The 288358-nt window shown below is 38.6% G+C and overlaps 10 protein-coding genes and 2 long non-coding RNA genes across 15 annotated transcripts in view; 4 read left to right on the forward strand and 8 right to left on the reverse strand.

Moving 5' to 3' along the window:
- Positions 1–43017: 43017 nt before the first annotated feature.
- dysf (dysferlin, limb girdle muscular dystrophy 2B (autosomal recessive)) lies at positions 43018–147729 on the reverse strand. The gene is made up of 59 exons (XM_062445408.1): positions 147691–147729; positions 141490–141541; positions 133757–133812; positions 133216–133307; positions 131048–131153; positions 128436–128559; positions 128068–128324; positions 127569–127697; positions 127338–127400; positions 127128–127178; positions 126982–127012; positions 126751–126866; positions 126422–126548; positions 126232–126335; positions 125741–125809; positions 125547–125590; positions 125340–125422; positions 122265–122297; positions 121861–121976; positions 120851–120964; positions 120580–120757; positions 119491–119615; positions 119227–119333; positions 118939–119134; positions 118171–118317; positions 117895–118026; positions 117408–117574; positions 116213–116327; positions 116015–116120; positions 115746–115888; positions 114312–114485; positions 113990–114074; positions 113813–113890; positions 109397–109578; positions 109136–109276; positions 108336–108365; positions 108152–108187; positions 107703–107744; positions 107164–107265; positions 106367–106528; positions 100583–100751; positions 100401–100471; positions 88734–88793; positions 79383–79394; positions 77037–77135; positions 65331–65459; positions 64313–64468; positions 64086–64177; positions 61826–61996; positions 61502–61644; positions 57483–57622; positions 57237–57325; positions 56727–56822; positions 56482–56623; positions 47709–47808; positions 44822–44994; positions 44617–44726; positions 43853–44000; positions 43018–43434 (listed from the first exon to the last, which is right to left on the reverse strand). The coding sequence occupies exons 1-59, from the start codon at positions 147727–147729 to the stop codon at positions 43378–43380; spliced, it is 6411 nt and encodes a 2136-aa protein (XP_062301392.1). The 3' UTR covers positions 43018–43377.
- A 1528-nt stretch (positions 147730–149257) lies between these two features.
- On the reverse strand, positions 149258–151334 carry LOC134006324 (galactose-specific lectin nattectin-like). The gene is made up of 4 exons (XM_062445410.1): positions 151236–151334; positions 150934–151068; positions 150747–150855; positions 149258–149379 (listed from the first exon to the last, which is right to left on the reverse strand). The coding sequence occupies exons 1-4, from the start codon at positions 151332–151334 to the stop codon at positions 149258–149260; spliced, it is 465 nt and encodes a 154-aa protein (XP_062301394.1).
- Positions 151335–151523: 189 nt separating this feature from the next.
- LOC134006325 (ladderlectin-like) lies at positions 151524–156989 on the reverse strand. Its single transcript, XM_062445411.1, has 7 exons — positions 156887–156989; positions 156682–156775; positions 156276–156323; positions 155737–155846; positions 155418–155552; positions 155228–155336; positions 151524–151600 (listed from the first exon to the last, which is right to left on the reverse strand). The coding sequence occupies exons 2-7, from the start codon at positions 156737–156739 to the stop codon at positions 151524–151526; spliced, it is 537 nt and encodes a 178-aa protein (XP_062301395.1). The 5' UTR covers positions 156740–156775; positions 156887–156989.
- A 2989-nt stretch (positions 156990–159978) lies between these two features.
- On the reverse strand, positions 159979–162200 carry LOC134005976 (type-2 ice-structuring protein-like). The gene is made up of 6 exons (XM_062445022.1): positions 162140–162200; positions 161988–162020; positions 161425–161534; positions 161211–161345; positions 161018–161126; positions 159979–160046 (listed from the first exon to the last, which is right to left on the reverse strand). Exons 1-6 carry the CDS (start codon positions 162198–162200, stop codon positions 159979–159981), a joined length of 516 nt encoding a protein of 171 aa, XP_062301006.1.
- A 2975-nt stretch (positions 162201–165175) lies between these two features.
- LOC134005403 (uncharacterized) lies at positions 165176–200110 on the reverse strand. 3 transcript variants are annotated; one of them, XM_062444285.1, is made up of 35 exons: positions 200049–200110; positions 193009–195324; positions 191260–191321; positions 190882–190920; positions 190573–190761; positions 189930–190381; positions 189529–189794; positions 189310–189444; positions 188981–189079; positions 188857–188879; positions 187055–188250; positions 185290–185472; positions 185149–185183; positions 184481–184633; positions 184100–184228; positions 183470–183508; positions 183192–183317; positions 182706–182832; positions 182058–182228; positions 181922–181956; positions 181576–181740; positions 181338–181472; positions 181219–181257; positions 180987–181127; positions 180445–180536; positions 180280–180303; positions 179395–179971; positions 172746–172802; positions 168942–172544; positions 168741–168849; positions 167569–167688; positions 167205–167450; positions 166947–167063; positions 166276–166397; positions 165176–166182 (listed from the first exon to the last, which is right to left on the reverse strand). In XM_062444285.1, exons 2-35 carry the CDS (start codon positions 195031–195033, stop codon positions 166108–166110), a joined length of 11106 nt encoding a protein of 3701 aa, XP_062300269.1. In that variant the 5' UTR covers positions 195034–195324; positions 200049–200110; the 3' UTR covers positions 165176–166107. The 3 variants fall into 3 exon arrangements, with proteins under 3 accessions (XP_062300269.1, XP_062300268.1, XP_062300267.1); XM_062444284.1 differs by having other exon boundaries at positions 172746–172799; positions 185290–185487; XM_062444283.1 differs by having other exon boundaries at positions 185290–185487.
- Positions 200111–203175: 3065 nt separating this feature from the next.
- Positions 203176–230839, reverse strand: LOC134006326 (uncharacterized). The gene is made up of 35 exons (XM_062445412.1): positions 230767–230839; positions 224256–226548; positions 222671–222732; positions 222313–222351; positions 221998–222192; positions 221417–221808; positions 221020–221279; positions 220801–220935; positions 220467–220565; positions 220326–220363; positions 218967–220162; positions 218036–218233; positions 217897–217931; positions 217231–217383; positions 216339–216467; positions 215222–215260; positions 214808–214933; positions 214211–214337; positions 213174–213344; positions 213047–213081; positions 212763–212927; positions 212525–212659; positions 212406–212444; positions 212174–212314; positions 211337–211431; positions 211180–211203; positions 210267–210843; positions 209611–209667; positions 205747–209382; positions 205549–205654; positions 205163–205282; positions 204799–205044; positions 204512–204628; positions 204303–204424; positions 203176–203684 (listed from the first exon to the last, which is right to left on the reverse strand). Exons 2-35 carry the CDS (start codon positions 226245–226247, stop codon positions 203610–203612), a joined length of 11076 nt encoding a protein of 3691 aa, XP_062301396.1. The 5' UTR covers positions 226248–226548; positions 230767–230839; the 3' UTR covers positions 203176–203609.
- A 19714-nt stretch (positions 230840–250553) lies between these two features.
- On the reverse strand, positions 250554–259243 carry LOC134005723 (type I phosphatidylinositol 4,5-bisphosphate 4-phosphatase-B-like). The gene is made up of 7 exons (XM_062444711.1): positions 258998–259243; positions 256366–256547; positions 254088–254194; positions 253266–253377; positions 252663–252715; positions 252464–252554; positions 250554–251321 (listed from the first exon to the last, which is right to left on the reverse strand). Exons 1-7 carry the CDS (start codon positions 259098–259100, stop codon positions 251178–251180), a joined length of 792 nt encoding a protein of 263 aa, XP_062300695.1. The 5' UTR covers positions 259101–259243; the 3' UTR covers positions 250554–251177.
- Positions 259244–262014: 2771 nt separating this feature from the next.
- Positions 262015–264439, forward strand: LOC134006327 (uncharacterized). The gene is made up of 5 exons (XM_062445413.1): positions 262015–262128; positions 262471–262652; positions 262807–262947; positions 263685–263829; positions 264212–264439. Exons 1-5 carry the CDS (start codon positions 262015–262017, stop codon positions 264437–264439), a joined length of 810 nt encoding a protein of 269 aa, XP_062301397.1.
- A 972-nt stretch (positions 264440–265411) lies between these two features.
- Positions 265412–268225, forward strand: LOC134006072 (uncharacterized). The gene is made up of 3 exons (XR_009927907.1): positions 265412–265512; positions 266452–266595; positions 268173–268225. It is a non-coding gene; the product is annotated as an uncharacterized LOC134006072 (long non-coding RNA).
- Positions 268226–268807: 582 nt separating this feature from the next.
- On the forward strand, positions 268808–270987 carry LOC134005433 (uncharacterized). The gene is made up of 3 exons (XR_009927864.1): positions 268808–268937; positions 269061–269140; positions 270889–270987. It is a non-coding gene; the product is annotated as an uncharacterized LOC134005433 (long non-coding RNA).
- Positions 270988–277530: 6543 nt separating this feature from the next.
- zgc:77880 (zf-DHHC domain-containing protein) lies at positions 277531–283942 on the reverse strand. The gene is made up of 9 exons (XM_062445136.1): positions 283818–283942; positions 282180–282268; positions 282022–282095; positions 279879–279991; positions 279680–279741; positions 279112–279232; positions 278959–279031; positions 278220–278394; positions 277531–278126 (listed from the first exon to the last, which is right to left on the reverse strand). Exons 1-9 carry the CDS (start codon positions 283940–283942, stop codon positions 278035–278037), a joined length of 924 nt encoding a protein of 307 aa, XP_062301120.1. The 3' UTR covers positions 277531–278034.
- Positions 283943–284584: 642 nt separating this feature from the next.
- stk26 (serine/threonine protein kinase 26) overlaps positions 284585–288358 on the forward strand; it is a 35726-nt gene continuing 31952 nt past the window's right edge. For both annotated transcript variants that reach the window (XM_062444766.1, XM_062444767.1), the window contains exon 1: positions 284585–284925. In XM_062444766.1, coding sequence (XP_062300750.1) covers positions 284905–284925 — 21 coding nt within the window. In that variant the 5' untranslated portion in view covers positions 284585–284904. The remainder of the gene's footprint in view (positions 284926–288358) is intronic.

Below are 288358 nucleotides of genomic sequence, written 5' to 3' on the forward strand. Positions count from 1 at the left end.
GGATAAAAATCTATCAAAAAACCTCATCAAGAGGAACCAGAAAGTTTGCTACAAGTGCCAAATCTTCACCAAATATACATATTTGACAAGTTAATAGCCACTCAAAGGATTTGAGGTACAAATTGGATTTCTTTGCAGAAGTTCAGCTTTAATTCGACCTGTTTGAACCTTTCAAAGCTACCTCCTTTGCCTTACACAAGCAGAGAAACTGGTTACTTGTGGTTTGACTCAGTTCTGTCGTCCTGAGTGGACAACAAGGGGTAAAACTAGATGGAGATAAAGTACAGGGATAAACGAAGGAGAGAAAGGCTTTCGCTGAGCCCTTCATTGTACTGAGAAAACCAGAAATAACAGTTTGACATGTGCGCCAAACAGCAAGAAAAAGTTCAAGTCGCTGAAAGAAACTCTGGTAAAAGTTCAACTGCTCTGACAAGGACGGCAATTACTGCTTCTGCCATGTCTGTGTGCCCCTGCTGTGCGCTGGATAATAAAAGCGGAGAGATCATAAGAACAAATTACTTTTCTGACAGGACAATCAGTGAGAAAATGTTAAAATGAAGGTGCTGAAAGATGGATGACACAACGATGAAAGACTGAACAGAGAGAAAAAACAGGAGAGTAAATTAAGAGATTTAGTGTCTACTCAAAAGATGAAGTTTTCATAGAAGTTTATCTCATACTCAAACAATAGTTGACATCATGTTTCTGTCAATTGAATGTCATAACTCACTGTTCATGTTCCTTTTCAATCTCACCTGCTCATTCCTACTCATTTTTGTCAGTGCTTCATCATCAAAGTATTCTTTTTCAGCAAGTTTTACAGTAACTGATATAAATCCCTAAACAAAAAGTCACGTTGTGCAGATTTCATCCAGCAGAATAATTCGTCCCCTTCCCAAACGAGGTGCAGAGAGAAAAATGAAACAGGGATGAGAGAACGAAAAGGATGCGTGCCAGGGATGAGTGACGACGTGATTATAGAGAGAGGAAAGGTGGAGGATTGGGATGATAATGAAGCATCTGTACCGCCGCACCTGACCCCCTAATACCTGCAAACAGCCTCCTGGACATCTATCGGTGATTGCATCTGTCTTTGAATATCTATAACGGCCTTCATCCCTTGAGGAATCTGTCACGTCTTTCAGCGTCTTCCCATTTAGACACCTGGGGAAGACAATAACAGACGGACCACCTGCACGAAGATATTTAAGGATGGGCTGACGAGGGGTAAACAGACTGCAGAAAGAATGATAGACAACGAAGTATCTCTGGTGGAGAAAATTGTAATGATGTTGGAAAGGTTCAGAGTTTGGAGATTAACTCGAAATTGCTCAGATTACATAGTCCTCGAATGCTCCGATATTCATTGTCTCTGATTTTAATCATTTCAGTCCCCTGTGTGCATATTTGACCTCTTTTCAACCACAAGAACTGTTGCAGGAATCATTTTAGGAACTTAGAAGCAAAGAGTTTTTGGAGAGCAGGACCCCTAAGTAAGGACTTTCTGGTTACAGTTACAGTAAATGTTATCTGGTCCAACACAAGTCTCAAGAGTGAGAAAAACTTAACAATCCTTGATTGCAAGTAAGCAGCGGTTTTCAGTGGTCAATATCAAGGACGACGATGGGACTTTTGTTTTATTTGAAGTGACAGTTGAAGCTAAAACACTGAAAACAATCAAATTAAAAAGAGTAATAGCAAGTGAAAGTAAAATTAACCAGAAAGCACAAGTCATCTTTTATTTCTCCTTAAATAAATTATTAAAGTTGCACAATAGAAAGTCATTTTTGGGGTGTTTTTTTTTTTTTGCAGTTCTTTAAATGCAGTGGAAATACAAACATGAATATACTAAAGTCATGACCCCTTACATAGTTTACAATGCTGACCACAGAAACATAAGGTTGTCTGATGTCCAAACCATTAATTATCGGAGGGCCAAGTCATGCTGTGTAGGAGCAGTTTGTCAAGTGGAAAGCTCACTTTTATTAATTTATGACAGATTATAGTGTATAAAATAACTGTTTACTGCCACATTTCTCTTATTCTCAAGAGCTGTGAGTTCTACTTACATCACAATTTAGGAAATTTTGGATCAAAAGTAACTTGCTGACATTAATTCATATAGCTTGTAGGGTTACATCAAGTTTGTACCTGACATAACATGACCACAGTATATTGAAAATGATCCCTGTATCCAGACTTGTCTCCATGTGTGCCAATTTATTAAAAGAAAGGCAATAAACGATGGTCCTTCCATTAATTTTCCATAAAAGCCGCATTTGAAAATCATGCCTGCACATCATGATTTCCATTAATAAGTATGACGCCGTCTCTTCTCGAGAACTCGGTAATGGCGGCCGAGGTAATCCCGGGTAATTCCCCATTTAACAGCCCTCCAGGCAAAGTTCACCGCCAGTAATTGCACATGTGGCATCAGGTCTCATCTTTAGGGGTGAAAAATTGAGACAACGAAAAGAAAATGGGGGAGATTTACCGTAAAGCTGAGGTCAGTTGGGTTTTATAACTTTCAAACAAGCACACACACACACACACACACATACACACTATCAAGCCAGACAGATATGACATCATCGTGGTCTGTGATTCAATCGTCACCGGCGGCAACCGCGAGTCAAGCACATGACCGCAGCCTCATATATCAAGACCCCTGCAGTGTGTGCATGTGTGTGGAGACGCTGTGTGCTGTCTGATGATGAAGTGGAGGAGGGGGATCTGTCTGTTTGGAAAAGCTGACAGCTCTATCCATTTTTCTGTCCACACGCTCCTCTGATGCAGCTCGTCCTCACGAGAAAAAACGACAAGCATAGGGCTAAAAATTCAGGACGGCAAAAACGACCTGTAGTTACGTTTAACGCCATCTAGTGGCCGTATTAATTATTACAATTATAATTACCCTGAGAGATGACGCAGTTCAAGTGACGTCAATATGATACGACTTGATAAGATGATTTTGCCTTGTTAGGATGAGGCGGGTTAGGTGGATGGCTTGGCGGTGTACTGTTGCCATGACGACGAAGGTTGCATAACTCTAAGGAAACATGAATCCACATTTCAAGTGATAATTTTAACCCAAACTGTGATTTTTTCCCAAACCAAGAGGTTTTTTTGTGCTTATATCTAACCAGACCTGAACCACAGCGTTGTCACATCATATTTATTATATAACAGTGATTTGTAACAGTTTTTGAAAGCTGCATATATCAGTCCTGTGGGTCATTTTGTAGTGCATTATTACAGTTGTTAGATGGCGTAAATGTAGCTATGGGTTGATTTGTTTTGCCAGGTATATTTCAGACTTATACCGTTGTTTAATTATGAGGACGTGTTGTCTAATTAATGTTTCTCTCTCTCAGCTTTTTCTAGTTTGATTGTCATTGAGTTTGTCCCTCCCCTTTAGTTAAATACAGTATTAACCTTTCTTCTATAAATCAGTGTTTGAGTTTATGAACTTATTTACTTCCTTGCTTACATACCTTACATAGGCGTTTACAATATACTAAACTGTGCTAACAGGACAGGTGTCATATTCAAGTAAACTTAGTGAGATATTGCGACAATGTTTCTACTCAGTGTGAGTCTTGGAGATGAGGGAGAGGAGCAGGTGAGCCGACTGTAATTGTCAACCAACTTGCACACTGCAACATCAAAGCCTTCAAATCTTATCGACGGAGCAATAATTTCTAAAAATACCACTGGCTCACTTATTAGAGGACCTGAATTTGGTGATTGAGACAATAGGAGATGATTGACCTGATTGATTTCGAGAGAGAAGTTGATATATTTTGAATGGGAGTCAATTGGAGCCAGTATGTAGCGGCTGTCTTTATTAATCTAGTAGCAAGCATACAATATGGTTTCCAAGTCGTTTCTATGCAACTTTGCATTAAAACTTAAAAAAATGTGTCCATTCATCGATCCTTTATATCATTGTTTAGTCTTTCTTCATTGACGAACAAATATTTTTGTCATAGTTTTTATCATTTCGGTTTTTTATCTTGTATCTTTTGTTGGCGGAAAAAAAAGGTCTTAATTATTTCCCAACCGGTTTTCTCTGCATTATGGAAATGTGAGACATTACACACCCATCAATACCTGACCATCACACTTGACCTCTTCGCTACATTAAGGAGACACCACTTCTTGTGTGTACATTACATGTAATTTCATGGTCTCACGCCACTCTCTCCAACATAAAAACAAGGTTTATATGAATTGTAGAAGTAAGCACAAGCCACTACTAGACATTTTTTGTATGATGTCATCACTTCCTCGTGGCTCCAGCGACCTCTGATGAGCTGTAAATCACTCCAGCGAGCTCCCCTGCTCTCTCTGCCTCGAGTACAATGCGATCAATCCGTCTCATAAATATCAAATACTGAATAATAAAAGCAGATTGTCAGACTTTCAATCTGACCTCGACCCTCCACTTAGTCCTCATACTGTGGCCGGTTGATAAATTCAGTCTCTTTAGGCGATTACTGCCCCGCGGCGCCTCGGGTGACAGATGTTCTCCCGGACTCTTAGCGCATGGCGTCATCAGATATTAACTCACAGGGACCTTAAAACACGTTTTAGGAGACAGGCTGTTTATGAGGTGCAATTTCTAATAATGCAATAAAAATATTTAATTGTCTTGGATGAATGCACATATTGGCAAAATGATGAATGTCAGTCATTTTTATGGATTATTAGGCTTAATAACTGTGATGTTATGTTTTGCTCTTAAGATTTTAGTGGTTCATATTGTCACCTGTCCAATGTCCACTTAAAGGATATGGCTGGAGATTTTTTTTTCTATTTTATGTTGTCAACAACTCTCCCGCAGAGCCAAACCAACAATGAACTTTTTATGAGTATTGTGTGTGTATCCAAAGCTCGATATATCTTATTCCTCTGTGAAATAAGTAGACCTCCGTTTTTGTCCAAAAACTGCAAAAACACATTAATAATAACGTTGATCACATTTTCAGTCTCCAGAGAGTAGTTCTGTGTAAGGCAGTTGTGCTACTTACGTATTATTACATTCATTGTACTGAAGTTCTTTGAGAGATTTACAGTGTGGTACAAAAGTCAAGAGATTGTGATATGTTGCACAACGAACTAGTGAAGCTCTTAAAAAAGAAAAAGAAAAAAGAAACTTCACGAGTCAAAAAGAAAGTGTCAGGCAGAGTTCAATGCAATATTTGATTCAAATCAAGCCTCTCTTATTACGGTCCCTGGTCCTGGAATGATCTTCAATCCAGACTGAAACTAGAAACCCTCGACCTTTTATATGATTTTAAACGTAGGATACAAGACGTCGTCACTTCTAGCTGCAGTTGTTTCAATTGAACAATTAAGATACATCTATTTATTGCTGCCTTTGTTCTGATTTGTATGTATGTTGTATGTGTGATGCTGCCAACCGAGCCTGTCTTGGCAAGGTCTCGCTTATAAAGAGATTAAGAGGTTAGTTAAATAAAGGTTTAAAATATAAAATAAAAAAATGACTGTGCATAACACAAGTAAACCAGGGCTGGACTGCGGACCAGGCACCGAATAACAATCTGCAATTTGCATATTTTTATACCCATCCGAGGTTGAGCTTTTTCTGCCATGACTCTGACCGTTCTTTCACACATTACTCAACTACGGCTTTGAGTCTTGGAAGTTTTACTAGAGCTCTAATACCTCCATGTCTTGAGTGTGCTATCAAAACTTAAGTCTTACTTGTCAAGTCATGATGACCTGGAGCATGCGGCAAAAAACCTAACAGCAATACCAATACCAGCAATGTGACGCCATCCTTTTGTTTCCTCTGGAATTTTTAGTATAGTAGTGAAATAATGATTATGCAGATATCTGGTTCATTTCCATAATGAATGATTATATAACTTGATCAATACTATATTGATAATGTCTGAACAAATGGAGAAATAACACAACGTGCTCAGTGGAGTCTGCCTTACAATGAACTATTCTCCGGAGACTGACAATGTGATCACTGTTATTAATCTTTGAGGCCATTTCTTAACAAATAACTAATAATTTAAAAAAACATGTGACCCAGTGCAGTAAGTGTGGCTCGCAGGCATGTTTTATGAGTTTTTGGATGAGAGAGGAATAAGATATATCAGCTTTGGATACACACACTATGCTTGTAAGTAGGATCAATGTATTGTTGGTTTACGAAGTACATCAATAATGATCCAATAATTGATTTTAGGCCATTTAGAGGCAGAAAAACTCCAGAAAATAAGCCAACACCCTGAAATGCTACCACCTATATTATCTTAGTATAAGTTTGCCTACATGCACCAACATTAACATTCATTTGGAGTCGAGTGCACACCTGATGAATTTAAAGTAAAAAAAAAACATCTTTGTAGCTGCTTGATGCCCCACTTTCTTCACCTGGTTGCTATCTTTGTTTGTCTGCCCCTTTTGTTGTCTGAGAGGTTGCACACAGTCGGTTTATGAGAGCTTTACTTTGCAGAAAAATGCTGTCAGCTGCTGCTAAACAAGGCTGAGGAAAGCACCGAGACTGACCGAGCAGTAAATGTGTCATAAAACCAAACCAATGAGCGAAAGAGGCTAAAAAGCTCAGGAGAGTCCAGCTATATTACACTTAAGTCATTTGATTTAGTGCCAATATAAAAAAAAAAAATATTGATTAGTGAAGCATTAGTGAGCAAGTCACTAAATCCCTTCCAGCTCGCTCCGGAGTTGCGGCTCCGTAGCTCACCTCTGACCTTTGACCTCTTGCTGGATCAGTAAAGTATCACCTTATTATCAAAAAGTTGGACGGTCCGTCTGCCGGGCCGTTTGCTTTAGTCTCTTCAGCTTTTATCAGGTTTCACACCCCGACAGCTGTTGAGTTTGAAAGCAGCAGGGCGTCCTACTCAAAGACCAGGGCGTGTGTGTGTGCGTGTGTGTGTGTGTGTGTGTGTGTGTGTGTGTGTGTGTGTGTGTGTGTGTACAGCACCAGAATGTGTTTTACAGCCTGGGAAGGTACCGTCCTCAGGGCTCGTGTTGTTAGTGAAACACATTCTTCTCTCTTCTCATAATCACGCACAGACCTACAGTTCAACACCGGGGCAAGGCTCAACACAGAAACACGCTGCTTTCATCACAGTTACAAAAAAAAAAAAAAATCTCTTATTGATATCTTTTTCTCATTACTTTAAAAATCTTTTTCTTATTAGCATCTTATACTATCCGATATTTTGCTGGAGCATTTGTACACACGATAGCGGTATAATTTTCAAAGCGTGTCATGGTTTATATGCTTTGAAAACTATATTGTTATCTCCTGTGCCAATATTTAATAACATAATCTTGTTCCTTACTTGAAGGAGGTTCACCTTTTGTTCCCATGATCCTTCTGAGCTGTGTTTATAGATTCATTTCTTATTCAATCAGGATGAAAGCCGCATTCACGATGAAGCTGCTGTCATAAAAATGTGCAGTTTGGCATCTTTCAGGACTGATAAAACTGAGATTGGGTCCGAGAGATCAAAAGTGCAACTTTCTTTCAGTTCATTTCATTTAAATGTTAAAGTATTGATAATTCTGCAGGAATATGAGAGTGTACACATATCTTTTCACTCTCGTTAGCTCTGTTTTCTACTATGACAAGGACTCTAGGGGTCTGCTAGGAACAAGAATTGTAGATTTTGAGGAAATTGTTGTATTTTTACAAGAAAAAAAAGGACAATATTTCGAACAAAAGAGTTGAATATTTGGAAAAAAGACATAATATTTCACAAGCAGTCACAGTTTTTACAAGCAAAAGGTTCTCATGTGAACAAAATGTCATGTTATTTTTGGATTATGTTGATTGGATTACATGTTTTGCAACCCAACAGGTCATAATGCCTCCCAATGAAACGTTTGTATGAGCTGCACATTATCGAAGGTGGGTAAGTTAATGTTTGTGTGAAGGTGAGATTTATGATTTGACGTAAGGAGCGTGAAACAGTTGTTGGTTTTACAAGAGAAGAGGCTTCGAGGATGAGGATTTAAAAGGCTCGTTTGGCGATTATACACCTTTTTCCACCTCCGGTAAGGTGCACAGCGGTTTTTCTTCCACTCATCCAGACTCCCAAACGAGTTCAATCAGTGTGTCGGCCTGAATGGGGAAACTATGATACCAGCAGAGCAATAACATTCATTTAATGTTTCCCAGTGGTTGCAGGAGTTCCCGCTGTGCTCCAGCCACTGCTTCACAACATGTCCGGTTATTGACTCATATGTCGTGTAACCGGTAACGTTTCAATATCCTAAAAATGTCCGATAATAAAAACAGCTGAGAACATCTGTCTGCTGTGTCTAGAAGCAGGTTTTTGATGGCAGCGGTGAGAGTAGCAGTAAAATAGGGCGCCGTAAAAACCAAAACAATGAGCTAGAAGATGCTAAAAAGCTCCGGAGAAGTGACAAGAACTGCAGAGTTGCTTTGTGGGAACACTTCCTGTATTATATGTAGCTATTTAATCCATTATTGATGTAAAAATATTCATCAGTGTATTAGTTTACATGCATTATGGAAGAATAGGCTTATCCATTCATTTATTCCATCACTGTTATTCTGCAAACTTATCTACACACAGAATTTAAGAGATTTTTAATTTATAAATAAAGATTTTAAAGCATTTTTTGAAATGTTTCTACCTCAACGCACTCAAACGTCTTTGCAGAATCGACCGCATGTGTTCTTTAAACAAAAGCAGAGAAGAAGAAAAAGAGTTGTTCAGACTTCTCACCTCTCCCTCATCTCCCTCGCCTGTCGTCTTCTCCGAGGCCGTGAACTTGACAGGTGTGAAATTATACCTCCATATCCCACATTTCTCTACTTCGCCTCTTCCCTCCATCATGCTCCCCTGACCTCAACACACACACACACACACACACACACACATCTGGCAGATGGTTAGTAAGAGTGCTGTGAGACTAGTGAGAGTCTCACTGCATTTAAATCTGACAGTTTGTGCCGTGTTTCGCTTGTAAAGTTTTATTTCCTCAAAAAGACACCAAACACTGCACTGTGACCCTGAGATGATGATTATAAAATATATTCGTGAATGGATTCAATATTAAAATGTAGCATCACACACACACACACACACACACACACACACACACACACACACACACACACACACACACACTCAGCTCAGGCTAACTGAAACTTCTCATAAATGTAAAACTTTAAAACTCATAAACTAGTTTATTAAACCATTAGAGCCTCTGATTGTTTAAATCTGTCTGAATGGACTTTAAATTATTCATTTCATTTCTGCCAACTCATCTTTTGCTAGCATATGAAGCTAATGAGGTTAGCTTAATCGATGCTAGTCACCGTTTGACAGCAACCTCATACTGTAGCTTTACTCAGCAATTGTGTATATTAATGATATATATATATATAAATAATAATATAAATTCTGATTAAGTATAGTAGATGTTACTTATTTGCAACAAAGAGGATCAGTTTAAACTATAAACTCATTATGTACGATTCAGCTGTGAAGCTAGCTAAATTAGAGAAAAATGTTGAAAGGAATGGCAGATTGTTTTCTTAAAGTTTATAAAAAGGAAATTCATAGATTAGTTGCCATCAATTAATGCATTAATATTGGAAAATGCAAATTTAAATCATAACAAGTTATAAATCTGAAGGATTTGGAAAGAGTTTGGTTGCTTACAGCTGAAGAATATCACTGTAAATTTAGGAGATAAATAGGATTCCTGGTGCTCTTCATTCATTTTTTTAATATATATTATATAAAAACATGAATTTCAATGAAAGACAAAAGATGCTTTAATTAATTAATTAAATCTGCAATAATTGGACGGGAGGTGAATACAAACATTAGCCATTTTCTGACAAAAAAAAAAAAAAAAAACTATACCTTGGTTACGTTTATTCATCTTTGTCACCTTTCAACTGTTCCTGTATGACTGTTTAAGGGTTAAATATGATGGGAATACATTCTGGTCAACATTTTAACATCTAAAAACCACAGACTGTCCAGTACGTCACACAGACTGCGGTACATTTAAATGTCTGTGTGTTTCCCTCCACATATCACTACCTTACTGTACACATTCAGATTATCCACCGTGGACTCACTTCATCCATCTGTTGTGGTGAAGCAGCATTTTCCATCTGAAGAAGTGACGTCAACATAAAGCATAGCCTCCATAAGCCTTCTATCAACATAAATAAATCAGACAGTTTACACTTTGGGGGTGAAGGATTTCATTTTTTATAGAGAGTGAAACAGAAATCCTTTGCTTTGCTCAACAGCCGTCACTCTTTTTCTCAACTTTCCGCCTGTGATTGACAGATAAAGAGCGTCGAGTGGAGGCCGCGAGTCTGCGAACATTACCGGATCACGAGCGTAAACGCATGAGCTTACAAAGCGCTTGTGTTTATCCAGGCAATCAAGTGTGTATGCGTGTGTGTGTGATTTGCATTAGGAAATATTTATGCATGCAAGCGTCACTGCATGGTAATTATGTGTATATGCGCTCTGTGTGTGTCACTGTGTGCGTCAATGCGTACGCTGTTCACGTGTGTGTTCCCATCATTGTCTTCCTGTTTTGGTGGAAGCGACGTGGGAGCTTTACGGGGGTGTTATACAAAAAGTTAATGTGTGTGTGTCCCTCCCGTGCAATCGTGCGTCAGCCTCCGTTAACTAATCTCCCTAATCGATGCAGAGTCAGAGTTCTTAAATAAATGCCGCCACAAGACTTCAACCCCAGCACTCTTTCGCCCTCCTTTCTTTTCCTATATTTTCCATTTCTTACAGTTTTCTCTCCTGCTCTCATTTCTCCGTGATGTGTGAGTGTGTGTGTGTGTGTGTTTTAATTTATTCATGGTCTGGACTCCATGTGTCACACAGCTGCGCCACAACTTCACCAAATCCTTGGCCCTCGCCTTGAATCTGCAGGCGTGGAGGTGGACTGGCCGCCGCCGCCGCAGCCGCTGTCCTCCCCTGTGTGCTGAAGCTTTGATCCTGCGGTCATTAAGACGTGGAATCACATGCTTCGACGGTGAGAGAGAGAGAGAGAGAGAGGGAGAGAGAGAGAGAGAGGCATGTCCCCCATCTGCCAAGAGGAGACGTGACAGGTAACAGGCAGCAGTGCGGGTCGAGCAGGTGGACGTTTTCCTCTGACCTCGACAGCGTAAGGTTCAATTCCCAACTCGTGATGTCGTTTTTTCCTATTTTCCTTTTTTCATTAAAGTTATGAGCATAATATTAATCCAGTGTTTAACAGCTGGGCTTATTGTTGCTGGTGGTTTTATGTCCCTTACTCTTTCTCTAGTTTTAATCCCATCAGTTATTTGCAGCTTTGTGAATTTGAATATTTGCCCAAATGTCTAATTTTTTTGCCTTTTCTTCTATGGTCCCATATTTCAGGACACCCAAGCAGAAGAAAGAGAGCTGCTCTCATTGGATCATCCTGTATAAATAAAGGTTTTATTAATGAATTTAATCACTGGCGAAGGGTTTACATGATGATCTGTCTGTGACTCTTTGACTGAGCCGCCGACCAGGGTGAGTCCTGCTGAGTGCTATAAAAACAAGTCTGAATTTATTCACTCATCGGGTTTTAAGCACTTCCAATTTAACTGTTATGTTCATGAATAAATAAGCAGTGAATCACATCTTTCCATGTCTTTAAGAGGATCTATCAGCAGCATCAGTATCAATATTGGTGTCGTTAAAATCCTGATGAGACCCATCCCAGATAAATACTGACTAGGCATCATCTTGGAGGCTTAACAGTGTCGGAAAATATGTTTTTAAAAAAAAAATCAATATATTGTCTAACTTATGCATTCATTGTGTTCATTTCATAATTGTAACCATATAGACATATTTTCTACTTTCCTGTCTTCCTTTCTCATCGCTCCTTTCATTCCCTTCCATGTTATTGCTTCTTTAACACTCAGTGGTTTGGTCTACTCATCTTTTCCCCTTTTTCTGAACCTTATTATTTTCTTTTTTCCCCCTCCCCTGTTCGTTTATTTTAATCTTAATCATCATGTTCCCTCAGTCTGAACTTACTCATCATTACCTCTTTTTGTATCTCAGCCAAACCTCAATGTTTTAACCTTTTCCCTGAGTGGATTTTCTTCTTTCTTTCCATCTCACACCCCTCGTATCATCCCTCTCTCTTTCTCTTTGTTTCTCCTCTACTCTTTATTCTTTACCCTCTTTCCTCTCCTGTTTGACCTACCTTTCCCCTCCTCCATCTCCCTACATTCACCCTCTTCTACTTCCACTTCCACTTTCATCCTTTTCTTTTCACCTCCTCTTTCTTTCTTTCTTTTTTCTGTCTCTCCATCCATACAGTACAATACCCGGTCTGTGTGACTGAAATAGCCGCTCAGGTACAGTACTGCGTTTTCCATATGGCTCCCATTCACTCACTGTGGAGAAAGACTATATTGTAGCAAACTGGGTTGTAAAAACATAACAGGGGCGACTCTTAAAATATAATGAAAACCCCGCTCCTACGTTTACATCGCCTGAAGGAGTAGTTTCCCCCGTGCGGTTGCAGAGACATCGTCTTGTAACTGAGAGCTCATTCAGAAGGTTTGATTGTGCTGAACATGAACTTCTTATAGGGGGGAAATAAAGAAGAAAACTAAAATGTTGAGCATCTCTCAGAGCGTCTTTTACCCAGACAGACATCAAGTGTACAGGTCAAAACTATAAGGCTGTAGTCTCCTGGTTGAGTCCAAATCCTCATCGGTTGGAGAGTCGCTGTAATTACACCCGGACACAGATTCAGGGCCTCCAACTAGAGCCAAACTGATATATAAAGTCATCCCTATGTTCCCCCATTTCCATCAAAATTAGGCCCTATGTTCCCTCAGCACAGGTATGGCCCTTTCCCTAAAGCACATAACATGTTGTTGTTTTTCCATCTATGAAAATGCTTGAAATACAGGTGAAATTCTTTATTTTATTATTAAACTGAGGGAATATAGACAAGCTCCCACCTGATATTATCGGACGATATTGATGTATCAAGGATATATTGGTATTGGTGCATGTTGTCCGATGTGTGCCGATATCTCTTTTTTTTTTTTTTTAAGTTATATAAACATCATTTAATGTATACTTTTCTTAATTCAAGTTATATATCCGTACATGTTTTTTTTTTGCTGTTTTTTGTTAATTAATTATTGTGTTATTATTAGTAATAGTAAGTTCAGTAAGTTAGTTATTTATTTATTAGTAAATGATAAAATATGATGCATTCATTACATATCTTTGTCGCAAAGGTTTTTAAGGGATCATTGAAAAACTTTACCTTCTTATTATCGACACCGGACCCAAAAGTCCAGTATCAGTCGGGCTCTACTTCCAACCCCCGAAAAAAGTTTAGCAAACAGTGTTTGGTTATCGGGTTAAATAAATAGTTGGCACAAAATGTGAGGTGGAAAAAAGAAGATGATGATGGAGGGCTTAGACATGGTACATTTACAGCTCGCATTAACTTAATACAGTATAGTCTGACTTTGTTTACTGTATCATGTTACTTTTTCCCCCCATTACCAATCTGCTGGTTGTACAGTAGGAACGATTTCAGTCGACCAAGATTTTCTATGTTTTGACTAAAGCCCTAAAACACCGTCCATTTCTGGTTATGGAATTTTTATAGCCTATCAAAGTAGTGTTTTCCACACAAAATAGGAAGGTGTGCTTTTCATTTTGTATAAAAAGATCGCCTACATAAAGTGATTCATATGAGTTAGATACATTTCAACAGCAAGAAGTTTTGATGAGGAGGGAGAATGCATGAAAAGCAGCAGATTGCAACGCAAATCTAGCTAGCACCTCCACATGAGCTTGAGGTTCTCTAAGGATTGTAAGCACCAAGGAACAGCGCTGAGCTTTGAAGACAACTTGACATAGATATGATGTATGATTCTCCCAATGGCTGTCCACTCTGAAGCCTTTGTTGTGAAAGTTGTTCATGTTGTCCATTTGCATGCTTAAGATCAGATTCAGGCTTTAAGAAGTTTATAATATGAGTAAAAATCAAGAAAAACAAGTGCAAACCTGAAGCCGGTGGAAGTGTACCAACTTGTGGAAGCTAACGAATCAGAGATCGGACCTAAAACGGCCTGTTTCAGACAGAGGCTGAACTGAGGCGGCGGCGGCATAAAGAGCCAGTATAAAGTTAAATAAAGAGTGTTTTGGACTGCAAATCATGCAGAGATATTCCAGTAGAGGCCCAGAATATAAATATACACCTGGAAATGTGCATGATACTTCCTCTTTAAATAAACCTGAAAGCTGTTAGCATTGGAATAAATGTATATACAGGCACTACCTTTTTTCCTTCTGTATATGTTTCATTTTAATTTCTGACAAACATAATTTATCAGATTCTGATTTAAGTTGGCATGGACGGTTCTTTTTTTTTTACCAATAACAAACATAGCAGTTAAATAGGGGGGAGAAGAAATGAAAGAAGACATGAAGCCAACAAGAAGCCGCAAGATTAAACGCATGTAGACCTACTGCAGCGTAGAACAATCCTGCTCTGACTAATAGATTAGATTCAGAGGGATTCACACACAGAGATGATGATTCATTTAAAACTTATAAATGTACTTTGAATATCAACTCAATTTCCAGAAACAAGTGCCAGCTACACACACACACACACACACACACACACACACTCAGCTCAGGCTCGTAACTTCAGACGTAAGCGATATCCTATTAAATACACATTTACTAGTGCATAGAGACAGTGTTCAGTTTGTGCAATCACAAAACAAAACGAAGTCGGAAAAATACAAACACGAGCATTCACAAAAATAATGAACTGCATTTTTCATACAAATTATATTAGTAAAAACACATGGCTCTGACACACACACACACACACACACACTGAGAGAGAGAGAGAGGAGTGTAATATTCTCGGCTCATAGACATTAATATCAGGGGTGATATAATGACTCCCGAGGGCTCCGACCTTTATAAGTGGGATGGAAAACAAAGGCAGCGCTTACACAGCCGCCCACGAACACACACACACACACACGCACACACACCCTGTTCCAACTATTCGGGTGGATTTATTGTGATAAAAAGGGAGGACCGTGGCCTTGGCAGTCTGCTTCTACATTTCTGATGATTTTCTTTTCTTTTTTTTTTACACTGTTATTTGTGTTGGTACTGCAAGGCCGATGTGTGTGTGCAGCCCTCCAATAAGGACTTGATATTATTCCAGCTACTGCAAAAATGTATTTATACTTTCCTCCCTTTTTATACAAATGGTCTTTAGCAGTCAATGGGAGTCCGTGTGTGTGTGTGTGTGTGTGTGTGTGTGTGTGTGTGTGTGTGTGTGTGTGTGTGTGTGTGTGTGTGTGTGCGTGTGTGTGTGTAGAAGGTTTTCATGCCATTGTAAAAACAAATAAAATTGAAATGTTGTATATTATTCTTTGACTTTTTATTATATTTTATTTGTGTGTTCTCTTAAAAATTCCTCTCCACTCAAAAAATATGTTTTTTCTTCTCACTCCTCACAGTTGGATGTTTGAGCTTCGCTGTGCGGAGTTTTGACACTAGAAGGATGTTTTCAGGTTCATCTGCTGAAAAGTGGAAAGTTTCTCTGAGCTCATTGAAAAATAACAATTTTAAAAGGGCGGGTTTATGAGCAGGATTTGTGACATCATAAATAGTTTGGAGCCAATCGTGGTCCAAAAATCAATTTATACAAGTGTGATTTGGAAAACTTGAAGCCTTGACTGCACAAACACAGAGAACAGAAGCAATCTTTTGTCCAAGCAAATGAAATATATTTGGAGATATAAAGATGGAGATGCCAATTTTAAAGATTACAACTAAATAAATAAATAAAAGTTTGTGGTAGATGTGAAACTGTAGACCAAATAAAAAAAATATGTAAAAGCAAGAAAAAAGTCTGCACACTGCAGTTCCCAATGCAGGTAGATTTACTTCTAGTATCCTATTAAATCTACCTGCATTGGGAGATGTAGTGTGCAGACGTTTTGCTTTTAATGATTATAACGTGGCAATTTTGTTTGTGGTTAAACAACATCAGACTCACATAATTGTTCCAAACAGAGTATTTTTCATGCATCTTACAACACAAAAAAAGGGGTCATTTATCATTAATTTCAAGGGGATGAAAACCAGAAAGATAAGGAGCTTTATCTTCATTAAGCAGCCATTTGAAGCAGTAACACTACCAACAACAACATGCATTATATTCAGAAGTTGCTACTCTAATGTTATCACATAGCCAAACAGAGCGGTGTATATATTAAAATAAAGGAAATGGTGACACAAGGAAGACACAATTTATATATATTGGGGAACTCAGGTGATTCTGGTTTCTGTGGTTGCCATGACGTCACACATCGAGCTGCGGTGACAAGTTGAAAAAAGGTTGAATCTCCATCAAAAAGGATCAGTGGCTGCAACTCCTTCTATGTGAGCAATATTACAGGAAACATAACGGGGAAATGTTAATTAACAAACCTGCCAAGACAGAAAATGTCGATATAGAACATAAATTATTAGTTTGTCTGTTTTCCTGCATCTGATTTTAGCAACTTTTGAGGGTTATGTTTTGGCAATTGCTGTTGGATAAATAACGAGAAAGTCGGCTGTGACTTGAAGCTCAACACACAACATGTTTACTCTATTAAACATTAACCAGAAGCACGATCTTTCTCTAACCTTAACCAAAGCGCTTTTGTAGTGAAAAACCACATGTGGGAGTCGGGATGTGAACCCTGATCTCCTCCGTCTGAAAAGCACCTGAAGGCTCAAAGTAGACTCCGAACCAAATCAATTTATGTTAAAAGGCTGCTGGTTTCGATCACCATGACGTGTGCGGACTAGAGCCAGACTGATACTGTATATCGGCCAATATCAGTCTAACACAGATATCAGTATTAGCATATGTTGCCCAATATAAACATATATATAGATATTTTTTTAGTTATATATACAGCATTTTATGTATATTTGATCCTTTTTCTTAATTCAAGTTAAATATATACGTACATATTTTGTTTTTTTGTTGTGTTTAATCATTTTTAAGAATTTAAAATTATTAAATTCAGAGTGAAGTTTTCTGTTTCAGTGCACTAATGTCATTTTATACAATAAAGTTTGTTGTTAAACTTCAAAATATCCTGCCTCCTTTGGTATAATGTTTGATAACCACATTGCAAAAATGTGCATTTTATGTTAATACGAGATTATCAGCCGATATATTGATATCAGAATTTTTTACTCCCTAATATCAGCATCGACCCCAAAAATCCAGTATCGTTCAGGCCCTTGTATATACCTAAATTTAACATTTTGTTGTGGGTCCAAAATGTGACAAACATGCCCCTTGACTGCTGCCCAAAATGTGTGTGCAGCAAACAAGGATGTGATCCCTCACCGGCTTCCCACAGGCGAACATGGATTATTGTCTTTATTGGAGCAGCAAGATAGAAGTACTGCAACTATAATATAATAAAATGTAAATGTACTGCCAGTTTCACCTTATTTGTGAGTGAAGCCTTCAAAAGAAAGACAAAATAAACAACAAATAAGAAACATGATTTCATAACAAATGGGAGCTGTAGACAGGAATTTAAGGTTTGGCTGATTACTCCTAATAATAGTAATGCTGAGGTGGAGGGTTTGAAGTCTAGACTGTGCCCACACACACAAACCAGAATCCCCCTTATTAGTCAGCTAATCTCTGCACTCCTACAGTAGAGCTGCTTTAAAACACACACACACACACACACACACACACACACACACACACACACACACACACACACACACACACACACACACACACACACACACACACACACACACACACACATACACACACACTAACCGGGGGGTAGCACTAAATCAGACGGTGAAACTGTGATAAAGGCCATGAGTACAACACACACACACACACACACACACACACACACACACACACACACACACACACACACACACACACACACACACACACACACACACACACATAAAGAACCACTATACTGACTAATAGTCTTAAAGTCATACTTGGCAGGGCTACAGTGCCGCTATCTTAATGGGTAAACGTGCAGTTACACACACACACACACACACACACACACACACACACACACACACACACATACACACATACACACACATAAATGTACGTACATGCGCAGGCAAGCATAAAAATTTTAGTAACATGACGACAAACAACCTCTGCGTACACACACACTTAATAACATGTATGATGGTAAAAACATACAGTGTACCCGCAGACCCGCCTGTAAAAGTCACGTTAAAAAGGTTTCTGCTCCCTTTACCTTCGGCTCTGGCTCTCTAATTGGCGGAGGCCTGTGATTGGCTGCTGGACACCTGCCAACAACCAGTGAGAGGCCTCGGTCTGCTCGATCAAAACTATGGCTCCTAAAACAGCGGGAGAGCAGCGTGTGTGTGTGTGAGAGAGAGAGGGAGAGAGAAGGTGTGTGTGGGTGGGTGGGTGTGGGTGTGTGTCTGTGTGTGTGTGTGTGTGTGTTTGTGTGTGTGGTCACTTTAGTTAAGAGTACAAACAGTAACAACATTGACTGACACAATTACACTGTAGTACCACAGGCTGCATGATTACAGTCTACATTTACCATAAAACCTTAAATTAATAAAGTATGTGAAACATCCTGTGTGTGTGTGTGTGCGTGTGTGTGTGTGTGTGTGTGTGTGTGTGTGTGTGTGTGTGTGTGTGTGTGTGTGTGTGTGTGTGTGTGTGTGTGTGTCGGCCACATGTGTCAGAGTCATAACACTCACAGTCGGAGGTTTCAGAGCCACAATGGTCCTTGTAATCTTACTGCTGCGCTGCGTGAAACATTTGAAACACCTTCATACGGATTAAACCTCTACACACACACACACAGACACAGACACAGACACACACACACACACACACACACAGACACACACACACACACACATACACACATACACACAGACACACACACACACACACAGACACACACACATACACACATACACACAGACACACACACACACACACACACACACACACACACACACACACACACACACACACACACACACATACACCTATAGAGTTACACTAACAAGTCCTTTAAATTAAACATTATAATAACATATGAATAATGATCTAGAGACCTTATTGGTAGACCAAAAACAAATAACACCGTTCTATGATGCACTTCAACCACAATACGGTAAAGAGCTGGTTAGGTTTACAAAAAGATGGTTTGGGTTTCAACTACTAAGGTTTTTCTTTCTTTCATCTTAGATCAAGGTGGATTTTAACATGGAAGATTTGTTTCCTTTGTCCAGTAGCAGGTCAGCATTATTTCCCCCCCAACCTTATAGCCATACTGTTGTTACTGTAACCATGACAACCATGTTCCCTTTAGCCATCAACTGATTACTAAGGTAAAGCGAGGTACAGTATCTTTCTTAATTGATCCCCCTTTTCCTTCTTTTGGAGGTTTATATGTTAAATGTCAATTAGTACTTCATTAAAGGATAAAGGTGGCAACTTTCTATATTTCTCCCATCGAGTCAAACCACTTACAAGTATAGTGTGTGTGTGTAACCAAAGCCTCATATATCATATTCCTCTGTGACATATTACAGGCTAATTTATCCCTACATCTTTCATGTTGTAATATACTTTGGGTGAGTACTTTTCCTTCTATGCATCCAGAAATGTCCCTACTGACACGTTTTGTTAGGATTGCAACCCGATCAGAGTCACACATCTCACATCTGCTCCTCTATTTAAAAAAACATCAGATCATGACCATTCATAACACATCAATATCTTTCTAATATGTGTTTTTTTCAGATTTACTTTAAAGCAAATTCTGTAACAACTCCGTCAATCATCAGATCTTCATCCCACCAAAGTTCTTACTTGCATAATCTTCATTAAGATTTAAGAAGTATCAAGTTATGAAATAGCTTTTCCCAACCTGAGAAAAAAAAAAGTTTGTCTTTAAAAAGTTATAAAAGATGTTTAAACTGCTGTTTTGTAGCTGTTTTTTTCTTAGTGTCTTTCTTCATGTATACTGTCTGTTTTAATCGTTCACTCATTTTCATGCATCGATGTGCAGATGCTGAGGCCGATATTGTTATTGTTGTTATATATTGTAATTATTTGGTTTCTCACTTTTATATATAGTCATATTATTTTCTGTAATATTGTAAAAATGGAGCATTTTTTTAGGTGGAGGCTTTAAATAAGCCCCTTCTGGTTTCCTGCCTTTCCCTGCGCTCTATATTAGCTGACATTTTTATGTAAATTATAACTTATGCTAAATAAACTAAACTAAAAAACATAAACATTCATTGTTTGGTACAAAGTCAAAAGGTTATGACATCACAACAAGCTAGAAAAAGCTCTGTAAACAAACCCGTTCTTGCACATGCTCAGTAGCGTCTACAGTACACAGAACCACTCTCCGGAGACTAAAAACACGATCGCTGTTATTAGTCTTTTGAGACGTTTCCAAATAAACTAACACGGCCGTAATCTTCGGTGGTGAGGGATCATGTGACCCAAGTGCAGCGGTGGGGCTCGCTGATGTGTTTTTAATAGTTTTTTGGAAAACAGCAGCGGTCTACAGCACGGAGGAAAAAGGTATGTAGGTTTGGACACACACACACACACACACGCACGCACAATACTTATAAGTAGATCAATTCATTATTGGTTTGGCTCTGCACACGAGATTTGTTGACGCAAAAAAAAGACGAAAAATCGGCAGTTTTATCCTCTAAGAGGTCATCATGGTTACAATAATAACCGTGTGGTTAAGGTTAGACAGTGATCCTGTTTTCAATCTCGTTTTTTTATTTAATTGCTTAGTCGCCCTTTTCTCATCTGTCTTTTCTCTTCCAGTAACAAACAGTACAAAACACACGTACACATGGGAACATTGCACCACTGGTCTTAGCAGCGATAACTGCCTTGAATTATCATTATTTTCTCATTTTTATCTTAATTTTACGTCTCTACCTCTCTCTGTGATTATATACAGTACTGTCACTTTGCCATTCATTTAAATAAAAGGTTATATAAGGAGATAAAAAGGAAGGAATAGGAAATGAACAGCAGCCTCACGTGTTGAAGTCTGACATGTTGTTGACCCATCCATCCAACTCGCCCTCCTCCCTCTTGCAGACAATGTAAAAAACAATAACCACCCATAATTACTGAATATAAAAACACTGAGTGTCTAATGCTGAAAAAATGCTTGACCATAAATGGTATTAAAAAAAAAAATGGGGGTTTGATTTCATTGAAATCTTGAGGATTAAAAACTTTGAAGTCGCTCTGTTAAAAAGCATGAAAGCAATAAGAGCAGAAACGTTGGTGGGATGCTTTATTAACAATGAAAGCATGACGGAAACGCACTTGCATGTGGAAAATACATGCTAATACCTTCCTGTCACACACACACACACACACACACACACACACACACGTACAGAATAGGTCAGCAGATTAGAGTAGACTAGGCTCCTGCTGAAGTAAGGGAAATAGTTTTAATGTTAAACGGTCGCCGGTGGAAACAGAGCCGAGCTCAATTAGCACCAATGTGTAGTTCTATTATAGCGGACGCAAACACGTCTCGATGCCATTAAAACGGCATTAAAGAAACACACACACACATACACACACACACAGATGCGAAAAAGATTTGACGATTAAGGGTTAAAGTTTTGAGAGCGCTCACACGGCTAAACATAAAACAGCCCCTTCAATTCTTCAACAGGCAGAGAAAACAAGCGGTAAACTCACTTAAAATGGATTTATTTTATGAAATCTAATAATCGCGGCAATAAAAACATATTGGAATAATGTTTTGGCCGTTTCCTCCTCTTCTGACGTTAAAAAAAAAAAAAAAAAAAAGAAAGGACCCCCCCTTTTTTTTTTTCTCCCTGCTCGCGTTTACAGAGGTGAGTTTCACGACGCGTGTGTGTTTAGTATTAACTCGAGGAATGCAAAAAAAGAAAAAGAAAAAGAAAAGAGTCCCAAATCACATTCAAATAAAAGGATTTAACGCAACAGGATGTTACATCATGACGCTGGCCGGCATCCCGGTCGTTTTTGATTGGTCGTTTATCATCCTGAGCCGCTATGAATCTAAACATTGAGCCTATACTGATTTAACTTTTACTGCGCCGCTATAAGCCCCGGCTTTAGGAATTACATATAAAGTGAGCTTTTAATTAAAATAAAATACAGCACTGAGAGGACGGAAGGAAAGGAAAGATAGACCAATAAAATTAGCGAGGAGGTATAGCGAGAGAGGGGCCTAGAAAAAAGAAACGAGAGAATAAAAGGAAAGCATGAGTTATTCCCCTTTAATAAGAAATAAAAAGGAGGAATAAAGAAATGAAGTAAATGGATTTGGAATAGTTGGCTGGCTGGGAAGAAGTGTTTTCCACAAAGCTGAAGTTCACGGTTTTTTTTGTGTAGACTTCTAATGTTTCAGGATAAGGTAGGAGATCACACACATGTACACACATGTACACACACACACACACACACACACACACACACACACACACACACACACACACACACACACACACACACACACACACACACACACACACACACACACACACACACACACACACAGGGAAGCTAACCACATCGTGAGTGGATGAAAATATTAAGCCGAGCCTCGTCTCTCCTTGTTGGCACCGACTCTCTTCAGACAGAAACCACTTAGAGAGTTATAGACGCCCCTCTTGCCCCACCACCACCCCCCCCCCAAACTGGGACGCACAAAAGCACAATCTACACACACACACACACACACACATACATAACTGCGAGCATGCTTTATTGTGTATTAACTCACTATGAAAAATACATGCAGACAGGTTCAATACGACAGCAGAAGAAGAAGAAGAAGAAGAAAAAAAAAACCTTCTTCTCTAACAGACATGGTGGTCCGGGGGCTGCTGGCATGGAGCGCTATCAATAAAGGTTGTGACATTGAAGAGTCTGGAAAGGTTTAATATTGTGTGAGGTATTTAAAAAAAAGGGGGTAAAACGAGGGGAATATTGGAGGCAGGGTGGCCCGAACGTCTGCAGAGACCCAGAACGCTCTCACTAAATGTAGCGAGATGAGGAAACAATGTGCACGAGATGGGAGAGAAAAGGAGGTTAGTTTGGTTTAAGGGTTACATGTAGAAGATAAAGAAAATGTGGATATCTAAAAAAATTTTTTTAAATACACATCAAAGTTCCTCCTTCACTCAAATATGTGTTTTTCTCCTCGTTCCTCCACTTGGATGTTTTTCTCTTCACCGTGCAGAATGATGTATGTTCACTTAGTTTTTTTTTGTTACATCAATCTGCTCAAAGTGGAAAAGTTTCTCTGAGCTCAGCCTTTAAATCTGAGTTTAAGGGCGTGTACGTACGAGCTGGATCTGTGACATCACAACTCGTTTACAACCAATCGTGGTTCAGTACACAACTTAGACTCATGTGATGTGGAAACTTAAAGCCTCCAGTGCACAAACATTGAGAATGACAAAGTTTTAGGATATTTCAAAGAGGGAGAAGATTTCATTTTCATGTGTATAAACCTTAAAAGACACAAATGATACATCTTAAAGCATGCCACAGTCATCTCATTCATTCAGACTGATGTATTATATATGCACAAATTTCACTTTAACTAATTTTAAGCTGCGTTTATGCTGCTATGTGCTTGTATCGACGCTCCGTCACTACCTCATTGCACTGATTTGTGTCTATTGAATTGCTGCTTTTTATTTATTCTTTCCTCTTTTTTTTAACCGAATGTACCGCAGCGATGAACATTTTATTATACATCGTATAATGACAATAAATACTATTCTATGTCTGAAGGGAATTTTTTTTAACCAATTTCAATGAAATCCTTAATCCTCACGTACTGTTCATATTCTGACTCATAAATAGTCTCTTCACCAATTCATTAAAATGTTTGATTAATCTTATAGAAAAAGACTTTCACAATCACTATATTAAGGTGACATTTTATAGAATAAGACACATGTTTTAATGCTGATTTTTGAGCTTTTTAATAAACCCAGGTCGAATTTGCATATATAAAAATGTGTATCTGATGCACAAAAATTAACTTAATTAACTTTTTTGTATACTGTGGGTCACATTAGTAGAAGTCTGACTAAAATAAATGTGTATAGGGTTTTATACATAGCTCTCAAATGTAAAAAAAAAAATTTAACGTTGAACAGCATGTAAGGAGTAGCAGTTAAGTCGTGGTTGATTTGGCAACACCTGTGGTTACAGGTTTTAAAGGCAGGTGCACTTTAATAGTGTACGCTCCAGAGTTACTGCACACTATGACACATTTATAAACCACTGGGGGCGGCAAACACGTCTTGAGGAGCTACACTGAAACACAACAGAAGAGCAACCACGATTGGCTCCAAACTAGCTGTGATGTCACAAATCCTCGTCGTCCTCCTTTTCAGCAGATGAACATGAAACTTACATCGCTCTGCACAGCGAGGCTCAAACATCCAGAAACAAGAAGAAAAACACATTTTTATTACAACAAAGTAAAAGAGGAAACTGCACATAAATATAAATCTGATGCACTTATATTATTTTACATTATATTTAATTTGCACATTTTAGACTCCCTGTAAAAGGTAAGATGTGCTAAAAACTTGAAAAATCAGTTTTCTTTCACTATGGCTTTGAGGAATGTAGTCCAGTGCCTTTTATGGTCTTGAATATAACTAGATTATGGAAATGTTGGTCTTTACTTGGCCTCTTGGACCCAGATTTGACCTGAACTTGACTTGAACTGGTCTTTGGAAGTGAGCTGAACTGGACTAAAGGCGGTCTGGACCGCAGCCACGAGCTCAGCGTTGCCCTCAGAAGTGTCACCAACACAAAGTCGGATTTTGCCAGAACAGCACAAGTGGGCTCGTTAAGGTATTTTTAAAAGGACGTAACGATGATAAAGAGTTCAGCGACCGAGCAGCGCCGCTCACATACGAGACAATGAACAATGAGCTGCTCTAAAAAAACTCTGTGTGCACTTTAGATTTATAGAGCAATCATCACAGTACGAAACTAACTTTACTATCTATTGTTGCTCCTAACAACACAGAGGGATATTGTGTAACTGTGACCACCAGAAAGCACTGGAAGCACACACACTTTAAAACTACACACAGACACAGCAGAGAGCACACAAACATATTAGATTATACAGAAAGTCATGTGGGTTAAAGGAGTGTAAACTCTGCACACACATAAACAAATACAGACATTTTTAAAAATACACAAAAAGCAATTTGGGCACCATTGCATGAAGGAATGTGCACTATTTAAACATAACCTAATTATGGACAGTGATGGAACAAGTATTTAGATCCTTTACTTAAGTAGAAGTACCAATACAGCAATGTAAAAATACTCCATTACAAGTAAAAGTACTGCATAAAAATCCTACTAAAGTACTTAAGTTATTGTATTACAGTAAAAGTACTGCAGTATTATGAGCGATGTAGTATGCAGTATTACAGTAAAAGTATTGCAGTATTACAGGTGATGTAGTATGCTGTATTACAGTAAAAGTACTGCAGTATTATGAGCGATGTAGTATGCAGTATTACAGTAAAAGTACTGCAGTATTATGAGTGATGTAGTATGCAGTATTACAGTAAAAGTAGTGTAGTATTATGAGTGATGTAGTATGCAGTATTACAGTAAAAGTACTGTAGTATTATGAGTGATGTAGTATGCAGTATTACAGTAAAAGTACTGCAGTATTATGAGTGATGTAGTATGCAGTATTACAGTAAAAGTACTGCAGTATTATGAGTGATGTAGTATGCAGTATTACAGTAAAAGTACTGCAGTATTATGAGCGATGTAGTATGCAGTATTACAGTAAAAGTACTGCAGTATTATGAGTGATGTAGTATGCAGTATTACAGTAAAAGTACTGCAGTATTATGGGCGATGTAGTATGCAGTATTACAGTAAAAGTACTGCAGTATTATGAGTGATGTAGTATGCAGTATTACAGTAAAAGTACTGCAGTATTATGAGCGATGTAGTATGCAGTATTACAGTAAAAGTACTGCAGTATTATGAGTGATGTAGTATGCAGTATCACAGTAAAAGTACTGCAGTATTATGAGTGATGTAGTATGCAGTATTACAGTAAAAGTACTGCGGTATTACAGGTGATGTAGTATGCAGTATTACAGTAAAAGTACTGCGGTATTACAGGTGATGTAGTATGCAGTATTACAGTAAAAGTACTGCAGTATTATGAGTGATGTAGTATGCAGTATTACAGTAAAAGTATTGCAGTATTACAGGTGATGTAGTATGCAGTATTACAGTAAAAGTATTGCAGTATTACAGGTGATGTAGTATGCAGTATCACAGTAAAAGTACTGCAGTATTATGAGTGATGTAGTATGCAGTATTACAGTAAAAGTATTGCAGTATTACAGGTGATGTAGTATGCAGTATTACAGTAAAAGTACTGCAGTATTATGAGTGATGTAGTATGCAGTATTACAGTAAAAGTATTGCAGTATTACAGGTGATGTAGTATGCAGTATTACAGTAAAAGTACTGCAGTATTATGAGCGATGTAGTATGCAGTATTACAGTAAAAGTACTGCAGTATTATGAGTGATGTAGTATGCAGTATTACAGTAAAAGTACTGCAGTATTATGAGTGATGTAGTATGCAGTATTACAGTAAAAGTACTGCAGTATTATGAGTGATGTAGTATGCAGTATTACAGTAAAAGTACTGCAGTATTATGAGCGATGTAGTATGCAGTATTACAGTAAAAGTACTGCAGTATTATGAGTGATGTAGTATGCAGTATTACAGTTAAAGTACTGCAGTATTATGAGCGATGTAGTATGCAGTATTACAGTAAAAGTACTGCAGTATTATGAGCGATGTAGTATGCAGTATTACAGTTAAAGTACTGCAGTATTATGAGCGATGTAGTATGCAGTATTACAGTAAAAGTACTGCAGTATTATGAGCGATGTAGTATGCAGTATTACAGTAAAAGTACTGCAGTATTATGAGTGATGTAGTATGCAGTATTACAGTAAAAGTACTGCAGTATTATGAGTGATGTAGTATGCAGTATTACAGTAAAAGTACTGCAGTATTATGAGTGATGTAGTATGCAGTATTACAGTAAAAGTACTGCAGTATTATGAGCGATGTAGTATGCAGTATTACAGTAAAAGTACTGCAGTATTATGAGTGATGTAGTATGCAGTATCACAGTAAAAGTACTGCAGTATTATGAGTGATGTAGTATGCAGTATTACAGTAAAAGTACTGCGGTATTACAGGTGATGTAGTATGCAGTATTACAGTAAAAGTACTGCGGTATTACAGGTGATGTAGTATGCAGTATTACAGTAAAAGTACTGCAGTATTATGAGTGATGTAGTATGCAGTATTACAGTAAAAGTATTGCAGTATTACAGGTGATGTAGTATGCAGTATTACAGTAAAAGTATTGCAGTATTACAGGTGATGTAGTATGCAGTATCACAGTAAAAGTACTGCAGTATTATGAGTGATGTAGTATGCAGTATTACAGTAAAAGTATTGCAGTATTACAGGTGATGTAGTATGCAGTATTACAGTAAAAGTACTGCAGTATTATGAGTGATGTAGTATGCAGTATTACAGTAAAAGTATTGCAGTATTACAGGTGATGTAGTATGCAGTATTACAGTAAAAGTACTGCAGTATTATGAGCGATGTAGTATGCAGTATTACAGTAAAAGTAATGCAGTATTATGAGTGATGTAGTATGCAGTATTACAGTAAAAGTACTGCAGTATTATGAGTGATGTAGTATGCAGTATTACAGTAAAAGTACTGCAGTATTATGAGTGATGTAGTATGCAGTATTACAGTAAAAGTACTGCAGTATTATGAGCGATGTAGTATGCAGTATTACAGTAAAAGTACTGCAGTATTATGAGTGATGTAGTATGCAGTATTACAGTTAAAGTACTGCAGTATTATGAGCGATGTAGTATGCAGTATTACAGTAAAAGTACTGCAGTATTATGAGCGATGTAGTATGCAGTATTACAGTTAAAGTACTGCAGTATTATGAGCGATGTAGTATGCAGTATTACAGTAAAAGTACTGCAGTATTATGAGCGATGTAGTATGCAGTATTACAGTAAAAGTACTGCAGTATTATGAGCGATGTAGTATGCAGTATTACAGTAAAAGTACTGCAGTATTATGAGTGATGTAGTATGCAGTATTACAGTAAAAGTACTGCAGTATTATGAGTGATGTAGTATGCAGTATTACAGTAAAAGTACTGCAGTATTATGAGTGATGTAGTATGCAGTATTACAGTAAAAGTACTGCAGTATTATGTGTGATGTAGTATGCAGTATGACAGTAAAAGTACTGCAGTATTATGAGTGATGTAGTATGCAGTATTACAGTAAAAGTACTGCAGTATTATGAGTGATGTAGTATGCAGTATTACAGTAAAAGTACTGCAGTATTATGAGTGATGTAGTATGCAGTATTACAGTAAAAGTACTGCAGTATTATGAGTGATGTAGTATGCAGTATTACAGTAAAAGTACTGCAGTATTATGAGTGATGTAGTATGCAGTATTACAGTAAAAGTACTGCAGTATTATGAGTGATGTAGTATGCAGTATTACAGTAAAAGTACTGCAGTATTATGAGTGATGTAGTATGCAGTATTACAGTAACAGTACTGCAGTATTATGAGTGATGTAGTATGCAGTATTACAGTAAAAGTAGTGGTTTGGTCCTCTGACTGATATATTATTATTATGACATCATTAGATTATTAATAGTGAAGCATCAGTGTTAGAGCAGCATGTTACTGTTGTAGCTGCTGGAGGTGGAGCTAGTTTACACTACTTTATATACAGTTAGCTAGTTTAGTCCAGTGGTTCCCAACCTAGGGGGTGGGGCCCCTCCAAAGGGTCAGCAGATGAATGTGAGGGGTCGTGAGATGATTCATGGGAGAGGAAAGACGTTTTTGGACTTTTTCTCTAATCTTTGATTTTTGCTGAAATATTGGATCATTTGAACATTTATTGAAATGAAACCATGTGAGAAGTTTAGAGGGAAAAATCACTATTTGGTGGAGCTGTTAACAACTCATAGACGTCTGAAATGTGACCCAGACTACACACTGCTTTTTGTAAGACGTCAAAAAATTTAGCGGAGTAGAAGTATAAAGTCTTATCAAATGGAAATATTCAAGTCAAGAACAAGTACCTCAAAATTGTACTTAACTACTTTCCATCCCTGATTGTAGACGCAGAAAACAAACGTGAAAAAATCTCAACAACATCTCCAGCAAGTTGCCACATTAAAGCAATAACACACACACACACACACACACACACACTTCATTTCACTTCATCACTGTTTTTACTGTCAGCCTCAAAGGTCGTTAAGGGTTGCCTTTAACGAGCCAGCAAACTAAAAGCTCCCCCATCCTCCTTAACGAGACAAAATAAAAGTTCCTCTTTTAACAGCCTGAAATCTTATTAGCACCGATGCTAATTTGTAATCATAACGTTCCCACTGTTTCAGTAAAATCTCGCCCTGTGTGTGTGTTAAAGTGTGATGAAGGCCACACACTGCAACACACACACACACACACACACACACACACACAAGCAGCAAAACACAACAACAGAAGTCAAGCAATACCAGGCTGAACAAAGACAGGCATTGTTTTTTGGGACTTTGAGGTGGGTGGGGGGGGGGGGGAACTGTGAGACAGGACAAAGTTACAGCTCCCACACTGCACGCACACACACACACACACACACACACGCACGCACGCACACACACACACACACACACACACACACACACACACGCACACACACACAGACACACACACACACATACAGTAATGGTGTTACTCACTCCTCATATATTCAGAAAAACATGAAAAGCAGGGCGTTTTTCTGGTTACCTTTTGTCTCCTTGACCTGTTTAACTTCCTGTCCCCCACAGGAAATGGACAGGCAGTTTTTGAGTGTGTTTGTTAGATGTCAGGAGCCCCTCCTTGACATTTAGGGACCCTGTTTTTAACCGTGTGTGTGTGTGTGTGTGTGTGATATCCTTCGAAGATGACCTCGAAGATGTGTGAGGGTGCCTGTGACTTCACACTTACTGTTCTTAACAATGTCCGAGCCGTTTCCTTTAACAGTCCCTCCAGGATAAGTCTGGACGTCCCGTTCTTTACTCTCACGCTCCTCTTCCTCCTTCCAGCTCACTCGTAACTTTACTTCTTTTCTTCTTTTTTGTTGTTGTTGTTGGTGTTCGTTGTTTGAACTCCCGGACATCTAAGACAAAGTGTGTGGAGATTAGTTAGAGAAAGGTATCTGGGGAAAGTTCAGGAATATGTTGTCCCTCTCCTTTTTTGTGGAAAGAAATCCTTTGAGGGATTCAAAAATGCAATTCAGCTAGGAGAAACAGTCAAAACAGGAAAACTCTTGAGATGTATCATGTCCTCTTTTTTCTTTTAAACCATACAACAGGAAATACACCTACGAAGGTCAGATATTTGCTCAACTCTCAAGTCAGTCCAGGTTTGTGACTTTAAATGTTTCTAACATAACCAAAACCAATCTTTTTAACCTGAATGCTTTAACCCTCACATACTGTTCATATTCTAACTCATGAATTATCTCTACACCTATTCACATTCATAAATTCCCCCATCAGTCATTCATAAATCTTTGATTAATCTTATTGAAAAAGACATTCACCATCACTAGTTTATGGTCCAGGTTTTTATGATTTTTGTATATTCTGGGTCACATCAGGAAAAAGTCCAACTAAAAGAAATGTGTATATGGTGTTTTTACAAATGTAAAATTCGGTCAAATTTGACACTGAGCAGTATGTAAGGGTTAAATATGAAACCCCTTAAGGAAAATTAAGTTAACATATGGCTTTTCAAACATTTACATGATCAATAGAAACTGCCGCAACATCAGCAGGCGTGTGGCTCAGCCTCCATTTGTCTGAAATTGGCCTAAATTGAGGCAGTTACTTACATACTGTTAAGGGTCAAATTTGACCCATTTTTACATTTCATAGCTGGAAAAAAAAACTATACAGATTTATTTTAGCTGGAATTTTCCTAATGTGACCCACAATTTACACAAATGGGAATAAAATGCATCTTTTTTTCTATTTTTGTGCAGCTGATACACATATATAGATAAAAATCTGCATTAAACATGTTGTATTCATCATATTCTTCTTTTCCATAAGATTAATCGAACATGTATTTAATGACTGATGGGGAATTTATGAATGTGAATTGACGTAGAGACGAGTTATGAGTCAGAATATGAACAGTATGTAAGAGTTCAAATCAAACCAACCCTGCAGATCGGAGAGTAACTCTAAAAAAAAAAAAAAAAAAGCTTAAATCTTTATGTTATAATACAGAACTGCATTCAGAAATCAGCTGGTTTTAAACAAGCTTGGGTTTTAACAGAAGCAGACTGTAACCGCTTGTTCCAGTCAGGTAAAATGAGTGCAACATGTTAGTGAGGCAAACATTGTCACAAAAACCACAAAGTTTACACATTTCTCCAAAAAACCAAGAAAAGAGAAAAGAGAGAGAGAATAAAAACTTACATCTGACACACAGATGTTTGCAGATGTTTGCAGATTTTCAGCAAGCGAACACACGCAAACACACAGAGGAGCTCTCAGGAGGGAGAGGGAGAGGAACAACTTCCTGGTTTGAAGACACATGACTGAACATGTGACACTTGACCAGGAAGTGATGAAGAAGATAAGTTTAGTTGTGTTTTTTGGTTTTGTTTTAAATAAATATCTTTACAAACAAAACCAGTGTACCTGTTTTTTCTGTGTGGTGACAATAAAGAAGTAGAAGACATGCATCAGTATAAGCAAGGGTTAGTTAATGTTTTTATTAACATATCATCATTAATAGGCATTAATAGGATATTTCATTTACAATTAAACTAATGCTTTATTTGTATGCAGACTGTTGCACGCATGTCTACACAGTGTTATATTTTAACAGCTCAATGTGAGTAAATATTGTACAGTTAGTATTGGACTACAAGACAGTTTACAAGCCTTCAATGGTTGGCGTGAGCTGTATGTGTTGGTGGTGGCGCCTAATCCCTGGTGATGCCCCTGAGTATGTGTAAACTCAGTTGAGGTGGATGAAGGTGAATGTGGGAATGACACTCAAAACCCTACAGAAACACTTTTAACACATCCTAACTTTAGAAACACACTTTTTAATATTTTGATAACAGATTATTGCTCCATTTTACAGATTAAGGGGCTATAAACAGCTGACTGACAGGCTTAGGGATCAAACCTAATGATTGGGTGGTTTTGTGGCAGGTTTTTCAGAGCATTTACCCAAAAATCAGCTGCTGAAGACAAAAAACAACGCTATGAGAGCCCTGAGAGTGAACCAACACAGCTAAACAATGATTATTGCTCAACTTTACAGATTTAAACTAAAGCTGACTGATAAGGGATCAATACGCTAATGATTGGTTGGGTGATTGGGTGGTTTTTCTGCAGTTTTTCCACTGAAAACAGCTTCTGTAGCTAAAAAAACGACGCTATGAGAGCCCTGAGAGTGAACATTGTAAAGTTGTAGCCAGACAGCTAAACAATGAGCTAAAACTCACTATAAAGCCGAGAGGAGCTGCAGAGTTGCTGATAATTCTCTGATAATATTGTTATAAAAAATATTGATTATACGCTTTAAAGTAGTCGCTGCTGTTTTTACACATTTAAGTCACATGTAACCATTGTTTCATCATAATTTTAACAACTATACCTCTATGTGGTGCAGCACCTAACTACATATGTTGACATATAGCCATTGAAATATTAATAACAACACTTTTCAGCCATTTTTCAGCTTAGTTTTAACATAGACGTCTACTGTAGATTTCTTTTGAACTACAAAACCACCGATCAATTGGTGTTTCCTGGGTTACGATCATGACTGATTTTTTATCTTCAGTGACTTTTCTTTTTTTTGGCTCAGAGTCTCGTCAACACCTTAAATGTCTACGATGTCGTCCAACCTCTAATCTTAACTTTGTGGACATTCTCTAACCATCGCATCATCCTGCCAGCTGTTCCGATCACGAGTGTTTGAGATGAACCAAAGGATGAGGTAAAGAGCAGACCACCCTTCTCCTACCTGAGCTCTGGAAGACGTCACAGCATGCAGCTACACGGTGACTAAACACCTCAACAATTTGATGATTAGCATCTTGTTAAATTATATTGCTTTTTCCACTGAGCTGTTCAACTGCATTCCTCGCTGCTAGTTAACGCAAAGACTAATGAGAGGAGCATGGCGTGTAAAATGAGTTTACAACCGCGTGTTGGTGGTGGTGTATGGACAAAACAAAACAAAACAACAGTAAAGACACACTTGATGCTGACGGTCACACACTCACACAAAGAGAAATGGTCCGTTTATTGAAAGGTAGGCTGGACTTCCCACCAGCAAAGGCCACAATCGTGCTAAAAGGCTCAATGGACTCCGATGCTACTCAACAGATTTACACAAAGTTTTATGAAACTTTCTTTAACAAATGGATGAATTAAAAGATCTTGATGTTATGACCCTGTTTACACTTGGTTTTAAAATGGATATTGGATGATCGGACCACAAGTGGACAACGATAAATACGAGCACCAATGACGCACTTTAATCCGATCACTCAAATAACTTGTCGAATGGTCTAGGACGCACTTGGCCACATATCTTTTGTAATTCTAATGCATAATGATGAATCCCAAAACCTCGCCTAGTCCAACCAACCCTCCTTACCCCGATCTACTCGAATGTAGCTAGTAATCTAGCTACGTGTAAATGACAAAAATATCTAGAAACACTGAGAACTACGTGTGGAAGAGGGTTCAGTTTTGGATTGCAAAAGGTAAAGGTAAACCTTAACCCTTACATAATGTTCAGCGTCAAATGTGACCAATTTTTACATTTGAGAACTGTAAAACCACCATATACACATTTCTTTTAGCCTGACTTTTCTTAATGTGACCTAGAATACATTTTTCAATTTCTGTGCAGCTAATATATATTTTTATATATGCAAATGTACAAATTTGACCTGTGTTTATTTTTAAAATATTCAAAAATCAGCATTCAAACATGCTGTTGTATTCATCATATTCTATATAATATTCTCCTGTACCATTAAATAGTGATTGTGAATGTCTTTTGTTCAACGTTAATGATTAATCAAACATGTATTAATGACTGATGGGGAAATGTATGAATGTGAATTGGTGTAGAGGCTAATTATGAGGTCCTCTTGAATACAGTCAATAAAAACAGCTTGTGAGTCCGAAACCACTCTGCATATTAACCAATAACGCCCGAGTATATAAAAGGTTTTAACTCCTCTGCTTGCCCGAATAATGTTTACTTTTCTGTCGCTCGTATTTTTTCCCCCTCAATAATTGAAGCTCTCATAAATGATTTTTGCATATTTTACTGTGTTTCTTTGTGGTAATTTAAACCATTGTTCATTTAAATTTAACAAGCCTTAACGAGGGGAATAAATGGCGGTGTGTTGGTTTGCACTGATAACTGTCTGAGCATTTCAAATTCAGACGTGACGGTCGGCCAACCTCAACCTCGGCTAATATTCCCTAATTTGAAAGATCTTGCTTCAATAACTAACAACGCATTCATATTTTTCTCCTGCTTCTACCGAGCAACCTGGAAGACATTTACCTTTTATATGTCATTTTATATCTCCCTCACCGAAGATCAACTCGCTAAACGTCCAAGACCTGTTGCATCTTCATTTAATATCTGACGTAAACCACTTGTCTGCAGCTGGATCTAACAATGGAATAAATTATTTTCCCTAAATTTCTTCCAACAATCTTGTAAACCGGAGTTAGGAGCCAAACGGTGAACCTCAGCGTTCCACTGACAGACAGCTTCATCGAGTCAAACCTGAGGCAGGGATTTGCACTCTGGATGGCCTCGGAGGTGTCAGTGCAAGCTGTTAACGCACATCTGTACACATGTGTGCGTGTGTGTGTGTGTGTGTGTGTGTGTGTGAGAGTGTTTGCAAGCTGATCTCATATGTCTGCGTATGTGTGTGTGTGTGTGTGTGAGAGTTTGTAAGCTGATATCACCGGTCTGAACTTTGGCAGTGTGAAGGATAGACTCACAGGTACAGATGGGGGGCTACTGCGGTTTTACTAGCTGCAAGTGTTTGATGTTATAGGCCTCTTCGCTGCTACATGTGTGTGTGTTTGAGGTGATAATGAAACAACTCGAATCCTGTTTGCCAACCTCCCCTCACAGTCATTTTCCATCATGTCTGGTGAATATGGTGCACTTTGACCCCTCCATGTTCAAAGCTGCTCTAAAAACACACACACACACATGCTCAGTTAAGGAAAGCACCTATGTATTTGGGCTGTAAACAAAAGATTTCTTCAATACAACATCTTTATTTCATCAGTCGGTCTGATTAACATAGCAGTGAGATGAGGCAACAGGATGAGAAGAAAGAAAGGGGAAGGAGGGGAAAAAAAGAAGTTAGGAGGAGGGAGGTTGATGATTGAGAGGTGGATGTGATTGAGGATACAGAAGGGACTGGGTGGAAGATGAAGAGAAGGAAGAAAAAGGGTTGGACGTTGGCGAGTTGCTGGTGTTCTGTGGTGGTGGTGATTTTGGAAATAGAGCAGATTCTACTGATCATTCTACGTCAATGATAGCATAAAGAGAAGGGAGGAGAAAATATTGACGAATCGTGTCTTCAATACCATGACCCATTCTTAAACTGATAATATGGAGTCATCAGCATATCGTAAATGCTCACAGATTTTAGGTAATTTAAGTGTCCTAAAATTGATCCCTGCGGAACACCACAACTAATTGCTATTTAATCTAATGGGATATAGTAATTATCTATATATGTAATTTAAACTATTTATTTTTTTAGGTTTTCACACCTAAACACTCAGATTTGGAAGTTACCCAAGTATGGTCCTATTCAAACCTGGTATTAAAAGCTGCTGCTGCACCTGTAACTTCACATATTTTGGCTGTTTAACTACATAATATATGTAATAGCTTCCTGCTTATTAAATGGTTAGACTGACTTCCAACTTTACAAGGAGCTACAGTTTTTAGTTCATGTCAGGGTCTACTTGGGAAGGCTTAAAGATTTCTTCCAAATCATTTTCAAGTTATGTTATCCCCAAATGGTTATTGCATTTGTTAGTTGGTTATTCCTCTTTTATCTTTTTAAGAATTGGCTACAAATAATCTCACTTCAAACCCACCTGCATACTCGATTTTGGCTTCCAGATGACACGTCTGACTGAGATCGTCCACGAATATAGATGAATACGATTTTGCAGTGTTTTTGTGTTGAAGATGTGATGAAAAATGAACATAAAAGAAAGGTAGGTAGCTCACACTTACTTTTTCTTTCTCAAATTACATAATTGTGCACATGGAATACTAGTTTAATGGTTTATTACTCACTGTCTTCTTATTTGTTTCATTCCATCCATCCATCCATCCTTTTTCTGCTGCTTATCCGGGGTTTGGTCGCAGTGGCATCAGGCTGAGCGATGAAACCAAGACATCCTTCTCCATAGCGATGCTCATCAGCTCCTCCTGGGGAATCCAGAAGTGTTCCCAAGTCAGGAGAGATATATTATCCCTCCAAGTGTGTTCTGGGTCTCCTCCTAGTTGGACGTACGTGAGGCGTCCAGGAGGCATCGTCACCAGATGTGTCCAAACCACCTCAGCTGGCTTTGTTCTGTCTGAACTCCTGACTCTATCTCTAAAGCTGATACTTTTTGTGTTATTAAATGACTTAATTTTTGGTTTTTAATGAATGTCCAAAACATAATGTGCAAGAAGCAAGATTGAGCTTTTCCTTTAGAAGCCTATTATTCATGTTTTAATGATGTATGACCGTATCATCAGTGGGTATCAGGCTGTGTCCTTATATATATATATATATATTCTACATCTTAAACCCAACATACCATTAAGTTGCTTTTGAAAGAGCGGATACTCAGCGGCTTGACCCAACCACAAAGTCTGATGCAATGCAGCTTTTCAGATTAGACAACATCCAATCATAGAGAGAAAAAAAAACAACCTGTGAGTGCAGCCAATAAATCCAAAACAAGAACATGTAATTTGTATGACAGAGGAAGTGATAAGGAGTGAAAATACTGGAAGAGTTGAAGTGGAGGGAGGAGGACAGCGAGGTCAGGGCAGGGTGAGGAGGAGAAGAAGGCGGAGGAGGAGGAGGAGGAAGACAGCGACGGTCAAAGAAAATGAAAGAGAGATGGAAGAGTGAAGACGGAGACCACCACCACAGCCCACCCACACTTACATACACACACTGTGGTCAGAGGTTCACCTGCAGTTCACGTTGACCATAACAACACCCCTGAGAAAGAGAGAGAGAGAGAGAGAGAGAGAGAGAGAGAGAGAGAGAGATGTGGTATCAGGAGGGACGGACAAGTGGAAGGAGGGATGAGTGCAAAAAAAGAAGAAGAAGAGGAGAGGAAGAGAGGTGGGAAGGCAAAGTAATAATTTAGGCTTGTGGGATCTCAGGAGAGGAATTGGTCAAAGACAGTTTTCAGTCCAACTTCTGCCGATGCTGCAGGTTCGCATGAAGGTCAGCGAACTACACACACACACACACACACACACACACACACACACACACACACACACACAATAAATGTGTAAAATGTTATATTTTTACAGTCATTCTCTCTTACATACATACAAACCAACACACACACAAAAAGCCTGATTTTGCCTCGTTGCTGTTCTCGTACCGATTTGTTAGAACATCATTTTCTGTTTCATTACTGTAAGTATATTAAATTGTACTCTAGGTGGACTTTATACTGCTGTTTTTTTACTACTTGACGTGGAACTTCACCAAACCAGTGCAATGTAATGGAACATTAACCAAAATTACAAATCACAAACGCCAACTAAAATGATTTGTTGCAACCTTGAAGAAAATAATTTACCTCCAGACAAAATAATTCAACTTCATCTTAGCCCGGTTGTTATTGAGAATACCTGATTCTTATTGGCTTTGGCCTATGTGTTATTCTCAGATAACTGCACAGCTCTGACACTGTGTAAATTGGTGGTTATGATATCCAAAAACTATTAAAAACACATAAAAATATATTCCCTGTGATAAACACAGCAGGAGAAATATAGTAAAGATAGAAAATAAGTAAATAGCTTTAGTGTTATCCTTTAGAGTCCAACTGAAATCTACTTTAGTCATCCATTTTGGCAGCCAAAAGTAATGTCAATGAGTTTATATCTTTAAATAAACAAAGGTGTGTGGAGAAATGCTTCTTCTCATCTCAACCGGCTCATCTTGGTTGTGTTGTGTAACAGGATGCAATCAGGCTCAGTGTGACCGTTACTTTACTGCTTTATAGTCAAACTTTTATTAGTATAAAAACCCCTTTAGATGCATCTTTACTGGTCCTCCTAGAAGAAGGACTATAGCCAAGATTTACCCAACAGTCCATGTCCTTGGTTTTCTCTCTCTCATCTCATTTTCAAATAGGCAAATATGGTTAAATTAACCCTGTAACACCAAGTGAATCATAACTCTACGTCTTCAGTGTGATCATTTTTCTCTGAAACCTGATGTATAAGATCAGATACATGTAATGCACAGATAAACCAATGCAGTGTTGAATGACTAAAATATTTGTTAGTTTATGTTATTGTATTAATTCCTGTTGAAAAGGTGTAGAAATCCACTTATCTGTAAATCTGTTGTCATTTTTTGGATTTAATGCATTATGTATCATCATCATACATAAAAAGTTTAGTAGGTGGCGATATGGGCTTTACGCAGGACCAACATGAAACCAAAAAATATAAACTTTTCCCTTTTGTTTTGGATTTGGAGAACACTGTGTAGACTGAATCTAGGATTATTATTTTTTATCCACAATTATTAACATGATCAAGAAAATGAAGCATTTTCTGAAACCTCACGATGAGCAAAAGTGGATATAACAACAAAAAACACACAAAAAAGAGGAATAATAACACTAAAGCTTAAATTGAAAGTCTAAACAGTATAATCTTCAATATATTCTAAACGTAATCTTACTAATACACAATCATTTTAAATAAAACACTACACACACTGACCTGAAATGAAGTTTTATTGATAATACTGATAGTGATAATGCAGTGCACACAGTATTGCTCTCTGTGGATATGAACTCATATTGAGAATACATTCAGTTTGTGTCACAGAAGACCCAAAATATCATCAATACTGTCAGTTATGATCAATCACCATTTACAATAGCAATAAAAGGGGATTTGTTCACGGTGCTGTGGATGCAAAAAAACAAACAAAAAAAAAAAAAAAATACAAACTGGATTTAAAACCAGATTTTGTTTCCAGTTTCACCAACAAAGATTATGTGCATGTTGCTGTGAAGTGCAGTTTTTTTTTTAGCATAAAGCAGCTTGTGTTTAAAGCTAAGGCGTACAGTAGTGCAGCATATTTCCAGAGCGTAAATCAGTCCGCTATAGCAAAAAAACGAATAATAGAGAAAATATTACTTTGTTTATATTTGATCAGTTGAAAGTCAAAAATATCAACTTTAAGCAGTTTAAAAAAAAACAAAAGTAAATATTTTCAGATTAGCAAACCATGCTGTATACCACATATAAAACATCTTAATGTATCTGAAAAGATAAAAGGCTAATTTATTGGACCCTAAAGGACCATGTAATTTAAAAACAAACAAAACAAAAAAAAAACATGAAAATCTGTCAAAAAATAAAAGTTACACATGAAAACTTTAACTTTCAAGCATGTTTCAGTTCTTTCACAACCTCTACCAATGATGTCACAGCATATTTTTTTGGCATTGATGACAACTGATGAACATCATTGATCAGAGTGTGGGTCAGCAGAGAGTGTTTCAAGTTGTGCACCTATTACTGTATTTTTTTTTCCTCTTTCATTTAATTCATAGCTGAATTACAACTTTTAAAAAACTATTACAACAGCAAAATGTAAATGTTCGCTTTCTTTGAGGGGCGGCACATGTTTTAAGCTTCATAAAGACCACAGCAAGGCAAATAAATAAGGTCTTAGAGGAGAATGTTGGTGTTTTTTTTTGGCTTCTGTTTTAATTAACGCTATAGAGCAGCAAGTATTCGTATATACGTCGAGGCTTCAAAGCTAATAGCTAAAGGCATGTGGCGTTTACTGACAGGAATAACACAAGGCAACTTCGCAGTACAAAGGCATCTCGAGGCTTCTTGTTAACAAAATGAATTAGAGGTTACAGCAGGATTGTCTAAATGAACAGTGTTTCCATTTTAAGGCTTGAGGATTGAAGCTCTCTGAAATATATAAAGCTACAGTATATAAAGACACTCACTCAGTGTATTTAAAAGTAAATTTATCTCATTAACCTGTCACAGCTATCTCCATCTTTCGGCTCCTCTCTCTAAACATTAGAGTCATTGGAAAAGTGGAATCACACATTTATGAACAAGAGTTTACAGCCATGCTATTGGCACTGTTAGGTAGGCTAGCACATTGAGCTAAATGCTAATGTCGGCAGGCTAACAAGCTCAAAATAACAATGCTAACATGCTGACGTCAAAGCAAGTCTAATTTTTTTACCAGGTTCACCATCTTAATTAGCATGTTAGCATGCTAGCATTTGTCCCACCATTGGAAAGACGGCGTATTTTTGTACATTTTTTGGATCAAGCCGACACATTTTCAGGTCAAACTAACAGTTCAAGTGAATGTTAAATACATTTTGGCTCAGCCTTGTATCAGAACACATCCACAAACTGTGTGTATTTAGATGCGGCGTGACTACATACAAAGTCAAAGCAAAGATGTGAATGATAAAGACACAAATTTGAAAAAAATGCTACCAAAAACACGCTTTTTTTTGTCACATAACCAACCATATTTGGTGTATTTAAGTTCCAAGTGCACACCTGAAGCTATTTTTCAATCCCTGCTGCTATAAACACTCAGATACAGATGCCAAATGATGCCTAAACAACGTAGTGACGGCGTATAGATTATAAATCCCTGAAGAAAAAAAAAATGTAATACAAATCAGAGCACTAACTTCTCTTTCTTTTGGTTTTTAGTTTTTTTTCTCAAGTCTTCTTTTGATTTTTTGCAGGTATTTGAACTTTTTTTGCAGGTATGTCAAATGCTGACATCTGACAACCAGCAAGTTCTTCAAAAAAGTAAACTTGAGAAGGTAAAGTAGTGCGACATTTAGCAGTAGTTACAGAAATCTTTCTCTTCTTGCTAAACCTTCACTCTGACCTGGCAGGACAACCGGTTACCTAAAAACTCTGTCCCACGAACGAGCTGCTTGAGAGTTAAAGTGACGTTTTATTTACGAGACCCCGCTGGCTCGTAATTGGCCGCCCCTGAACCTAAAAACGAACCAAACGGGACAAAGTCAACTTTTCCACTCTGGTCAGGTTCAAAGCAAACTAAAAGGTGGAGGAAAAGACTCTCCAGACTTCTGAGGTAACTAACAGCGAAGAAAGAGACGTGAAAAATTAAAAAGAAGGACGTTGTTCATCTACCTTCTTCCTTCTCTTAGCTTAATTCTTCACTTGTTTCCATTTTGACCCGTGTTCGCTGACTCAGAGACTATTTAAAGAAGAAAAGACTTTGATAGACACACACATATGCACAATAACAAACATGTACTTCAGGAAATCCTGCTGAATCTGGGTGGATTAGTCCGTCTCATCTAACCCTTCCTGTTCGGACTCTGTGTGTGTGTGTGTATGTGTGTGTGTGTGTGTGTGTGTGTATGTGTGTGTGTCACATACAAGCTGTAATTGACCCAAAGCACACGATGAAAAAGCTTGTCTTGACCTAACACACACACACACACTCATAAAGTAATGTATCAAATCACACTGCTTTTTTTCACCACAGTGTTTAGGTGTTTAGGTGTGTGTGTGTGTGTGTGTGTGTGTGTGTGTGTGTGTGTGTGTGTGTGTGTGTGTCCTTATCTGCCCACATCCATCTATTTAAAAACATGCTCAAACCCCCCGGAGCAGCAAGAAAACAAATCCCTGACTTAACCTGCTGAACCCTCAGAGTGCTGAAAGACTGGAGGAGGAGAGGAGGAAGAGGAGGAGGAAAATAATCTGAAGTAGGAGGACAAGCAAGTTGAGGAGAAGAGAAGCAGTGAAGGAGAAATGAGGAGATGGAGTAAATGAAGACGGGGAGGAAAACCAAGATTAAGAAGGAGGAGGAAGAGGATGTGATTGAGAGAGAAAAGGAGGAAAAGCAGGAGATGAAGAACAAAATTAGATGCAGGAGGGAGCAAAGGAGGAGAAGAGGGAAGAAGAATAGGAGAGAAAGGAGGATGAAGAGGTGGAAAAGGAAGAGGAAGAAAGCTGAAGAGGTAGGGGAGGAAGGGCAGGAAAAGCAGAAGGAGAGGAAAGTAGAGGGGAAGCAAGGGAGGAGGAGGAAATGAAGATGAGGATGAAGAGGAAGAGGAAGGAGGGACAACAGGAAAAAGGGAGAAATGGAGGAAGAAGACAAGATGGACAAGAACGATAAGGGAGGCAGAAAAATTTGATGAGAGAGAACATCCTTAGGAAAGGATGAAGGGGAGGAAAAGGAGGGACAAAGAAGAGGAGGAAGCAAAGGAGGAGAAAAACTAAATATATAAGGTGGAAGTTAAAATTCCCAACTTTTTCAACACTGTTTTTAACTGAAGGCAGCATATGTGACCTATTGTAACTATGCATATTATCAATAAATCTGAGCTGCAAGTTTTGCCATTTTTTACTTTTTTGGACATTAAAATGTATTTTTTCTGATTGTACTTGAAGGCAGCACATGAAGCAATGACATACAAAAAAAAGTTCCCAGTTTGAATTTTTTAGGATGATAAAGTTTGACAGTTTGAAGTCGCTCAGTCACCCCTTGCTAACATGGCGATGGAAAGAAAGGACTCGGACAACACATGCTGATGATAAGACGGTGAAGCGCAGATCTAAAAAGGAAAGGCACAAATGGACACACACGTAAAATCAGTTCAGCCTCAGAAACTCGACATCGTTCTTCGTTGTGTCTGCTTGTTCGTGTTCGCCTCTCCTCCTCGCGCTCCCGTCATCACTCTGTTCCTTTGGCTGGTCCGAAAGGTCCCACCATCTTCATGGCAGCGTAGTTCTGCAGAATTTAAGAAAGAAAACACAGTAAAGTGAGAAAAAAAAGAGAAGATTAAAGAGGTTATTTTCTAAAATCCTTTATCATCTCTCCTAAAGGTTTTTTACGTTATCTGTTCTAATGTAAAAGACGGATAAAGACGGATTTCTACTGTCTTAAAGGGGACATATCATACTTTTTGTGACTTTTTTTTAAATTTTAGGATATGTGCTTTTAACATTTTAGTTTTAGTTTAGTTTATTTACAAGAACATGAGGCAAAGAATGTCAGAATTAACCAGGTGTTTAATGAATTGGAGGAAAAAAGCCTAAATAAACCTTTTAAAACAAGAAATGATGACAGAAAACAATCAAAATAAGACTTGAATAAACTTTTTAATAAACCACTAGTTCTCATTTATAATAAATAGACTCAAACTTGCCGGGAAGGAGTAGAGGAAGACGCCGAAGAAGAGGAAGATGAAGAAGAGGATGATGAAGAGGATGATAAACCACTTGAAGCGCCTCCACAGGATGAACCTGAGAGTCTTGTAAGGGGAGGAGAACCACAGGAAGGAAGTCTCTGGACGCCTGGGAGGACGGAGAAGAAGAGAGAATCAGAGACCATGTGTACAGTCAGTGTCTGTTAAGGGTCAATGACGTTTTTTTTTGTCTATGTGGTTTAGTCAAATTTAAAAGGGTTAAAATGTGAAAATAAACGTATGAATAACTTGCACACATTCTTTTTTTGTGGACCCAGCATCAAATTTCTGCTTTTAATCCATTTTGAGAGAATATATTAGAGGATTATGGCAAAAATGTCTAAGTGGTGTAACCATAAAAACTTTGTACCAAATAATTCAACTTGCTTAAAAACACTAAATTCTCAATAAAACACCATATCAACTAGTTTGGCATGATCTTACATTATACCTTTTTATATTAAATACACTGTAGGTGGATATGTCACATGTAATATTTATCATTCTTTTGTGGTTACACCATTTGACATTTTCAGGAGCATTCAGTCTAACTTTTAGGGAAAAAAATGGCACAAATGTACCAAAAACCAACAAAAATACAAAATGTACATTTTAACAAACCTGATGCTACTTTTAAAACTATTTTTTAACATGTTTTATTTGCTCATCTTGCCAAACCGACCCATTTTCAGTTGTCTGTGTGTGTTTGTGTGTGTTACACTCACTGAGGTTCCTCCAGGTGAGGGTTCATGTTGGGTTCGTCTCTACCGAGGCCGGCCGGTCGCTCCTCTTGATCCTGTTCTGTCACGATCTCCAGAGACATCTCCACCTTCCCCTGAAACACAGACAACAAAGACAAAGAGTTATTAAAGAAAGAGGAGGAAAAAAGCAGACCAACAATTTATGAATTCTGAGTGCTTCTGCGCTCACAGCGATGATCTTCTCTCCGTTCTGGTTGCAGGTGCAGGGCCACCATCCTTTGACGGTCTTCTGTTCAAACAGAGACACCAGTTTTTCCGCCGGCTGCTCCAGCAGCTGCAGGGTGCACTTCTCCGGAGACTTGGCCGGACGCAGCATGTGGTTCAGGTCCATCGCCAGGTGACCTAAAGAAACATGAACATTTCTTACAAGGGCTGGACCATAAGGAGCTCATTAATCATGATGACGAGGGCTCCGTTTGACATCGATAAACATTAAAATGTAGTTTTATGCATTTAGGAACTGTCTAATTGAGTCCAGCTAATTGTCAAAAGCAATGTAGTTTTTCCACAGACATACACACATATATTGACAACAATTTAAAGCTCAGGGTTAATGCTAAAGAACACTTTGCACAAGAGGAGACAGTTATTAAACCTCAGCCAAACATTTTATATATGAGAGGTTGTAGAGACACGATAGGAAACCTCACACAAAACGTTCTGTCTGGATATCTAAAGAATGTATTATTCTCTGCAAATTATTACTTATTTCTTTTATAGTGCAACCAGTGAAGAGAGCTCACAAGCACAGTAGACTTCCTTTTAAGGCTTTACACGTCAACAAGTTTGGGAACAACCTGCATAGTTCAACCCCATCGTGAAAGAGAGGAACCTCAATTGTGCAAAATCCTAAAAACGCTAAGTCACATGTAAAAGGTTCTTCTCTGCTGTGCTGTATATATTGCACAGTCGACTATATCCTGGTGGTGAACTTTGAAATTTTAAGTAAATTGTGATGCGTAAAATCATCCTGCAGTCTTGTTGACGTCAATCATTTTGGTCTGAAACTGTTAAACTGTTAACGTGAAATTTAAGAGTCATGGTATAAACTCTATAAACTGCTTTGTAGTGTCAATTCATACAGCCAATAAAACCATAGTGAATCCACATTTACATAAATACTGTGTGTCTCTCATTAATGAGTGATAGTAGTTACATGTGCCCATTTGTGTTGCTCCCAGGGATGAAATTAGTCTTTTTTTGGGGTTTATTTCTATATTTCAAACCTTTTTTTCTCATTTAAGCACAACCCAAATAACCCACTTCCTCTTCTTCAATGCATCCGATCTTGAAGGAGAACGAGCCACCGCACACAAAATGTTCACAGCAGCAAATGTAAAGATTTATATGAATTTCTATTGCTTGAAACTATAAAAACATCAGAAACTGCTGCTTTAAGATGAAAGAAAGATTATTTTGTAGCTCATGAAGATGAAAAGATGCAAAATCAGATCTGTAAAAGCCATCAGTATCAACTATCCATCGAACCTGTTTTTCCGTGCTAATAACTGACTTGTGATTGAGGCGGTGATGAAGGGTAGTTAGTGTAGTTTTGGTCAGTTTTGGCCTTTACTGTGGAGGGTTTGTGGGTTGATAAATGGCTGAAGAGAGACTAGACATCCACTGGAAGTGTTTTTCCAGAGCGCGCTTTCAGTTTGACAGTGCGACCATCGGAAAATGGCTCGTGTCTGACCCTCGCACCACGCAGGAAGATTAACAGTCGGCGGTCGGAGCTGACGAGCTGAAGACAAGTAGGAATGGAAAAAATGCTTTGAGGTGGCCACACACCCGCGTGCCGTACGAGGCGAATAAGCCCGAGCGGGAGAAAGCGCTGCGGCAGAGCGAGATGGTGACAGACAGAAACAGATCAGAATCTGGATTCCTCATCTTGCCCTCCTCTCGCACCACGGGCGAGCGCTCACTCTACCGAGCGTCGTCCTCCCTTCTGCGGCAGAAGAGATGAAAAGATGTAATGAGGCAGGAGGGGTGAAAGAGGAGAGGCAGGGCGGTGAGTTATTTCGAGGGGACGGGGCCGGGGCAGCGTCAGGGGTGAAGGAAAGGCAGAATTTTGACAGCTTGAGTCTCGAGAAGAAAAAATAAGATCAGCCCTTCCTCTCTCTGCGAAATGTGCCAACACAGTGGAAATAGAAGAGCGTTAATTCAAAAGATAAATGTTATCACAGTAGTTTGTACATCGCACATATGGTTCCCCGGGCGGATTTACCACATAAGCCTTCGCCAGAAATTAGGGAAAAACTGTCTAAATGTCAAACCCAAAATGAATTAAGTGTATTGCTACAACCTTAAGGCATGTACGTGTGTTTAAATAAGGTAGGAACATGAGGGAATAAGGGTCCATTTCCAGTAAAACTTTAAGAGGCGGCTGCGGCTCGGGAGGTGGAGCGAGTCGTCCACTAATTGCAGGGTTGTCGGTTCAATCCCCGGCTCCTCCTGTCCACACGTCCGAGCGTCCTTGGGCAAGAAACTGACCCTCAAAAATGCCTCGTGTGAACAAGAGGTAAATTGTAAATAGTGATTTAAAGTGGAAGAAAAGGGGGAAAAAGTACAATTTCACAAAGGTTTTGGTAAAAGATTTAACTGGATACTTCCTTAAAAATAAATCATCAATGTCCGAGCTAAAGAGAAGATGTTATAGCATTGATGTGCCTGTGTTCTACATGTATATGAAGCCGCCCAATGTTTAAGAAGCTATGTTTGTGTAATATATAATATTTGTGTGTCTATAATGTGTTTAAATGTAGCCGAAATTACACTTTAGTTGTTCTCATTTACAGAATTGTCTGTTTCTGATATGATGTTCACCGAAACATCATATCAGCACTTTAAGATACACACTGTAGTGTTTTAGGGCTTTACAAATTTAAGCAGTTATGTGTGGACGTAATCTGAATATGAAGGAACAGATGCACGGAAAGGTAAGATGAAAAATTAAAGACCATCATGAATAATGGTGGAAACACACACACACACACACACACACACACACACACACACACACAGACACACAAAAACACAATCAGAGCAGTGTGTTTTACCGAGGTAGTCGTCAAAGGAGAACTTGTCGTTGTCCCAGATCTGGATGGTCAGTTTAGGAGGCAGCTTAGTCTCGGCTTTATCCAAACTCCAGAAATGTGCCTGCAGACACACAGAAAGACCAGAGAGAGAGAGAGAGAGAGAGAGAGAGAGAGAGAGAGATGGATTTAACAAGTGTATCTAGTATAACACCTTTGTTCTGCGTACCTGAAGACCCTAAGGAGATAGAAAATATTCTTCTAAAATTACAGGTGTTCAGAGTTCAGAGATGCCACAGAAGAAGCAGAAACAACGATGATGTGAAGAGACACATTTACTGTATGAATTATGGCAAGTTCACAACCCTGAGTGGCATTTAATCTCTCAACATCTAATCTTAACCAAAGCTTTAACCCTCAACCTTCATAAAATAAATAAACGTAACCAGTCTGCACATTAATCACCATCATTTAAAACAATTTGGACTAAAGTTGGACTAAATTTCATCTGCAGTTTCTGGACTGAACATTAACTTTTACATATTAGTTACACAGAAAACTGATGTAGTAAAAAAGGGGGTAAAAATTAAATTAATTACACATCTTTGCAGTTTTAAACATCAATAAAATCCATCTCGGTCACTCAGATCAGCTTCCAAACATAATTGAGCTGCTGTGGGTGAAATTAGAGATTTTTATTGGTATTATTATTATTATTAAATTTTACAAGTATTCCATTGTATTTAACTTAATGATTCTCTTATTTGTCATCAAATCGCCCGCTAACATTAACCACATTTAAACCTCACCTGTTAAAAAACTGTTTTCGCTTCTTAAACTGAACTGTCAGCTTGTCTCTTTATGTAATGTTAAACTCTGAACGCACCATGAAATGACGCTCTTAGGGCCTGATTTACTAAAGGTTTGCGTGTGTAGAAACGTGTGCAAACTTGACATCACCCGCAAAAAATGTGCAAGCTGATCTACTAACGCGGCGCACCGAGGTTTGCGTCCTTCAACTGTGTATGGTCATGAAAACAATTTCAATTGGAATTTAAGCATATATTTGAAACAACCAAATTTGACTGGAGAATGATGAACAAACGTGTGTGTGTGTGTGTGTGTGTGTGTGTGTGTGTGTGTGTGTGTGTGTGTGTGTGTGTGTGTGTGTGTGAAGCAATTTTTTTGGGGACAAATTACAAACTTGACAAGTTAATTCAAGACAGCTTTTCCAATTGGGGACAAAAGCTGTGTCCTTTATGATGTCATGCGTTCCGATGATGTCATGCGTTCCGATGATGTCACAGAGGCACTCCAGAATCTTGATAAGCCACCAGATTCTGACTGACTGAATATCTGAAGGTAAAAACCGGAAGACATTTATTTTGTATCATCCAGCACAATGGAAGCACGAAAAACAACTTTTAGACATAACAAGGTAACTCCCATGACCGTCAAAGAACAGGGAGACCATGTTGACCACAAGCAGGCATCCACCACTATGGAAGAGCCTCAAACAACCTCTATAAAAATGGAGGTAAAGCCAGTGGCAGGTAAAGCCGTAGCGTCTGGAGACTACGTGGACCAGAAAGACTTTCTGGAGTCTGTACACAGTGTAACACCGGTGACAGATCTGGAGTCTGCCGATGAATCTGAAGCCAGGACAGAAAGCAAGAATTCGCTCCACAACTACATCACAGTGCTCATGGTGAGAGTGCTGACTGAATGTCATACTCTGAAGGGGCGCCACCAAAAAGAGTGGATCAAACACACCAAGAGACTGGTGCAGCAGACGTTGGAGGGACTGACTGAATCTGAAGGCTTCTGCCCAAATATTAAGACCACCAAGAGACTCTCCAAGGCCATCATCGAAGAGCTGACGGGGAAGTTTGGTGGGAGGCGCACACTGGAGCTCCTGATATTAGCCGAGGATTCAGCTGTGGACGCAGCCATCGTAAAGTCGGTGCAGGACGGTATGAAAGACCTCCATAATGGGCTCTCAAAGAAAGCCCAACCTTTATGGAGAGAGGTTCTGCAGGTGGTCGGCGTTGTCGTAGGATGTCTGGCGTCCATCGTCCTGATGCTACTCGTCCCTTAAAACATAATGTACATGTGTGGGTTTCCCCCGAGAACTTCGGTTTCTTCCCACAATAAAAATGTGTAAATATATTCTTAATGTTTGAAGCAGGTCTTCTTAAATTAGAGCTATAAGAAGTGTTTGGTTTGACCTCACACACCCACACACACACAATAAATACATTTATGAGAAAAAAGTAGAAATATCAGTATCAGTTTGCCATAATGAATATGTAATATGGGGCGTTTCAACCCCAGTGTGCAAAATACAGGGAGGAGAAAATGCAAATATGTTATTTAGCACACGCACAATGACAGAATACGCACATGACAGATTTTTTCCACCTGTGTTAATATTTTTGGAGTTTTACTAACAGCATCGACTTTGTCACTAATACTCTCCCATATGTTGGTTTTTCTGGTAATATTAGTTTTTGTTATAACTCAATATATTTGTTAACCTCTTCCACTAGAACCTGATCACATTTCATTTTGCGCTTGAGGGCCTTCTGCTCGTCCAAACTCTTCATTAAGACACAAAACCCTCATTTAAATACTGCTGTTAAACACCCTGTTGCACCTGTTTTCATTTACAGTTATTCTTAGTAGATCACCTGCAAAATGCACACAAACGAAACGCGCAATTTAGTAACCACTATTTGGGATCTTAGTAAATCAGGCCCTTACTGCCTTGATTGTTTTTGCATTTCCTGTTTAAAACAACTATTGCAGAGTTGATGATGTCACCATTTAAGATCCAGTTTTACAGGAAGTAGAAAAATCATGTGAGGTCATTTCATGAGGGACTTTAAAACGCACGCACCAATTGTGAAATATATCGTGCTGTAAATATATCGTACATTGACGCGGTTGCTGTTTATTTATTTTTTTAAAAAGCAACCTTAGTAACGGTGTTGAATGATGAGACAGCAGAGAGGAGCGACGCTCTGGGAAACATGCTGGGAGGCTCCTCTCAGTTCGGAGCGCCACTCCATCGATACATCTCTCACTACATCACCACTTCCACACAGGTGCAACCATGAGTGTGTGTTTTTTAGGTGTGTGTGTGTGTGTATGTGTGTTACACCTATTATCACCTCTGGTAGATTCACACTAAACTGCCAGACAGTATCTGATCCCGTCTCACCTCCCTGCTAATGGGCTTCACCCTGCAGCTGGTGCGCACTCAGTTTCCTCAGCTTTCTCTTTTCCATTCCCTCATTCGTCGTCCTTTTTATCTGCGTGTGAGACTCTCTTTTTGCTTCTTGTTATGCTGATAAAATATATGGCTTTTAACACCTGAAATAAAATAGGTCCCCCGTGATTTGCAGCAAATGTCAATATGTCACTGTAATGTTCCTAAAAATACTCAAGAGTGAGGAGATTTTCCACAAACTAAAAGCTGCACTTAGCAACTTGACTTAATGGCAGCCTGAATTCCCTTCGCCCTGAATTTGTGGATTTTACTATAAACCAGGGCTTGTGATGATCGATTTATAGCAAAGTGAGGAAAGATAAACTTTTGGCAAAACTTTACAACATATTTTTTTCCTTTCTTTTCACAGCCACAGCTTAAGAAATTGTTCTGCATGTCGACTAGTCTACTCCCACATGAGGGAATCCACTATGTCTCAATTAGTAGAAATAAGAATCTCTGTCATGTCCGTCCGTCCATACATTTCCTGACTCTCGGTGGTCGTGTTGGCAGCCAAAAGCGGACCCCCAAAATCACTTTAACGGGCTCTGTTTAATGCTAAAGAGCGGTGATTTAACTCTGAGCCCCTTCCAGATGTCTGAAGTTGTGAAAGATCTACGGTTAAGCCCGAAAACCGGACCGCACGTCCCATCAAGGTTACTCAGGTCTGCTTGAGCAGTTGTTTCTGGTTGTTTTTAAGATCAAGGTTGAAGCACAGGGGAGATGTTGCCTTTATGGTGGTAGAAACGCTGGATCGAGTTTCATGTTTTGCTGGCCTCCACACCGCCTGTTTTTAAAGCCTGTCTTAAAACACATTTTTTATTCCTTGGCTTTTAACTCGGTATGAAAATTACATTGTTTTGTTTTGTTTTGCTTTTTTTTTTAGTCTGTTAAACTGGTTTTTGTGTTTTTATTGTGTTGTTTATGGCTTTTGTTATTTTGAGTGTACAGCACTTTGCTCAATCCTAAAAATGTGGTCAACTTGAACAAAGCCAATGAAAGAGAGAACAGCAAACACTGGCAGCAGCAGCAGCAGCAGCAGCATCATCATGCTCCACCTGCAGCCACAATGCGATACAATACAATACAGTACGATTTCCAACATGTTACCAAGATGTTGAAATATATTCAACATAGCATTAAACACCACAATCCCCATGGTAACCGGCAGCCACGATGCGATACGATACAATACGGTATGATGATTTATTTATGGATTAAAGACACTAAACTAAAAGGTATAACTAAATACAAGTAGTTGGAATAAAAACACTTATTTACATCATGGTCTTAAGATGTTGAAAGATATTCAGCATAAAACTAAACTCCAAAATCCACCTGTTAACAAGCAGTTACAATAAAATATGATACTATATGATACCATACAGTACGGTATGGTATGATATGATGATGACTTATGGATAACAGACACAAAAACTAAATCCAAGCAACACCAACTTATTTCCAACGTGGCAAAAACGCATCATCACCATAATTTACCAAAAAGAAATAGTAAATAATTAGATAGCTTAAGTAAAAATTTAACTGATGATTTCATTATAAATCTGTGAACCTGTTCCCCATTAATCAGTTCTTATCTGACTTCTGTAAGCTCCTTTAGTTTTGAGCAGCAGGATGTGTATCAACAGTCTGCTCCACAACATGACAGCAGTGTGAAACAAGGAACTTCTACTTTCTTTATTTACGAGGGATGTTACATGAATGCACGCTCACCCTGGTATTATGCTTAGTATGGACCATATTTATCTGTAAACTCGCGTATTGAAGAGCTTACTCACTGATAATATTATACATATGAGGCTTCTCCTGCTGCTCTACTCTGAGCTGTTCTGGCAGCAGTCCAACCCGTCTGAATTCATCAGTAACAACTTCACTAAGATGCATTTAATGAATACAGAATAGTATTATATTGCAGCACATGTAGTTTGTTCCTAAATCTAGCTCTGAAATCACTGCACCAAGCAGAACATGCATAATCACAATGACACTGTATCATTGAGGATTTCTCTCATTTATTTACTGTTATAATGTTGGTTGTCTACTGTTTCAAATACTGTAACTATCACATGGAAACTTCTTGTCGAGGTATTAAAAAAAGAGACTTCTTGAGCCACAGTTGAGGTATTATACTTGGAAATAAAGCTGTTGGACGACAACTGATAAAACTGGCTCCTCGAGTGAGAAATCAAGTGAAACAACACCAAAATAAACCTCTTTTTATATGCTTTCTATTACTTCATTTACAGGAGTGTCCTTTTGATTTAGCCTTTTTTTTTTTGGTTGTTTTTTTAAAAGTTTAACCTCTCAATTCTGACATTTTCCTCAGAGGTTTGGGACTCATTTTTTCCTGATATTTATTTGAATATCCTGCTCGAAATGGCTTAGATTTGAGTAATGTTCTGTAATGTCACTCTCAATCATCGGAATCGTATTTTTTTTTTAAAAAGGGGGACAAATAAAACTTTAAGCAGTGCAAATAGAGCGTCGTTTTTTTCCCCCCTCAACAATACATCTGATTTTTTTTTTGTTGCAAATATGCACAAATGATGAATGGACTCCTCGCTGCAGCCTGCGTAATGACTTCACACCGACTCTCTAAATCAGAGTCTAAATCCACATCATGCTCTCACGCTTCATAACAACACACACAAAACACTGAGAGTAAACACACTACACCCTGTCTGCCTCCTGTGTGCGTGTGCGCGAGGCCGCTAAAGGATGTACGTGTGTCAGTGTCAATGCATGTGTGTGTGTGTGTGTGTGTGTGTGTGTGTGTGTGTGTGTGTGTTAAGAGTTTGGCTCACTTTATCCACAAACTCTTTCCAAGTACATTAAGTTATCACTCCACAGCTGTCACAAGCTGGGGTGGGACGCTCTGTTCCTGTGTGTGTGTGTGTGTGTGTGTGTGTGTGTGTGTGTGTGACTGCTCTCCGCAATATCTAACAATATCAATCATCTTCCATTTTGTAGCCAGAGTCTTGTTCAGTCTTCTCCCTCGTTTCCTCCATCCATCTTTCTCTCTCTGGTTATTTTTTTTTCTGAAATCAAATAAGCTCTTTTGGCGTCAGTGTTAAAGTCGCATTATTGCCAAAGCTCGGTTACATATTGTTAAATTTAATAGGCATGTACATGTGAATGAGAAATAAATACTTCAATCAAAGAGGGGGAAACAATTATCTCAGATTATCTCTGTCATCTTTGTGTCTGATGTTATTTGGTACTGTTGTGATGATGGTTGAGCAGTAAAGTTACTCAGTGTGTGGATGCTGTAATCTGCATGTGTCCGCCACTCAATAACAAGCAGCTGCCCGACATATTTAAACAAAAAAAATAAGAAATGTGACTGAAAACAAGTTTTAAATGTGGATTCAAGTTTAGTCTAGTTTCATTTATCATTTACTTGTTTGTATAGTGATGTACAGCTTGTTTAAATAACTGCTTTTACGTGTTTCTTTTGGATAAATAAGGATTTGTATTCTTCATATGGACTTTAAAGCAGCTATAATCAACATTTTAATATAAAAAAACAGATCAATTGTTATCTGTTTAGTTCTACTTAATGGATTTTTTTTTTGGTTTTTACAACACACTGTTTGTTTTGTTTCACTCTCACTGATCTCATAAGTGTAGTTTTCAGTTGCTGTTTCAATGAAAAAGCTCTGATAAAACACTTTACGGCAAACAGTTAGCAACTAGCTGGTGTGTTCAGTGAAGCGTTAGCAGCAAAAAAACAACATTTTTTTCTTGGTAGAGACCAAAACAGAGTGAATATTGGCATTAAATTCATCATATGGACAGAAACAGTGTTTCTAATGCTGCTGAATGTGTAAATAGCAAGTTTGTTATATCAGTTTTATTAGGTGATAAAAATGATGTTGTAGTTGTGTTTTTAGCATGTTGTGCTGCCCTCAAGTGGCCAAAAATATGTTAACGTAATGCATGTTGAAAAACTGACATAAATAAGGCTTTTTTTTGTAATAATTGTGTATTCGCTGTCATTTCAGTGTAGATAATTAGAGAATAATTTTTAAGGGGTCTAAGATGTTAAATTAGGGGTGAGACACGTTTAATTTTGCATGTATGAAAATATATATGTATATCAAGATTATGAAATTAAAGTTAAATCTTAAGTAATGGCAGAATTCAGAGGAAAAAGTCTGAATTTTAAGGTTAAAGTCAGACTTACTCAGATGGTGACTGAACTGAACTTAACAGAGTTGAAAACACAAGTGCAGCTTTTCCTGCCATATCACAGTCTGCTCGTCATATATCAGCACAGTGTTGATCAGTCCATGTGACTCAGGGATTATATCACCGAGTGCTGAGGTTTCTGGCTTCATAAACTCCGTCTCTGGCTCCGTCTCTGTTTTGGAGTAAAAGCTCTCCACCCAGCAGCGTTTTTTATTTAAAACTCCCTCTCGTCTTTTCAGCTGCTCTCTGATTGAGGATGCTGCTACGAGCGAGCGAACGCCGTCGTAAAACATGTAGGCTGCAAACGGCTAAAGAGGCTCACGCTCGGGCCAAAAACAGCAAATGACAGCGGTGTTGTTATGTCAGATTTCAGTGTGATGTTATTTTAGCTCTTCACTACATTTTTTTTTCTGTTGAGTCTCAGAGATTCAACAACATTTAACTCACTACTTTTTTTTTTTTTAATGCTAATTGCAGCCCAGTGTAGATTATTACCCCGCCGGGAGAAGCTCTCAGGTCCAAACTTTGGGGTCTGACTCGTGTTGGGTCTTTTATTATTATTGCCACATTATATATATATAACACTAATTTGCAAGTTTTTGCTTTGGTGCTAGATTCTTATGAGACACCGGAGCAACTAAAGCTGTGTGGAAATGCACCAAAATATGGTTTTCAAGTATGAGAATTATAAGAGAAGGAAGAAATATGACAACTGAATTCATGGCCAAGTACAGTATGGAGGAGATTTGCATTATCGTTTCACCAATTGTCAATTTTCTCAACATGGTCAGAACCAGTAACATCTGGTGAATCGGGTCCCATTTCATGCTTGATTTCGGTACAAATAACACTAGTTGCAGGTATGTAGCTTGAGTTATATCACAAAAAAAGTCTTAGTTTTGTTTTAAATTAATAGATTTGGGTCAGAAAGTTGGGAGTACTTTCCAATTCCTGTAAAACTTGTTGGATCCATGAAGTTCTTTAAAAGATAAGACTGGTGATATCTTTCTCATCAATAAATTCAATGAAAAGACCAAATGATGATGTTTTAATCTGTGCCTCAATATGCTTTGACTTCTGTACAATGTCTGTAGCCGGTCAGTGGTCACAAATATAACGTTTGTTTAAAAAAAATATTTAAATAAATATTTTAAAAAATGTACTAACAGCAGATTAACATACATGTGTTGTTGGTTTTAATCGTTTTTGGCCGATATTAATACATATCAGACACTTTTTCGTGCTTGTTGTATTTAGTCTTTTTATGGGATTTGTTGCCCTTTTTCCCTCCCTCCTTCCCTCCCTCCCTCTTACCTTCCTGTCGACGACACACAGTTGCTCAGCAGGTAGATAGTGAAATGGAAACAGGAATCTGTAGTTGAAGTTTCCCTCTCCGCCCATAGAGCGGTAGTGGACGTCGGTCTTCTGCTTGTTGTGTTCGTGTCCGTCGATCCAGCTGAGAAACACGAGTCATCGTATGTTAATAAAAATCAGTGTGTGAGTGAGATTTATTTTAACGTATGAGGATGAAATAAAGAAGAGAGGGACTCGGTTGTTACCCTTTCACATAAATGTCGCTCATCTTCTCCCCGCTGATGCTGACGTCATCCAGGATGACATCACTGGTGTTCCAGATGATGCAACGCAGGAAAAACCTGAACGAGGACCAAAACCGATGATGATCAGAAAATGATCAAATATCTGGCTGACAAATTGATCGATTGATTGATTATAAGACTGAGTAAGAGATTGATTAACTGACTGATTCACTGTCTAATTGATTGACATCTTAATTGTCTGAACATATTTATTTTATATGCAATGTCTGCTCCTATTTACACTGAATTATTATGCACTTTAATTACCTTTGCGTCCATGTGTGCATGCATACATTGTGTTGCTCCATAAATTAATTTAACTTAATTGAATGAGTGACTGATTGATTGATTGACTGAATGTTTGGTGAGTGTGTGTGTGTGTGTGTGTGTGTGTGTGTGTGTGTGTGTGTGTGTGTGTGTGTGTGTGTGTGTGTGTGTGTGTGTGTGTGTGTGGTGTGTGTGTGTTCCTACCTCTTAGCCTTGCGTGGTGTGACGTTGAACGGGGGTCCCGGCGGTCCCAGAGACTTGGGGAACACGTCCACCCACATCATCAGACGGCCCTGACGGACAGTAATAATAACAAATCAAAAGGTAGAAAGGGACATGGGAGGAAAGAAAACGAGCCAAAACAAACTAAAACAGACACACATGTTCATTTTGTGTGTGTGTGTGTGTGCGTGTGTGTCAGATGTGTGTGTGCGTGCATGTGTGTGTTACCTGCTCTATGTCAGGTTGCATCGGGCTGTACAGGGGTCTTGTCTCCACATGTTCGGGTACCAGTTCCAGTTTCCTCAAGATGTGGAGGGCCAGTCGCTCCTCGATTGAGCCAAGATGACGTTTGGACATGTGTTTGTCTTCTGGAAACACACACACACACACACACACACACACGCGCACACACACACACACACACACAGGCATATGAAGCAGCAAATGGAGGTTTTAGTGAAGGTCATGGTGCTCCTTTAATGACTATTAAGCTCTCAGGAGTGGAGAGTGGAAATACAGAATACTGGGTGGACTGGGAGGAGAGTGGTTCACAGAGGAATTATTCATTACTTACTCACACACACACACACACACACACACACACACACACACACACACACACACACACACACACACACACACTGAATAATACACTACTGGTCTCTGCATCACAACTGATTGAGGAAAATCTGTGTTGCCTCCAAGTAAAATGAAAATATCAAGCTAATGTCAAAAGTTTATGACTGTAAACTTAGAGTCACCTCGACTGTAAAGAGGAGAGAAGAAGAGACAAAGAAGAGGAGAAGAGATGGGAGGAGACATTGGGAGAGGAGGAAAGAAATGAGAACATAGAGGAGGAAGGAAAAAGAGGAGAGGAGAGGAAAAGACATGAGAGGAGGAATAAGGGAAGTATTAAGGAAGGAAGAGGAAGAAGGGAAAAGGGAGATGTAGATGGAAAGTTGAGGCAAAGAACAAAAAGAGGAGTGGGAGAGAGCAAAAGAAAGAGAACATGAATTATTAGAGAATAAGAAAAAAGGAGAGATGAAGGAATGAAAGATAAGGGAAGAGGAGATAAGAAAGGGTGAGATGAGGAAGATAGAGATAAGGATGGGAAGTGAGAGAAGGAAGAAAAGAAGAAAACGAGAGGAAAGGAGAGAGGAGAGAAACGAGAAAAAAAGAAAGTAAAGGGATAGAGAGATAGAGGAAAACGAGAGGAGCGCGGCCTCTCAGCCAGTTAACGTCCGCCTTTGACGGACAGCACGGCTGACGCACGGTAACCGCGGCAACTGTGGAAAGAGAACGCAGCGGCGCTCCTCGCTAACCGGGAGACGACCACGATGTTGACGTTGGCTTGTCCCCACATACGCACACACATGCACACACATATACACACACACACACACACACACACACACACACACATATACACACATATACACACACACACAGTTGTACCATAAATCACCATAACGACAACCATGACCTTGCATCGCACCAGCCATGGAACATACGTGTGGGTTCGATGTGTGTGTGTGTGTGTGTGTGTGTGTGTAGACGTTCAAATGAATCTTGAATATTTATCTCATCGCTCCGCTCTTCAGGTGGTCCTGTGGTTTAACTCCCCTCCCTCTCTCCCTCCCTCCATCCTCCCTCCATTCTCCCTCCCAAATTCTGCAGTTTTAGTGGACGTGAGGCTGCAGCAGGAGGAGGAGATGTAAGTGATGGAGTGAAGAAATGGAGTGAAACAGGAAGAGAAGAGCGAGGGAATATGGGCAAGAAGGAAGGACGAAAACAAAGGAAAGAGAGGAAAGAACAGGATAAGAAATATGGAAACCACGAAGGAAATGATAGAGAGAAGAAAGGAGAGAAGGGGTTCAGAAAGTAAAAGGAGGGATGGAGGTTGAATGGGAGAAGGAAGGGTGAAAGTAAGAGTGGAAAGAGGAGAGTAAAGGTGATGGTAGAAAGAATGAAGGGAAAAGAAAGGAGGCAGAGAAAAAGTGAAGGATAAAAGGAGGGGATTTAGATAGGGAAAGAGGGATGAAGGGTTAGGAAGACAAGAAGAGGAGGACAGAGAAATGAACTGAGGAATGAAAGAGAAGAAAGTTAAGAGACAAGAAACTGAAGTGGGGAGTAACGAAGGAGAGAAAACTAAACGTAGGTAAAAGGAAGGAGGGATGTAGGAAGGGATGATGAGGAAGAGTCAAAAGGAAGAGAGACAGAAAGGAAGAAAGAGAGGAGGAAAGAGAAGAGGAAAGAAGAGGAAAAGAAAGAAAGAAAGAAAGAAAGAAAGAAAGAAAGAAAGAAAGAAAGAAAGAAAGAACTGAGGGAGGCTGCAGGGTTAGATAGTGCACGAGGAAAGAAAAGAGGAGAAAAAGAAGCAGAATTAATAGAAGATGAAGAAAAAAGAAGACGAGGAGAAAGAAAAAAAGTATTTAAGACAAATGCAAAACATTTCTTAAAAAGTGTCAGATGATGAGAGAGAGCTTAGCGGTTGAAAGAAAAGAGAGAGAAGGGTTTAAAAATTGAGTGTAAGGAGAAGAGGAAGATCGGAGGAAGCAAAAAGGAAAAAGAAGGAGAGAAAGAAAGAGAGAAAGAGAGAGGGTGGGATGGGTGGAGCGGGACTTCGGTGCAGAGTGATTTATTTGCTGTGAATTTACTTAACGTGTAAGAACCACTTACACACACACACACACACACGCACACACACACGCACACACAGACACACACACACACACACACCGTGCAGTTTGTGTTTTCATTAAACTGACTCTTTTTTAATGGTGGAAGGTCTGATGGAGTCTGAGTCAATCAGCGATGTACTGAAGGGCGTGTGTGTGTGTGTGTGTGTGTGTGTGTGTGTGTGTGTGTGTTCAGTGGCGCCAATGACACCCTTATCGAACCGCTCTGCACTTGACGCTTCCCAGCCTGTCCGACTCTCTCTCGCTGGTTTTGTATAGAATTCACAGCGGCATCACACACACACACACACACACACACACACACACACACACACACACACACACACACACACACACACACACACACACACACACACACACACACACACACACACACACACACACCGTTCTTTCTGACTGTAACTTATCTAGTTTTCAGGGATTCTTCAGGTTCACCAAGTTTAATTTCAGACTTTTAAGACCTACAAATCAAGTCATATAACTTTTATTTCTACTGATATAATTATATTAATTAACACGACTTGGATCCAGATAAATGGCATGAAAATGGATCAATGGATTAAACAATTAAATATGATAAATTCATATCAGCATTTGCCCATTATGATTATTACTATAGCCTCGCTAGTAGTAGTCACATTTTGTTGCAGGTCTGATGGTAAAAGACTGAAAAGCTTCCAACAATCCAACTTTATGATTACAGGTGTTTAACATCTCCGGACCGCCATGACTCACATTAAAAAAACACATTTTCTAATAACCTGCAGGGCATTTTCTTGAGGAAACCGAATTCAATGCTTTTTAAGACTTTTCAAGACAATTAAAAACTTCAGACATCAATTTTATAGACATATAGACATAGTGTATACACTCACTGGCCTCTTTATTAGGTACACCTGTGCAATCTAAACATGTATAAAGAGTAGAATTTAAAGCTGAGTTGTATTGGATTGCACAGGTGTAATAGTGACTGTATATACATATATGTTATTCTGTGGATATCATGGATAATGGAAGAAAATCAGCTAAATGATCCAATACTTGGTTTATGATGAAGTTTATAATGGCCTTTGGAGTCCTGGGTAGAAGGGGATTCGGGGTTTGAAGGAATAGGTAGATGTGTGTGTGTGGTGATTTTTCCACTTTGCTATATTATGAATAAAAAAATGGATCACAAAAAATAAAAGTGAAGAAATAAATCATATAAAATAGCTCATTTTAAACAGGTGTGCATGCGTCTGCATACAAATATAACACAATTAACCACAGAAGAGATACATGGCAACTAGTTTCAAACCCTGAATTCATGTTTACTTAAGAATGAGATGAGAACGACGATATATTTGCTTTTAACTGTTGACGTGAGCATCATGTCTAAACCATATATCATACTCAACAATGCTACATGTCTGCACGATGCAACTAAACAACAACACTTACAGACAGTTTCAGGTCACATCTATAAAAGTTTGAGTTCAGGTGAAGGTGGAGGAGCTTTCTGTCCTCACATACATTTCTTTAGTGCCTGTTCATTTATTTATGACTCACCGAGGTCTGCAGCGGTGTATTCGTCTCCTCTGAAGTAGACGACTTCGTTTCTGTAGACGGGCTTTCGCAGGTTTCGTCGCTCGCACACTTTAGACAGCAGCTGCCTGGGTGTCCACTGGTCTCGCCACTGGTTTAGCCCCGATCTAATGGGCGAGAGACGGATACAGTGAGTGTTTCAGGTAGAGAGAAGGAGGCAAGGAAAGAGACTCGAGGACTCTGCAAACTGAGTTTAACCCTAAAAGTAGTAATTTATTTATATTTCTATCTAATTTTATCTTGGACATGAACACCACACAATCGCTCCTCAGGCGGTTGTCTACTCACACACAGTAGGACTGCGGCAGGCCACACATGGCTCCATATTTGGACAGGAAGCGGTTCTCCAGGTCGATGACCGTCTCTCCGATCTTATCGTCTTTGGTCATCATGTCGTGGTCGTACACCATCACCCGAAGGTCCTTCTCCACAGGGAGCGAACAGTTCAACTCGAACAACCTGGGAGAAAAAGACGGAGAAGAGTCAGAACTTTGATGACGAAGACTTTGCAGTAGAGTCCCAAACCAGAACATACTGGATCTGGATCTGGCATTGAGACATACCCGAAAACAGATTAACTTATCGTGACGTGCTTGACATTTCGTAACGTGGATTTCACATGTGACATTTTGATGATAAGATGTAATGTGACGATGATGTAATAACAGTACGTAACATGACTGTACATGACGTGAAATGACATCGAGGGACATTTCTTGTGATGTGATATAACATTTTATGAGAAAACTTTACCGATGCCTGGCGTGGCACATGAAAGAACTTTCTCAGAGTATAGAAAAAGAATAGAATAGAAAAGAAAGCCTTTACTGTCATGACATTAGGAGTGCTCTTCTTTCTTAGTGTATTAAAAACACAGAAAAAGAGTCTTGCACAACCACGCAATACAAGTCCTAAAATAAATAAATATATTGTGATGCCTCTTTGCCCCTATATAACTCAATCATATATAGCAGTGGTCTCCAACCCTGCTCCTGGAGAGCTACTGCCCTGCATGTTTTAGACATCTCTCCCACTCTAACACACCTGATTCTAATAATGAATTCGTTATCAAGCAGCTGAAGCTTGTCAAAGGGCTTGATAACAAGTTAATTATTAGAATCAGGTGTGTTAGCGTGCGGAGATGTCTAAAACATGCAGGGCAGTAGTTCTCCAGGAGCAGGGTTGGAAACCACTGATGTAGAAGCTGTGCTGAGAGCTCAGACCTCCCTGCTGACTGTCTCCCCTCTGCTTCTCCCACACAGGCACCATCTTTGGTTTCGGTTTAATTGTGGTTATCTTGCTTTCTGCTAATTACAACACCCTCACACACACACATGCATGCATCCATCATCCAGCCCTTACACTACCGATGCCACTGATATCCACACCTCATACTTAAATTACTCTAATTTGGCACAACTTTTAATTTGGTCTTTTTTTTTTGGGCTTAAATAAACTTATGTTGTTAAATGTTTATATGGTGTGTCTTAATGAAAATCGGTGCAGTATAAACTGGAGTAATATGAAATATTGCACATAAATAGATGTGATTTTTGCACGATTGTGTGAAACAATATGGTATTATTGCACTTCTTGAGAGTAAATATTGAGTTGTAGCACAAGGACAGTTTACATATTACATGCTGAGTTGATTGCTTTTTAATGGAGTTTACAGTTCAGACAGCCTTGAGAAGAAACACAAGTCTGGTGGTCCGACTTTTGAATGACCTGCCGGAGAGGAATGGGTCAGAAACAGGTGGTGACCAGTGTGTGAACAGTCTTGTACAATGTTTGCGGTTAGTATCTGGTCTAAATGTCGTGTCATGTTCAGAGTTTTCAGCAGGACTGAGAGCTGTTTAATATATGCAGTCTGAGCCTCTGCTTTCCTCTCTGTCCTGATGCTGTGATTGGTGTGTGTGTAGCGACCCCTACTGGTGTGAAAATGAAAAACACTCAGAGGGAATGAGGAGAATGAAGTGATCAGATCATTTAACATATCAAAGATTGGAACATATATCCATATAAGTGTTGAATTCGAGCATGTAGTCCGTCGACCATGCTCTTGGTCTGACTGTACACTCTCTGCAATGTCTTCATGGAAAACATTAGTGCCTTAGTTTCAATCTGAGTAATGTGTTTGTGCTGGAAATGAACAAATCCACCCATCATTTAACATGTTAAATGAGGAGAAGGTGCAGTGTGGCTACCTCATTGATATTTTATGACATGTTTTAAAAAGTCTCAGTCGTATGTGACATTTAAAACTAAAAAAACTAAAAAAAAAAAAGGAAAGAAAACGACTTCACATAAATGAGAAAACCCAAAAAACGCTGCATGGCAACAGGTGGTGACTGATATTAACTAATGTTACATTTAGACAATTATCTGGTGTTTATAATGTGACTTTTGGTTGCAAAGTTAATGTAAAAATGACATAAAAGTTTATTTATCATCTTGAACGAAATACCACAGATGACTGGCAGAGTTATTTTTTATTAAGGAAAAGAAGAAAAGAGGGACAGAGCTTACAGTAAAGGACATTACGTACTTTCCAAAGACGGGCTCCAGAGTAGAGGGGATGTAGTTTTCATGGTCATTGATCGTCTTTTTCCCCAACGTGATTTTCACATATGGATCACACTATAAACAAGGCACAAATAGATACATACACATTATTGTTTTATTGTTATTCATCAGTGTGTTTGTGAATCTGTTCATTAATCAGACACTCCTCCATCTCTCTCTCTCTCTCTCCCTCTCTCTCTTCCTTCCTACCTTCCCATGTGTATCTTTGGGCTGCAGCCCTTCAGCCTGGATGATGTAGACTCGGACCAAACAGTCCTCGATGCCGTTGGGAGGAAGCTTTCTGAACTGTCTGGGCGGGGTGGCGACGGAGGGGTCGTCTGGCAGGGGGTAGATCTTAAACATACCCTGGTTGATGAGGGCGGGGGCGGACAAGGGGAAATAAAACATTTAAATTAAGTAAAAATGAGAAAAATGAATGGAGCAGAACTGCGCCAAACATTACGTAGTAAACCGTAGCATGATGTTATGAAGCATGTGACGTGTTATTTATTATTCAGTATTTGTTTAACCTGAATTATGATCAATTGTTTTAATAGTGCATGTAAATGTGACACTGATTTCAATGTTTTCTATGTCATATTCGGTCCTACCTGTGCGACAAGTAAGATATTACTTTACGTATTACCAGAGAAAGAGAATAAGAAGAATTACGCTCTATTTCTCTCGATACTGCAGCTATGATTAATTGGTTTTAATATGAAGAAACAGAGTCAAAGTCCACATTTTAATATCCAGGTAAAAGATATTTGAATTGGTTTCGGAAATGGCGTTTTTTGTCATGTGACATTTAGTGATGTGACATCATGTAGCATACTGTCACATGCCGTGAATGTGACTTTGTTAACTCAAAAATGAGGTATACTTTTATTTAAATGAGGCTTATTGGCCATCATTTCTAAAAACAAAAAGTGTAAAACCTGTGGGAATAAGTTGAAATGAAGTTGGTTAAAAGGTCTAACACAGAATTGGGTGATGATTTATACTTGATGCTTTGTAAACAGTCAAATCAGACCGGGGCAATATAGCAATGCAATGTAGTGCAAGACAGCAAAGAAATGCATTGCACCTAACATAAGAGCACAGCAAAGTGAGCCCAAACTGGACTCAAACAGAATTGACTACGGTGCACCAAACAAAAATGGTACAATGGAGCAGACAAAAAAAGCACAAATTCAATGTTATATAACAGAAAAGCGTAAATTTGTACCTTGAACTCTCCCACTACTGACGGATCTTCTCCTTCATCCTGAGTCCTTCCTCTGTACAGTTTGAACGTTTGACAGAAATCGGAGAGACCCTCAAAGCCCTTGACCTTCTCTAACTCCTGGTCATACACCTGAGGAACATGAGAAGGAGTTTATTACAGCTTATTCAGCTGAATTCAGATGTTTTAGTAGTCTTGTTCATGCATGAGAAGAAACTTGTTTCTGTGTTTTGAGAACTACCAATTTAATCTTTAAACTCACACGCATGCACGCACACACGCACACACACACACACACACACTTTATTTTTAACAATCCTCATCAAGTTGCCAACAGAACACACACAAATTACTCTAAATGGCATCATAGCTGAGTATTGGCCAGTGTAATTCCACTGGTATTGGATTAAAACTGCAGCCAAAAGCTACTCAACATTACATTACACTCACACTGCAGGGGCGCTGGCACGAGACGAGTGTGTGTGTGTGTGAGTGTGTGTGTGTGTGTAGTGTGTGTAAATGCATACATATCTGGGCAGGGACGCATATGTGTCAAAAGCACAAAAAGATTCATTTGTTTTCATTAGTAGTGTTTGTTTACACCAGTCACACGCACACGCACACACTCACTCTCACACGTATGCATATGTACACGACACATGCATAAGTACACGACACGCACTGAACACACACATTCCCTCATTGTTATCCTCCCGTGGAAAAATGACAGCTCTCTGCGGTGAGACGCTTAGAGAGGGAGCTGGAAACAGTGCTTCACTTCAGCATCAGACCAGCAAGACTACAGTACTCTCCACTGGGAGCGGGGAGGAGAGTAAAGATGGAAAGAAAGGAGGAGGAGGAAAACTACAAAAACCACAAATAAAAGTACAATAGGAGCTCAACAAGCAGTTGTTAGAGACAAATCTACTTAAGATGGTTAAGGTTGAAATGAAAAGAGGAAAATTAAGCAGAAAGAATAAAAAAATGTAAGACTATGGATGTTCATTCTTGACTTTTTGAAGAAAATCTAATCACAAATGTCCGTTTTATAGCTTCAAAGCTTTCGACTGTATCTCATAGACTTCTTTCGGCAAATGAAGCTGACTCAGGCAAGTGATATTTGACGTGACCTGTCTTGTGAACTCACCTAGGTCAAATGACAATAAGTGGTCGTAAGTCAGAGGTAAGATCATGAAACAAGATCGAAAGCTACGATGCTAGTTGGAGGGCTTTTGTGCTTCCATTAAATAAAAAACGCTCGTTTACTACGTTAAGATAAATGCTGGTCTGGATTTATTCAAACAAGGTATAATCCTGTGGTAAAACTCTGACCAAAAATGTTAAAGCTGGCAATATCTAATGTCTTTTATAAAAGACCAGCAATAAATTGATTCAACCAACATGTATTGTGTGTGCAACCAAAGCCTGATATATCTTATTGCTCTCTGTGCCGAAGAGCTTCATTGTTGTCCAAAAACTATTAAAAACACATCAGTGGGCCACAACGCTGCAGTGGGTGTCATGTTCCTTCATTACCTCGAACACACACGCTGTAGTTTATTTTGACTCAATCACACATGCCATCCCGCTGCCAGAAAAAGGCACAAGAGAACCAAATGTGTGTTAATCCGCAGCTGAAAATAGTCCCCAAAAAACGCTGTTTACTTCTGTTTGAGTCCAGCTGTTCTAGGAAATGACTGAGACTTTTTTTTAAACTGTATTCGTGTTGCCTGTTGCTTTTAGAGTCACCAGTTTTATACTTTAATTGTGATAAAAGTGAATATTGATGGAACATGAAGGCACTTTTTATATTTTAATCACATTTTTTTCCATTTATATCCAAATTAGAATCATTTTTATTGGTCAAATGTTTACACATACAAGGAAGTTGACTTGTCTTTAGTGGCTTTCAGTGGACTTACACAGAATAACATAACAATAATCTTCAGAAATATACACATGTATTGATTGTATAGAGGTGAAACATCTTCTGTGCTATGTGGTAAATGGGTCAATGACGTTTATTTTGTGTCCATGTGGTTTAGTCAAATTTAAAAAGGGGTTAAAATGTGGAAATAAACGTATGAATAACTTGCACACATTCTTCTTTTTTTGTGGACCCAGCATCAAATTTCTGCTTTTAATCCATTTTGAGAGAATATATTAGAGGATTATGGCAAAAAATGTCTAAGTGGTGTAACCATAGAAACGCTAAATTCTCAATAAAACACCATATCAACTAGTTTGGCATGATCTTACATTATAACTTTTTATATTAAATAAAGGTAATGGAATACAATTGTTCTAAATATTACATTTAATCTGGTAACCATGGAGATCAGGAAACATTTACTAAACATTCAGTCTTACTTTTAGTAATGATGCTCATTTCAAATTACATAAAACCAACAAATTTACAAAATGTACATTTTAACAAACCTGATGCTGCTTTTAAGGCAATTTTAAAATATATTTTTGTCACTGACCGAAATAAAAAATATATAACATGTATAACTGTATATAACTGTATGCAAGAATAATATGAAAGTTTCAGAGTTCAGGGTTAAAGATGTCAAAGACCAAAGTCTGTACTGAGCTCCACAGAGAACAGATTATTATGAATCTTCTCATCTGACTCACAGCAAGAAACATAAACAAACATATTTCCAAAATGTTCCTAAATTAGTCTTTATTTAATCCCTCCAAAATTAGCCAGTGGGTGTATGAACAGTAAACCCACTGGGGTCCCTTCTTGCATGTCATCTCCCTCTTTAGTCTTTCCCCCTTGTTTCCTGTCTACTTCTCCACTATCAGCTGTTGACTAAAGGCAAAAATGCCCCCCCCCCCCCTCCCATTTTTGTAAAATATGTACAAATACGATATACTGGTCTTAAAAGTAAGCTCATTAAAATGAGTCAAAGGGGGGCAGGAGAAAGCTTATGAAAGCAATGAGATACTTTCCATCTCTTGTAACTTCTCTGTCATTAAAAAAAAAAAAAAAAAAAAAAAAAGAGGGAACAAAGAGGTTAGTTCAGAAAGAGCGATGCGGGAGATGAGGAGAAAGAGGGAGGAGGAAGACGACGAGGAATGAAGGGTACGTGGTCTTAACATTTTGGGCGGAGAGGGGGTGAAAGAGTTGGAAAAGTAGGGTGAGGATGAGTGGGGGGGGGAGGGGACAGGAGAAAGAGAGAGAGAGAGAGAGAGTGATGAAGGGGGATGATGTAAACTAAAGAGAGGTCTGGAAACAGCCGTTCATTTGACTCCATGAACACCAAACCCAGTACCAAGGGAGAGAGGGGACAAAGAGAGAGAGAGAAGGGGGGGGGGATTAGAGCATCAGGGTTTTAGAGTTGATATGTGATACATCCAAGTCTGATACTAATGCCTTTATAGAAGAAGAAGAAGATCTTGATTTAATATGTATCTGGCATATTGAAATAACAGGTGTAACCTTGTGACCCCGGTTCAAAAGGATTTAAGATTATAATAAGAAATAAGAAATATTGATCTGATAGGAAATTAAGTTTAACTGGAGAATGCAGCTCCTGAAACTGACCTGACGCATTACGTTAGAGAAGCGACGTCTCGCTCGGATTGGAAATTTTGGAACTAGAGAAAGATTCATAACTCACTAAACTATCTTCGGTCAGCTGATATGACCTGAGTATCATTTTAATGGGTGAAAATGACGGTTAACACCAGCTAAAGATAAGAAGCTGCTAGCTGGATGTCTTCTATACTGCTAAGAGAGTTAAGAGCTGGAGTTTGATGTTGCTTGCCCCAGTGTAATTTTTTATGGAGCCCTTGAGTAACCGTGGAGATAAATATAATTCAACAATTTACATTCTCAAACAACCGCATTCAATCAGCTGGAAGTTTGAAGAAAAGCATTTAACCTTCGTGTCGTCCTCCCGGGTCAAATTGACCCCGTCTGTTTTGACTGTTCCTTCTTTCCTCCCTTCCGTCTGTCCTTCCTCCATCCCCCTTTCTTCCATCATTCTTTCTTTCCTTCCCTCCTTCCTTCTTTCCTCCCTCCCTCCGTCTCTCTTTCTTTCCTTCCTCTCTTTCCTTCCTCCATCCCCCTTTCTTCCATCCTTCTTTCCTTCCCTCCTTCCTTCTTTCCTCCCTCCCTCCTTCTCTTTCTTTCCTTCCCCCTACTGTACCTTCCTCCCTTCCTTCTTTCCTCTGTCCTTCTTTCTTTCCTTCCTCCCTTCCTCTTTTCCTCCCTCCTCCCTTCCTTCTTTCCTCTGTCCTTCCCTACTTCCTTTCCTTCTTTCATTTCCTCCCTTCCTTCCTCCCTCTTTCCTTCCTCCCTTCCTTTCCTTCTTTCCTCCCTCCTTTCCTTCCTTCTTCCTCCCTTCCTCCCTCCCTCCCTTCCTCCCTTCCAACCTTGACTCAAGGACAACAGGAGGGTTAAAGAAGAAGATGATAAAACATGTTTGATTTACTTCAGGTTTAGTACTGTAGCACCCCTGTAACCCTTCAGCTGAGGTTTTATGAACTGGATGATATCTGCACGAGCAAGAAAGTTTTTTTTGGCAAAAAAAAGTACATTTATTGGATCTCAGAGATGCCAAAACTCATAGTGTATCCATATATCTTAGAGCAAAATAAACCTTAAAATAAAATTAAAGCAATCTATAGTCAGGCTGCACACAGGACAAGAGCAGAGCATGAGGGTGAAATTGTTAAATTAAGAGCATAAACCATCCACCAGAAGGTTGAGGTGGACAAAATATATATAACTCATTTCTACAGACTAGCTTTTATGTGATGTCATCTGCTTGTTTTGATCGTTTTGCTTATTGCTACTGTCATTTATTTAATCTTATTTATTTTATATATTTTTATATTCTCATTATCTCCCACTGTATTCCATTGTCCTCTACTCTCATCTTGTCAATGCCAGTCTTTATTACCTCTCTCTGTGTTATGTCTTGTTTTTTTATTGTAATGCTTTTGCTTGCCTTGTCTGTCAAAGCACTTTGTGAACTTTGTTTTTTAAAAAGGTGCTCTATAAATAAAGTTATTATTATTATTATTATTATTATTGTTATATAGTAAAGAACGAGAGAGATAGATTGGCATGTGATCGGCTTTATTTAAGCCAATATCCTATAAATCACACACTCATCCCAGGCTTTATCCTGACTAGTTAACCTGCATGTTATGGGCTTATACAAAACATAACAGGTGTGAGTGTCTTTAATAGTTTCGATAATCTTTGAGTCAGTTTAACGCAGCTTTGTACGAGGAAAAGAAAAAGAGATATTTGTAGTTTTGCATCAGTTTTATGAGTTGAAATGTATACTTTCATTCCAACTACATTTGAGTTAAAAAAGGAAGGATCACAGAATAATCTACCTTAATCTTATTAAAAAACTAACTGAAAAAACTGAAGGTGTTTTAATACCTTTTTTACCTTCGGAGCTCCTCTGAGGGTTTTTCTTTTAACCTTCGTGTCGTCTTCCCAGGTCAAACTGACCCGTCTGTTTTGATTATTCCTTCTTTCGTCCCTTCCTTCCTCCCTCCCTCCTTCTCTCTTTCTTTCCTTCCTCTCTCTTTCCTCCCTTCCTTCCTCCATCCCCCTTCCTCCTTCTTTCCTTCCTTCATTCTTTCCTTCCTTTTTTCCTCCCTCCTTCTGTCTTTCTTTCCTCCCATTACCTTCCTCCCTTCCTTCTTTCCTGTCCTTCTTTCCTTCCTTAATCCCTTCCTTTCTCCCTCCCTCCCTCATTCCTTTTTTCCTCCCTCCCTTTCTTCTTTCCTTTCCTCCCTCCCTTCTTCCTCCCTTCCTCCGTCCTTCTTTCCTCCTTCCCTTTCTTCTTACCTTTCCTCCCTCCCTCCTTTACTTCCTTCTTCCTCCCTTCCTTTCCTTCCTTCTTTCCTCCCTCCTTTCCTTCCTTCCTTCCTTCCTCCCTCATCTCCTTCCTTCCTTCCTTCCTCCCTCCCTCCCTTCCTTCCTTCCTCCCTTCCTGCCTCGAGGACAACAGGCGGGTTAATTTGAGATCAACAAAATCAACCAATCAAATGCTCTCTGTGTAAAGGTGCTGCAGAGTTCCAGGAAGTTAAAGAGGTGTAAAAGCTTTTAGGAAGGTTGAGATGAAAGACAAGTCTGGAAACACTGGCTCACTGGAGTACGAGCAAATCCAAATCCTCCCGCGCCAAACCCAGAACCAGCGGATAAAGGTGAAGAGGAGGTGAAAAAAGGAAGGAGAGAGGTGAAGGTGAAGTCATAAGAAGGATGGAAACAGCAGCGTATTTGTGACCGAAGCAAAACAAACCAATTTTACTGTCAAGGAAGAGAGAAAGGAGAGGGGTGAAGAGGTAAGATGTGATCCAAGGATTTTCTACCCAAGAGGAGATTGAAAGGGACAGTCCAAAGAAAGTGAAGAGGAGGAAGAAAGAGATGAGGTGAAAATTAAGCAGGTTGATTCAAGAAAAACAGGAAAGAAAACTGGGAAAATTGGGATTCCAGTGATGAGATGCAACCTCCTGACGTACTAGAAGACTGTAGCTCAATTCAATAAAGTTGTTTCCTCACCTAGTTTTTAAGTCATTACTTAAATGATACATGTAATTAATTTAAGGAAGCTTCACTATAGTGGTTAGCTAAGAGTCAAAAAGGGTCTTTTATACAGAGATCCTGCATTATAGCTATAAAGAAGATCTGGCATTAAGCTTCCTGTTGTCCTCGAGTCAAGGAAGGAAGGTGGGAAGAAGGAAGGAAGGGAGGGAGGAAGGAAGGATGGAAGAAAGGAAGAAGGAATGAAAAGAGGGAGGAAGGAAGGAAGGAAGGAAGGAATGAAGGAAGGGAGTAAGAAGGAAGGAAAACAGGGAGGAAGGAAGGAATGAAGGAAAGAAGGGAGTAAGAAGGAAGGAAAACAGGGAGGAAGGAAGGGAGGAAGAAGGAAAGAAAAGAGGGAGGAAGGAAGGAAGGGAGGAAGGAGGACGGAAAGGAGGGAGGGAGGAAGAAGGAAAGGAGGAAGGAAAGGAGGAAGGAAAAGAGGGAGGAAGGAAGGGAGGAAGAAGGAAGGAAAAGAGGGAGGAAGGAAGGAAGGGAGGAAGAAGGAAGGAAAAGAGGGAGGAAGGAAGGAAGAAGGAAGGAAAGGAGGGAGGGAGGAAGAAGGAAAGGAGGAAGGAAAAGAGGGAGGAATGAAGGAAAGGAGGAAGAAGGAAGGAAAGGATGGAAGGAGGAAGAAGGAAAGAAGGAAGGAAGAAAGGAAGGAAGGAGGAAAGAAAGAGAGAAGGAGGGAGGGAGGGAGGGAGAAAGGAAAATAGGAAGGAAAGGAAGGAAGGAAGGAAAGAAGGAAAGAAGGAGGGAGGGAGGAGGGAAGGACAGAAGGAAGGGAGAAAAGAGAGAGGAAGGAAAGAAAGACAGAAGGAGGGAGGGAAGAAGGATAGACGGAAGGAAAGAAGGAAAGAAGGGGGGAAAGAAGGAAAAGTCTTCTTTTGCTTTTTTACACTGAAAAACCAATAAAGCCGTCGTTAACAGCGTCAATGCAGCTCAATGCCTCTGTCTTTATCTCTTTGCTCCTCATTGTCTCATTTTTATCTGCCATGTTTGGTTTTATTTCTTTCTGTAAAGCAGCTTGTAACATTGTTAAGAAACGTGCTATATAAATAAAGTGTATTATTATATTATATTATCTCTATAGAATGTGATTTATCCTTTTATTTTAAATATTTGTCCCTTGTTTTAACACTTTACTTGTAAACCACTTTGCATTTTATGTTATGAAAGTTTCTCTATAAATTAAGCTTATTATATTATCATTTATACAGAACAGTAAGTCGGAATAAAGGTGCAGCTTTCCCTTCTTGTACAGGCTGTGCTAATCCCAGTTATGTAGCAGTAACTAGTGTAAGGTGACTTTATTATCTAAAAAACTACATTTATATTCATCTAATATGTAGAAGCAAGTTTATAATGCCTCCTTATGCGATCAACATGACACAGCTGTCAACACAACCTGCATAAAGACTCGTGTTTCATTTGCAGCTGTGACATGAAGCTTTTTTTTTTTTACCTGACATGAACATGAACTTCTGCTTTTAGTCTCGGTTGCATGATCTCAATCTCTGAAAAAAAGTACAGCTTCAAACAAAAAAAAACGCTGATTTCACTGGTTGTTCAACGTCTTGATGGCTGGGGTTCGCCCAGATCGGAGTGAGAATGACGTTTCCTTGTACTTCAGACTAAGTGCTACGGGGACAGGGGCCTTCTCTATTGCTGCCCGAAAACTGTGTGTTCTTCCTCTGTGTGAAGCACTTTGGATCAACTATGTTGTGTTTAAAGTCCTATATAAATAAAGTTGAAGTTGAAGTTCAGGGTACAAAAACTGCAGAAAAAGCTGCAATTATAGTCTACAGGCAAGGCAAGATTATTAGTATAGTATAAATTAAAGTGCAGGGTAGAAAATATGAAAGCACGACCATTGAAATTTACCCTACTGTATTCAATTGGGTCAGAAATGGTTGTGTATGTATGTTTATTTGTGTATTTAGGTATGTACTTACTCAAAAAAATGGATTTAATGGATTAAGATACTTAAAATTCCAGGTTTAAAGCAATAACTGTGTCACAGTAACTTGCAGACAAATCTGCCTTTCAGCATAATTTACTTTGACTTAGATTATTAGTTTGGCCTTTTCAGCTGGTTTTTATGAATTTAGCTATTTCCTTAGTTCGTTTTCTAGTTGACCTCCATGATGGCGCCAAACAAGAATGCAAAAAAAACTGGTGATGCAACTGCAAAGCTTGTGCGGCGGCGGGGGAGGAGATGGAAACAGAACACAGAAAGGTGACAGAAAATGAGGTGAGAGAGGAAAGGTGAGGGTTTTAAGAAAGTGAGTTTCCTTTTGGGTCAAAGCGAGGCTGGAAAACTGCCTCGTAGCTGACTGTCAGAGGGCAGATGGAAGAGAGGAGGAAGGAGGATGAAAAGAGAGAGAGAGAGCGGAGGTGGTGGGCAAGGAGGTGAAAGGAAGGTAAAGCAGGTTGGAAAGGTTGGAAACAGTGGCTCATCTTCCTGTGACAGTAGCAGATCTGACTCGACGGTTTGTCAAAAGGAGAAGAAAGGAGCAGCAGAGGAGAGAAGAGAAGGAGGAAGGAAGGTGGGAGGGGGGGGTAAATAAAAAAAGGAGGCACGGTGTACGTGGAAGAGAGGGTGGAAGCGAAGGCAAAGCGACGATGGAATCAGCGGCTCATTGGTCGTTTCACTAGTTTCCATCCAACTGTCAAGTGAATTTTGAGCAACATTTTGAAATGTCGCAAAAACTAAAAAGACGACTTGGATGAGTTTCCATTGGCCGGGTGAAACCATTTAATAGGCTTCCTGAAAGAGGGAAATACACCCACCAGAAAAATGGAAAGAGCCTTTTAAGGGTCAATGGCTATTGGGCAAGCTCTTATTGTTCGCCTTTTAGTTTTAGCCAGATCTTAATGTTTTCATCTGAAGAAAAAGAAGGGAATGGACTTGTACATTTCTGGTAGTTTGATGGTCATTTTTAAACACTTTTCCATGAGATAGACTTTGGAAATTGGCCATTTATTGTACTGATGCTTCCAACATTGATCACACCACCACAAAACTTTTCTTTGCACCAAATAAGTCAGTTTTTCAGCCTCTGTATTACATGTATGTAGAAAGGACAGAGTTAAGGCTGCTGCACTGATGTGAAATGGCTTTCAAGGGAGATGTTAGAGCTCTAATTTAAGAGTAATAAAAAAAAGGCCAAATTCTGACATGATTAGTCATTTGTTTGGGCATCAGTCAAGAAAACTGACGTGTGTTTCTCCCGATGGAAGAAAAGGTCGGCGTTTAGGCCGAGAGAATCGGGATAAGGGTTGAGGGGAGCGTGGGCGACGGCGGAGGGGCTCCTGGGACGGCGACTGAACCGTGGCGAGACTTCTAAAAAAGAACGAGACTACACAGACAGACGTTGACGAGGGCTGACGTGATCGCTCGTTTCAGACTCGCCAACGTCGGAGCGCAGACTTTTCCCCCCACGAATCCGTCCCCCTGCGGCGTTCCTGAAGCGAATTCACCACGGATGAGTCATCGCAGTCGTTTGTATAGCGGTCGGAATGTCACGGCACCGGACGGCGAGCATGGGGCATGAGAAGAGAGGGGAAAACGAGGGAAGGACGGAGGGACGGATGGATGACGATAACTGGCACGAGGGCAAAAATGTGATTTAAATGGTGAAGTTTGGGGCAACAAGTAAAACATCTTAGGAAAATGGAACAAAGGGCTGCACTGTTTCCATCTCCTTTGGGTTTTTCTGTTCGATTTCCATCTTTCTGTCCTGGTTTTTTAATCTTCTTCACCTCTGACCAATGTTTCTTCTCCTTTTTCTTCTCATTTCTTACCAACAGACACATAAACTTTAATTTGGCCTGGATTTGCATCTGGCAACCTTAACTCGTAAACACCTGTATCCACAGAGACCAGTTAAAGAGTGTCAGTGATTCATAATTTAGTCATTAAATGTCAAAAATAATGGCAGCTAAGTTACAGAAGATGAGTTTTCCAAGTAGCATCATGCAGGGATGTAAGGGTAGAAAAAACACATTACTTTAATTCAATAAACCAATAAATAAATAGGTAAATATTTATTTTACAGCTCCAATTGTATTCCAATAATTTCTGATATGTAACTAGAATTTCTCAGGAAGCTTTCTAGTAATTTCGTCAAAGTGGTCAATTGGCATGCGTCCAAATGTAATATCTTATATAACCTCAACAGTCTTTTTACTAGGAACACAAAAAGAAGAAATTCCTCCAGAAATCAGCTAATGAACTTTACCCAACTCTAACTGCTTTCTTGATGATATCAGTTCCTGGTTGTTAAAAAACTACTTTCCCTATAAGTACAGCAGGGCCAAACACAGTTCCTCCCAACAAACTTACTATGAAATTACACAAAGATGATGCTACTGGTAAAATAAAGCATCTAATGAACATAGACTGAGATGATTTAAGAGATTATGGGGGCTGATGTGAAGATCAACGTGAAGTGAAACTGCTGGAATCCCAATGAGGAGAAAATAGTCAATATCCAAAGATTGTGCTATTAACCAGCATTGTGCTAACCTGTGAACCGTCCGTCTTACCTTGTGAGACAGCTGGATTTGAAAGATCATGAGATCACGCAAGAATCCTCATTGGACGCTGATTGGTTTGAACCACTGATGCTTTGGACATGAGTGTATAATTTGAAGCCTGGCGAGGTAGATTCTCGCCAGCTAGTATTGTACATTTCACACTGCCTGCTAGTGCTAGCTAGAGCTGAGAGATGTCTATGTGGTGATGGGGTAAAGCATTTTGGGAGATATTAAGTGCCACATATAATTGGTATGGTTTCCATCCGGTTGCTTTATGTCAAAATACTGAAAACATCCATATATAAGCTATCATGCCATGTTTTCTACCTTCCTGCAGTGACCTCATCATTGATTATTACTTGTAAATATAAAACCTGTTTAGTACACAAGCAAAAATCTTTTAAAGCTGTGTTTTACTTGATAATTGATTGAAGATAGATTATTTTAAAAAGTACTTGATTATTTTCTGTCCATTAATCAATCATCTAATATAATGACAATAAATCAAATTCACTCCTTCGCTCACATTTTACAGTCATTTCTACACAGACATAGAAGATTTAATAGAGCTTTTACTTCAGTCTTTCTTTCTTTCACACTCTTACCTTCAGCGTGTCGAAGCCTCTCTCCAGGTACGTCCCGCACTTGTTTTTCTCTCCAATCGAGGCGTAAAACTTACTCCACCAGTCCATGAACTCTTCTGCCTGTTGGTGACAAATTCAGGAGGTTGACAAGAGCACTGAAACGTGATTTTTGAAAGCTGAAATGGGGCGACGTAATGCAGTAAAAGCATTTAAACCTTAAGAAGAAGACCCAGGACACCATGTGTGATTTAAGCTAAAATTTGGTGTTTTTCTCCTATATTCATGGGTCCAAACTGTATGTTTTTATCATTTTATGTTCTTCTTTAAATATTTGCATTGAATATCTTTGCACAGACTGACCTGTAATGGCCAATAAACTACTTTAAAGACCATCTCCTCTCTCACTACTACTAAAACTACTGTGGCTACTGAAACCGCGGCTGCATTTCACAGATTAACATGTTTTGTTTTTTTTATATCTGAACTCCTGTCATGACCTTTGACCCTTAAAGCACATTAAAGCCCTGTAGTGAGTGCCAATATAAAGCAGTGCAGACTCAGAAAAAAAAACAACAGAAAAAAAACAAAAGACGCTTTTCATTTTCATTTTTCCAATGATCGCATAGTAACATGGAGTTAGCCAACTCACGTCAACACAAGTAAAAATTGCCTCTGGTGGCTCCATGGCATTAAGGTCATGGTATATGGACGTTCTGAGGCAATGGAAACAGGCAACGTTGAGATGAGAACAGGCACAAAGTAGAAAGCAAAATCAACATCAGAAGAAGCACGTTATGGTTAAAAAATGTTTTTAAAAATGTGCTAATGTATGTTTATACATGAATGAAAAGAATTCCTGTTTTTCATCACTTCTCTGTTAAATATCCTGCAGCCACAGAAAAACTGTATTTGCTACATGCATTATATTTTCCCCTCTTATAGCAACGATAGACCGGGACATATGGGGTAAAAACTTCAGCAGGCTGCTTCTTGTCTGCAGATAATGAACATATTTATTTGTGTACAGTGTTCAAATTAAGCTTAATTTTGTTATTTATTACCTGGATGCATGTTGCAACATCAACATCATTTTATTTATTGCATATCTGTCTGTCATGGAAAATAGGTCGACATTCTGTTGCTCTTCCTTCCTGAGCTTTTCCCTTTATTTTCCCCATTAAATGGTTTTATTGCTGTGTTTTTAAATCATTAGAATTGAGGGTCTAAGGATAGAGTGTGTTGTATGATGTGCAAATTGGACTACTGTATGTAGATAGAGGCACCAGCTACAGTTATGGAACCAGTCCTCAGCAGGTTTCTGGTCCAGACTGGTTTTCGTTGTAGTATTGTATCGTATCAAATTGTATCGCATCAAATATGGCAGTAAAGTATCATATAGTATAGTATTGTACAGTATTATATTGTATAGTATTATATTGTACAGTACAGTTACGTTTTAACAGAAAAGGGACATTATTTTGGGGGAGGTGGGGCAGAATTAATCACAACACCGAACCTCTTATCGACCACTAACCGGACATTCTTTACCGTCAGATTGGGCATTTTAGTGCCATTAAATGGGGCATTTTAACCCCATGTTTTGAGGCATTTTAGTGCTTTTAAAAAAGGGCATTTTTACTTTACATTTTCAACCATCACTTCTGGAATTAACTGGTCATTTTTGCTTCTTTTTTTACCATATTAACCCAAAACATGACCTTTTTCATAACCTTAACCAAGTGTTTTTTTGTGCCTAAACCAGTTTCATGGGAAGGATTGATATATCACCTGAGAAGCAAAATAAAAGTTCCTCCATTTTGAAACATATTTGAAATTAATCACATCATTTTGCACAAGTAATACCAATGCACTCATTTATCTATTCCATGCTAACAATAAATAGACTATTGACACGGAGGAGATCATACCAATGGCCACTTCCATTGAGAACAGGACTCTACACTTCCTGCTCGATATCTCATTCAAAACTTCCTGCATAAAATATGTAAAATAAATTTGGTGCTTAACTTTTGATGGACGTAATTACATGAAACCTTTTATTATGACGTGATTATGATACTTTTATAGCACAGTTCTTTATAAATTATTAATTTCATGAACTATTTTAGACACAGACATTGCAAACTAGGTCAGGATATAAATGCTGTGGTACTGTATGTGTCATTATTTCATCCCTATAGAAATAGATAATGAATGAATAAATGAACATATTGATGGTAACTCATCCAATCATCCACATGCATAGAAACCTAAAAAAGTTACCAGCCTGTAATATTACACACACTCTCCACTTCGACATCATTTATAGAAACAGTCATCATCATGTTCCTGTAAACTCGGACTTACCCACTGTAACATCTAGCGTCCGCATCGACAGTAAAAGAAAGGTCAGACAATAATTAGGTTTCATCACATTACTAAGCAGTCACTCAATGCAGACGCACACAACGCTGACAAAATGCAAACCACACGCTACAATAACAAGATTAAATACATTATAAGTAGCTTTTCAACACATTTCTTAATACTTTTCCCTCATAACACATCAAGAGTTTCATTCCAAAATGAAGCATACATCATTTGAGAAAAAAAAAAAAAGAAATCCCAGTATTACAAAATGACTGCTGGCATGAAAGTAAAGGCCGTAAAGTCTTACTATTACAGCGATGAGTCATCCTGAGGTCGGGCGCTTACAATGTCGTTCTGTTTTGCAGCATAAAATATCTTTGTTTTTGAAATTTTTTGACTGATGGCTTTTTGAGGTTTTGGACACGAGTCACTTTGATTTATACAATATGATTTTTTGGGGAGGGATACATATAACATCTTTGAATGAAACCCCTGTTATGTGTTTTTATCAAGGCTTATTTTCTCAAGTATGAAACGGCGTCATCCATCAAATCTAGTAAAAGTCTTTTCACATTGGCAACGTCAAGCAGCCTATTTAAGCATTTTTGAGTATTTTCTCACAGAAACAAAAACTGTGTGTGTGTCTAAGAGTGTGTCCAAGTGTGTGTGTGTGTGTGTGTGTGTGTTTCTAAGAGTGTGTGTGTGTGGGTATTGACAGCAGCCCGCTGGCCCTGACGCAACGAGGAAACAACGACTACAAAGATGGGGAATACCGAGGGGACAGATCAAACTACCAGACTGCCCCCTCACACACATACACACATAAAAACACACATTTCAGCCCGACCCGTCCCCGCCCTGCAACCTTCAACCCTCCGAGGAACACTCGGAGCTTAAAACACACTTGTGACGCATGCACCACTTTTTCCTTTGTGTGTGTGTGTGCGCGAGTGTGTATGTGTGTAGACATAAATGTAGAACAAAAGTGCTCTTATGGCACCGGGTTGGTGTAGAATCCCCTTTCTCCTACTTCCCACAGACTGAGAGACACACTTATAAACACAAACGCACACACACACACAACGAGGGGAGAAAACTATGGAATTCCTCATTTTTCCAAAGTGGCAGCATGGCATGGAAAAGGGCAGCACGTGGCGTTTAACTAGGACATAACGCACACACACACACACACACACACACACACAAACACACACACAGGCATGGCGCTCTGTGTCTGAGGCTTGAAGTGTCTGGTGTGTGTTAATGTGCCCTCTGTGTGCAGCCGCTGCCAAGCACTGATGACAGGGGCGCCAGAAATTGTGCGTGTGTGTATTAGTGTGTGTGTTAGTGTGTGTGTGTGTGCCCACCAGTGTGCGTCAGGGTGTGTTCGCTCAAGTCCACGACTCCTGGTTCAGACAGATTAAGGCCGTCGGTGGAGTGTTCCAGACTGTATTAAAAGGACACGCTTAAGGGATCACACACATAAACACACACACACACATACACACACAGTGGTCTGTTCAGGGTGTCAGTGTGGTTTGCAGCCTATCATTACGCCCTGCAGGGAAAGCCAGGCTAACCAAAGCAGACTGGCACTGCCAAGAGCTCTGCAAGCACAGCGGCTGGATTTACATAAGAGCTCTGAGCTGCTTCGTAAATGTGGGGAAACCCCTTCCACAGCGGGGTCAGAGGTCAAGGCAGCGCCACTGGAGCTGGGAGAGGCTGTGCAGCCGCCCATGAAGACATGTCTTTCAATTCCTCCTTCAAAAGTTAGACAGTTAGACTGTTAAGGAGCTTTTTCTTTGACTCATAAACTCAACGATTTATCCACATTTATCACCACAAAGTTGCTCTGAAGCAGCCGACAAAGCGTAAATGCCGGCGATAATCTGTGACCAGAGTTTAAAGTTTAAGCCCTGACATTTCACTTCAATTTTTCACTTTTATATTTCTTCATTTGGCTGACATACTTTTGTCCAAAGTGGCGTACAAATGAGGTAAAATCCAAGTTACTCTCCAGACTAAATGTCACAAGATTCAATTTGAACAACTGAAGGAAAACCAACATAAAGTATTTCAGACATGTGTTTTTCCAACCATGAAGCTCCAGAACAGCTTCAGTCCTTTTTTAGAGATTGTCCAAGTTTCTGGATCTCTACTGGAGGCATGAACAGCAATATTCCCTCATTTGGAGTTTGATTTATGGTGCAGAGCCCTTTCTAACATGGCCATAATTGTTGAAACAGGTTGAGATCTGGTCCCTGTGAATTGGTCTTCATTCCTCTGGAAGACGCTGTGATTAACAACATGCTCCAAGTGTGGAGCTTATGCTTCCTGCAGCGGCCTTTTCATTGGTCCACTTCACGTGAGGGATTTACAAGTAACTGATGACCGCATGAATGTAAATACCTGGTGAAAACGGTGTGGTTACGATATATTTCCCGGCTTTTTACAACTCAACGAGGATCGCTCGAACGCTCCAAACTAAACAACTAACTGGTGCACGAGGAATTAAGCAGCGATGGCCAATAATGTGCAAACAGTCTGCAGTTTTAATTACAACCAAAGACTCCACCTGTGGAGGTCATCAGCTGGAAGAAAATCCTGCAGCCTGGAAAAGACACAAAGCCATGTTAGGGCAAAAAAAGCTTCTTCTCAATCACAGCTGGAGACTTAGAAGCCAAATGTCCTCCCTGTTATGACATATTTGGTCTAGACATGTGGACTTTGGAGGGTCCAGCACCTGAATTGAGCCACAGCTTCAGTAGCTTGCTCAGCAGGAAGGTTCGGGTGATTTGAAAAGATTTTTGCTGAACCACCGAGCCCCAAATTTGCACAGATTTTCTTTGGCCCCCAAATCTGTATCTGTGAAATAAACTGGTTAATGTGAAGAATGTGGAAAGACTGGGATAGATGTTTCAGCAGAGCTGTTTGTGTGTTTTGTCATTCGCTCCACTGTGGTTTCAAGGCAGAGGACCAAAACCTCAAGTAAAAATCTGTGGCATTTTCACATAAATAAATGTCTTCTTTGCTATCACTGATTGACATTACACAGTAGTGACTCAATCTATATCCCGTTCCTGAAAGCTTTTCCATTTGCTGTTCTAAGCTCCTGCTGTCTGGCAGCTCCTTTTCTTTAAAAATCATTCTGACGTGCAGGAAATGATGCATAGCAGCTTTCTGGCAGTTTTGAATAACCTAAAGAAGAACTGGGTAGTTAGCGTAAGCAGTGATAGCCACCTCTGTATTATAGAGGGACTACCACTTTAAAAGATCCACTGAGTAGCAGTTTACATTTAAAGAAAATCATATGTTCATGACGACCACTTCGACTGGAAGTTCTGTTTGAAATTGGGGTAAATGTGGCTGAAAAGGGATTTTAGGTGTCTAGGTTATATCGAGCCAAAAGAATTAAGGCTGCGGTCAACAATTTTTGTATCTTTCTCAAACTGAATATCCAACAATCATGCCCACTTTATGCAGTATGATGCCAGGGATGTAGAGGCAAGAAAGTATGGAGGGTTTTAACTTCTCTCTGAAACTATCTTTTCTTTAATTTCTTAATGCAGTTTCTTCTGTCACTTTATCTGTACCTGTAGTTTTAGGAGGGGATGCAGTATGCGCTTTGTCGATCTGTATAACTGTAAAACTTTATTGGTCTGTAAAACATCATTAATGCCTTCATGTCTCGTCCACCACAATGACAGACAGACGATATCATTTTAAATAATCTATTTTTTTGGCTACTTGGAGACAGTAGAAACGAGGTGAAAACACAACGCTGACATTCGCAAACAGTTGGATATTTACACATCTACTCTAACATCAGTATTAATTTAAAACAGCAGAAGTCCAATATGTAAGTCCAATATCCACTCCTTTTTTGGCTCTCTAGTCTGGTGTCCACCAACTCCTGAAGGAAATATCTGGCTCTTTAGCTGCTACGTGCTCCATTAATGTTTACCAGAGAGTTGGTAACTTAATCAGCCGTATCATGATGAGCAGGTTTTTCTAAACCTTTATTTATTTAGGGGAGCTCCTCTGGGAGCAATGCTCTTTTTTTCAGAAATTCCCATGAATGTATTATAAGAGCTGGATATGGTGCTGCTGTTTAGTCTTGTTGCCAAATTTCTCCTGGTGGTCACTGAAAAATCCCCCAGAGACCCAAAAAGCATTTTCCCCATTGACCACCACTGTAAAAGAGACATCTGTAAAACTGTAACAGGACACCTCCAACTGCAAACAAGTTAAATTATGACTCTTTCTATTATGATTTTTTGATCCTTTGGAGGATTTATATTTTTAAAACTTTGGTTGAGCCGTGTAAAGCAATTTAAAAATCAGTGACGTCATCACAATGTACTGCCTGTGGGCCGAAGGGGGGAAAAAACACAATGGTCCAGTATCCAGCTCTTATAATACATCCATGATCACAGTCACACAGTTACACATTCATACCTGGAGGCTGCCCACTACAACTCCATACTGATATGTCTGATATGTCTGATATGTCGGCCACTGAGCAGCTCAACTGGAGCGTCTGGGGTTCGGGGCCTTACTGAAAGGCACCTCAGTGGTGGTATTAGCGCCGTTTCCACTGCAGGAACTTCGGGGTAATTTACGTGGCTGTGACCGTTGGCACATGTCTCCATAGCAGGAATCGCCCCTGAAGGACAATCTCCCAGACTTTTACGGGGGCAAAACGAGTCTCTGCCTCGGGGTATCTACTTGGTACTGATTGGGTATTATTATGCTTTTTGTGTGTCGCCTCGGTGACGTCACGGTCAAAACTGTTGCAGAATGATTACATCACCGCCAGAGCCTGGTTGGTCCGATCAAGGTCCTACTTTGCAACGGAGACACAGCGGCTGAAAGGACCGAGCGAGAGGATGTTCCTGTAAAGTTCCTGCTTCCTAAATTTTAGCCGGAACTTCCTTAATGGTAACAAGACTATTGAAGGAAGGGCAAGTGCTGCTTCATTATATTCCCCACCTTGATTTATCCTGCTGGTACGGAAGATTAAACCAGTCACAAGCTCCCTTTTCTTAAATTTAGGCCACATCTTTCATCCACACTGATGAGAAAAACAGATTTTTTTAAATGTATCTGTGGGTTAATCAGTACAAGTGACACCTGTCACATAACATTCAGTCATATGATCCATTGTTAACATAAAAATAATGATAATAACAGCTTTAACTTTTCAACCCAGATTCATAACTTGACATGTAGACGTACTTTGACCTGCAAATGACTAAATGATTATTAGACACTCTGACATAAGACATAACCAACCCAAGATGAGGGATTGTTAATTCTCAAGTATCTAAATATGCTAAAGTCTGACTCGCGTTGCTAATGGTGGACTTATAAAAACAATACACCCATGTCATCCAGAAGGGCACGTACACATTTTGGAGGTGCACATCAGTTTACATCAGTCTGAGGCCCAAATTAGCAAAACAATAATGATTCAGTAAGCTATTTTGACATCTTGTTTCTGGTCATGGTGTCATTATAGGGCCCATAAATGTGTGTTTCATAAATCACCCCCCCTTGTTCTAAAAAAATGCCACGAAGTCAGCTGGTGTGAAGCCATCTCAGTGAGTTATTCTAGTTATAAAGAAAGAATTTATGAAACTAAAAGGCAAACTATGACATTATGTAATGGGATTTTAACCTAACTTGACAGTTTTTGGCGACAAACTTGGTAGATTTGATGAGAATTAATGGTAGATGAGAGGAGCGGTACAACCACGTTTTTTTGAAAGGGCACAAATTTAAATAAAATATGTCAACAATAGAAAACATAGATGTAAAGAAAGCCACATTGTAAGGAAGCGACTTGACAGGTTTTTTTTAAATGCAACTATCTTATGGAAGGAGTGAAGAAACAAGAAGAGAGGGAGGTTGGTTTGATCCATGACAAATAATATCATTGAGACTGGATGCTGCAGATGAAACCTGACACATAATGTTCATTTTCCATCTGAGCGACGTTAGATCTCGAATATCTCGAAGGGGGGTCTGTGCCTTTCGAGGTTTGAGGAGCCATGACGCTACTGACAGCGGATCTTCTTAAACTTTTCCAACTCTGAAACCAAATCTGACTGATCCGCCTTTGGAAATCGTTTCGACTCGAGCACACGCTCTCGCTGCGGTAATCTGGTAATCATCAGACGTACGCCCATGACCCATTTTTTTGGTCGTGACCCAGAGATTAAGAAGTCAGGATTTACGGCACATGAGGGGTTTTCTTTTTCTGGTGCCATGAGATAATAGTCCTCCTTTGTTCCCCCCCCCCCCCCCTTCCATTTCATTCCTGATTCTTTTCTTTCCCTTTGCTTCTGTTTTAGTCACTTTCTCCCTCCTTAACTCCTCTCTCATTTATCTATCCCTCCCTCAGCCTTTAGTAACTGTCTGCTTACACAGAGTTGTGGTGTAGAGGATCTATACTGTAGCAGCTCTGTTGATTTTGGCTCGAGCCAGACAGAAAGCTGAGCCTTTAATTTGACTGGATTCAATATCTGACCCTTAATAAAACAAATATCTTTGTTTGGAGAGAAAGAAATCACCCCCAATTACTGTCGAGCGTGGAATGGGGGGGGGGGGGAGCACTACTGGATGTGTGCGGTACATGCGATGTGAGTATGTGTGTGTGTGCAGTCTGGTCCGGGTCAAGCTAAGTCTTCAAATTGACCTGGCTTAGATAAATAAAATGGAAGAATGTAACAAGGAGCATGGTCTCCTGTTCAAACTCCAGATCAGGTTTCTGCTGTAACCACACGGCCGACGGTGCGCGTCGCTCTGTAAAACCCTGATTTCTTTTTTTTTTTTAAGACGATTTTCCTGAGCCTGCGACCAAAAAAGGGGGGAAAATGTGAAAAAAGTTTCTTGTTTCATCCTGGAGCGAAAGCACGATATTCTTCTTCTTTATCTCATTTCCTCCAGATCAAGCCCCCATGTCTCTGCAGCCAGTGTTATCCATCAGTGTCTCACTTAAAATAAACTTCATCAATTAAAAAAGGGCCTTCACTCCAAAAATAGGTCCCTGCCGACTGCCTTGCGAGTCGAGCACATTGTGGGTATGAACCTGAGGAGTAAAACATTGAATCAAAACCATTTTGGCCCCTTGAAATGAAGAATTGTCTACTTGTGGCTGAGCTGCACCCACAATCACCCCTTTATTCGCTCTTTCACTACTCAATATATAACAGACTCTCAGTAATTTACTCTATTCTGAACAGCAAAATGAAATTTTGGACACGTATTAATCATTTTATGTCATCGGTGACAGGTGTAAAGGCCTCCTCCACTCAAAAACTGTTTCATATGGATGTTGTTTTCTTCTCTGTGCAGATTGATTATGTGTTTTTTTTACATTTATCTGCTGAGGATGCAAAGGTTTTCTTCGCTCACCTTAAAGCCCCCATGAAATGACCTCACATGACCTGTACTTGCTGTAAAACAATATATCTTTAATAGTGATATAATCCTGCATTAGTGGGTGTAAAATTTAAATTTAAAATCAATAAAACCGTCATAAATCTTTGAACGTCCACTCTTGTCCACCTATCCCTAAAAATAAAACCGATATCTTATTGGTTTTGCTAACGATCCCTCCCTGCACTAAGTCCCGCCCCCAAACATCCCGTTTAAACAGGAAATACATAAAATCAAGGAAGTAAGAGTGTCATTTAAGGCACCTACCATGGAGGTATTATTAGATCTGGATACCGGGCCAAATATGGTGCCCATTCAGGTCTTATAAGAATTGCAGCCAATTTAATATGCATAGTAGTGTTTCCCCCGCTGGACCTGCCCAGAGACTCGGCCCAGAGACTTTACATTGTGATGACATCACAGATTTTAAAAGTCGCTTTACTCAGCTTGAGGAAAGTTTTAGACATATAAAACCTCCATGAATCAAAAATTCATAATAGAAAGAGTCATAATTGACCTTGTCTGTCTCTCTCTTTTACAATGGTGGTCTATGGGGAAAATGCTTTTTTAGGTTGCAGGGGGATTTTTGGCTGCAATACCGCGAGTGACCACTGGGAAAAATCGGCTGAGCGATGGCGCCTAATCCAGCTCTAATAAAACATCCGTGGCATCTACCTACGAGCAGGCTTTGTGACTTTACAACTACTTTAGAGCCAATCGTGATCAAGTATGCAGAGCACATACACTGGGAATGAACTTTTTCAGTGAAGTAGGAGTTCAACTTCTAAAATGAAAGACATTTGTATGTTCATAGATGCTGGATGCTTAACGAGGGAGAAGGAGTAGATGTCAATTTAGAATTTTTTGTGAGATAATTTAACTTTTTTATGGGAAAGGGAGACATAAATTATCATTCGAAGCAGCGTTTTTATTCGTCTTAAAATACGTCTGGAGGCGACCCTTAAAATAGTAACATTCTTAAGGAGTTGCAACATGTCTTCATTGGTCACCACTAAAATAACAACTCTGTAAAATGTAATCTAAGCAAACTCAGATTTTGTTTATTACAAGCAAAACATTCCCAGTTTTGGAAAATCAGTCGAGTCCACAACAACTGGCTCGTCTTTTGCACGCTCCTGTAAAACTCTCATGTTCATGATTAAGGAAAAAAAAATCTGCCTTAGAGAGGTTGTGGAGATTTTTTATAAGCTTTTTTGGAGCAAGGAGACATCTAATCGATATCATAATGTATGCTCATTCTTATGATGATTTAAATGTTTTACCTGTCAAAATGGTGCAGTTAGACGAGCCTTAATGTGAATATATGTGCATCTTATTTGTTTATTAGTCTGAATTTGTTTCGTTATATATTGGTTATATAAGTCTTTATGAAAAGTCACATAGATTTGTTTAAAAAGATAAGAACAATACCCCAAAAAACAAGATTTCACTCAAATAAAAACACGTCACCTAAGATTGTTCTTTACATAAACCCGACACAGCTGTTTCCTTTTTTTATTACCATTTATGAGGATTCATTAAATCCGAATCATTTAAAAATTCGCCGATGCAGTGAAACCCTTCTATTGTGACGTAAATGCTTCAAACGTGAGGTAACCGAGGTGAGGAGGGAGTCAGTATCCATGTTTTAAAAGATCTTAACTGCTCGTTGCCAATGTGAACCAATTTTTCGCTAATGAAGCAAACTTTTATTAGCATGTGAAAAGTGTTAAATATCGGTGAGTGATGATGAAACAGAAATCTATAAATCTGATGAATGATAACAGATGGAGGAGTTAAAACAGGTACAACAACAACAACAACGACAAAAAACAAGCATTTTTTGATATTCTGGTTAAACATAAATGAATATGAGATGAGTTAAAAGATGAGTTTGTTACCTACATGAAGGCTGGAACTAGAGGTGGAAAGGTTAATGATAGCTGAACCGGCTCCGTCTGCGAGCTACGAGACACATGTACACACACACACATTAAAAACACACACACTGGTCAGGTTAGCTGGTTAGCAACAATATTAGCATCACATCTCATGAATAGTTGTAGTTATGTTTCATACAACAAAGCACAGATAATCAGTTAAAAAGCAGGTTTGTAATGTTAGAAATACACTTAAAAACACACTATATTCTTTAAACCTTACATATTGTTCCTATTCTGGCTCATAATTAGTCTCTGGACCCATTCACATTCATAAATTCCCCATCAGTCATTAATAAATGTTTGATTAATCCTTAATGAAGCTGTATATGGTTCAGGATTACAACTTTTTTGGCGTTTTAAAAAGAAAGCAGTTCAAATTTTGACATTTGCATGAACAAAATTGTGTATTAGCTGCACAAAACTTGCAAAAGATGCAATGTATTTCCTTGTTTTCTATATTCAGGGTCACATTAGGAAAAGTCTGCCTAAAAATAAATGTGTATAAGGTATTTTTACAGCTCTGAAATGTAAAAATGGGTCAGAGTTAGGGTTAGGTCTGTACAGTATGTAAGGGTTAAACTAGACAACATATACATTAAAACATAACATTACAAGACACTGAATGACTCAAACACACAAAGACATTGTCATCATCATGTATTCTCTCATACAGCAACAATGAATCAAAAACCTTTAGTCCAAAATGGGGGTTTTTTTGTAAAAAAAGGGGAAAAAATGACTTTAACTTAAGCATTAAGTTTCCCTGGAGGCCGAGGTGCCGACAGCAGCGTTCAGTTTAACGCTGATCGGCGGCGACGGAGCCCAGTTTATAAAGACAGAAAGTGTTTACATGAGGTCACGGAGCAGCTGAGCGCATGGAGGAACAGAAGAAGAAGAAGAAGAAGAAGAAGAATCCACACAAAAAATGGGGTCACAATGCTGATACAGATGTTGCATTTCATCAAATTGCAATTTCTATATTAAAAAATTGACAATATTTGAGGTTTGTTGAACTTTTTTGCTGTTGCCGCACATTTATTTAGTTAATACTCGACTGTTATTATAACCACACAGAGCAGTTTTGACGTAATAGCCCTTTAATTGGCGTGTGCTTTCATTTCAACACCACACTTGGTCTCATCACACACACACACACACACACACACACACACAAACATTATTAGCTCATGCTGCACATATTTTGAACCTCACAAGTCCTCCAAACATTTACCCCCCTCCGCTCCTCCCTCAAACGAAACAAGACAATTGAGTTTTTGCAACAATGCAAAAAAAAAAAGAAAGAAAGAAAGAAAGAAAAAAGGAGGGATAAGTATGAGGTAACAGCTGTATATTAGAGACAGCCTCATAATGTTAAATAATGCCTGCATGCGTGTGTCTATGATTGTGGCGCCTGTGGGTTAAAGGGGATAACAAAGAGCGACATGAAGAAATGAAAAGAAAAAGAGCAGAGAAGGGATTTGGAGATGATGGAAGGATCACAGAGGGGATGAGTGGTTAATGAGCCACAACAATGAAAAAAAGAGAGAGAGAGAGAGAAAGAGAAGCAGGAGAAAGGATAACAAGGATGCCCTTTAATGAGCCACCACATTAAAACAACTGTCAGCGTGATCGATAGAGAAGAAAAGAAGGAATGAGAAAATGAATTAAAAGGGATAAGAGGGGGATTAAAGAGTGGGATGGATGGAGAGAATGAGAGAGAGAGAGAAAAAAAGATGAAGTGGGAATGAAAAATAAACAGACTGCAGCTCAAGGAAACCAGAAAAATGTAGAAAAATGCATAATGGAGGGATGAAAGGAGGGAGATGGTGAAAAAAAAAGTTGGGGAGGAGTGAAAAGGAACAGATTTGAAAAGAGATGGATGTAGCGCTAGAGAAAGGATGGATGGAAAGAAGAGGAGGAAGAGAGGAAGAGAGAAAGATAACAGTGAAGGAAACAAAAGTTAAGAAAGAAGGGATGAAGAGGAAGTGGAAAGAGAGGGAGAGAGTTATGCAAGGAAAATGGAAAAAGGGAAAGTGATGGACAGACGCAAGGGAGAAAGGAAGGAAAGAAGGAAACAAATAGTGGGAAGGAGTTGAGACAAGTGTGTGGAGGGAAGAGATAAAGGAAGGAAGAGGAGGGAGGAAGAGTGGAAGGAAAAAACAAAGGAAGAAGTATAAAGAAAAACGTGTAAAGCAGGAAGAAAAGGAAGATGAATATAGGCGGATAAAGAAAGCAAGAAGCAAGAAATGAAGGAAGTGAACAAGGAAAGGAAAGATGAGTAAAGATGAGAGAAGGAGGGGGTGGAAAGAAAAAAGAAAGGATGCTGAAAATGTAAGGAAAGAAGAATGTGATTAGCAAAAGAAAGGAAAAATGGAAGGATGAAGAAGTAAAAAAAAGAAGAGGTGAGACAGGGCGAGTTGTGAAAGAAAAGAATGATAGGGAGAGAAAAGGAGGAAAGAATGGAAAGATGGAAGGAATGAAGAAGGAAGGAAGAAAAAATGGAAAGAAGGAACAGGTAAAGGAGGGATGAAGAAGGAAGACAAGATGTAGCAAGAGAGTTGCGCAAGGAGGAGAGTGAAGAAGGAAGGGAAGAAATAAGAAGAGAAGAAGTGAAAGAGAGAGGAAGGAACAAAAAGAAAGGAAGAAGTCCTACATGAAAAAGAGTAGAAAGAAGCAACGGAGGAAAACTTGTGCAGGGATGAAAGAGTAGAAGGGAAGAAAGAAGGGAAAAAATAAATAAAGATCTGGAAAGAGAGAGAGAGAGAGAGAGAGAGAGAAACAAGAAGGATGGAGGGAGGAGGAAAACAGCTGTGTTAAAGAAAAGATTGAAAGCAGAAAGAAAGAAAGAAAGAAAGAAAGAAAGAAAGAAAGAAAGAAAGAAAGAAAGAAAGAAAGAAAGAAAGCTGAAGATAAATGAGAGAGAACAGATCTAAGGTGAAGCGAAAAAAGGAGATGAAATGAAACGAAGGGGAAGTTGATGGAAGGCAGCAAGGAAAGGAAAGGAAAGGGAAGGGAGGACATGAAGAAGGAGGGATATATTTTCTCTTTCTTTTTTTTAAAGATGGAGGGAGCAGTCCTGTGGGGATAATGAGACAGAGGACGACTAACGAGGAGCAGACTCGTGTTTGTTTATCCACAAACCGCAGTCTGGATCTCATATCGTCAACAGTAGCACAGAGAAAGGGTCACATTTTCCCCTCCAGTGATCGATAGGGGGAAGACTTGACTGAGACAGAGGAGGAGAAGAGGAGGAGGAGGAGAAGGAGGAGGAGGAGGGGGTAAAAAAAGAAGGAGAAGAAGAAGAGGAGAAGGATTAGAAAAGGAGGAGAGAAAAGAGACAAGAGGTAGCTGAGATAAGAGGGCTGTGATGAGGGATTGAGAAAAGGAAGAAGACAGGTGGAAAGGAGGATAGAAGAAAAAGAGGGGAAAGGAGAGAAGAGGAGGATGAGAAAGGGAAAGGGGTGAGAAGAAAGGGGGATGAGATGAAGAGGAAAGAAAGAATAAGGGAAGAATGGTTTTATTGAGACAAAGGAGAGAGGGGGGAGGAAGTGAGAAGAATGAGAGGAGGATAAGAGATGGTGAAGAAGGAGAAGAGGATGGAGAAGCAAAAGATGAGGAGAAGGAGGAGAGGATGAGGAGACAGAAACAAGAAGACAGGAGGAGAAAAGAAAAAGGAGATGAGGAAGGATATGAAAAAAGGGAGAAAGAGGAGAAAAATGGAGGTGTTTAATGAAAAGAGATCAAATAAGGAGATGAGGATGTGAAGAAGGATAAAGACGGAGAAGGAGATTGAGGAGAGGAGACAAGAAAGAGAGAGGAGGACATGGGAGGATGAAAGAGGGGAGGAGACAAAAATGAGAAGAGAGAACATGGGAAGAGGAGGAGGAGAGAAAAAGGGAGAGACGAGATAAGATGAGATGAGGAGGAGAGAGAAAGAGAGGAAAGGAAAAAAGAGAAGAAAGCAAGGAGTAGGGACAGTAAGAAAAGGAAAAGGAGATGAGGAGAGAGGAGGAGGAAGAAAAAAAGGAGAAATGAGATGACAGGAGTGGGGGAAAAGTGAGGAGGAGGAGGAGGAGAAAAGGAAAAGACAGAAGAGAGGGGAGGAGAGGAGACAAAAAGGAATAGAGGGAACACGTGAAATAGAAAAAGGAGAAGAAACAGAGAATAAACAGGTGAGGAGAGGAGAAGAAAAGGGGGATGAGAATAGGAGGGATGAGAGTTGAAGAGATAAAAAGGGAGAAAGGAGATAAAATGAGATGAGAAGGAGAGAGAAAGAGGGGAAAAGAGGAAAGGAAGGAAGGAAGGAGTAAGGATAGTAAGAAAATAAGAGGGGAGAAAGAGGAGATGAGGAGAGAGGAAGAGGAAGAAGAAAAAAGAAGGAATGACAGCAGATGGGGAAAAAGTGAGGAAAAAGAAGAGGAGGAGGAGGAGGAGGAGAAGGAGTCCAGAACAGAAGTCTCAAATTGGTATTTTAACCTTTATTCGAACAGAAGATGTTTGGAATTCCTTCCCGAATACTCACAACTCCTACACAGATTCCCTGTCCCTGAACGTTACTTCAGTGTCCCTTAAAGGGCCAATCCGCGGTTTTCCACGTTGTAGCCCATTAACTTCAAACCCGACAAAATTAAACATCACTGAGGAACATTTTCCAACAGCTGCCACACTGTCCTTATTGATTTATTACCACTGGTACATAATTGCAGCTCAAAATGAATATTAAATAGTCAAGTTATAATTTATTTATATATATGTGTGTGTGTGTGTGTGTTCAATGTTAAAGGAAAAGGAAAAGTTTGACATTTTCGGGGTTGAAATATGCTTATTTGATTTCCTTCAAAGAGACTTAGATGAGACGATTGATGCCACGCTCATGTCTGTGGAGTAAATATGAGGTTGGCGGTTTGCTTAGCTGAACAATGCAATGTTTAAGATCAAGTTAAATATTTAAAAGAAGAAACATCAACTCTTGAACTTCTTTTTTCCGTCTGCACACTCCCTGCAAACATTTAACCACCCTGAGATTAAAAGCAGGTCTACGGCACAAACTCCTGAAATGGGGTTTAAATGACGGACAGACTTACAAATAATTTAAATGTTATTAATAGAGCTGTCAGCGTTAAAGCGTTAATTACGATGCGATTAAAGGCCGAGCATAATGCTTTTTTTGGGAAGGGGTGTAAAAGCATGTGATTTCAACAAAAGGCCACGAGACAGATACAAAACAGATATTTATGGTGTCATGAACTGGCTCAGAGTCAGAGCCACAATAAAGCTTCTAAAATAACATTTATTATCAACTTAAATTAAAACTTAATAAGTCAGTAATGAATGCAATGTGTGTGATTTGTGCAAACTAGGGCTGTCAGCTTTAACGCATTAATCACGATGCGATTAAGGGACGAGCATAAAACGTTATTTTCCTTTGATCGCGTTAATCGTGCTGCTCATTGACTCAAAACCACTGTCATAGATTGCCGTTTTAGTCGACCTCTGTAAACTGTGCACAGCGTGTGTTTGTATGGCAGGAGTCTTGCTGCTGCTGTCATATTCCTGTCTTTGTCTTCACTGACTGTCGTGTCTTTCCTTCAATGTTTCATCGTTCTGCAGCTTCAGAGAAGTGCTGGGCTCATGTTTCTGCATAGTGTCGTTCTTCTGCATGTCAAAGCAAAGGAGTCCATTGTACAGTGATGACTGATTCACCAGTTTTTCTTCTGTCCAGATAATGGAGATATGGAGTATTTCTGTTACTTATGCACTTTATTATAATGTACTGTACACTTTGTGCACTTCTGCAAATTTCTCAATGTGGAACAGTGTAATCCTTTCAAAAAAAAGTTTGAAGTTGTCTCCTACCTCAAGACCACACTGTTGTTGTAGCATTTCTTTTCTCTTTAAGGCGAGCTATATTTTTGAAGTAGACATTGTGTTACCTCAGGTTCATTGCCCTTAAAATACATCTAAAGTGAAGTTAATAAAGTATTTGCATTCATATGATTACCAATAAAGATACACTGGTACAAACTGTTTAACATTGTTGTTGTTTTGAAATGCAAAATAATAGAATTTTAAACATAAAAACTGTGTTTAATTGCAATTAACTATTGAAATTCAGCGATTAATTGTGATTTCTTTTTAAAAATCATCCTTCGACAGCCCTAATTATAAAGTATAAATCTAAACCCTATACATGTTATATAAAGTACAACCTTTAAGTTATGTTTGCATAAGGTTTGAGGTGTTTAGCAGACATCTGTAATTTGTAACTATACAGAACACAACCTGGATTAAACACTACAACACTTAATTTTATTTCACTCATGCATATTTTGATGTTGAAAAAAAGATTTTTATCATTATAATTGCTTTGAACATTCTACCTCAGATATTGTGAAATGTTCCCCGCTCTTTTGGCAAATGTTAGTCATGTTCTAACCATTAAAAATAGTTTAAAACCACAATTAACCGTCTGGTTTCTTGAAGAACATTTAGTGCGTGCCAGTCTACTGTTTACCTTTCCATTTTTATATCGCTGGTGCACCAAACGTGGTAACCCATGACTTTAAAGTAATATCATTTGGTGTGGTATTGGTGTTTCTGTGGCTGGGTTTAACAGTTATGGAGCAGTGACGCCAGTCAATATTGTAACATTTATACATTTATTTTTCATATCATCACTCGTTAGATATTCATCATTCTATGTTTGGTTAAACTTTTGCTTTTCCATCTGTGATGAGTCAAAATGGCTTCAGTGCAAAGAGCCAATATTAGAAGAATTGAAGGATCTCTGTTTGTTTGCCTTCCCACTAATCTCTATAAACAGAGTGATAGCCGATGGGTTGTGAGACTGACTCTCCGCAGATGTGATGAAAAGACGGAGAGTTGACAGAACAACCCACGACACACAGCGTGCCATGTCTGACCACTTAAAGCAGACTCCAGGAGAAGCCGAGGGTGAAGGAAGACAGAGGCAGTGGTAGCGCCTGGCAGTCCACATTATCTTTGATCCGTTCAGTCGACGGCTTTAACTACATTATACTTTTAAAAAAACTATATAATTATATTAATTCAGTCTATTTTTTTTCTTTTGTCAGTACTGTTAATGTCTGGAGTGTCATATTTTTAACTTCAGATGTATAATTTCATTTAGGGGTGTTGCAACATACCAGTATTGATGATGAACGTGATATCTAAACAGGAAAAATGTATATTATCTTTCTTTAAATCTTTGCCGTGTCTTTCTGTTTTGTCTTTGTCTCCTTCCTCCCAAAACACATCTTGTGGAAATTCGTTTATCAGTTTTTCCAGTTGCCTTTTCGCTATCCATCAAATGTAATTGTTCTTTTTGTATAAGCCTCCGTACAGTTATGGATGCAGACTTTCGTTCACCTCCCTACACTCGTATTTAGAGTGTAATTCATTGGCCAGAAAAGAGACAAAACAACACAATAAACAAAGTTAAAGATGATTTGTCTGATAGCATTATTCTTTCTTTTACCAAATTCACGATATCTATAGATGATGTTCATTATTTTAGCTGCAATAATCGTGAAAATAGTGAAAATCTGCCACGCCCTAATGCATACCCTGCTTTATCGTCAAATATAAAATCAGGGAGGCCAAAATGTCCCAAATGAACATCATACTGCATTGAATCTGAGCAGCGCCATCTTGAAAATTTCCGGTGCATGCCGGTAAAAAAAAACCACACGGATTCTACTTATATGGGCATCAGGAGGAGCATGAGGCGCCCTCCTGAACCTGTGAACCAATCAACCTGTCAATCACGACGTAGCCACGCCCTAATGCATACCCTGCTTTATCGTCAAATATAAAATCAGGGAGGCCAAAATGTCCCAAATGAACATCATACTGCATTGAAGAAGGCTTTAAACTAGCGATTGAGACCATAAACACATTTAGAAAACGTTTACTGAGGTTAGAAATCAAGTGAGAAGTTGGTGAATTCTCCATTGACTTGTATAGAGACGGAAGTCCTTTTGACACCAAAACGGTCGCCACCTGGTGGCCTTTTGATAGAATGCAGTTTTAAGTTACTTCCACGTTGGCATCATTTCAGAGGACCGAAACTCCCCGCCTGGAAAACCCTTACTTTAGTTCTTAATCTATTGTAGTAACGGTTTTAAGGGACTCTCTCTGAACACAGCTGAATCTCAGTGTGTTGAGGGAGTGTTGCCCTCTGAAAGGAAAGGAGGTGTCAAGTTAGTATTTAAGGATGTTTTTGCTCATATAAAATTAACTAAACTGTACTTGTGCAGAAAATAGTTCCTCTCAATGCATCGTCTTTGTGTGAAAATGCAGTCATGAACATCCTTTTATTTATCTGCTATTAAATAACATCTTCATTGAAACATTTTAGTTATATTTCTGTTGTTGTGGTTCAAAATACAGATGAGTTAATCTGCATACCATAGTTACCACAATAAAAGTTGGATGCCAACCGGAGCAGGAGAAATGCAGGATTCAGGAGTGAAGTATTGTGCAGACTATATGTATTATAATGAATGTGGATATTAGTATATGATAATTACTATATTGTAATTGTTTATTTTTTCATTAAAAAGTTAATCTGAACAGATGGGAACAGGAATTGTTGAATATTGGGTCAACATACATGTTTGTGACATTTCGGCAGGACGGTTAGTGTTAGGGTTACATGTCGGGGTAATATAGAAATTAAATCATTTTTGAAAATCGAAGACTGCACATTGCAAACTGATGTCGGTTAAAGTTTCATTTTGGTTTTATAATTCGACCTCTTGACAAAATCAAAGTTTAGATGCTGTTTCAACTTTTTCTCCAATGTCAAAATGTTTGTTGAGCTTCTACAAACATGACTACACAATGATAGCTGTGGTTTCTGTGTGTGTGTGTGTGTGTGTGTGTGTATTTAGTATTTAAAGGGCTGTGTTATTTATGTTTACCTCCTCCAAAAGAGTGCATATGACAGCCTCATGTAGTCTGCCAAACCAATGAGACTGAATTATGTTGTCTGCTCATTCTACATAATCCTCTATTCACGAATACACACAAAGAGCACAGCGGCGTCTGTGTGTGTGTGTGTGTGTGTGTGTGTGTGTGTGTGTGTGTGTGTGTGTTTGTATATGAGGGGGTTTAAAGGTTGTGTTTACAGACTTCTCCATTTTGTCCATTCAAAGTAACCAATATTTGTTTTTTTGTGTATGGCTTGTTGTTTTATTCAGAGTCTGTAATTGAAACTCAACATTTCATTGGTGTTCTGGAGGACTTTCTGTAGCACGAGAGCACAGCTTTTTAAACTTAACAAGTCCCCTAAAAAAAAAAAAAATGCAACTCATGAGACTGTTGAGTAAACAAAATGCTCGGCATTCAAGTGGTTTTTATAGCATATGGCTGGCGATTTTTCTTTTTTTTTTTATATCTTTCTCACTGTCAACAAATCTCATGTGCAGAGTCAAACCACAGATGAACTGATCTACTATCCAAATCCTGATATCTCTTATTACTTTGTGCCGTAGACCTGTGGTGTTGTCCAAAAGCTATTAAAAACACATCAGTGAGTCACACCGATATTTTTACATTATCAGGCATCTAAAATTATAAATCTTTAGATGTCAAGATGTCTAAAAATTGGAAAATCATGGTTTTATTGAACAGCTGTGATTCAGTTTAGTATTAAAATACAGTCAAATACTAGTTTATGTATATTTATGTATGTGTGTCCTCATGAATATGTGGTGGTCTGTGTTATCTTTGCATGTGTGTGTGTGTGTGTGTGTGTGTGTGTGTGTATGTGCGTGTGTGTAAAACTAGAAAAATCTGAACAGGGATAAGTGTTGAGTGGAAAATAGTTTCCATGTTCCTCCTTTACCAAACCTACCAGTCCTCCACCGGAGACAGAAGAAAAAGAAAGAAATACAGAAATATAGAAAGTGTGGAGTGAAAAGAAAGAAAGAAGTAAAGAAACTGGAGAAAACTAAATGTTTGAAAGGTTGAAAAAGAAAAAAAAAAGGAGACAGAGAGAGAGAGAGAATGTTAATGATTGGTGACGAGCGCGGGTCTCGCGGTCGCCGCAGCAACCACCGACCACAGAAACAGTTGCCATGTCATCATGTCAGAACATGTTTATTTATGCTGCTGGTACCACTAAATACACACACACACACACACACACACACACACACACACACACACACACACACACACACACACACACACACACACTCAGAGTTGTGTTCCCATCACTTCAGAGGACATTACATTGACTTACATTAATTTCCTGGAGACTTATCCCGACCTTTACCACAACCACCGCATGCCTGACCCTAACATAACCTTAATATAACCCTAAACTAACCTTAACTTTAACTTTTAACCAAGTGCTCGCTCTTAAATTAATGATTTTTATTATATTATTTATATGAAGGGGACTTTTTGCGTTTTGTCCCCCATGATGGAGGCATCAAAACAGATAAACAGCATCAAGAGAAATGTCATGACACACACACACACAAACACACACACACACACACACACACACACACACACACACACAAACACACACACAGAGGTTCATCATTCATGTGTATGGATCATTTGTCATTAAGCCACTTACAGTCGATGCAGCTGTAACGAAGAACAACTGGGGAGCAAAAGTTCAGCAGCAGTTTTAACGTTTTTCTCCCAAAATGAATGTAAGCAAGAGCGTCTTTTAGTGAATCTAATAGTCTGATTCCTTCTCTAAATGTAATCATACCTGTAACAGCGTTATACTTCAGTTCAAATGAGAAATGCTCCGTGTTTCCTGTCTTTCGGAGGATCTTCGATTGTTTGGTCAGAGCTTGTTTTCTCTTTCTCTGCACTAAATTTAAAATCTTGCATTATTAATTGACACTTGCAAGTCTGATAACTCCTTGTAATATTTCACTTAATTTGCTCTAATTGAAGAAAACTGAAAAATATGCTTCTCAGTGGAACCTTCTTTCATAGATTAATCCAATTTATTTAGACCTATTATATAATCTGATGTCTATTTAAATCCAATCTCAACAAAACAACCTTAGCACTTAAACTGAGTGTCTTTCAGGCAGTGCATACTTCCAGATTAAAGTTATTATTGTTCAGATTTACAGTATTTCAAACTTAACTTACTTAACTTAATTTTGATGCTAATCATGGTTAACATATTTAAAAACTTTTATAAAATGTCAACATATTACCATAAACACACATGTTGTAGTTTATTTTGACTTCAACCCCACATTCACCATCCTGTTGTATTAATCAAATGTGTATTAATCCGCCACTGAAAATAGTCCCCAACAAATGCACTCTTTATTCCTATTTGACTAATGTTTGCTAAATTTGTGAACTATTTCAAGAGCTTTTTAACTTCAGCAACAATGAGTTCAGGGCTGAGAGCTACAGACAGGGAAAGGAAGTCATAAAATATTGACAGATGGACTAACACATAGTTGATTTTGGGCTTTTCGTGGAACACTGATATTAAGAAAAGTTACATTCAACCTAAATTTCTCCATTTATGGTAATTACACTTATTATTTAGAAATAATGTGGAAATGTTCACACTGATCATCTTAAACCAACTAACAGGAAAGATAGTTTTTACCTGGTCAGATATGAGCGGCTCATGGTCGTCGATGTCAATCAGAACATCTCCGCTGAAGTGCGGCAAATCACCTAAAAACACACACACACACACACACAAAGCAGAGAGATGTTTTGTTTTTTTAATCATTAATTATAAATCTGGCTTTCTGCTGCAGATCAATCCATCTCTCCGTGTCGTACCTCTCCCTTCCTCCACCTCCACATCCCCTCCTTCGTCCTGCAGGCTGCACCGGAACTCCTCCAGCGAGCGGATGGTGCACTGACCGACCACGGGCTTCCTCCCGAACTGACGGTTGTCGATGACTTTGATTATGATTGGTGGCATGTAGAGCTCCTCACAGGGAAGTCTCTGCAGAAAGAGGGAGAGGAGAAAAGAAAAAAGAAAGAATATTAAAGAAAGAAAGAAACAGAACAGAAAAAGACACAAGGTGAGTAAAAAAAAGTCCCAATAAGCAGCTGAACTGAGCTCCCTGATTCTTAATTGGTTATGCTACCTGCCTGCCTGAAGCTGATTGGCTATGGCTGCCGACTGTGTGAAGCTGATTGGTCACGCCTTAGTGATCGTCCAATCAGGGACTAATTACACCTTTGCTGCTAACCCCCTCCCATCTAAAAGGAAGAAATGACCGAACCCATCGACGAAGACATTTAAATCTTTGTTTGGGGAATCGGAGCAGAAACTTCGCTTTGAACTGAGATCTGAGTTCAGCATTTTAAATAAATGTCTACATGTAAAAGTGACACCATGTGCATCAACATTTACTTTAAATGCCTGAAATAGTTAGTCTCTTCTTTTCCACCTTGTGCCAATTTGAGAAAGAATGCACCATGAAACTACTGACTGTCATCAAATGTCACCATACCTTGTGTTCACACTTCAAAAAAAAAGTGTGTGCCAGTGCCAAGATCCACCTCAGTTGCTTTAAATTTGCATTTTTCTAATCCAGCAATATATTCATGCAGTTTCACTTCTTTTTCATGCAAACTTCATCAAATATGTTGTGTTTCACTCATTACACAAATCCAGTGTAATGGGCGGCATCTTCCTATCTATCAGGCTCTTTAAAATGTTGAGCAAATTGTCAATAACATAGTAGGTTTTATTGTATTATTTCAAAATAAAAGCAGAGCTAAGCTGCATAATTACAGTATTTGGAGAAAGGAGGAAAAAGTGAGTTTATGGTGTCAGTTTAGCATCATCAGCTCCATTTAAAGCTATTTTTTGAATTGAAAATGAATTACAGTAATTTACAGTAATTACAGTGTCGAGGATCACTTACTAACTTTGATGCAATTACTTGAAATGGTTAAAGGGTAATCAGTAGCTATACTTATGTTATCATGGGTCGTGTTAAACGTAGAGCTGTGCAAGCATTAAAAAGATTCAATGTGTGCGCCTAGTTAGCGATACGAGAAGATTCGGCTACAAATAGGCAACAGACGCAGCCATAAACCAGGAAATAACCTCTCAGATGCTGCATGTGTGCTTCAAGACCTCAGCTTTGTAATCATCTGTCAATGTAAGTAATCTTCTGTACTACTTTGGCAATGTAGATGTCTGACGATAAAAGATAACGCGGGTAGAGTTGCAGAGATCAGATGTGACTCTCTTCCTTCAAATCTACATAAAAACTTTGACTAGTACTGCAAAAACTATCATTATTAGTACCGTGCATGTTTTTCTGACTGTAAAACCTTCTACCATGCGACCCCTCTGAGGCGGTCTCCGCAGTGCTGCAGCATGTCCAATATGTCATTTTCACCTCCAGTAACTGCCAGTCACTTGTACATCTTATATTTCATACATCTCAGCTTGTGTGTAGCGGTGGCTGGCTCGGTTAAAATTAGAAAAAAAAGCCTCAGAGCATAAGCAGCGGACCATCACTTGAAATCTCTCGTTGCTGCTGATAAGAAACAGAAAAACAAGTGTCAGCCTCCGTGCAGCGTTTGTATGCGGATTGGGTTTTTTTTTTTTTTGTCGAGAACCTCTCTGTCATAACAACACATTAATGTGATCGGCTTGACTTCACTTAACCTTTCTGGCTTTTATAAAGAGAGCTGAGATGTTGCAAAAAAAAAAAAAAAAAATGCACGACAAAGCTCGAGAGATGAACCACAGGAGCGGATTTCAAAGCGAATTCATGCAACCAGCCTCAATTTTCAACTTTTCAAGACTTTACAGCAGCTACATTTAAAAAAAAGAAAAAAAAAAAGACATGAATGCTCTCATGTAGCCAAGCGGGATCAAGGAAGAAAAAGAGTTGTAATCCGTTTGACCTCTCGGGGTTTTAGAAAAAGGCTTAAGTGGAGCTGATGATGCTAAACTCACACAATAAACTTCGAGAGCTAACATTAGGTGGTTAGACGCTTCAAAGAGTTGCATTTAAGGAAACTATGCACATGACATTTTCTTATGCCCCCGTGGCATACAAAAACAATTACTCAGTCAGCTTAAGACTTTAATATTGTTAACATTAAATGCTTGGACTTGTTTCAGGAGCTGAATTTGAGGGAAAAATATGTGCATATTTCCACAGTCCGGTTGAGGCTTGTCAGACTTTTGCGGTGGTCAACACAAGACCTTAATCTTGTTAGCATTAAACTGCCGCAGCCAGAGTAAGGATCTGTATTTTAAAGGAAAAATATGTGAACGTTTCCATACTCCAGTTAAAGCTGTCATAATAAAACACTGAGGTGATCAACTTCAGACCTTAATATTATTAACATTAAACTCTCCGAGCCAATTCTGGAGCCGCTGTTTGGAAAAAATGTGAGTAACATTTCCATATTTCAGTTTAGGTTTTCATTAGAAAACACTTTGGTGGAATTTAATGGCACCGATGTAAATTCAGTGGAAATGAAGTCTCGGAGGACAGCGTTATAATATTTGAATAATAAACAGTGACCTTTCTTTCAGTGTTATGATTGGGCTGATTAAAATAAATGACTGAAACAAAGAAGCTCTCTGTATGATAACCACTAACTAATTAGTGCATTCAGCTTTAGATTCATCTTCATTAAAAGCAGCTTCAAGGTTTTTGGGAAGCATGTGTGCACCATTCTTTCTACCAAACCAGGACGGAGTTAAAGGGGATAATTAGTGATGCAGGATAATATCTGCATGTTATTGGTATCAGCTGATAAAAGGCTTTGATATGAAATATCTGCATCAGCCTGAAATAACCATTTCTGCTATTATTAAAATGCTGATTCGCCACTTTTTCCTCCTGCCTTCCCTGTGCAGTCCGTGGAGGAGCTGCTATGTTCGTCTGCACAGATAGGAAACACCTCGGCTGACAGGATGTACCACTCTGATTGAAAAGTACTTGTTTCTTTTAATAGTATTAGGTGCATTACCGCCACCTTCCGCTTCGGAGTGTGGACCAGAGATTAACCCTTTCATGCATTAATTATGATAACCTCAATCATGAGTGTTTTTATTTCTTTTCAGGCATGACCGAAAATATTTGTTTTGCTTTTTTTTTCTTCATCAAATTACATCATAATAACATAAATCAACTATCAACCAAAAAATAGCTATTGCAGATGAAGCGGTAGTGTATGGGATGATGCACTAGTGTCCACTGTGGTGGCTGAAGTGCAACTACGCCATTAAAATCCATCATCATCCATCATCATCCATATATAAGAAAACAGCTTTTGAATAGCTGTCCACTGTAGTGACCATTATGCATGAAAGGGTTAAATCCTATTCATTAATCCTGTCTGTCTAATAAACTCAACGGAAACTCTACTGCTCAACCCACTTGGTAGGTTCATTAAAGTATTTCCTAAGTTCTTCTGTCACATATTGTCTTTCTTGATCAAACTTAAAACAATCTATGATGGCATGCATAATTGTCAAAGTACCAATAAATATCAGCAAATGACTAAAATGAGATAGAGAATATCGGCATATTGGATATCAGCAAAAAAAGAAATCCAATCTTGTGCATCCCTAGGCAATATCTGATAATATTTTACCTCAAATTACTTATTTGTGCACTTGGTGTACTTATTTACCTCCCTGAATTTAGCCATTTCTACCTTCATCTCACTTATTTTGCTACCTTAAATAAAGATTTGTGCCTTCATATTGCTGAAAAAAAACGTAACATAAAAAGGCTTTGAGACGTGGTTGAAAGCTCTGTGAACAGAATCAAAGCAGCTTGCTCCCCATGCTATGTTACGAACGGCAGCAATACGCCAAGAAACAAACTGAATGATTGGGGTGTTATTACAGACTTAACATTTAGGAAGGCAGAAATTATGAGACTGAGGGAAATAAATAATAATAATAATAAGCATGTAAACTTGTAATTTAAGGACATAAGTCACGATTTAAAAAGGAAGGATTTATCAAAAATGTTTTCCCATGGCTTTTGCAGATTTCTGCTGACGTATAGCGCAGAAAGTATTCATTAGGAATCAGACTTGTTGACTCTGACTATCACCAATAACTTATTGATTGATTAAGTGGTGAGCGGACAGCTAAACTTCAAAAAAGATCTGATTCCCAGACTCCAAAAGTCATGTCAGCTTATGATTCTGGGATATATTTTTGCCCGATGATGTCTCTGACCACAAAATAAATTAACTAGTTAAGAGAAATACCAAATGTCTTATTGTTTATTTGCTGTGACAATAAAAGCAAATAAACACTTTTACTGCGTGCATACTGAAGCTGGATGAAGGCAACAGAAGAAAGCAGCTGTTCTTGCGGTAACTACTTTGCATGAAGTAAACTTTGATCTATTCCCTCTAGAAAGAGTTGCAACAGCTTTAGCCTTTCGGGTGCCACGTAAAATTGCAGTCTTAATCGTAGCAGCCTGCGGTTTGAACTGCACTAGAAGTAAAGAAGGCATTAAGAGGGCATCACCGCGGCGGCCGAATGGGGCCAAAAAGTAGTTCATATCAACTCCCTGAACTTGGAAATCCAAGACTATTCAACAATGAAGGTGGATGAGAGTCAGAGTGAAGTTTCTGCTACGTGTTCTCTTATTTTGTAAGTCTTTAAAACATTAGATTCTAGGTTTCAGGGTCAATAGTAGGGATGGGAATCGAGAACCGGTTCCAAATATTCCAATCCATCTGGATCGTTTGCTTCGGAGCTTATCAGTTCTTCTTATCGATGCCCGAGACGGAAAAGGTGAAACTCATATGTGAAGACAGTGCAGCTTCCAGACTGTGTACAGCACGACACACTAAAGTTATCTTCAGGAATCTTATAATTCATCCTCAAATAATGACTAAAAAATTACCTTTGTCAGATGAATGTGAAGTATATAGTTAACTTTCTAACGTTAGCAAAGTGGAGCAGCAAACTCCAGCAGTAACAAACTAGATGAGACCAGCTGACCAACACACTAGTATTAAACAACTTAAACCAACTCTGAGGTGAAGAAAAGGACAAGAGAATAGAAAATAACTCGGTGCTCAAAACAACTGCGAGAGTGTTGGAAAAATCCAGTTTAAAAGCATCCAGTCAGCATTTGTACCACAATCAAAATCTCCACCCTGCATTTATCCTGCGTTAGTAATGTAAAGTATTCCTATATATAAGTCCTGCACTCTACATATTTACAACTCTGAACTGCATATAGATTGAAAAAAATGTCTCCTTGTGATGACACCGATCTGAAACTGTGGTAAAACATGCGACTGCTGCTGTAGTACAACTGCTTCTAACCTTACAGAAGATTTCTACTGTTTTTGGAAGAAAAGGAACAGTAGAGTCCAGTAGTTTCTGGTAGTTTTGCTCCACTGACATTATTGTGGCTCCACTGATGAAGATAAATGAGTGATGCGAACCACATCACAGCAGAACTCATTAGCCATGAAAGCAGCGGGCCTCTACCACTGATTACATCTGTGTAATGTGTGTGTGTGTGTGTGTGTGTGTGTGTGTGTGTGTGTGTGTGTGTGTGTGTGTGTGTACAGTACAGCGTGTCTTCATGTTCTCACCACATCAAGGATGAGCATGTTGACGTCAAAGTTGGGTTTCTTCTTCATGCTGCGGATGACGCAGCTCTGGACCATGGCGCCGCCACACTCCACCTGCAGGCTCGGAGAGGTAACGGTGGCCAGCTGGAAACTCTTCAGGTTACGAACGCCCCACGCTAAGATCTGCAGGTGAAGAGAGGAAGATAAGTATTGATATTATTGCTTCTTTTCTTTTTTCATAAATCAACCATCCTTTAATCTAATAATGTCATAAAATTATTCTTAAATAATGCCCAGTCATCTAATTGCTTGTTTTGTCAGATCAATATGGAAGATTGAAGACGCCTTCACAAAAAACAATGAATAATAATTAATATCCATTTTCATGTGTTTCCTTTTTAATTAAGTATGAATTTACTGTGTCATAATGATATTAAAACATAATAAAATAACAATTATTTATCTTTTTTTGTCTTTAATAACAGATTTTTTTCCCAATGCTACATTAAAATCGAATCAACACAACAAACAAAACAGTGACGAGGTGTATTGCATTTCATTTTTGTCCAGCAGAGGGCAGTATACACCCAGCAATAATAAATATAAAGCAATGTCGTTCATTTTCACGAGGTGGTGCATGGGATCATACTCTTTTTTGAGATGGAGACGCATCGCCCAAATGGAAAATAATCCACAAGCTAAAAACTATCCAGAGCTACTGTTGAAACATACAAGAGGTTATTGCTTTGGTGGAATATTCCTTTAACTTGAGAAGCAGTTACTATGAAAGTGCTGCAACCTTTCATATATCATAGTACCTCAATGGCGGTTCTCTGCAGAACAGGTTTGATGCCCTGAGGAACCACGAAGACGTTGGGCTCTCTCTGAGGGGGCGGATACGGGAGGTCCGACTCCTCCGGCTGCCAATAGGAAAGCAGGACAGTGACGAATCAGAGACATGTCATCAATAGGAGACGCAAGAATGAGATTAACAGGACGTCGAGTCATGCTGTTTGCAGCCAGGCGAGTTTTGTTTTTTCGAGGGAACAAAAAACAATGTAAGCAAATGTTAGATGACTTCATATTTAGTTTCAACATGTCGGATGAGTTTTAGAGTGTTAAAACTACATGATTATTACGTTCAAGACAAGAAAAAAACTGTCAAAGGGACAAAGGGAACTCATCAAAAAAGTACAGCATCTAAGTGTCAGTTGTATACAGTGTTGTATATATATATATATTATATATATATATAACACTGTATACAACTGACACTTAGATGCTGTTAATGGGATTTCGGGTTATGAAAGACTATGAAAATGACAATATGGCAAAAAAGTAAGTGTCCACATTGTACCCATTCCTGCAGGTTTTCAGAGAGGAATCCTGGAAGTATTAACTGAGGGAACAACACAGACGGGAGAAAAACAAACAAAAAAAGACAGAAAGCAGAGACATTTAAATGCTGTAGGAGTACCTCATTACTGTATATATAACATAATCTGCATATATTATGAGGGAAAACACAAAAATCACTGGAGAAATGCATTCATATCTTGATTCATTTAAAAGATAGATGTAGAAGTGTCTGGAAATATGTTTTTGTTACTTTACATTTCTCGATGATTTGTTGCCACCAGAGACAAATCAAATCCAGTTATGTTGTAAAGAGCAGAAGTGAACATAAAGCTGCTTCGACTGTTTGTGCTTCTGCTGTATAACGTTGCAGATAAACTCTCTCTTGTGTCATTTTAATCTAATTAATACTTGATATGAGGTTGAATGAAAGTGTGAGTGCAGCGTTACCTCATCTAGGACATTGGAGGAGGTCAAGATGTCTCCCTGTGTGTGTGAAACAGGAACAGAGAGGTTTGATTTTAACTGCTGAAAATGTACAATAACAAACAACAATAAAGAGAAATAAATCAAATAAAAAGGGTTGGACAGGAAAAGTGCAAAGGGAAAAAATGAAAGAAAAAGATAAACTGACCTCTTGACCTGGAATATGGTGAACTGCTGGCTGTAGGACACAAAATAGAGGAGTGAATTATTGTTATATATATCATTATTTCAATTATATCATGTTTTAAAGTCATTGGATTAAAAGGTCAGGCATCATACACCTCACATTAAAGCCAAATGTATCATATGAACACCAATTTATATTTTGTCATTCAGTGAACAAGTACAAATTCTCAAATAGCTGACTAGGCACAAATGCATAAGAAATATCTTAAATAGAAATAAAGAAATGTAACAATCAAAATGCTAACAAGGTTTCAAGGTTCCAGATGTTTCTTTATTACAGGGTCAGCAGACCGTGTGGAGCGCAGTAGGTTGGTTCCACCATCGCAAAACCATAAACCAGGCAGTGATAGTATGACCAGCACAAGAAGCATTTATACTGGCTGCCTTAAAAGGTAAGAATCAAAGCTTTGAAGTTTACACGAGACCGACACCCAGAAAGGAAATGGAGGGAGCAGAAAAAAAGGTGTGACGTGAGCTCGTTTAGGCTGGTTGAACTTCTGGATTCTCTGCAGAGGTTTCACAGTTAACGCTGGTGGTCCAACCAGGAAAGAGTTGAAGTAGCAGCGCTTGGACTCACTTATATCAATTTTCTCCACCTTGGATAAAGCATCCATATTCCTAAAACCCTCAAACACAACGTGCATTCTTTAAAATAAAAGTATAAAGGAGGAGGAAAAGGAGGACGACAGATATTTGAGGAAGACAAGCAGATTCAGAAAGTGGTGATGATGACGGTTTGGATGGAAGTTTTTAACCTCTGACCTTATCTCTGCGTATGAGCTCGAATGCGGCCAATAGCTCGCCGGCGTTCTTCTCCCCTTTGTGAATCGGGATCCACTCCAGACGAGGGGAAGAAATGAAGGAGGGCTGGCACGCACAGCGGCCCATGAACTCATCCGCACCCTGGACACACATTTAATCAAAAACATCCATTTGTCTGGCATGAAAGTTAGAAGTTAATAAAAAAAAAAAAAGAATAGGAAAGACACACAAAGTCTTTCCAAACAGACGTCAAACACTCACGTAGGTATCCTGGTCGTAAAACTCCACAACGACGTTGGGCGGACTGGCCGTCACCACCTCGGGGTCGCCGAAAATCTCCACCTCGTAGAAGATGAGCGTCTGGTCCCAGGTGGGATTGAGGCTGTTGCGCACCGTCACCGTCTTCTGGGACTGATGGAGGAAGGACACGATGGCGTAGGGGTCTGAAGAGAGTCAAAGAACAAAAGACAATGTTAATAAATATGAATGAATCCATCTGCTGCTCTAAAAATACTTGGTGTCTTGAGCGGATATATTAGAGAAACCAATGTGTTTTTGGTTTCTTTTAACCACACAAAAGATGAAATGATTACTAGATAACGACGATAATGATTAAAAATGATCAATCTAAGAAGTTAACCTTCGTGTCGTCCTCCCGGGTCAAATTGACCCTGTCTGTTTTGACTGTTCCTTCTTTTCTCCCTTCCTTCCTTCCTTCCGTCTGTCTTTCTTCCCTCCCTTCTTCTGTCTTTCTTTCTTTCCTCTCTTTCCTCCCTTCCTTCTGTCCTTCCTTCCTCCCTCCCTCCTTCTTTCCTTTCCTTCCTCTCTTCCTTATTTACTCCCTCCCTCCTTCTGTCTTTCTTTCCTTCCCCTAGCTTCCTTCCTTCCTTCCTTCCTTCCTTCCTTTTTTCCTTTCTCCCTCCCTCCTTCTCTCTTTCTTTCCTCCCTCCTTTCTTCCTTCCTTCCTTTCCTTCCTTCTTCCTTCCTCCTTTCCTTCCTTCCTCCCTCCCTCCCTCCTTTCCTTCCTTCTTCTTCCCTTCCTTCCTTCCTCCCTCTTTTCCTTCCTTCTTCCTCCCTCTTTTCCTTCCTTCTTCCTTCCTTCCTCCATCCCTTCCTTCCTTCTTCTCGTTTCCTCCTGCAAGTTACGATGCTTCTTAAGATCCTAAAAGTGTTCAGTAGACACTTCTTAATCTACGATCATTGCTACGATGCTTTTGGCAAACACCTCTTGAGTTTAAGAAGGTTCGTAAGATGAATTTTAGTCTTCAGATGCTTTTGGGAAACAAGGCCCAGAACTAAAAAGGCACCATTCTACCTTTTGCATGGTCAAATCTATTAACTATATATAGCATCATTCAGGCAAGAAATGCTTGAAAAAGTGCTTTAAATTCATAGAAATCAACTCAAATCAATTTTTTATCGGCTATTTATGATCTTCAATCTATGAAGTTCCTGTCCTACGATGTCACTAAAGGATGATGTTCGACTTGGAGCTGGGGAATGCATTTTTTTAATCAGGGTCCTCATAAGAATAGCAGTCCAAACTTATGTATGTGTGTCTAAACTATCCCGGCGTCCCACACGGTGACATCAGCAGCTTGGGAATGCCGAGCTCGAGATGGAGAGGGCTGGGAACGCCGCTCGGAGAAGTTTGTTATTCCAGGTCACAACCACTCTCCGACATGTTAACGCACACACACACACACACAGACACACACACACACACACACACACAGACACACACAAACACACACACAACTTAATGCATAAAAATACACACACACATATGTACAGTGACACACATACAGACTTAGTAGTTTGTTATTCCAGGCCGAGTAAAGAGTCTCTATGGAGCCGTTAGCATCAGAGTAAACAGAAGCTAAGTTGCATTTTCCCACCAGCCCTCAATTAACCTCGCAACACACACACACACACACACACACACACACACACACACACACACACACACACACACACACAGAGAGAGAGAGAGAGAGAGAGAAACTTACATAACCCCCCTGGGCTGTTTGTATTGCTGTTTATATGAGCTAATGGGCTTTTGGGAATGGACGGTAATTGAATGGGTCACCATGGGTGGTGTGTGTCTGTACAGTGTGTGTGTATGTGTGTGTGTGTGTGTGTGTGTGTGTGTGTGTGTGTGTGTGTGTGTGTGTGCGCGGAGGGGAAGCAGCAGTAGTCAGGGCCCCGGTGGGAGCCACAGGGATACATAAACACAATGAAGACTGAGAAGAGAAAGAGAGGGAGGGAAGGAGAAAGAAGGGAGGGGAAAGGGAGGGGGGGACAGAGAGATGGAGGAGAGAGAGAGAGAGAAGAATGGAAGAGGGATGGAGGAAAGAGAAGATGGGAGGAAAAAGAGAGATTTCTAGATGTGGGAATTTAGTACTAAGAATAAAGAGAAAGAAAAAGAGACAAAAAGATGGAAATGAAGAGATAGAAGGAAAGAAATAGATAGAAGGACAAAAGAGAAGAAAAAAAAAAAGACACAAATAGAAAGAAAGACAAGAATAGAAAGAAATACAGGACTACAGGAAGAAAGACAGAACGCGAAAAAAAATAAGGGAAAGGAAAGATGGGTGGAACATGGGAAAAAGAAAGGATGAAAGACAGTGAGAGAGAGAGAAGAATGAAGAAGGAGGAAAAAGGGAGAGAAAGAAGAGTGGAGGAAAAGACAGATTTATATATGTGGGAATTTAGCACAAAAATGAGACAAGACAAGAAAGACAGAAAGAATGAAAGAACCAGAAATATGGGACAGAAGAAAGAAAGAGATAAAAAGAGAGACAGACGGAAGGAAAGGAGGATGATTTGATGACAAAAAGAAAGAAACCAAGAAAGAGAAAGACACAGACAGACAAGCAGAAAGACAGAACGATTTATAGTAAAAAAAGAAAGAAAAAAGAAAGACAGAAAGAAAGAAAGAAAGAAAGAAAGAAAGAAAGAAAGAAAGAAAGAAAGAAAGAAAGAAGTAGACAGGTAGGTAGAAGTCAGTCTTTGATAGTTGACTCAGTCTTTAATCACGGCCGCCCAGACGCCGTCTAACACCAGATTTACACACAAGTGAAACCCATCCATCAACTCTACTCATCCGTTACACTGTGTGTGTGTGTGTGTGTGTGTGTGTGTGAGTGTGTGTGTGTGTGTGTGTGTGTGTGTGTGCTAACGAGGGCGAGAGTGACAGTGATTTATCATTTCAGTCTGCTCTCTCTCTCTCTCTCTCTCTCTTCCCTCTTTTTTTATACCAACCTCTCTCTCTCTCTCTCTCTCTTCCCTCTTTTTTTTATACCAACCTCTCTCTCTCTCTCCATCTGTATCTCCATCATCTATCATTTCTCTCTTTCTCCGTCTACTCATCCCCCTGTTTTCTTTCTCTCTTTTTCTTTTTAAAGCATCGTCTCTGTTTTTACATCTGAGTCTGCGGTGGGTTTCTGATTAACACACACACATAAACACAGTAGCCGTAGTTTCCGTGACCTCTTTATATGTGTCTCTTTCTTTCTTCTTCATCCCTCTCTTCTCTCCTCTTTCCCTCAGCAGAACAGAAGCTAATAATCAAATTAATAATAACAATAATGAGCTTTGTTACAGTTAAATCATTATTATTCTTAATGCTTTTTAATGGTTTAAATCTGGATATTAATCTCAGACCTGCTTTAGTAAAAGATTTAACCTTTGTGTCGTCCTCCCGGGTCAAATTGACCCCGTCTGTTTTGACTGTTCCTTCTTTTCTCCCTTCCTCCTTTCCTTCCTCCCTCAATCCCTCCTTCCTTCCTTCTTTCCTTCTTTCATCCGTCCCTCCTTCCTTCTTTCTTTCCTTCTTTAATCTGTCCTTCCTCCCTTCCTTCTTTCCTTTCCTCCCTCCCTCCTGTCATTCCTTCCTTCCCTCCTTCCTTCTTCCTCCCTTCCTTTCATCCTTCTTCCTTCTTTCCTCCCTTCCTTCCATCTTTCCTCCCTTCCTCATCCCTTCCTCCCTTCCTTCCTTGACTCGAGGACAACAGGAGGGTTAATGTGTTTAATATTAAAGCTCAATACTTTATTTTCAATAGAGAGCTAAAAGTTAAACTCCAAAAGTAGGAAAACTCTCATTTACCTTTATAATAACACAAAAAAAAAAGTTTCTCGCTTTTGCTTTCAGACACTTTAGGGAGTGATTTCAGACACAGCTTTAATCTTAAATACGATGTAATCAAACAAAATGTGTGTGACTTTCTGTTAATAATATAATATAACAGACACTAAATAATTCACTCAATAGTGAGCAGCAAATTAAGATTTCAGACACTAATGGTCATAATGTTGTGTCGTCACCATCAGCTGTAGAGTTGCGTGACGGTAAATTTCACCTCTTTAAAAATGTGTTTTGCATTGTGGAATTGTTAGCAGAAAGAAAGAGAAGAAAGTTTCATTGAGGGCATATATAGTGGATATATTTACACACTTTCAGAATTCAGACACTTAAAAATAAATGTAGTGTATTATACGAAATAGGGAGTGATTTTGGACACAGCTTTCATCTTGAACACTTCACTTTCTACCAAACAAGGGTGACATTAAGAGCTTAACTTTCACAATTGAGTCTTTCCGGCCACAAGATGGCACAATTTGACCAGCATCAATACTGATGTTTGACAGATGCATGATAAGAAAACATATCATTACCTGAGAAGCTGTCTTTGTCCATGGCCAGCAGGTCTCTGGCTTGGTAGAGGTAGCAGCGCAAGTGGTAGCGTGTGCCACCTATAAACACACACACACACACATCAATATACTGACAAAAAAAAGAAGTAAAAAAAGAAGAATAAAGTGGAGGAGATAAAGAAAAGCACGCTGTCTTACGTTCAAAGATGCAAGAAATCGTTGGTCGGTTGACTCCGAAAGTGGTTGTGACTGACTTGTCATCGCTCTTGTCCTCTATACTGCTCTGTGGGAGGAAGAGGAGGAAGAGGATTGTCAGAGAGGAAGAGAAAGAGGCAGAAAAAAAGAGGAAGATGACATTCAGAGTAAAAAGAATAGAAAACTCAGACTTGAAACTGATATAAAATACAATATCCATGCTCTTGTCTATATTTAATGCAGTTATTTGACTTTTTGTGCATTTGATAAATCCACAAATCGCAGCTTTTCTTCTTCAGTGTGACTAATCATGTAACTCTTGTACCAGAGAGCACTCCAGAGCAAAGATGGCCGCCGGTCCCGTCTTCTCCAGCGGCTCCATGCGGCACCTCCACCTGCGCCTCCTGAAGCTGTCCGTCTTCCTCGGCTTGAGGTGGAACTTCCAGCCGAACAGCGAGGCGTACTCCCAACCCTCCTTCTCCGTCTCATCTGGACGCTGCTGTGAATACACACACACATATTGATCCATATTAATCGATGAATTGATTAATTTCATTATTTATGAAGTTAACAAAGATATAAAGTCACACAATATGATGTAACTCAAGTTTAAAGTGACATGTTAGAACCCAAAAGCTGAAGTTTGTGTGTGTTTCAAGGCTTCTCTTTTGCTCATTTGTGCGACTAGACTGCCATCTAGTGGCTCATACAGGAAACTACTCACATAAAAGGATGGGATGCATGCAAAAAAAAAAATCCAGATTATTGGCTGTAAAGGAGAAAAAAGGCTGCATATATTCTCTCTTGATTTAATTCAGTGCAATAAAGCTCTATTGACATGTAAATGAAATAATACATTGAATAAACAAATAGGTATAAAGAATGAAATTACTCTGTATACCTATTTCTCACTTTATTAAAAAGTGAGAAATACTATTTGATTCAAAAAATAAAAAATTACATGTACTGTTTTTAAGACATAAAAAAGCTGTCTTTGTCTTTTTGGAAGTCTATTAAAAAAAGGAGCCTCTTCCTCCTCAGAAATCTTCCTCTTCATCAAACCTGGGATCTGACTTCAGCAGCATTATATTGAATCGATATCAAGCAGCAAATCCACAGACCAAATCTCAATCCTTTCATAACTTTGATCAAATCTGTTTTGGTTTAGGTTTCAACCACTATAAGTAACTTAAGACATATGAGTGATATCCTTGTTCATTGTCATTCAGTTCATCTTGTCTTGAGTCTTGAGTTCTTTGTATGAACTTGTTTTTATAAGCGTTTGTTCACTTTGAATCAATGCACAACTCACTATATGTAGGTAAAAGTGTTGATTTTTATTATATGTGGATGTCAAAAACCAAATCAAATAATAATGTAAAAACAATTAAATAAATAATAATTCTTTGTGATTGTGAACGCACAAAAAAAATACATGATGATGGATCCGTTATCAGTGAGCATTTCGTATATATACTGTATTTTCATGTGTGGTTAGTACCCTAAACACTTAGTGGTACTTTTCCTGACAACCTTTTGCAATCTTACAGATGCTGAATTATTCTTTACTGAAAAAACTGGATAGAAAGTGCTTTAGACTCTGAGGTTAAAGCTGCACTGATCATTATATGAACAGTGCATTTCTTTTCAGATCTGCAGAGTTTGTTTATTAGCATCTTTCAGCTCCGTGAACGTCAGCAGTAAAGTTTCTCACCTCTCTCTCTCATCAGTGTAGCTGCTTATAAAACTCTCTCGTTACCTTTCGGAGGGCGTCCATCTTCTGCTGGTCTCGCCTTCTCATCCGTATCCACCGTCTTCGTCGGTTGGTGTGGTACATCTTCTCGGCTGGTACCCAAGACTTGGGGCGGCGGTCCGGAGGGATGGTGATGCCGTACTCCCAGCCTGAATACACACACACACACACACACACACACACACACACACACGCAGAATGAGATTATCTAGCTCTAGAGTTCGAAGGAGAAGCTTTATTTTGGGTGTTTGTTTTTTTTTTTAAATCAACGCTACCTTGATCATCCACAGCTCTGTTGAGGTCTTCGCTCCACTCCACCTCCTCCCACACCCAGCCAGGAGGACACTCCACATCGTCTTTCGGCACCGCTTTCTCCCCGTTCTGACACACACACACACACACAATTTTCAGATTTACAGAAATGAGTGAAGTCATAATAATAAATAGAGAAACACACACACACACACACGTACCACATCAGTGTAACCCTCCGGCATGCCGATCCACTGTCCGCCCGGTAACCTCATCTGGTTTTCAAACACTTCCTCTGAGAAGGTCATGTGACCGGCGTCCTCGGCAAACAGCAGTCTGACAGATTATCAACACAGACAGAAAGAAACACAAATGAATACACACTTAAATCTCATACTTCTATACATATTACCTCCTCGCTGCTAATTGACAAGCAGCCAAATTAATTTGAAAAATTACCTGATGAGTCTTTCCATTTTTTCTATTTTTTATCATTTATTTTTTTCTATTTCTTTATAAATGCATTCCCCAAAATACAAACTCATGTGTATATATATATTTTTAAATTAATAACATAAATAAATCATATTAGGCAATTTGGGTATCAGCTTAAAAATAACAGTCATTCGAATTTACAAAACAAAGGGAGGTTTAATATTACTTTTTTTTTTTAGCTTTTTCAATTAAATTTAACAAGTTTTTTTAAAAATTCATTAGTAATTTTCTTAAGGAACACAGAACCTCATCAAACCACATTAATACAAAGGATGGATAACTGTTTTTCACGCACAGTGCAACACATTTATTAGCTGCTATTATTGCTATCCATAGAAAGGTTCCCATATTATGAAGCTAATTAAGCTTTGACGAATCCCCTAAAGACACAAACAAGATGGACTAATATATTCCGTCCGATAATTGTGGGCGAGGTTTCCTCAATTAATTTAATTTAAAGGAAAACAAATGAGACTTGTCTGTTTAACTAATAAACAGACAAGAAATGTGCCTTGAATCAGTGGAAAATGTTTGCACTGCGAAGTCAGAAGTAGAAGGAACAAGCCATTTAGAAAAGTCTAAAACATTAACAGAAAATATAAATAAGAATTGGGAAAGCACTAGAAATAAGCTTACTGGTAAATTGATACTGATATGTATTGGAATTGCTTTATTTATGTATTTTATAAAGAACAGAATTTAAAGGGTATAAAAAATGTTACTGGCCAGCTTTCATAACAATTAATGGAGAATAATAGACGGGGAGATTATAGTGTGTTTGTTTATTCAGGTAAATCACCTGTAAATGTACTAAATTCACACCTCTATCACACACACACACACACACACACACACACACACACACACACACACACACACACACACACACACACACACACACACACACACACACACACTCACGTCTTCTCAGGGCTGATGCACCAGTCCCCGGCCCAGGTCCAGCCGGGCGAAGGTTTGAAACTCTCTTTGGGCAATTTCACTCTTCCGGTGACGTCGCTGAACTTGGGGTACGTCAGACCTGTAGTCCCCCAGTTGCCCACTAGGGCGAGCCGGGTCTGGTTCTCATACTGCAGAAAGAAGGACGGAGGCAGATTCATAGCATAGCATCTTTAAAATGGTTGTAATGGGATACGTTTTTGTGCAATGTTACATTAATAAAACATGAATATTGTACACTAAAATACATGTGAGACCTGCCCTACTCTACCTTTGATTGGCTTATCCCGATATTTATACCCTAACCCTAACCCAATCTCAGTCCTCATGCCTAAACCTAATCGACCCAAGCAAGAAAGGTAACAAATACTAGCCAATCAGAGGCAGAGTAGGGTGGAAATGCAGAAGGATCCATAATGACGAACCAGTAGAGATGTGTAATGAATCTCACCGTTTCAGCAAAGACGGACAGTTTTCCTTCAGCGTAGTCGTTGAAGTGTTTGACGTCAGCAGCCAATCCGAACCAGACTTTGACCCTCAGCTGGCCGGGAAGTTTGGCTTCTGCACCGCTGCCCTGCGGGTACTGCACACACACACACACACACACACACACACACACACACACACACACACACACACACACACACACACACACAGGTCAGCCACACTTTATTTTTAGGAAAGAAAGTATGTGTCTACTGTCTACGTGTTTCTGTGTATACGTTACCTTGAGTAAGACGGTCTGCAGCTGTCCGCAGTGTTTCCCACAGTTCTGCTGGGAGAAGACCACGGTGTGTGCTGGGATCCGGTGGTACGCCACCCTGCGGTCGCCCTGCAGCATCCAAATCACGATGTCTGGAAGACTGTTCTGGGGCTGGGCGAGAGAGAGAGAGAGAGAGAGAGAGAGAGAGAGAGAGAGAGAGAGAGAGAGAGTGAGAGAGAGCTTATTAAGAGTATTTTAACTTATTAAAATGTACATGTTCTTTTAACAAAACGTGAATTAATTTAATTTACAGTGATCATGATATTTTTCCTTCTCAACTGTCTCCTACCCTTCCTCTTTTTTCTGTTTATGTTAGTAGAGTGTTGAAAAAAGAGCATTACAAACATGAAAAATGTGTGTTTCTGCAGACATTTTTTTTTTATTCTGTAGATGTACGACTTCATCTGGGTTGATTCAGCAGCTATTTTAATAGTCGATTAATTGTTTTGTAATTTTTGAAGAGAAAAATACTCAAATTATCTGGTTCAAGCTTCTAAAATGAGAATATTTTCTGTTTTCTTGAGTCTTCTATGACAGTAAACTCAATATCTTTGTGTTGTATCTACCATCTCGGGCTTTGGGAAACACCATTTTCTAACATTGAATTGATCAATAGAGAAAATAATCACCAGATTTGTTTATAATATAAATAATAATTTGCTCCATTCATGACTAGATATGATCATTTAACAGCTGTTTGAGAACATAAATTGAGAGTATAGGCTCACTCACCTCCTCGGCCATGGATCTCAGCCTGTTGGCCCAGTCCTCCGCCTGATCCAGCACTGTTGAGAGATCAGTGGCCGGCCCGTGTTTGAGAGCCAGTGCCGCCGCAATAATCTGTTGCAGGTGCAGAGTACGAATGTGCCTCAACGAGCGATCCAGAGGGGTCACGCACTGCCACTGGTCGAGAGAGGGCAGCTCTTCGCTGGAAAGAGAGAGAGAGAGAGAGAATAGTGAAGGAGAAGTAATTGAAGAAGATTGAAAAGCAGGCTGTCTGTGGCCACAGTGGGTGTTTACCTGCAGTCTGTAATGACCTGTTCCAGCAGCTCGACCACTCGGAGCTCCACCTCCTCCAGATCACTGCCTGCCTTCACTTCCAGCTGCACCCGCTGCAGGTTCTCCTCCTGGACACACACGCACACACACACACACACACACACATTCAGATGGTGAATAAATATGGATGTGAGGAGAAAACACTCTCTCACTTCCAGAGTCAACAACTCAAATAACTCCTAATAAAGATAAATGAACATGAGCACACAGATAAAAAAAACCAACCAGTCTATCTATGATCGCCTGCAGCATGTTGAGGGCCTCGATCCTCGGTTTGATATCTTCCCACTCTGACGACAGAACCACCACCGGCTTCACGTTTCCCCAGGGGAGGTAGTAGTAGTGGCAACCTGAAACACACAGACACACACACACACACACACACACACACACACACACACACACACACACACAAACATTTTTACACAGATGATAAAGCTTCACTATTGTGAAAGTAATTAAAACATTGTCTCTAAGCCATCATGAGCAAATCAATCAACAGCTCTCTACATCCAAAACTAATAATACGATTTACTTTGCACATAGAAAAATACAACATACACACAATATAGCTACATAATCTCCAAATGTACAGACACATGTTAAATATACTATTGCAAATGTAGTGCAAAGAGTTTGGTCAGTAAAGTGTCAGAGCTTATTTAAAAGAATAAAAACAATACAAACTTTAATAAATGAAATACAAGAAGCTAAATAGTATAGCATTCACTAATCATCAGTATTACCGAATGAACAACTAACTTGGATTAACAAAAAACAAACTAAGGTGAATATTGTGCAAAAAAAAACAAAACAAAAAACAAGTAAACTAAAAAATGAGTAAATCAAATTAAAATACAATAAAAAAGCTTTCTGCTGCTTTTAATTTCTAAGATGTACTGAATTAGTGAGTCCCTGTTTTTTGGAAGCTGAATAAATGTCATTTGGCAAATTGTAAAAAAGCCAAAAACATGAAAGTTAAACTTTTACTGTAAACAAACTTTAATTTATTAAATCTTTATCGGTAAACTGCACATATGCACCACTTTGCTGCACATGTATTTGAATTCAGTGCATATTTATATTGCTTTACTGCACATATATATATATATATATATATATATTTATAGGCTGCACATTTACATCGGTCTATTTCTATGTATATTAATACATGAATTCCCACTTATTGCACATATACATCAGACTATCGCAGAAACACATTTGCAGCACACATAAAGAAGCTTTAGAGCTTTTCTACACATTTAAATATTAGTAGATTTCACCTGGACCTCTGATCTGACAGTTTTCACCTACCGTCAAACACAGCCCTGCTGAACTGTGTGGTGGACGCCAGAGGGAGGCAGGTGTAGTCGAACTTGTTGCCGTAGTTACCGATGCTGACCTCGAACTGGATGGCGTCGTCGACGTCCTGGAGGAGTGTGGCCGAATAAAACGCGACGAAGAGAGAGAACTTCCTCTTCCTGAGAAATTTCTGTTGGATGAAGAGAGATGTTTAAAAAAAAGCGTAAATGGATGATATCTATCTTTTTACATTACAACCTTTTTCCCTTCTTCCCCTTCTCACCTCAACCACCAGCAGATCATCTGATGGGATGTCTTCGGATTTTGGCTCCGGTTTGTCCACCAGTTTTGTGGTTAGTTCCATTAAAACTCGACCTCGGTATGCCACACCCTCACCCTGAGGGACAGAAGAAAGACGAAGAGAGGTACAGTACGAGTTGTTTACAGTGTGTGACGTTTAAGAGAAGCATCATGGATCATTAAAACAAGCTGCTCAAACACACAGAATTTTATTTAAAGTGAATATCCCAATTTTTTCCAGACACTTAATATTTCAGATTAAATTTAAGGGATATTTATATTTACATTTTGGGAGGAATGGGGCAGCCATAAAAACATCACCACACATTCAGTGTAAATATAATTAAAACGAGCCTTTTCAGACAAGTTCTCTTAACGAATCCAACCAGCCACAGTCAGAAAATAAGAGTAAGAGTAGCCCAGAATAGACAAACCAAACCCTCGCTCTAGCGAAGGTCTTTGAGTTTCGTAGCTGCTGGGTATTCAAATTGGTTGCAATCCTCAATCTCAACACTAGATGTCACTAAATCCAACACATTGCACGTTGAATTGAAATAAAGCAACGCTAATGTGGATTTTGTGCATGTAGTTTTATCTCTTCACAAACAACTGCTAATTAATACATTGCTCCATTGTGCAAAAACTCCACTAGGTACCTTTTGGTCTGAGGCAGTTATCACCAATCCTGCTCCTGGAGAGCTACTGCCCTCCATGTTTTAGGTATGCAGGGAATTATTAGCTCGTTATCAAGCAGCTGAAGCTCGTCAAGGGCTTGATATCGAGTTAATTATTAGAATCAGGTATGTCAGAGTGGGGAGATAGCTAAAACATGCAGGGCAGTAGCTCTCCAGAAGCAGCGTTGGTGACCACTGGTATAAGGTTATATAAAGTATATATATATAACATGTACTGTATATATATATAAAGTTCTTTTCATTCAAAAAGAAAATAGGTAGATTATTAATTTAGACTCTTTTAGATTAAAAGGGTTACTTTTCCGAGATTTAGAGCTTCATGAGGGTCATTGAAGGCGGTGAACTCTCTGGGGCTGCCGTAAAGATTGACGAAACATGGGCCGAACGTCGGCAGGAAACCAAGAGTGTCATCAACTGCAATGAGACAAAGTAAACAAATATGTTTTATTATTCACATCACGGCCTGTTGGAACATCGATGGAAATGAAGAAAAGATTTATTATTGTACATAAAGTGAAATGATTGAATTGATTGACACAGATTTCAGCAGAATTATGCAAGATGGAATCAGATATGTGTGAGACAAGAAGAGAACAAAGAAAACCACAAGAATTATGTAAAAGAGTTAGTTTCTTGAAGTTTGTTTTTTTTTGGGTATGATTTATATTTTCAATAGAGGTGTAGAGAGGATGGTGGACGTACTGCCAGGTTGGACGGTCCGTGGAGACAAGTCATCTGAATGCGTAGAGAGGAAGGATGGTTCAGAATCACAGACAGATGTTCAGAGTCAGAAAGAAAGGAAACAGATGTCTTTGAACGCCACTCAAACCCAAACAGATGCACCGGACCACAAACTCAAAACGCTACACACGACGCTAAGAAGCCAAATCAATATCATTTGGCTTGTTTCAAGTAAACAACTTGAAACACTAATGAGAAGTGAGTGAAATTATTAATATTTTTAACCAAAGCAGAAAAGGTAGGGGGGAAAAGTTCAGTAAGTTTATGAAAGGACCAACATTTAAAATAATGAGACCATCGCTGCCATAGCATCCGATATACAGCATTTTAATTAAATCTCCTGCACAGTTTGGAGAGAAATCTGCTCAACTCTGGTCTTGATTCACAGTTTTTGATGACAGAGGATAGTGGAAGAAGGGAAAAAAGATGGAAATAGAATCACTTCTAAAAAATGTATCCTCTGTCTAAAATGAGGAGTAGGAAATCTAGGGCTCCAGTTTTGACAGCCATGATCTCATTTTACCACATAATTTGCTAACCATCCAATTTTAATTTATTTCTTCTTCTACTCTATGCTTGTTCAGTTCCCTCCAATGATACATTTCCAAGAGTGGTGTAATGCATCACTGTGAACATCAAGCCTGCACACAGTTGTTGTCAAAATGTAATTATCGTTGCAGGTTTTGAGAATCCACTCATTTCGCTCAACCACACACAAATTAATAGTAGCAAATAGCTGCCTGAAGTTTAATATGATGCATTTCAGTTAAAGACCTATAACTGGTGTAGTCCTTTAAGATATTCCAAACAAGGCATTACTCAGAAATTCAAATTTTTAATTGATTTTCAGTGTGACTAAAAACAATTTTTGTTTGTTTGTTTCGTTTTGTTGTTTGTTTGTTTTGTTTTGTTTTGTTAAGAAATATGACTCAGCAACCTATTACAAACTAAGATAAAACTGTTTATTATTTGACTGTTTGGACTATTTATCACTGTGTTCCTGCTGCTCTTGATTTCTACGGTAGGACGTTATTTGTGTGTCTCAATTCAAAGAGCATGCTGCTCATTTTTAGTTAACACTTTGCACATAAGTTATTTTCACTAATTTCGCTAATTTAAGCAAAAAAATACAATTATAATATTTTCTTGGTAGCAAATGAAGTTAAAGTAATACTGAGAGAGATTGAGTACTATATATGGATACAAGAAAATGTAATAATTAATTTCTTAGCATTCTGAATGATAATAATTTCTCTAACATTGTTTTTTAAACTCAAAATGTCCCATTGTGAACTCAGAATTGAGACAAATAAAAATCCAAGTTTTCCATCATCATTATTATCGGAGAGTGATAACAGTAATTCCATTTTTAAAAATGGATGTTATTCATTCTTTGTGGTTTATCTGAGCCACAGCTTGGTGGCATTAAGCTGCCAGATGCTGATGATTCATCACTATTCACATGAGGTTTTTCCAGGAAAAAGACAAAGAAGAAATTTGTCACACAGAGTGAGCAAAACTCATGCATGTCGTCTTCCTCCCTGGAGAAGGACGAGACATCTGTGAGGCACTCGAGGACCCAAAACTCAAACAATGTCAGCGTTCAGCACAAAAAAAAAATACAAAATTGTCAAGTTAGTCTTCATGCATGTCACTGAGCAAACATACATGCTTTGTTATCTTCACAAAACCACAAATCAAATCCAAGATTCAGTTCTCACACAGGATTTCAAAGCCGGCTCTCAAATGCCAGACAGATGCAAACTGAGTTCTGCACGAGAAATATGTGAAGTGGCTAAAATTCACAACATTTTTATTTATGGAATATGTAATTCATTCAAAACAGCAATACAAGACAAAACTGATAGATTAAGATCAATTCAGAGCCGACCAGGGAGCTTTACCACAACCTACTGTAACTACACCAAATCAGTACATTAGAGTCCATATTGCACCAGTTAGGTATAAACCAGTCCAGTGCTGTCATGTTCAGACCTAGACCAGTCTGATATGGATCATGAAACATATACGATCAGCTGAAATGTTCCAGACTAGACACATTAATACCAACTTTAATCCAACCTAATTCAACTTACAAATGTAAACTCATCACTTTAAAGCAGTATTACTTTACTTCTGGCAACTTCAGAGCACTGGAACAATAGCTAAACACAACACTGACATATTATCATCTTAGATGCTCTTTAGGGGAAGATTTTAGCACATAAATTAGTTGCCTTGCTACACATCCAGGAAACCCCAAGAAACAGTAGCATATACTTGGGGTCATGTCTATTACTACCTGATGAATCTAAGTTGTCCCCAAATCAACAATGGAAAACATCAAATTTGATGCTCATATTCAACTTTGTCTCTATTTACTCAACTTGTAAGACACAAAAGACACAAAACTGAATAAAACCTACGAAGACAGTTCAACTAATCAACATTAACTAATGGTTCACTGTGTCGGTTTCTAGCTTCGTAGCTTCTTAAAGGCAGTCTGGTCTAAGTCACCTTTGGGACCCACTAAAATATCACTGAAATGAATTTTTGACAGGAGAAACAGGTCCTGTGATAACAGCTAGTTAGTGTGTAAAGCCAAAGATGCGATTTAAAGGTCTTGTTTTGTCACGACCAACAGTCCACAACCCAAAGATATTCAGTTTACTGTCGCAGAAGTCTAAAGAAACCAGAAAATATTCACATTTGAGAAGCTGGATCAAGAAAATTGGGGCATTTTTTTTCTTAAAGATTGAAAACAATCAATAAATATTCTGCCAATTGACTAATCAGTTAATCGACCAATTGTTGCAGCTCTACATATTATATAAGGCAAGAAGGCCAACATAGCAGACATAAGTGACCTGTACCTTTCCATTCATGTGACCCCTGTTTGCAACCCAATTTTAAAGAGACTAACTATGAGACAAACCAGACAAGACACACACAATTCAGCCCATTCCACTCCAAACCAGTCCAAACCAAACTGGTCAGGTCCAGTCCGGTTCAGACCAGTTTCAGCCAATAACTTACCATCTATTTCTCCACCTGGAGCGGAGATCTTAGACATGCACAGCTGGGCAGTGCCGATAACATCATTGTGACTGGCTCTGTCCCTGCAAATGACAAAGTAAGAAGCACTATTCAAGCTAAACTGTGACAAACTCAAGTTTTGTGAAAAAGCTTTGATATTCTGGTGAGTTTGATAAGATAAGAAGGTATATATCAGCTGGGATTCACCAGTCCAGAATTCTGATCCTCATCTTCTCACACATAGAAGGAAACTGGAGAGGAAGAACAAAACATGTACTGTATAATGATGGGTTTACAGTCTTGATCGGACAATGAAGCTGTATAATACTATGTAGATAAAAGAAACTCATTAATTTGATGAAAGGCATTAAACGCTTGCAATCTCTCTTTGTGTTTCTCACCCTAATTGGCATGGTCAGACTCTGGTGCCATTGTGGATTGGCGTTTTTCTCCAGAATCTTAGTGCAGACCTGAAAAAGAAAGAAAATGACATAATCAACCTTACAATGGCTAGCTTTGGTAGTCCGGTGGACAGTGTGTAGTAGATTAACAGTAGGCCACCACAGTTTCCAGTTTTATAACTAACTGTGGTTACTGGCGGCGTTGAGTAAGATATCGGGTGATCCTCAAATTCCACCTTGTGCCTATCCTGTTTCACTCAGAAATAAGTCACGATACGAAAGTTAGATACTCTCGAAATTACTTTAAAGGTTCTACTGCCCTTTTGGTCAAGAACCACTATAGTAAAGCTACAGGAAACCTTAAATAATTGTGTCCAGTGTGGCATCTAAATCCACAGGTTACGCCTCTATAACTGTTATCAAGTTCGGAATAAAATAATACTTGACTAATATAAATTTGATGGATTTTTAATCAAGTCTTTGTCACGCACTGTTTTGCCAGCAAAGTGGATCTCCACCAGAGGATCCACCAAGTTCTTCCTGTTGCTGTCGAATCCAAAAACCTGCCTCATCCCATCCATGAAGGCATCATCCACTGCAGAAAAAGAAAAGACAAAGAAATCTCTCAATCTCTACTTTTTTAAAGCAGATTAAATAAATTATAACTACACCAGGACTCACTCTGTGGGAGGTCTTCAGCTCTGAAAATCCTCATGGTGAAGGTGGCTCCTCTCAGAGACAGACCAGCTGGTCTCAGCAGGTTTCCTTCGATATCCTCTTTCTCCTCCACACAATCACGCCTATCAGCCTGGAAAATACATACAAACATACACAAAGTATATATTAAAATATAAATAAACATCTGCATAGAGTAAGCAAGATACATATTTATAGACCAGAAACATCTTTGCTTATGGGTTTATGGGTGGCATCAGCTCATCTCACCTCTGAGAGTTTGGCTTTCACCATAATGCTAATTTGCTAATCTTCATCTATCCAATCAGACTCACCGGTGGCTCGTCTCCAGCGGCCAAGACGAACAAGCTGACTTTTAGGTAACCCTTAACTCCAGCAGAGAGGTCGTCGGAGTCACACAGCAGAAGCCATTTTCTCAAGAAGCAGTGTCCTAAAGATTCAGGAGGGTTTCAACTCAGAGCTCTGAACTTGATGTGGTGGTTTCCAAATAAATACAGAGTCCAAATCACATTAAATACATGAAGTCCACATGAAGTTATACTCACTGTGCTCACTGTAGACAGTGCCAACATCCAACTGTGAAGATAATTAAAAATCAAAATCATGATGACACAATGCACAATGTACTTTATGTCCAGCATTAAATGTTCTGTATCTTTTTGTCAGCTGGAACTTGAAGCCATTAACTTACCTTGAATTCACCGATCACAGCATCCGTTCTCAGAGAGCGAGAGTCACACACCTGGTCAGGTAAAGAGAGAAACTTTACATTATATAAAGAACACTTAACAGACAAATACCTTACAGTCAATACATATAATACAATACATTTTGAAAGGAAATATCATGTATGTTATACATTTTTTAATGGAGTAAAATGGAAGTAAAATGTCCAACTCACAGTAATGAAGATTGGTTCATCAAACAAGTCTGACGGAGTCTCAAAGAAGTTCATGAAAAATGTCTGTTAAGAGAATTTAAAAAACGGAAATTTGAAAAGATGATATTTTAATATTTGCATTTTTTCATACCATCTACAAAATATACACATCATATTTTCTAAATATCTCAATATAAAATGTAAGTTGAACCATTCACGAAGGAAATCAGATTGTGACGAAGATTTATGTACCTCATCAAACACTGGGTTGTTTCCTTTTCTGATGCGAGTCCTCTTGGTCTGCCCTGCTATCGCTATCTTGACAACAGGCTTGATGTTGATGCCGGGCAACTGTCGTCCCTCAATGACTCGCACACGAATCTGGACAGGAAGACATATGGACAGAAACGTGTCCTGTTAGGTCACTGTTCAATGAAATTCAGTAGATAAAGTGTCTTAATCATCTACAGTTGTTTTGTTTTTTTTCACTTACCTTACCCAACTTTTTATTTCCATTTTGATCATCTAACTTAATTCTTATCATTGGACTTTGGTAAGTTTACACTCCAGCAACCCATGAAAGCAACATTGTAATACTGTAATACAGTAACATCTCCACACAGTGGCAATATGAGTATACAATGATGAGCAGTCATCTCTGTGTCATCTGCATGTGCATGATTGTACACGATTGGACCAAGACTTAACTCCTGTGGCATATTAAAGGACAAATAAAATCACTCATACATACCTGGATGTCCTGTGGTTTGTTGGGCAGAGGTTTGGGCTGACTGCTGGCTCCTCTCCTCCTCTTCCTCAGCCCTCCTTGGGTGTTGTAGGACGGTGGCGATCGTTTGGGTGTCTGGGCAGCGGGGGACTCCTGGCCCTGATTTCCCTGGGTGCCGACGATCACCATGGAGCGTCCGTCATCAGGGCCCTGGTCTTCTGTGGGCTCCAGCATCATCATACTCTCTGTATCCTCCTCGCCCAGAGTGTCCAGAGAAATCACTGCATGGACAGATTGACAGAAACTAGTCCCACAAGTATAATATATTACGATCAGGAGACGCACTTTTCAGGGTGGATATAGACTGCAGAAACAACAACACATCATATTACTTGTGATGGTGTCCATCTCCACACTGGGGTTGTTATGGGGCATGACCTCCGGCTGGGGGGGAGGCTGGAAGATTGGAGCCGATCCTGGTGGAGGGATGTAGGAAACCTGCAGGGTCAGTGTGGCCTGGTGGAAACAGTAAAAAATTATTTGACATCAACAGTGGGAAAAACACAGTTTCAAGCAAACTCCTCCTCCTAATTTTACACATGAAAATCCATTTACTTGTCATGTGGAGTATTAATCAGCCCGTGAAAACAGCTGCGTTATGTCCTCTGTGGATCTGAAGCAGCTATTTCAAGGCTGAGAAAATAACTATGAGTTATGACACTTTGAACTTAGAGACCATAGATTTTTAATGGAAATAAATAAATAACTGTACAATGAAGTAATATCACCACAGACTGTTTGGGTTGTAGCTACTGGACTAGTGGGACAATCACATCCCAGTGATTGGCTGCAAGTAAAACCAAACAAATAGTCATTTTTTCTAGAGGTAGGTACTAAAAAGAATCAAATACAGGGTAGCTATTGTTTGACTGGAGAAGTTTCTATACTACTAGCTACTGGGTTGTTTCAGTTGATGACTTAGAAGGCATAGAGTACTGATAGTTTACCAAGGAATATGACATATCAGACTTTGGATACACACAGGATACTTGTAAGTAGATCAATTCATTGTTGGTTTGGCTTTGCACATTAGGTCTGTTGACAAGAAAATCCACCAGCCTTAACCTTCAAAGCTCTATATTTGTGTCCACTAAATCAACAGACAACTCAGAATTTCTTTTATCACAAGAGTCCAGTCAGTCCGGTCTAGATATCATTGTGATTACAGGCCGATTCATATCAGATAAGTTGCAGTATTTTGGTGTAGAAAAGCAGCTTTAGTGATAATCTGTGATGTTTCTATAAACAATAGATCGGGGTCTGTGTGTATAGTCACCATGTTTCTGTTTAACAGGTTTATAATAATATGTGCCTGTCATTTGTAATGAAAAGGCACAAATGTGAAGATGTAATTGCCTCTTTGCCTTTAAAATAATTTTTTTCCAACACTATCCCAAGGGTTATTATACATACAACTGTATATATTTAATCTATGAAGTGAAATTAAACAAAAAAGTGGCACGCTGCAACTCAAATCCTTAGGGTTAGGGTTAGGGTTAGTGAAATCTGCAGTTGCATGGATACATACTTCACATTTTGAATGTAAAAGATTATCAACCAATCATATTATAATCAGTGTTTTAATTACAGCTTCATCTTTCAGTATGTTGGTCTAAGTTTTGCTTTGGTTTTTAGAACAGACGATGAATACCATGTACATCACAAACACTTTGTACCCACCGCAAGATAAACACAAGCTTTTTTTCTCTTACATCCTTGTCACCTCACTGACCGTTTGTGTGTGTGTGTGTGTGTGTGTGAGGCACTAAGAGGAAGACTTTGTTTTAGGTTCAGGAAATGAGGATGGAAAACACAACACTGTTTCATCTGCTGCTAACAAAAACAGAGGACGACGGTAAGTGTGGCCCACCAAGATGTAAGAGTGTGGGGTCTTTCACTTCGAAGAGTTTTAACTCTTGTGAAGACATTTTGAGGCATCCAGGCTACTGTTTTGGCTCCTATATATCGTATTTAACACATTTAGTAACACAATTTCCTGCAATATTGGTTAGTACTTGACTTTAGTATTCATTTTATTGATCTGATTAAAGGTGCATTTAATGCAAACAACAACCACTCAGGTCATGTTCTCTCCAATTCTCTCCACAACTCTCTCCGCAACATGGTTTGGTTTAAAATCTACTTTGGCTACATGGACTTTAGTGGCATAGAGGAGAACAGACAGACAGAAATGGAATATAATATTCATAAGTATGTTTTAATTAGTGTATAATCCCATTAAAATGTCTTCTATTCTTTACAGCATGTTTAAAAATGTAAAATGTTTACTGTCTACAAAGGTAGTAGACTTATAGTTTGATGGACTGGATAGAGATTACATATGAATATATAAATACCTCTCCAGTTTACAAGGCCACAAACTCACTAACACTTTGTTTACTGTTGATCTTCTAGGTCAACTTTAGTGACCAAATAGCATGTGAATACAACATTGTTTAGCAGCTGACTCAAAGAAGACCCCAGTTTTGGACTTTCCCAGAAGCACATGAACACAGTATAATCGTATAGTTTTGTCTTGTTGAAACAACTGATTCATTTCACCAGTTTCCAACAAATCAACTGTTTTCAAGCATTATTTTTTTTCAGGATCAAATGTAATTTTCTGGCTTATATCTGAGCTTGTTCTTCTTTCATCAAGATACTAAAACAAATGAAACAAGCTGAATTAATCCTGTCACAGAGGCCTTATTTCTGAACAAAAGGAGATATAAGGTCAGTGTTAGACTGCAGGAATTAAGACAAATAATTACAGAGAGGCAAAAAAGAGGGCGTGGTTGTTATTCTGCTCTGATTCAGGAATCTCTTCCTCTATTTTAAGTCCCAGACAGGAAACTCTGAATGATTTATGATTTGTCATTGGTTCACACACGATACAATGAGACTGTAGAATAATCTGTGAGTGTCTGAGTGTCTATGTGCTCACCCCTGTGTTGTTTCTCTTGGTGTCCAGCAGGGACATTGTGAAGGAGGCAGCCAGGTTTGGAGAGTTGAGCACATCTCTGAGAGACAGTCGGGTTTCACCCAGAAACCTAAAAAGACACAAATACCCAAAATGTCTCAAATACTGTATTTGGTACATGACTAACCCTCTACTGCATGAATTATGTTTTGTCTTTCACCCTCTTTTTTTGAATTGTTGGGCTCTTCTGATAATCCCTACATGCACTACCAAGATTTACCATAGACTGTATATAAAAGTGGATGTGGCCAAATGTGACATTGTGTGTTTGGGCCAGTTTGAAGCCCATAGTTGCATCTTATGATCTGCACTTATTTATCTAGGATCTTCCATATAAGGAGTGCAGGGTGTTGCCTTTCATGCTCGAGAAACACGCTCAGCTACTTCAGAGTGAAGAGAATACTAAATTGTGCTGACAGAGTATATATTGTAATCAAGAAACATTAAACATTAAACTTAGTGAAATATTACAGCAATAGTCTGACTCACTACCAGTTGTGGAGCCAGAGAGAGCAGCAGGTGAGCCAATTGTCAATAACAGCTGTCGACCAACGCCTACACAGCACACATCAAAGCTACTATAAGTCTTAAGAACTTATGAAGCAATAATTTCCAAAATCACCAACAGTGCACTTATTACAAGGCCCTAATATAGTGACTGACACCATAATGATTTGTGACAGTAGACATTGCATACATAGTGCTATGTGCACCAAAGGCATATCCTTCTCCCCCTTTCCTTCTCTCCCTTTCTCTCTCTCTGTCCCTCTACCCCCAACTGGTCAAGGCAGATGGCCGCCCACCTAGCGCCCGATTCTGCCAGGAGTTTTTCCTTGCCGCTGTCGCCAAGTGCTTGCTCATGTGGGAATGTTGAGTCTCTTTAAATTAAATTAAATTAAATTAAATTAAAGTACAGTCTAGACATGCTCTGTGTGTTAAGTGCCTTGAGATGACTTTTGTTGTGATTTGGCGCTATATAAATAAAGATTGATTGATTAATTGATTGATTGCCATAGAACTGCCCATTGCTCCTGATACTTATGATGGGTTTAATGCAGAGATTGAATTTCACTGTACAACTGTGTGTATGTGACCAATAAAGTACCTTTACCTTTATATCTTTGAACCTTGTCTAAAGACAATAGGGGTTACCTAGCAACAATGAACTGATTGACTCTACATTTGACCAGTTGGATTGTATAAACAGGGTCATCCATAGTATAAAGGGTCATAATGCGTTTTCACTCTGGGAATGATCCAGTTTTAAATTTAAAGTGTACAATAATTCATACCACTGCATTGTAAAATTGAGATGGGAGGTTAACTGATCGGACCAGACCAAACTCAGGGGGTGTGGCTCGAAGGTCTGAGTTGTTTGCTTTATGAAAACAGAGTGGGAAAGCACCCCTTCAGATGGCTATTTTTGGACTGCTCCGCTCCATCAAGATGACAAGTTTGTTGGAGTTCGTTCAGAGGGGAAGGGGCAGGCTTGAAAGAATCAGGTCATCCTCTCATTGTTGTCTTCGGGTATTTATTCACCCATATTTCCACCCATTCACCCACTGATGTGTTGATTGATTCATGGATTCATTCATTAACCCTTCATTGTATATGCAGACCAGAATGTGACCTCTTTGCTCTTGGCTACTGCTGTAAGTTGCATTTCTCTGGGTGTGTTCTTATATATTATATTGTTGAAAAAAGCACCTGTACTAATATCAATAATATATATATAATGCCAATATAGACCTATGTAAAGTATGTGTTAAGTTACTTCTAGCTTTGATAACTAAGACTGGGACTTGAGACTCGACTCAGACATCAATGTTACTTTGAAGATATTGAATTAAATAAATCTGCAGCTAATTTACTGTATTGTTGGGGCATGACATTTTTCTCTCCTTCCATGACAGAAAAAGTTTGAGAATCAATGCTAGACAGAAAGTGCAGTATCACTAAGAATGGGAAGACATTATAAATTGGAAACATATTAACACTGACTCAATAATCCTCAACATATTAATTGTTTTGACTTATTCTTGGCAGGAAATTACTATATTTTTGTTAACAGAAGAGCCATAACATTCAGATACTCATGTACATTCACACATTGACACACAGCAGTCAGTTACCTGTTCCTCCCCATCTTCTCATGGTCTTTGACAACACAGTGCAGCTCTGCTCCAGAGTCCAGAGGAATCCCCTTAAGATCCCATTCAAAACCCTGCACACACAGTCAGGGAACAACATTATCTCATACTCAAAAGCCCATGTGGGTCATGCATTGGTCATGAGATATTAGGATTTTTTTTTAATGAATATCTTGATATTCACTTGACATGTAGCACATATGGTATATATAGGCAATTATGACAGAATCAATTAAATATGTTTAAAATGTTTAATAAGTTCTATAATAATTAATCTGTAGCTCTGTCTTTACGAAAGAACACAACACTTAATTTATTTTACATTTCATTTTTCTATATTTGCTTGAGATTTGACATATTTGGGATAACAAAACAAGTTTGAGAGAAAAAGGTACAGCATATTGCTATAGTTTACATGTGTAGGCTGCTATTACTGAAATGCTTTGGACCTCTGTTGCAGCTCCATTTGTTGTAGTTACTTGTAGTTGTCTAAATAGTAAATAATTAAGAAGAGAAAACATACCTCATTCCAGACGGGGTTGGGATTGTTCTTGATGACTTTTGTCTTCTTCTTAGACCCTGACGAAAATACAAAAAGAGGGAAATAAAGGAGTTAGCTTATAAAGCAGATGCAAACGGATACTTATAATAGTATGAGCCCATCAATGACAAAAAAGAAGCACTTTCAGTGGACGTACATTGACGGGATGCTATTGCCCCATCAGATTGGGGACCACTTAAACACAAAAAGATGGGATAATAGGTTGAAAAAATTACCTAAATTAAGTTGAATACCGTTAGCTAGCTAGCCCACAAGCAACAAACTCAAAACACTTTTAGGGTAGCGCTCACTTTTATTATTTGTTGTTTGTGGAAAAAAAATGTTTTAGTTTAGTTTAAATGTAGGCTACTTATTGCAAGTCGTTTTTGTCTGTGGCAGGACTGATATACCACGTAATGTAATCTAACACCCCAACATTATTTGTTTTGCTGGCTATTAGCCTGTTAGCTAGTTCACATGTTAATAAGTTTAGCTTAACTTAGTTTATGTAATGTTATTAAGCAGTATTTGGGAAGTAATTTTAAAAAAATGTAATGAATTACTCATTACACATCACTTATTGAATAACGAATTTTGTTACTTTACTAGTTATTCAACAGGAATAGTTAGATTATTCTTTACATTACATTCGCTACCGACAAATTCCAACAAATGGCTCCTAAAATAAACCCAAAAAAAACTAAGCCTCCACAAATATTCTGTATTTAATACATGCAAAAATAGACAATACAACCTTTGGGTGTAAACAAGACTACAGTTTGGAGGGGATACTGAGCTTAATGTTCCTTTACACTACTCGTCATTACAAAGAAAGTAATGTATTACTGAATAATGTGATTGATATTAAGGCTAATATAAAACGTTCTATTGGGGGGAAAAAAATTCTTCTATGTATTCTTTTGGAATTTGTCCCAACCATAAAGGCTCCTCAAGCTAAACCTGTGCAAAAGAAATGAAAACTTATTATGCACCAACTAGACCTTTGACACAAACACACCTACACGTTCAGTGGCCAAAATCTGGCATTCCCAAATGACAATAGTATGAAAGTGTTTGTGTGTGTGTTATCTTTCTGTGGCTTCCTGTAACATGTAGTTCTGAGCACTGATTTCCTGTCTGTCGGGCAACACCGGCAGGAAGTGAGAGGTAAGATGGACCAATACACTGCCAGGGTTAATCATCAGCTACTGACGAGCACACACACACACACACACACACACACACACAAAACACATGAGAATATGAATGATCACACTGTGAGTAACTCATCATTTCCATTTAATTTTCGTCTAAAAGAGGAATGGGTGTAGAACACACACACATTGAGATGTTCTTTCCAGATGAAAGGAAACAGACACAATGACTATTGTCCGATTTCTGATTTTAGAAGCTATTCATTAATTTACATGGAATGACCCCTGGACAAAGCTGTGAATAGATAAATAAAATCTCCATGTTTTGTTGAACGATTAATGTTTCATTATAGATTGACAAATATTCTTCGGGAAATAAAACCATTTTAAAACCCATCTGGATATTTAAAATATGACTTTTCAAGTGCTTGATTTTCACCAAAAATCAGGGATTGATCAATTTGGAGATGAGTGAGTGATAATAGTTTTAACAATTATTTTAAAAACTGAAAATCCATTACTGACTCATAGAACTTACATTTATACACTACTATATTGTTTTCCAAATTACATTGCACTGCCAAAATTTGCATCTAGATTATGTTTTTTAGTCTCCATTTAATTAAGAGTTACATTAATGCACCACACAGAAGTAGGAGGGAGCTGGTCAGGGTGGATTATGAGCATATAAAACACAGGACTCGGACCAAAATTTGCAGCAACAAAAGCACTTTGGTCAAGGTTAGTGAAAGGTTCTGGTTTTGGATTAAATGTTAATTAACACATTGTGCTTCAAGTCACTGAAGATCTTTTGTATAATAAACCAAGCACATGACCATTAAAAAATTGAATAATGCTGTTGTTACTACCATAAGGATATTTGTGCTGCATGGTTGGATATTTAGGCTGGAAAACAATTAAATACTTTCAATATCAAAAAAATTTCGGCAATATGTAATTGTTGTTAAAATTATTAGTGCATAAAAACAACAAAAATTGTGACTGACACTGGTTAGCCAAAAATACATAGAAGCACACAAACATGATGCATTCCCTTCACTGATTGTACTCATTGCAAACCAAAGTAATCTGTTGAAGTCGGTCTTTGTATCTGCATGAAATTTTAAGACTGTCCTCACAACAAAAAGGACAATTAGATGATGTTATTATACCATCAAAGAGGAATTCAGGGGGAATGGATGAGCCCAACAAAGCACCTGACTTTAACACAGGGCATCACTGTTTGTTTTCTAACAATGAGTCAACACAAAAAAACCTAGACTACAATCGTCTCCCTTATGTTAACCACATGATTAATACGGTCACCAAAATGATGAAGGGCTTCTATACCTTAAGGAAGTAGTATTTTTAGCCACAACAGAAATGGTTCCTTGACCACAACAAACCACCCAACTAACCAAATCACTTTGGGTTTTAACCGAACCAGACCAGGTTACACTGAGGGGACAGGGGACGGGGCACGGTTTGAACCAACAAATTATGTCATCCTGCTGATTACGGCTGTAATTGACCACCTAATTTTGGTTACGCAACTGATTGCCTCAATTGCCTCAGAGCCAATCAGGATAACAGTGGATTCTTAATGTCCTTGCACACACACACACGTCAGATCATGGTCACTTTTGGGGACATTAAATACCATTATATGAATTCCCTGGTGTCTTATTCTAACCCTAACCTCAACCACTACTTGTCTAAACCTAACCCTCACCCTAACCTTAACTGCTGAACGCCAGTTTTTTTTAAAATTAGGGACAACTCATCCAAATAGGGAGAAAAAACTATGTCCCCAACAGAACAAGTCATTCCCAATTAACTAGTCCAGACTCTGAAATTTGTCCCCAAAAGTAGCCTATGACAGCTCACACATATACATGTTTACGGTCACTGTTGTCCCCAATTGGGGACATGACTTTTGTCCCGAATTGGATAAGTCATCCCCAAGCAGCTGCTTAAAAGTCTGAAATGTGTCCCTGAAAGTAGCCTATGACACACACACACACACACACACACACACACACACACACACACATTCTTTCCCTCCTTGCACACCCAGAGAAAGGTTGTTTGCTTTCCTGTTTTCCTCACAGTCTTCATCCAATGTGAGAACACATACACAAATACCTACGTAAGTGTACCTCCGTTCTTGGAAGATGTCTTAAATAACACCTCCACCCTTCCACAGAGGGGTCGAGAAGGTACGTCATATCATGCGTGTGTGTGTGTGTGTGTGTGTGTGTGTGTGTGTGTGTGTGTGTGTGTGTGTGTGTGTGTGTGTGTGTGTGTGTGTGTTTGTGTGCGTGTGTTTATGTGTGTGCGTGTGTTGACTGCATAAATCTCCCCAGAGCTCACATCTAAGTTAGCATCTCAAAGACAGGAAGTGGCATAGCGTCAACTTCCTGGTTGGTTCAGCTTGGCACAGTTTTTGTCATTGGCCAAAAATAGAACAGACTGTGACCCACAGTGCAGTTAAATACATATGAGAAGGCTAAGTTTAGACCTGGGCAGTGTGTGTGTTGCTATATCCGTAGCCTGTTCGAGCTCAGGGACTAGCCTAAGACATGAAGAGTTTTTTTTCTTATTGCAGATGTAACGTTTAGGTTTTAGGTGAGGATTAACTTTTATATGATATGCTAGCCTGGTTGCAAAAGTATAATCACACCCACATGTTAAATATAAGAAATGAAGTAGCGTGGGATTACGGGACGAAAGTCAATGAACGCACCAAGTCAAGCCTGAGTTGGACAGGTATGAAGATCTTAAAAAGAAAAGAAGCACAGGGTCTTAATCAACCTTTTTTAACTGTTGCACATTATCTATCTATAACTGCATGTAACCACAGAAATTCAAATTTAATACGTTCATTATCAAGGAAGTGAGCTGGTTTATAAACGTTAGCAAGCTTGGCCAGTCCGTTCCCCTCTTTCTGCTTAAAGAATAACACACTTGCTGGCAGGTATACAGTCTTTGTTAAATCTTCTTAATTACATCCCGTACAAATTGTGATATAAATATATTAACAATGGATCACATGACTACTTGTATGTGAATGGAGTTGCTAGTGGCGAGCCCACAGAGATAACGGTCATGTAAGTGTCTTTCAGCTTTAACACTATTGTTTTGGTCAAGTCTTGACAAAAATAAGGGACTAACTAGTGAACATAGTGGAACATTTAGCTGTTAAAGAGCCTTGTATTTCCCAACCTGGTGTGGATCAAAACAGAGCTAGAGGAGAGTGAATATTATAAACTGCTGTGTGTTTAAACCAGGACTATGATTAGCACAGGGTAAAGCTGAAGTTAGCAGGGTTGCCAGATTTTATTTATGTTTTTGACGGAGAACAACACTTATCATTCCAACAACAACACAACAGGAAATCCTCCCTACAGGACATTCATACACATGCCTCATTACCTACACCTGCAGATACAGACACACATGCCCACAATCATGGAAGCACATAAAAAAGAGAGTAAAGTGACTACAATACAGGCTAATCTGGGGAAAGTAGGCAGAAAACAATCTCACTTTTAAGCCACTTTTGGGAAGTTTCTACCAAGAAATATGAGCAAGGGATGTGTGTGATGAACAAATTGAAATGCCAATCATCAACCAATTCAAACATGAACTTCTCAACCCAAATTGGTCAACTTAAAGCGATGGTTCGGCGTATTTTCGACCTAGCGTCATATGCACCATGAGGTCTATCTAATCACAGCCTCAGCCCCTTTTTTTTCATTTGGTCGTAAATTAGTGGAGTTAGAGCCATCAGCCGAATTGCTTAGTACAGGCGCTAACGGAACCACCAGTGTATCTCATAAATTACTCCACTTATACTGCCTGGATTGTTATCAAACTTCTACAGTAGTACAAATAGGGTCTTTACTCATAAATCGATGCATTGGAAAGTTTGTAAGTACACCAGGAGTTTATTAAAATAAAAACTTACCTGATGGCTTTTACTCTGCTGCTACTGCTAAAGCTGTAAACATCTGGCGCGATCACTGAAATCCCGTGTGGTCGCACGATATCCCGCACAGATCTATAAATGTGCTGTGCGGGATATCACACGGTATTTCAGTGGTCACGCGAGATTTCGACGATGTCACCGAACCATCACTTTAAAGGTGCTATACAGTGAACAGAAAAATCACCAAAACGTGCTAACTTTGACAGCTCCTTTCAATCCATAAAACTCTATTAAATCTTCATGTGTTTCAATTTATACTGCATCAATGACATCTTCTGTGCTTGCAGTGACTAACAAGCCCAAATATTCCAATCAATAGCAAGTCCTGGCGAGTCCATACCATTATCAACTGATATTTTAACTTTCATCTAAAGATTCATTCAATGTTTTTGCAAAAACTACCATGATAAAAAGTGCATTGGCAAATAAAACTTAAAAATGTCTGTGTTTCACTAGTATGTACATTTCAGTGTAGTTTAACAAGTTTGTTTATTTTCACTTTCAACTTTTTAAACTATTTTTACATTATTGTTTATGCTTATTAATAAATACAATTGTTTTAAATTTTTTTGTTATCTCTTATCTTCAGGTATCTAATCTTATTTTTCTATATTTTACTGCTATCTTGTTTCTTATGTAATTCCTTGTACTGGGTGAATTATGTCTTTCTCACACACACACACACTTATATTCTCTTTTCTCTCCCCTCCCACAGCTTCCTCGCTATTCAGACAATTTTTTCCCCCCCTTTCGTTATGGTTGCTAATTTCTATAAATGGACATGGTATCTGTTTCTAGAGGGGAGGGAACTCTCTCTCTGTCTCGCTCTCTGTGCTCTAAATTCCTTCAGTTGTTGTAACACAGAAACCCTTGAGACCAACGACCTCAAGAGCTTTCTGAAAAATTCTGCACTTCTGCAAGAAAGTCACCTATTAGGTTCTCTTATACTGGTCGTCTACACATCATGTGAATTATGTTAATTGTTTTTAAAGCAGTTGTTTTGTGGCTTACTTTTCTGTCAATCTGCCTTGTCTGTTCCTACTTAGAAGTGCAGTTAGTGGTTGCCTACATTGCCCACTGACATCCCTAACAGAGAGAGTGCATATATACAGTTTCCATCTGTAAATGACACAGTATGTGGATGGATAGATATAAAACAGAGCAGTTATTTCAGTCTCAATCTGCTGCATTTGTCTTTATTGACTAGAAAGTTAGTTTGAACTGACACCAAAACCCTGACATTTAAAGTTTGTTTAGAGTCATTATTTACTGTCAAAGTCCCATGGTGCTGCTTAAAAAAGGAGAGAAAGTGAAAGAAAGAACTTAGCATTAGTCACTGCTATGTGTCATCTGCTGCATTATAGCAACTGCACTTTAAGGGTTTTGGTTGAAATAAGATTTTAGTTGGTTGGTAATACTGGACACTGGGTACTGGGCAGGTGTAATGACCACCTCTGAAATCAAATACTGTACATTTATTGTAATGTTCAAGGCAGAATGTTGTGACAGACATGTAGTGACATTACATAATTTAGAGAAAACAGACACACACACATAGGTCTGACAGAAACTCTTGTCCATCTGTCTTTGTGAAGTCCAATTTAAATCTTAGACACTGAGGGTTTAGATTTTTAAAGCTGCCAGATCCTCACTTGACTTGTATGAGGTTTGCATTCAGTTTACATTAAGGTTGAGGTAAAAGGGTCCTCACAAGTGTGTAGTACAAGCGTGTGTCTGATGGCACCAGGAAACCGTGTTCGGACAAAGGCAGGATGTTAAGAGCAGAGCTCACCTCATTAAGAAGGCAGACACTGACTTGTGGAAAGAACAACAACAAACTGATGGAAAAACAGACGGTCGCTGAGGACAGGTAGTCACCTTCACATTGTGCTGTTTACACAGAGGTCAGCCAAATGTACTCTCCAAGACTGGTGTGACGTTAATTTCGGACTCAAGTCACAAGTCAAAGTAATCATTATATATCAATACATATCTATATTAGGATGCTTGGGGTTCTCCGAAGGACGTGAACAATTTAAATGACAGGACAATATCTGAGAAACAAAGTTAAAAGTAGTATCACTAAAATTCAAATGGCCTTACAGGCAGGTAACCTGTTGAGGGCCGATGTCATTAGCTGTTGCCTAGTCCCACCTGTGATTGGAGCGCTACTTTCGTTACTCTGACCGAAGGCGACTGAAGACCTGCAGCTGTCCAAAAGCAGTTTTTGAAAAATATGCAAAATCTATAATGCAGTATGTGTATAGCTTATATTTTCTTACAAAAAATTTCGGTTGGGCGTTAAGTCACAAAAATGAAGACTTGCAGCTAGACTTGATTTACGTAAGACTCCTTAAAGATTTGAAAGCAAGCCCTGGGTCTTTACCCAGATGAACTTGCACCTTGACTAGCAAATAAAGGTGTTTGATTTGACTTGAACTTAACCTCAAACACTTGAAACTTGACTTAAACATGAGCAATATTTTCTACAACAACGCCAAAATTTGCTGTACCTTATTGCAATGCATTGTCCTATCACAGATGCCCTGAACCTCCCATGATCCTCTTACCTCTGAAGATGACACTAGCCAGGGGGTCAGAGTGTCTCAAGTTGTTGGCACGCTGAAGAACACAACGTAACATGGTTGAAACCTCTGAAAAGTCCCAAAACCTGCCAGACTAAGAGAACTCGCTCAGAGAGAGAGAGAGAGAGAGGAAACCGGGGTCCAAGTGACAGGCAGGTGATTCGGTTCACCACGTCTGAAGGAACGGCTCGTTACATGACCAGAGGAGCTTTGACAAGGATGTGACCGGCCACCAAAATGAATAAACCAATGATGAGTTGGAAAAAAATGTTAAAAAGTATGAAAGAGAAGTTTGTAGTGCTTTTCTCAGAGTAAAAAGTAGGATTACTATGTCCACTGCCTGAAAAAACTGAAACCAAATCTTTCAAACTTCACTTAGCTTGTTCTGCGAAAGGCAACCACAGCATTACAAAAACAACAATGGTAAAAAAAAAAAAAAAAAAACTTGAATTATCCAGATTGTTTCAGCATCTGTCGGTGTCTGAAACTACAAAATGACAAAATGAAAGCTCTGTCTTTACAGAACCGGCTCCTTTCTCTTCCTGACTCTCTCTGAACTCATTCGTAATGAAAGAGGGCAACAAGCGAGCATGGCAGGAACACACACACCTCACATCCAGAGGAAATCTCAACATTTCCTGTTCTCTTTTCCTCTCTTGTCTCCTAGTTGTTTCCCTATCTTTCCCACATCTTTGCCTCTCCATTCGACTGTACATTCACTACCTCCCTTTGCCTGTTTCTCCTTTAATCCCTACATCTTTCTTGGTCCATTTCATGGATTCATCAAGTGTTTTCAGTAAGCTGTGAAAGTCTCTTAAACACAATGCTGCCTAAACCTTCCCAAATATTTAGCACCATTCTTGGGGGGAAATTAGCCTTAGAAATTGTAGAAAACTTGTAAAAATCAGCATATTTACTGATAAATCGATGTTAATTCTTAATTCCTGAGACTTATCTTTGCTGGATCTGACTCTTACAAAATTAAAAGTTTAGAGACTCAAAATGAGCATATTTTATGGTAAGACATGTGACATTGGTCAAAATGATCATTGAGGCATAGTGTGTCATTTAAGTCCAGATCAGGTCAATAAATCGTGAGGTTTTCTTTAGACTGAGAAAGCTAAACTTTAAAATAGCTAAATAAGAAATACGACTCTAAAAGCCTAGTTTTGTTTTCTTTCAAATCATCCAATTTTTAAGGTATTTTAAAATCTGTCATTGATTGTCTCTTGGATCCTAAAGCTCATTTTAAGATGTAAAAAAAAAAAAAGCCAAGTCAACCCTTTAGGAGCGAACGGGGAGGGGGCAATTAGGTTGCACACACTGTGCACGGACACATAAACACTAACACGTGCACAGTGAGAGAGCGCCACCTGCAGACACGAGGGAGGGTGTACACACTCATATACTTCTGTTAAAAAGTCAGACCTTTGCTCAGTAACTAGTAAATAGCTTCGAAAAAATGCATTAAAATACTTCATGCAATGAATTTTTATTGTATCTTGGCTTCTATCAAAACTGCTCTTGACAGCTATGCATACACCTCAACCATAAACATCCATCATTCATAGTTTTTAGTAACGAGTTTCTCTGTCCTGTATTTGGTCCTACGCTAAACTTGCATTAGATAGCGTTACATTTGTGAAACCCATCAGTTAAACCTCATTGTCAAATCCTTTCCCCCTGTAAAATATTAAAAGGCTTATGTTAAAGCAAATAACATTTTAATCACCTTTATTTGTGATATATTACTACATATCAGGCTGACTACCTCTGTCCTGCAACACATGCTGCTCCTTATCATTAGCTAGCTGCTGTTTGGTAGTCAAGTCAAAGAGTTTTTTAGTGTTAGTCGTTTAAGATTACATTATGAGGATCAATGATGTGGTTTAGTCAAATTTAAAGGGGTTAAAATTTGAAAATAATTGTATGACTAACTTCTTTTATACTAATAACTACTAATACTAATAACTTTTTTTGTTGATCCAGCATACAATTTCTGCTTTTGTGGTGTAACCATAAAAACTTAGAACCAAATAATTAAACTTAAATTGCTTAAAAACACTACATTCTAAAAAAAACACCATATAAACTAGTTTGTCATGATCTCACATTAAATACACTGTCGGTGGATAAAATATTTAATATTAATCATTCTTTTGTGGTTACACCATTTGACATTTTCAGGAGCATTCAGTCTTTTGGTTAAAAAAATTGTGCAAAAATGTCATTTTAAATGACATAAAACCAACAAAAATACATAATATACATTTTAACAAGCCTGATGCTGCTTTTCAAACTATTTAAAAAATTTGTTTTAATTGTTCATATTGTCAACTCTTATTTGTCACTGACTCATGCATGTAGCCATCATGTGCATGTGTGACCCTTTTATACGCTTATTTTACAGCTGGAAACATTAAAAAGTCAGCTGGAGCACATGTTCACGCTAACTAGTTACAGCTGGTAAAATCTGCTAGCTACTCTCATCATTTTAGTTGACAGAATCTACAGTTGTACTCTAGAAATAAGTGATTAAATTACATTTTCTTGAGGTAACTTAATATTTTTACCCAGCAACATCATGATGTCTGTATGTTTGTTTGCACATTTATACAGTAACGTTATGTCAAATGTAATCCATTTCTCATGGCCGTACCTTACTTCTGATTAAAAAACATATTTTGTCTCATATTATACACAGACACCTGACATGTGGATTGTATCTTTGGAAAACTTATGATCTTGATTAGAGTTTAAAATAATAAAGTTCAGTGGGATTGTTTACTCTGTACGGCCGCATGAAATGAGTTTGAAGATAATTGATTTTCGCAAGGATTTAACTTAAGTCTCATCTGTGCTTCAAGCTTTATAACCAATTAGCTCTGCTGTATGTAAGTATATATCATGAACTCATTAACCAAGCACATGACATCCAGTATGTTTTCCTGACTGTCAGAGTTACATGAAAAGGCCTTTTTACAGAGAAGGAGTGCAAGCGTAAAATGTCTCTGAAAGAAAAGATTAAAAGTTTTTGTATTTCTCAAGTTATCTGATGTGTTGATCTGATATCTGGTTGGTCTGCTTATTGACCTCTGAGGGAGCAATAAATGATGAATTAATAAAAACCACATGTCTCTGGTTGTCTTACCACACTAAGTGTTTGATGTCACCATAGATACACAAAAGCTTGTACTATAGTTGGGGGAAAATGCTGTCGGATAAAAGGAATAATAAGATATAATAATAATATAGATAATAATAAGACTGCATATTCAAGTCAGAGCAAAGGCATCAAAATAAGTTCAGTGACAAAAAATATATATATAACCAGTAATAAACATTTAATCATCAAAATAATCAAATGATCATATTGTTCTGTCTAAAAGTAATCAGTCTAATCTGACCCACTCTTCTAAAAGTATCACATCCTCTCAATGTAATGAACTGAAAGAAATGATGCAGCAGTTTTTAAGAGCAGACACAGCAGAGACAGTGTTCAGCTTTCAGTAAGATGAGGCGAGTTAAAGCAGATTAGATATCAGATATCGGCCAGTAGAGTAGGAGAAGCAGAAAAGAAAAAAAAAATCAATGCTTCAGTGCTGTTTTCATGAGTTGTCACTGTTACATAGTTCGCTCAACCACCATGATGACGTGAACTTTTTCGAGTTTAAGCAAATTTCAAATATTCAAATATATTCAAAATATATAACTTCTTATATAAGTAATAACATTGTGAAAAGAGGTTGAATCAGAGTTCTTAATCCACGACAAACTCTGCAGTTACTGAAATAAAAAACAATGAAAACTAGATTAGATTAGATAAACTTTATTAATACCCTGGGAGGGAAACTCATTTGCTACCAAACAACTCATACAATAATTCAGACAATATAATTGAATAAATAAAACACATTATAAACTACGGGTGTATTATTGCTCATAACCAGACAGGTTGGAGTATATTAATCCATTTATATGCCTATAAGTCAACTATTAAAAAGTGATACCTCCAAATGGCCACACTGTGAGCAGAATTATATTTGAAGGTTAAGAAAAATCGGAAAACTGCCAGACAAAATGGCCTGCTTTATTTTAAACATATCCAAAAATGAAACTTGACAAGTGATTACATTTTCAGAAAATAAAGAAGTTCACAACCCTAAAAAAGGAGAAATGAAAACAATTTTTGATTGCATTTTCAAACTGCCAGAACAAAAAATGCAGCTGTTATTCAAATCCAACTTCGGGAGAAAAAGTTGTTCAGCCAGCAGCAGTGATCATATTATTCGTACTTATTTATTCATATATGTGTGCGTGTGTGGTGTGTGTTTGTGTGTACAGCGAGGAGACATCGCACAGCAAATCTCCTCTGTTTCCAATCATCCAGCAGCGTCAACTTACATATATTTTGAGACAAGATATACATCTTAAACTTGACACCAAACATAAGTTTATTTGGTGGACAACACAAATTGTCAGATCTTGATCTAATCTTAAATTGACCACCAACACAACTTCTCTTTTTGGCATATGTTAAACTGCCATAATATAAACACAATAATATATTATCTGATTTGTCCTTATAAAAGAAGAGCGTATGTCTGTTATTTTCATGTATCAGGACAGCTCAGAGTGTATTATTGCTGACTAATACGAGTGACTTTATACACACATTTTATCACCACCATTACAAATTAGCTTTATTCCGGCCCAGATTTTAAATCTGCGGGTCCCGAGCACTGAAGTGTGTGAGTGTGAGTGTGAGTGTGTGTGTGTGTGTGTGTGTGTGTGTGTGTGTGTGTGTGTGTGTGTGTGTGTGTGTGTGTGTGTGTGTGTGTGTGTGTGTGTGTGTGTAGAGAGACGTACTGCAGACGCTGGCCTATATTACACAGGGAAACTTTTGTGCAAGTGTCACGAGTTCATGACACACTTACTGTAAGTTAGAAATGTCAAATCTTCCTCTTCCTCTTATTCTACTGTACTTAATTGTACTGTTATTGTTTAACCAAAATATTACGAGAGAAAGAGAAATTTAAAAAAAGACATGAGACTAACATATAGACTAAAAGATATACAGATTTTTATCATTTCTGTTTTTGCATAATGTGTAAAATGTCTAAATTGTGAAAATTGAGCTATTCAAATATACACAAATGGGTTATTTTTCATCACAGAGTAACATACAGTAGATGATAGCTGCTACATACATTACTGCTGCTTCATTTGAGTCACGTCATTCCTGTAAACTGTGACGTGACTATTTACAGTGCATGCCAACCTGCCACGGCTCAGTTTTTATCTATAGCACCCAGTCTTAGCTCCAGAGTTAGCCAAGAAGCTATTTTTCATCTGTAATCCCTGGACAAATGTTATAAAAGAAAAATACCAAATTTTAGGACAGCTGTCAGGAACATGAATCTCACAGTGGTGCTAAAGTCTTTATGGTACATCATCTGGGAACCATGAAAGTCTTTCCATGTACTGTTTTGTGCCATTTAAAGTAGATGACAGTAAAAACTTTAACCTGTTGCGCTATAGAGGAGAAGTGAGGTGAGTCTTTAGGATTCATTCTCTGGGGAGCACAAATATCTGTACAAACAAATCTGTACAGGCAATGCATTTAAAAGCTGTTGGGCTATCTACCAAGCTGACCATGGCTATTAATATTCATATCCATAATTGTACCCATTTTGACCAACAGAGCATGCGAGAGGTGGAAAGATGGGCGCCCCCAAAGGATAAACTCTGTTGATAGATGGGCGGTAACTATAAACACATCCATGCTTCACTGGAGGAAGACACATACACACACACACACACATTGCAACTATCTGCCACTGCATCATCTGCTTTAGCTCCCATGTTGCCCCCCCCCACCTCCCTTACCCTCAGCCTCTCTCCCACCGCCCCACCCCAAACAGATGGGAAGTCATGAAAGACGACTGGCGGAGGCTTTCCAATAATAACCTCTCAGCTGTTAGAGAGGAGGAGGAAGAGGAGGAGGAGGAAGGGTTCAGTGTTCAAGATCTATATTGTGCCATCCATGTATCACACACACACACAGTGAACTCTTTGCACATGAACTTTATCACTCATTTCCATTTCTTTTCTCTCTTCTGTTTCTTGCATTAACTTCTCTCTCTCACACACACACACAAACAGTCAGAAACCCACCATCCCTACCTTCATAGGTGACGCTGCAATAGGAATCACTGACGTCATCGTCCGGCGTTTGCAGACGCTCAGCACACAGAATAAACACACGCAGCATGGCTCACACACTGTCACACACACACACTCAATCTCAGTCAAATCACAGCAGCAGACACTGTGTGGTCCATATATGAGCGTCAGTATATCCAAAAAAATATGTCCCTAAAATGAGGAGATATCCATGACAGAGGCCGAGAGAGAAAGTGGATGAGAGACACAAGGACTGAATAGTGTCTGAGAGCGCGACTGGTAGAGCTGTAGCTCTCAGCTGTTTCACTCGCCGCCCCTTCGCTGCCTCTCTCTCACACACACACACACACACACACACACACAAGCATGGTGCACTGGCTGACTCATGCAGACACACGCTGTCCCTTCAATCACGACTGGTTTAAAGGGCCAGCAACACACACACACAGTGGCCTTTATTTTTGGGTCACACATGCCTGCACACAAACAATCCAAACTCTGCCAACTTAAACCAACACACGTGGGGGGCTTACACACTTACACACACAGACAAAGGGTAAGAGTGTGTCAGGGAATGTGCTTCCTGGTGCCGATTTGTGCATAGAAAGAATAAAGAAAGAAAAATCTAAGACAAGGTGGTGTAGTATATTCTGTTGAGAATTGTACAGTGAAATCTGGGTTGTAGGTGGAAGTAGATATCACTGTGGTATCACCTCATTTCTAAACCAGCATCTAACGCGAAAATGTAAAAGCATAAACCAAGATACACCAGCAAGTTGACCAGTAAAGCTGAGCTAAGTAAAGCAGTTTATACGTTGAAAACGTGTCCACAGGAGATTGCTTTAAATCTAGAAAATGTTTCAATAGACTGCTGTTCATCTTGACCTTTTCTGTACTTCCCAGGTGTAAACTTTAACTTTGGAAAACAGCATCTGCTTCATGAATATACTTTACTTCCATGAATTTCCATTTAATCTTTGTGTTTCAATTGAATTCTGAGCTTCGTGTTCTTTGGGGACAGCTAAAGATCAAGTGACCTGCCAACAGACGGTGAGCCATCGATTTGGATTGATTGGATGACTACGACACTACACTCATCAATAGGCAGTGCTAGCAGCTTGGTGACATAGTGGCAATTCACAGGGCTATCTTGTGAACCGCTTTAGCTGTGAAACTACATGCAAGCTAGCTGGGTACATGCTAGTGTCAGTCTCCAAACTTATTTTCTCTGCACTGGGCTGTTTATGCCCCACATGGCACAAGTTTCTCAAAACACAAGTTTTCCTTCAAGTCAGTGCAGAAAAATTGCATCTGAATCAACTGCATTAATCTTAGTGATCGAAAATGAGAAGTAAGCCCTCTTATTGTTTCTTAGTACAATCTTTGATCACATGCATTGATGCAATGAACTGCTCATTTCATCCTTCAGGTGGCGCATCAAGCATAATTTTCTCAAGTCAATACTTTACATTAAACAGACACTTGTTTCAATGTTTGAGCCTTTTAATTACTTCATGCAATAACAGACATTTGAAGATACAAATATGGTTAAGTATGCAAAAAACATCTACACAACTCCTGTGGTCATGACATTGCATGTATCTGTGCCATCTTGAGATATCATGCATTTTTTGGCACAGACAAATTGCCTTTTGTGATGGCAAGGCTGGTCGTCAAATTTCTTTCCACCTGTAAAGAAAAGAAAAAAAAAGTTAAACTGTCTGCTTTCAGTCAACTGATTTAATCCAGAACACACATAGGCTAACGCCTGTGAATTTGTGGAAAGTTGTTATATTCATGAGGAATCTTGCTGTACATTCATGTAACATTTCGACTAACTGGAGACAAGGCCGTAGCCAGGATTTTTCAAATACCGAGGTCAAAAAGAAAACTACAAATTATACCTTAGGTTAAAATAATCCATGATGTATTTAAAACGCTTTTTTGCTGTGCATTTCTCAGTCATGGTCACTCTTGTGTTCCAGTTCTTTCTTATCACTTCCAACTTTGCAAATTAAATCAACTCCTATTTCAGTATTCTACAACTTCCATGGTTGTATATTTAAAAATTGTATATTATTTTCTTTGTTTGTTCTTAAAATGTGAAATGGAGCACGGCCTGCTGGGAAAGGGAGAAAAGGGCTCATCCAATGAATGAACAGTTTGCAAAATAGGGTCATGTCCAATTCACAAATGTAGACAACATATTTCTGGCGATTTTCAAGTCGCAGTTCAACATCTACTGCAGCGAATATTTTTTCTGGAAGTGAGCACTATATAACTGCTACTTAAAAATCTCCAGTAATATGTTGTGTATATTTGTGAATTTGTGACGAATCTGCTGACGGAAGCACAACACAGCTGGAGCTGTTCGGTAAGGAAACCAGTTAAATTGGACACCAGTTGGGACACCAGGGCCGGTGAAAAAATTACCGAATTTCAAGGCCTCACTCCACCGCTGGCTATAGCCGACTACTTTCGTTTTGACATGGCAGCGGTATCTGCAAGTACGTGTCACATGACGGTCCGTTGATGCAAGGATAATTGTCTCGTCGGCTATTTTCACTTCACAACAAAACGAAACTTCAAGAAAAAAATACCGAGGACACGACCTCGGTGTCCTCAATGGTAGCTACGGCCATGACTGGAGATCATCATCATATAGCACTTTTCAAAATTTAAAGTGTATCACTTAACAATTGGAGTAATTAAGATAACTGTTTAGTTGAAATTTTGTTTAACTGTATATCACAGGACTGCTAGCAAAGTTTTGTTGCTAGATCTAAAAGTACAATTACATATGGACACAAAAGCTATGTATACTTGAGCCAGACCATGGGGTGCTTTAAAAGTAAGAGTAAAACCAAACAACAATGCAAATCTCTTAAAATCTAAGCGTTTGCACAAACCTAAAAATACTGCAGCAGTTTCATGCCTTTGTCAAGCCAAATTATTATTTGATCTGCTCAGTTAAGCACTAGTAGTTTCAGTGAGCAATTGTGTCATAAACCAATGGAAACCCTTTTGTCAACCTAGACTGAGGTAACTAAATTTACCTCCAAAGTTCATCACCAGACAGTTTGCTCTCTTGCCACCGTCAGGCTGTCCTGGAGACCAGTATGTAAAGCTGAAAGGGGAACCGTCACTCCAGAACCAAGTGCCCTCCTAGAAGATACAACACATTACTATATAGTGGACAGGATGATTTATTTAGCAACGTTCACATTTAGTTCAACAACATACCTGTTGTGCATCAGAGCCTCCAAGCCATGTCAGTGGATACGATTGAGTTACTTTCTGTATCATACTTTGAATCACATGATGCTCATCAAAGCTGTGCACTGATGCAAGGTTTCCACCATGTGACTGACAATGTTTCTACACAGGCAGGAAGAACAGAGACAATGGAGTTGTGTGGAGCCACGCATGAGATTACATAAAGACAAAACAAATTAGAAAAATGTGCCAATTAACACCACATGTATGTCTGTACCAGCAAAATGAACAAAGACACATTCTGTAATGATCCAAATCATCCTGATTACCTCAGCATCAGCCCAGGTCTTGACAGTTGAAACAAAGAGGAAACAGCGATTGTTGGAACCAGTCCAGTCAGCAGGACAAGATGTTGACCTCTTAATCATAGCCTTTCCTTAAAAAATAAAATGAAAGCTTAACATAGCATTCATTCAGGCAGTTACGTACATGTCTTAAACTCAGATATTCAGTGAGAACAGACAAACATTACCCCATTCAGCAAAGTGAAGCCCAAATTAAGTAATAAAGAAACATTTTAGGTGCAAGGGGATTATCAGACTTTGCCATTTCTGCCCTTACCCCTCGTTGCCATGGTAAGCACCATCATGACACAAACCAGCAGAGAGACAGCCAGCATCCTCATGGTAAAGATCTTAAATGAAGATAGGCATGTTAGTAATTATTCTGAAGAGAACTATTGTGAGCACAGGACACAGAGACAATGATGAGACAATAGAAAACCCTGCTGCAAGATGACTCATCTTTTTTCTCAGCTTGTAGCTACAGTCAGCCTATGTGGAAGTGCTGAGGTTAATAAAAAAAAGTTTAGTTGCTCAGGAGTCAGTTAACACACATTTCTCTAATAATTGTTTGGAAACTATTTTTTGGGGGAGGAGTTTATACCCCAATTTAGGAGATTCAATCAAATTGGAAATTGCAACACAGCTACTAAACTAGTAGCAGTCAGCATTGTCAAGACAGCTTGTGATTGATCAATGGCTCAAATTCACAAAACAATTTTCCATTGAACTCAATACAGAAAATTTGGCCAAATACAACATCTGAATCAAAATTCATTGATATTCGTGATTGGATTCCCCACTTCCAAAAAACCCATTTCAGCTGTGTTGTCAAAAAGCAAGGTAAAGAGTTAAGCTGAAATATCTCAACAATTAAGGGACAAGTTGTACCCCCAAGAGGCCATTAAATATTGAATAGGTCAGAATGAAATTTGGTGCAGATGTTCACAGTACCCACAGAATGAATCCTAACGATATCTGTGATTCCCTAATGGCATCGCAGGTGGGTTTCTGGGTCAGACAGGAGGAGAAGCCAAATGCAGACAAACACCAACATGCAACAGGCTTACAGGCTGTCAAAGCAGAGGCAGTCCAAAAGGTCAAAGCAGGCAGGATGGGTTGAACACAAGCACACACTGAAACAGCTTCGTTGAACTGGCATGGAATGGCTCACAAAGACTGATATATGTAGTACTGGGACTGATAGGGTAATGAGCAGCAGGTGCACAGTGGCAACAGGTGAGTGTGTGAACCTGGAAGGAAAGTTTCGGGACATCTGGTGGTCAGGTGGAGAATGGCAAAGACTACAGAAGAGAGTGTGGCACTGAAAGACAAGGTGAACACAAACAGGACTGTGACATATGGTACCTCTAGTATCACCAGCAGGTCAAACATTTATTTTATTCAATGAAATATCTTGACTGATCTACTGCATCGATTATCAACAAATTGGGTTAAGAAATTCAAGGTTTTCAAGGTTCAATTGAAGACTTTGGTGATTTATTTTTGATTCTGACTGAAATGTCCTTTACATGAAGTACTGTGCAAAAGTTGTTTAGATGTTTAGATTCTTTATCCATATTGCAAAACCATCAGGGATACGTCTCATCAACCCCAAATTTATTCTGCAGCATGACAACGACCCCAAAAATACAGTCAGAGTCATTAAGAGCTAACTTCACTGACATGAACAAGGAGTCCTACAACAGATGGTTGATTTTTAAAGCTGTCTAAAACTTTTGCATTCTACTGTATATTGGATGGATTGCTATAAAATGTGTTACAGACATTCATGTTCTTATGAAGCCACCCATGGGTCATGTGATTGACAAAAAACTGTGATATAAACTGCAGGACTTGGGAGAGATTGGTAAAATGACAGCATAATTTACCTATCTGTGCGTCCAGCAACTGTAACTATGCCTTTATTTATAACAACGGTTGAATGGTTGGTTGAAGTTGAAACCAAAGGATGCTTTGCCTTTACAACACAGCATCTTCCATCATATCGGTTACTATTGATCCTGTAAGTGTTCCTCTCCGGAGAGGCATGGTGTAATTAAATTTCCTCTTAAATGACTTCAGAGCAGGAGCAGGATGCTTGAAGAAAAGCTACCTAGTTGTTGTACTGCATAATTTGACTGAACAGATCTGATGCTATGATACTCTTTAAACTCTAAATGAGGTGTTGCCCATTTTCAAAAGTAGGTTGTAAAAATGTAGAAATGAACAGTGTAATATTAAATAAATACGCAAATAGAGTTCTGGTTTGTTCATTCTTCAAAGTATGAGGCTCATTAAGATAATCAAGCGCTTAGAGAGACAGAGCAAGAGTCTGTCTCTGCTGATAGCAAAGGAGAATATTATGGTTTTATTCGTCTCTCTTCCTCTGACAATGCTGGCCACAGCACCACCTTCTGGACAAATTACTGTACTGCTACCTTCTTATTCTGTCCATCCTTCATTGTTGACACAACCTCTCCTCCTCAGTCCTTCAATATTATATTAAATTAAAAACAGTAAATCCTCAAATTCTGCAAGGTAAGTTTTAATGTCCCATTCCACTCAATTAGTGATTTCACCTTCACTGTTCAGAATGAAGATATTAGTGACCCTTCTGTGGTATGTTCATGTCTGCCATGTCTATGAAGGGTTGCTAACATTACAACCAGGAGCCTTGTTAAATTAGCTTTGAAATAGGTCTGCAACCAGTTTACAGCTGCAGTTCTGGCAACTCTTAGAAACTCTCCTGCTTAGAATTGGATCCCAGTCAGTGTGATATTAGAAAATGAGAGCAGATCATCATCTTGCAAGCATTTGGCCTCACCTTCACCAATTTGCTTTTATACTAAGTTCTCGCTCATGTTTCTTAGTACAATCATCCTTGTTCATACATGCATTTCAAAATGAACTGCTTATTTAATCCTTTGGGTGGTGCATCAAGCCTGACTGTTTTTTAGTACAATTTTTGATCACATGCATTACAAAATTACCTGCTCATTTCATCCTCCAGGTGGCGCATCAAGAATAATTTTCTTGAGTCAATACTTCAAGGATTCATTAGACAGACAAACTTGTTTCAATATTTGAGCCTTTTAATTACTTCATGCAATAACAGACATTTGAAGATACAAATATGGTTAAGTATGCAAAAAAGCATCTTCCCAACTCCTCTGGTCATGACATTGCATATATCTGTGCCCTCTTAAGAGATATCATGCTCTTTTGGCACAGACAAATGGATAACTCAAATTGCAAGGCTGGTCGTCAAATTTCTTTGCACCTGTAAAAAAAAAAAAAAAAAAAAAGATAAACTAAAGGCTAACACCCGTGAACTTGTGGAAAGTTGTTATATTCATGAGGAATCTTGCTGTACATTCATGTAACATTTCGACTAACTGGAGATCATTAACTCCAACACACTGCCTTACATAGAGATATCCACATTGACATACGAGGAAAGTTTAATTTGTATAGCACTTTTCAAAAAAAAAAATTCAAGTATCACTAAAAACAATTGGAGAGTAATTAATTAAGAAAAATAGTTTAGTAGAAATTTAGTTTAACTGTATATCACGGGACTGCTAGCAGAGTTTTTTACTAGATCTAAAAGTGCAATTACATATGGACACAAAAGCTACAGTATGTATACTTGAGCCAGTCCATGGGGTGCTTTAAAAGTAAAGAGAAAACCAAACAATAATGCAAATCTCTTGTTCTTCATGACTTATTTCATAAAAAGCGTTTGCACAAACCTAAAAATACTGCATCAGTTTCATGCCTTTGTCAAGACAAAGAATTATTTGATCTGCTCAGTTAAGCACTAGTAGTTTCGGTGAACAATTTTGTCATAAACCAATGGAAACCCTTTTGTTACCCTAGTTTAGTTTGAGCAGCGTCAGTTTGCATTCTGAATTGTTGACCCCAAACCCTGCTCAGACCTCCAGGAAAAAAAGTTTCAAGCTAAATTTAAAATTTACCTCCAAAGTTCATCACCAGACAGTTTGCTCTCATGCCACCGTCAGGCTGTCCTGTAGACCAGTATGCAAACCTGAAAGTGGTACCGTCACTCCAGAACCAAGAGTCCACCTAGAAGATACAACACATTACTATATAGTGGACAGTATGATTTATTTAGATACTTTCACATTTAGTAAATCAACAACATACCTGTTCTGCATCAGAGCCTCCAAGCCATGTCTTTGGATATGAATGAGTTATTCTCACAATCGCACCTTGAATCACATGATGCTCATCAAAGCTGTGCACTGATGCAAGGTTTCCACCATGTGACTGACAATGTTTCTACAGAGGCAAGAAGTACAGAGACAGTGGAGTTGTGTGGAGCCACACAAAGGAGATATAACATATCAAGTAATTCAAAAACACACAAAGAAAATGTGCCAATTAACAACCCATGTAAGTCTGTACCAGCAGAATGAACATAGTGTACAAGCATTCTGTAATGAATCCAAATAATCCTGATTACCTCAGCATCAGCCCATTTCATGGATGTTGGAACAAAGAGGAAACAGCGACTTTTGAAACCAGTCCAGCCACCTGGACAAGATGCTGACCTCTCGATTTTGAGAGCCTTTTCTAAAAAATAAATTTAGAGAAGAAAAAGAAAAGAAAAGAAAAATCTTAACATAGCATTTGTTCAGGCAGAGCTCTGACATCATGCTTGTTTTAAGCCAGTGGCCTTGTTTGTTTTCAGCATTGTTTCACAGTCACTTACTCATCCACAGCTGTGTGACAGGTAGCATCCAATCACATTCACACAGGTTTACACCACAGACATTTTAACCTGACACAATCACAGTTTACGCTAATGATTACGACGTTAGTTGCTGCAGCTCCGTCCAACACCCTAACCTCTTCCTTGACTGGTATTTCATGTTGTTGATTTAAAGGAGACATATTATGTTGTCTGTGATTTTTCTGATATTCATATATTTTTGAATCAAATGAGTGAAGTTGCAGTTATAAAAAATCAATTAAGTGAAAGAAACTTAAAAACCAACTCACCTTGTTGAGTTAATGGTTCCAATTTAGCTCTGAAATCTATGTGTGGACCTGCAGGTTTGAGACAGAACTTATTGACTTGGCTCATCTGCTGTTGTCTTTCTCACACAAGCATCAAAATTACAGTCATTACTATAATCAGCTTCATATTCTTTTAAGTGAAGAAAAGGACAAGTTTCAAACTGATCCCGTTTTGGACACTCTGGTGGGACTTTGACCCACGATTGAAAAATATTCCAATATTCAGCCAGAACTTCTTTTTCAGGAAATATTGATTGTGAGTGAACACAGACAAACATTGCCCCATTATGTATAGTGAAGCCCAGAAATGATAAGGAAAAACACATTTTAGGTGCAGGAGGATTTTAAGTCCTTTTCATTTCTGCTCTTACTCAACATTAATACTCACCAGCCGTAGTAAGCACCATCATGGCACAAACCAGCAGAGATACAGCCAGCATCTTCATGGTAGAGGTGGTATGGATGGTAAAGATGATGATTATCTTAAATGATGATAGACAGACATGTTAGTAATGCTTCTGATGAGAACTACTGTGAGCACAGTAGCCTTAGAGGAAGCAGAGATGATGATAAGAGATAGCAAAAAAGAAAAACCTGCTGCAAGATGATCTTTTCGTCTTTCTTCTCAGCCTGTAGCTCTGGTCAGCTTGTGTAGCGGTGCTGAACAAGAGAGAGACCAGCTCTTATATACAAATCCTGAACAGTGCTTTCAATAAACACCACAACCCAACTCCACCCCTGTGTATGAATCATAAAATGTGGCTATAGGTAAAGCCCTAAGAAAAATGTTTTATTGCCATGTGTTGCTGCAATGAAACATGACACACAAAGTCCTCCTGTGACAGGATCTTAATTAATGACAGCAGGTTACCTGCAAACCTGATAGATTAACTGTTCAGGAAAGAGATGAATTTGATATTTGTTCTAATTATACTGGATCATAAAACGATTCATTGTAAATACAGTACAACTTGTAGTAACCCTTTACATTACAGCCATGGGTGAACAAAAGGGTAACAATCTGGTAGTTTATAAAGAATTGGTACTATATTGCAGATATCTGTCCTAATATTAGGGGGCAGTTACAGTCATGGCCAAAAATATTGGCACCCCTGCACTTCTGTCAGATAATGCAACACGTCCCCCAGAAAATTATTGCAATTATAAATGTTTTGGTATTCACGAGTATTTCTTTTGTTTGCAATGAAAAACACACAAAAAAGAGAAAAAAGTCAAACCTGATAAAAATTTAACACAGAACTGGACAAAATGATAGGCACCCTCCGCTTAGTATCTGGTAGCACACCCTGTGGCAAAAATAACTGAAATTAATCACTTCCTGTAACCATGAACTCTCAACACTCACATTATGTATGTGTTTACTATGATTGGGTTTTATTTTTATTTCTCAAATTCCATGTTTTTTTTCAATTTTTTCTGTTAAATGTTTGTTTTATGTAAAGCACATTGAGTTGCCACTGTGTATGAAATGCGTTATATAAATAAAACTGCCTTGCCTTGCCTTGCCTTTGTGTCAGCAGTGGCCTCCTACCATAGTGTCAAGTACAGAGGTGCCAATATTTTTTGAATTTGATGATAACAAGACTGCAAATGTGGCAGATATCCACTTGATATGACTAACTCAGACTGCTGAAACCTCAAAATGACCGTATGAACACTGGGGCCCCCATCACTTACATTGAGAACATAGTTGAAGGGGATCTTTTAATATCGAGTTTGAACAGGAAGAACAATTACAGCAAAGAAAACGTATTTCATTGTTCATACTGTTGGTTTAATTAAGACACTCTTGAACTGTCCTTTAAAGAGAATTCATACAATATTTTTTTTTTTAACTACCTATTCTAGTATTACAGGGTACAGTATGCATATAACTGGGCAACAAGTTTGGGGGAAGCCCATATTATATATATAGTCTGCACCTATACTGTGTTTGAACTCACCATATAGTTGCATTTGTACACCATATTTCATGTTTTTGTTCTAGAGTATGAAATTGGCTTACAGCTAATTTATACTGTAGAATATTTTGACCAATGATTTTAGGACCAGGACATTGTCCGACAAAATAAACAAAAACCAGGTTTATGACAGCAGCTGTGCTGTGAGATCAGCTCTAACGACTTTTACAATGATACAGTGATACAATTCCAGTGAAGCCATAAAACATCATATATCAGTATTGGAAATCAGCCAATAGGAAAATATCTGATATTGGCAAAAAGTCCAATATCATTCATCCCTATTCTTAACTTTCTCTGTAATTCCAAATAAAATATTGAATGGAAATCCATGAACACAGATTTCTACCATATGATTATTTTTACCATTCAAGTTACCAGTAGAGGTGAGACTTTGTAATATGGGTCAACTGACCTTTTCACCCCCAGTGTTTCAGTGGAACAGGGCGTTGCTGAACAGAACTATCACTCTCATTTAATCCTATCCTGGATAAATATGTCATGGCTATCATCCAGGGCTTAGACCCACGAGGAACTGATGTGTTAGATTTCATTGGAAAACAAATATTGATCAAACTTGAATCAGCTGCTGTTGCCACGTACTGAACACTGAATATTTGATCTTTTTGTGTTAAGATCAAATATTCAATCAGATACAGATACCTTTTTGGTACATTATCCAAATAGACTTATGCAGAATATGGGTATATGTAATTAAACAATTGTAAGCTACATTCATTTTATTTCAAATGTATCAATTACACTTCAGTCAACAATGAAAATCAGCACGAACATCCTCATCTTGAAGTACTGCTCAGCAACTTTCAAAAGAAAATGTAAAATTCTAGGTTACAAATAACATCAAATCAACTGACACTGATTTTCCTGTTAAAAAACTCTAGAAACACACAAACGAATGAAATGTATAAGTATAACTATCTGAATACAAAACGACATGATTTACATCCAAAAGTGCAGAAAGATACTTGAACAAGTATTTATTTTGGATGACCAAGACCATCTTCCCCCTCATGCCACATGTAGAATTCTGTGTCTTTATTGTCCCGTTCATACACTGTTACGTTGTTTTAACTCGTTAGCTTTTGACTTGCAACCAGAAGGGACAGAGGAAGAACAAAAAGACAGTGTATGGTTGTAAATGGGCACAAATAAGATTGTTGTTCCTCCTTTGAAAATAAGTCAAGTTTCTATGATGTAACATTAATGTGATGTCGACAAATGATTCAAAAATGTATATGTTCAGTATTAGTTGGTTTTTTTATGATGAAATGTAGGAAAATAACCCCTCCCCCATTGAAAAAGAGCAGCACTGTAGATTTAACACAGACTCACAAACCAGCTTGTTTCAATGCTTCAGCCTTTTACTTTTAAATTAGACAATAAAGACCAGTTCACTCAGATTAAGGTGCTAAAAGCATTCTTTTCAAAACACATTCAGTCTGCTCTTGAGGCACAAGACCTTAGAGACAAATCAAACTTCTCTTTATGTCACTTGTCGTTTGGTTCCTTTGAGTAGCGTTACAGCAATAGAAAAGAAATTAGATGACAACTAAGATATACTGACTTGAGATTATATGAGACTGATGAAACTGAAACAAATGCGTTTGCACATATAAACACACAAATCCACTATCCAGGGATTTTGACAGGCGCTTCCTGTCTCAATGTCAGCCCAGGAATCATCAGATTTTCTTGGCACAGACGAACGGACGTGGACTGTTACACCTATCATCATCCCAGCACTTTTTTTCTGTGAATACCACACAAAAAAAAAACAGGAGCGTTTGTTCTATATCTGTATACCAACAGCACCAGTCAGAAAATTGCTGAACGTTAAAGCATGATGATAACTGTGGTCAAATCTTTCAACCTTATATCGGTGTGTTTTTAACCTCCACTGGGGTCAACAGAAATAAGCTTATGTTGATTAAGACAGGTGGTGAGTTGGAGTTAGTTGGAAAAGGAAGTTCTGTTTGCTTATGGCTTAAGGGATTTTATTGTTACTATGTTATTATTTGTGTAGGACTCAATAACCACACGTGTAGCTCCGTTCGCGTTGCGTTTTTTGAACACATTACATTTTACGACCCTTGCCATACATCACTGCTGTAAGCCTTAAAGGCACAGTAACCTGTCACTAGCAGTGCATAACATAACAGAGTCCAACAGGACACAACAATGACACAATACTGAATGTTTTCAGATATAACGGATTAAAATGCAGATTTAAAGATTGTGTAATAATACTGTATTAGTTTTTGCTGACTGAGTATCGAATTACCATCACTGAAGTACACATTCTAGGTATCTTCACATTATTTAATCATATCGTTATTATTAGTATTATAAAGGAAGTTTTATTTTCCATCAAATGCTACATTAATGTTTGTTTTTCATGTTTTTATGTCTCATTGCATGTGAGGCACTTGTTGCATGTAATTCGTTGTAAAGCACTTTGAGCTGTATTTCTTGTATGAAAGGTGCAATACAAATATTACAATACAATACATACAAAAATATTATCATTGGGACAAATTTCAAAACATTATAAGTTTCTTTTTTCAGTGTTTTCTTTAACCCATTATCATTTATGCCACTCATAAATGAAAAGTTATAATCCTCATGATTTTTATGAAATTAAACTGCTTTTTGATGCAATCTACATGCTTTTAAGAAATACAACTTTTAGCTCTCACTGGAAATAAATGTACTTTAATTTACCTCCATAGTTTATCAGCAAACAGTGCTGCCCAAAATCATTGTCAGGCTGTCCAGAGCACCAGTTCTGATAAGTGAAATGTGAACCGTCGCTCCACAGCCAAACACCCTCCTAGAAGAGAACAGAATAGAATATAAGATTTTTTTTTTTTTTAAATTAAATTAAATGATGTACTACAATGAATAAAATCATTACCACTTGTGCATCAGAACCTCCAATCCAAGCTGGCGTGAACTCATAACTGACTCTCAATATCAGCTTCTGAATCTCATGGTAGTCGTGTATGTTATGTACGGATGCGAGGTTCGCATTCATGGACTGGCAGCTTCTCTACAATCACAATATGTCAATTAGCCAGTTATCTTAAGCATAATAAACTGGAAGACTGAACTGAAATTGTCCTGATTACCTCAGCTTTCGCCCAATTCATGTTTCGTGGATCGTAATGGAAACAGTGACCGTTGAACTCAGTCCAACCAGCAGGACAAGATTTGGACCTTTTGACCAGGTGACTCTTAACTGAGAACAAATATGAGAATAATGGAGAATTTTAAGTCATTCAATTCAAAAAGACTCTCTGGCCTCTCTTTACCGGTCAGTTTCACAGCTGACTTTCAAAGAAATAGTTTGACATTTCTTGCCATAGTAGCATGAGAGATACTTGTCATTTAAAGAGTGCAGCATGTTTTATTTTTAAACCTTTACAAAGCCAAAAACATAAAAGCAAAGGAGAAAGCAATGCATTAAAATACACGTTTATCTGCTCTTACATGAGCTGTTATTGTTAGCAGGTCTGGCTACCTTAAAAAGTGAAAATATACACTTTGAAATTACAATTGCAGTAACAGTCTGATCTTTCATTTTTCATTATCAGAGTTATAATAGTAGTTTCTCCCTTTAAATAAAAGTAAAAACTGGTAATTTAACACCGAATCTTGTTCTGGTAAGGACGAACAAAGAATACACACTGACCTATTTGGTCCTTCGCCTCTGCCTCTGGAAGAGCTAGAAAGTTTGACATACAAGTTACTGATTTTTTAAATCTGTATTTGTCATATAAAGACAAATACAATTCCTCTGTTCACCTTACTTAAAATATCATTATAATATAATATAATGCTTACCGGCAGCTCTGGTGAGAGCCATCAAGGCGCAAACGAGTGCGGAAACAGCCAGAATCTTCATGTTGGAGATGATGGTGTCAACTCAGGACGAGCAGCTCTTATACACAGTTACTTATCTCGACATCTTATACACAGTAACTTATCTCGACATCTCCCACAAAACAGGGAACATGCAAACACTCATGAAGAAATACTATTACAAGAGCATACTCAGGAGATTACAGCACAATATTTAACTGGAATGTAACAAAAAGGATATTTAGTGTATTTTAAATGTTTGGTCGCCTAAATCTGTAAACTCACTCTATTCTATTTAATTTCCTCTTTGTAACTCAACTTTTATGTCTATTTTCTGCTTTTATATTTTTTCCTTTTATTACCCCTCCTAACATTTGTGGTTTTATCTTATTCATCTTGTATTACCTTTTACTGTATTTGGGTATTTTTATTTATTTTTTACATTTTCATCCTACCTTTGGTGTGTTTCCTCATTGCAGATTCATGAGAGTTATGATAGCGTTTCCTCATATCCTGTTTTTAGATTATGTAAAACACTTTGTATTACATTACAATGTATGAAAAGTGCTATACAAATACATTTTGATTGATGGATTGAAAAACAAACAAACCTCTATCTTTAATTATAATCATTTAACAAAATGTTAAATTCAGACTGTGAAATTTAAAGTTTTTTTCTTACAGTTTAGACTTGTAACCATATTTATATTTATGTGAGATTTTCATCATCACTATTGGTGACACAGGAGAAATTATGCGACAGAGATAAACGATAACTGATGAAATAATTTCTCAACTTCTGTTTTCAATTCGTGGGAAAGATGCATCGTGGGAAAGACGTATTGTGGCGATGACATATCAGGTTTCATATCAACTATCTTTGTGCTTTGTGGATTTTGGAGAAGTATTTTTTCATGTAAATTCAATGTGTCTATTTTTGATAAATAAAAAAATTAACCTTTGTGCATTGCTTCACATAATATAGAAGTACTCAGATGCATCAGTGTGTAAGATTTACTGCTGCTCAAGGTGGAGTTGTTTTTTAGTTCAGTGATTCCCAACTGAAGAGTCAAAAGATAAATTTAAGGGATTGTGAAATTAACTGGAGAGGAAAAAGGAAAAAAATAACATAACATCAAGTTCTGATACATAAATTTGGATTCATTTTTCAGGCTTTTCTCTAATTTTTCATTGTTTTGTGAAATACTGAAGACCTCAAATCGACATTTAAATGAAACCATGTGGTGAAAAGTCTCTTTGGTGGAACTGCAAACAACTCACGATACAGCACCAACCAGACACTGTTTCTTACCAAGAGGACATAAATAAAAATATTAAACTACAGGTAGCAAAAATCGCAACTGAAAAATGACCCTAGACTTTCTCCCTAATAGGCCCACCACGTCGCCACGTAAAAAAACAGTCACTAACAGGATTGTCATCATATCTCATAGTAGCCTATACCAAATATTATGCTTAACAATATTATACCAAGGTATTTGCAGCAAGTAACATCACAAAACCAACCAATTAATTGTACAATTCTGCTGTGATTAATGATCATCAATTTCCTCCTTATAATAATGCAACTATAAACCCCAGGCTTGTAGTCTATGTTAGGCTAAGTGTCAGCTCATAGCCCACCACGCAAATGACAGAGAAACTAACAGCACTCAGTTAGAAGACAGTGTCATTTTAACTCCCCAAACTTTTGGTTAAATGTGGAGCTTTATTTAGTCCCTTTCCCCACTCGCTAGCATGTCAAAAAGTGATACCAATGGAAGTTTTAGGTTTTCCACTTTCACTCAACACCATGGTCTTCTATCTACCTGCAGAAGTGAGCTCGCTATAACGACGAGATGAAATCACGGTCGCCCGCGATTAATTTTTAACGTGTTTATTTATATATTTTTCAAGATTTAACACCTTAATTGTGTCAGTATTAAATGGCATGATATTTTTCATCATCAAGCAAACCCAGGTGAGAAAGGCTGACTATGTACCTTACGGTTTTGTGTCCCTGTGTGCCTCTGCTGCCTGACTTCAAACCTAGTCCTCAACACTTTTGCTGGGCGATTCAGTGCTTTGGACGAAATTACTGCTCATCTTTTTACATTTTGATGCATCAGTCTCGAGAAACTTGGCTTTTCTTTTCTCTTAACTTTTCCTATCCATCTTTCTCCTTACGTTTTCTGCTTGCCATGATTACAATGATTCACTGGAGAAACAAGTTATCATATAAGCGCCCCCTGCTGGCTGCTGTTAGTATCGCTTTATCTGACTTTTTGGTTGATGAATCGGTCCTGGACTTTTTCAGAAACATCCAGATTGCCAGTTCGCCCCTGGTATTAGTAGTACGGTATTTCCCTATGAAATGTGATGAAATAGAAGTATGATTTAGTACTTTAAACGAGTGGTTTCCAACATTTTTGTCTTTTGACTTCTTACAAAAAGCATAGTCAGGGTCACATTTCAAACGTCTGAGTCTCTAAATGGTTTAATTTCAATAAATGTTCAAATGATCCATACATGATGGGGATTACTTCTCCATGAGTCTATATTGGGGTTTTTTCTTCTGTATAGTATACCTTTAACCAGCCTTCCACAGTGAAATGACACAGTAAAAATTAATGATGCAGCTGTAATAAGACTGTAATGCTGATGCAGTAATTATTCAACTTCTCTTATCCTCTTCTTTAAGCCTGTAGTAACTGATGTGTCATTGTTGATTGCACTATTACTGTATCATAGTATTATGTTCTATATGGAAGGAGTATTTTGTATAGCTACTTTACCTAATCATTATCAAATAAGAAAGACATTGTTCCCTCCTTCACTTATTTAATTCCTCCATTAGTGCTGAATAAGAATCTTAATATTGATCAGGTTCTTGCTGATCCATCATTGTAACTATCCATCCTTCATACAAAATTAAGCTCTACATAACAAAGATACATTTTGAATGTGTTAAATGTATTTATCAGACTGTGAAATGAACCATGATCAGAAATCCTGTAACTCACTCAAAGTTTTAATTCAATTTTTTATAGAAACAGAATAAAACAAAGTGTAAAACAGAAATGAATCGACATATTGGACCCTCGCTAACAGAAACGACACTTAAAGCCTTCAGTAAATGAAATGGGAATACTAAATTAAAAAACGGCTTTCTTGGTCTGCCACCTTTTATGTTTTTACATTGAACTACATGTTAAGTAACTCAAAATGATAATCACATAGCATTATAAGAAGCATTATCTGCTTGCATGTGTAGAAACTGGAGTACCGCAATTGATTTTTGTAGTGTTAGAGATACCATTTCTGATATCTATGATTTTTAGTGTATGACAGAAACTATTTTCACATTGCCATTGACACATTTAGTTTATCTTCTGTGTGCAACAGACCACATTTCCCATCAGTAACACTGCTTCCTCTTTTGACATCTTTACTTGATTATCTTTACATCTTTACAAGAGGTTAAACAAATAGTTTTCCTAAGCTTTGTGCTGTCAGAACAGAAACTGATATCTCAATTTGACCTGGAGGAACAGCGCCCTCTTTCTGTTTTGTACTGTAAAAGCAGAGAAACAAATCTATTGCAAGCTTAGATTCTGCTCCTTAACGTTGTCTAAACTTAAAAAAGGAGTAACATGTAGTGCCTTAAAAAAGTGAGTTTTTACCTATTTTTCACAGTTTTTTTTAAATTATGCAATATAACTGTGCAATTAAAGGCAGAACAAGGCACAAAAAAGCTAGCGTTTGAATCCCGGTGGGGCGATTCATGCTAAAATATACATATATCAACAACATTTACATGAAAGAAAGGCTCCAGACAGTAATGATATATAAATCAGTCCACAGCGGCTCATGAAGCTGCAGACATTTCACTTGTTCAGCTTCATCTTTTTTAATTAAAAAAATTATTAAATAAAATTGGTAGTTTGGAATTAATCTGACATGGAGCTGAGAGAGTTTGGTGTCGAAGTTCCTGATGGTTTCACTTGAAGCTTCTGATAATGTTTCTGGAAAAAGAAAAGAGCAAAAACACAGTATTATGTTAAAGTGTGTATTTGTTGCATTTAGTTCTTTATGTTTGTTTAGTATTGTGTGCGTACCTGCAGGTTGTCGTAGTGTTTCTGGCTGCTGCAGTGGACGTCCCTCGCTGTCGTCTCATTCAGGTAGAAAACAGAGCAGAGGTTACAGTAATAACCTGATTTAGGGACCACAAACTCCTGACCTGAAGAGAAAAAAAGGGGAAAAACAACTATAACTGTAGAGGCAGATATGTGTGCATGACAGTAAAATGTGAGAACAATGAGAGAGACGAAAGGTCAACAGCTGAACCAGTTGGGGATGTTGCAACAAGCCTGTTAAGGGAGTTGTTTTTACCATATCTATATCCCCAAAGGAGATCAGGAAGCCAACACTTACGAGAAAAGTTGTTTAAGCTCCCAGGAAATTGAATCTTGGCTGAGGCCAGGTTGACCTGGCACACCCACACTTAAGAAATGACACCCACACGCAAAACAGTATAAAGAATTTGGGAAAATGTAGGTCGGGGCTGTTTTTCACTGTTTTCGCTGTTGTACTGTTGTCAGCGGTTCGTTGGTGTCTGTTGTGTTTGCTGCATCATCAATAAAGTTCCAGTTGGCTGTTGACGGCTTCTGTTCTCAGTCTCTTATCTTTAGGGTTACTGAAGTTAAGTAATCAAGTAATTATCTTACATAACAAACAATTTAATCAAAAATAATTACACAAAACTGCTGTGTGTGTGTGTGTGTCTTACCGAGGGGGTTGTTTGGTTTGAATGGTGGCAGTTTGAAGTCAGCTGGGACACAAGGAGACTGAGAACGAGATCGCTTCGCTTCAGGTCCGTCTAGATCGCTCTTCCTTTTACTCACAACTAGAGAAGAGCAGGAAAGTAACATAAGAGATTTAAAAAATGTACTATTTTAATGTTGGTGATAACTTTCAGAAAGAAGCAATTTCATTGCTCAAAATTAAAAATGAAATGTCCTTCATCCATTCTCCTCCTCCTCCTCACCTCCTTCCAGGTTCTGGTTCTTAAGAGGCTCCAGTTTCAGATCAGGCCCAGCAGACGCAGCTTTGATCTCTTTTTCCACATCTGTCTTCTGAATCTCCACCTGGCTGTCAGTCGAAGGCGGTTTGTCTGATGTTGAGGAGGCGTCAAGTGAAGCAGTAGGTGGAGCATCAGTGCCAGTCGGTTCCTTTCCTTCTTCTTTTTCTTCCTCTTTCTCGCTCACTTTTTTCCCTCTAGTAGATTTTCTCACTGTGGCAAAACAAAGGAAACAGGTGAGAAAAGGGAAGTAGTAAAGTAATACTGTAAATTACATTTAATGTTTCATTAAATACAAAGATGTGTGTATGTTGATGTGTATGTGTGTTACCAGGAGCTTGTCTGGTTCTCTTCTTGGTTCTGCTTCCTGTCCTGGTTGTTACCGCTTCCTTTTCCTCCTCCTCTTCAATCCCTCCCACCTCGTCCACTGTTACAAAGTTCACATTTTCCTCTAAAAACAGAATACAGAAAATAAAGTGTTTGACAAATTTCGGAGGGATTCATTTTAACAGACTTATGTCGATGCTGACATTTCATCTCAAATTCGACTCTTTGTGTGTTTTGCTGTGTCGTTTACTGAAATTGACTCACTAGTGTTTTATTGACACTACGATTCGAGTAATATCAAAGTAATCTTTTAAATCATGAGATAAATATTTTTAAGCTAAACAGTTCAAGATGATCGATATACTGTATGTAATTAAAAAGTGGGAGAGGCCATTGTTTCTTGAAGTGTAAAAACAAGATAATGTAACGATCCTGTAAGTTTAAGTTATGGCCACAAGTTTTTATTATTTTAACTGTGTTTCTGAAAAATTGTGTTTTTCCATCATTTTGGTGGACGGTTAAAAATGTGATAATACTTCTTTGGGGCGGCTGTGGCTCAGGAGCTCTGGCAGGTCATCCACTAATCCGAAGACTGGTGGTTCGATTCCTGGCTCCTGCAGTCCGCATGTCAATGTGTCTTTGGGCAAAATACTTAACCCCAAATTGCTCCCAATGGCTGTGCAAACAGTGTATGAATGTGTGAGTGAATGAATGGGTGAATATGACACATAAAGTAAAAGCACTTTGAGTGGTCAAAAGACTAGAAAAGCACTATATAAGTATAAAAAGTATATACTTTGAGTAGTTGAACGACAGTACAGTGCATTTACCATTTATGAAGTGAGTAAGAGGCACAAATTGACACACAACTGACATAAAATGCGAATTTATTTAAGCTGCAAATTGTCTTTTCAGCTTTCTCGACATCATGACCTTTAGATTTCAGCTACACTTAGCAGTGGACAGAATTTGAGCCTCTTGATTGGATTGTTTTTGCTGAAATACATGTTGGAAGTTTTCGTTGACTCTGTACCTTTGACCCCTATCAAAGAACCCACTATGTACTGATGATTTAACTTGGCGAGTTTCACGTCAATCCAAGCCGTTGACTATACGAAAAATGAATGAGACTTTTACTTATTAAACAAAGCACCTCTATAAACACAAAATACACACCTGTGTCGTCATCGTGCTTGCGTTTCGCAGATCTTGAGGCTTCCACAGCTCTCTCTTCGTCCGCCTTCTTGTCCTCCTCATCGCCTGCTTCATCTAAAGTCACCAAAGTCTGACAGGACAGATAGGACATATTTAGCGTCAATGTTTCTGTTTGCTTGTGTTTCTAAGTTAGTGGTTGACAGGAAAGGTTTTAAATCTCACCTCTGGGTTTAAGGAGTCTACTGATTCGTCTTCCTGGTTGGCTGAACGGGACTCCGCTGTCTTTTGCTCTGCCTTTCCCTCCTCCTCTTCCTCTACAATCTCATCCAGAGTGACCAACGCCTGCAGCTCCGCCTCTGTGATCTCTCCATCGCCCTCTTGGCTCTCCGGTACACTTTCCTCTACAGCCTCATCTACTCCCACCTCATCAAGAGTTACCAGCTCTTTGGCGTCTACCTTCACCGTCTCCTCCTTTTCCTTCCCCCTCTCCTTCGTTCTCCTCGTGCCTCCTCGTGCTTCTCTGCTGTTGCTCCGGCTCCTTCGCTCCCTGGTCGTCCTTCCTTCGTGCTGCTTAGCGAGCTGCTTCTCTTTTGCGGCCGCTTGCCTTCTCCTCACTTCTTCCTCTTCAGCCGAGTCATCCGGATAATCCTCCTCTTCCTCGCTTACTTCATCGAGCTGCTTCTCTTTTGCTTGCCTTTTCCTCACGTCTTCCTCCTCGGCTGTGTCATCGGGGTAATCCTCCTCTTCCTCGCTTACTTCGTCCAGGTTCAGTAAAGCACTGGCGGAAGCTGTTGCGTCACATTTCTTGGGTGATTTCTGATGAGTCAACTTTTCCCCATTTCTGTGGGTCTTTGTTGGAGATTTGTTTTTTTTAGGTTTACTTTCCTGCTTCATCTTCTGTTCTGCAGCAGATGGATTATCATTTACCTTCCCCAAATCATCAACTATCTGATATGGAGTTGCTTCCTTGACAACCACCTTTTCGGACTCCTCTGCTGCAGCAGTAGAATGTGTTGATATGTCATCTTTTGCAGTTTTCCCTTCCTCGTTTGGGCAAGTTTCATCTTCTACCTCACTTTTTTCCTTGCTCCCTTTATCAGGCTCCTCTATAGTCGTCAGCTCCTCTTGAACTTGATCATCTTCTAAAGAATCTACTATCTGATACATAGGTTCTTCCTCCTCGTCCTCATTTCTTGGCGATTTGCTGCTGTTGTTTGCAATTGTCTCCTTTATGGCATTCTCAGACTTGTCTGTGGGGAGCTGATCGTCAGCCACCGCGTCCTCAACAGAATCGAGAATCTCGTATGTGGCCTCTTCTTCTGACGCTTTTTCAGATGAATCTTTGTCAGCCTTCTTTGATGATGCCCTTTTAACCTCTTTCTTTGGTCTTCCCCTTTTTCCTTTTCTTCTTGTAGCGGGTGGATCATCCTTAACAACCTCATCCTCTACAGAGTCTACAATTTCATAGGTAGTCTCTTTCTCACTTACCTCTTTCATGACAGTGTCACTCTTCTTTGTTGTTGTACTCTCTTTTAGAGGCATTCTCTCTTCCTTCATTGGTGTTCTTTCCTGTGAATCTCTGGCAGGAGTGTGCCTCCTTCTTGTTGGCGTGTCCTCTTTAAAAGCTTCTGTCTTAGTTGTTCTTTCCCTTTTTCCTCTGGTAGATCTTGTTGTGATGGTCGGTTCATCTTTGGCAGTGTCATCCTCCACAGAATCTAAAATTTCATATGTTACCTCATCCTTGTCTGGTTTTCCAGACACTTCGGTAAGATTCTGTGTTAGTTTATCGTCTTTCTTTCCTCTTGCACTCCTTCTTCTACCAGAAGGAGGAGCGCTGGTGACATCTTGAATTGGTTCATCTTCAACTGAATCTATAATCTCATACACTATCTCCTCAGGGGTTTCTCTGAGGTCTTTGTTGTTTTTAGAAACTCCTGCAGTGGTGTCCTTCCTGGTTCTCGTTTCATACTTTCTAACCGGCTTATCATGTTTCTTTGGTGACTTGTCCCTCTCTTCATTTTTGGATGATCTGGATGTGAGGCCACTCCTTGTTGGTTTCTCATCTTTTCGAGGAGTTGTCTCCACTCTTCTGGTTCTTCTGTCCTTGTAGCCAATCTCTGACTCCGTCTCAATAGTCGTTGGTTCATCTTCCACAGAATCAATCACCTGATAAGCATCTTCCTCTTCTTCTATGTCTTCTTTAGATATCTGGTCTATACACATTTCAGGCATATCGGCCATGTGTGGGCTAAGTTTTTGGCTGTCATCGTCTGTTGCCATTTGATCATCAATTGAATCCAATATCTCAAAGGTTTCATGTTCAGTAACATCACTGTCACGGTCTTTGAAAGTGTCTTCGTTGTCATGGTCTTTATTTATGATTTGGCCATCAGGGCTTTCATCCTCTTTGGAAACTTTGGAGAATTCTGCTGAATGCATTTTGCTTTTGACCTCTTCCTCTTTTCTCTTCAGTCCATCTTCGCTGCCTTTTAGAGGTTTGTTCCCTGTATCCAACACTTGGACATTTCCTTCGTTATTTGCCTCATTTTCAACTGCAGATGTAACATCTGATTTGTCGACTACTGGAATCACATCTTCCTCAGATAGCTGTTTTACTGTGGAATCGTCATCTTCAACCAGGTGACTGTCCTCTTGACCTGTAGCTGCTTGGTCTTCAGTAACACTGTCTAGCACTTGGAAAGAATCGTCCATTTCCAATTCACTGTACTCCCCTGGGCAGGCTTTCTCTTCATCGTTGACACTGTCTAAGACCTGATAGCTTTCCTGAGTTTTCTCTAGCTGAGTTTTACAGCTTCCATCTTGGTCCCCATCATCCATTTGTTCATCTGCTTGGTCATCAAGTGAATCGAGGATTTGGTACTTTTCATCCTCCTCCTCTTCTTCTGTATGTTTTTCAACACAACCTTCCTTCTCTCCCTCTTCAATTGTCTTCAGGTCTTTCAGTGTGTCATCATCAATCTCCAGACTTTGAGGATCCTTCCTGATGAAAGGTGAGCCTTTCTGGGCTTGGCTTGTCAAGTCTAACCCTTGTCCCTGTGGTGGTGGATGCATCACTGATGATGTTTCTATTTTTATCTCTGACTCATCAGATTTTGCAAGAGTTCCCTCTGCTGACACTTTGTGGTCATAATTTGCCACTGCACTGTCTGCAGCTTTGATTTCTCCTCTAAGTGGTTCCAGACAATTCTCTTTTGATAACTCGACAGTCACTGCTGCTGTTATCTTTTCCCTTTCATGTGCAGCCGAGGATGTCCGGGTCGTGGTGCTCGGGGATGTAGTGCTTGATGCTGCCGCTGGCGATTTTGCCTTTCTCTGTTGTATTTTCTGAACAGGGGAGGAGAGGGTTTCAGCAGACAGTGAAGAAGAAGAGGTAGAGGCCGTAGTGACACTAGCAGAAGATGAGGGTTTAGCAGGGGATTTGGTGGGCTCAGATGAGCCCTTCGACTTTTTTGGTGACGCAAAGGAAGAGCTTGAGGACGGGCTGCTTTTTGAAGAGCCTCTAGTTGACCTGGATGAGTAGTATGAAGAGGATGAGGAATAGGCTGAGCTGTTAGAGTCTTTTGAGGACCTTGCTGAAGTCCGTTTGGCAGTAGATGACACATCAGAGTGTTGTCTTTCACTTTTTGCTCTAGAGGACTGTTTGGATGTGGAGGCGGATTTGGCTGAGATTTGTGGGTCAGGGCTTGTTTCTCTCAGGTCATCACCAACTTCATCAACAGTGACAAAGTCATCCATGTTGAAATGTAGCTCATCAAACAGGTTAGCATCTGAAGAAATTGGATCATCTGTAAAATCATCTTGACCCTGAATGAAAGACCAAACAAAATTAACATCTGAAACAATGAGTCAGCTAATAAACAAGATACAACTGACAATCAAATGCTTTTAACAAGGACTGATGAAGAAAAAAGGACTAGATAATTGTCTGATCTCATTCCGTGTTTAGATGAAAGGTTGACGTAAGGGACAAAGACGAAATAATATGTTAATAAAGAACATGTTTACCTTTTCTTCAGATGCGTCTTCATCCTTTGAGCTTGTGTTGCTTCTGCTTGGACTCTGCTTGGAAAACAAATACACACACATATATATATATATATTAAAAAAACGTTTTTTCTGGATTAAGTAAATGGGAAGACGCGTGAACTATTACAATCATCAGCCTTTCAAAATTTGATAGCCAATTTCCCCAATGATACTATAATGCAAAGCAACCCTTTTAAATTGTTGAATTCTATCAAAACAGCCTCACAACTAATGCCTTAAAGTGGAATATTATTGTTGGTGCAGCTGTTTCTTTTATGCTTCCGTTTATCTTCTCAGAACCATAATTCATGTAACCCATGATTCCAGTATTTTTTTTTTTTTTTTTAAACATATCTTTATTGGTTTTTACATTCATACAACAACATAGAACACTTAAAACATATGGCAGTAATACAAATAATAATGAAAATACTAATAGAATACAGAAAAAGTAAATAAATAACTTGTCATAATAAAATAAATAATTAAAAAGGGATAAATTAAATAGACAAATTGGTCAGAGAAATTACTGAGCAATAAATAATAAATACATAAATAAAAAAATAATCATATAAAATGGTAATGATAATAAATTATTAATAATAATAATATTCTTAATATAGGTTACATCATACACTCCTATCAACACATTAAATATTTTTATTATCTCATTCTCCCATTGCCTCCTCCAAATCTCCATCTTTCAACAGTTCCAAAAATATCTTCCAAATGTCATAGAATTCAGACGCCCTCTTTCTAACAATATAGGTCAGCTTCTCAAGAGCCAAACTTGATGTTAAGTTATTCAACCATTGGGTAAAAGAGGGGCCATTAACATTCTTCCAACATAATGCAATACAGCGTTTGGCCTGCAGTAAACAAAGATCAACCATTTTTCTTTCTTTGCCGGATAAATTACAGTCCTCTGGATAAATGCCTAAAATACATAACTTAGGGCATAGGGGTACAGGGGAAGTAGTGATTTGAGAGATATACTTTAATATTGAGCTCCAAAACTTTTGAATCTCTTCACATTTCCATAAACAATGAAATAATGTGCCCTGGTGGTTTTTACACTTATAACAAAGATCAGGTATATTAGGATCAAATTTATTTAATTGTACAGGGGAAATATATATTCGCATTATCCAATTAAATTGTATCATTCTCAATCGAGTGTTGATGGTTTGAGTATGTGTTTTTAAACATATTTTACCCCATTCACTGAGTGAAATGTCTTCTTGTAAGTCACGTATCCACTCCCGCCTCTTACTATCAGAGTTTTCCTTATGGTTTTCAACCAGCATATTATAAAACCGGGAGACCAGCCTTTTCCCAAAACAGCTTTTTGTAATATTTGTTTCTAAGGTGGATAATGGAGGTTGTTGCACCGAGTTGTTTAAATGTGCCAGAATAAAACTTCGAAGTTGTAAATACTTAAAGAAGTGTTTCTGTGGTATATCAAACTTTGCTTTTAACTCATTGAATGACATTAGAGTAAAATCATCATATACATCCTGCAATTCTACTATGCCCTTGTTCATCCACGTTTTAAAACCCAAGTCATTCTTTGCCGGGGCGAAGTTAGCATTCCCCCAGATCGGGGCGAAACAGGATAATCCTGGAGAGTCACACAACAGTTTTTGTACCACATGCCAAACAATAATGGTGTTTTTTACAAAAGGATTAGTAGTATCTTTCTTTAATGTTTTAAAAGAAGCTGAATATAGATAGCTATTCAATGACAAACCTTTTGAGGACCGTTTTTCAATTTCTAACCAGGGCATGAAAACATCTTTAGAGAACCAAAACATTGTGGCCCTCAACTGAGCAGCCCAATAGTACCATTCTAGATTTGGCAGCTGTAGCCCCCCCCTATCATAAGGTAGATATAGAAGGGAGAGTCTGAGTCTTGGCTTCCTATTGTTCCAGATGAAATTGGAAAGAAGCTTTCTGGTCTTGAGAAAGAAAGAAGGAGGAGGGGCTAGTGGAATTGATTGAAAGATAAATAAAAATTTTGGTAGTATAGTCATCTTTACTATGTTTATTCTTCCCAATATAGAAAGAGGTAATGTTGTCCATCTCGTGATCTCTTCTGTCACACCGTGTAACATGGGCTCATAATTGGCTGAACTAAGATTATTTATTTTAGGGGTTATTTTGATGCCCAAGTACTTAAATCCCTCTGTGGCATTCACAAATGGATGTGACACTAAAGGTTTCTTCCTCTCATTTCCATTTAAAAACATAATAGATGACTTTTCTTTGTTCACTTTAAACCCAGAGATACTCCCAAATTGACCAAACAACTCTAAGAGAGATGGTATTGATTCTGCAAGTTGAGATAAGAATATAATAGTATCATCAGCGTACATTGCTGTATTGTGTTCTAAGTCCCCAATCTTAATACCATGAATTAAGGGGTGTGATCTGATCGCTATTGCTAATGGTTCCATGGCTATTACAAAAAGAAGAGGTGAAATTGGTGACCCTTGCCTTGTACCTCGAAATAACTCAAAAGGCTGAGAGATGAGATAGTTAGTAGATACCATTGCAGAGGAGTCAACAAATAAAATTTCGACCCATCTACAAAAGTAATCACCAAATCCAAACCGCCCAAGCAACTCGAGTAGATAGGGCCATTCAACTCGGTCGAACGCCTTTTCGGCGTCGACTGATAATATTGCAGTGTCAGGGGACTCTTCACACTCGTGAATTATGTTAAGAACTCTCCTCACATTGTGGAACCCCTGCCGCTTTTGCACAAAACCATTCTGGTCTCCATGTATAATGGCTGGTAGAACCCTCTCGAGTCTCATGGCTAAAACCTTAGCAATAATCTTTGCATCTGAATTTAAAAGTGATATGGGTCTATAAGAACCGCGTTCGGTTGGCACTTTGCCTGGTTTTAGAATAAGAGTGATCAGAGCACTACGTAACGAAACGGGGAGGGAACCTGTTTTAAAGGATTCAAAATAAACATCTAATAACGGGGCTATTAATTTTGTTTTAAATAATTTGTAAATATCTATCGGAAGCCCATCTGGACCCGAAGCTTTACCTCCTCTCATGTTTGTAATGGCGTTAGAAATGTCATTCAAATTTAATTCCCTCTCTAGTTCAGTTTTTGTACTCTCAGAAATACAGGGAATGACCAGTCCATCGAGGAAATTGTTTTGGTTTACCAGGTCTCGAGGGTTGTCAGAATTATAAAGGGTTTTATAATATGAGACAAAGGTGTTATTGATTTCTGTGGGATCTGTAGTTAATTCTCCTTGTTCATTCCTAATTGTATTGATGGCTCTGTCAGATTCAATTTTCTTAATCTGCCAGGCTAGCAGTTTACCTGGCTTTTCGCCCTGATCATAAAAAGTTTGTTTCAGTCTTATTATACCATCCTCAGCCTTAAGCATGGAGAGCTCCTCATATTTTGCTTTAAGGGTCAGTAATTCTTGTTTTTTTTGTGTCGAATTATCTATGCTAACCTCTCTCTCTAATTCTCTAATTTTTGAGTCTAATTCATTCATATTCTGTTTGAATTTGTTAAATTTAGAGCTGGTGAAGCTTATCATTTGTCCTCTAACATATGCTTTAAAAGCTTCCCATCTAATGGTTGCAGATGTTTGATTCGTATTTATAGAGAAGTAGAGATCAATATGTTCTCCTACAAATTTTATAAAGTCAGAATCTTGTAACCATTTAGGGTGTAATCGCCACTTGGTTGGATGTCTATACACTTGTTCGACGTTGTAAAATAGTGAGGTTGGGGCATGATCAGATAAAACAATACTATCATATACACAATTTGTTATACTAGGTAGCAGAGATGAGGAAATTAAAAAATAATCTATTCGGGAGTGGGTTTTAAATACTGCCGAGTAGCATGAGAATTCTCTTTTGTTGGGGTTTTGATTTCTCCAAGGATCACAAAGGTTCAGGTCTTTCATATATTGTTGAATTTTCTTTCTTGTTTGGGAATGGGATGTATCTATCCCTGCAGAGCGATCCAGTTTCGGGTCTAAAGCACAATTTAAGTCACCTGCCAATATTATCTTACCAGGGAGGGTGGCCAAAAGCAAAAATAAATTCTCAAAAAATGATGGGTTATCATCGTTTGGGCCATATATATTAACCAAATTAATACTTTCTCTCAAGAGAGTCCCTTGAACCACCAAATATCTACCAGTTTTATCAGAAATAGTGTTATTTATTTGAAAAGGCACCGAATTATGAATTAACACCATAACCCCTCTCGAATGAGAAGGGAAACAGGATGCTACTACTTTGCCTGGCCATCTCCTACGTACTTTCACTAAGTCCTCTCTGAGTAAATGAGTTTCCTGGATAAACACTATTGATGACTTAAGTTGTTTAAGCCTGGTAATTACCTGTTTTAATTTAGTCAACTTTACCATCCCTCTAACATTCCATGAAGTGAATTTAAAATTCTTATTTGCAGTCATCTAATCTTACTAATACACCAGATTGTACAGCATAGAATCATCTTTTAGTTGTTGGTAAACCTGATGAGCATCTCTATGTGACATTTTGGGAGTGTACCTGTAGAATACCACATGATGTGAAAGAAAGAAAGAAAAAAAAAGAAAAAAAACAAAAAACAAAAAACAAAAAAAAACAAACAAAACAAAAAAACACTTAAACCCTGCCATGAACAATACCCCTTAGCTGTCAACCTGAACAAGACAGTCCTTTCCCCACCCTCCCCCTGACCTTGGGGTGCAGTTAAGTGCACACACTGATCCAGTGTAAACAAGGGAGCAGTTAGACCAAACCAAGCAGTCCTAATAACAGACCGAACAACATAAACAGGACAATTGTGTCCCCTGGCAAAAAAAAAAAAAAAAAAATATGTGTATATATATATACACAAACAAGTATGTTCATCTAGTCTTTCTTGCAGCTTAACTTCCATTCGGGAAGGCCGACAGTACACTGAATAACCACTTTTCAAAAAACAAAACAAAACGAGTGACAGCCCACTTAAAAAGGGCGCGTGGTAGTCTCTGTATAAATAGTAAATAAAAAGCGTATTTACATCTGAGGAGACTGAGGGAATAATACAATTATGTAGCCTATACAAAACAGAAAAGTCTCCACAGAAAAAAGAGAATAAACAGCATTCACGTGTGTGTGTTACTGGCCCATAAAGCCATCAATAACAAGCTATAGCTGTTATAGGTGGATAATAAAGGATTCAGCAGTTCATTTTAGTTCACCTGTGAGTCCTCTGTGTTCTGTAACCCTTTGATGAATTTTTCAGCATCTGCTGGGGTTTCAAACTCACGTGTTTGTCCATCAGACGACACTCGTAGCTTGGCTGGGTAAATTATTCCGTACCGTATGTTCATCGACCTCAGCTGCTGTTTCACCTGGTCGAAACCCTTCCTGCGACGGTGGAGCTCCGCCGAAAGATCCGGGAAGAACATGATCACTTGACCGGCGTAGATAACTTTGCCTTTGGCCCTGGAAGCTCGCATCACACGGACTTTATCCTGGAAGTTTAAAAACTTCACGATGATGACCCTCGGTGTGGTCGATCGATTAGGTTGCGTCCGGCCGGGCAACCTGTGTGCTCTTTCAATGAGAGGTGGACTCGGGAATGTTGCTGGTCCCAGCACTTCTGGGAGCCACTTCTCCAGGAAAGCTACCGCGTCGTTTCCTTCCATCTTCTCCGGCACGTTAACTATCCGTAGGTTTGAACGACGCGAGCGGTTTTCGAGCTCGTCAAGTTTGTTTGTGAGGAGAGACACCTGTTTAGCTAGCGCGTCAGCCTTGCCTTTCTCTGAGTTGACTGTGTCTTCTACGGTGCTAATGCGCACTTCTGCTTCATCCATGCGCGTCGAGAAGTCCTGCACGTCCCTCTTAACGTCTTGAATGGCTTTAAGGACCACATCAATCTTTGTGGAAAAGTCATTTCTGATCCCATCGAGTATCTGAATGACGTCCATGTTTTGGGCCGATCCAGTGTCCACGTAGTCCTCACGAGGCAGTCGCACGAGGCTAGCATCACACTCTGAGTTAGCTAAGCTAATAGCATCTGAGACGTCGTCTTCTTCACACTGAGAAAGGTGTGCTTTAGATTTGTTTTTTTTCGGCATATTATCGCGGGTATGCAGTATCAAGTCGCCACGAATGAAAGTTATCACTGTTTGTGCAGTTAAAGGAAAGTTTACAGGATTTTTCAAGAATATAGCCAGGAGCTCACAAAAAGACGTCTGCTCAGTTCAGCGCCATAACCACGCCCTCCCATGATTCCAGTATTACTTAAAAATGCATTAGTTTGACTATAATCAGCTGTGGATTAATAGAGATTTTGTGCTCTAGTGATTTTTCTGGAAGCAGAAGCTATAAGACATATGATAAGAAATAGGATATATAAGGATTTGGACACAAACTCAATGCTAGTCCATCAATTCATTGTTGTTTTGGGTCTTTAGAATTTCTTGACAATAAAAAAGGCAGTACATTTACTGGACTGACATCTAAGTTTCTGAAAATGATTATTTTGAGGAATGAGCCATTTCAAAACTGACTCTACAACTTGGCACTGTACCCATATGCAATCGGCCAAATGTAAATGTTGAAAGAGATTTAAAGCAAGCCTCACCTCCTTCTCCTTGCTCTGCCACCTGCTCTCCAGTGTGAGTCTGTGCTGCTGAACTGCTGCTGTCAGGACCTTGAAAGTTTGTGCGTCAATATGAGGAAGTTCTGCAACGTCTTCTGAAGGCATGACCTCTTTGGTTGAGGGGGCAGGGCTGAAATCAGTGGTGTCTGGCTTTCCACTGTCAATTGCAGAGGTAGGGTTCACATCATCGGTAGACACTGTCGTCATTGGTGACCCCACCTTCTCCTTTATTTCTGTTTTCTCTACTTCTTCATTTAACTTAGGACCAACAGAGGAGTCCACTGCAATCTCAGTTGCTGGTTCCTTATCCTCCTCCTTCATTGCAATGTCACTTACAGTTGTAGTGCTTGGTTCTTCTGAGACCAATGAGGAAACGGTGGATCCAGCAGGGTCTACTAGTTTAGCAGACGCAGGGATACTCATAGTCAGAGAAAGTTGAGATCCATCATTCATAAGTTTGGAAGGAGGTTGGGTTTGACATTTCACAATGGGTGGGTCCACTTTGAGGTTTATTGTGTTCTCACTGGAATCTTGTAGACGCTGTTTTAGGCTCTTCACACTAAGATGAAAAACAGAAATGGGCTGTTAGCTGCCAATGAAAGTTTTGTGACTCATTCCAAATATTGTATATACCAATATACGTCTCTTTTCCCCTCCTGTAAAACTTTAAAATATTTTCAATAACTTGTAACTTGAACCTGAGGGACATGCATATACATTTATCCAGATAAATGGGATTTGGGACCCCGCAGCTGACCACTGGCTATCATATACAGTTGCAGTTGACTGTTAGTGTGTGGGTCAAAGCAATCACCAAATATCCTTCTCTTAACATGAAAAGAATCAATTACAAAGTGATATACTTACGATTCAAAATGCTGAATTTTACTCCTGGGTAAAGAGAAAAAAAGCTGGTCAGTTTAGATGTGAAGATGAGGGATTATAAAATAAAAAAACACAAACACAGAGTATTGTGTAGGAAACACTCATTAAACTAATTGAACCCCCCAATTTTTAAAGAAGCACACATACCAAATTGGATTAATCGAGCAGGTCTGTGAGAAAATGACTAGTTTCTCCAACACCTGCGTTAAACCACGGGAGTCCACCATCTCAATGCATATCTGAGGGAAAATAAAAGTTATGAGCAAAGACCAAAAATGCAGAGGAGGGAGAGATGAGAAAAGAGATGAGACAAAAGCAACAAACAGAAGGGCAACAGCACCAAGCCATAAGAACCCTTTATAAATGTTACAGAATAATCAAGCAACCGTGTCGAACATTTTTTCTCTCCTTTCAATTGGACTGCTAACATATTCCAAACATTTTCAAGTATTATTTTAGGTACTATTATTGAAAATTTTAATATAACGAAACCTCACGAGCATTAGGTGAAACTTTAGATTTGTGAGCTCAGCTTGACAAACGAAGGAACGTCTTGCTATCGTAATGGCAACATTGTACAATAAATGTTGTATTATTGTCACCAACATAAATAATATTTTCACCAATATGTCACCAAACACTTCTCTCAGTAGTTAAATGTGAAACGTGGGATGTTTGTGGTCTTGTACCCTGTTGGCCAGCGGCAGGAAGCTGACAATAGGAGCACACGATGCCACCACTTCCATAACTGCTATAATGACGTCATGAGTCGTCCGAGAGGTCTCCACACACAGCAACCGCTCCGCCAGAGACTCTGGGTCTGGACCACACTAAGAAACAAGAAACAGTTGTTGTTAAGGGCCAGGAATCCAAAGACCCATACTCAGACCTGACACTACGTTTAACAGATTTCTGACTTACAATGTTGTTCAGTTTCATCATGGTGTGGTACATGTCCTCCTGAGAAAAGAGGCATAGATTGTCATAGATGTTGAAAAAACACAACCCAGCCTGTTAAGGTGCTTTCCTGATGTCCATACCTCTGTGGATGCAGGATACATGTCTTCCTGGAGGAAGTGAGCGAAGACTCTGTAGCCACCGACAGAAACCGGATTTTTTATCTGGTCTCGGACAAAATCATTGCACGCCTTCAAATGCTCGAAATACACAAAGGCCTGGAAGGGAGAAAAAGAAGCACATATATTAAGCCATAGTTCATTTCAAATAACACAGTTACATTTGGTTAACAGTGTCACAGTCTGCAGCGGTTGTTCTTACCCTCCTCTGTAGCGGGAGGACTATGATGTTGTAGTAAAGGGAGTGAAGGTTCCGCTTTGTAAAATATGGCCAGACCAGCTTGGCGACGTCCTCATGTTTGTAGTAGTCTTCTGGCAATCCAGTCAACATGATTGTTGGGAATATGTAACCCAGACGGTTGGCCTTCTACAGGACACAAGGTTCAAAAGGCAAAAGATGTTGTTGGACAGATGCATAAAGTCAACCCTGCTGTGAACCCATTTCTACAATATGTTTTTTTGGATAAACAACATTTCAAATGTGAATATAAAAACCCCAAAATAAAAGCAAGAACATTTTTTGTGGCCATTAGGAGAAATGAGCTTACCTCAAAGTCATCCATTACTTTGACTGTCTGGTAATCTAGGAGATAAATAATAAACATATGTTCAAATTTGGTGGTTTCAAACTGTCAAATCTCGACTCGAATCTTCGACCTTAAAGTCTACATGACGATTTCTTACCGGGGATGGTGAACCAAGGAGACATGGTAGGGAACAGGAAGGGACTCGTTTTCCAAGTGACCCAAAATGGTGAAACGCTACCCTGGGGAACGTCACCCGTTGTTGTTGGAATAGTTGCCCTGGCAACAATTTCGTTGCTGTCCGGCAGAGCTTTCTCAGGAAGTCTTGGCCCTGCAGGAAAAAAAGCATGGAATGGTCAGTGTGTCTTATATCTATATCTTTATCATTCAATCATATATTATATAATCTTATTCAACAAGTTACATTACTTTTATCATTATCATCATCATCATTATACCGGTGTGATAACTGTACTTTCTCCATACACAAAATGTATAAAAGCTCCCAAAACCTACATAACATTGATTATCATATCTAATTTGCAGTTATTTCTGTACACTGAAGGACAATTGATGTCCTATTATCTCATGTCTAATTCATTTCTTGTCATCAATTTTTATTGTATTTTCTTTCATATATTTCTTAGATTTTATGGGATTATGCTGATAGGTCAATTATTTTGTGTTTCTTACGGTTATTTATTTTCTTGTTGCATCAATTAGTTTAGATTTTAGGGGAGGTCCGTCTTATAAACCTACAGCTTCTTGACTTCTCCTGTCACATCTGTTTTATTTCTATTGGACTTACGGACTGATGTACAGCCATTGTGTGGTGCTTTCAGCCTGTAGATTTCATAGCCAGGAGGTTCTTTCAGGAGGCTGAACCAAATTCCTAACCGATCTGCATCTTCATTTGACTCAAATTCTACATACACCTGGAAAACAAACACACACACACACACAGGTTGGGTAAGGCTAACACAGTATCTATTTTTGTTTTGTTTATTTCATGACATAAAAAGTAACTATTCCTTAATGTTTGCTGAAAAATCTAGTTTTTTTCCATATCTGCGCTGTGTTTTAAGCTCATACGAAATACTCAATTTAACTAAATCACCAAAATACATTATTAGTCAAGGGGTAACAGTAAATCATGTAAAGATATTCTAGTAAAGGCCCAAATTGAAAATATAGACCTGTACATATGTTTAGACAAGACAATGACAAGCCTCAATGGGATAGCTTTTATAAAGTCACTAACACATATGCACTGTGTGTGTGTGTAATGTTATACCTTGTTGAGAAGAAGCAGGTAATTTTTGACAAAATCAATTTTTTTCAAAGCTTCTCTGAGGTTCCGGGCCTCAGATGGTGAAATGTTGAGGATGAAGATAGTTCTCTCTCCGTTATCAACAGAAGGCTGCAGAAAGATTAAGGGAAAGGGGAAACCCAAAGTTACATTTAACAAGATGACAGAGACACAAAAAAAAAAGCACTGCCATTGTTGCAATTAATACATTTAGAAAAACTAAAGATTTGATGTGTAATTAAATGTGTGTGTGCGTGACTTACGGAATTCATCATCTTCATAACTGATTTATAAAACCCAAGCTGAAACAGAAACATCAGATAACCCAACGTCAAATTCAAAAATACTTTCCCAATACACCATACTCACATTAAAATCTGAGTAAAAATCAGGCACTTTCTTACGTGTTTATATGTTATACAAGGCACCAAGTTTCTCGGGGAAATCAGGCAGGGACTGCTTTAAATCATTACGTGTAATGACCTAAGTCATACATATGCTCAGATGTCGCACAGTTATGTGTTTTTTAGGAACGAGAAAGTCTAGTTTCTCTCATCTCCAACCGTGATTAAGAAAACCAGGGTTTGTTTAAGACATAACATGTAAGAAATCAGCATCCAGAAGAATTACTCTTCATGTGCATGAAAACAAACTTAATTTTGGTGTTATTGTATTTTAATGTTGGTTTCTATTTTTAAGAGTGTAACTTTGTTTTCGTTTTTTATATTCATGTATGTATATTATTTAGATTGGGGTAATCGAAATGCCCCTCTGGGCTTTATTCCCTCTCCATGCATATTTATCTTTTCTTGCTTGTGTATCTGTTTAATTCTTATTTGTCCAACGATAAATAAAACTCTTAAATAAATAAAAATGTGTAGGTTTTTGGTTACCCTTGTCCCTGGGATGCAATTGGCCAAGACATTCACATCAATTGAAGCTTTCATGAAAACTAAAGACTTCCATTTGGTGGTTTTAATCACATCCAGTGCATTTTTTGGTGACGCCATCGTGACAAAAGCCTGAAAGGAAACCCAGAAAGACATTTAGTCATGCTATTCATACTACTTGCCACTGGATGGCAGTAATATGCTACTCTTACTGTGCTATCATATACATTTACAGTTTCAGTACAAATTATTTTGCCAGTATAATTTCCTGTATTAGCATAAAAAAATGTATTTAAATGTTTCATAACTAAGGACTTAACAGCAGAAGCAGAAATATGTGATTCATAAACATAACTGGTGCCAATCTTTAACCCAAGTGCCTACCATGCACGCCTGAGGAAAGACATGGATGGTGGATTCATCATAACGAAATCCGAAAGGCAAGAGCGCCTGGGTGAGGTCCGCCTCAGTGTAGGAGCCATCGTGATATTTAGGCAGGTTGGTTATGAGCAACTGCTTCTTTGAAAGTGAGAAAAACTGGACAAGAAAGGACCAATAATGAAGCAGAGTTAACATATCAATATCAATTAGCCCCAAATACTGCAATACAATGAACTGCAGCAAAGGGGGCATCTTCAAGTTGGTTCTGTTTCACCAACAGTCCAAGACCTTAATATATCTGGTTTACTATCACATAAGACAAAGAAACAAATCCTCACAACCCAGATACGAGAACTAGGGAATATCTTTGCTTGAAATGTGCAAAATTGTTAATCGATTATCAAAAAACTGTCAATTATCTTTGTTGAGTTGATCGACCAATTGAGTGACCAAATAATTGATGCAGTGGTCTTGAAAAAATGTAGAATTTGTTTAATTTATTCCAGGTTTCCATATCCAGAAAGTGACCGATCCAAGTGTTTCAGAGAGCAGCTTTTAAAGCCAAGATTAGCTTTTCTAAAATATGATCTACCATCAAGTTTTATTTACGCCTTTAGTAAAAAATTAAGGACTACATTTTAGTTCATGCAAAGTGATTTTAAGAGACCTACACGTGGTGAGAAGCAGGTTTTTCTACTGAGGCAATCTGCAAAAGAAAGAAAAAGAAAAGTAGATGTTACGATCACATGCAGATATTTTCAATGTACTGTAAATGAAATTGATGCGACACTCTGTTTCGTTAATATATTTACTTATTCTGTTTTTAAGCAGGTGCTTTTCAGCCATATCCCCAACAGTCAGATGTGTGACTGTAGTTGTATAAGTTGGTTGCTCTTTCGCCGCTGCAGCTGTTGATGCAGTTGTGACAGATGTGGCCACCTCAATCAAGGTACTAGAGGCATCTTTGGCTGATGTGGCATTCATTTCTGTCTTCACTGCTGTCACAAGATCTTCAAAGGATAAAATAAAAAAATCTTGCTTTAATAAAACTTAAGATTAGTTGAAATAAAGTTCTGTCGGATTAAATGCGTTTGTAATGTTACGCTTACAGGTTGACTGGATGAGCTATAAATTACTACGAACAACCCAGTATCAACACAATGTGAGCGAGTGGGCTGTTGTAGTTGTCCTTTTTTGATTAATAAATTGGAAAAAAAATATCTGAGCAGTGAGTTAAACTATTAAAAACACAGTGAAAAGCAAGCAACAAACAGTCAGGGAATGTGAAGACAACTGTTCATGGTGTTTTGGGGAATGTGTCACTTTGTTAACGGTAGCACAGCATTGTTGTGGTACCCAAGGTCAGAGGATATGACTGTTTCCTTGTTTGTGGAATAACGAACCAATAGGCAAATTCCATGACTGTAGATGCATTGAGTATGACCATTTATGGTCATAGAGTATTTGTGGTACTAACTGTGAAGGCTTAAAGTCTATCCATGGAGGACACTTTCCTCAGAATCGTGGTGTTATCATGCATCAGAAGGGTGTATTGATAATACTTTCATTCTCCTTGGCCCAACTTCAATAAACCTTTTCAGCCTAAAACATGCTTGGCGTCTGTGCACCTTCTCCACTGATGAGGTTAACCATTGACAAACAAATTCTCACTAAAACAAATTAGTAAATAATGTTTGTAGTTGAAGTAATACATGCTGTTTACCTACTAAATATATCCCACCAAAATAACTAATAAATTATCATCCTTCCACTAGACACTGAGAAGGCATTTGACAAAGTAAACTGAATATTTCTTATGAAAACTAAGAACATTTGATCTTGAAGAGTCATTTATTTAATTGGATTAAAAGATTTTACAATGCACCAAATCTCAGCCAACTTCACACTACACAAAGATACCAGAAAATAAGCTTAGCTAAGTATAGTATTGTAGAAGTACTTCTGTATTATATACTTTGTGCAAAATACTACAATCAGTCATATACACATATCATGTTAGAGTTAGTTTCTTTAGTCATAAAAACCTAGGCCTAAACCTGGACCTAAAAATGTTTCAAACTTACTATTATTCTATGTGAGCAGCCTGAGCGTGAAGTGTTCTAAAAAAAAAAAATGTTAAAAAAGAATGGCCCTACTGTTCCCCTGTGTTTGGTAGTATCAGGAGTTCTGGCCTTGACTCCCTCGTAGTTTTCTAGTAGAGTTATGCTAATTGGTGAAGTGCCCAAATAGTTTCATGAAAGAGATTTGGGGTTAGCCCCAATGTTAGCAACAATGGGTTAGCCTAACCTGACCAGGTTCACTTAAGGTGGAATGACCTTTAAGATTAACCTGATATTGTGATTTTAGTGTCAATCTCAGCTGCTCTTAAATAGAGGACAGCTGCTAAGTCTCTGCTTATTTTTTGCTCAGCTACCCCACGCCCATTATGGGATTTCTTAACAGTAACAATAATCTAAAATACTGCCGCCTTCCCCCTTGAATACTTACAACAAAATACCTTCTACAGCACATTTTAACATACCTGACATTCCCTCCATCAAATTGTATCGAACATACCTTTTTGCATTGTTTTTGTGTCCACGGCTCCATCTGTTAACATTGTCTCCGCAGCAGCTTGAAGTGGGCTTCCTGCCACCTGCCTATCCACGTGTGAAGTGTCCGTTTTTGTCTCAAGCTCTTTTCCAGTGGACTCTGGTTCTGGCAAGGTGTTCTGCTGGAACGTTAAAGACGCTGTGACAGATGTTTCTGAAGTTTTGATGGTGGTTTGTGGGGTCTGAGTATTGGTGTCTCCACATGATTTAGGAGTATTATCTAGAGGAGGTATTGGTAGAGAAACATCTGGCTGAGTCTCAACTGTACTGGTTAGTGGTTGACTCTCATTGGATCTGGCTGCTGGAATTTCAGGTACAGCCTCTGTAGCCATTGGTTTTTCACTATTGCCCTCATCTTCCATGGGCTCGGCCACCTTCACTCCTGTTTGCCCACGCTCCATAGGTTCAGTGTCTTTAACCTCTTTTGCTTCAACATCAGCCTTGGCAAGTTCTGCTTGGTGCTTAGGTTCAGAAACTGTCATATTTGCGGTTTGAATAATATCTGCTGCAGGTTTCACAGATAGTTGAATCCTGGTATCAGAATCTTCCAGCTTAGAAGTCTGTACTTCATGGTGATTTTCTGAAGCTGTAGATTTGGATGGTATACTTTGGGGCTTTGTAGCCATTCCTTCTTCCTTTTCTTTTGTCATGGCTCCTGCAGCAGTCAATTTGCCTGGTGGAGTTTTGGGTTTCTGCATAGATGAGGTTGTTTCCACCTTGGAAGCAGAGACCTGTTCTTCAGTGACCATTTTGGTGCCTTTACATGATTTAGCAACAGATGTATTTGCTGATTTATCAACCTCGGCTGTTTCTTTTGGCACCACCATTGTTTCTTTAACAGTGATTTCAGATTTTTCAGATGCACCATCAGATGGATTTTTTGGAACCACAGGCTTTTGTTTTACCAAAACTTTTGTCACAGCTCCCTTTGCAGCTACCTTGCCTGTTTTTACTTTTTTGGCAATCTGCCTTGTTGAGACATTTTTTGCCTTGGAAACCAAGACTTTTGCTTTAGTGACAGTTGCTTGACTTTTGGCAGCAATCTTCTTATTAGGCACTGTAAGTGGAGGCCTCTTAGATGTAGGAAGGAGTGCTTTTCTGGTGGTGCTAGTGGTGGATTTAGTGGTTTGAGGTGTGGAGACACTGGATGTGGTAAGTTTTCTGTAAAGAATCAATCAATCAATCAATAAATAACAAGACAATACAACAGGAGATCATAGGAGAAGAGCATCAATGAATTTGAACGAGATATGTAGACATTAATCAATGATGAACATTGGAGATGTTGATATGTCAATGTATCGATACATTTATTGATGTGTATCATGTCTCTGTATTCAGATTTGACTTTAGGTTTGAGTAAAGGGTAAGCATTCTAATAAGGAAGTGCAATTTAAAAAACATTTAAATCAAGCAGGGGGTTGATTTTTTTTTTTTGTGTTCATAAGATAGCACTGTAGCACTCTAAGATTTGAATTCATTGGATGACTTGAGGTATTGATCATACATACATTGGGTGAACACAATCATGTTCACAATTCCGGCACAAAAATAACTAAAACATTTAGTTTTTGGGACTGTATAATTTACATTAATGGCAAGCAGCCAACACACAAATAGTTTTTGTCATAAAATTAATTCCCAGTGCAGTTAAAACCATCTGTTTAAAAAGATCTTGATCTGAAAGAAATAAAAAACTTAAAATAGGCAATACAAATGTGCATGCTCAAACCATCTACAGCCCTGCTCAAAAAAGAAGTATCTCACCTCTGAAGAGGATTCATGTGCGCCTGCAAAGAGTAAACACATTTGAATCTAAATATTAACATACTGAACTACAGCAGTCAAATTTGAATATAATCACGTCAGGAAGAGAGGAGACATTTAGTACCTTCTGTTTGAAAACATAGACTTGAATTCCTTTTATGGTGAGGTTCTTTGTGCTCTTCAATTTCATAGCATCTTCCTCTTTCTCAAAACACACACATGCCTATAAGGGATGTTTTTGGGGTTAGATTGACACTAATGACGTTAATGTTCATCCTACAGACACTCTTTTAAGAAAAGTCTCACAACAAATAGCAAAATACTAATTATTATTATTCAAAGGGGAACAAAGATAAAAGTATTATATTTTGCATTATTAAAATATAAACACAAAAAATATGATTGGCTAGCAGAAACAGACACACACAGTATTTTCTCTTGAAATGCACATACCTCCTGCACTTTACGATACAGTAAAACCGATTTGGTTTTTCCAAAGTGCTCCATATGAGTGACTACCTCATCGTGAGAGATGGAACTATGAACATTCTCTAGTATCACCATAGATGGAGGATAGGATTTACCAGCCTAAATAAAAAGACAGAGAGAGAGCAACTTTAACCACATGAAGAAATGGTGACAATAAACTTAAAACTGAAACTAAACACCTACCTTAGCCTTTGCAGATGAACTACTCTCACTCTTCAGCGGGCTGACCTTCGCTATAGTCACCTCCTTCTTTGCTATAGAACAGGAGGATGAAGAAGAGGCAGCAGAGGATGATTTCTTTCCGCTTGTAGAGGGTGGAGGTGAGGAGCGTTTTCCTCCTTGGGAAGTAGAGGGGGAGGAATTCATCTTTTTCAGCTCAGCCATTAAGGCAGGAGCCAGACTTTTAACCACAGCCTCAAGATCAGACTGGTTTGACAGGGACTGGACACCTAGCCAGAGAGAAAAGTCAGGTTATGATTTATCTAAAATCATTATTAGCATCATAACATGGTATTGCCATTTACATTTAATGTACAGAATCATTACTTAAGTCCTGGTATTAAAATGTTTCCAATTTTTCATACCTGATGTTTCCAGCAGTTTCTTAGCCAGTCTGTCTGCTGCGCTTGACTTCTTTCGTTGGGTGTATGACCTGTCAGGGGTGATGTTAGATGTTCTTCTCTCATGTGTCGTTGTTGGGGACAATCGTTTTTCATGACTTCTCTGTGGTGACGACCGTCTTTCTGGGCTCCTCCTTGGTGATGATCGCCTGTCGTCACTCCTTAGTGGTGGTGATCGTCTCTCCGGGCTCCTCATTGGTGATGATCGCCTGTTGTGGATTCTTGTTGGTGACAATCGTCTCTCACGGCTTCTCCTTGGTGATGATCGTCTCTCATCACTCCTCCGTGGCGATCGTCTTTCGTAGCCTTTTCGTGGTGATGATCGTCTCTCGTGGCTTCTTGAACGTGAGCGATAGCGGTGGGATGAAGAGGCAGGGGAACTGGAGCGAGAACGATTGTGTGAATCAGACCAGGACCTGAAGGAAGTATAGATCAATGATGCAATGAATCTACTGAAACTTTCACAAGTTTAGGTTTCTCAAGGTGTAACCATGTTCTGCTATTCTATAAAACATTTCACATCTTCACCAATGCCATTACATATATAAGAAATGTATTTTCAACAGAACCTGATATTGCAGTCTTTTGTCATTTATGTCCCACAGACCTGTGAGCGTATCTGGAGCTGCGCGGTGATCGTGATCGGCTCCTGTGTTTCTCCCTTCTACCATCTGAGCCATGGCGACGCCGTGGACTCGGGGAGCGGGAGCGGCTGTCATGCCTGGTTTTCTGGCGACGATACTGGGTAGTATGTGCAGAGGTTGAGGGGGAGGGCTTGATGTCTTTGCTTGCAACTCTGGACAAAACAGGGTACAAAAAAGGTTAAATGAAAGACTGAATGAAGTCAGTCAAAATCAGTAGGATACTGGTTCACAGCTGGAGTGGCTGCTACATCTCTACACACTGAGAAACTTACCTTGGCCCGACAGCTACCTCACCATCCCACTGTGGGTATCTGAAGAATGAAAAATTAAAACATGCCTATAAATACAGCTAAGAAGACACCAAAAACAAAACCTGGCCATGCAGTTTCAAGCTTGAAAGGTATTGAGGAATTAGAAGGTTTATTGAGCTAACTACACCTAAAAGATACATTGAATAACCCTATCGTAAAAAAAATCATTAACACAAGAGTAATGCCAACTACAAAAAATGCAGGTTCCTCAAGAAACATTTTTTACCAATGAGAGACCTTAAAGTGGTTGGGATCCATTAGCAAGGAGCTATTAAGGCTGCAGCACCATAACAGAGATGGAGAGATTGTACCAAAAGCAAAAGCTCATCATAGACTTACTGTCTGCGGAGGAGTTTGCAGCTCTCAAGGTGAAGGCTGGTGTTCTGGTGACAGATCCAATCCTAGTAGTGAAAACAACAGACAGCATTTAGATAGACCTCAACATGTGATGAGCTTCATTATCACAGCTGCCATTATTGTGATGATCTGACTACATATAACGTTTTTATTAAAGACATTACAGAAGCCTTTAGAAAGAGTTTAAAGTCCCTCATTGTCTTTTGGGTCAATGAGTACCCAATTCCATTGTCCACGGTTGTATGGTGTATGTACGAAATAATGTTGATGCTGAACAGCAGGTCCACAAAATCAAAATATTTTGCCTTTCATAAAAAGGTGTTGAGAGTATATATATATATATACTGTATATAGACAAAAGAATAATTGGAAACAAATTTGGACATTTTTTTCCTCTAACTCTAGCTGGCTTATAAACCAGAGTTAAAGGCTCACAAATGTTTAACATTAAATAACAAACACAGGAGTCATAGCACCAGTCACAACAAAAAACAAAATAAAAACTTCTTCTTGGGGTCGTGACACTGTGGTGGCTGGTTCTTCAGCTGGTGTCTTCTGTGGTCACATAGAGTTGCATGAGGTTATGTGAAGGTCCTTTTAGCAGGGGTCATCATCAAGTATGGATCAGAACAAAAACAGAAAAGCTGAGGAAAATTACATCTGGAGAAAGGGTAAACACTGGTTGAAGGAAGTGTGACTTTTTTAAGCAGCCAAAACATTATGTCTTTAGTGTCTCCCAAAGGAGGTAAATAATTAATGAGAAGTGAACAAAACAAGAAAAAAAAGAAAATATTTCTACAAATGATATGCTTCATAAAATATGATGGTGGTGGACCTCAGGTTCACTGTGTATGCTCAATGCCTAATTCACCAATTGGACCATTTTGGGACGGAACAATATTTCATAAAGTGAGAGCATGGCTCCATAATGATTGCCACCATTACTAAAAGTCACAGTTACTACTGTTAGTTTAGCTTCTCATATCTCATTAAAATTATATCTAGGCATGTTTTTTTCTTTCTTCAAATGTGATTAACATGATCATAGAAATGAACTACTATTGTATATTGGGAAAAAAAAAAACATTTTTTAAACAGTTTTAACAAATTACATTAGTACCTCCAATTTTGAAAGAAGCACTGATACATTGACTAGCCGATGTTATAAAAGTCAAAACTGCATATACAATGGGGAGCAGAATTTTAAAAACAGGGAGACATTTTTTCAAGTCGGCTTCAGTAGATTAGTTTTCAGCTTTGTAGGAACTTTGTCATCGGCATGTCTTCTAAGCTCTTGGTTCCACTTTCCACAGGTGAATCCCTGATGTTGACCACTTCTCATCATTTTACATCAAATTATCTAACAAACATCACTCCTAGTGAGGCTGGAAATATCCATTCCACACTTGTTCAAAACAGACAATAGTGATCTAACAAACATTTCAAGTTATTTAAATGAAATGTAAATTTTAAACTGTATAAGTCAATTACATATATCAACACATCGTTTGCAATTACACAGAATGCCTCCATGTCATGCAATGACCTATTAAAATTATGAGACAATGTTAAGTCTTTTAAAATAGGCTTGAAAGTATTGGCCTTAAACTTATTCAAGATCAAAACCCTTGAACATTTCCAATAAACAAATGCTTTTTTTTTTTTAACATTGAAATAAACATTCCAAAAAATCCTATACAGAGAAAGAACAGAGTGCAATCTGTCACTCACCTTCATATGAGTACATTCTTTGTTACAGAGAACACAGGTATGTGGAAAGATTCTGGGCGAGGCTGCTGCGTAGTCATGCATCATGGCTGGCGTTGGCAAAGCTTTGGAAACTGTCACCTTTGCTGGAGGCTGTGAGTTGGTGGGTGGCAGCGTTGTATGAATAAAGTTCATTGGCATTGGCTGCGGTGGTCCAGGAGGAACCATAACAGTTCGATGGTGGGGGGTGGGGTTAAACAATGGACGCCTCACGACATCAGTGATGCTGGGGATATGAGAAGCAAGGGGAACTGTTGGAACTGGTTTTGCTGCGGACAGAACTGTTGGCCGCACTGTCTGCCCCATCTGTGAATGTGATATTGCTGGTTTCAGCGCTGTCTGTTGCTGCTGTGTCTGCGCCTGTTGTTTCTGTGCCTGCTGCTTCAGTGTCTGCTGTTGCTGCTGAGTCTGTGCCTGCTGTCGCTGCTGCATTGACTGTAACTCCTGCTGCTTTTTTATCTGTTCAGCAACCACTGAAGCTTGTACTTGAGTTTTACACTGATCCTTAGTACCGCTGCTGTCATTACTGCCAATGACTACAAGGCCAGGTCGGCTGGGATGCACACCGCGGAGCAGAGTGCAGGATGTTTGAGTTTTTGGCTTAGGGTGTTGGTTGACCTCTGGTTCTTTCAAAGGAATAGGTCTGGAGGCTTCAGTCTTGAAAATTCTGATGTCAGTATCTTTCTTTGGGAGAGAGAAAGAGCTGAGGATTTTTTGAGGAGTCTGGTTTTGTTGGGTCTGCAATCGTTTGCTTGGGTCATTGCTTGAGGGGGCCACAGAGCTTAGTATTGAACTATATGAAGAGCCCAGACTGGTAAGAGAACTCGCCTGATCATGGGAAGAACCCAAGGTACTGCTTCTTCCTGCTACTGTATTTTTTTGCAGTGGGTCCCAACTGTGGCTGCCACTTTGAAAAGTGTCCTTCATCCCACCACTATTAGGTCTACTGCCACCGGTCCTTCCAATCTCATCTCCAACTCCTCCAGCATATTTGCCTCTATGTCCATAGTCAATCACTTTACTTGGCTGGAGAATAGAAGATGATGTCTCCTCCTGGTGTATTCCTGCCCCTCCAGAACTACTAAAACTGTCCATTCCACTTATGCTTCGGGTGGGTGGGGGTTCAGGGTATGGTTTTGACTGACCTGCAGTTGAAGTTCTCTTGGCCTTCTGAATGCGGAGTTGGCGCAAAATAAATGGCAGGTTAGCAGGTGTCATCTGGTCTTCAGGGTAGGCAATCAGATGTTCCAAGTCCTCTTTTTCAAGTCCAAAATGCAGAAGGATGTTGGCAGCTGATTCTGAGGTGTATTTGGGACGACTGGACTCTGTAGGGGCTGCAGGTTTGTCTTGCACTGGGTAGTCATAGTCTCCTAAACCTGGAATGGACACATCACGTTCTCTTCCACTGGAGGTATTAAACCTAAAGTCCCCACTAGCTGCATAGCTGGATGAAGAAGCGGATGATGAATACAATTTAGAGGGGTCATCAGCAGTGGGTCTCTTGTAATCCGACAAGTCCAAAGAACCACTGCCACTTTCAGCTTTTGAATGTCTAGCCAAATGTCCGAGAGAGGCAGAGGTTGAAGACATGGAGTAGGAGGTCGCCCCTGTGCCTGAGGAGAGCAACTCATTCCTTTGAGAGGTGAAGTAAGTGCCCTGACCTGTAGGCTGATGCATTGGTGTGCTGAGAAGCCTCACCTCCTCTCTGGCTCTGCTAATCTGCATGTCTATGGACCTCTCTATGTCCTCATCGATTGTGGGCCTACCACGTTCAGGCCTGTAGTTCATTGACTGGGGACCCATGGATGGATGCATCCCCCCAGAGTTGGCGGAAGTCCCAGAAGAAGCTCCAGAAGAGCTGGGGCCGGGCCCCATATGAGGGGATGCCCTTAGAGGGTCTCTCTCTGCCTGTATACCAGGGAGTCCATATTGCCCCTGGGTGGATCTTTGGTTTGCAGAAGCATAGGGGTTATACAGGGGATGAGACATGGTGTTCGCAATCTTCAGAAGGTTGAGGAGATTAAAGGCCGCAGCAGTAGGGGAGGGGGATGTTGCGATAGGGAGTAGATGTTGGTTGTCAAGGTAGCAGCTCGGCCACCGAAAAAAAAGAAAACGTGGTTTATCTGCGTGAGTGCGAGCTGGGCTTTGAGTTGAGGCAGTTGCAAGGAGGCAGCCTGCTGGCCAATCAGGAGCAAGCTCCCAGGGAGCCCTCCAATAAGGGGGCTTCTTAGGGGCCCTGTAGCAGGAGAGGGGGCACAACGTTCCAATTGCAACGCAAAGCTGAAAAGGTTAAAAAAAAACAAAAGAAGGGGTTACTGACTGGGACAGGACCTCTGCAACTTGGATGGGTAAAAGTCATCATCTGGAAGGCCTTGTCTTGAGTTGTCCACTCCTGTGGGATACACACTCATTCAGCCAATTTTACTTCCATGGGGCCACATGCATAAACAATGAGTATGCACAAAAACCATGTATACGCCTCATGTATAAGTCTACAGGTCTATGTGATGAATTAGTCAGACAGTATAAATAGTTGCACAGCTGTATGTAATGAAAGCTGTTCTGGCTGTAGGACAACCTTGCCGGTACAACACAACCAGTGACAAAGCACTTTCCTTTCCTGTTTGTTTAATTGACACGTGTAAAAACTGATAGAACAGGCTTCAACCATTTGTACTAATTGTGGGAACGGAAATGACATATGCACAGCTTTATAAATCTGATGAAAAGAAGCATTTCTGGCTTTGGGCATACATGGCTTTGGTTATGAATCTACATAGAGTTTTATGCAGATGGCCCCTGGTCTACACTAGCAATAAGGAACAGAGGAAGCAAAAACAACAAAGCACAGATAAAAAAGAGAACAGTTAACAAACATCAAGACCAGAAAAAAACTTAGTTATGTCATTTTCTGGCTCAACTCTGGTAGAAACAGTCAAGAGTACTCCACCAATTTAGCATTGCATTCCTACATTACATTATCAGAACATGGCCCTTAAATTACCCACAATGCAACTGAATCACCAGCAGTTTGGTGGGACATACTGCCAGATTCGAGCACAGATGAGGAGCAAACTACATTGAACCTTACTTATTACTAACTCCACATTCCCCAGAGTTAGGGGCTGCCACAAAAACCTTACACAAGTTTTATGCAGTAGCACTCCCCAAGACCTGTAAACAGAGCTTAAGGTTTAAAACAGGTGGAGTTCCCCTTTTAAGGCTGGAACCAGAAGACAGACAAAGCCCATTTAAAATATCACAACTGTGATTTCAATTTCAGGATGTGACATTCAGCCATACTGAATAAGGATGGGCATAATCGATCAATCACAAGAATTTTGTCGATCACGTGAATTTTTTATTGATCAAATGCTGGTATCAAATAGAGGTTGTGTTGCGTAGTGTTAGTCTTGAAGCAATGCAATGAATTTCACTATGTGGCAGCAATGAGACATCTTACCAAAGAGGGGGCGGGATTTGAAAATGGCTCAGCTACCTACATGCCGCCGCAGATATCCTTAAAATTTGCCTGTTGGATTGTCAAACATCTTTGGAAACCTCCTCCCCTGAACCTGTCCAATGGTAAACTGGGGTGAATGATGACTTTTTGAAAATCAATGACCAGACGTTGACACCCACTTCACACAGTCACTATGTGAGCTGTGTGGTGGTGAGAGAGGAACCAGGGTTTGAACTTTACTCTCCTTTTTTTATATTCTTAGCAAAGCTATTTCCTTCACTTTCAATGCCAACAACTGATTGCAACACTATGAATTTCTTCCAGAAGAGAAAGCCTAAAAATAGGGATCACTATGCCCACAATTTAAACAATACCACCCCCGCCCACCTCTCTATGATGGTCAGCTTTTCACTCCGCCTTCGACTGTGGCCATTCGGAACAATTGTAAACACATTTGATTTCAGATGTGGCCACACAGCAGGTCATAACAACCAGTTCAGATTGACCATAAATCAACCAAAAGACTCTAGACCATAATTTATTGGATAAGAGGTTAGGTAATGTGACAAGATGGGAATACAGATTGAATCACCATCAGGATTCAGGATCCTCGTGATTTAAAATGTTGTATGTGGCAGTAAACGTTCAATCATTTGGAACAGCAGAGGAAAGAGAGGTCACAAAAATTAACAAGGGAACCTTTTGAGTTTTGTCTTTCATTGAGAAAAAAAAACAACAAACAAACACAAAAAAACAAACTGGAAACACAGGTGCACAGAGTGATCATTTTTTAGGTGATAAATCCAAGGTCAACATGACTAGGACCACACTGACAGTAGTTTACTAATGTAAGAGTTACTCCAAGTGGGGTTTATTTTCTGTCAAGGTAGCAAAAAAGAAAAAAACAAACAAAACAGAAATGACTCCCAGAATCTGTTGCTCCACCATGGGTTTGCGGCCAACAGCGAACAAGTTGGGAATGAGCCCCATTTGGTCCCAAAGGAAGCCACTTGATACTGGAGAGCAGTTCAGCTGTTAGGGACATCTCACTCGGCTCTGTTCTGTCAACCTGCTACTTCAGGTGGGGTCGACCAGCCGTGCCGCAACACATTAGGGACATACAACCAGTGAAATAGCAGCATTCTATGGCATTCATTTACCACAATTTGGAAAATCCTGTTTGTGAGTATTACAAAACACTGTGCCGTGTGTTGGTGTCTGATTAGCTCCAACAATGCTTCCTGGATTTTGTTTCATTGTCTCACCACCACTGTTAACCCTTAACACTATTTTAGCTGCCTAAATTTAACCAGATTATAATGACTGTGCTTTGGTTTTTTAATAATCACTATATTCTTTTAAGTGTTAAACAGCATTGATGTGTTCAGTTTTTTTATGGGTGGTGTGAGGTTTTGTATCCTTTTATTAATTAATTTTAATCAGACATAATGTAACACCAATACGTCTTTGTACATCTCATCAAATAATGTAGAGCCAGACTGAGTGGTCATTGTGGTTTGAAGTGATGCTGTGTGATGCAGACTCAAAAGTTCACTAGAAGGCTAAGACCTTTAATTCAACTCTAAGAGAAAGAAGTGAGAGTATCTTCCCTTCTCTGACAGCTGACCTCAAGGAGGAAGAAAGCAAAACAATACGAGACAAGAGCAGGACAATTTCTGCACCTAAGCTGTTCCATAGGAGGATTGAGGGCCCATTTAGAGGAAGTGGCGCAAGATACATTATCTATTTTGACAGGTCCCAGACCTGAAGCAGCAATAAACTTAAAGCATATGACATGACCATATATGATTTGGAAAAACCCCAAAAAGAACAACAGCATCCAGAGTGGGCCAATGGGGTTGTAGCACATAGCATCACCTAAACTGCAAGGTATATAAGGACATATTCAGGACTTCTTCTACAGAACTTCCGAGCGAAGTAGACTAAAGGCTGATTTATGCTTCTACGTAACCTCCAAACCGTAACTACGCCGGTGCCCCGACGCCGTCGTGCACCTTTCGAAGTTCTGCGTCTCTCCATCGCGTCGTGTTTTGTCAGAGCGGTGTTTCTAGTCCCTTCCCAGGTATGACACAGACAATTTCACACTTTATTTTCTGTGTAATGGCCACTTCTTATTTTTTTCGTATTACATGTATTTTAAAAAAAACTTGCTCCACAGCAGATTGAGCTACTTATTTCAAGTGAAAATGTGCTCGAAACAAGTGAAAGCTGTTTACAAACAAGTTACTTTTTTTGGTGATGAGTCTTATTTTAAGTGTAATGAGATTTATTTTGACTAGAAGATTTTGAGTTTCTGCAGTGTTTACATTGTTCTATTTATTATTATTACATTATTACTGTATATTTTTTGCTACCAAGCAAAACCAATCACAGCCCTTCCGTCTGCGTTGACTTGATGCGTAGTTACCTTTTTTGGGGAGGTGCACGTCAGGCTTGACGTCTACCCAACGTAGAAGTATAAATCAGCCTTAAGTCCGCAGCTACGTATAATTCTTTGCTTTGTCAAATAAACACTTGATCTTTGAACTTTCTTCAAATTTTGAACACAGCAGTGGCTAGCATGTATATATTGCATTAAATGCCACCACTCCTCTACACTTAAATGATTTGATTTTTTACACAAATGCATTTTAAAAGTGTTCAAAGTGGGCCAATACAGGTCGCATTAAACTGGAGAACACTTGCATTAATCGGCTGTGAGCAAGTGCATAAAAAATGGTCATATTTTGTAGATCTGGGTGCAAAAAGGATCAATTTAGTGATATCATTTGAGGGGAGTTTTGAGGTTTTTTTTTTAATGGAGACTAGTATCAATAAGAGCACCAATAAGTATCAATAAAATCCGGTTGATACCAATCCCTAGTTGTAGGCTGGTTTGCTGATGTGTGACCCTCATATTAAATGTTTTAATAGTACTGAGAAAATTATAATTGTCATCTCATCCACTGTTGATAAAGAGTCGATCCTTTTAAGGCCAGCCTGGTTTGCTCTATCTTTGATTTACTGCTCATAGGCTACATTTGTGTACTTATAATGCTGTGAGGTTTTGTGGCTTTTTGACACTTGCGTGGAGCCTCTGATGTGGTCACTTGCTGATTTTTATACATCAGAGGCGCTGACATCAAGCAAATAAGCCTTCATGCTTGGCTCTGTGGGGGTTTTCTTTCCAACAAGAGTTACAGTCAGTCTCTCCATTGAGCTGCCCCATAAGTTTCTGTTTCCAGCTTTGGAAAATGTAAACGATAACGACAATTACAGTATGTTTGACGATATAACCAAGCTTTAGACCACATAATATGCACATTCAATACGTTTTTTAATGTGTAGCCTTAAATAATAATAAATACATAAAACCGAGCTTTAACTAAAATGGCGTGCTCCTGGTAACTTAGCAAATATGAACGCTGGCCTTCAGCAGCAACAACAAAACGATCACCCGGTTTGACAAACACCGAGAACAGCCGCGTTAAAAACCGAGGTTTCGTTTCGTTATATTGTAAGTGAGGTTTTGCTTGCATACCTTTCGTTATCTGTGCTGTGTCCCTTTAGCTTTGGCTTGCTCAAACTTGGCTTCGACCTGTTTGCAAGCAGGCAATCTCTGCAGCCTCGAAGTAATACTTCCGGCCTAGCGTGTTAAGACTTCAGAATAAAAGCGTCACTTAATAAGTCTTTGTCACAGGGCTGGGAAGCTTACTTTGGAAATGTAATAGGTTATGGATTACTACCCTTTTTAAAATGTAATAATTAATGTAACAATTTCAATTACTAAGTCAAAGTAATGTAACTTATTACATTTAATTTTTTTTAAATTAATTTCTATTTTTCTAACAAATGTTTTCAGCTGTTAGGGTAAGTGTTAACCCACCAAAATCTAAGTTCAGGTGTTTTTCATGGATACTGAGATGATTTATAAGTGAGATCATTTCTTATAAAGTATGGGCTTAATTGGTACTGTGACACCATATATATGCCCAAGTGTGCTCCAAATAACCCCACGTCATGGTTCATTCACAAAATATTTAAAAAAAATATTGATTACAAATAATTAAAAACAGCATTGTATGTATTCAGTAAAATGTTGGATATCAAAAAACAAGGAAAAAACCATCCTGAGCAAAATCTTAAAGGTCTGACCTCTGTAATCACTAACGTTACACTTTTTTTTCTCAGTAACTGTAACAGATTACGGTTTCAGTTACTGATGATTACTAATGAGTTACAACCCTTATGATACCTCAAGGGCCTACAAACAGTCCTCTACAGTGTGATACTCAACAGACCAATACACAAAAAGACAGTTTTCATGATGTGGTTTAGCTGATCTTTGTAAGAATGAAATCAGCTCTGCAACACTGAAACTGCGATTTTTATGAATGCCCATTTAGGTTGTACACCTCAATGGCCACTAGATGGAGACAGTACAGCATATTTGCATGATTTGTAATTGATAACCAAAAAGATTGCTGATTCAGTCTTTGCACAAAAATACACTATATATGAGTTAAATTGTGTGTGTGTGTGTGTGTGTGTGTGTGTGTGTGTATGTGTGTGTGTGTGTGTGTGTGTGTGTGTGTGTGTGTGTGTGTGTGTGTGTGTGTGTGTTTGTGTGTGTGTGTGTGTGTGTGTGTGTCCAGTCTGAGGTTGTCCAGCAATACATTGCATTTAGGCTTCCAGCTAAATTGAAAAGTTCCCCTTAATCACTGTTGGTCTCTGAATTTTCATTAAACATGTTAAATTGGAGGAAGTTAGTTAGAATATAAAAGAGAAGTTAGAATAAATGTTCAGCCATGACAGAGTTGGAGAGACCTGTGCAAGATTTCAGAATAAAACTTCCCTTTGAGCAAGACTTGGTTTGACGCAATAACAAACAGAGCAGATCAAGCAAAAGGTAAATAAACAATGTTTTATTTCTCTCTATGGTCCTTTCCATAATGTTGTCAGCTACCTACTAACAATCTGAACCTGTCACTGTTAAAAACAAGCACTTTCAATGGACGTACATAGACAAATCACTATTGCCATGTCATATTACATTGGAGTTTATATAGTATTTAGCATATTGTTGTCCTCATTAGTCACTTAGACACAAAAAGATGAGAAAGTAGTGTCAAGGTATTTCCCTTGCAGCAATCAAGTTCTGGATTACTTCCGGATTTGGATCGGATTTATACTCGCCGTCAGACTCTAAGCCTGAAGTCTTGATAATGAACAGTTATTGACTGTGCAGACTGTTGAATCAATAGTTTATCAAAAGGTGACAATGAATAGTTTAATTAAAGGACAATCCTCTATTGGGTATTCCACCAAATTACTAATATATCCCCATTATCCCCTGCCCCGGACCACAGGGTTTAACACCTGACCATGACACGACAGCTGACTGGCAGTACTCTGGCGGCATGTTTGTGTGAGCCAAAAGAGGCTCGGTTTTATATTCAGCTGTCATCGCAACCCTGTCAGAGAACCCAGTCTCATGGTGGTGAGCTCAACATTACATACACACCCCATGTCCCGGTAAGGACTACTGTTCCCGACCAGGTTGTATACAGGAAAACGTCCCAAAGAGGTAACAAAAACACACACACAGCCATACATTTATGGACACAACAGGGCATATTTGGACACAAAACAGACTTTGTGATGAAATTGTTTTGTGTGTGAATTTGATTTATTTCAACACAGACACACATGTTCGCATTACACACACTTGTCCAATCATCTTGGCCGTCTTGAAATAGCATAATTTCCAGTGTGACCACTACAACTAAAGGCTGAAGTTTCCTGTCCTCAAGTCCATGTCCATGAAATTTGTGTTTGGTAGAGTATTTCTTTGTTATAACAATGCTTCTTGGCAATACATCTTATACCATTGGAGAGGCTGTTTATTTCCCTTTTAAATGGTGCCACATTTGTAAGGAACATGCATTTGTGGGATGAGGAGCAGAGCTGAGTATGTGGGTTGTGCCAATGAATTTGGCAAATCTTCTCTGCCAATGCCAAATAGCTTATCCTGCTGTTGCTATTGACTTTTGTTTTGAGCTTCTGGTACACCCAGGCGCTGCCAATCAGGTACCAATCTGGCACCTGTGAGCAGGTCAGTTGGTGCCTGCTCCAAGAATCAGCATGCCATGTCCGTGCGATAGGGCAACTTCAAGCTGGTGTTCCACAAAACCAAGTTGCGGCATTATTTGGAGTGAGCCCTAGTACCATCTCTGTCTTTTCCAGAGAAAAATATGGCTACTATTTCCTTGTATAGGCACAAATTATAATCTTGGCAGGGAAGATAGTTAATAAAACTGAAGTGGTCATTACCAAGCAAGTTTATTTATCTGAGCTTTGTACATCATACAGAAGTTTAAATTATATTCATACTACTTTAAAATTAAACGGGTCCCAGAATAATGGTTAGTTTGTCTAAAGATGTCATGATTCATAACAAATATCAACTTTACATAAATGAGAACAGAGCAAAAGTGATTGTCAGTTTCTCTCCTGTGTGCAACAGAAGACATTTCCCATCAGTAACACTGCTTCCTCTTTTTACATCTTTACTTCAAGAGGTTACACAAATAGTTTATTAATAATAATAATAATAATAATAATAATAATATTATAATAGTCAGAACAGAAACCATTTGACCTGGAGGAACAACACCCTCTTTCTGTTTTGTACCATAAAAGCAAAGAAACGAATCTATTGCAAGCTTAGATTCTGCTCCTTAATGTTGTCTAAACTTCAAGTAACTAAGCTTGAAATGAATTGTAATTATTTAGTGATAAAGAAAATTGAGTTTAAAGTTTAAAAAGTGAGTGTTCACCAGTTTTTCCCTCTTTTTACTTATGCAATATAACTTTGCAATTAAAGGCAGAGCAAGGCACAAAAACGTGTTTGAATCCCGGTGGGGCGATTCATGCTAAAATATACATATATTAACAACATTTACATGAAAGAAAGGCTCCAGACAGTAATGATATACAAATCAGTCCACGGTGGTTCATGAAGCTGCAGACACTTCACTTGTACAGCTTCACCTTTTTTAATTAAAAAATAAATTTAAAAAATAAAATCGGTAGTTTGGAATTAATCTGACATGGAGCTGTGAGAGCTTTGTGTCGAAGTTCTTGATGGTTTCACTTGAAGCTTCTGATAATGTTTCTGGGGGAAAAAAGAGGAAAAACACAGTATTATGATAACAAAGTGTGTTTTTGTGCATTTAGTTTGTATATGGATCAGTGACAAATAGGGGTTGACAAGATGAGCCATTCAAAAATATCTTTTTTAGTATTTTTGTTGGTTTTATGTCATTTGAAATCACATTTGCACCATTTTTTTTTTAAAACAAAAAGTAAGACCGATTCTCCTGAAAATTTTAGTGGTGTAACCACATAAAATGGTTCCCGATTAACATGATTCCCCAGATTAAATTTAATGTTTAGAACAATTGTATTCTATTACCTTTATTTAATATAAAAAGTTATAATGTAAGATCATGCCAAACTAGTTGATATGGTGTTTTATTGAGAATTTAGTGTTTTTAAGCATGTTAAATTATTTGGTACAAAGTTTTTATGGTTACACCACTTACACATTTTTCCATAATCCTCTAATATATTCTCTCAAAATGGATTAAAAGCAGAAATTTAATGCTGGGTCCACAAAGAAAGAATGTGTGCAAGTTATTCATACGTTTATTTCACATTTTAACCCTTTTAAATTTGACTGAACTACATGGAAAACCTCATTGACCCGTATGTGTTAGTATTGTGTGCATACCTGCAGGTTGTCGTAGTGTTTCTGGCTGCTGCAGTGGACGTCCTTTGCCGTCGTCTCATTCAGGTAGAAAACAGAGCAGAGGTTACAGTAATACCCTGATTTAGGGACCATAAACTCCTGACCTGAAGAGAGAAACAGGAATTTTTTTTTTTTTAACAAAACAATGTCATTGAAAATAATTAAACAAAACTGCTGTGTGTGTGTCTTACCGAGGGGGTTGTTTGGTTTGAATAGTGGCAGTTTGAAGTCAGCTGGGACACAAGGAGACTGAGAACGAGATCGCTTCGCTTCAGGTCCGTCGAGATCGCTCTTCCTTTTACTCACAACTAGAGAAGAGCAGGAAAGTAACATAAGAGATTTAAAAAATGTACTATTTTAATGTTGGTGATAACTTTCAGAAAGAAGCATTTTCATTGCTCAAAATTAAAAATGAAATGTTCATGGCCTTAATCCTTCATTCTGTTCACCCTTCCTCCATTCTCCTCCTCCTCCTCACCTCCTTCCAGGTTCTGGTTCTTAAGAGGCTCCAGTTTCAGATCAGGCCCAGCAGACGCAGCTTTGATCTCTTTTTCCACAACTGTCTTCTGAATCTCCACCTGGCTGTCAGTCGAAGGCGGTTTGTCTGATGTTGAGGAGGCGTCAAGTGAAGCAGTAGGTGGAGCATCAGTGCCAGTCGGTTCCTTTCCTTCTTCTTTTTCTTCCTCTTTCTCGCTCACTTTTTTCCCTCTAGTGGATTTTCTCACTGTGGCAAAACAAATGAAACAGGTGATAAAAGGGAAGTAGCAAAGTATTACTGTAAATTACATGTAATGTTTCATTAAATACAAAGATGTGTGTATGTTGATTTGTATGTGTGTTACCAGGAGACTGTCTGGTTCTCTTCTTGGTTCTGCTTCCTGTCCTGGTTGTTACCGCTTCCTTTTCCTCCTCCTCTTCAATCACTCCCACCTCGTCCATTGTTACAAAGTTCACATTTTCCTCTAAAAACAGAATACAGCCACAATTAACAGTAGACAGAATTTTAAACTTTTGATTAAATGTTTTTTGCTGAAATGCATGTTGGAAGCTGTTGTCGACTAAGGTTTTATGTTCAGTCTTGTATCTTTGAACCCCACCAATAAAATCCACTATGTACTGATGATTTAACTTGGCGAGTTTCACATCAATCCAAGCCGTTGACTATAAGAAAAATGAATGAGACTTTTACTTATTAAACAAAGCACCTCTATAAACACAGAATACACACCTGTGTCGTCATCGTGCTTGCGTTTCGCAGATCTTGAGGCTTCCACAGCTCTCTCTTCGTCCGCCTTCTTGTCCTCATCGCCGGCTTCATCTAAAGTCACCAAAGTCTGACAGGACAGATAGGACATATTTAGCGTCAGTTTTTCTGTTTGCTTGTGTATCTAAGTTTGAGGTTGACAGGAAAGGTTTTAAATCTCACCTCTGGGTTTAAGGAGTCCACTGATTCGTCTTCCTGGTTGGCTGGACGGGACTCCGCTGTCTTTTGCTCTGCCTTTCCCTCCTCCTCTTCCTGTACAATCTCATCCAGAGTGACCAACGCCTGCAGCTCCGCCTCTGTGATTTCTCCATCGCCCTCTTGGCTCTCTGGTACTCTTTCCTCTAAGGCCTCATCTGCTCCCACCTCATCCAGAGTTACCAGCTCTTTGGCGTCTACCTTCACCGTCTCCTCCTTTTCCTTCCCCCTCTCCTTTGTCCTCCTCGGGCCTCCTCCTCCTTCTGTACTGCTGCTCCGGCTCCTTCGCTCCCTCTCCTCCGTTTCCCTGGTCGTCCTTTCTTTGTGCTGCTTAGCAAGCTGCTTCTCTTTTGCGGCCGCTTGACTTTTCCTCATTTCTTCCTCTTCAGCCGAGTCATCGGGATAATCCTCCTCTTCCTCGCTGATTTCGTCGAGCTGCTTCTCTTTTGCTTGCCTTTTCCTCACATCTTCCTCCTCGGCTGTGTCATCGGGGTAATCCTCTTCTTCCTCGCTTACTTCGTCCAGGTTCAGTAAAGCGCTGGCGGAAGCTGTTGCGTCACATTTCTTGGGTGATTTCTGATTAGTCAACTTTTCCCCATTTCTTTGGGTCTTTGTTGGAGATCTGTTTTTTTTAGGTTTACTTTCCTGCTTCAACTTCTCTTCTGCAGCAGATGGATTATCATTTACCTTCCCTAAATCATCAACTATCTGATATGGAGTTGCTTCCTTGACAACCACCTTTTCGGACTCCTCTGCTGCAGCAGTAGAATGTGTTGATATGTCATCTTTTACAGTTTTTCTTTCCTTGTTTGGGCAAGTTTCATCTTCTACCTCACTTTTTTCCTTGCTCCCTTTATCGGGCTCCTCTATAGTCGTCAGCTCCTCTTGAACTTGATCATCTTCCAAAGAATCTAATATCTGATACATAGGTTCTTCCTCCTCGTCCTCATTTCTTGGTGATTTGCTGCTGTTGTTTGCAATTGTCTCCTTTCTTGCATTCTCAGACTTGTCTGAGGGGAGCTGATCGTCAGCCGCCTCGTCCTCAACAGAATCCAGAATCTCGTATGTGGCCTCTTCTTCTGACGCTTTTTCGGATGAATCTTTGTCAGCCTTCTTTGATGATGCCCTTTTAACCTCTTTCTTTGGTCTTCCCCTTTTTCCTTTTCTTCTTGTAGCGGCAGGATCATCCTTAACAACCTCATCCTCTACAGAGTCTACAATTTCATAGGTAGTCTCTTCCTCACTTACCTCTTTCATGACAGTGTCACTTTTCTTTGTTGTTGTATTCTCTTTTAGAGGCATTCTCTCTTCCTTCATTGGTGTTCTTTCCTGTGAATCTCTGGCAGGAGTGTGTCTCCTTCTTGTTGGCGTGTCCTCTTTGAAAGTATTTGTCTTAGTTGTTCTTTCCCTTTTTCCTCTGGTAGATCTTGTTGTGATGGTCGGTTCATCTTTGGCAGTGTCATCCTCCACAGAGTCTAAAATCTCATATGTTACCTCCCCATCCCTGTCTGTGAGATTCTGTGTCAGTTTATCCTCTTTCTTTCCTCTTGCACTCCTTCTTCTACCAGAAGGAGGAGCGCTGGTGACTTGAATTGGTTCATCTTCAACTGAATCTACAATCTCATACACTATCTCCTCAGGAGTTTCTCTGAGGTCTTTGTCGTTTTTAGAAACTCCTGCATTGGTGTCCTTCCTGGTTCTCGTTTCATACTTTCTAACCGGCTTATCATGTTTCTTTGGTGACTTGTCCCTCTCTTCATTTTTGGACGATCTGGTTGTGAGGCCACTCCTTGTTGGTTTCTCATCTTTTCGAGGAGTTGTCTCCACTTTTCTGGTTCTTCTGTCCTTGTAGCCAATCTCTGACTCCGTCTCAATAGTCGTTGGTTCATCTTCCACAGAATCAATCACCTGATATGCATCTTCCTCATCTTCTTTAGATATCTGGTCCATACACGTTTCAGGTATATCGGTAATGTGTGGGCTAAGTTTTTGGCTGTCATCGTCTGTTGCCATTTGATCATCAATTGAATCCAATATCTCAAAGGTTTCATGTTCAGTAACATCACTGTCACGGTCTTTGAAAGTGTCTTCGTTGTCATCGTCTTTATTTATGATTTGGCCATCAGGACTTTCATCTTCTTTGGAAACTTTGGAGAATTCTGCTGAAAGCATTTTGCTTTTGACCTCTTCGTCTTTTCTCTTCAGTCCATCTTCGCTGCCTTTTAGAGGTTGTTTGTTCTCTGTATCCAACACTTGGACATTTCCTTCGTTATTTGCCTCATTTTCAACTGCAGATGTAACATCTGATTTGTCGACTACTGGAATCACATCTTCCTCAGATAGCTGTTTTACTGTGGAATCGTCATCTTCAACCAGGTGACTGTCCTCTTGACCTGTAGCTGCTTGGTCTTCAGTAACACTGTCTAGCACTTGGAAAGAATCGTCCATTTCCAATTCACTGTACTCCTCTGGGCAGGCTTTCTCTTCATTGTTGACACTGTCTAAGACCTGATAGCTATCCTCTTGTAAAGTCTGGCCTCCCTTGGGTCCAGTTAGCTGGGTTTTACAGCTCCCATCTTGGTCCCCATCATCCATTTGTTCATCTGCTTGGTCATCAAGTGAATCGAGGATTTGGTACTTTTCATCCTCCTCCTCCTCCTCCTCCTCCTCTTCTTCTGTATGTTTTTCAACACAACCTTCCTTCTCTCCCTCTTTAATTGTCTTCAGGTCTTTCAGTGTGTCATCATTAAAATCAATTTCCAGACTTTGAGGATCTTTCCCGATGAAAGGTGAGCCTTTCTGGGCTTGGCTTGTCAAGTCTAAACCTTTTCCCTGTGGAGGTGGATGCATCTCTGATGATGTTTCTATTTTTATCTCTGACTCATCAGATTTTGCAGGAGTTCCCTCTGCTGACACTTTGTGGTCAGATTTTGCCACTGCACTGTCTGCAGCTTTGGTTTCTCCTCTAAGTGGTTCGAGACAATTCTCTTTTGATAACTCGACAGTCACTGCTGCTGTTATCTTTTCCCTTTCATGTGCAGCCGAGGATGTCCGGGTCCTGGTGCTCGGGGATGTAGTGCTTGATGCTGCTGCTGGCGATTTTGCCTTTCTCTGTTGTATTTTCTGAACAGGGGAGGAGAGGGTTTCAGCAGACAGTGAAGAAGAAGAGGTAGAGGCCTTAGTGACACTAGCAGAAGATGAGGGTTTAGCAGGGGATTTGGTGGGCTCAGATGAGCCCTTCAACTTTTTTGGTGACGCAAAGGAAGAGCTTGAGGACGGGCTGCTTTTTGAAGAGCCTCTAGTTGACCTGGATGAGTAGTATGAAGAGGATGAGGAATAGGCTGAGCTCTTAGAGTCTTTTGAGGACCTTGCTGAAGTCCGTTTGGCAGTATATGACACATCAGAGTGTTGTCTTTCACTTTTTGCTCTAAAGGACTGTTTGGATGTGGAGGCGGATTTGGCTGAGATTTGTGGGTCAGGGCTTGTTTCTCTCAGGTCATCACCAACTTCATCAACAGTGACAAAGTCATCCATGTTGAAATCGAGCTCATCAAACAGGTTAGCATCTGACGAAATTGGATCATCTGTAAAATCATCTTGACCCTGAATGGAAGACCAAACAAAATTAACCTCTGAAACAATGAGTCATCTCATAAACAAGATACAATCAAATGCTTTTAACAAGGACTGATGAAGAAATAGGACTAGATAATTGTCCGTGGAAAATTCTAAGTAACATATCATCATAGTTGAGGATCTCATTCCCTGTTTAGATGAAAGGTTGTTGAAGGGACAAAGACAGAATAATAGGTTAATAAAGAACATGTTTACCTTTTCTTCAGATGTGTCTTCATCCTTTGAACTTGTGTTGCCTCTGCTTGGACTCTGCTTGGAAAACAAATATATATATATACATAAATAAAAGTTTTTTCTGGATTAAGTAAATGGGAAGACGCATGCACTATTATAATCATCAGCCTTTCAAAATTCAGTAGCCTATTTCCCCAATGATACTATAATGCAAAGCAACCCTTTTAAACAATTCAATTCATTCAAAAATGTCTTAAAGTGGAATATTGTTTATGTGGCTGTTTCTTTTATGTTTCTGTTTATCTTCTCAGAACCACAACTCATATGACCCATGATTCCAGTATTACTTAAAAATGCATTAGTTTGACTATAATCAGCTGTGGATTAATAGACATTTTGTGCTCAAGTGATTTTTCTGGAAGCAGAATCTATAAGACATATGATAAGAAATAGGATATATAAGCATTTGGAAAAAAATCAATGCTAGTCCATCAATTCATTGTTTTGTGGGTCTTTGGGATTTCTTGACAATGAAAAAAGGCAGTACATTTACTGGACTGACATCTAAGTTTCTGAAAATGATTATTTTGAGAAATGAGCCATTTCAAAACTGACTCTATAACTTGGCACTGTACCCATACGCAATCGACCAAATGTAAATGTTGAAAGAGCCTCACCTCCTTCTCCTTGCTCTGCCACCTGCTCTCCAGTGTGAGTCTGTGCTGCCGAACTGCTGCTGTCAGGACCTTGAAAATGTCTGCGTTAATATGAGGAAGTTCTGCAACGTCTTCTGAAGGCATGACCTCTTTGGTTGAGGGGGCAGGGCTGAAAGTAGCGGTGTCCGGCTTTCCACTGTCAATTGCAGAGGTAGGGTTCACATCATCGGTAGACACTGTCGTCATTGGTGACCCCACCTTCTCCTTTATTTCGGTTTTCTCTACTTCTTCATTTGACTTAGGACCAACAGAGGAGTCCACTGCAATCTCAGTTTCTGGTTCCTTATCCTCTTCCTTCATTGCAATGTCACTTACAGTTGTAGTGCTTGATTCTTCTGAGACCAATGAGGAAACGATGGATCCAGCAGGGTCTACTAGTTTAGCAGATGCAGGGCTACTCATAGTCAGAGAAAGTTGAGATCCATCATTCATAAGTTTAGAAGGAGGTTGGGTTTGACATTTCACAATGGGTGGGTCCACTTTGAGGTTTATTGTGTTCTCACTGGAATTTTGTAGACGCTGTTTTAGGCTCTTCACACTAAGAAGAAAAACAGGAATGGGCTGTTAGCTGCCAATGAAACTTTTGTGAATCATTCAAAATATTGTATATACCAATATACGTCTCTTTTCCCCTCATATAAAACTTTACAATATTTCTGATAACTTGTCTTGAACCTGAGGGACATGCATATACATTTATCCAATTAAATGTGATTTGGGACCCCGCAGCTAACCACTGGCTATCATATAGAGTTGCAGTTGACTGTTAGTGTGTGGGTCAAAGCAGTCACCAAAATGATTATATTTTTTAATTTTGGCACCAAAAATCCCTTTCTAAACCTGACAAGAATCAATTACAAAGTGATATACTTACGATTCAAAATGCTGAACTTTACTCCTGGGTAGAGAGAAAAAAAGCTGGTCAGTTTAGATGTGAAGATGAGGGATTACAAAATAAAAAAACACATAGTATTGTGTAGGAAACACTTATAACTAATTTAACCCCCCAATTTTTAAAGAAGCACACATACCAAATTGTTGGATGAATCGAACAGGTCCTTGTGAAAGTGTTTTGTTTCTCCACCACCTGCGTTACACCATTGGAGTTCGCCATCTCAATGCATATCTGAGGGAGAAACAAAAGTTATGAACAAAGACCAAAAAGACAGAGGAGGGAGAGAGGAGGAAAGTGATGAGACAAAAGCAACAAACAGAAAGGGGGCAGCTGTGGCTCAGGAGGTAGAGTCCACCAATTGGAAGATTGGCGGTTCGATTCCCGGCTCCTTCAGTCCACATGTCGATGTGTCCTTGGCCCAGATTGCTCCCATTACTGCGCCAACAATGTGTGAATGTGTAGTTAGTAATGGTTAGTTTCCCTCTGGTGAGCAGGTTGGCACCCTGTGTGGTAGCCCCTCCCATCAGTGTATGATGGGTGAATGCGACGTAGTGTAAAAGCGCTTTGAGTGGTCAAAAATATTAAATGATAGTATAAGGTACTCTGTAAGTACAGTCCTTCCCCAAAGGGAACAGCACCAAGCCATAAGAACCCCTTCTAAATGTTACAGTATAATCAAGCAACATCTTGAACCTAACATTTTTGATTGACAGCTCTGTCCTATCAATTGGACTGCTAACACATCCCAAACATTTTCAAGAATTTCAAGTATTATTTAGTCACTAGTATTGATTTGTGAGCTCAGCCTGGCAAACATGAGGAAAGTCTTGCTGTCGTAATGGCAACATATGTGCCATGTGTACAATACATTTTGTATTATTGTCACCAACATATATAATATTTTCCCCAATATGTCACCAAACACTTCTCTCAGTAGTTAAATGTGAAACGTGGAGATGCTGTGGTCTTGTACCCTGTTGGCCAGCGGCAGGAAGCTGACAATAGGAGCACACGATGCCACCACTTCCATAACTGCTATAATGACGTCATGAGTCGTCCGAGAGGTCTCCACACACAGCAACCGCTCCGCCAGAGACTCTGGGTCTGGACCACACTAAGAAACAAGAAACAGTTGTTGTTAAGGACCAGGAATCCAAAGACCCATACTCAGACCTGACACTACGTTTAACAGATTTCTGACTTACAATGTTGTTCAGTTTCATCATGGTGTGGTACATGTCCTCCTGAGAAAAGAGGCATAGATTGTCATAGATGTTGAAAAAACACAACCCAGCCTGTTAAAGTGCTTTCCTGATGTCCATACCTCTGTGGATGCAGGATACATGTCTTCCTGGAGGAAGTGAGCGAAGACTCTGTAGCCACCGACAGAAACCGGATTTTTTATCTGGTCTCGGACAAAATCATTGCACGCCTTCAAATGCTCGAAATACACAAAGGCCTGGAAGGGAGAAAAAGAAGCACAGATATTAAGCCATAGTTCATTTCAAATAACACAGTTACATTTGGTTAACAGTGTCACAGTCTGCAGCGGTTGTTCTTACCCTCCTCTGTAGTGGGAGGACTATGATGTTGTAGTAAAGGGAGTGAAGGTTCCGCTTTGTAAAATATGGCCAGACCAGCTTGGCGACGTCCTCGTGTCCGTAGTAGTCTTCTGGCAATCCAGTCAACATGATTGTTGGGAATATGTAACCCAGACGGTTGGCCTTCTACAGGACACAGGGTTGTGTTATGTTATTTTTGATTAACAACATTTCAAATGTGAATATAAAACCCCCAAAATAAAAGCAAGAACATTTTTTGTGGCCATTAGGAGAAATGAGCTTACCTCAAAGTCATCCATTACTTTGACTGTCTGGTAATCTAGGAGATAAATAATAAACATATGTTCAATTCGGTGGTTTCAAACTGTCAAATCTCATTTCTATCTTAAAGTCAATATGACGATTTCTTACCGGGGATAGTGAACCAAGGAGATGTGGTAGGGAACAGGAAGGGACTCGTTTTCAAAGTGACCCAAAATGGTGAAATGCTACCCTGGGGAACGTCACCCATCGTTGTTGGGATAGTTGCCCTGGCAACAACATTGTTGCTGTCCGGCAGAGCTTTCTCAATAAGTCTTGGCCCTGCAGGACAAAAAGCAAGCAATGGTCAGTGTGTCTTACATTTACAAAGGTTGCATTTTTTAAATCTTTTATCATTCATTTTATTATATAATCTTATTCAACAAGTTACATTACTTTTATCATTATCATCATCATCATTATACCGGTTTGATAACTGTACTTTCTCCACACACAAATTGTATAAAAGCTCCCAAAACCTACATAACATTGATTATCATATCTAATTTACAGTTATTTCTGTACACTGAAGGACAATTGATGTCCTATTTTTATGTCTAATTCATTCTTATCATCAATTTTTATTGTATTTTCTTTCATCTATTACATAGATGTTATGGGTCTAGAGCAGTGCCCATGCAGAATCTGTTTTTGCGTGTGTTTTTGCTACAAAGTAGTAAGTGTTTTCAGTTTCATACATTTTTTTTGAGGGTCTGAAGTATATTTCACAGCTCTGCCAAAGCTCCGCTGTCTTATACCCTCTCTAACTCTGGTCCTGTGCTGTGCTCAGTGTGCTGTGTGAGAGGGGGAGTGGCCAGCGGCTAGAGCGGCAACAGCAAATGTGTGCTTCTTTTACCGATATATTTATCTATAGCTTTTACATTTCTTATCCAAACAACGTCAAACTGCACTTACTCGTGCCCGTAGCAAGACACCTGTCACGTTTGAAATCAATCGGATGAACGGTTCGAGAGATATGCAAATAATAGACAAACACGCAACTGGACAAACAGACAGACAGACGTTCCTGTCATTTATAGATAGATTATGCTGACAGGTCAATTCTCCTCTTTCTTACTTTATGTTTCTTATTGTTATTCATTTTCTTGTTGCATCAATTAGTTTAGTTTATTAATTTTTGGACTTACGGACTGATGTACAGCCACCGTGTGGTGCTTTCAGCCTGTAGATTTCATAGCCAGGAGGTTCTTTCAGGAGGCTGAACCAAATTCCTAACCGATCTGCATCTTCATTTGACTCAAATTCTACATACACCTGGAAAACAAACACACACACACACAGGTTTGGTAAGACTAACACAGTATCTATTTCTTTTTTGTTTATTTCATGACATAAAAAGTAACTATTCCTTAATGTTTGCTGAAAATGTCTAGTTTTTTTTCCCATATCTGCGTTGTGTTTTACGCTCATATGAAATTCTCAATTTAACTAAATCACCAAAATACATTAGTCAAGGGGTGCCCTGTTTTTTTAAAACTGTAAATCATGTTAAGATATTCTAGTAAAAGCCCAAATTGAAATATAGACCTGTAAATTTGTTTAGATGTCCACTTTAAGCGATAAAAACAGGAAAAAATTCACTTAATGGGTAAAATTGACTCTGTTTTTCAGTTCAGAAACAACTGCAAACTTGGCTAAGGCACTCCCCGTGACAAGCCTCAACAGGATAGCTTTTATAAAGTCACTAACACATATGCACTATGTGTGTGTGTGTAATGTTATACCTTGTTGAGTAGAAGCAGGTAATTTTTGACAAAATCTATTTTTTTCAAAGCTTCTCTGAGGTTCCGGGCCTCAGATGGTGAAATGTTGAGGATGAAGATAGTTCTCTCTCCGTTATCAACCGAAGGCTGACAAAGTAAAATTTAACAAGAGGACACAGACACACTTAAAAGCAATGCCTTGTTGCAATTACTACATTTAGAAAAACTAAAGAATCATATTACTGATATATTTATAGTTCAAAGAACAGTATAAAACAAGTACAAGAACTTTGGACAAGATAAAACTCAAACAGAGATATGAAGGTCTGTATTTAGCATGAAAATTGAGATATATTACATTTAACAAAAAAATTAAACATGGGAGATCTCATTTAAAGAATGATGTGTAATTAAATGTGTGTGTGCGTTACTTACCGAATTCATCATCTTCATAACTAATTTATAAAACCCAAGCTGAAACAGAAACATCAGATAACCGAACGTCAAATTCAAAAATACTTTCCCAATACACCATACTCACATTAAAATCTGGGTAAAAATCAGTCTTAAATTCACTTGTTTTTTTTATCTTCCAATTTCCATTCTTCTATAAGTGTTTATATGTTATACAAGTTACCAAGTTTCTCTGGGAAATCAGGCAGGGACTGCTTTAAATCACTAAGTATAATGACCTCTAAGTCATACATATGCTCAGATGTAAAAGCCAATCAGCAGTTATGTGTTCTTTAGGCACTAGAAAGTCCCAACCATGATTAAGAAAACCAGGGTTCGTTTAAGACATAACATGTAAGAAATCAGCATCCAGAAGAATGCATTACTCATCATGTGCATGAAAACAAACTTAATTTTGGTGATATTGTATTTTAATTTTGGTTTCTATTTTTAACAGTGTAACTTTGTTTTCCTCTTTTATATTTATGTATGTATATTATTTAGGTTGGGGTAATCGATGGACGTAACATCCGTTACGTCACCCATTGGTTTGTGGACTGCTGCTCAGAGGCCAATAGTATCGGATCTGAGCAGCGCCATCTTGAAAATTTCAGGTGCATGCCGGGAAAAATAAAAAGACGGATTCTACTTTTAAGGGCATCAGGAGGGGCATGAGGCGCCCTCCTGAACCTGTGAACCAATCCACCTGTCAATCACGACGTAGCCACGCCCTAATGCATACCTTGCTTTATCGTCAAATATAAAATCAGGGAGGCCAATATTTCACAAATGAACATCATACTGCATTGAAGAAGGCTTTAAACTAGCGATTGAGACCATAAACACATTTTGAAAATGTTTACTGAGGTTAGAAATCAAGTGAGAAGTTGGTGAATTCTCCATTGACTTGTATAGAGACGGAAATCCTTTTGACACCAAAACGGTCGCCCCCTGGTGGCCTTTTGATAGAATGCAGTTTTAAGTTACTTCCGCGTTGGCCTCATTTCAGAGGACTGGAACTCCCCGCCTGGTTTAATTCCTATTTGTCCAACAATAAATAAACTATTAACTAAATAAAAATGTTTAGGTTTGTGGTTACCCTTGTCCCTGGGATGGATTCGGCCAAGACATTCACATCAATTGGAACTTTCTTGAAAATTAAACGCTTCCATCTGGTGGCTTCAATCACATCCAGTGCATTTTTTGGTGATGGCATTGTGACAAAAGCCTGAAAGGAAACCCAGAAAGACATTTAGTCATGCTATTCATAAGACTTGCCACTGGATGGCAGTAGTAGGTTACTCTTATGGGGCTTTGCCATTATACAGTTCTAGCACTACTCGGCTGTACTCGACTCGACTTTGGTACCAGAAACGTTGTTTTCCATTACTTCATAGTACCTCCTCAACGTGGGTGGGGTCGTCATAGCACGGTTGCACGAAACTGCCGTCACTTTGTTTTATACGTCGAGGCAATGGTGCACTGCTCGGTCTGTGGCTTTTTGTCACACACAAAGCAAGAGAAGAGAGCCGAATCGCTGTAACGCTGTTGCTGGTATTTAAAAATGAAAGGTTTGAGTCTTGTGTCGGACGTCGTGCTCATGAGTCTTCCATTGACGACACTCTCTAATCAATCAGTGGCCGGCAGTCTGTTGACGTCGAATTTTAGTATCTGCTCAGCTTGCTTGGAAACTCGCCAGAGCAGGTACCAAAAAAGCAGCAGGTACCAGGTACTATCCCTAATGGAAAAGCAAAAACAAACCGTGTCGAGTCGAGCCGAGTAGTGCTGGCTCTGTATAATGGAAAAGCCCCATTACTGTGCTATCTGTCAAACATTTACAGTTTCAGTACAAATTATTTTGCCAGTATAATTTCCTGTATTAGCATAAAAAAAATGTATTTAAATGTTTCATAACTAAGGACTTAACAGCAGAAGCAGAAATATATGATTCATAAACATAACTGGTGCCAATCTTTAACCCAAGTGCCTACCATGCACGCCTGAGGAAAGACATGGATGGTGGATTCATCATAACGAAATCCGAAAGGCAAGAGCGCCTGGGTGAGGTCCGCCTCAGTGTAGCAGCCATCATGATATTTAGGCAGGTTGGTTATGAGCAACTGCTTCTTTGAAAGTGAGAAAAACTGGACAAGAAAGGACCAATAATGAAGCAGAGTTAACATATCAATATCAATTAGCCCCAAATACTGCAATACAATGAACTGCAGCAAAGGGGGCATCTTCAAGTTGGTTCTGTTTCACCAACAGTCCAAGACCTTCATATATCTGGTTTACTATCACATAAGACAAAGAAACAAATCCTCACAACCCAGATACGAGAACTAGGGAATATCTTTGCTTGAAATGTGCAAAATTGTTAATCGATTATCAAAAAACTGTGAATTATCTTTGTTGAGTTGATTGACCAATTGAGTGACCGAATAATTGATGCTGGTCTTGAACAAATGTAGAATTAGTTTAATTTATTCCAGGTTTCCATATCCAGAAAGTGACCGATCCAAGTGTTTCAGAGAGCAGCTTTTAAAGCCAAGATTAGCTTTTCTAAAATATGATCTACCATCAAGTTTTATTTACGCCTTTAGTAAAAAATTAAGGACTACATTTTAGTTCATGCAAAGGGATTTTAAGAGACCTACACGTGGTGAGAAGCAGTTTTTTCCTCTGATGCAATCTGCAAAAGAAAGAAAAAGAAAAGTAGATGTTATGATCATATGAAGATATTTTCACGTATTGTAAATTAATTGATATGACACTCTGTTTCGTTGATATATTTACGTATTCTTTTTTTAAGCAGGTGCTTTTCAGCCATATCCCCAACAGTCAGATTTGTGACTGCAGCTGCATAAGGCGTGGACGACGTTGGTTGCTGCTCTTTCGCCGCTGCAGCTGTTGATGCAGTTGTGACAGATGTGACCGCCTCAGTCCAGGTACTGCAGGCAACTTTGGCTGAAGTGGCATTCATTTCTATCTTCTCTGCAGTAACAGGATTTTCAAAGGATCCAAATGAATAAAAATGATCAGTAGCTGTTGGATTCACTACGGGATCTGTATCAGAACTAATTACTGATGATTATTTATCAAAAGTCCCATTGTGTAAATATTTTGTGAAAGTGCCAATAGTCAACCCTACAATATCGATATCAAGGCATTTGGTCAAAAATACTGTATATTTGATTCTGCCCATATCGCCCAGCCCTACGTCTGGCCCTGGTCTGGACTTCTGACACTCCAATAATTGCTGTTAATGTAACGTACAGTAGCAGTGCAATGTGTGTTCAGTTTGGGATATTTTTCAATGAATAAATACTACAACTCCTCAAGATGAAAGCCAACTTCCAGGGTCTTGTTCGCCAACTGATAATTAAACAAATTCGCAATGAAAGGGGTTAGCCCCAATGTTAGCAAAAATGGGTTAGCCTAACCTGACCAGGTTCACTTAAGGTGGAATAACCTTTAAGATTAACCTGATATTGTGATTTTAGTGTCAATCTCAGCTGCTCTGAAATAGAGAACAGCTGCTAAGTCTCTGCTTAGTTTTTGGCTCAGCTACCCCAGGCCCATTATGGGATTTCTTGACAGTAACAAAAATCTAAAAAAACTGCTACTTTCCACCTTGAATACTTACAACAAAATACCTTCTACAGTACATTGTTTTCCACATTTTAACATACTTGACATACCCTCCATTAAATTGTATCCAACATACCTTTTTGCATTGTTTTTGTGTCCACGGCGCCATCTGTTAACATTGTCTCCACAGCAGCTTGAAGTGGGCTTCCTGCCACCTGCCTATCCACGTGTGAAGTGTCCGTTTTTGTCTCAAGCTGTTGTCCAGTGGACTCTGGTTCTGGCAAGGTATTCTGCTGGAACGTTTTGATGGTGGTTTGTGGGGTCTGAGTATTGGTGTCTCCACATGATTTAGGAGTATTATCTAGAGGAGGTATTGGTAGAGAAACATCTGGCTGAGTCTCAACTGTACTGGTTAGTAGTTGACTCTCATTGGATTTGACTGCTGGAATTTCAGGTACAGCCTCTGTAGCCATTGGTTTTTCACTGTTGCCCTCAATTTCCATGGGCTCGGCCACTTTCACTCCTGTTTGCCCAAGCTCCATTGGTTCAGCGTCTTTAACACCACGCTCCATAGGTTCAGTGTCTTTAACCTCTTTTGCTTCAACATCACCTTTGGAAAGTTCTGCTTGTTGCTTAGGTTCAGAAACTGTCATATATACTGTTTGAACAACATCTGCTGCAGGTTTCACAGATAGTTGAATTCTGGTATCAGAATCTTCCAGCTTAGAAGTCTGTACTTCATGGTGATTTTCTGATGCTGTACATTTGGATGGTATACTTTGGGGCTTTGTAGCCATTCCTTCTTCCTTTTCATTGGTCATGGCTCCTGCAGCAGTCAATTTGCCTGGTGGAGTTTTGGGTTTCTGCATAGATGAGGCTGTTTCCGCCCTGGAAGCAGAGACCTTTTCTTCGGTGACCATTTTGGTGCCTTTACTTGATTTAGCAACAGATGTATTTGCTGATTTGTCAACCTCGGCTGTTTCTTTTGGCACCACCATTGTTTCTTTAACAGTGATTTCAGATTTTTCAGATGCACCAGCAGATGGATTTTTTGGAACCACAGGCTTTTGTTTTACCAAAACTTTTGTCACAGCTCCCTTTGCAGCTACCTTGCCTTTTTTTACTTTTTTGGCAATCTTCTTTGCTGAGACATTTTTTGCCTTGGAAACCAAGACTTTTGCTTTAGTGACAGTTGCCTGACCTTTGGCAGCAATCTTCTTATTAGGCACTGTAAGTGGAGGCCTCTTAGATGTAGGAAGGAGTGCTTTTCTGGTGGTGCTAGTGGTGGATTTAGTGGTTTGAGGTGTGGAGACACTGGGTGTGGTAGGTTTTCTGTAAAGAATCAATCAATTAATAAATACATAATTAAATACATAAATAATAAAAAGACAATACAACAGGATCTGAATGAAATAAAATAAAAAACTTAAAATAGGCAATAAAAATGTGCATGCTCAAACCATCTACAGCCCTGCTCAAAAAATAAATATCTCACCTCTGAAGAGGCTTCATTTGCTCCTTAGAAACAGTCACCTGCAAACAGTAAACACATTTTAATCTAAATATTAACATACTGAACTACAGCAGTCAAGTTTTAATATATTCACATGTCAGGAAGAGAGGAGATATTTAGTACCTTCTGTTTGAAAACATAGACTTGAATTCCTTTTATGGTGAGATTCTTTGTGCTCTTCAATTTCTTAGCATCTTCCTCTTTCTCAAAACACACACATGCCTATAAGGGATGGTTTTGGGGTTAGATTGACACTAATGACGTTAATGTTCATCCTACAGACACTCTTTTAAGAAAAGTCTCACAACAAATAGCAAAATACAAATTATTTATTAATTTATTAAGGGGGACTAAGATAAAATTATTATATTTTGCATTATTAAAAAAGGCACATAAAAAAATATGATTGGCTAGCAGAAACAGACACACACAGTATTTTCTCTTGAAATGCACATACCTCCTGCACTTTACGATACAGTGAAACCATTTTTGTTTTTCCAAAGCGCTCCATATGAGTGACTACCTCATCGTGAGAGATGGAACTATGAACGTTCTCTAGTATCACCGTAGCTGGAGGATAGGATTTACCAGCCTAAATAAAAAGACAGAGAGAGAGCAACTTTAACCACATGAAGAACTGGTCACAATAAACTTAAAACTGAAACTAAACACCTACCTTTGCAGAGGAACTACTCTCACTCTTCAGCAGGCTGACTTTCGCTTTAGTCACCTCCTTCTTTGCTATAGAACAGGAGGATGAAGAAGAGGCAGCAGAGGATGATTTCTTTCCGCTTGTAGAGGGTGGAGGTGAGGAGCGTTTTCCTCCTTTGGGAGTAGAGGGGGAGGAATTCATCTTTTTCAGCTCAGCCATTAAGGCAGGAGCCAGACTTTTAACCATAGCCTCAAGATCAGACTGGTTTGACAAGGACTGGACACCTAGCCAGAGAGAAAAGTAGGGTTACCATTTATGTAAAATCATTATATAACATCATAACATGGTATTGCCATTTACATTTTATGTACAGAATCATTACTTAAGTCCTGGTATTAAACATTTTTCCAATTTCTCATACCTGATGTTTTCAACAGGTTCTTAGCCAGTCTGTCTGCTGCGCTTGAATTCTTTCGTTGGGTGTATGACCTGTCAGGGGTGATGTTAGATGTTCTTCTCTCATGTGTCCTTGTGGGGGACGATCGTTTTTCATGACTTCTCTGTGGTGACGACCGTCTTTCCGGGCTCCTCCTTGGTGACAATCGCCTGTTGTGGCTTCTTGTTGGTGACGATCGTCTCTCACGGCTTCTCCTTGGTGATGATCGTCTCTCATCACTCCTCCGTGGCGATCGTCTTTCGTAGCCTTTTCGTGGTGATGATCGTCTCTCGTGGCTTCTCGAACGGGAGCGATGGCAGTGGGATGAAGAGGCAGGGGAACTGGAGCGAGAACGATGGTGTGAATCAGACTGGGACCTGAAGGAAGTATAGATCAATGATGCAATGAATCTACTAAAACTTTCAGAAAACTTTCTCATCAAGTGTAGGTTTCTCAAGGTGTAACCATGTTCTGCTATTCTGTAGAAACATTTCACAATCTTATATCAGAATTTATTTTCAACAGAACCTGATGTTACAGTCTTGTGTCATTTATGTCCAACAGACCTGTGAGCGTATCTGGAGCTGTGCGGTGATCGTGATCGGCTCCTGTGTTTCTCCCTTCTACCATCTGAGCCATGGCTACGCCGTGGACTCGGGGAGTGGGAGCGGGAGCGGCCGCCATGCCTGGTTTTCTGGTGACGATACTTGGTAGTATGTGCAGAGGTTGAGGGGGAGGGCTTGATGTCTTTGCTTACAACTCTGGACAAAACATGGTACAACAAAAGTTAAATGAAAGACTGAATGAAGTCCGTCAAAATCAGTAGGATACTGGTTCACAGCTGAAGTAGCTGCTACACCTCTACATACTGAGAAGCTTACCTTGGCCCGACAGCTACCTCAGCATCCCACTGTGGGTATCTGAATAATAAAAAATGTAAACATACCTTTTAACATAGCAAAGAAGACACCAAAAACAAGGTTGAAAGGTATCGAGGAATTAGAAGGTTTATTGAGCTAACTACACCTAAAAGATACATTGAATAATCCTATTGTAAAAAAAGCATTAACACAAGAGTAATGCCACCTACAAAGAATGTAGGTTCCTCAAGAAACATTTTTTTTACCAATTAAAGACCTTAAAGTGGTTGGGATCCATTAGCAAGGAGCTATGAAGGCTGCAGCACTATAACAGAGATGGAGAGATTGTACCAAAAGCAAAAGCTCATCATAGACTTACTGTCTGCGGAGGAGTTTGCAGCTCTCAAGGTGAAGGCTGGTGTTCTGGTGACAGATCCAATCCTAGTAGTCCAAACAACAGACAGCATTTAGATAGACCTCAACATGTGATGAGCTTCATTATCGCAACTGCCATTTTTGTGATCATCTGACTACATATAGTTTTTATTAAAAGACATTACAGAAGCCTTTAGAAAGAGTTTAAAGTCCCTCATTGTCTTTTAGGTCAATGAGTACCCAATTCCATTGTCCACTGTTGTATGGTGTATGTATGAAATAATGTTGATGCTGAACAGCAGGTCCACAAAGACAAAATATTTGCCTTTCATAAAAAGGTGTTGAGAGTAACTGTATATAGACAAAAGAATAATTGGAAAGCAATCTTTACAACTTGGACATTTTTTTCCTCTAACTCTAGCTGGTTTATAAGCCAGAGTTAAAGGCTCACAAATGTTTAACATTAAACATAACAAACAAAGGAGTCACAGCACCAGTCACAACAAAAAACAAAATAAAAACTTCTTCTTGGGGTCTTGACACTGCGGTGGCTGGTTCTTCAGTCGGTGTCTTCTGTGGTGTCATAGAGTTGCATGAGGTTATGTGAAGGTCCTTTTGATAGGGGTCATCATCAAGTATGAACAAAAACAGACAAGCTGAGGAAAATTACATCTGGAGAAAGACACTGGGTGAAGGAAGAAGTATGACTTTTTTTAGTGGCAAAATTAGGGAATCTTTGATGTCAAAAGAAAATGTTTCTACAAATGATATGGTTCATAAAATATGATGGTGGTGGACCTCAGGTTGACTGTGTATGCTCAATGCCCAATTCACCAATTGGACCATTTTGGGACACAACAAATATTTCATAAAGTGAGAGCATGGTTCCATAATGCCACCATTACTAAAAGTCATCTACTACTGTTAGCTTAGCTTCTCATATCTCATTGCAATTATATATATGCATGTTTTTTTCTTTCTTAAAATGTGATTTTTAAGACTGATACATTGACTAGCAGATGTTCAAAAAGTCAAAACTGCATATACAATGGGGGACAGAATTTTAAAAACAGGGAGAATTTTTTTTAAGTCGGCTTCTGATGTATCAGTTTTCAGTTTTGTAGGAACTTCATCATCGGCATGTCTTCTAAGCTCTTGGTTCCACTTTCCAAAGGTGAATCCTTGATGTTGACCACTTCTCATCATTTTACATCAAATTATCTAACAAACATCACTCCAAGTGAGGCTGGAAATATCCATTCCACAATTGTTCAAAACAGACAATAGTGATCTAACAAACATTCCAAGTTATTTAAATGAAATGTAAATTTTAAACTGTACAACTGAATAACACATAACAACACATCGTTTGCAATTACACAGAATGCCTCCATGTCATGCAATGACCTATCAAAATTATAAGACAATGTTAAGCCCTTTAAAAGAGGCTTGAAAGTATTGGCCTTAAACTTATTCAAGATCAAAACCCTTGAACATTTCCAATAAACAAATGCTCTTTTTTTAACATTGAAATAAACATTCCAAAAATTCCTATACAGAGAAAGAACAGAGTGCAATCTGTCACTCACCTTCATATGAGTACATTCTTTGTTACAGAGAACACAGGTATGTGGAAAGATTCTGGGTGAGGCTGCTGCGTAGTCATGCATCATGGCTGGCGTTGGCAAAGCCTTGGAAACTGTCACCTTTGCTGGAGGCTGTGAGTTGGTGGGTGGCAGCGTTGTATGAACAAAGTTCATTGGCATTGGCTGCGTTGGCCCAGGAGGAACCATAACGGTTCGATGGTGATCACTGGGGTTAAACAATGGACGCCTCACGACATCAGTGATGCTGGGGATATGAGAAGCAAGGGGAACTGTTGGAACTGGTTTTGCTGCGGACAGAACTGTTGGCCACACTGTCTGCCCCATCTGTGAATGTGATATTGCTGGTTTCAGCGCTGTCTGTTGCTGCTGTGTCTGCGCCTGTTGTTTCTGTGCCTGCTGCTTCAGTGTCTGCTGTTGCTGCTGAGTCTGTGCCTGCTGTCGCTGCTGCATTGACTGTAACTGCTGCTGCTTTTTTATCTGTTCAGCAGCCGCTGAACCTTGTACTTGAGTTTTACGCTGATCCTTAGTGCCAATGACTACAAGGCCAGGTCGGCTGGGATGCACACCGCGGAGCAGATTGCAGGATGTTTGAGTTTTTGGCTTAGGGTGTTGGTTGACCTCTGGTTCTTTCAAAGGAATAGGTTTGGAGGCTTCAGTTTTGAAAATTCTGATGTCAGTATCTTTCTTCGGGAGAGAGAAAGAGCTGAGGGTTTCTTTAGGAGTCTGGTTTTGTTGGGTCTGCAATCGTTTGCTTGGGTCATTGCTTGAGGTGGCCACAGAGCTTAGTATTGAACTGTATGAAGAGCTCAGACTGGTAAGAGAACTCGCCTGATCATGGGAAGAACCCAAGGTACTGCTTCTTCCTGCTACTGTATTTTTTTGCAGTGGGTCCCAGCTGTGGCTGCCACTTTGAAAAGTGTCCTTCATCCCACCACTATTAGGTCTACTACCACCGGTCCTTCCAATCTCATCTCCAACTCCACCAGCATATTTGCCTCTATGTCCATAGTCAAACACTTTACTTGGCTGGAGAATAGAAGATGATGTCTCCTCCTGGCGTATTCCTGCCCCTCCAGAACTACTAAAACTGTCCATTCCACTTATGCCTCTGGTGGCTGGGGGTTCAGGGTATGGTTTTGACTGAACTGCAGACCTCTTGGCTTTCTGGATGCGGAGTTGGCGCAAAATAAATGGCAGGTTAGCAGGTGTCGTCTGGTCTTCAGGGTAGGCAATCAGATGTTCCAAGTCCTCTTTTTCAAGTCCTAAGTGCAGAAGGATGTTGGCAGCTGATTCTGAGGTGTATTTGGGACGACTGGACTCTGTAGAGGCTGCAGGTTTGTCTTGCACTGGGTAGTCATAGTCTCCTAAACCTGGAATGGACACATCACATTCTCTTCCACTGGAGGTATTAAACCTACAGTCCCCACTATCTGCATAGCTGGATGAAGAAGCGGATGATGAATAAAATTTAGAGGGGTCATCAGCAGTGGGTCTCTTGTAGTCTGACACGTCCAAAGAACCACTGCCACTTTCAGCTTTTGAATGTCTAGCCAAATGTCCGAGAGAGGCAGAGGTTGAAGACATGGAGTAGGAGGTCGCCCCTGTGCCTGAGGAGAGCAACTCATTCCTTTGAGAGGTGAAGTAAGTGCCCTGACCTGTAGGCTGATGCATTGGTGTGCTGAGAAGCCTCACCTCCTCTCTGGCTCTGCTAATCTGCATGTCGATGGACTTCTCTATTTTCTCATCGATTGTGGGCCTACCACGTTCAGGCCTGTAGTTCATTGACTGGTGACCCAGTTGGCGCCCAGAGTTGGCGAAAGTCCCAGAAGAAGCTCCAGAAGAGCTGGGGCCGGGCCCCATGTGAGGGGATGCCCTTAGAGGGTCTCTCTCTGCCTGTACACCGGGGAGTCCATATTGCCCCTGGGTGGATCTTTGGTTCCCAGAAGCATAGGGGTTATACAGGGGATGAGACATGGTGTTCGCAATCTTCAGAAGGTTGAGGAGATTAATGGCCGCAGCAGTAGGGGACGGGGGTGCAGTGCGTATGTAGGGAGTAGATATGTTGGAGTTGGTTGTCAAGGTAGCAGCTCGGCCACCAACAGAGAAGGCGTGGTTTATCTGCGTGAGTGCAAGCTGGGCTTTGAGTTGAGCCAGTTGCAAGGAAGCAGCCTGCTGGCCAATCAGGAGCGAGCTCCCAGGGAGCCCTCCAATAAGGGGGCTCCTTAGGGGCCCTGTAGCAGGAGAGGGGGCACAACGCTCCAATTGCAACGCAAAGCTGAAAAGGTTAAAAAAAACAAAAGAAGGTGTTACTGACTGGGACAGGACCTCTGCAACTTGGATGGGTACAAGTCATCATCTGGAAGATCTTGTCTTGAGTTGTACACTCCTGTGGGATACACACTCATTCAGCCAATTTTACTGCCAGGGGCCACATGCATAAACAATAAGTACGCACAAAAAACCATGTATACACCATTTACATTACATAAACTGGTATTTATAAAAACACAATGTGCACACCTCTTGCATTTTTTAAACCATACGTACAAGCTATCTGAGGGTGATGACATGAGTTCAAGATGAAATATGAGATGAGGAATATTTTAGTAAAACATTGTTTCGGCTGATTTATTTTTTCCCGTTTTACAGATATTTGTGAAATGCAAATCCAAGGCACATTATTAAGGTATCACTGATTAATTACTTTTGTGTGATTAATTTTATCCCTTATGTCAGTCAACATTTTATTTAGCTGTTAATATTTTTTTTTATTTCATCCTTAGTTATCTTTTGTAACTTGTACCTACATATGAACGATATACAATACCAGTCAAAAGTTTCCCAAAGCTTTCCCATTTGCTTTAATGAGAAAGTGTGTCCAAATTATAGACTGGTACTGTACATATGAGTTTATATTTCTGATAACATTTGTCGGCAGATGTCACTGCTAACAATGGTCTACAGGTCTATGTGATATGGACAGAATAGCTGCAAAGCTGTAAGTAATGAAAGCTGTTCTGGAAGTAGGACGGAAATCTACATAGAGTTTTATGCAGATGGCCCCTGGTCTTCACTAGCAAGAAGGAACAGAGGAAGCAAAAACAACAAAGCACAGATAAAACAAAGAGAACAGTTAACAAACATCAAGAACAGAAAAAAACGAATTTATGTCCTTATCTGGCTCATCTCTGGTAGAAACAGTCGAGAGTACTCCACCAATTTAGCATTGTATTCCTACATTACATTATCAGAACATGGCCCTTACATTATCCATAATCCAACTTAACAACCAGCAGTTTGGTGGGACATACTGCCAGATTCGAGCAAAGATGAGGAGCAAACTACATTGGTCTTGTGACCTCACTTATTTCTAACTGTTCCCCTTTTAAGGCTGGAACCAGAAGACAGACAAAGCACATTTAACATATCACAACTATGATTTCAATTTCAGGATGTGACATTTGACCATACTGAATAGGGATGGGCATGATGAATCATTACAAATGTTGTCGTTCATGTGAAATTTGTATCGATCAAATGCTGGTATCAAATGGAGGTTGTGTTGCGTAGTGTGAGTCTTGAAGCAATGTAATGAATTTCCCTAAGTGACAGCAATGAGATGTCTTACCAAAGAGGGGGCGATATTTCACAGAGAAAATGGTTCAGCTACCTTCATGCCGCCGCAGATATCAAGCGTAAACATAACGAGGTCAAGGTAAAGTTTGGCGTGGGACCTTTTCAGATAAAAAAAAAAGATGACCAGGTTCCTCACGCTGGCCAAGTTAGTGCGTCAATGCCTCTGCGTCCCAGCTACTTCGGTCCCCTCAGAACGGCTGTTTTCAGCTGCTGGACTAACTGTCACCAGGCTGTGCTCACTGACCCCTGAGCAAGCTAACACGCTAACATGTCTTAATCTTCCTCAACAAGAATCAGAAGACATCGAGGACTTTGACATCCACTTCACACAATGACTACTCAGCTGTGTGGTGGTGAGAGAGGAACCAGGGTTTTTAACTTTACTCTCCTTTTTTTTTCTCTTAGCAAAGCTAATTCTGTCACCTTTTAAGACAACAACTGATTTTAACACCATGAATGTCTTCCAGGAGAGAAAGTTGGAAAATAGGCATTACTATCCCCACAATTTAAACAATACCAACGCCCACGTCTCTATGATGGTCAGCTTTTCACTCCGCCTTCGAGTGTGGCTATTCGGAACAATTGTAAAACACATTTGATTTCAGACCTGGCCACACAGCAGGTCATAGCAACCAGACCACATATCAACCAAAAGACTCTAGACCATAATTTATTGGGTAAGGTTAGGTAATGTAACAAGATGGCATACAGATAGAATCATCATCAGGATTGAGGATCCTCATGACTTAAAATGTTGTATGTGGCAGTAAAAGTTCAATCATTTTGAACAGCAGAGCAAAGAGAAAAGTCACAAAAATTAACAAGGGAACCTTTTGAGTGTTGCCTTTCATTGAGAAAACCCCCCCCCCCCCAAAAAAAGGAACATACATGCACACACACAGGATACTGGAAACACAGGTGCACAGAGTGATAATTTTTTAGGTGATGAATCCAAGGTCAACATGACTACGACCACACTGACAGTAATTTACTAATGTAAGAGTTACTCCAAGTGGTAAGGTAACAAAAGAGAAAGAAAAAAAGTCAGAAATGCCCCACCACAGTTTTGCGGCCAACAAAGAGCTGCGGCCAACACCGCTTCCTGGATTGTGTTTCATTGTCTCACCACCACTGCTAACCCTTACACTATTTTCGCTGCCTAAATTTAACAAGAATATAATGAGTGTGTTTTGTTTTGTTTTTTTTTTAAAATACTTAATAATCACTATATTCTTTTAAGTGTTAAATAGCATTGATATGTTCAGTTTTTATGGGTGGCTAGTAGTTTAGTTTGCTACTTTCAGCAAAAGCTTCCCCACTTCTAATAAGAGGGAGCTTGCAGCTCCACTATTTACAGTTTCACAGCAGTAGAAATTATGTCATTGTTTGATAATTTTCCATAACTTACACTAGGTTAAATTAAGGCCTCCTTTTGGGGAAAACAGGAGGCGCCCTGATAGTGTTGATATAGCAGCCAAGGTCAGAGATGCTTTTGCCTGTCTCTTACTAGAGGTAGTCAGAGGTTGGATTCATTGTAGACCCTGAGGAAAGGAGGACAACGGTGCTGAGCTGCGTTCTCAGTGTACATTCTTACACCCTTTCGTCCTGAGTTGTAGACCAGTAGACTAAATTATACACTGTAAGTGTGTTGAATCTGCCCATGTTTGAACATGGTTCACTTATGGCATTATCCGTGTGGTTTACTATAAGACTATCCCCGGAGGACCAAAACTCCAGGATTGAAGGGAGCATTAGGACAGAGTATGTACTGATTTTATTCTCCTTGATCAAGTCTCAATAAATCTTTTCAGTGTAAGACATCTTGGACTGACTGTGCACTTTCTCCACTGATGTAAGTCGACAACAGTAGTGACTTCAATATTTTAGTAACATATATATTTCATCAAATGCCACCACTCCTCTACACCTAAATGATTTTATTTTTTACACAAATGCATTTCTAGAGGTGTTCACAGTGGGCCAATCACATGTCGCATTAAACTAAAGAATGCTTGCATTGATCGGCTGTGAGCAAGTCCGTACAAATAGCCATATTTTCTAGATCTGGGTACAAAAAGGATCGATTGCTTTATTTCAGCCGATACCGATACCCGGTCCAAGCCATAACTATCAGACTAAAAATAAGTCTTCAGTTATTCACTAATAGACATAGTTGGCATAGGGTTTAAGCATTTATGTTTGTTTTATTTTTTGCACCAAATTATGGGGACTAGTATCAATAAAATCCTGTTGATACCAAGTTGTAGGCTGGTTTGTTGATGTGTGTCCCTCATACTCAATGTTTTAATAGTACTAAGAAAATCGTCCTCATCCACTGTTGATAAGGGCAGCCTGGTGTGCTCTACCTTTGATTTACTGCTCATACATTTGTGTACTTATCATGCTGTGAGGTTTTGGGGATTTTTGTGGTCTGTGTGGAGCCTCTGATATGGTCACTGGCTGATTTGTATACATCAGAGGCGCTGACATCAAGCAAATAGGCCTACATGCTTAACTCTATGAGTGTTTTCTTTCCAACAAGAGCCATGGTCAGTCTTTCCTTTGAGGTGACCCATAAGTTTCTGTTTCCAGATCTGGACAATTACAGTATGTTTGACATTATAACCAACCTTTAAACCACATAATATACACATTCAATACGTTGTCCAGTTTTTTTTAAATTTAAAGGCCTTAAATAATAATAAATACAAAAAACCTAGTGTAACCAATATGAAGGTTAGCCTTCAGCAGGTCCCAACAACAAAACGATCACCCGGTTTGACAAACACCGAGAACAGCCGCGTTAAAAACCGACGTTTCGTTTCGTTATGTGATAAGTGAGGTTTTGCTTGCATACCTTTCGTTATCTGTTGTGTGTCCCTGTAGCTTTTGCTTGCTCAAACTTGGCTTCGACCTGTTTGCAAGCAGGCAATCTCTGCAGCCTCGAATAAATACTTCCGGCCTAGCGTGTCGAGACTTCAGAATAAAAGCGTCACAGGGTTGGGAAGCTTACTTTGGAAATGTTACTGTATTTTTACCTTATGGTGTCTTATAGTGAAGTGAGGCCTGTGTGTGGTTGTGTAATATGAGACTAACCTTTGTTTACATGTGTGTTATAGTGTGTTTATCTTAATAAACATGTCAAAAATAGGCCTAATTTCTTTGTTTTACTGGCTAAAGATTTCAATTTTTTAAAATTGTTTTCAAATAATTAAAAACAGCAATATGTATTCAGTAACATGTTAAATACTTAAAATATATGAAAAACCATCCTGAGCAAAATCTTAAGGGTCTGAGATGTAACTCAGACCCTGAGATGTAACCCCCTTGTAATTATTAACTGTAATTTAATTATACTTTTGAGTTACAGGCCCCTCAAGGGCCTACAAACAGTCCTCTACAGTGTTATGCTCAACAGACCAATACACAAAAACAGTTTGTGGCTTAGCTGATCTTTGTAAGAATGAAATCAGTTCTGCAAATCTGAAACTGTCAATTTTATGAATGCCCATTTAGGTTGTACACCTCAATGGCCACTAGATGGAGACAGTACAGCATATTTGCATGATTTGTATTTGATAACCAAAAAGATTGCTGATTCAGTCTTTGCACAAAAATACACTGTATATGAGTTAAGCTGTGTGTGTGTGTGTGTGTGTGTGTGTGTGTGTGTGTGTGTGTGTGTGTGTGTGTGTGTGTGTGTGTGTGTGTGTGTGTGTGTGTGTGTGTGTGTGTGTGTGCGTGTGCGTGTGTGTGTGTGTGTGTGTGTGTGTGTCCAGTCTGGGGTTGTCCAGCAAGGCCTAAACAAAAGGAGTGAAAGAGCATGGGTGGGGGAACAGACTGGAATTTCTACCCTCTCCTTGGACATATTATATAATAAAATGTTTTGCTGAATGCAGTTGGTTTCCTTGTATATTTTGTACTACAGATCAAAGTTCTTTCTTGGCTTGAATTGAGCAGCTGCTGGGATCATTGATAATTAGATTAGATTCAACTTTGTTGTTATTGCACCGAATACTGAGACAACGAAATGTAGTTTAATATCTAACCAGAAGTTCAAAGAAGCAGTACCAGATTGACAGAAAAATCTTTTTTTGTTTATGATGATGGTTATAATTTAGTATTTTGAAGATTTATAAAGTTTAGACCCTAACATCATGATCATCATATTTTGTTTTTAAACTGACTGGATCACTGTAATGTACAATCTTTATGAGGTCATTTTTGTCCAATTAAGGAAATGGAAATGAAAGAATTCCTGAGGTGTCATTCAGTAATTAACAGAGATGATCGAGCTTATTGTATTGAGCATCAAACTGAATGAACTAAAAGATTCAGAAGAACAGGTGTGTTATCACTATTGTTCCACAGAGCTACTTTTTTTCCCAAAGAAGTTGAGTTAATACATTGCACTTAGGCTTCCAGCAAAATTTGTTTCCCTTAATCCCTGTTGGTCCCTGAATTTTCATTACACATGCTGATGTGGATGAAGTTAGTTAGAATATAATAGAGAAGTTAGAGTTGAAGAGACCTGTGCACAATTTCAGAATAAAACTTCCCTTTGGGCAAGACTTGGTTTGACACAATAACAAACAGACCAGATCAAGCAAAAGGTATAAGTGAACAATGTTTTATTCCTCTCTATGGTCCTTTCCATAATGTTGTTAGACACCTATAATAACGATCTGAACTTGTCACTGTTAAAAACAAGCACTTTCAATGGACGTAAATAGACAAAGCACTATTGCCATGTCATATTACATTGGAGCTTATATAGCATTGAGCATACTGTTGTCCTCAATAGTCACCTAGACAAAAAAGATGAGAAAATAGGGTCAAGGTTGAAATAATGCTGAAGTTTCCATTTAAGCAATCAAGTTCTGGATTACTTCCGGATTTGGATCGGATTTATACTCGCCGTCAGACTCTAAGCCTGAAGTCTTGATAATGAACAGTTATTGACTGTGCAGACTGTTGAATCAACAGTTTATCAAAAGGTGACAATGAATAGTTTAATTAAAGGACAATCCTCTATTGGGTATTCCACCAAATTACTAATATATCCCCATTATCCCCTGCCCCGGACCACAGGACTTAACACCTGACCATGACACGACAGCTGACTGGCAGCACTCTGGCGGCGTGTGTTTGTGTGAGCCAAAGAGGCTCGGTTTTATTTTCGGCTGTCATCGCAACCCTGTCAGAGAACCCAGTCTCATGGTGGTGAGCTCAACATTACATGCACACCCCATGTCCTGATAAGGACTACTGTTCCCGACAAGGTTGGTGTTTATACTGGAAAAGGTCCCAAAGAGGTAATAAAAACACACAAATTTATGGAGACAACAGGGCAGATTTGGACACAAAACAGACTTTGTGATGAAATTGTTTTGTGTGTGAATTTGATTCCTTTCAACACAGACACACATGTTTGTACTACACACACTCGTCCAATCATCTTGGCCGTCTTGAAATAGCATCATTACTATAATTTCCAGTGTGACCACTAATACTACAGGCTGAAGTTTCCTGTCCTCAAGTCCATGTCCAAATCTCCTCATGTCAACTAAACAAACTTATGTGCCGACCCTCTTCAGGGCCAAGGGACATGTTACCCACCGAATAGTGTGGCTCTTGACATGTCAGACATGTCTTTAAAGGGGACATATCATGATTTTCCTTGAGTTTCTGGTATTTAAATACAGTTATGATGCCGTATATCTATGTTAAACATGGTCAAAGTTCCAAAAGTTCAGGTTAATACATGTAAAAATGCAACGAGGATGTGTGAAGCTCACTGTGCATGCCCATAAACAGCTGTCTGCTCCATAGGCTTTGTTGCTATGGCTGTTGCTCAAGATTTTCATGTGTTTTCATTTCATGTTTTCAACTCGGATATTTCAGTCAGATTTCAGCTTTATTTATTAATGTATTTAAGAAGTTGACATTTTGAGTAATGAACAAGAAAAAATAGTGAAATCCTTCTACTATAGTTAGTTTCATGGGTTGCTGAAGTCGGCTCCGGAGGTATCAGAAGTCTGCCAATGGGGAGCTTCTAGAGGCTGGCCCATTAGAACAAAGTGTCGCACCCAAGTTTATTAGATCCATGTCGGACAGTGTGGCGCCATTGAAGAAACAGGAGTTTAATCTTTCATGTCATATCATATCATATCCTTTAAAGAGCAGTCCACAACAGATTGCCCGAGACATCTCTTCATGTTAAACGGGGATTATTATAACATGCTATAAAACTTTCTTCCCTCCACAGACACTCACACACACACATTTATCTGTGTCACCACATGCATCTGTAGCATCTAACTCTCTTGCCCAAAAACACAAGGTCAGATCCCCTCTAATGATCTCAACAATTCTGGCTGGGGGTAACCTGACCCTAGATCAGTGATGACAGATGGCAACTGCCCCAAAGATTGAATGTGAAATCTCCCAAAGAGGAATGCGAAAACTCAAATTGGTATCTGTCTTCAACCCGTTGGTCTTTCCAGAGAAAAATATGTCTCCTATTTCCTTGTCTAGGCAAATATTATAATCTGGGCAGGGAAGACCCCACAATGCTGAGCAAAGCACTCATATTTAACGTGCAGACATGAGATTAATCTTCTCATCTAACTCTCACCAAGAAAACAAATAAATGTATTTCCCAAACTGTCAAACTATTCCTGAAGAATTTAAACAAACGGGTGTCAATTTTTAGGCAATACCATCAAGGAGGCATTTGATCAATCTCAAATTTATTCAGCAGCATGACAATGACCCCAAACATACAGCCAGAGCCATGAAGAACTATCTACAGCGACAAGAAGAACAAGGAGTCCTGCAACAAATAGCTTGGCCACTACGGACCCTGATCTCATCATCATGGAGTCAGTCTGGGATTATAAGAAGCAGCTAATTTAGAGACCTTAAATCCACAGAAGAAGTGTGGCAACCTCTCTGAGATGCTGGAACAACCGATCTGCCAAGTACCTTGAAAAAATGTTGTGCAGTTATGCAGCATTATCCAAAGTTTGTTAAGACCAAACACATTGGTCAATTGTACCTGCACTCCAGAACCTCCCTAGTAGTGTTTTCAGAGTGACCCATTGAAGTGTAATATGCCACTTTCCAAAATGTTACACATCACTTTGAAAAAAAAAGGTTTTATGGTGTGACAACATTGTGCTAAAGGTCTGGTTAGGTTTTGGTACAAAAAACATTTGGTTAGGGCACGGAAAGATCATGGTTTGGGTTAAAATGATGACTTAAGTCCTTTTTGCCTACGTCTTACATTTACATCATCTGAACTGCATCATTTACTTGGATCATAATTGCTGCAGCTGCTAGATGGTGTAATCATAACTTTAGTTCATTTTTGCCAGCTGAATTTTAAACTTACACTGTTGTTTTTCTAATGAGGACAGGCTGCCAAATGAACTAAACCAGACTATTGAATTGAGCAACACTTTGATTAATTGGTTAAGAATTCAACTTTTCATTTGCAAGCAATGTTGAAATATTAATTATTTTTTTCAAAAGTTACTCAGTCGCCTTCACATGTGGTTCAGTTTGTCCCGTCTGCTTTTTCTAATTCATTTTTTCCCACGCTTTGGCACCCAAACTTGTTTCCACCTCATGGTATTAATACAGTCATCTATCTATCGATACGATTCAGATTCTATTAGCCATTATGAGTCTATTATGAGTTTATGAAAACCATTATGGCCCCTTTATCTGACCAATCTCATCCAACATGCCTTCTTAGGTCATGTGAAATGGTTGTGTGGTTACCTCAGTGACTTCTGGGAGACCCTGCTCTGTCTGCGACACACCCGGTGATGAACAGATGGGTTTAAATCATCACGCAGCTGGGAGACTACAGAGTCCACACGGTAACCCACACCAGGCAGACCTTGCTGCTACACATGTCACAGACATAAATCTCTCCACAGTGCACGTGTCGTGTATCTACGTCTGGCTCTTTAGTTGTTTAAAAAGTCTTCAAAGCTGAGTGCAGTAGAGTTTTTATTGTCGGCAGCAAAACCCGAGACCACATACACAAGGACTATGAGGAATGATTTGCATTAGGTGTCTTCTTTCATACCCAAAAACTAGGAGTGGAAATACCCAACTCCTCCCTACTCTTCCAATTAATTTCTTGACACAGGTATTTTCCTTGGTATTTCCCTCCTCCTTCTTTCTCTGGATTCAAAGCTGTTCCTGACACCGACATCTCCTTTTCTCTTTCCTTGGTATTTTTCCCCTGACAAATTTTTCAGGGGGGGCAACTGTTCTGATGATGACTAAGGTGACCTGTTCAATGGGAAAATTAATAGGCAGCAGGACAATTGCCACATTTTGTTATTTTCTGGTCAACTTACATAGCAATACCAAATGTAACGGCTACAGTTAAAAGTTACATCCAGGAGTTTTCAGCAAATAAAATGATCTTGGCTCTAAAAATGAAGTATTATGTTGTTCCCTCTTACATTATGTTTTTGGGCTTTTTTATGCCTCTCACTTCAGTCTATATTCATTATCTTTGTGTTGTTATTCTGTTATTATTTGGTTAATGTGTAAATGCTGTACATTGGTGGTTAATCTAGTAGTATCTTTAGTTTGTCTATACGTGATTTTAAGTTCATTTATTATATAGATATATTATGTATATATCAATAAAAAATGTATCGCAAAGAAAATAAATTGTTTGATTTTTAACTTAAATCTTTCTTGAAAACCCAATCCCAATATTTTTTCTACATTTGAAAAAAGAAAACATAAACCAAAATACCTCATTCAATATTTTTGGAGAAGAAAAGAAGTTTGGACGCAGCATGAACATTTACAAACTTCAATTCATTTGTGCACGGTCTTACATGCTGCACTGCTGTATCTGCTTCTGTGTGTGTGTGCGGATGTTGCAAAAGCCTCTGCCATCCTCTGAGGAGCAGTTAGCTCAGGGTCTAATGAGAGCTGTTGAAACTAAATCACCACTGGCTTATACAGAGAGTTGCAGTCACTCAGCACCATAAGATCTCTTTGTAAACAACACACACACACACACACTCACATATACAAGTCTTGACAGAACAAAATAGTTTATTTGTCCTTGGAGTGCGTAATGAATTATTTATAGTAGCTGCATCGACATATCACAATTTCATGTATGGTTCATTGCAGTCCAGTATGTGCATGTGGTGTGTTGGTGCTAAATACTCAACATTTAGTATAAGGAGCTGTTTTCAAGTCTTTTGGGGCAAGATCAAGTGTAAAGTCAACTGAGAAAGGTCAAAGACAAGTCTGAAGATGTCTTCCAGCAGTCAAACCTAAAGGCCTACGTGACTTAATGTGAGCAACATTCAGAAATGTTCACGCCAAATTAGTCAAAAATATATAAAATGTGGTCTCTTATCTCTTATTATATGTAAAGTACTCCTAAATAACTTATATACTGTCAAGGACTTAAATCTGGTTGGAGGAGGGGCACATTGAGGTTTAAAACAAATTATATATATGTAATACACTTAGAAGTACGATACTTAAGCTAATAATATGGTGTTTGCATTTTTACAAAAAAGTACACAACCTTTCTTACTATCTTGTGTCCTTTTTAACACACTATTGTCTGGTATTTAATATATGTTTTTATCTCAAAGACATGCACAAAAGCTATTATACTTTTTACAGCCCTGATTGGTGCCTGCAGTCTTTCTTTGGGGGGCCAAAAAGTCCTCTTAGTGCTTGCTGCACCATTGGCTGCCCATGGTTAGATTACTTGCTGCGAATGGATGGTACTAAATTTTATTTTCATGTTTATCGGCCATTACATTCCTTTGTGTAATTTGTGCCCTTGTTTGTTCCCCTCACGAGCTGATTTATGTTTTAAGATACAAAACACCCTGCTGACATTTAAGTCATTCTTTGATCAATTATAAAAATTTACTTCTAGAGAAATTAGCATTAAGGCTTTTGGGGCCCTTTCGTTTCATTTTTAGGCAGATTTTGTTCTAGAAAATAGATTTTTCCAATTTTTTGGAGTGTCATTGTTACTAGGTTTTTTTTTGCTTGGTAGATTTTGATATGGGAAGAATTGCAGTGTTGATAGACCATTCAGAAACTCTGCAATAGGTATGCTAGCTTTGAGTAGGTACCACTAGACGTGAAAGATGAGGTATAACTTACACTGCCAAAAGACAAAAAAGAAAAAAACAGCTATTTGGATGTATAAAGTTAATCAAAAATTAAAACAGTGGGGCTAATTAAAAGATACTTACTGGGAACACTAAGTGTGAGCAGTGGTTCAGACAGATGTCAGTTTGAAATGTCTCATGTATAATCTTTATATTTATTCTCCCTCCTCACAGGCAGCTTGAATGGGATGGAAAGAGGAAAATGATACCGCTTCATGTACTGTAGCACTGGCACAGTTTGAGTGTGTGTGTGTGTGTGTGTGTGTGTGTGTGTGTGTGTGTGTGTGTGTGTGTGTGTGTGTGTGTGACTGTCTGTCTAGTTCGAGTTACATCATCAGCTGAGAAGAGTTTTCATCACCGTCGTGGTACAGTATGTGTCTTTCTGTCTCATACACTTGACACCATATCAACTGATATGGCGAGCTAGCTTCGGGACTTCTACTATTTTAGGAGGCTAAAAAAAATTAAACTGAACAAAAGAGAGTAAAATTGACTTTAGAGAGAGGGATATATCAGGATTTATTTAATATTTGAGAGAATAAAGATGAAATACAATCTATTTAAAAGTGTAAATGCATGTTTTATGATTTGCCTTTTCCTTTTGGGAATGGATCTTTTTTAAAGGTACAGTCCATAATCTAGCATTCATATTACAGCAGTAGCTCTTCTGTAGCAGCTCTAGCGTCTTCCTTTGTTCTCATACACATGCAATGTAAAAATCATGTCAGTGAGTCGTGGCTGTGTACAATGACGTCCTGTCCACAGTTATTATGGTTGATAACTGTTTCTGTGCCTGGACTAGCTGGTTGACCCAGAAACTCTTTTCACAACTGGATGAACTAATGGAGTCCAACACAAAGTGACCTGATCGCCACGCTATACTGAGGCTAATGGAGCCATATTGCATACATTTATGATTCAAGGTTGTGAGTTCTTTGTCAATTGTCCACCAAGCTTGATAAAATTATCAGTTTTTGTTTCTAATTTTACAACCTCATGTTGTCAAAATGATGAACGGCAAAATGCTCTCGAAACAGACCAGGACATATCTCTGGATCTCAGCTGTGATGCTAAACTTAAAGCAATAAAAAAAACAGCGAGACTGGATGAAGTGGAGTGCGTGGAACGCCGTGTTAAATTGTCAATGGTCAACAGGTGGGAGCGAACACAATGAGAGGACAACAGGCTGCTGAAAGACAAGGGTGTAAACTTCAGTACATCCAGTGCATTCAAGAAAGAGACCACAAAAGAGAGATGGACAGAAGCAATACAAAGAAGGTAAGATATGGCGAAAAAGGAAATGAAATGGAGAAAAAGCAGCTGCTGCCCTTTTAAATCCACCTGTTCTCTCTTTCAAGCGCACACACAGGGACACCCATTGCATTCCGAAAACTGAAACCCTCTTAAAGATTTACGAGGTGCTTGGTCATATGGTGAGTGTGTAGGCTATATGTGTGTGCGACTAAGACAACAGTGTTACAGAGGCCAGGATACAAGGTCTATGTGTGTTTTATTAAACAGATGGAGCTTTTGGTATTCGCCAATGTGCTCTTTCAAAGTTTTGTTGAAGTTCAAGTGGCAGCTGAGCTCAACTTGATCTCTATTTTCCTGATTGGAAACCATTTGCATCGACTAAACTAGCATAAATATTTAAAATTGTACTCATCAATTAACAATGTCTGGAATGACTGTGTGTAATGTGTAAAATGTGAAAGTGGTTGCCTGAAAAGCTGATTTTATAGGTAATTATCACCTGAAATCTCCTCGGGTCAAGGGAGAGTTTTAGTATCTTTCAGCTCATTGTTTTGGTTTTAAAGGTGGTTTAGTTTTTATTTCTCTAATCAAAGTGTTTTTCAGCAGTAGCTTTCAGCTGGTTTGCAATAAACAGCAGACAGACAAAGTTAGAGACTAGCTGGTAAACATAAAGGAGCATATAGCATCTAAAGAGAAAGATATTTTTACTCAGGAGATGATGGTGGGAACCAAAACGGAGCAAAGAATAAATAAATAAATAATTTGTAAATGATTATTCACCTTAGATTTGTCAGGTGGCTAGAAACCCAACTTCTTAAAAACCCTAATGTTGCTCTGTCTTTACTAGATGAGTAAATAGGCAGCTGTTAACAATGCCAACACATTCACCATTAGTCGAGTCGAGGAGCCGTCACTAAAGGCCCACACAGCAGATATCAAAGTTACTATAAGTCTCCAAATTTTACTGTCGAAGCAATCATTTCCAAAATGACCACCAGCACACTTATTAGGGGGCCTGAATTTAGTGATTCATGCCAAAATGAGTCACTGAAAAAATGACTTGCTTAGTATTTCTAGAGAAAAGTTGATGCTTTTCGAATGGGAGTCTATTGGAGGCAGCATCTAGTGGCCATCGGGGGCATTGCACTTTCAGATTTAAGCCGTGGTAGCTGCGGCTTGGATGGCCCCTTAGGTGACCACCCAGCATGCCTATGCCTACACGCAGTCTAGCACCTAACTAACTGTTGGCTAGGTGTTACCACCACAGGATTGTATCTACTGACACAGTCTCAAAATGACTTCACAAGTGCAACCTTTGCTACCACTGTGTGCACATGCATTAGTGTGTGTGTGTGTGTGTTATGGAGAGGTGACTCAAATATAGACGACAGCCTGACACACAGTTACAAATCAGAAATGAGAGCTGAGAAGGACATGCAAAACCCTGTGTGTGTGTTTGATCGCGCACGTTTGGCTTTAAATCAGGCTTTATATAAAGTGTGATACAAGCATCAGATGCCAGAGCTGCGATAAAACCTGAAAATACAGAGACAAGAGGTAAATCAGATTTATTTATGAGAGCGTGCACACAAACACACACACACACACGCACGCACACAAACACACACACTTAATCCATCTGTCTAAATCCACAGCAACAGAGAGCTCAGAGCAAAGCCTTGCTTCAGACCGAAGCTATTTCACACCTTACATAAAAAAACATCTCTCCTTCCCACACACACACACACACACACACACACACACACACACACACACACACACACACACACACACACACACACACACACACACACACACACACACACACACACACACACACACACACACTGCTGCTCTTTTTCTTTTCCTCTATCTATCTTTACCATCTCTGTTTACTGCTTGAATCTTGTCCCCACCCCTCTTTTTTTCTATTCCCCTTTCTCCACTTAAGCTCATGTAACACTCACTTCCATCGGGGGAGTCTTCTAGTATTTAGTTCCTTTTACACTCATCATCCCATCAGAGCCAAGCCAAACCTATAATGGCCTCAAGCATGGGATTGTAACGCACACACACACACACACACACACACACATACAGAGCAATAAACACCTCTCAAGTGACTCCGCTCTCTGAGGGAAACATCACCATCAGCTTTTTTTTTTTTTTAATTAATGCTTCTGTTGCTTCCTTTAAAACTTACAAAAATCTTACACAGTTATTATTGCTGTTAGTACATTGTAAGTAATTGAAGTAAAGTTTATTAAAAATCAAACAAAAATGACAACTATAAAGTGATGGAGAGTAGTAATACTGGTGCTTTTTCAAAGATAGTTTGCAAGTTAAATACAGACAGTTAAAGACCAACAACCTTAAAGTAAAAATGTGTATGTTATTCAGCTTTCTGATTTTTGTAAAGTCACTTAATGGGTTTACAGATAATGAGTTTAACTGTAATTGTTATTGTAGTGTAGAAAACCGTGTTCCAGTAGAGTTTAAATTACTCTTGTGGATCAGTGGCACAGCTTGTCTAAATTTTGTGATGAATACATGACTCCGCAAGAACAAATGAATGAATAAATATATAAATTGATAAATGAATGAATGACAATGATGAATTAATGACTGTATGCAGCAATGACTGCAAAATGAGGATGAATGAATGAAAAAAAACCCAGATGAATTAATCTCTATGTGAAAAAAAAAAAATAGAGATTGCAACCAAACTGTGTAAAAGACAACAAAATGCATGAAAGCAAGATGCAGATAAACAAGACTGATGGCAAAGCTAAGCCAAGGGAAGACTGGTCTGACCTGAAGAGTTAAGGCCAAATTATTAAAAGTGGTCATGATAACCCTGAAAGATTTAAACATTTTCGGCTCTGATTACGATTGACAAACTGTCCTGGATTTCTTCTTGAGTCCTATCTAAAGAAAAACATCAAGACAAACATCAGGGCAACAAAGCAAAGGAACGTCTTGATCCAAACTTATTCGGTTAAACCTATTACCGAAATATTGGACAGCTAACTAAATCCTGAAACATTCACTCCAGACAAAGTTTAAACTTTAATCATCTTGAACCAAAAAAACCTTCTTTGTTAGAGGTTGTTTACCACTGTATACAGCCTCTGCCTGTGAGGCTGAAATCAGGGCATTAAAATCTCCATTTCTGAACAAGACTGGTTAACAAACATGAAGAAAACGTCTCTTTGGGTTTCTAATTTTTCAAATTTCACATTAAATGAATGTCCAAGAAAATAAGCAATTACAAATGCAGTTTGTTTCTTGGTCAAAATCAGATCAAAAAAGGTTTCTGAGCTATTTCAAATTTGGTTGGTTTCTGTGCATAATATCCCATTGCAAAGTCCAGTTTTTTTGTAATAAAACCAAGCCTGGCATATCTGTCTGGGCTCCTAACCTTCTCTGTTTAAACCACTTGCAGAAGCAGCTGAAAATAACTACCTCCTCTTGTCCTTCTCAGTCAGGATTTAGAGCTCATGGTAGCAGAGAGACAGCACTGGTGAAAGTTACAAATTACCTCCTAATTGCATCAGACAACAGAACTTCTCCCTCTAATCATCTTGTTAGATCTTAGTGCTGCATTTGACACCATTGACGACCACATCCCATTACAGAGACTGGAACATTTAAAAGGCATTAAAGGGACTGCATTAAAATCCTATTTATCAGATTGATTCCACTTTGTTCACATTGATGATGAATCCTTCATGCATGCTAAAGTTAGACCAATGCTCCTAAAGGTTCTGTATTTGGACCAATACTAATAACCTTATATATGCTTTCTTTAGGTAATATTCAGAAAAACTACATACATTTTCATTTTAATACAGAAGATACCCAATTATATTTATCAGATGAAACCAACCAGTTCCACTCCAAGTGTACCTTCAGGACACCAGGAGGAACCTAGGAGTTTTATTTGATCAGGATATATCCTTTAACTCCCACATAAAACAAGTTTCAAAGACTGCCTTTTTCCATCTACGTAACACTGTAAAAATCACGCACATCTTGTCTCATATTGATGCAGAAAAACTAGTCCATGTATTTGTCACTTCTATGGTGGATTATTGCAATTCCTTATTTTCAGGCTACCCTGAGAAGTCTCTGAAGACTCCCCAGCTGCTCCTAAATGCAAGACCTCCTGGTTATGGATCGCGGACCACCTGCTTGATGCCATTGACTGCAATCATTATTATTATTAGTCCTATTTTCTACTATTATTATTGTTATTGTTTTTATTGTTGGTGGTTGTGCTTCTTTGTGTGTGTGTCTCTCTCTCTCTCAACCCAACCGGTCGAGGCAGATGGCCGCCCACCTAGAGCCTGGATCTGCTCGATGTTTCCTCCCGTTAAAGAGGAGTTTTTCCTTGCAGCTGTTGCCAAGTGCTTGATCATGGTGGAATGTAAGATATCTGTAAATGAAAGCGGCCTAGAAGAGGTTTAAATTTGGCGCTCTACAAATAAATTGACTTGACTTTTGGTCCTTGGCTGCACTTGGTTTGGATCGCTTAGCCTTCACACATTTGTTAAATTTCTGGTGTAACACCCGTTCAAATGGCACAACTCTCACTTGGATTAATTAAAGCTAAAGCTTAAAACACATGGATGCATTTTTTAAAATCTGTTTTCATAACGCACAGCTCCATACTGCACCTGAAATTGAGCAACATGTCTTTAGTTGGTACTTTGAGCCTGGACAGTATGTGTTACACGCATAGCTGACGAAAAGTTTTAAAGCCTTGGATTTAGACAGATGAGAAGTCTGCGTATACATGCATAAGAGAGTCACATACAGTTGTCCTCTTGATTTAGCTATTGGGTCAACTGGGATAGCCATGGTAATACCAGATGACTATTTCACACTTGCTAATTGCTTCATAGGCACACGTGGCCATACAAGAATGCGAGAGCTTTAAACTGACTCCGGCTAATGCAGGATGACCACTGCTCCATCCGCCTAAATCCTTGTAAGGTGTTGAAAACACATATTACCAACATGGCTGAGACAGTTTGATCCTGTTACTAACCCCACACAAACCTGATGGAGGTTGAATCACTTGGGATACTTTCCGAAGCTCGTTCTTTTAAGTATTTTATCCCCCAATTGATCTGAAATGTATTACAAAATTGTATTTTTGTTGTGCATTTTCTACTCCAGTGGGATGAAAATTTTCAGACTGAATCAAGGAATTTGAAAATAATCTGTGTTTAAGATTTGTTTGTGGTTGTGTCAGCTATTACTGCAAAGCCACTTCTTTTTAAAGAAGGATGGGATTGTGAATGTTTACTTCATTTTTAAATTAAAAAAAAAGAAGTAGTTTAATGCATTATAAGCAGTTTATTCATTTTTTTCAGTCTTTTACAAGGACGGTGTACTTTGATCAACACGATCACTGTACTGTAAATGTGTTAGCAAGATGTTAAATCAGCCATTCAAAGCTCGACTGCGGACCTATCTATGTGTTTAAGATCTTCACTTTGACCCCGTGCTGTAATGTTACCAGATTTTATGTCGGTCACATTGTCACCTTTTTGGATTGCTTGACAAAATTTGTGAAAGCAACGTGGTGGGTTACAAACCAGGTTTCATTGTAGATTAAATCTAGCTATCTAAACCTACCTTTCCCTTTTTCTTTATAGCAGTTTTTCCTTTAATTTCAATAATGGTCATACGTTTCTTGTTGGACTTGAGCATGAATAAAACCATGCATAATTAAAACCAAGCAGCAAATTTTGCACAACCTTGAATGCATACAGCTCTCTCTCACACAGAAATAAACTGTTAATTGTTCTCACCGGCGTGCGGGGTCGTTGGCATTGCTGCTGTGAGAGCTCTGGTTGGTAGTTTTACCAGCCGTGGCCGAGTTATTGTTGTTGATCTTCGACACCTTTTGTTGACCGCCATCCACTGAGCTCTGCTCCTGCTGAGAACCTCCGCTGGCCTTCTTTTCCTCCAGCATGGCCAAACACACACATACACATATAAATGTACCCAAACACACACTCACACATTAAACACTTCAGTAACGCTTCTAATTTTCAAATGTTTCTCCATCCACACATTCACATTCATAAAGGCCGGCTTTTGATGCAGAGCTTTTTGGCAGGAAGCACACATCCAGTATAAGGTTAAATCCAGAAACTGCCCAATTAAGAAGCAAAACATGGAAAGAGGACTTTTCATCTGCTATTTAGTTTCAATTATTTCCATATATATACAAAGAAAGTTTTATCCAGAAGAAGCAATTCCTGTACCCAGCTTGCAAATCCTCACGTAGTTCCAGAAAATTAAGGCAACTTAAGGGTGCGTGCAATGGATCATCACCAACCACCTTTAATTCTGGATAAAAAGGTTTTTAAAAATACGAACAAATGCAAAAAAAAAGAGTCAGTAAATCGTTCCAAGCTTCCCAAAAGTCCACCAATTATTCCTTATTGTTTCCCAAAATTTCAGGCAGTCCAGACCTCAAGCTTTTTAGATTTCTGAGGGCTTAAGACATTAGTGGCTCAGAGGGATTTGAGCTGCGAGGGACTGAAAAGCAAATCAGGAGGAACGCTGTGCTGCTCTACATACTCGTCCCACTACAGCCAGCAGCTGGAGGAAGCGAGAGAGACAGGGTGAGAGAGAGAGAGAGAGAGAGAGAGAGATAGAGAGAGAGAGAGAGAGAGAGAGAGAGAGGGAGAGAGAGAGAGAGAGAGAGAGAGAGACGGGGGGAGTAGGTTGTACTAATAAAAAGGTCACTTACTACCAAGTTTTACCAAAGTTATTCCTCTAGGATACATCTGCTGCATTGTGACCATTTAAAATTGTACAAGTGTGGTTTAAACATCAACCCCAGCTACAATAAAATCACTGGAGCTCAGTGTGTTGTCATCTTCTCTTTAATACAGCTCACCAATCAGTATGGAGGTTTCTGGGAGGCTTAAGATCACAAAATTACCTTAACACATTAATGATATTATTTTTTTATTTCTCAAATTCCATGTTTTTTTCAATTTTTTTTTCTGTTAAATGTTTGTTTTATGTAAAGCACATTGAGTTGCCACTGTGTATGAAATGCGCTATATAAATAAAACTGCCTTGCCTTGCCTTGCCTTGCCTTGGTAAGACTCTTCCGTAGTTGAAAGCGTAGAATATGTTCATGTTTTTGGCTCAGAGAAGAAATACTAATTTAACAATACATTATATAAACTGTACTTTCATGTATCGATCTGCAGCAGCAACCAAATGGAAGCCAAACTTCACATAAATTAAAGAGTATTTTGGTGATTTTGGCAAGGTCAATGTTTGCTTTCTGTTCATTCAGCTGCTTCTGACAACTGAAGCCATTAAAGTTTACTTTTCAATGGCAGATGGTCAGAGGAGGTTTTAACACATAAACTATTGTTTGTTTAGAGCTAGACAAAATTACCGAAACAGGTGCAGACGCAAAATTATAGACTAGTGCCCCGAGAAAAACAGGGAGAAATATGTGCTTGCTTGGCAAATGTGAGAGAACAAATGTGCCACGACCATAAACCATAAACAAGATATGACAGTAAATAGGTGGACACCAATGGCTGCTACCGGTGTCTTCTCCCTCAACGTCTAGTCCAATACTGACCTCATGTGGTGCTCTGTGACAAGTACATGGAAATCAATTGTATGTGCTTGAATGGGTCATTGAATGCTTGTTTTACCTGCCTTGAATACCACACTGGTGGATAGTGGATAGTATGTAATAAAGTCTCAGTTGGAAGGAAATGTTATTGTGTCAAGATTAACTGTCTGAAACTTTAAGGGTCACATGTAGAAATAATGCTTATACGATAAAGTGGAGGTGGAAAAATGAGGCGAGAGACAGAATCTAAATATAATAAAACATTGTTTGATTGGTTTGATAACCAGCTGCACTGATGTGTGACTTTTATGCATTTACACATCTATAAAATGTCAATCAAAGGCACATTTATAAACTTAGCCTGGTATTCATTGGTACTTTAGTGCAATCTGTTCATTGTATTTTATCGTGACCATGAAGCGTCAGTTTTAATATGAGCGCTACAAACTGTTCATTGGTGTCATTTCTGATGTTTAATAAAAGACGATGAGATATCAGTGCCGATGAAGGTTTTTAAGGTCAATATGATGAATTATGTTATTGGACGCTATGAACAGCCGCGTCGTCGTGCATAATGACAGCTGTTCAGGCGCCGTTAGGGAAACCTCGGCGAGTTTCTTCTCCCCCATCTGTTTCAATGACAGGTGTCGAGTGGAGCAGGCAGTATGAAACTATAAAAACGGCTGGTTAAGGGCATGTCTTCGTCCTTTTATGGGTAATTACGGGAGCGGGAATGAGGCTCGTGCATGTGCGTCTAGTTCCACAATGACAGAGATTTATACGAAAAGAACCACATGTACAGAAGTTTTGATATTTGGGTCAATGACGTGATGTAACCCAGTGTCAAATGGTGTAACCAGTAAAAAAAAATCATAAAAATCTTATTATATACAGGAAGATAAATGTGAACTAAAATGTGGAATAAATATAAACCACTATTGGAACATAACACTATGTTTTTTAAACACATTTTGCATCATTTGTAACAAATTATTTAGAAATGAATGGTTGTTTTAGGATGTGTCCTGCTCAATATTGACAAAATGCTTCAACATTTAAATGTAGAAATACTTCTTTACTACTTCTTTTCATTTGATGTTTTAAAATGAAGTAATTATTTGTATAAGTACACTTAAATAAACCTTCGGATGGATAAAATATTTAATATTTATCATTATTTTGGGGTTATACCATTTGACATGTTCAGGAGCATTCGTTCTTACTTTTGGTTAAAAAATGGTGCAAATTTCATTTCAAATGACATAAAACCAACAAAAATACAAAATATTCATTTTAACAAACCTGATGTTTCTTTTAAAACTATTTTTTAACATATTTTTGAATTGCTCATCTTGATAATAATTTGCTAATAATCAACATGTGAGTTAATTATTTAATAGGACACCATTGATTAGCTGGAAAATTCATAAACATGAGTAAATATTGAGATCAATTCTCTATTTATTTCAATAAATAATTAGTATACACTCTTTATAATCTAAAAATACTATAGATTTTTCTCTATAATTACACTTTGTTAGATATTTTTTACAGCAGTTCAGTTTATTCTAAAAACACTTAATCTACAACCAAAACCACGTCAACCTGCTACACAAAGGATTAATAGTTTAAAATAAGACACACTGGAGTCAAGAGGACCTTGTTAAAAGTATTACTTTGTTTCACAATGTACAAAAAAGAAAACAATCCACTCACCTGAATAACTGTGACAAAAAAAAACATACAGTAGTAGTACATCAGTACAATGTAGTGCAACATGTTTCACAGTCAGCGGGTACTTACATCAATCAGCCACAAGGGGGAAGCAACAGCTCAGATAATTCTGTACAGTCCGAAACATCCACAGAATATATTTACACTTTTAACAGAGAAAGAGACACTCTGTTTATTTATTAGTTCAGCTGAATTTAGTTTGATTCAAGTTAGATTATAATTAAAAATAGATAAATTAATTCCCTGTGTGTGGTTTAACTGATCGCTAAGAGTGACTCAAGACAGGAAAACAGCACCTTTAAGGTTCGGTTACAAAGTGTTTTGCACATTACGCACTTCTGAAGTCTTACATATTGGAATATTTTCACTTATTTTTGTCCCTTTTAGGTGATCCACTGTGGAAAATGTATCCTTTTGTCAACCAAGATACTTAAAGACCCCGTGAAATGACGCTCTTACTTCCTTTATTTTATGCATTTCATGTTGAAACAGGATGTTGGGGGAAGGAATTACCGCAGGGAGGGGATAATTCGCAAGTGTGAACCAGTAAAATATCGAATTTGGAGTGAAACACACATTTTATTTTAAGGGATAGAAGGACAAGAGGGATGTTGAAAGGTTTTATTGGTTGAAATTTGAAATTAAACCCACTCGTGCAGGAAGTAAAAGTCATATGAGGTCATTTCATGTGGGCGCTTTAAAGTATCACAATATGTTTTTGGCTTCTGTGAAACAAATAATTTAAATTGAACGGCTGTTAAAACAAAAACACAAGTAAATCAAATGAAATGCTCCATGATCCCTATGTGTGAGATGATAGGAATGCTGACATGCTACTAAACTGACTTCTAAAATTAAAAAAAAAAAAATGCTGCTGCTTACTCTCAGTTAATGCCTGCTTATTGATTTAAAAGTTCGCCCATTGCACATCCACTTTGGACTAACCCGCCCCCTCCCCCACCTCCTTTATTTTCTTTACTCTTTATTAAAAAGCTGTTAAATAGCATCTGTTAAAATTAGCAGATAAACTCTACCCATATCAAAAGGTAGGGCCTTCTCATTTTAATCAAGTATCCCTTACAGCATGTTTGAATGTTAATTATTAACACCATGATCATTAATTTAAAAACAAAACAAAAACTAAATAAAACAACTTTAATTGTAATAATCTGTTGCAATTTAATTCAATTATCAGTGAAAGGTAGTTTGACATTTTTCCCTTTAACAAAGGCGCCCTGTGGAGTTTTTTTTGTGTATCATTTGTGCTCAGTGTATTTCTTTTACATGTTTGCTAGCTTGTAGTCTTCCTCTTCCTCTCCTTTATTGGCACATTACTGTATTTCTTGGTGCATTTACACCTTTATATCAGTGTAATAATGTGAAATCATTGACTGTGTATTGCCTCACCTGCATGCATGTGCATCCCCGTGCTTTAGATAAACACTGCTCTATGGTAGAAACTCCACAGGGGTATCCTTTAATGTCCCCAAAAACAAATGTGGTTCCATATGTAAATTGTATTTACAGTACAGTAATGTGCAATTTGGCTTGTTTTAAAGTTCAAGAGATTTTTTTTTTTATAGTGCTTGATCGTTGCAAAGAAGTTAAAACAGTGAAAAAATGGAAGATTTATTCACTCATTCATCGGTTCCATCATTGTTCTGCAAGATGAAAAACAAAAAAACCTCCCAAAAAATGAAGTTAGCACCTCTATAGATTTATTCCACTGGATAACTAATACTGGCCATTTTGGAGTTTGTCCTCATGTTTAATGGACCCCAGAAAAAAAATCAAACACACTGCATTGCTTCAAATTTTAACATTCCCATAACTTATTTAAAAAAAAAAAAGTTTGAATAATTTTAAAAGCAGTAATTTGGGATTCGGTAATGGGGTTTTTTTTCAGTCTGGAACAAAAAACAAAACAAAACTCTTGCAACTGGACCCAAAAAATGTACAGAGACCAAAGACACACACACAAAAACACAGAGCTACTGAATCTCAATTTAAAAAGTAACAAAAATAAACTCATCTTGCTTCCTTCTTCCAATTTGCTTAGTTTGATTATGATTAATTCATGTTTTCCCCCTATTTTGGTTTGATTAAATAACTTAAAAACACTAACAAAAACCTTCCTGAATTTCCATCCACATTTAACAATGAATATATTTGCGTGAACTCTCTTTTTTCTCTCTCTCCAATATATCATCTGTTCAACCTCTTTGTACAATTGTAACAATCATCCACAATCTGTAATAAATTGGTAAATGGAGTCCTGCTTTCCACATGTCATTAAATCCAATTTGAATGTAGAGTTAATTTTAAATATCCTAAACACGCCTTTTTCTTCTTTCTTTCTTCCTCCTTCTCTTTACTCCTTCTCACATCCTTCTCTTCATATCAACCAACTTTCTAACCTTCCTTCATTCTTTCATTCCTCCCTTGTATTCCTCTTCTTGCGTCCCTCTACGTGACGTTGGATATGGGCTCGCTGATTTTCAGACACCTCCAGTAGATGGTTCTCATCATGGCGAACAGAGCGAGCACGATCAGCAGCACCCAAGACACGTAGATCCCTTTAGAGCTCTCGGCGGGCGCCCATGTACCGACCTGAACACACACACACACAGATATACACACACACACACACACACACACACATACAGGTAAAAAGGATAGAAAATGAGACTGATGTGTGTAGATCAAAGGTTCAAAATGAATCTAAGCAATCTTGAGATAATTTCTTTGGTAGTTAAAAAAGTCTGTTATATAAAATTATGCCTATTTTCTGCACTTTTCACTTTTTTTTTTGCTTTTATTCACAATTTTTTTTAACCCTAACCCATTTCCAATGCATTAAAACATTCAAATGAAACAGTCTGAGAAGTAAAACCTTACTTAAGAAGACATTGCTCTGGAAAAAAAGGTTGGGAACCACTGGTGTAGATTATTGGTTTAATGAAACACCACTATCAATATAGGTATAGATATATAGATACAGATATATACAGAGGTCTTTTTGTTTTTTTACTATTACATAACTATTTTTTCTGTAGATCCATTTTCTAAGTCTGATTTAAATTATTTTCTCTCCTGTGTTTATGACTCAAGAACAAGTGAAAAAATAAATAATGTTTTGTTGCTAAGATGTTTTTTTCATTTGTAAAACAGGGAGAGAAAAAAAAGTTTTGACAGGTGACATTTTTTGGTGTTTTTGCATTTGTTTTCCCTAAAACAACTAACAAAAAAAAAACTTTTTTCCACTTGTTCCTGAGTCATAAACACAAGATCAGACTTACAAATTGGATCTCCAGAGAACCCCCCCCCCCCCCCCCCACCAAAAACAAAAATCTCACTTGGCTATCAGGGCTTCTGTATATTTTCAATACTTATCTATCTTATAATTGAATTCAATGCCTTTTTAAAGACTTTTCCAGACCCACAGATACCGTAAACTCAGCAAAGCTATTAAGTTGACCATTGAGTTTGCGATTTTTTTTGTCACAATGCTTGGTTGCAAAAAACCTGCTGACTTAAGTGTATAAGCTCAGCTCACTTGCATTATTTCCTCTCTTGTTCCTCAAAGTGATTTTTCTAGATGTAAGTAAAGGTCATGCAGGAAAAAAAAAACAAGATTTGTTTACCACACATGAATTATTTTACACCCTCATCGTTTCACATCTTGTTCTGAGTTTTATAGAAGAAGCTGAAAATTAGCTTGAAAACAGTCAAAATGAAACTAATAAACACACCATAAGTCCTGCAGTGGAGGCGGCGAGCACAACGAAGAGCAGGAAGCACAGCAGGCTCCTCCTCCTGGGGTACCGTCGACCAATAGATGAGCTGGAAATCACAAACGGGAACATCAGCTTTAAAAAAAAATAAAGCGTCAAAACAAAACTAATCACAGGACTAAATCACACACACGCACAGATACAGAGAAGTACTCACACTTTTCGGCAGTGTGGACATCTCGCCAAAGTTCGGTCTGAAAACTCTGTCCACTGAGAGAAAAGAGGAAGTGAAAGGTTAGTGTGTGTGTGTGTGTGGTCTGTCATAGGCTACGGTTTGTGCAACTCGAGTCAAAAGGTGTATCCCCAATTGGAAAAACCCTGATTTATAGGTCAGTGATAATAATGATAACAATAATAACTTTCATACAAGAAATGCAGCTCAAAGTGCTTTACAGTAATATTCCACGGGCCAGCACCTCTTAAAGCCATTCTGAAAGTGGTGTCCTCTAAAGGGTGGTGTTAAAATATGCGTCCCCAAAAGTGACATAAACGAGTATGTGTGTGAATGTGAGAGCATGTGTGTGTGTGTGTGTGTGTGTTAATGTAGCAACTGAAGACATCCAGTAGATTAAAAATGAAATAATTACAGAAGTGAAATGTGCTCTGTCATTTTTAATGCATGCCTGCTTTGGTGTGTGTGTGTGTGTGTGTGTGTGTGTGTGTGTGTGTGTGTGTGTGTGTGTGTGTGTGTGTGTGTGTGTGTGTGTGTGTGTGTGTGTGTGTGTGTGTGTGTGTGTGTGTGTATGTATGTGTGTCCTACCAGGAACGTGTTGGAGCAGTGTCCACAGATGACTCTGATGCCGACGGGCTGATGCTGCGGTTCAGGACTGTCCCTGCCAATGTGGACTGGTCCCAAGTTGATGATGCGTTTACTGGCAGGAAAAAAAAAAAAAGGTGTAAAGTTAAGTAATACATTTAAAAAACTAAATTAACTGGCCAAACATGAATCATTTAGTATTGGTATACATCTGGTGATTTTCACACTTTGAATATGTGATCAAGTTTGACAAATTTAGTACAAACACCAGACATTTAAAACCATTAAGTACCAAAATTTGGCATCAAGTTTGGTCAAATTCGTAAATGTTCTGTTACAATTCCTTAAATAAACAAACAGTTCATAATCTGGTCAATATTAAACTGTATTTTATTTTGGTAAATTCCTTAAACAGCTGCTTGTGTTTAGACAAACATTGTTTTAACTTTTTGTCTTTGTCTTTGGGAAACACAGCAGCAGTCACAAGTTTGGACACTTATACCAAAAGAGATAAAGCTGTTTCAGATCTGTTTTTCCACATTTCACTTTCAACCCAACGTTCACTCCAGAAAACAGGACGTCAAGATGAAATGAAACCTTCACATCTGACTAACTGACGGGGATGACAGCTCCTCTTTAGACTGATTAGGATGTCTTGATTTCTGTCTTTTTGACACAGCTAAAAAAAAAACATCATCTCATCCATGATTGTCGCTGAATGATGCTTGTGTCTTCTGCACAGATGGTGTGACTACAAGCCAACAACTGAGATGAGATGTGAAAAATAATCCCAGGCTGTTTTTTTTTTTTTTCTTTCTATCTCACCAGTACGGTCTTGGACAGGCGATCCTCTGCGACGTGACTTTGCAGATCAGAAGGCAGTTGCAAGGACAGCGGACGTACTTTTTCCCGACGGGAGCGTTCTTTATCGGCTACACAGAGAGAGAAACACAAAGAGGAGAGAGGAATATGAAACCTAAACCCACACCACGTTTTCTCTTTCATCGTCTAGACTTTCTAAATAGTTGTGAGTTCATCATCGTCTCAGATGACAGAATCGATAGAGCCGGAAAGACGAGACACTGCCGATGTCTGCTAAATGAAATCCGACGCTCAAAAGAAGCATTTTGTATTCTCAGATCTTTATGATGTGAAACGTTTGTGGTTTAAAGTCCATAATGCAGCTTCTCACATCATGAAAATGTGTTTTTTGTGTTGTTTCTGATAGATAATGTGGAGAAAGGAAACAGGTCCTGGCCGGGAGTCCGCCCCCGCTGACAATGTAATAGTTTCTGTAGGGGAACTGAAATGCTACAGTAGTTAAAAGAGACGTGAGACAGCACATAAAAACTGGAATTACAAGCTTACAAACATGCAAGTCTAATCAGAAATGTGACACAGACGTGAACACAATGCTGATATTGTTTAACAGAGCAAGAGCTATATAATAATAATAATAATAATAATAATGATGATGATAATAGTAAAATAATCGAGCATCTTTCATACAAGGGATGTAGCTTGAAGTGCTTCATGGAGAAAAGTAATTATACAATACAATAAAACTACAGCAAATAAATACAATAATAAAATTAGACTAGATTTGTAAAAATTAGTTAAAATGACAATAATTAAAAGCCAGATCAAATAAATATGTTTTCTGCTGTAGTTTTAAAAATGTCCACAAAGCCCACATCTCTTATAGTTTTAGGTAGGCCGGTGCCCAAAAAAGTAAAAAAGAAGCTTAAAATCTATTCTAGACGATACTCGAAGCCAATGAAATGTAGTAATAATACTGCTTATGTAAAACAAAGTGGTGTTTTATCTTAAAGTCCCCTTCCACTCACCATAAATGTGTCTTTTTCTTCAGTTGAAACATTTTTTCACATTTGTCTGCAGGAATGGGGAAAGTTTCTACGTGTTTCTCGAAATTTGAGTTTTTGTCATTTTTGTCAAAAATACAGTTCGAACGAATACCAAATGTCACACAAACCGAATATCTGTGAAAGCCCCCGAAACCTCTAAATTAGTGCCTCAAATTACCAATATGTTATAGACACAGACCTTACCATCCATGGCGTAGAACCCAAAATATTTCCTGACACTGCTTTTCAGATAACTTGGGGTCAAAACATAAAACATATCATTCAATTAATTTACAGATGGGTCAAGAGATACTATAGCATACAAAACTTTTAAAGCTCCCCCTGCTGGATGAGATGGAAAACTACAAAATAAAAACAAACGGTCTAATGCGCTACGGGTGACATTTTAAAATTCGAATGGATTCATTTTAGTTTGAATATGATGATGTTCAAACAAATGTTCAAATATCGAAAAGAAGTGACCTAATACCAATATTTCTGTAATAGGTTAATATTACCTATTAGGTGACCTTTAAATATTGTTGATAAAATAACACATATTATTATTGAATACCATCCATCCATCTTCTTTCCGCTTATCCGGGGTCGGGTCGCGGGGGCAGCAGCCTAAGCAGGGAAGCCCAGACTTCCCTCTCCCCAGCCACTTCGTCCAGCTCTTCCCGGGGGATCCCGAGGCGTTCCCAGGCCAGCCGAGAGACATAGTCTCTCCAGCGTGTCCTGGGTCTTCCCCGGGGTCTCCTACCGGTGGGACGTGCCCTGAACACCTCACCCAGGAGGCGTCCGGGAGGCATCCTAACTAGATGCCCGAGCCACCTCATCTGGCTCTTCTCAACGCGGAGGAGCAGCGGGTCTACTCCGAGCTCCTCCCGGATGACCGAGCTTCTCACCCTATCTCGAAGGGAGAGCCCAGCCACCCTACGGAGGAAGCTCATTTCGGCCGGTCGGATTATTGAATACCACCAAATATTGTTTTTTTAACCGTGTCTTTTTCTTTATAGCAACTTAAATGTACCGTATGTACTAATCTACTGTACTGTACTACAAATACACCATTATATGCTTGTGCTACCATGTCAGAGAGCTGTGAGATGTAGTAATTATTGTTGTTTTAATGGATTATAGGCCAAATCCAGCGGTTGAACACCCTGAAAGCGTTTACGCAACACCCACACAGGACTCATCCACTATGTGTCCGAACCCGCCTCTGTGTGACTCACCGTAGCTTCGTTGCAGATGCTGCACTTCACCACGTGTTGGTGTGTTTTGCCCTCCACCGATATGGCGCTCTGACAGACCCGGCAGCTGATGACCGGAGCGCTGCTGCTGTCCGGGCTGCCCTGTGGCGAGTAGGGGGGCGGAGCTTCGCCAGGCACCACCGCGCTGGGCAACGGCGCCAAACCTGGAGAGGAACAACCAAGAGGAAATGGTTTAATGATACTGAGAGAACGGTAGTTTCGCTTGACGTTTCTGGATAATACGGCAGGAAAAAAATACCACAACAGCACTTTTTCCAAGATCTCACTTAGAGAAATTTTAACTCTACAAAACCCTTTTTTCATTTAATAAAAGGGAGCCAAACTTCTAAAATGATAGATATCTAAATATAAGCAGCCAGACAAAAACTTAGGCCTGAATAAAAGAGTTTAAAACTGGATTTTTGTTACTTGGTCTCACAGAAATTACCCCTTTTTTTCTCAGTACACCACTTTTATAAAACCATTCTGCATATCAAGACAAACAGAAGCTGAACAAACAAGAGATATTATAATTTGATAGCAACAATAACTCAGATACAGCCACTGAAACTGTCCCAACATCTAAATTAACCCCACCCTCCCTGCTGTAACCATTAGTTCCCTCTTCAAACATAATCTAAACCCACACCTAATGCGTGAGTCATTTATTGGTCTGTAAATCAGTATCAAGTTCTCAGCGAGTGAGTGACACACCCCAAAGGCCAAACTTTATCAAGTGTGCTACGGGAAAGGATGAAGGAATAAAAGAGGAGTTTGCCAATGAAGATAAGGGTTCAGAGTTAAGAGAAAACAACACAGCAGAGGAGGAATAGAGGGAAGAGATAGAGTAGAGATTAAGATCAAATGTTCATCACAGAGTCCTCAGAGGCCGAGCTGATGTCTTCAAATGTCTTAAACCAACAGATACACAATTTAAAATCAACAAATCCTCGCATTTTAATGGTAAATAACTCAAACAATGAATTTAGTCAATAGTGTGTACAGCAGTGGAGATAGAAAGTAGGAAGAGCCTTGCTGTCAGCTGAGAATTGATGAATCCAAATAGTCGAGGTAATCTATATGATGGGGGGAAAAATCTGAGATACATTGTGAGACTGCAGGAAACCCAAATGGAGAAAAAAAGGTGTGAGAAACTGAAATTATCTGAAAGGAAAGACGCAAAACTCTAAAAGGAAATGGACATGTGCATAATTATTACTTGTTTTATAAATGTTTCCTCTCAAAGTGTGTGTTCTTACTTTGCATATAGAGACAGTAAAAACATAATAAAGTGGGGGAAAAACCTGTTAATTAAGCATATAAATCAGCTGTCAGCGTGTTTATTACACCTTTATAGCTGAGAGTAGGAAGAAGCCTGGTTGAGCTTTGACCTCTTGTCCTCAATGTAAACCATATACCACACATCAGCTAATTAATATTTACTAGTGTGTGTTAATATTTCAACAGTATGGTATCAGTAAGGCTGGTGGCAAGATAATGTATGTCCTACTGCTGTATTTTATTATGTCTGGATAATGTGTTGTTTCCCACTGGGACAATTAAAGTCTATCCTATCCTAAAATAAAGACATTGAACCTATATAGCATATAAGTGTCCCATCTCTAACCGACAGGCTCACAAAATAATTAAAGCTATATAAAATAATTTTTAGGGGGGGAAAAAATACAACAATAATTTACTTATTTTTAGGGGCGCTGAGATTAAATTTAGTGGTACTTGAGCAACACTAAAAAGGGTCTTTAGGAGAATTTAGGAGCATTATTTACAGTCTTGTCTTGTTGTTATTAAACAAATATGTATGTGTCATACTGGATAAGGTGGCAATAAAAAAAAAAACACATTAGCTAATTAATATTTACTAGTGTGTGTTAATATCAGACAGTATGGTATCAGTAAGGCTGGTGGCAGCTTAATAAAAAAGCCATAAAATGTGTGTAAAGAGACTTTAGGAGCATTATTAAGGGCTTTGAGATCTACTGACAGGTCAGATAGTGGAGCCCAAAGTTAAAACTAAACATGGTGAAGCAGCTTTTACACAACTGGAACAAACTACCAGCAGAACTGAAATCATCTTTAAATCCAGGTTAAAAACATGTCTCTTCTCCCGTTCTTTATGATTGAGCTCTTTTAAAGCACTTTAAATTTTAATCTTTCATTTGCACTGTAGGCTATGTCCTTTTAATGATTTTGAAGCAAATAATTATTTTATACTGCAAACTTATATTTAATGCTCTATTTTAGTCTAGTTTTTATTTTATTTTTCTCTCTTTCTATTTTTCTGTACTTTTTAATTTTATTTGTATTATTATTATTAGAGGGGGGATTTGTTTTCAATTGTATGTTTTAATATTTCCAATTTTTACTATTATTGGGTTTTATTTTTTTTTTATACAAATTGCATGTTTTTATGTTTTTTTTGTTTCCAATTCTTACTGTCAAATGTTTGTTTATAAAGCACACTGGGTATGAAATGCACTATATATAAATAAAGCTGCCTTGCTTTGCCTAACTAGTTATTTAAATGATATAAATATGTATGTGTCATGCTGGATAAGGTGGCAATCTTTTAAAAAAAACAACACAGCTGACATACTTTGAGGTTTTGATGGATATCCATACGAGCTTCCTCCAGGAGAGAAGCCATTCGTCCCGTCGTGTTGCTCGGACAGCAACGGCGACCTTTCCCCGTCCGCCATCACTCCTAGCAACCGGCAGGAGAAAGCCTCTACAGCGGCGTGGAGACAGTCAAAACCTCCCCTGTGTAGATATCCTGGAAGGTTTTTTAGCAGGAGGAGATTTCGACCCTGTTAGTTTGGGTTGTTTGACATCCACATGACGAGGCGACAGAGAGAAGGCTGAAAGGCGGAAGCGAAACAACATAAAAACATCTGTCACATGACTGGGTGATCTGAGTCACACCTGTGATGGACAGCGAGCTCGACCAATGAGAGGCGTCGGTGAGCAGGAGAGGGGTTTGGCGGGTTCGATGACGTGTGGTGATCGGGCTGCGTTCCAATAGTAAAAGGAAATATTATTGTGCTTTTGTTTTGGTATTTGGCCCATTTGTGAAGCTATTCTGGCAACACTTTTGTGATTTTATAGTTTAAAATATTGTTAAAAGTTTTATTTTTAACATTTTTTTTATTTTTTGTTTCCAATTCTTACTGTTAAATGTTTGTTTTTTCTTACTGTTAAATGTTTGTTTTTATGTAAAGCACATTGGGTTGCCCCTGGGTATGAAATGCGCTATATAAATAAAGCTGCCTTGCCTTGCCTTAGAATAATGTATTGTTTGGTCTCATTGAAAATAACACACAGAAAAATTCATTTGTACACAGTTTTGGGGAGAAACTAGTCACATCGTTGTAATTATAGCTATGTTATAGGGTGGATGTGGGACACTTTTTGCAATTTTGAATTGTTCACCATATTTGCATATGAATCCAGTACATTGTATCAACATTTTTGACTTGCTTTGATTAAGTTAATTTGATTAATTACATTACTTTTTACATTTTAAATAGAGTAACTAGTAATCTGTAACCTATTACATTTCCAAAGTAGAAAGAGAACCATACATCAAACAATACATTAATTTAATTCAGTCCTCCCTAAAACCAAAAGCAATTATAACTGTAACACACTGTGTTAAATATCTTTATATAGATCCCCATCACCCTAGCATTCATTTCTAGTTGTAATGTGTACATTTTCTTTTTTCTTTGTGTTTTTTTATATGTACCCATAATGTATATGGTTTTGTATGTTGTGTACACATACATTTTTTTAAATTAAAAAAAATAAATAAAGTGTCCTTCTCTGAATGTTTGTAATAACTTTACAACCAGAAAGCCAGGGTAGATCCCACTTTCCATCCAGGTTTAGGTTCAAAAGTGAGTGGGACACAATAAAGTGATCCCAAATATTTAACAACCCACCTTTGTTTGTATATGAGTGCAAGAAACCAAAGGTGGGTCAAATATTTGTGATATGGGACATTGTCAAATAAGATAAGACTTCAAAGGTAGCAATTTGAAAGCAGTGAAACTTGGCTTCTTCCAGCTCTAATTCCAATTAAGGTATATAGTAAAAATGAGAGAACAGAGGAAGATAAGAGATAAGACAGAGACAAATATACATTATATTGGACATTGGTTGGCAAGTGTGGTACTGCACAGAAGTGGTGACTATATAAATAGCCTAAGCATATTGCACATAAGTGATGGTGATAAATAAATAAATAAAATGGTGATAAAGGTAATAAATATATCCAATAATAATAGAAAACATTTGCTTGTTACAACAGTGCAGGCAACAAGGATATAGTCAAGAAGATTTTTAGCGGCCATAATAGGTGGCTGAGGGGTATTCAGTTTGTTGCAGTCTGCAACCTCACCACTAGATGTCACTAAAGCTTACAAACTGGTCGTTAAAGATGCCTGTAGCCAGTTCAGTCATTTACCCAGTCTGTTTTGACAGTCACTCAGTCATGTTGATTCCTGCAAAGATATATGTAAGGCTTAGAGAGTTCGAAATTACAAGAGTGGTGTGTTCTCTGCACTTGGGTCCGGTTATGCAACTTTTTTTAAATGAAGAATTTCTTGCTGTAACATACTAAATGGGGAGGCAGACTCTTACAGGGTTTTATATAATTCTACTTTTTTCCTTTCAATCACTGACATTAGAGGTTAAGTTACTTATGTCTTGATAGCTTCCCAGATTAAAGATAACATCAATTTTCTCACAACAACCGTTGCATCTTTAAACATAGTCATATTTTCACTTTAAACACACTAAGAACTGGTCCGTCCACTTACATATTTTTTGATACTAATGGTTATAGACAAGTGTCTATCCAGGTGGCTGAATCACATAGTTCATTGTTCTCTGTTGGGACATATGTTAGACTGTGTATACTCCCTCTTTCTTTGTTCAAGACCAAGTTTTTGAGCCAAGGGAAGCTACCAGTAGAGTGATTTTCCTCCCAGTCATGATAGCCAGAAGACTCTGATGTTTAGGACAATTCAAACAGTTTCCATCAAATCCAACCAAGGGCCCAAGGTGAGAAACAATCTGTATTTTGTGTCTGTAAAGCACATAAACTAAAATGTACTTGCCTTTTTTACATGATCAAATAGAGAAGGACTTAACTTAACTATAATCAGAGATGTGTTTTTTTTAAGCTGTTGATGTTTTGAGTATATTGAGATTCACAAGAGGACATTAAAGGATCTTGGAAAGATGAAAATATCAGGTGTAATAATGAGAGATACAACATACATAATTGCTGAAATAGCAGGTGTAATGTAGCCAAGATGATTGATTTCTATCTTCTGTTTACATTAACCTCATTCCAGCACTACTGAGAGCTGAGAATTACTTTAATTGCACTTCACTGTTCTTATCATACACTTGCAACCACAATGGGAGGGATTTCCTCGTACCAGATCATTTCCTTGTGTACTGTTACATTTCAAACTAAACTTCTGTGTGGCAGACCGACAAATAGAAAAAATTGAGTGAGAAAGCAAAAAGAGGCTGTCTTTGGAAGTATAAATGTGTTGGTGTATTCATTTATTGTCTTTATCTAGTGAGGCGATGATATTCACCATGTCGCACCCACTGTTGCTGCTGCTGCTGGTCTGCAGCTCCCAGGCTTCTCATTTTTATGGGACAGTGATGACCTACTATCCAAAAAACACTAATGCAGATGGATCTGTCACGGTACGTACATTTTCCTTCCAATCCAAGTTATTCATCTTTTGAAAATACAATTAAAAGAAATTTGACAGCGCATAAACTCATGACAATATCCTGTAAATAAGTCTGACTTTTAAGGAATAAAGACAGGAAAAACAGATTAATAACATTATTTATGAAATGTAAGTAATGATGTTAAATATTAGAAAATAAAGGTTTTTATTTTCTCGAAGAGGAAAAAAAGATTGGCGGACTTCCCATGAGGTCCTTGTTGTTAAATTCATCTTTTTATTCATTCTTTTTTATATCAGCAGGATTGTATCATTGTGTTGTCATTAATGCCATCCTTTCACTGTAATACTACAGGTGGTTATACGCTATAAGCTGAACTTCCATAATTGCGGATTTAACAGTTGGACATGCCTCAGTGGGAATTGTGGAAGTGAGACCAGTGTGCAAGGCACGGTTGACGAGGAGAGTAGTATATGGTGTCAGACAGAGATAATCTCAACTCGGCGGGTTCCCAGCAATGCTCCTTTTGGGCTAGTGTGAGTGTGCTTTGTGAAAAATGTAATTAGCAAAGCACCTTGTAGGCCAATTATTTATTATCACATTCTGTGTTGGGGGCTAGATATCTGCACATGGGTACAGGTTCTGTGCAGCAAAAAAATAACAGATTTTTAAAATGAACTTTCAATGAAGGTTCAATGGCGGTAACTGGATAAGGAACACTCACAATAACATTGTAAGTTGGAGAGCCGTGACTCTGGTGGAACTGAGGAACCGATCAGATACCGGCCAAGCCAACACATCACCACAGACTACCATTCTGCCTGCTGTGAGGTAAGCTGACACACTGCTTTTCAATATTAATTACTCTGTATTTAAATTATTTTGTTGAGTCACATTTTGCTATCAAAATTCAATTAACACTTTTGTATCGTACATAGCCCAGTCAGCAACAAGGTCAGAGTGGTGGTATTTTCATCTAAAATCTAAACAACTATCTCTACCACTTCAACACAATCATCTATCAAAAATAGCTACAGAAATGATTGCTATTAAATCAATAATCTGTGATGCAAATGCTGCATTAATACAACATTTTAACCATAAGCAGTTTTTCGATGAATTACAATGGATTTTGTAATATAATAATGTGTGCTAATGTAATCTGCAGCTCAAATATTACCTCCAGCATTCGCTGATATAGTTTATTTCATAGGTTGAACTTGGTAGGGTTTTTATTTTATCCCAGAGATTAAATCTTGTTATGCACAGAAGAAGGTATTACAAATGACTGCTTTGTGGTCAAACACATTTTGAAGGGGAAATCTGTTGACTGGTGTTAAGACTAAATTCCAAAAGGTACAAGTACGTTTCCTGGAGAAAACATTTTGGAAAAAGTGATTGATGTAGAAATTCATTAGACTAACATTTGGTGCTTAATTAGATTTAGACAAAACAGGTCCAACATGTACTTTGACACAGGTTAACTGTCTGATAAGAGCCTCACATCGAAAATGATTTATAGGGTTTCCCAGTACCAAAGAATATCCTTCTTCCTGTCTCTCTCTCAGAGTTCCTTCAAACTGTCAGAGAGATTTCAACCTTTTGGCATTTGACCCTGATGGAGATGAAGTTAGATGCAGATATGGAAATGACACAAGCCCATTAAACGAGTGTAACCCCTGCACACCACCATCTGTTCTCAGCCTCTCATCAGTGAGTAGCCATGTCTACAGTAACTCTTATTTAAACGAATCTCATGTATTATAACAAAGTGGGCTGATAATGATGCATTCAGACACTAGCACTTGGAGATGACACCATTATAATCAAAGTCAACACATTTGGCAAATATGAGTAAAGTCAGTCCAAAACCCATACATATCTTAGTTTTTGAGTAAGAATACAATTTATGAAAACACCATTATCTCAGTGGTGAACAGCAATGTTGTGTGGACAGTATGCTGTTCCAGTTTTCTATACTAGATGTGTTTTAGTCTTGGCTCACTCAGTAACAATTGACGAAAGAAACATGAACTGAATTTGTGGTTTTGGCATTGCCTCTTATTATTATTATTTTTTATTTCTTCTTCTGCAGTCTTGTACTCTGTCATTCAGCCCCACCATTAGCAGCAATGAAGGTCCATACGTTGTGCAGCTGGTGATGGAGGACTTTCCCAGACAGACAATCAACCTGACTCAAACTAGTGGATCGCAGGAGGTGAAAACCACCTTTGATGCTATCAGCAAAATACCTGTCCAGTTTGCATTAAGGGGTAAGATATGTTTTGATAGCCTGAATTTATGGCTGATCTTCACTGAGTAAGAACATTTGTTTTGGAGTGCATATCTCTATTAGTTGGCATTATGTATGACAATGTTTGTAGTAGTCGTAGTAGTAGTTCCACCTCACTTCCATACTAAACTATCTCAATAACTACTTTGTACAGATATTCATTGTTCCCAGACAATAAATACAAATGATTTTGGTAATTTGACTTTTCCTCTCAGCCACCATGAGATTGACATTTGTCGTTTTGAGTGAAATGTCTCAACAGCTATTGGATGGATTGTCAAGAAATGTATTACAGACAATTTAATTTAGTCTAATACTTACATTTATGATCAAATACCTAATGACGTTCTCATCAGCCTCAGCTGTACTTTGTTTTTAGTGCTAGTTAACAAATGTTTGCACAGTTAAATACTAAAGAAAGATGGTGAACAAGGCAAATACTATGCCAACTAAACATAAGCATGTTAGAGTGTTGACATTAAATGTTGAAACTGTAGACCCTTAAGGGGCCAATATACTTTGACAGCACTGTTTGTCAGACAGCTTTGGGAATGCCTTTACTTCCACCCACACTATGGCCAATATCAGAATTAGAATTTGACAATTTCTGTTGTTGTTCAAATCTGACAATCTGATATTCACACCCACTTTATGCCATGGTTGGCCTGTTCTGGGTAAATGAGAAGGGAGTCAGACTTTAACGTCCTTCTCAAGCTCTATTTTTTCATTCTTGAAAAAACTATTTCCTTCCAGGAGAGACTGTCTAAAAGTGTGCATGCTTGTAGCACTAAAGGAAACACAATGGGACCAACAGCACCAAAGTTATTGATTCATTTTATGGGGGGCAAAAACATTTTATGGCAATCCATCCAACAGTTGCTGAGCTATTCTAGTCTGGACCAGAATGGTGGATCGGCTGATGGAAAGACCAGGTAGCATAACCTTTTTTTTATTGTTCCAGTGGATCCTGTGGCGCCATCCTGCACAGAGGGGCTCTACCTGCCCAAGTTCCTGCCTCCAACCCCAGCCAACAGAGCTCAACTGTACGCCCCTGTTAGTCAGACCCTAGAAATCAACATCAGTGCAGTAGCAAATATCGCCAAGTAAGTCAACAAAAAACACTTTGAGAAGGATTTAGATATCGACATAATACAGGTTAATGATCTACTGTTGAACACTCTCTGATTAGACAAGAAGTACTTACCCCACATTAGATTGATAAAATGTTGTGTAACTCCAACACAGATGCTGCTTTGACAAGAATGCAACAGAACCAGCAGTATGGTGCTGTTAGGATGTCATGATCATACCAATCTAGAAATCATAAAACACTGAATGGTTTAGGCCCAAAATATTTCTGTTCTTCTACTACGTTATGTCAGGGACAAGTCTGCTTTCTGTCCCCAAAGTCAAAACTGAACAGCAAGAAGCTGAAGCAGTGTTAAGTTGTTATGCACCACATATCTGGAAATAAACTCTGCTGTTGCTCTCAGTTCTTTTAAGTCACGGCTGAAGACTTTTCTATTTGTTGCTACATTTTAAGGTTTTTGATAAACTTTTGCACTATACTGTAACTTAAATTCCCATATTTTCTGTCTTATGCTATGATATCTTATATTTATTTTCTATTCTTTTAACACTTTAATCATTATTTTAATTGTATTTATAATGACCTTTTATAATGTGTTTCATTTGCACTTAATTCTTTTAATATTTTATGTACAGCCGATTGAATTGCCTTGGTGTTGAAATATGCTATACAAATAAACGTTGCTTGCTTTGCCTTACAGACAGTAGGTTAAATATAAACAACAGTATGCATTCAGTAGTTCCACAACTATACACTTGTATAGGTTAGTACAGTTAGCTCATTTAACTCAAGTGTCATTAAGGAAACAAAATTTTAAAAAAGCAAGATAAGTCAGATGCCAAAGTGACACTTGTCATTACAGGAAACAACTTTGCTACATTTGTGGTTGACGAGTTTTTCGGAAATGTATTATTAACTTGGCAAGCCTTTTTTCTTCTTCTCTTTGTTACAGTATTTCTGAGCTGCAGTTCAGTGGGCCACACAACATAATTGAGACTACAGCGGGAGAAGGACAGTTCATTCTGAGATGGACGCCATCTGAAAGTGAAAATGGAGAGAGCCACCCCATTTGTTTTGTCGTCCAGGCAGAGTTGAAGTCAGTCCCATGAACAATATCCTCTAGAAAAGTATATGGAAAAACTGCATTAGTGACCTATATTAAAACAATTTAACAGTTTTAGGTCACTAATGCATACATTTAGCTATAAAAAGTTTTGGGGAAGAAACATTTTCCAACATTTGCTAAAACAGAATGTTATCATTTGGGAGAGTAGCATTATTTACTCTAATTTTTCCTTTTTCCTTCAAAATTCACTTGTATAAGTTCTAAGTAGTCCAGGCTATTTAACTTTAAAAGAATAGTTTTACATTTTATAAAGATTAATACCACTGTAATGCCTGTACAGAAAATATGAGGCCATAGCCAGTAGATAATTAACTTAGCTTAGCATAAAGATTGGAAACCAATGAGAAGCCAAAGCAGGGGTGCCTTAAAACTGTATTCTTTCTAATGGCCGCCAGGTGGCGACTCCACAACCTCCCAAAAAAAGTCCAACTGTATAAGCCAATGGGAAAATGACCTTACTTCTGACTTGATTTCTTACTTTAGTAAACAGTTAAGCAGTTTCCTCATGAGTTTATGTTCTCAATCACGAGTCTCAAGTCTTCTTCTATACAGATTGATGTTTATTTTGTGAATTATGGTCCCATTTAATTTAAATTTGATTTTGATTTGATTAAACCAGGGTATGCTTGAGGTTATGGCTACGTTGTGATTGACAAGTCGCTAACACAGAGACAATGTTGGCTAGGTAATTTAACCATGGTGTAACCCCAGATTCAATGTAGGTGTAACTGTAGCTGCTATTTCAGTATGTTTTCAATTCACAAAAGTGAATTGTAACGCTTTGGCTGCCTACAAAAATCATGTTCAGCATTTGGTTGTACTAAAGACCGTCTAAGTACTCAGATGTAAAGTTTTTTCGTTAAGTTTGTTTTTCACTTGTGAAAATTAGCATTAGCATGAGCACAGTTAACGCTAAACTGTAAATGGACCATTCTAACCAAGTTAACAGCTAGCGTTAAGGTCAGCTCCAGCATCTTATTCAAATATGGTAACTTCTCATAACTTCTGGCTCCAAAAATCCAAGATGCGACAGTCAAAATGTTAAACTCAAAGATTCAAAATGCAAGCCCACAAACCAATGGGTGATATTGTGGTGGTTACATCCATTATTTTTATATGATCTATGCTGGAAACAGATGGGAAACAGCGAGCCTGATTCTGTCTATAATAAATTAGATCTTTGTTAATTTGTACAACAATTAAACAAAAAGTGCTGGACTATTTTTTGGCTGGGATATGCCTTCATATTTAACTGAGAAATTTGAAAGTGGTATCTAAAATGGTAATCTTCTCATCTAACACTTAAAAAGTATATTTAACTAAATGTCAAACTACTCCTTTTAAATGTAAGAATGCTGGTGATAGCAAGTTTGTCCCATCTCCAATAAGTAAACTTAATTGTTCAGCACTATATGTATACCTTACATGTAAGGATATTTACATCTGCATTACATTTCTGTCCTGATCATCCTGTGTCTGTTAAACTATTTAAAATCATTTGTGACATTATTTTGTAAACAAGCTACTGTATTGACTTATCTCCACAGTTCAGCCAAATATCACTCTGAGTTTCGATGTGTTATTGTGACTGTTGGAAATGGTGAGTAGAGCCCCTCCCTGTTTTTTCATATTTTCATGTTTTTTTCCAATTGATGATTTCCTGGATTGATGAAAGTTATGTATAATCTATCTTTTACATTTACTTTTGTTAACAGAACCAACACCCTCTACACCAACTACAAATCCAACCACTATTCTCTCTACTACTACACCACAAAACACAACTACTTTTTCTTCGACAACTACACCCCAAACCACAACACCTGACGCTGCATCTACAACACAAAATTCAACAAACGTCCCATCTACAACCGCAAATACAACCAATTTTAATTTGACAACTACACCAAAAACCACAACACCCAACGCTACATCTCCTACACAAACCTCAACAAACGTCCCATCTACAACCGCAAATACAACCAATTTTGATTTGACAACTACACCACAAACCACAACACCCAACGCTACATCTCCTACACATACCTCAACAAACGTCCCATCTACAACCGCAAATACAACCAATTTTGATTTGACAACTACACCACAAACCACAACACCCAACGCTGCATCTACAACACAAAATTCAACAAACGTCCCATCTACAACCGCAAATACAACCAATTTTAATTTGACAACTACACCACAAACCACATCACTTGACGCTGCATCCACAACACAAAATTCAACAAATCATTCAGTCACTGCACCTAAAGACACAATAACTTCACCAAAGACACCTTCGAACCAAAGTGAGTATGACAGATGGTGATGTTTTACGCCATCGCTGATTGACGAAATGGATTGTATTACTGTATTACTTACTTTCAGAACCCTTCAGGCCTGCTTTTATAATGTAGTTGTTGTGCTTATAGATGTTGTAGCTCTGAGGATGAGGATTTCATCTACATCTCCACTGTCTGAGGATGACATCAGAAATACTATCATACAACAGGTAAATCTCTTCTTATTCATAAGCATGTTTTACTAGGTGTATAATCTCGTAAAAATAAGAACCATTGTATTTTTGTTACCTTAGAATGACCCCTTTATATCTATTTATCTTTATATGCTGTACCACCATGTTTCCAAAGTAGCCGAGAATAGGCAAACCAAACACTGGCTCTTCCGAGATCTTTTCATGTCTTTGCGGCATTCGTATGTTCTCCTATAAGCTTGGAAAGGGAGGGTGAGGGGAGGTGTATTGAAATGGTTAAATCTGTAACCAAAGCCTTTTATTCCTCTGTGGCATAGACATTCATTGTTCTCCTTGATTGTCCAAAAAAACTCTGAAAACTTGCAACGTTGTTAATTTCTCAAAGGACTTAAGAGGTTATAATATATAACACAACAAGCGTCCCCACATATGCACAGTGGCATCTGCCTTACAAGGAACCATTTTCCAGAGACTAAAAATGTGAATGCTGTTATCAGTCTGTTGAGTCTTTTCTAAACAAACAAATGTGTCCAATTGTATCATGATGAAGGAACATGTGACTCTGTGTAATGGCATGGCTTATTGACATGTCTTTATCACTTTTTATATGTTTAAAGTTTCTCATTCTCATAGGTCTGAGAGTGACGTTTGACAACTTCTACTAGTGACTGCATTACAGCTGTTAATTACATACTAGTGGTATTGGTACATTGCAAGACTTCTCTCATCACTATGTTTGCAATGCAGTAGAGATGTCCATTAGAAATTACTTCATTTTGACATAGATTAAACCAGAAGCTCATTAAGACACAAAAGTTTTTTTCACATGGCAAAAGTACATTATATAGCTTTATATTAAGTCATTTATGTTTATTTATATACCGTACCCTTTTTAATATAAGTAGATACAAAGTACAAGGCTAAAAAGAAAGAGAATGTCAAGAGAAAATACAAACAAAATTACTTGTGAAACATGGAAACATAATGTGGAAACAAAAAATAAGGCTTTACAAAAGGGTGAGTTTAATTTTGACAAATTATCTTATAACTGTGGCATATGTGAGACTTAGCAGGAGGCTGATCCAAAATCACAAATTATTAAGGATATTTCTACATTTCATTTAGTGCATGTGAATTTCTTGAATAGTTAGCCTAGTAAAAGGATGCTTATAGATAGACACCAGCTAGTAAAATCAGTGATGAGTGAATATTTCATCATACAGAAGAGGGACAGAAAATGTGGATGTGGTTGTTTCTCTCACCTAGAAATTTGTCTGTGTGTGTATTTGTGTTTCTGGTAATCCATAAATTCCTTGTAAACCAGGCACTCCCATAGGTCCTTGTAGAAATAAATAATCCATCATGTTAATATATAATCCAACTAAACAGTAACACCTGGTAATGAAAACATGTTACTGCTAGTATAACTACTGCCACAGCAGATTCACATTTATTTTTCTGCTCTATACATGCTTTCCATTTTTTCTGGTATAACCATAACTGCAACAACTCTTTAGTTTGGTCACAGATTTAAACTGATGTGCATTAGCACAACATGTTATTATGGGGCTTATCCCAATTCCGATATTAGGAAGTAAATGATTCCAATATGAATACATCTATAGAGAATAGATACACAAACGTATATTATGCAACAATGTCCGATGTGGTTATTATATATTGGTTGGGCTCAGTGGTGGAAGAAACAGGGCGAAGTATAAAATCAAATAATATCTCAGCATCATTATTTGTTTCCTTTCCTCCAGATTAAAGATGAACTAGTGAAACGTGGGCTACCATCAGACATATCTCTCCGCCTTGTGAGCAGTGAGGAGGTCTAAAAGTCAGAACCACATCAACTGCTGCTGGTTCATTGTGAATATGTGCTGACCCCTGCTGGGAAGTTTTGTTTTTTCAGTCTTCTACATTTACTGAACTATCAGGTGTTTTTCAATGTTTTTTAAAATCATTATTATTGTTGATTTTACAGTAACTTGATAAGAAATGTTTTAGCATCTTTGATTTAGAAAATGACTTGGACGATTAATTGGCTGTCATCCATAAATGCAGATTAATACTATGTAATATGATCTTAACTAATTGTTTTACTTCATACATCATAACTGCCTAATGCTGTACCCATATGCTACCATTGACTTTCCTTGTTTTCTTTGTGTTGTGCTGTTTAAATATTGATGTTGTCCTATGTTGTAAATGTTCCATTGATATTGAGAAAAATAACTAATAAATTATCAATTAAAAAACAGAAAGAAATGTTAATAAAGCAAAATATCCATGGGAAATCACTTTCATAAAGCTAAAGTTACTACAAGGAACTTTTAACATGTTATGAAAGTCTCATGATGCCTCTGGTGCCTTTATGACTTTCATAAGCAAACCAGACCATGAACAAGGAGATTTCTATGTAGTTTTTCTAAAAGACCCGCTACCTGGTCAGATTCCCTGCAAAATCAGACAAACAAAAATAATAAGTTTCGAGAATGATTAAGTTGAAATTAACTCAAAAGTTCATAAAATTACACACTGTAAAATTTAAAAAAAATTTAAAAAGACAAAAGGACCCAGTGAAGTTCAAAAGACATCTGTTTTACTTCCAGTTGAATAAGCCAGTGCAGCATGTCAATAGGAATAATACACAGGTCACGGTTTCAAGATAGTAACAATAAATAAAACATCAGTCGGTTGTAAACTTGTTCATCATGAAGCCACATGATATTAAACTCTTTGTTGGTTTGTTTGCAGGGCATGAAACTAACTTTTTCAGCCAACCAGCCAACGAACAGAGAGAAAACCTTTGCTTAGTGTGCAAAAATATGAAGACATGTTCCTTTATTGACCTTAATCGTTAAAAACACCTAAATAGCCTACCAACATTTTAGTTTTTGTTGGATTGGTTCTACTATAACTGTCTAAGTTCTCCTTTAAATTATAAAAATACGAGTTTGTTAATTACAGGCCGATAAAACACACAAAGGAGATGGTTGTAATTTCTTCTATTTGTACCTGGAGGTCAATAAAGGCCATATATTACTAATTAACGAGGTAAATGAATTGCCACACTGGCTAATAGAGCTGAATGTGTAATGTTCAAGTGTCTGGCTGGTGGCAAAGTGTTAATTTAAAGCCCTCTTTGTTTGTACACACATTCCTTCCCGCTGTCAAGTACAACAGCAAATGGGGTGTGCTTGTTTTGTTTCAGCTCACAGTGGGCGAAAGACAGTTTTGGTGGGATTTTAACTGACGGACAGGCAACTGCACCAATGTGGATGACAAAAACAAGCACACCCTTGTTGATCGACATTAATACATAAAAAACAAATAAACAACAGATCAACTGCATCTTTCAACAGAGTCAAACAAGCAAGCCAGTACCCTGATAATTAACATACACCTGGACAAAAAACATTGACAGTTTGAAATGTTTTTAGGTCTTGGACAAAAATGTGTTTAATTTTCCCAGACAACTTTAGTCGAATCAATCTTGGCTAAAAAATTACGGAGAGACAAATTTAAAGACTGAATCTTTTCCTTCTTTTTAATATTCAAAAACATTTCAAACCTTTTTTTCTTTTACCCAGATTGCGATAAAAAACAAACAACAACAACGAAAAAAAATGCTTTGAGTTTCAGTACCCATCCCTTCATGAGAATTGCACGTCATCGATATAAAATATGTAACTTCCTATGTACAGCTAACGAAAAAGCCAAACCTGGGTGAGCATGTATCGTAAGTATAACTGCCTGTTACGAAGTGTGTGGAGAGTGGTTACCAGTGGTTACGAGAAACATTCGTGAAACAGCCGCCTGCAGTCAAATCTAAACACTATAAAAACCATCGGAAATAAGGCATCTTCTAGCTTGGTGGACGGTTGCTTCCATCATTGGGTTTGATTATTAGTCATGTGAAGGAAAACCTGCATTCACACCATGCGCAAAATGATGAACAGACCAATAGCCCATTTATTGGTCAATAAACAGACAACATAGCTTCTTGTCACTGATAAAGTTAAATCTGGTAGCTTAACTTCCTGGTATCCCTGCTGATTTTTATTACCTACAAAGTGCAACATGGTCCAGCCGAGAAGAAGAGGCCAACGACTGATGGTAAACTCTGAAGGGTTTTTGAGCCTTGGCTTGGTGGCCAAGTAATATATTATTGATAATAGGAGACTAGACATCATATATTACATGTTCGTCTTTTCCTGGTGGTAAAGGCCGGACTACAGTTCAGAGACACAACGTTCTGTATTTCTTTGGCTGGCCTGAATGAAAAGAAGAAAATTCAAAATGTAAGCACTATGCCTGCCTGGTGACATTTCAGTAAACTGTTGCTCTTTTCGTTCTTAAGTCTTTATCCAAATAAGTGTATTTGAGAAATACACTTAATAAGTGTATTTGAGAAATACACTTATTTACAGTCTTGGCGTGAGTTAAACAAAAAGATTGATACTCATGGAAAGTACAAAGTGTGCAGCCATCAGCCACTTATCAAAACATAAAGGCTAAAAACAGGGGAAACCAGCTAGCTCTGTCTAAAAGTAACGAAATCCACCTACTAGCACCTCTAAAGCTCACTAATTAACAGGTGTTGTTTGTTTAATTTGTGCAAAAGTCTAAAAATGTCACTTAACCGTTTGGTGTTAGAGGTTATATGATGGATTATTTCTTGGCCAGGACCAACAATTTACAGTCTTTAGTTGACTGTAAACTGGTTCCCCTGTTTCCAATCGCTACGCTTAGCTAACCAGCTGCTGGTTCTAGCTTCATAATGTATTTACTAAACAGACATGAGGGTCACACCTCGTCGTCTAACTCTTGGTGGCAAGAAAGCAAATATGTGTATTTCCTTAAACTATTGCTTGAATGCAAAATGGGGGAGACTACCAAGCCACGACGAACAGATGACCGTGATGCCAAACCATCTGAGAATTATACCCGGAAACATTTTAGATTCAACACAAAACATTTGGATAAAGTAAAGGCTGTTTGCTACCCTTTAAAAAACAAAACTGCCTTACTGTAACAGACAACAGATGCAACACGAAAGAAAAGAGCAACTCCAGTTCTACACTGTCTTTTAACGTTATGCTTTGACAGTTGTACATAAAAGCACCATTTCCAAAAACCACCAAGTCATAATACAACAGGCAAAACAAATACACGTTCTGTCGATATACTGTACAAAAAACCCTGTAACACAGCACCACCAGAGCCTGATGTACTAAACTCAAGAGCGAAACACTATCCAAGTTGCTCACAGTGTGAATAGAAGGTTACAAACCCTTTGACAAGGCTGCATGCCTCTCAAAACCACTGCTAACATCTCTCCAAGTATTCAGTTACTTTGTTAAGAGACTTGAGGACGAACCTGATTATAACGTTTAATGTCAAACATGTTTTATAGCGAGTCATCATCAGTAAATATCAGTAATTCGATTTTCTTAAAACATGTGAGTTTAGTAAAAAAAGGCAGATCACCTTACGTGATTTAAGATTATGTCACATGATTTAAGAAAAGAGCTTTTTTCAGAGGAAACCAGTGATATATCCTCGCTCCTAACTGGCAGTTTTTCTTGTTTTTAAGAATGAGGTTCGAAGACCATCATGCTTACTCTGTTGAAGTCATAATATTCCTCATATTCAGCCCAGGTCAGACACAGAAGTCAGAATATCTACAAACACATACATGAACAAACAGTGACGGGTGAAGTTGCCTTTGTGTCTGTGGTTTCTCTGCCACATAAGTTAATGTCTCAGACGAAAAAAAGTATTCACAATATCATCTTTTGAAAGCTGAATTTAATGCTGCAAAAAGATGCAGATAAATTAATATGCTGCTGAATATTTTGAAGATCTTTTCGACTTCATTTAGTACCAATTTACCTTTATCTAAAAACTAGTCTGGTGACTCAGTCTTGACTTAAGGTGTTGCTTTCCCTGTATTGATACAAGCAGAGCTGCAACTAATGGTTATTTTTATGATCGCGTAATATGTCAATTACTTTTCTCAAATAAAAAATGAACGCTATTAAATGTCATAAAGATGTGAGAAATGTCCATTGTGTCACTTAAATTCATTATCAACGATCTCCACCAACACCAGCAACTTGGTTTCAGCACAGGTGGATTTGGTGTCTAAAGCTACACCATGACGCTTTGATGCACCACTATGAATCCAGCTTAATGCTCTGTCAATACTGGTCCGATTGAAGCAAAGCAAAACGTGAGGTAGGGACATCTCTACGGGAGGTCAGGATAGCAAATACTGGCCAACTCCAGACCTCCAGCTTTGACACTGGAGGAAAGAAATGTGTCAGGAAACGCGGGATAAAGATTCTCATATGAGCCTTCGGGACCATTAAGATGTGCTAGCTTCTACTGTTAACTACCACAACATCGAACCCTAAATTTGAGGTAATGTGTAAACAGACAAGATGAAAGTTGGGGTGAAATGAGCTGCAGGTTTAATGTACATTAAACCTCACCTTCATTCAGTTTAATTTCACCAACTTCATAACCGTACACCTAAAACTGCAGGAGCTAAAATGTTTCCTGAGTCGTGACGAAATACGACATTGTTGTTTGACAATGTCTAACGAACTTTTGTGTGGTTTAATACATCAAAGAAAGATTACACTTGATACACAAATCATCAAAAGAGCAGCAGATATGAACCCAGAGAGGCAACTTCACCCTTCACATAAAAATACACAGTTATTGGTAGAGTTAACTCCACTGAATAGTTAGAAACAATAAATAAGTTAAGAATCATCCCTTCACTGAGATACAGCAGAATACTGTACTACTGTGTGTGTGTGTGTGTGTGTGTGTGTGTGCGTGTGTGTGTGTGTGTGTGTGTGTGTGTATGTGTGTGTGTGTGTGTGTGGTTGGGGTGATTTGATGAGGAATGAATGACTTTCATGTCTTTTCCCAGCACCCTCATTTTGTTTTTAGATCTTTAAAATCACACCCTGCTTGAATATAATATGTATACGTGTGTGTGTAGTAATAGTGTAAACCTGTAAGTGTAACACAGTTTAGTTAGTAGCACATCAAACCCTTTTTTTATACTTCAAAATAACCACAGGAATGAGGAGGGGGGGGGAGAAATCACGAAACAAAACACACAAAAAAGGAATCTCTTTGCAGACATTCTCCATTCCTGTTTGCTTCTGAATCCCAAGGCATCCAAATTCCAACATACAGTATCTTATATTGTTAAATCAATTTGGGAATGTTAATTCACAGGATGTTACAGTAGGTAAAGTAGCTAGTTTTTTTGTTTTTTTTTTATAAAAAAGAAAATTTTAGTGAACAGTAAAAATGTAGAAATTTAACTTCATGATGTTTAAAAATGTGTGATTTTGGATATCAAATAGTGTTGCTGTTGTGGTAAAATTGGTCGATTTAATAATAAAAATGAGTTGATAATAGAAAAATACATTGACCTACAGTGGGTTTTTTTGGTGTTTGGTTTAACATTTTGAACCATAATTTAACTCAGTAACAGGAAACAAAACTCATTAGAAATGCATAAATACACTGTTTGACCAAAAGTATGCAGACATTGATGATGTTATTAGTTATTTAGGCTTCTTCACTTAGTTCCAATTATGGAAAAACCATCATATGTGGATTTGTCCACATACTTTTGGCCATGTAGTGTCTGAGATTATTTTTATAGTCAATATTTGCCCTAAAAATAATCAATTATCTCACGAAAATTAAAGCTTGACTTGTTTTTGCTCCTGTGATTTTACTAAGCTTCACAGAAATGTATTTAACTATAATGAACGGGAAAGTATCAGATTTTGGTATCAGCCTTAAAAATAAACACATCAGGGCATTCCTGCTAATTATTTAAAGCTCGACTCGGACGTTAACTGAGATCCTAAGAAGAAAAATACGCAACATAATTTGATTCACTGGTGAAAAAAATACTTCTTCTATCTAATGTAGTTCAGTAACAACTAAAATTTTAGGGCGATGTTTGCTTTCACAGTTCAACAACCGCAAGGCCAGTTTGGATCAGTTTTCATTCAGGGGTTTAAAGGTTTAAAAAACACACATGACGAAACAGGAAGTTGACCCCAGGCCGATGCCCTTTTACCTCCTTTAGACACAGTAACTGAGTGTTTCTTTTAAACAAAATATACTAAGCAAAAATACTGGCAACTCCCTTAAACGCACCACCATAAAAAATACACTGGGGTTAAACTGATATGAGAGTCGATGCCGATGAAATTTGATCATCTAACTGACGGCTTGTTCGTAAATGGCCTGTTTAACATTGAGTTTAAACTAAGGGGCTGCATAAAGGGCCACTACAAGATAAATACCACTTCTTTTTTTTAAACTAATCATGCATGTCAAACATTTATATTTTAAATAGTCAAATTTTAAGTTGGTCAATACATCTGGTACTAGCAGCTTTAGTGTAAAACTGTCCACATCAACCTTGAAACACCCATATCTGTCAAACCCCAGTGTCCACAGGGGGTCGAAACCTCCACGTTTGTCCGAATAAACAAAGAAAGCTGGTAGTTAAACTACAGATTGAGACCATCAGTGCTATTCCCTTATAAAAGGAAATATGTTTTCATGAGTCTAAGGGTCTGAGACTTTTTTTTTTTTTTTAGGTCCTTGGGAGAAAAAACCTCCCACACACTCATTATACAGTTATTCATTCATCCATCTTATACACGCACACACACACATTCATTCATGTTCATTCATTTCCATCTCGGCCTTCATACTCCTTCCTCTTCATCTCTCAGGTCCAAAGATATGACATTATAGTTAGGCAGAAAACTCAATCTCTCTCTCTCTCTCTCTATCACAAATACGCACGAAATCCTTCCTCGCCTCGTCTCGCTCTCACAGGTCAAAGGTCAGACATTGTAGTCGGGCAGGGCGGAGTAGCTGATGCCGCCAACCGACGGAGGGCTGGAGTGGAGAGGAAGAAGCCAGCAAAAGACCGAACCTGGACAGACGGAGAGAAAGAGGGAGGTTAAAATGATTCGTCGATTCAGTTGAGTGAAATTTAAAAAGATGTTAAAGACAAACCCTAACGCACCTCTTCCAAAAACCTCCCGCAGCAGAGCCAGCTTTGGCTTGCGGGTGTGCGTCAGATGGTGAGGTGGTTGCGAGGAAGAGGAAGAAGAGGAGGAGGAGGAAGAACCTTTGTCCTTTATCATCAGCCTGTTCCTCATCTGTTCAATTGGGGTCTCGTCCGTGATTATGGAGACCAACTGGTGAACACAGAGAGAGAAACTTCATTTTTTTAAAAGCCAAATGTACCTTTAAAATTATTGTACACTGTTGTTTATGATCATGTGGTATTATTTCCTCTCTTTCGACATTTCTGCTTCTATTCCAGTTTCAGTTCCTACTTTTCTAAGAAGGCCTTTTAACACACTTCAGTAACCTTGCTGCTTTCAGCTCTGGGTTTTATGTCAGCTTGAAACCATCCAAAGCTTTAAGAAGTTTGATTTTCGAATGTTGATGACAAATGGTGGCAAAAAGCTGAAAAAGGTCTGCTGTTCATGTGTGAAGAACTTTGGATCAACCATGTTGTGTTTAAGGTACTATATAAATAAAGTTGAAGTTATTGTAGCAGCTCAAGTAAGGAGTTAAAACAAATTATGTTTTTAAACGTAGTTAAGTAAAAAAGTACCAATTTTACACATCATCATGTAACCTCGGACGAGAATATCGCTGGTTGAGTTGCATTGTGGGTAATATTGGCACCAGATTTTGACAAGGACGAAGAAGAATTGGAGGAATAAAAGCAGGGTGTTTGTGTTTGTGTGTACCTGATCGTAGAAAATGACCATGACAAACACGCCAAACAACACCGACTCCACCAAGAGGATGATGTAGTGAGCACTGAGAGAGAGAAAGCAATAAAATAATATAACACTTGTTGAATAATTACACAATAAAAACTAAAAAGAGTAAAAACTCACACTATCAGGTGCTTGCTGGGCGTCTCTTCTCCTTCCTTTTCCGCATCGCCGTCTCTCTCGTTCCTTATCCGCCACACCCAGGCTGACACCACCAGCACCATGGAGTACAGACTGGCCATGCCTACCAATGTTAAAGGCCGAAGAATATAAAATACTGCATTTAACACTTTCTGGTTTGTATTTGATATTAACCTAATTCAATTTAGAACAAGAAATATTTAAAGTTGAAGAACTGTAATAATGTCTTTCTTACTAAACTGTAAAGGAAGTTTATTGACTTAGAAATAGTGATCACAGCAATTCAGAAGTCATAATTGCAATGGCTTTTCTGACAACTTCTGCTCTAAATCTGTGCAACATTTCAGATTGGGGTTAATATTAGTCACAGAGGCAGCGGATCACTAGAAAAGCACCTTTTTTTTATCATGATAGCTGATTACTGCATTACTATCACTATGTATATCATTGCGATTTGGTGAAATAGTTAAAGCAGGACTCATAAAGCTAAGAGTAATCATGGTATTAGGGTAGAAGTTAATGTATAATGTGATGTAAAATATTTACTCACCTGTGTAAAAAAGAAACTGGATAAAATACTTCTGGTTTAGCTCTCCTACGCAGTTATTAATCCTTAAAAAACACACAAAAACAGAAATTAAACACTGACAATAATCTTCAGGCAGAGGAGTTGTAGATGATGAAGAGGAGAGGGGCACAAAAAGAGAGAATCAGAGGGAAAGAGACAGAGGCGAGAGGTGAGATCTCACCAGGGACAGTGGTGGTCCATGCGGCGTATACACCTCTGGCAGACGCGGCAGTGATGCGCTCTGGGAGGTCTGTAGGTTTCACAGCGACTGCACACCGTCCAGCCCTCACAGCCCTGCACACAGCAGGTAAGACGACAAGTAAGATGAGAGTAAAATAACTCACCTGAGAGCAATTTAACAACAAATATTGCAACGTCTGACTTCCTGGGTATCATAGAGACTGTGTAGAACATCATCAGACTGTTTTCATACATGCTTTCATGATCCAAGACACAGCTGCTTATCAAATAAACCGTATCCTACATTAAAGGAGCTGCAGCTAAAGTGCATTACACAGCATGAAAGAACTGTATACGGCTCATTAATTGTACTTATAAGAAAACTAAATTGATTGTCTGTACCCTGATGTTGGATGATTTGAGTTTTATGTTGTTCCATCATTTGAAAAACAAGTCTACTCTTTAACTAACACATTTCATTTTGAGGTACTGATTTCAGGCATCTCAAGTACTTTAAATTACAGTTCAATATACAGTATATATTCAGTATACAGTGTATGACTTCTGCTTTGTGAGAATGGGTACAATGGAGGTCAAAACAGAGGCTTCTCAGGCTTAAAATGTGTATGTTTGGTTTTTTTGTTAATGTATGTAGGTTTATATTTTTACTATTTTTCCATAATATGTAATTTTTATCATATATTTTGTGGTGGGTGATGGGGTTAGGAGTGTATGGATCTGTTTAGATTGTGCGTTCTTTGTCATATGAAGGATGAAATTTGAGCTTTCATACATAAATAAGAATAACTTCTTTTTTTTTCTTTTTTTTTTTTTAAAACAAAACAGTTGTGTGCCTTGACCAACAAGTCAGTTGTGCAGACTCATAATATTTGTAGTGAAGACACTGAAGGAATTTAATAAAATCACCACAACTTCGTCATAATTAACATATGAATTCTTGAGTTACAGCCAGTGATGGGATTTTGTGAGGTCACAGTGAACTTTGATGTTTAACCACCAAACTGCAGTCAGTTCATCCTTGAGTCTAAGTGGATGTTTGTGCCAAATTTGAAGATTTGCCTTCAAAGAGTTCCTGAAATATCGTGTTCAGAAGAATGGGACGTACACACGACCTGATCACATAATGCATAAAAACACTGGTCACGGTTCTGTAGATGTGCAGTTTATAACACAAACTGCAAGACCAGGATCATTTAGACACTGCTTCAGTTTCATTCTATTTTACTACATTTTTACATTTCATTTATTTATTTATTATTCAGCTTAATGTAACATTCTAGAATGGAACACATACAATCACAATCAGAATTGTATTCCAGAATAGAACATGTAACATTCCGGAATGGAACATTAACCATTACAATCACATTCTAGAATGGAACATGCAACATTCCAGATTATGCGGCTGTGGCTCAGGAGATAGAGCAGTCGACCACCAATCGAAAGATCGGAGGTTAAGACACTTAATCCCAAATTGCTCCCCATGGTTGCGTCGATGGTGTATTGTATTTAAAATGTGAACTTTTTGAGGAGCGGCGCATTGTTAAACATCAAAAATAGTTAAGTTGAGTGTATTTATACATCATTCCCAACACTGGACACGGGTCTCATACTGTATGCAATCCCCCTTATAAAATCCTCCTTACAGACATCTGTCACTGAGATCATGAGTAGATAATGACAGACCGCACAGCAGACATGAGCACAGCTGCTCAGATGTAAATACAGAGTCACACCGAGATAAATACATAGCTGTTAATAATACAGTTACTATCACAGAGTGGCTGCATTCTCCCTGATACTCCCTCTCTGTTATTAGCCTCTTTCTTTAGCTCTGTACATTATTATTATTGAGTTGGTGAGAAGAAGAAAAAAGGGGGATAGTCAGGATTTTAACATTGAAAAATCAACCAAAACCACAACTCTGACCTTTAGAGCTCCAGTGAATGTAAAACTTTGAGGTCCTATAACCTTTTCTGAATATTTTATCGTTTTTGACATTTTTTAAAACATATTTTGTAATTGTTTTTGGCAATAAACACATGGCTCAGTGGTAAAATTAAGGGCTAGACTTTATGAAATCAGTGAGAATTCCCTGGATTTAAACATTAACTGTGACTCACCCGCTCGTTCATCCGAGACGACTGGGAGCGAAGGTCTGAGAAGTCTATGGCTGTGTCAGGAAGAGGCACCATACCTGGATAATGATAACAACAACAACACATGTAACACACAGGATTAATACATTAAAATGATAAATAATGATTAAAAAGTTACTGACCTGGGTCTGAGAAGACAGCTTTGGAGTGGCAGGCCAGCAGCAGCAGCAGAATCAGGTTGAACACTGATCCATGTAGAGTACACCAAACACTGTCAGAGAGGCACAGAACAAGACTTAATACACAATAAAACATGTTTTTTTAAGTTATAATAAATAAACAGAGTCAGTCTTTACTTTGGGTTATGGTTATGACAATATATTGTACAGTAAAGCCCAACAGATATATCATTCAGCCAATTTTGACCAATCACAGATATGGCCGATTAAGTTATATAGGCAGCTTTTTATGTGTAGTTGATCCTTTACTTTATTAATTCAAGTTTAATATATGCTTGTATTGTTTTATGTTTATTAATCGCTAATCATAATTATTCAATTCCCACTGTAGTTTGTTGTTAAACTGTAAAATATCATGGCCTCCTTTACATATCTAACACGTGTCTGATAACCACATTTGAGGGATCATTGCAAAAAGATCTGTATTTTTGTATATATTTTGTACATATAATAATATCAGCCAATATATTGATAATGGAATTTTTTACTCCCTGATATCGGCATCAGCTCCAAAATGTCAGTATCGGTCAGGCCCTACTGTACACCATGAGACCTTCCTCTGGAAATGATCACTTTTTTTTAGCTCAAAACAGTCATTCTTCACTTACTATGAACTGTTTCTGTATCATATAAATATCACTATAAATATTAATTCATTGGTCAATCAAAACAAAAGAAAATCTCCAACTATTTTGATAATTTAATCATTTTTGAAGTAGGTTTTTCAAGCAAAAACACCCAAGAAGAAGATGTCCCTGTATTATAAATGTGTCCTTTCTCGACTTCATGGTGTCATAGATTGTTATGTATTACATGCATAATATATTATTGATATTATTCATATATTTATTTGCTTTACACATGTGTTGGCACTTGCATATTATATATTGATCAGTGATATTATCACAGATATATAGGTGTCATTCCACTTTATTCCACATCACTTTATTTATGGACTTTAGTGTTTTGAAAAACAATATTAATGACAGAACTATCCAAATAACATTAGACCTGTTAACATAAAACTATTTGAACCTGTAGCATAAGTGTTTGACCCATCTCTAACAGACAGGCTCACAAAATAATTTAATTTGTATAAATTAATTTTTAGGGTAAAAAAATACAATAATAATGTACTTATTTTAAGGGGTGCTGGGATTACATTAAGGGGTGCTTGAGCACCCATACAAAGGGTCTAAAATCGCCCCTGTAATACAGTGTATGTATACATTAAATAAAGATTAAGTCTCTGTGGTGTCAGCTGAGTTTAATCTGTCACAAACAACAGACACCAAACAGCTGACTGAGTGTTTTGGTGCCTCAGCTGGTAAACAAACAAACAACAACAGCACAAACACAGATTATGCTGCACTATATCAATACAAGGCTGATACAATCACAAACACACACACAGGAGATATCTGAGTGCATGTTTCTGTGAGAGAAACACGTTTAATATCGCAGCAGAGGAGGAAACAGCGTCAGGATGCTGTCAGATGAATGGAGACAGCACAGAGCCGCTGCCGCCATGTCGGGCTTTTATTTAATGCTTTAAACGATATAAAAACACAAAGTACAGACCTGTCCGAGTAGGCGGGGATGAGGACATACTGTATGACCACGTAGTCCGCGTAAAACACGCTGAAATAAGTTAGAATAAGACAGATAACGCCGCAGGGGTCCCGCCTGCAGCGTAGAGGAGCCATCTTCTGCCGGGCTCCGCCCCCCCGATCCCACGCTTCCGGGTGACGTCAGATCGAAACCTGACGCTGCCTTCAAGGACCATCAGGAAAAAAATACATTCATCTTTTTTTTTTAAAGGGCCAGTTCACCTAAATACAATTTAAAAAGGATAATCATAATCAGCATAATCTTGCTCTATTTGGTTTATTTATTTATTTTTTTAAATTTAGTTTATGTTATTAGTAGTAGAAGTAGCATTAGCAGCAGCAGTAGTAGTAGTAGTAGTAGTAGTAGTAGTAGTATTAATTGTACCAACAGGAATACTGGTAGTGTCTGAATGATAATAATACACCTGATTGTGATATCTGATTGATATTGCACATATTTTAAAGTGGCATATATTACATACTGATAAATACTGATATAGACTGAAATATACTAATCTGATACTGTACAGTAGTGTCCATTAAAACCTACTTCAGTCACTAAAGAGAAGTGAAGAGTCACTGCTGTGATGAAAGCAGGAGGTGGCAGTATCATCCTCATGCGTAACACTGACACACATGTTGCTCCTCCCTTGAAGTGGGCAGTAACCAGCTCGTCATGCTCCTCGTTTGCTCAACACTTCTTTTCTTTTCTTTTTTTTCTTCTAGTTGCTGCAGACTCTCACAGCAGGACGTGTATGTGTGTGTGTAGTTTGTTCATTTCATTTTTTTTCAGCTGCTGCCTGCAAAACACACAAAACCCCCTTTTTTTCAATCGGATATCTTTCATTTTTACTCCATTTTTACCTTGTTTTTTCCTTTTTTTGGGGAGAAAGTTTCTCCTTTTTTTTTAGTGTTGTTGTTGGTGTTGTTGGTTGTTCTTGTGGGGTGAAGCTCAAAGAGGAATAACAAAAAAGAAAGAAAGCTAGACTCAAGAGAAGAAGAAGAAAAACAGACCAACCTGGAGGAGGAAAAGGGCGTTCATACTTGTTGAAGTAACCATGGAAGTTCCTGGTATGCAGGTAAGCGCAAAGGTGGACGCGCTGTTGGATCTGACGCTTTGTTTGGTGTTTTTTAAGCCTCCATACCTCCAAACTAAACCAGTTTATCAACAGTGGAGGCGGCATTGTGCAACAGCAGGCCCTTTTCTCTATGTTTTAAACTCATTTGCTGCTCTTTATGTGGTGTAAAAACCTCCACAAACACTTCATTCAATGAAACGACGTCAGCTCTCCGCACCCACTTTGAAGAAAAAGTCTGTTTAACGTTGACAAAGCTGCTTCAACATGAGTTACAGTAGTGACTTTAGTGTAGCTGTGTCACTCTGTATTGTGAAATATGACACATTATTATAATATTTTCCAAAAAAAACCCGCCTTCATTGACTTGTATGTGTCCTCCATATTGAGTTAGTAGTGGCATTGTGGTGTTAAAAGCTCTTAATACATCTAAATGATCTATACAGAGACTAAGTGAAGCTTCACATTGAGTTTACACACATCTTATGGTGTTTATAACGCTCATAGCATGTTCCCACAGTCCTCCTATTGGCTCAAATGGGACTTTAGTACTCCATATTGGGTCAATAATGGTGTTTATATTTTTCAGTATGTCCTTTTTTATGGTGTTTGTATCTCAGAGGATGGCATTCTCATATTCCTGTTGACTTATATAATGTGACTTTGGTACTCTGTGTTGAGTTAATAGTTATCTTATGGTGTTTATATCCTTCAAAAATGTCTTTAAGATATTCCCATAGTGACTTTGATGCTCCAAATTGAATTTGTAGAGACCTTATAGAGTCTATCTGTCATGATGTCCCTTTTAATATACATATATTGACTTTTATTAAGGCATTGGCACTCTGTATTGGGTTTATAATGGAGTTAGGTGTTTACATTTCTAATTATGTTACTATAATATTTCTGTGATATGGCTTTGGTACTCTATACTAGTTAATACGGTGTTTATTTCTCTCAGTCTGTCCTTATAAAGTGACTTTGGTGCTTTGAATTGAATTTATACCGACCTTATGGAGTCTATATCTGTCACGGTGTCTCTTTTAATATACATATAATGACTTCTATTGTCATATTGGTTCTCTGTTGAGTTTATTGGAAACCTTGTGTTTGTTTAAATCGTGCTATATAAATAAAGTGGATTGGATTGGATTGGATATTGTGGTCTTAAGTGTTTAAATCTCTCATGATGCCACTATAACGTGACTTTGGTGCTCTAAATTGAATTTATAGTGACCTTATGGAGTCTATATCTGTCATGATGGCCCTTTTTAAATATACATGTAATGACTTCTATCGTGATATCGGTAGTCTTTATTGAGTTTATTGCAGTCTTTGATGTTTAAATCTTGATCATGATGCCACTATAATGTGACTTTGGTGCTCTAAATTGAATTTATAGTGACCTTATGGAGTCTATATCTTTCATGATGTCCCTGTTTAATGTACATATGACTTCTACTGTGATATCGGTACTCTTTATTGGGTTTATTGCGGCCTTTGCTGTTTAAATCTCTCATGATGCCACTATAACGTGACTTTGGTGCTCTAAATTGAATTTATAGTGACCTTAATGGAGTTTACATTTCTCATTATATCCCTTTTATTATACATATGATTACTTCTATTGTCATATTTGTTCTCACAAACAAATTTATAGTGGTCTTTGTGTTTAAATCTGTCCTGATGTCATGTGATGTAACATTGGTGCTCTCAACTGAGTTTAAAATGACCTGTTGGCATTTTGAGGTCCATGGTCACCTGAATATTTACGTAACGGTACATTTCTCTCAGTGACTCATATATCAAACATATGTTAAAGCTCAGTATCCTTATCTGCTTTATGATGTTGGCTTTAATAGGACTATACTCACAAGGACCAAGGTGTCTCTGTGCTTCTGTGAATATATTATGGTAACATACGTCATTTATGGTAGCGAGTAAGGATTATTTTAATTTTTCAGTGAATCATTTGGTCTATAAAACAACCACAGAGTCCAGGATGTCTTAATTTATCCAACAACTAATCCAAAATCTATACATATTTAGTTTATAATCATATAAAACAGAGAAAAGCAGCAAATCCTCACATTGAAGTAGCTGGAATCATAACATTTTAGTGACTTTTGATTAGAAAATGACTCAAACGACTGATTGATTATGAAAATAGTTGCAGTCTGCTATTTGTTCCAGCTCAGTATTGTATCTGTGTTGCTCAGTAGTGGATTTATATTGTTAAATGTCTTTTATTCTATGCCAAGTAGCTGGTTTAACACTGGATTTGTATGAGGAGCTTAAAATCTATTATAGGATTGTAGTTGTTGTGGATTATCGAAGTTAAATCAGTAGATAAACTGTGTTACTGCCACTTGAAAAGGTGTGTACGTTGACTTATAATCCTCCCTTCTGCCTCCTGTTTGTCCGGCTCTCAGGTGTGTCTACCTGTGGGACCTGTCAGCTCGTTTGCTAGCTCTGCCTGCTCTGGTCGTCCCAGGTGGGCGGAGCGGAAGTGGTGTCACGAGCTGTTTTAAGACAACATGCACCTGACACCCAACAGCAGAAGCTGCGGCACAGACGCCGTCAGGAATATGTGTCGTACCTGCCAAGATGATTGATGATGTGTCAGACGGATGTGTTGTGTAACGCGTCGCAGACACAACTTGATTTATTGATTAAGTGACAGAAATATATTGCATTTAGGCGAGCCAGTTTTTTTTAGTTTTAGTTTTAACAATTGTTCATTGAAACATTAGCAAACAATCACTGATAGACAGGTTTTCAGGTGTTGATGCACAATTCAGCCCACCATACAAACTGACTAGAAGAAGTGTTTTAGGAAGGACGAATAGATTGATTGAGAAAAAGAAACCACAGATTAATCAGATGACAACATCTGAAGTGAAAGTGAAAGCTTCTCATGACGAACCCAAAGATAGACGACCCAGGTTAATCTGTTCCTCTCAGCTCTGTGCAGCCTTTTAGCATCTTTCAGCTCTTTGTTGTGGTTTCATGGCCCCAACATTATTGTTTACAGATAACTTTAAATCCCTACTATACCTGCTCAGCACCAAACAGCAAACAGACACAGTTAGCTGTAGACTAACTGGTGAACATAGTGGAGAATTTAGCAGCTAAAGACCCAGATATTTCTCTCAGGAGCTGGTGGAGAACAAAAATAGAGCTAAAAGAGAGTGAATATTGGACTTATATTAACCTTGTGGATGAATAATGTCAACTGCAAGTATTTACTGCTTCTTTTTGGTCTCATTTTATAGTAACTTTGCATTTTAAAAGAGATTTAATGGCATCACTTTGAGCTTTTTACCTAACAATTACTCAGCGAATCAAGAAAATATTCATCAGGTTTATTGATAAAAATGAATGTTAGTTGCTGCTCTTTAAATTCTGTGCACTGACTAGTCAATCTAATGTTCTC

Source organism: Scomber scombrus, chromosome 23 (assembly GCF_963691925.1).
Source record: "Scomber scombrus chromosome 23, fScoSco1.1, whole genome shotgun sequence".
Classification (NCBI taxonomy): Eukaryota; Metazoa; Chordata; class Actinopteri; order Scombriformes; family Scombridae; genus Scomber; species Scomber scombrus.

What these genes read in the sequence shown, in the direction of transcription:
- LOC134006326 (XM_062445412.1), bottom strand. Translation starts at nt 226,247, where the DNA reads ATGTCTCATCCCCTGTATAACCCCTATGCTTCTGGGAACCAAAGATCC. An exon ending in CAAATGAAGCCTCTTCAGAG is followed by an intron (nt 220,163 to 220,325) that starts GTGAGATATTTA and finishes GATTCTTTACAG; the next exon opens with AAAACCTACCACACCCAGTG. An exon ending in AAAGTTCAGCATTTTGAATC is followed by an intron (nt 210,844 to 211,179) that starts GTAAGTATATCA and finishes TTTTCTTCTTAG; the next exon opens with TGTGAAGAGCCTAAAACAGC.
- dysf (XM_062445408.1), bottom strand. Translation starts at nt 147,729, where the DNA reads ATGACGTCAGTGATTCCTATTGCAGCGTCACCTATGAAG. An exon ending in GTCTGACCATGCCAATTAGG is followed by an intron (nt 125,591 to 125,740) that starts GTGAGAAACACA and finishes CTTCCTCTCCAG; the next exon opens with TTTCCTTCTATGTGTGAGAA. An exon ending in ACGGAGAGAAGATCATCGCT is followed by an intron (nt 44,727 to 44,821) that starts GTGAGCGCAGAA and finishes TCTGTGTTTCAG; the next exon opens with GGGAAGGTGGAGATGTCTCT.
- LOC134006327 (XM_062445413.1), top strand. Translation starts at nt 262,015, where the DNA reads ATGTCGCACCCACTGTTGCTGCTGCTGCTGGTCTGCAGCTCCCAGGCT. An exon ending in ACCATTCTGCCTGCTGTGAG is followed by an intron (nt 262,948 to 263,684) that starts GTAAGCTGACAC and finishes TCTCTCTCTCAG; the next exon opens with AGTTCCTTCAAACTGTCAGA. An exon ending in CTGTTCTCAGCCTCTCATCA is followed by an intron (nt 263,830 to 264,211) that starts GTGAGTAGCCAT and finishes CTTCTTCTGCAG; the next exon opens with TCTTGTACTCTGTCATTCAG.
- LOC134006325 (XM_062445411.1), bottom strand. Translation starts at nt 156,739, where the DNA reads ATGAAGATGCTGGCTGTATCTCTGCTGGTTTGTGCCATGATGGTGCTT. An exon ending in GGAACCATTAACTCAACAAG is followed by an intron (nt 155,847 to 156,275) that starts GTGAGTTGGTTT and finishes TTTATTTTTTAG; the next exon opens with AAAAGGCTCTCAAAATCGAG. An exon ending in TCTGGTGATGAACTTTGGAG is followed by an intron (nt 151,601 to 155,227) that starts GTAAATTTTAAA and finishes TCTTCATTTAAG; the next exon opens with ATCTTTACCATGAGGATGCT.
- zgc:77880 (XM_062445136.1), bottom strand. Translation starts at nt 283,942, where the DNA reads ATGGCTCCTCTACGCTGCAGGCGGGACCCCTGCGGCGTTATCTGTCTT. An exon ending in ATGGACCACCACTGTCCCTG is followed by an intron (nt 279,742 to 279,878) that starts GTGAGATCTCAC and finishes GTGTTTTTTAAG; the next exon opens with GATTAATAACTGCGTAGGAG. An exon ending in TGGTCATTTTCTACGATCAG is followed by an intron (nt 278,395 to 278,958) that starts GTACACACAAAC and finishes TGTGTTCACCAG; the next exon opens with TTGGTCTCCATAATCACGGA.
- LOC134005403 (XM_062444283.1), bottom strand. Translation starts at nt 195,033, where the DNA reads ATGTCTCATCCCCTGTATAACCCCTATGCTTCTGCAAACCAAAGATCC. An exon ending in TGCAAACTCCTCCGCAGACA is followed by an intron (nt 190,921 to 191,259) that starts GTAAGTCTATGA and finishes TTCATTCTTCAG; the next exon opens with ATACCCACAGTGGGATGGTG. An exon ending in CACATGAATCCTCTTCAGAG is followed by an intron (nt 188,251 to 188,856) that starts GTGAGATACTTC and finishes GATTCTTTACAG; the next exon opens with AAAACTTACCACATCCAGTG.
- LOC134005976 (XM_062445022.1), bottom strand. Translation starts at nt 162,200, where the DNA reads ATGAAGATTCTGGCTGTTTCCGCACTCGTTTGCGCCTTGATGGCTCTC. An exon ending in GGCTCTCACCAGAGCTGCCG is followed by an intron (nt 162,021 to 162,139) that starts GTAAGCATTATA and finishes CAAACTTTCTAG; the next exon opens with CTCTTCCAGAGGCAGAGGCG. An exon ending in AGAGGCGAAGGACCAAATAG is followed by an intron (nt 161,535 to 161,987) that starts GTCAGTGTGTAT and finishes ATTTGTTCTCAG; the next exon opens with TTAAGAGTCACCTGGTCAAA.
- LOC134006324 (XM_062445410.1), bottom strand. Translation starts at nt 151,334, where the DNA reads ATGATTAAGAGGTCAACATCTTGTCCTGCTGACTGGACTGGTTCCAAC. An exon ending in AGACCTGGGCTGATGCTGAG is followed by an intron (nt 151,069 to 151,235) that starts GTAATCAGGATG and finishes CTGCCTGTGTAG; the next exon opens with AAACATTGTCAGTCACATGG. An exon ending in TCTGGTGATGAACTTTGGAG is followed by an intron (nt 149,380 to 150,746) that starts GTAAATTTAGTT and finishes TTTTCTTTACAG; the next exon opens with GTGGAAAGAAATTTGACGAC.
- LOC134005723 (XM_062444711.1), bottom strand. Translation starts at nt 259,100, where the DNA reads ATGGCGGACGGGGAAAGGTCGCCGTTGCTGTCCGAGCAACACGACGGG. An exon ending in GCATCTGCAACGAAGCTACG is followed by an intron (nt 254,195 to 256,365) that starts GTGAGTCACACA and finishes CTCTCTGTGTAG; the next exon opens with CCGATAAAGAACGCTCCCGT. An exon ending in TGTCCACACTGCCGAAAAGT is followed by an intron (nt 252,555 to 252,662) that starts GTGAGTACTTCT and finishes TGTGATTTCCAG; the next exon opens with CTCATCTATTGGTCGACGGT.